Source organism: Bos taurus, chromosome 4 (assembly GCF_002263795.3).
Source record: "Bos taurus isolate L1 Dominette 01449 registration number 42190680 breed Hereford chromosome 4, ARS-UCD2.0, whole genome shotgun sequence".
Classification (NCBI taxonomy): domain Eukaryota; kingdom Metazoa; phylum Chordata; class Mammalia; order Artiodactyla; family Bovidae; genus Bos; species Bos taurus.
In genome coordinates this window covers 69,053,622-69,306,347 of record NC_037331.1, presented here as the reverse complement: position 1 = coordinate 69,306,347, position 252,726 = coordinate 69,053,622, and the positions used below count along the sequence as shown (strand labels likewise).

At 37.0% G+C, this 252,726-nt stretch overlaps 1 protein-coding gene across 2 annotated transcripts; it reads right to left on the bottom strand.

The window, feature by feature from the left end:
- Positions 1 to 9,317: 9,317 nt before the first annotated feature.
- SKAP2 (src kinase associated phosphoprotein 2) lies at positions 9,318 to 180,861 on the bottom strand. 2 transcript variants are annotated; one of them, NM_001038214.1, is given in 13 exon segments: positions 9,318 to 11,768; positions 12,112 to 12,213; positions 26,919 to 27,031; positions 32,618 to 32,695; positions 67,143 to 67,277; positions 67,630 to 67,693; positions 68,570 to 68,694; positions 80,348 to 80,431; positions 81,370 to 81,447; positions 163,193 to 163,300; positions 170,595 to 170,620; positions 171,222 to 171,327; positions 180,636 to 180,852. In NM_001038214.1, coding segments are annotated over 12 exon segments (1,077 nt in total). In that variant the 5' UTR covers positions 180,703 to 180,852; the 3' UTR covers positions 9,318 to 11,768; positions 12,112 to 12,120.
- Positions 180,862 to 252,726: the final 71,865 nt, after the last annotated feature.

Sequence of the window (252,726 nt, the reverse complement as noted above, 5' to 3'; positions counted from 1 at the left end):
TCACACACACACACACACTTGCTCACTGACATGCTCTTTGCCATTCGTGATGTTTGTATTTGGGAACTGAATTCAGAGCAAGAAGAGTTTTTTCCTGATCACTTCCCTACCTCCTCCAAGGGTGCCTTTGTAATGATCTGGGGTTGTTCCCAATTTTTGTGTGGGCTTTTGTGTTTTTTGTAAGCCATATACCTAATTTCTTCTCTGCAAACCCCAGAGACCTTTCACAGCAGAGTGAGGATCAGAGTGAAAGCTGCTGGGGTCTTCCCAAATATCATCTTGCAGCCGGTGATGGTGACAGAGAAAACGGGCACTTGTGCTACTGAGCTCTACTGCTTATGCTGCAGATAATATCACAGTCGACTTCAACAAAGACCTTATCTTCCCTTTGCTGCCTGAAAAGGGGATAGATCCCCTCACTTAGGAAAGACGCAAACATAGCATTATTTTGAAATACAGCCTCACTCATACCCTGCAGCGGGGTTTGCTCCAGCGATGGGGTACTTCGGAGACCAATTTGTTTAGCTGATCACTGTCTCTTTGACGTGGCTGCAAATGTTACCTTTCTTTTTCAATCAAAAACACAGCAGGGGGTGCCATCTGTTTGGCACAGGCCTTAGCTCACTTCCCCGATGCCTTTTTGTGCAGATCATTTTACGTGGCAATTTGCTAAAATCTTTCATTCCTTGGTTTGGCTAAATATAACTTTCCAAAATGGGCTGTTTTCTCCGAATGTCAGCAAGGCTCACAAATGAATGCAGTTTTTCCTGAACAGCCAATATCATATCAAATGGAGCATTTTTCAGATTTTTTTTTTAATGAACAAAATACCTCACTGTCATCTCATTGTTTACTTAAAACTGACATGTTTACCGAGGATGGTGAAATCACATTTACTCTACTGAATTTCTTTGTTTGGCTTTTACAGAGGTCTGTTGTCATCAATGTAAGCATCACAATTTTTAAGATCCTTGAAGAGAACAGGTAAAGCAAATGCATATAAGAGAGTAACCATATTAAACAGTCATTAGGAAACAACCTCTAAGGAAAGTGGTTAACCATTTTCCCCAGCTCAGATGCTGTTCAGAGCAATGAATCCTCCACCCCCACCACCCGCCCCCAATATGAACAGATGATCAGCACCACGCGCTGAAGCCACAGGGATGCGCGTGGATTTCCGAGCGCTTTGTAGAATACAAATGAATGATCCTCATTCTTTTCCTAGCAGAGCATATAGGCCAGACCTCATTAGAATTCAATATCACTCTGCTTTTCTAATGTTAATGTACCAGCTCTATAAGAAATTCAGGGTGTGGGGGGTGCTTCCACAATTATGTTCAACATGATATCATAATTCTGAAAACTGGACGTAATCTTTGTTAAAGGAAATTATTGCATTTTACCGTTTTATCTTTTGCTTCTAATGTAACTTAAATTCCCATTCTAATAGTGGATTATAAGGAGCCTTAATTCTTTGTGTCTCTCTTAAAGTCACAGTGTCTGCCATACTGGCTTTATGGCTTTTTTTTTTTTAATGCCATGACTAAAGATCAGATTGTGAGGGCTCCGAGGCCATCTCCCTGTGAAAGGAAACACAGCACATTACATTAATAAACAACTGTAGGAGTTTTCTTCATCCAGGAATAACTCAGGGCATTAAGGCTTGAGGTCTTTTGTCTAGAGTCTGGCAAGAAGTGTAATGAAAACAAAAACACCAACACATAAAAATACAATTTATGCTCTTTTATCAAGCAAAGAAAAAGTTGGTTAACGTTTGAAAAGGGAGCAGTAATGTAAATTTATTGACAATTTTATTGTAATAATTAGATGTTTACACAGTCTGGACATTGTGGCTAAATCACTTCTAGCATGTTTATTTGCAGGGAGCTGTTTTCTGGGCACTGCAGCAGGTTCATTAAGAAGACATACTGTATTAGGATTCAAGGGAACAACCAGCTCCCATTCTCCCCTTCTCTGTTTTATATTTATTTTAAAAAATCTACAAATAATGAAGTAAAACACAGAATTCCCTTTATAAGGAAAACAATTTCTCTCATGGCCCTGAAATAGCTTAAAAATAAATCTTGTATTGAATATCTCACTACACAGCATTAGACCACCTTTAATGACTGTAACTGGCTTTTAATATCTAGTGTGTACATGGCAATCTATTTTTGACTAAGAATAAATTATAGCAGAATATTAGGGAAACTCTTCCTTCACTCTTCAAAGGAAAAAAACCTCTTGAAAAACAAAATTTTAAAAGTAGTATTTGTTTTATATGAGAGACTTTTCAATGTGTTTTGAAAGAGAAAAATCTCGTTTAGAGAGAAATATCTCTCTTAAGCAGTCTCAAACTAGATTAATGGATTAAAATTGAACACTTGAATAATTTGACTAAATTTAAAATCTCTACATGGCTCTCTTCCATTAATTTTTTATCCTTCATACTAATCTTTAATGTGTTGCTCTGATATGGTTTTCATATTTCCAAACTGAGCTAAAATGGAAATGACAGATTTTCAGTTATATAAAAATAGCAATGAAGTGCCAGGAAAAATACATTGTGAACAAAATAATCTTTAGAAAAGATATGAAAGGAGAATATTTTTCAAAGCATGATATGGATCCAATAATAGAAGCATATTTGGGGCAATTATATAAATTTTTAAAATTTAAAAACTGTTTAAAAATTGAGGCACTAAATGCTAAGCTATAGTGTGTTTCCAGACTTAGTATACTTCCATTAGAATTAAATCGTAATCAATATAGAGTATTTATTGCTATAAAACACAGCCTCAGAGGAAGTAAAGGATGGTATGCTTAGAACTCAAAATTCTCTCCTATCTTTTAGGAAGAGGAGAAAAAGTTTTAGGAATGGACTGATCTTTACTTTAATCACAGTTACTACAATGTACCATATTCCTTTACCAAAAGAGTATAGTAATGAAAATACATTATGAAAGCAGTAATTTTCCAGTAAAGTTTAAGATGGCAAAAGAAACTTCCATTATAGGAAACAAATAATAACAGGTATGTAATATGACTGTGTTTAGGTTAATGGAACTGATTAATGGCTCAAAAGAATCAAGGAATATTACAAAGCACTATTTTAAAGAGAAGTGCTAAAAATTAACTCTATACCATAATGACATTATCAAATACATTATTGGAATTATATATAGCATAACATTACAGATGATAATTGCTAGGCTAAATAATGGAATCATCCCTGATGCTGTATGATAACAAATATATTTAATAATCTTAAATAAACTCAAACTTACTCTGATATCCATACTTCTAAGTAATTCAAGACATGAGAAATGAATTTTTAAAAAATCAGATCATGAAAGCCATTATTATTTGAAGGAATATGCTCAATTTTTTTAGATAATTTAAATTATTTAAGAGTCCTTTGCATTTTTTATTAGCTTTGCCTAAAGTTATAACATTAAAGCATTAAGGTTACACGTAATGAGGTTTCTGCTTTGCCCTTATTTCTAAGTCCAATATTTTCACAAACTACAAATGAAAATTAGTGCTAAATTACAAGGCTAATTCGATCAAACAAAATTATCTCATTCTTAGATATGCATCTGAAGAAAATATTTAACTACAAAGTATGTACTCACAGGCAAACAATCACAGATAACATCTGGGAGAAACAGTTCATAGAGGGAGTGGATATCGGTCTAATGTACAAACATTTTCCTTAAGGTTTCTATTTAAAAAAATTCTCTGCTAATTCCAACCAACTACACACAATACTTAACCAAAGTCTATTATTCAGATGGATGGTTTTAAATAGCAAAAGTTTATTTTAAAAATTCACAGACAGAAGTAACATCTCTGCTACTGAAACCTCCAGTAAAGAAAATAACCATAGAGAGTTTGGAAACCAATTGATGGCTTGATTCAAAAATGTATTTAATATTATAGAGGAATTTTATCCCAAACTCCTCTAGGATGTCTGACACTAATGCTCATTAGAAAATAACAAAACCAACAGCTCACTAACATTACTCCAAGCAGCATTATAGCTAATACTGAGCATTAAAAAAAAAAAAAAACTTTTTTCCCTTGCTTGCTTTTGGTGTGAGGGAGAAATTTTTATTTCCATCAATTGTTGCATATCCGTTCTCATATCCTCCAATGCAGAAAAGCCATGTTTACACAGTTTTTGGGTTTTTAAGGCACCTTCAAATATAATCTCACTTAAGCATAACCACACCCTGAGGTAGACAGAACAAAGCTGCTGGAATTTTGCAGGCGAGGAAATGTATTCTGGGGCACAATGCATTCGAGAACTGAAACTAGAAATTTTGCTTGACTTCAATTCCAGTGGTCTACTACCCACTCTCAGTTGAACACCACTGGTAAAGCCCTGTTCCTGACTAAAGGTAAAGGGTACTATTATATCCCTATCTCCTAAAGGGATAGATATAATTTCTCTAAAGCGATAGGATATAATTTCAGAATTATATTTACCATGATTGGCAGCAACTCTGTGAATATGCTCACATTAGTCATGCACATCTCCTTGGTTCCCCTTGCAATTCAGTAGCTATAAGCAGTTTAGAAAATTTCAAAAAATGAATCTTTTCATCTGAACTACCATTGAAACCCTTGCACCTGCCTTCCCATCTGCACATTAAAAGATATGAGAAAGGATCCCAGTTTGCTTCCCAGGTAGTCTCCTACATTCAGACGTAACAAAGTTAGAGGATATTTTCTGTCTTGGGACACTGGTAGTGATCGAACTTGCTAAGAATCACACAGGGAGGAGGCTACCTGGGGCTATTCCTTTCCTGAGTTTATGTCCTGTCTATTTCTCTTAGGCTACGAGTCTGCCTGGGAAAGACTGTGTCGAAGTCTATGCTTAAAATGCCTCTAGCACACTGTTGGTACTTAAATGTAATTATTCAAAATGGAATCATTTAATTAGATAGGAAGAGAAATAGCAAGCCTTGAGACAATAATAAAGAATAAAGCAAATATGCTGACCGACTGAAGCAAAGCAACAGATACATACAGACGCACACTCACAAAATAGTTACATTTCAGCTTTTCAATTCAAGGTGCACAGAACGGGATAAACATACGGTTATATGCCTGCCTTGCTTTTGCTGGGTTCCTAGAAAACAGAGACCACGACTGATATCCATAACTTCGTAGAGGGATAAGAATTACCTGTCTCATGCCTCATATGACTTGGGAAAGCCAGGGGAGGAGGAAAGTGGTGGAAGGCAATGGAAGCTGGGAGCGATGGAGACTCCACAGGCCACAGATGCTTGAACAGGGAATTAGGAATGAGTTGTGTATCCATCTAGATGGGACAGGTTACTTTATACCAGCAAAATCTACGTGGTGGGAGACCAGGACAATGTGAAGTCATTTACTCCCTGTCCTTTAGAAGCATGGTATTTTGGTACCAAGCATGGAAATATTTCAGGGTACTAGAGAGTCAAATACACCTTGGAAATTGACCCTCAGTGCACCCTCTTCTTTGGGGCTATAAAACGGCCAATACCTCAGGGTGTACTTTAGATAATGAGAAGGTCCAATCTTATCTTCCTCTGGCTAAACTCCAGAGCCCTCTAATGAATGTTAGTTCTTAACTTATCTTCTGCCCTTCCACTCCCAGCATCCAACCACTGAGGTATAAAGACTTAAATTTTTTTGTTGTTCACAAAACACAGCAGAACACTACCATGTTATGAAGGCTTGCACAAGGCACCATGGTAGATGCCTAGGTGATTAGACTTCATACTCAGGAGCCAGGTATTCCAATAAAAGTTCTCCTTTAATAAATTCACATCTCAACAAGTAAAAAATGTCTTAGGTCAGACACTGCCAGCATCTCAGTTACAAAATTACTTAAGTTTTATAATGAAGTTTGCTTACTGACTGTAAAGGGCTGAACAATTTAATATTTTTTAAACTGGTTTTTAGAAAAACTTGTCCATTTAAACACCACCCCACAAAAAGCAACTAACTGAAAACTTTGAGACAGAAGCTGCCAGCTTTGAAGTCCTCTCCAAGGCTTCCTTGCCTGCTCAGTGTCCTTGGGCTTGACTTGAGATGGAAAGAATAGAAAAGATTGTTCAAAAAGGGTCTCTTTGGCATTGTGTCCTCTCTCAACTCTCCACTGCCTTGACTTTCTATTTTCTAGACTGGAGGCTCACAGACAGAAATGTTTCAGCATTAAAATTTCTTCTCCATTGTGGACTAACTACTCTGGATTCAACAGAGTCACCACGGTCTGCTTTACAACTACAGAAGATAAATTCTGGCTGTCCAATTCTTGAACTATTCTTTTCACGCTCCAGACTATTTTATAAGAATGGTGCCATCATCAGTGGTCAATAGGTTTTAGTGAGTGCCTACTGTATGCAAAGATTAGAATTAAGTATTTGGTCTGAAGTCACTGCAGTATTGGGAAGCAGAATAGCACTGAATACAAGTGAGGGAGGCTGGGTAACTTGTTAGCCCTGGACCTTGGGACAAATTGCTTAACCTCAGTTTTCTAATCAGGAAAATGGGAATGAACAACAGAATTTGCCTTCTAGGGTTTTTAGAAGGACTGAATGAAAAGGACACAGCATAACAAGTAGTAAACTCAGTTCATATTAATTGTTGCTATTACTATCTTAAATTATATTCATCATTTTGACATGACAGTGAAAGAACACAAGGTTTTCTAAGTGGACTCCTAAGGCAGCTGGGGAGGGGGAGACAGTGAATGGGAATCTGCTTATTTGTTGGAATTTTCTCTTCCTCTAAAGCAGTCATGTTTAATTGGCATACATTGGTAGCATTAATTTTCTCCTTTGAGAGTACCTGTGTAACACTTTACTCAAACAAGAGCTAAATTGCTGCTCAAGCCTCAAAACGGCACCTGCTTTTACTCCAGCAGGAGTGATGTTTTTATATTACAAAGCTGAGGTCAATAAACAGAAAACACAAGTGCTGTTCTATATCACCTCTCTGAGTAATGGATAATAAAAAATAGAGTGAAAATGGAAGAGAAACCTAAGGAAACACTTTCCAAGGAAAGAAAACACACTTCCAGATGAGCTTTGGGGCAATTTCTATTTTCACATCTTTGCACATATTCACAAGATTTTTGACTGCTCAACTTCCAGCCCCTTTTCCAACCTTACAGACCTAAGCTGAGCACTGGTACGACTACAGCGACTCTCTGCACTTACGGTTCCTTTCATCTCGGGACTCAGAGCACTCAAGTTAACATAACCATACAACTTAAAAGAAATAGGAAATCAAAGTTTTTTAAAAAGACAAAAATTGAATTATGGTTGGACCTGGCAACAACTGTGAAACTTTCCACTTTCAGAAATTCCTTTTTGATTCATCCAAGGCAACAGCTAGAATGCTTCCAAGATCAGAAGGCTTCTCTGATATCGCCCAAGTGGATGCAGGGCAGCAGTGATGTGGGGAGTATAACTAGATCACTTGCCCCACGCTGCCCATGCTGCCTGTAACTTCTCTGAAAGAATGAACACGCTGAACCTAGGAAAGGAACGGAGGAAACATCTCAAAATTGGCTGCCACGTTCAACTTTCCTGTTACTCACCATCTCGCTTAATTCTGTTACCAACAATCTAATCCAATTCACGTATTGATGGTATAATGAGGACAATGAAATTGCCTTTAAAGAATCAGTACAGGGGACTGATTTTTTTTTTTACTAAAAGAATGCTGTCAGTCAGAAAGTAGATGAACTAAATGATAAAAGAATTTTTCTCTACCAGGAATAGAGAAGTCAAGCTCTTTTCTTCTTAAATCTCAGATACTGTGGGATGGCACACCAGTTAATTAATAAACATTTACTGGATACACACCATATACTCTGAAGTACCATGCCAGCAATAAATCACGTTTCTGATCAAGCAATGATAGAGCAGATTCTGCTAAGGAAAACAAGAAAAAGCCCCTGGAAAGTAGTGTTAATGAAATGTCATTGCAGGTTACAAAATTACAAACAGTTGTGTAATTATTTATTTCATCATAAGCAAAATGTTACATTATCAGAGGTCCTAACAACTATTCTGGAAGAATTCAACTACAAGGCAGTGGATGACAATGTTGGCTGAAGCTGAGGATGTCCAGAAATTGCTTGTTCCCAATCCAGAGGATCAACTGTTTAAGTTATGCATTTGAATGTAGGTTACGTTCGTAGAGAGATAATTTAATAATATATACCACTTATTTCTCTGAATTTCAGAATACTCAGGATTTTTCAAACTAAGCCATTTTAACAAATGTTTTTATGTTATATATTGATTACATTCTTTCAAGTTCTGAGTGAACCTATGTTTTCTATGGTATGGTCATATTTTAATCTTCACCACCTCTTTCTTTACCATATGGATTGCTCTTCAATATTCTTGAGTCTACTGAACTCAAAAGAAGTAAAAGTGATGTCTATACAGTTTGTGTCTATAATTCTGTTCAATGAATGAAATATAAATAACTGATTTATCTGAAATGTAGAAGTACTTTGCATGATTCAAAAATTCTCACAATGCTTTACTCAGTCTCACTGATGAAGTTCAAGATTTTAAACTACATGTATGTTAGGGTAAGTTTTCTTATAGTGGCTGAACTTCAAATCTGGATCTTTAATATATAACATATATAACTCAGCTCTGGGTTCTTTTTAATCATGACCCTGGCTGGGGGTAGGAACCAGACTCTATGAAGTGAGTAGCAATAGCTTACACTGAAGAAATCATAGGAAAAGTGGAATCATAAGAACTACAAGAGTTTTGTCTAAAAGTATTTTAGAAACAACTGAATGGAAAAGACTATATTCAATACTAATAGCAAAAAAACCTCCATATACAGAGATTTCACCTACAGATGGTTGAAAAGTGATTTTCTATGATCCCATAATACTTCATATAATTATCTGTAATTAAATTAGCACAAGATAAAAATAATCTACTTAAATAATATAAAGTATTCAAAACAATTGCTAGGCGAAACAACATTCCTTTTCATAAAAGGAACTGTCATATATAACCAAGTGGCAAAAACAGAATGGAGTGAGCTGTGGTTAAATGTAAATCCTATAGCAATGAAGTCATTTGTATTATCCTTACTTCTTTGAATAAATTCAGATGACAGTCCTATTTCATTTCTTCATTCAGTTTGGAGGCCAGATGGCATTAGAATCATTTACTTCACCTTGTTGTGCTTAATTACTACAATCAACACACTATTTTCCAAATTAATCATAACAAAGTAATTTCATTAGTAACACAGCAGGCTGTTGAATTATTAGCATCATAACAGTTTGCAAACAATTAAACTTTATTTGAACCTTAAAAATTTGCAGAGTGGAACATTATTGTAAGATCTAATGGCAATAGAGTACAAATTCAGTACAGAGCAAATAATCAAGCAAAATGCTATGTAAAATATGACTTACAATCACCTTTGAAAAAAATTAGCTCTCTAAATGTTCATAGAAAAACAAATAAAAGCTAAGCAAACATAATGGGAACATAGCAATTAGCATATTTTCTAACAAGCAATGTTGTTTAAATTCACATTAATGATATTATGATGATCTTGGAAAGTGTGTGATATATTGTCAAGGGTGTAAAGAAAACTTTCTCCCTCCTATGATACAAATGATTTCACCAGATGAATATAAAGGAGTCCTGAGTTGAAAGTAATGATTGTTTTTCCTGTCATCCCAATTAAAATTTTTTTGTTTCTTATCTCCCACCTATATGCAAGTAAAAAGGAACAAAGGGCAGAGGAGCTCTGGACACAAGTAACACTTTCTTTTTCTGTATCGTCACCATTCACAGAGACTATCTGGCATCAGTTGGCAAAGGACTCCCTCTCCTGGATTAACTGTAAAAGGAGGCAATAATCTTCTGAATACATTTGGAGTGAGTCTGTGCCAGAGTGGGGGAGGGGTTTCCAAGTGGGTTCCTATGCAATGAAAAGCTGCTGCCATCTACTGGCCCAGGACTAAAATCTTCACTTGGATCAGAAGCACAAAATGTATACCTTACAAGGAAGTCTATCTACATTTACAGTGGAACCCACAATTGCTTTCACTCTTTCAATCTCTCAGGTCTTGAAAACCAATCCACTACATTCATCCTCGGTTGTCTCACTTTTGCCAAGATGATTTCAATCTATTCCAGTGGCTCTATATTAGAACAAGATTAACAAGTCCACAAATTAATTTCTGAAAGCTTTAACTTCACAATGTCTAATTTATATAAACTAGAATTTACCTACAATCTCCCAAATTAATAGATATATTTTTATATGTGAAATCAGATAATCACAAGGAGGGGATAATCACATGGGTTAGGGAGGGGATAACAGTAAAATATAAACTCTGAAATATTACTTGTAGATAATTTTTATAATAGAGGTTTTTAAATATTATCAACTCATTTGCATGTTTAGAATCTTTATTTTTAAAGCAAAGATCTGAAAAGTTCCATAAAAGTAGTATCTTCTAATCAATGATTCATTATTAGCAGATTATATTTACTCCAACTAATTATCCAATCAGTAGTATACTTTGATATATACACATCATACTGGTACCTTGTAGACATTTAAAATACCTTTGATTTCAACCATGCGTAAAAAAGTAATAATATAACTCCACAAACGTTGCTCTGGAGTACAACGTACACCTCCTGTGTCAGACTGACACCAACCTTCCACTCACCTGTTGGTACATGTTCCCACCATGATTTCCACACCCTCCTCTCTGAGCCTTCCTTCTCTTCTCATTGCTTTGAGAAGTTCAGAGTTGTACTTCTCAAGTCTGTGGTAGTAGTTTTGTGGTAGGGCTTTAATAGCATAGTAAAGATTAGGCAGGGTCAAAGTACTCGGTTATGCCTTCTGATTTTGAGAATACATTGAGATTCTTTATGCCATCTCATTCGTGGCAGAACGGGGCCTCTCATAAATTTTTTGTTTTATTAAATTTAAAGAAAACTACAGTAGAAAATGTTGGCAAGCCAATTATATAACCAGGGTATTTATTACTGGTAAAGGGCTTTGTACAGTAAACCATGGTTCTGGTCTGCACATGTGTTGCAGAAGGGGATAGCAACTATCATTCGCAATTCTACCATTTTTCTTTCTCGTGGCTATATTTAACATAAAGTAAACTTGCCAATCAGTAAAAATTCTTTCATGAAAACATGTTACTACTACTACTATGTGAAAAATAAATACTAAGATGACTCATCTACAAAGTTTTAACAAAGCTACATTCTTTTATAGCATTTATCAAAAACTTATGAGATATATTCTATCAAATTTTCTTGAAATTATATTTTACATTCTAAAAACAATGATATCCAGTATTAAGAGAAATTACCACTCATACTAGTAGTAGCAATGACTATGTGATACAGAATAGTGCTGAATTCCTCACATAAATCAAATGAGTAAATAAAAACTATTGATTTATTTCTTTGCAATATAGCAACAGGTATAACTTTACTGCTTACTTCTAATTTACATTAATATTCTTCATTTAATTTGACATCAGAGGAATATTACAATGAATGCATAAAACAACAAAGACAAATGATGCTCAACAAAACAAAGGTTACGAACTGTCGTTCACGCTTTCACAATGATTCTCAATCCAAAAGATTTGCAGACTAGCAGAGGAATCTTCCTTTTTGCGAGCAGAAAGAGAAAGCTGCATTTTAATTTTTCTCTTCAGGCAAAATGTTGATTTTCCCTGCCTAGAAAAAAATTACGTGTTTAGCCAAGGAAAGAAAATGAATGTTTAGTCACTATTTTGTCAATTCAGCTCCTCAGAAAGACCATAAGAGTGGTATTTTACTAAAGAGGAGGAGGCTGTGAAAACAGCTGGTTATTAACAAAGGGACTTTCTCTAAGTAATCTATTTCCAGAGTAAATTCTATGAAGTTATTTTAAAATTTTGTAAAACAAGATAATGATTTGGGAGTATAACCTTTGTGTTATCAGAAAACTACAAAGACTTTTAAAAAAGCAAAGACTCATAACGCAGAGACCAAGAGAACATATGAGCTATTACAGAATATTGGATTAAAATGTACTTACCGAGGACTCTCAAATATCATACATCTCCATTACGTAGGCTTTCGGCACCAAGCCAATGGCTCCCTTCATTTCTCCTACCCACCAGCCATATCTATTGTATTCCTAATTGAAAACAATATGCAATATTAACCTTTAGACTGGTGTAAGTACAATGTCATTCGTATGCAACTTCTTAGAAATGTTATTTCTTTTTATAAAGTTATAAGAGCTTTAGCTGCAAATTGAAACAATTTAATCTTTTTTGTTTCCGGACACTTTAAAAATGCTGTTAGGCAAAGATTTAAATTAACATATAAGACAAAGCCTGTTTATTTCGTGGTGTAGAATAGAAATAGTCACTTAGGATAGGAACCTGGTAAATGAAACTACATAAGGAAGTCAGCTCTCTGGGCCCCTTTCCCTTCTCTCTCCCCATGTCTGTCTGTCTGTCTGTCTGTCTGTCTCTCTCTCTCACACACACACACACACACACATACACACACAGCCTGGGGGACACCTTTTTATATGCAAACCACAGTGTTAGAGGCTCCAAGATCACTGCCAGGATCCTTGGGAAACTAGCTTTGCCTTCAAGGAGCTTATCATCTGGCAAGGACAGCCTTTTTTTTTTTTCTTTCACAATAAATGACTTAATTCTTAGTTAAACTCAGACGACCAAAAATGATTTAGAATGTAGAAGTATGCTCCTTCTCAGGAAAATCTAATACATCAGCGTACCCATTTTAAACAGGTTAATTAGAGAACTGGAAACACTACTAAGATATCCCCAAACCGGCTTTCCAACATTCACAAAAGGGCTCCTTTTCAGAAGCTTCCAAAGGCATTTATTGTTCCTCTGATTGATCACAAACTACATTAGGTAAAGGATGAGTAGAAGGAATTTAAAGGTGGCATTAGATTCACCCTTATGGGGAGGATCAATAGGAAATAAAAGTATTTCAAGTTATAACGCCAAAATATTAATCCAGCTGTAAGAAAGAGTGACTGATGAGTCACTTTTGTGTTTATTTTGCTTGTGAGCTGAACCTGGGCCTCGTTTTCTTCCCTTTGCTCCACTGAAGACACGCCACTGGCTCCAGGCATTGTGAAAACTGTACCTAATGTTCATTTGTCTGCCAGATTGACTAATGTATTTTTATCTCAAATTTATTTATGTTTAGTGAGATACAAACAAAGTAAAATGAATTACAAGTTTCAAGAATAATATCTTCCAAAAGCAATACTCTGAAAAAGCACCATAGGACCCAAATTTAATTTTTCATAGAAGATAAATTTTTAAAATCAATTCCCAAAGTAATTCAATAGGCTATGATTTCCAACATCTGAGTCATAGATAAATGTGCATATGCATATCAAGTTATATGTGGGGAGGGAATGTTAATACCCAGGATAGATTTAATGTTTGTATTGATGACTATTGTATTGTATTGATGACTAACTATGCTATTGACCATCAGAAAGGAAAATCATACAATTCTTCCATACAAATGTATAAATTCCTAGGTGTGTACTGATTTGTAGTCTATCAATAAAGAGTTTACAGGATTAAAATCTATAAATACTTTTAAAACAATGGGATGTATCAGAATTAGTTTTTTTCTGTAACAATAAGATGGAAGGAAAAGGCTAGGGAGAGGGAGGGAAGACCCGATTCTAATGAGGGCACAGTTCTGGTTTCTGAAACAGTAGACTCAAGATTTTAAGTTCAAAAGTTTCCTAATAGTATGAACTTAGTTGACAAAATTCTCTAAACAATGAAAATAGTTTGAAGCCCAGAACTCAATGATGATGACTATAATCTGTGCAGAATATATTTATCAGAAGAAAATACCAGCTTACTGAAAGCTATGATTAGCAACCATTATAGCAACCATTATATCCTAATAGGTACCTAATAAAGCTGCCCTTTTCAATTTTTAAGGCAATGAATACAATTAGAGCCTAACACTTAACAAAACAAATGTATTTCACCTTGCAGAGGCCAAAGGCCCACAGTGTAAGATTTCAAAATGAATACTTAACAGAGTAAGTGTAAGTGTGAAAGCTCTTATCCAATGCTCATCTAAGGTTTTTCCAACTGATTATTGGAAAGTGTAAAGGAACTAGGCCCCCAAAGGGTAGAAACAGGAACAGAATACATTTAGTGAGACGGTATAGTATGACTCAGTCCTGCCTTCAGAGAATAGCCTGCAATCTGGATTTCAATGTTTAGATTCAAGTTATAAACCAGAAAATTCATACTATTTTATAATATTCTGCTTTGAAATTATAATCTGTACTCTCAATTAAGTATGTATTATTGTTCTCAAAAAGCTCACTCACATTCAAATTTAAGAAACTGATTTCCAACAAATCACTTCAACAAAGGACTTCACACATGAGAGAATTTTACATGACAGTAACTGAGAAGATTCATTAAATAGAGCATAGTAGTAAACATCAGAGGAGTTTATTCAGCTGTAAACACATGCCTTAAAAGTCACATTTTAGGAAAAACATAAGTTTTAGGCTAAAATAATCCTATATGCTTCACTAAATTAATTTAAAATAATTGAAAAGCCTATGAAATACACAGCTTGTAGAAGTACTCTAAAATATCACAGGTTTAAATCAGAAAAGAGTAAAAATAAAAAACCAGAATGTTTATTACTCTACATTTGTAAAGAATTCCATATAGCACTCCTGTGTGGAATTAAGAGGTAAGATAAAATATAGTGAGGTAAAAATCTAGTAGGCAAATTTATGGATTTACACTGCAGCCATTAGAGGATGTCGGTGAGACTGCAAACACAGAAGCTTTTACTTTTATCATTACTATCCTCTGTATGAGCCTCCTGAGCAACATGAATCCCAATTAAACCATTTGCAGCCTATAAATTGGAATGAAGATGCTTCTTGGAGTATGGTATCCTAAACTTCAGCCTGCAGATTCAATAGCACACACGATTTCCTTGGGAGGAAGAAAATATGCCTTCCTCTGCCTTCCCTGTTCGCTGCCCCCAAACAAATGTGATTATGAATGATATATTACTTACAGTGGAAAATAACACAATACATACAATGTTGTCTCGCTGTCCACATACTAACTGAAGTCTGGTTTAAAAGTCACAGGTGGGTCATGAAAAAAAAGAAAAAGAAAAACAGCTCTCAAACCTCATCTTGTTAATAAACAAAAAATAAAGAGACAGAAATCATACCAGGCTGCCATCTAAATCTCTGAAAGGTTAGGGAGCATCATGTCATCTTGATGGCACACGAACGAGATCTCAGGTACAAGAAGGTCTGCCATCTGGTATCCTTCACCCTCTGCGGCTCTTAACATCAACTGAAATGCTAACATAGGCAAGTGACTGTACTTCAGGAGGACTGATAAAATAATGAAGAGTCCTTTAATCTACAGGAAACCATTCTAGTCAATTTATAAGAAATATTGCATCCCTTTGTAGGACGTGTAATTATTTTCTATTAATCATGTGCTATAAAGCTACATTATGCGGTTATTCTGTTATCACTAGAAAGAGGCCTGCAGTCAGCTTCTGACAATGTTAGGTAATTACTAACACAAAGCTTCTTTCTCCTCCCACGGTAATGCTATCAAGATCCAGAGGTGTAGTGATGCTTAGTGTATAAAAATAGTACTCAAAAGAAATTCAATATCTGTAAAACGGATGGCTTCAAGGCAAAAATGTAATGTGGCAGTCACAGAAGCAAAAGCACCAAACTTGCCCAATAATTCAAGAAAATAATGAGAAAGCAACACTGAACAGTTGTGATCCACTGCCTCCGTTTTCAATTTTTGCATCATTAAAAGTTTTTATTTTGTAGTTAAAATTTTATGCCTCAAATAATCATTATTAAGCAGTAAATTAAGGTGATTATGTAAAAAAGTAGGAAAAAAAGAACTAGTTTTGATAAAAAAAAATAGAGACTTTATCCAACACAATAGCAAAGGTATGTCTGTGTTTAATTATTAACTACATCTTCTCTCTCTGCTGGTGTTTTATTTTACACTTAAATAAGAACCCCCCTCGCCCCAATAAGACCCCAGCATTTCCTTAAATCCCTTTCAGCACCATGATTCTCATTTCTCAAGCATGCTAATCCACTTTCTACAAACCATATGGTAAAAGAATTCTGCCTTAACAGAAACTTGGAACATTAATAAGATTTTGTGATGTACCACCCCTTTCAGAAAGGAGTTACCAATCTGTCTGAAAGCAACAGGTGTTAGGTTAAAAGACTATATTCCTTTCTCCAAACATGTATCTGTGCTTTTAAGCACAGATATATGTTTGGAAAAAGCACAGTCTTATGCAGAAATAAAAGTAATTTTATTCACAAAATATAAACTAAACTGAGTTTCAGAACGAGTGGACTTTACCATTGTTTTCCAACTATTCACTGTGACTTTCGATTTTTCAAATTATTTGTGAACACTGTGGTATCATGAAAACTAGATAACTATTTAAAATATGGAAATTTTTTTTTCAAGGCTACCTCTGCAATCTCTCCCTTTTTACTGTTTCCAATTAGAAACTTTGTAAGAATCATTTCTTGTACATCCATCATTTCAAAAGTTCTCTTAAAATGCACAATAGGCACTTGACAACCTCGACATTTTACTATTATTATCTACACATTAATTGCTTGACTCTTAGTCTCCTAACCTGGTTCCTTAAGTGAGGAAATGGACACTAACAATCTCTAAGCTCCTCCATTATGTTTGAAAATCACCATTTATGAACCTGCTTTAACACCCTAAGTCTCTTAGCAACTTACGGAAACCAACCTCATTACTTTATAATTTACTATGCAGCTGTAAGCCTGAGTTACTCTAATTCAAGGAATTCCTATTTTTTTCTCCAGGCACTGAAAATCCATTTTTAAAGCAAGAGAGATAGAAGACAAGCAAGAAAGGTGATAGTAAGGACTTAATTCCTGTGATCAATTTTAGTTTATGTTCCAGAGTCAAGACACATTTAATTCAAATTTCTACCCAGTCAACATTTACAATACGATAAAGTAAAAACTGATATGCAGACTGATGATTTATAGATATTGTTAGGCAAAGTAAGAGCAAATCACGCTCAGCAGCAATCACTGAGTGGTACTCAGTGTATACACCAACCAATACATGACTCTGTTAACTGTTCTAGATCAGACCTTCATCACCTTACCCTGGATTACTGTGTCATCAACTCTGCTTCTCTATTCTTCCTAGAAATTGCTTTTGTCAGCTTACTTGGCTGCTCAAGAATGTATACTAACCACTGCCCCACCCAATGCATTAACTACAAACCCCTCAGCTTGCTTTCTTCCTACCCTGTGGGATGAAAGGGTGTGGACCTGGATGTAGCCACATCCTCCTCTCATCGCTCTGGTCCTGAAGCCCAACCTTCCATGCTGTACTCAGTCCCGCTCCCTTCCCAGGCAATGTCTCCCCTCCCTCATCTAAAACCTATCTAGTGACTAAAGCCTGACTCAGGTAATCCAGATTTCATCAATTTTTCTTTGAATTATCTAATCCATACTTATGTCCCCCATTTCAAGCTGAGTATTTATTCCTCAGTGGAGTTTATGTACTTTAGCTTTGTCCCTCCAACTAAAACGTACAAACTCACTGAGATCATGGCAATGTTTTACACTTAGTCTGTGTGCCCCACACTCCAGGACGTGTAAATGATGTTCAATAAATATTTACTGCGTGATGAAACATGCTTTCTCTTCATTTTGGATGACACACCAGTTGACTGTCCTACATGTTTTCTTAAGATGTGTCATTTCCAACAGGAATATCGTATCGTTCCCCCAAGTACATGGGACATACTCGAAGAATTTTAGTGATGATGAAATTGAAAGATGCTTGCTCCTTGGAAGGAAAGTTATGACCAACCTAGATAGCATATGCAAAAGCAGAGATATTACTTTGCCAACAAAGGTCCGTCTAGTCAAGGCTATGGTTTTTCCAATGGTTATGTGTGGATGTGAGAGTTGGACTGTAAAGAAAGCTGAGCACCAAAGAATTGATACTTTTGAACTGTGGTGTTGAGAGAAGACTCTTGAGAGTCCCTTGGACTGCAAGGAGATCCAACCAGTCCATCCTAAAGGAGACCAGTGCTGGGTGTTCATTGGAAGGACTGATGCTGAGGTTGAGACTCCAGTACTTTGGCCACTTCATGCAAAGAGTTGACTCATTGGAAAAGACCCTGATGCTGGGAGGGATTGGGGGCAGGAGGAGAAGGGGACGACAGGATGAGATGGTTGGATGGCATCACCAATTGGAAAAGACCCTGATGCTGGGAGGGATTGGGGGAAGGAAGAGAAGGGGACGACAGAGGATGAGATGGCTGGATGGCATCACTGACTCGATGCACATGAGTTTGGGTGAACTCCAGGAGTTGGTGATGGACAGGGAGGCCTGGCGTGCTGGTAATCATGGGATCGCAAACAGTCAGACATGACTGAGCGACTGAACTGAACTGAACTGAAACAAATACTTGTTCTGAAGTATGTTAAGCTTCACAGTATGAAGTTCGTTGTTTCTACTTACAGTTGGCTGTTGCCTATCACATTTTCCAATGTGCTGTATAGGATATCTTGTTTAAAGAGCCTAAACTTCACTTGCAGAAAGAAAGATACCTATTCCCCTGCAGAACTGGGACCACATAATTCTATTTCTTTGAAGAAATAGCTTCAGTTGAATTTACTGTAAGTACTGATGAGTTTCAGACAGAAGCCTAAAAGGCAGAAACAGTGTGGCATATCTGAGGGAAAGTCTGCTGTTTTTTCTTTTTCTTGTGATTATTTTTTCAGAAGATCCAGAGTCTCCAGCTTGTTACTAACCAGGTATGTGACCTTAGGCAATCTCCAAGTTCTTTAAGGGAAGATTTTTTTCACATATATATCACTTTTGAGACTCCACAATAACTCAGTTAGATACTTAACATTAATTAATGTCTATTTATTATACACTTGGACCCTCACAGAATTTTTTTTTTGGTCGCTAAGTCATGTCTGACTCTTTTGCAACCCCATGAACTGTAGCTCCCCAGGCTCCTCTGTCCATGGGATTTCCCAGGCAACAATACTGAAATGGGTTGCTGTTTCCTTCTCCAAGGGATCTTACCGACCTAGGGATCAAACTCACATCTCCTACACTGGCACACGGATTCTTTATCACTGAGTCACCTGGGAAGCCCTTCACAGAGGTACCTCTATGGAATCTCTTGTTATATTTACTATAAATTTTTTTGGTTGAGGGTAATATCTGACACTGTCATTCTTATTACATAAAGTTGTTGTGGTCAGATAATCAGTGAAGATTCTAGAAATTCATCTGATTTTTTTTTTTTTAAGTAGCCAGTGCTGGGAAAAACCAAGTGTCCTCCTTTACGATTAACATTAGCTCCTTGTCTCTCCCCTTTCCAGTCTGACTGCCAAGAAGCTCAGGAAGTTCAAGTGCAGAAACTCCATTGTCTTTTAAGATCTCCACAGAGGCAGTCTTTTTTCCATTTGTCTTTTATTTATTTTCCTCCAATTATGTGGAGCCTCAAGATCTATAAAGTTAGCACTAAGGTTCCCCTATCTCTATGATTCTAAATTCTTTCAAGAAGTTCAGGATTATTTCCTATTTTTAACTATATTTTCATATATTAAACATCTATCTGTCATGATGTTAGATATTAGGATTCAAAAATACTTAAGACACAGTATCAACCTCAAGGAATTGAGAGAGGGAAATGAATAATCCCAGTCATGGCCCACTTACTTAGGTGGAGCAAAATGGAAAGAGAAAAGCCTTCAGAGTCAGATCTGCATTGATTCCAGCAGAAGGTACTCCCTAGCTGGTATCCTCGGGTGATCTACATAATAAGCTTACTGAGCATTAGTTTTCTCATCTGCAAAATTATAATACTTTACCCTTCACAGGGTTATTATCATAGGAATCAGAGAAGTGAAAACATATTGAGTGCCTAGAACAGGGTACTGGAGGTATGCAACAAGTATTTTTTTATCCCCTCCCTCTGCCTTCCCACTAACTGGTAGAGCAAAATACCAGGACAACAAAACCCAGCATTTTGGAGCACGCTCTAAGCAACCTAGGTTTCCCTGGTGGCTCAGACGGTAAAGAATCCACCGGCAAAGCAGGAGACCTGGGTTCTATCCCTGGTTTGGGAAGATCCCCTTGGAGGAGGGCATGGCAACCCACTGTAGTATTCTTGCCTGGAGATCCCTCATGGACAGAGGAGCCTGGTGGACTATAGTCAATGGGGTTACAAAGAGTCGGACACGACTGAGCACAGCACACATAAGGCAACCTGATTACTATGGGCTGTTCCAAAGGGAATCTGACCTTTAAAGGGGTAAGGTGGGAGACATCTCAAAGAGTAAGAGTGTGCCATATAGACACTGAGTGGGCTCTTGATTTTTTTGTGTGCAGAGAGCAGAAGTGTATAACAAATCATGGATTTTTCCATTTAAGTTTTTTTATTTTTTAATTAACAACATGGTACTTTGCTTTACTGTTGTTCTGTTTTGTTCCTGAAAAGCCTTTGCTTACTCCATGCAGAATTAAACCACGACAGCCCCTCCACTGCCATCTCTGGGTACCCTGCCTCTCTGACATGGCCCTCTGGTTTCTCCTTTACCCCTCAAACCACTACTGGGGCCTGATGGCCTGCCTCCTGTAGGCACCTTTCCCTTTCATCTGTCAACATTTTCCTGGAATGAAGGATAAGAGAACATCAGGAAATACTAGAGCATGGTTTTTGCAAGTGGGTAACAAGAGGAGCCACATGAGTGGAATGAGAACATCTGATGTAGTGTGTTTCCATACACTGCTGATCATCACTAGGGAGAGCTGGGCCTGCCCATGAGACAGCATGGTACCCCAGTCCACAAGATGCCCAGATGGACAGCACAGACACGAAATGCCATCAGATCCAAACAACCAGCAACACGTACAAATAGTTCTCCTCCTTCCCCAAAGACTAAGACAAGATAACATTTGGGGGGCTAGCTCAATATCACCACGTATATCCTATATTGAGATGTCCTAGTTACTCTTTGACAGATAATGTTTGGGGAACTAGCTCAATATCACCACAGATATCCTATACTGAGATGTCCTAGTTACTCTTCTGCAGGAGTTTGCTATTTATGGCATACCGGGTCAGACAGTCACAAAAGAAAAAAGTAAGAATGCCAAAGAGTAACTGCATTTCCCTCTGCCAGTAGAACTCAGCAAGACTTTCATTTTACTTATTTTTCTGGTACGTCTAAAGCCAAAATAGCCCTAGTAACAGAATCTTTACATTTTCACAATGCAAAGCAAATGATCAGTGACAGTTACAATTCACTAATCACTGGAAAAAGTCATAGGAAGGCAATGCCTGAAACTCTAAAAAACGCCCTTTTACTGTATACTAGTGAACACTGACAACCTACATTTCCTGTTTTTGACTTAATAAAAAATGTCTCAAAAAGCCCAAGTCACATGTGTCGTAAACAAGACGAAATATTCCAGGATTCTTAACTCTCTTTATTTTTCTGTTAACAGCAGACAAAGCAGCATGCCTCTTTCATAGCTCTTCTGTCACTAAGTCTCCAAAAGTAATTTATTGCCTTAAAAGTAAGAATAGGAATGTGGTTAGCAATTTACTGGTGAGTGTACAGATTGAAAGATAAACTAATAGCAATGTAAATCCAGAACAGCAAGTAGACTAACATAATCCAAGAGGTATGCAGGGCTATGGAATATGCCTACAGCTATGTAACCTGGATCCTGCTATCAAAATTATAAAACTTTATATATAAATACAATTTTAGGATAAAACTTAGTTATGATATTATATTTATTTAAGGTGATAACAAAATTGAAATGCAAACCAGTAGAAGGATTTAGCACAATTTTAAACAAACTGATTCATAAAAATAATAAAAAATAAAAAGATTTTCAACCTCTAATATCATTTTCCCCATCTAATAAATCTGAAACTAGGCTTTGTGTTTCAGAATAACTTCACTAACAAGGCAGTTGTCACTGTTGTTCAGTCGCTAAGTCGTGTCCTACTCTTTGCGACCCCACGGACTATAGCACACCAGGCTCCTTGTCCTCCACTATCTCCCAGAGTTTGCTCAAGTTCATGTCCATTGAGTTGGTCATGCTACCTAACCATCTCATAAAAATTACATATTTCACTTTCATTCATCCCTATAAATATCTTTCACTTTAGGGAGGAGGGAAAAAGATTTCAAAATCTCCACTGAACTACCGAAGTATATAAAATGTTTTAACACATTAAAAAAACCAGCAGTGATGTTATATGAAAAGAACTGTAAGCAATAAGTTACAGTCTTGTATTTTTAGGCAAGCAGTATTTGAATTTATTATTAGTGAGGTTAAAAGGTTAAAACTAAGAAAATGCCAGGCACTTTGAAGGAGGGCTGGCTCAGCCAGGGGTCACGTGACAGCTACTAATTGGAAAATGTTAAAAAGGGAAGGGGGAAGGGCAGAGTATCTGCCTTCTCTTCCTTCTTTATTGTAACATTTGATTTTCACCAGAAGAAAAAAAGAAAGAAAGCTAAGATTTGTATAAGTCTCAAAAGAGGCTTGAAATAAATAAATCACCCACAGCAAACACCCCATCGAGGCTTCCTTGCAGTAACAGGAAAAAAAAAAAAACCCGAAAAGGCTGAATTTTAAAATCAAACTATATTAGAGAATTTTAATAAAGCAAGCCTGATTGTCAAACTAGCTAAATTGTTTTGTCATTACATTTACAAAATTAAAATACTCTTTATTATAGTACATGCCATTTTATTTCTTGATTTGCCTAAATATTTATATTGAAAAGAATGAATCTTTTCTTAAACTATCTTGTGTGCCTTTTTTAAAAGACTGTTTTCAGAACTGACAATTTTCCAGAAGGTAAGTCAAATCAATGATAATTATATACTGCAAACTATAGATCAGTTAATTATAGAAAGCAACTTGTATTTCTTTGAAATCTTTTAAATGATATTTTTTATTAGACAAGTCATGGAACTAATTTTTTTAACTAAGTACACATTTTTTATGTCTCTATAAATATTGTTAGACTCCTTAAAATGCATTCTTCCTTAAGTATACAATTTTTACATTTAATTCAGAATGATGAAAAGAATTTTCATGATTAATGCTTATACTTTACTGACATGAGATAGGAAAGTAATAACCCATAGCTAGATTTAAAGTGGGATTTATGACATCATTTTGCTTGTGCACATTAGCTGCAATTACCTGCACCACTCATTCTGAGCCACTAGATGGTGTAAAAAAGAAATTTAAATAGTAAAATTTCATTTCATCACCAAGAAATCTAAATACAACTCTGAGAAAGATTAAACAAATTTCTAGGTATATAATAATGCTAGTGATTTGTATTATCTACTGTACTTTAAAAAAAAATCTATTAATACATAGCATCAGCTCCACCTTGATCTAGAAACAAGTCCTTTTGAGCAATGTTTTCTCTCTCCTAAGGACCTTGAGATCTGAATTTATAATGATACTCAGCACACAGACTGCTGTCATCATTCACGTATTAAACAAATTTATGATATTAAATTATGGTCTACGTTTGCCAGAATTTTGATAAAAACTGGAAGACAAAGCAAATATAAAATTAGAGAATCAGCAGAGGTTCCTATCTGAACTCACCCTAAGCCAAATGGGGAAGTAAAAGTCTTCATAAATATATCCTGAACCTCAAAGCAACCTGACAACAAATAGCTAAGATGCTCATTAAAAGCCCTGAATGTGTTCAAATTCCACTGAGAGAAAGCTCAGTGTCCTTTCTTTCACCCTCACTAAGACCAACCTGGTTGATTCTACTAGGTCCACAGCTGGGTAAATATGGGTATTTACTCATCCAGCCAATGGTGACAATGTGCTAGCTAAAAGTCTTGTCTCTTCTTTCAAAAAGCAAAATGAGTTCCAGAAAAAAATGCCCACCTCCAGAAGGCATCTCAGGAAATGCTGACAGTGGAACTTTAAACCATGTGAAAGGTTGATAAAGGAAGTATTTTTGGTCAGCCCAAATAACAGCATTTAGAAATTTTAGATGGGAGACTATTCTCCCTATGCATGACTTTGAGCAAACTCCAGGAGACAGTGAAGGACAGGGAAGCCTGGAGCGCTGCAGTCCATGGGGTCACAAAGAATCGGACACAACTGAGCAACTGAACAACAACAACAATATTCTTATGAGCCAGACTTTAACCATTTAACTTAACTTTACGACGTGCATGCGTGTGTGTGCTAAGTCGCTTCAGTTGTGTCCAGCTCTGTGCGACCCTATGGACTGTAGCCCACCAGGCTCCTCTGTCCACAGGATTCTCCAGGCAAGAATACTGGAGTGGGTTGCTGTGTCCTCCTCCAGGGGAGTCTTCCCAACCCAGGGATGGAAACTGCGTCTCTTATGTCTCCTGCATTGGCAGGCAGGCTCGTCACCACTAGCACTACCTGAAATTACCATCTCCACAGAACGGGTTTGGGAGAAAAGGAATTACTTCCCCCAGAATCCTACATATATGATACACACCCATAACTGTACTTTCAATTTACCTTCACAGAAAATGATTTTCTGAGGCAATGGCAGAAATAAGACAAGCCTACCGGGGCGCTTGCTTCACAGCCTGTCCCAGAGGCTGGTACTCTGAGGCTTTCAGCAACAAAGACAACTTGGTTCATAAGAAAGCTTCAGGAACAAACCCAGATGGGCTTTGTAAGTTTCATATTTTACCACACACATATAATGGCTGCATGCCATTTATCCCTATAGTCTGAAATTCCGAGTGGAAGCTAATCAACCTTTTAATTTTATATGCAATTTTACACACAATTGAATTTTATGCAGCTAAACTGGTGAAAGAAACTGTGAGCTAAGTAAATTTGAGGAATGATTCCAAGAAAGTTTCTTGTCAAGAACTGAAACTAATCAGTTTGCTTTCTATATTAAGTAACTGACTCAAAAAGCTGTGATTTTTTAACACAGGACTATTGAATGCTCTGTAGTAGGCTTAGTCCAACGGTTGTGACATGGCTGTTTATAGCTTCTAAGAACTGAAAGTATCCTTCTAAAAAAACAAAAAACTTACATTAATGAGCGGAGGACTATGAGAAATAAGGAACAGGTCTTACTTGAGCACCTGAATTAACAATGATCACAGCGGACTATATTTACTTACTATTTTCATCCAGTAATCTATAAGTGTTTATATCTCATTTCTTTTGAATTCCTGCCTAGAATGGGCCCTTGCATATTTTAGGTACTTTATGATGGTTACAAATTAAATACAAGTAAGGAAAGAAGGCGAGTGGGGGAGAAGAGAGGGGAAAAGGTAGGAAGATTGATAAAAGCACTATAAAAAAAACAAGAGCAGAAAGCCCTGGTCTGGGAGTCAAGATGCCTGGTTAAAGGACTGGCTCTGGCACTTTCTTGACACAAGTTCACTTATCTGTGAAACCGAGGATAGACAGACGAGCCCAAAGGTCTCTCACTCAAATGTTCTATGATTCTCTGTGTATGATTTTACACACCAGTCAACCAGTGTTTAAATTCAATAAGTGATCTTATTTCCAAATTCTCTTCTGTATTTAATAAGTCATACTACCTTGCCGAAACGTTAAAAATATTTCTCTAATAGGGACTGATGTTGAAGCTGAAACTCTAATACTTTGGCCACCTCATGCGAAGAGCTGACTCATTTGAAAAGACCCTGGTGCTGGGAAAGATTGAGGGCAGGAGGAGAAGGGGACAAAAGAGGATGAGATGGTTGGATGGCATCACTGACTCAATGGACATGAGTTTGAGTAAGCTCCTGGAGTTGGTGATGGACAGGGAGGCATGGCGTGCTGCGGTTCATGGGGTCGCAAAGAGTCAGACACGACTGAGAGACTGAACTGAACTGAATCAACAAAGAACACTAAACTTCTAAACTTAAAATTTATGTAATGTTTCTCTACCTATATTTAAATAGTTTTTATATATTGTTTGTTTCTAAAGTGGCCTCATGAAGCAGACTGAGGAGAGAGATTTTTAATCCCCATATTATAGCAGGCAAAGTTAAAACATGAAAACTAAAGGAACTCACACATGTCTTGAGAAGTGTAATCAAGTAAGAACCTCGACTTTTAGATAGATCTAAGGACAGAAAGATTTTGAATAATCTAGTATCTTAAGAGGCAGAAACAATGATTTTTTTTAATACAGGAGGATGAGTTCATAGCAATACACTTTGCTATTATGTTTACAAATACAATTATGCTAAACTTAAAAAAATTACCTACACCTGTCTGAATAGAAGAGTATTGCTTTTAAATTGTCGGAACACCCAATGTATTTACATAAAGATGAAAAACTTGTTCTATAAACAGTGTTTCCAGTAGTGAATGGCAGACAAAATCAGAATAAGCACACAGAAGAATAAAAAGGAAGAGGAAAGGAAGACATAATAAATAACCTAATACCTTACAATGTTAACTTTCACATAAGTATATTGTTTCTGGAGAAGGCAGTATGTGGATGGGAGCCAAAAGCTGAAGTGATAGGTAAACACACTGTTAAGTTGAATCCTGTTATCTGATTGTGTTTAAAATTTGATTATATTTCACTTGACAAAATAATTAATTATGGTGAACTCCCAATTGTTAACACGGATCTAGAAGAATTCCAGTTGGCATTTTTCCCCAGTGTCCTCGATCCAAATGGATAAAATTCACCCTTTCCACCCTTTACAGTTGTCATACTGGTGTATCTGCTTACCTTGCTAAGAATGTAAATCACATCACCACGTTTAAATGACAATTCATCAGAAAGAGCTCCTGTGCAGTCCCACAAACCCTGGTAAAAATTAGCATAATTGGTGCTTTTATCTCCTGGGAAGAAGAAAGAGAAAACAAGAGTTAATTTTCCTGTAATGGGCCCTCATTTTTAAATGAACCAATAGTAGTTAAAGGGCCAAAACCGTCTTAAAAAAAAAATCTGTCCTCATTAAAAGAACACTTCATTACATCCACACAAGAATTCTACTCCTTGCTCTCATCTAAGGACCCTTTTCAAAAAGATCTATTTTGAATGTCTCTTTTTTCCTCTCTCCCTCTCTTGTTCTTACCTAAAACTTGCAACTGCAGTAAGTTTCTTCAAACAAAGTTGCTTCCCACTTATTTTCTATAACAAACCTAAGCCCACCTGCAACATGTTTTGAAGGTAAGTCAGCCTCCCTGCATAATAAGCAATATGCATGAGATATGATAAACAGGCTGTGAAATAAGCACTGGACAGAACTGGTACTGAAACTGCAGAAATAAGCACTGGGCATAAAGGAGATAAGATATAAACATAAACAAACAAGATAACACACAAAAAAAATTTTTTAAGTTTTTTAAAATGCAAAGCTAGTTAAAGGAAGAGAATAAACTGAAAGTAATCTAACAGATAATTCCCGCTCTTATCTTTGAGGACTTTTGTATCCAAAGCCTCTCAAAGTTGTTTCCAAACTATTTTAGCAACTTTGAAATTGCCAGTGCTGAAGGTGCATTTTTCAAGATTTCTGTCAGCCCTAGTTTAGGACATTAGACTCTGAATAAACATGCAACATACACTGGAGTTATCAGCTCATCCTTCTCACAGCATAAGCACAATGGATGTGATGTGCTCAAACTGCCATACAGACCATTAACTGATTGATTATTTAGCGCTCTCCATTCTGTAATACCACAATAAACTGGGTAATAAATGCTTTGTCACTTATACAATGTGGGTTGCCTGAAACAGCACAGAGTTAAATACACTGGCTGCTTTTGTTACACTGAGAACTGTTTCCTGTTTTTAATTTCATGATAATTGAGTTTTGATGAGTTAATGCAAAAAGAATGCAAGTAATATCAATAAGATGTCCGTGTATTCACTAACCAGGCAGAACATACACGTGCTGACAACTTCCATCACTGGAATGTCATCTTTGAATTCTGAGGGGATAACTATAGAGATGCATGGTGGATCGGGGTTGTCATCTTAGTTTTGTTATATGACTCTCAAGTATCAGGCTGCTTGGCAATTCCAACACAGTTGGTCATATTAGCGTGTCATGAAGACATTCATCTTATTACACATAGTTTGTGATTTACACAAAGTCTTAGGTTTATTAGAAATTTAAAAAATTCTTTTTAGTATCTGAAACTTTTTTTTAAGCCCAAAAGAAAATCTGAATAATACAGAGTCTATTTAGGAAGTAATACACTACTTTTCCATTATATTTATATTATAAATAAGGACCAGAATATACAACCAGAAAAAATTCTATTATTAAATTTTTTCCCTTATTTTCTAAGGATTAAAAAAAGGGGAAAAGCAAAGGTGGGAGAGAAGGAAGGAGGGAGACAGAGAGACAGACACCTTATTGACTTCGCTCTTGCATGTGGGCACTCATCACTGAAGCCAGCAGGGGTGTACGCATGCCCGGGAATCCAACCAAGAACTAAGAACGCTCTGTGGCCACCCTTATTACATTTTTCCCCTCAAAGCATGTATTAAGGAAATTCTGTGAATGGACACTAGAGGGCACTCTGGCTGGACAGATCACTTTAAACATTGTCAAAATTTTTTTAGAAAAAAATTACTTAATAATAAAGTGACTGATTTCCTTTAAAAACCACTTATTTAGACAAATAGGGATTTAGAAGTTGAAACATTCTAGTCAGATTAAATCAACTGCTAACTGGGTCAAATGTTGCGCCCCGTGCAGTCCGTCAGTGTCAGTTTAGAAGTCAAGGAATTAGAGCAAAGAGAGGATGACATCATCTCATAGGGGAGGCCCTCCCCGACAGCCACTGGCCAGGAGGTAAAAGGATCTAAATAGCTGGTTACCCCTATGGAGGCTCCTGTGTGTTCCCCATGCTGCTCAGCCTTAGGCTCAACCCCAAAAGGTTGAAGAAAGGAAACTTGGGCTAAAAACAAGAGAAGTTCTGGCTTAGCTGGAGCATCCCAGTGGGTTCTTCAGCTGTTCAGCCTGCTGCCTGCTCTTTTCCTTTTTCAGATTCTCTCAGAACAGTTTTTCATTCAGGAGATTTTCAAAAGGTAGGGTGGTGGGGAGGAGGAGAAAAAAAAAGTATATGGTGATTTCTAACACATAATCCTGATCACTTTGGGGTCTTTCTTCCCCTCGATGCACTTGGTGAAACCCTCATTAACACTAATGGGAGTTACAGGAGCGCAGGAGGGGAAGAGAGACCCCACCATGCGCAAGATGCATTGCTCCCGAGATGTGCATCATGGGCATTTCATTAAATCTCACTGCTGTAAAGAGGCAACAGAGCCAGCGATCTGGCAATCCTGGGAACAAGAGGCATTTTCTACTTTGCTTTCTGCCATCTTGATGATGATGTTATCCAAAGACCAACCTCATTTCTATGTCCCATATGTGAGCTCTGTTAAAGAAGAATAAGTTGTTTATGTCACGTGGCTACATGTACACACAATTGACTATTCTTTCTATTTCAGCATGCAATATTAGTTATGATGTAGAAGAATCACAACTGGGGAGAAAACCTGGCAGTGTATGTTAATTAGCCTTAGTCTCTTTAAGAAAGCAATGTCAAAATTCTTAGTATAAATTCTAGACATAAAAATTAAGAACTATCTTGTTCCTTAGAGAGCAGCAAGCTCCTCCGGTTTACTTTTCTAATTTTTTTTTCTGTACTAGATTTTTATTCATTTCCTTGTCAGTGCATTTTTTTCTTTTTATGATTTATTTATTTTTAATTGGAGGATAACTGCTTTACAACATCGTGTTGGTTTCTGCCTACTATTCTAAATTTTAAGTGTGGCTAAACATAAACAAAAAACCGCACATCGATATCCTTGGAAGCACTGTGGGTTCACAAAGGTTAACACCACTTATACACTGAAAAAATAACCCATGTGAGATGTGTTTTTACAAACAACAACAAAAAATGGAATGGAGTACAATGTCATAAGCCATCAATAAGCTTACTTTCTGAATACAACTTAAATCTGTTTAGTTGTTTTTACTGCATATATTAATTTTTATATTCTAAATTAGTTTTCCTATTCTATCCACGTCATGACCGACATCTTCAAAATTACCAAAAATAATCATCTCCTTATGTTTCTTGTCCTGAGAGGCATATATGGTTAAAAGAAGGTAAAGAAAGAAAATAACATTCTAAACTAGCCAGCTTGTGAAAGATTTAAACAATGTACTTGCACCTGTAAGTTAAACTAGCAAAAACAGAACAGTGGGCAATAAAAACAGAACTGTTACGAAAGTATAAGCTAAATGTTGAAGATATTTAGTTTTGCAAAAATGAAAAGATTTTAAAAACATGATGACAATAGATGAAACACACAATGATAGATAATGAAGAATGTCTTCTTGAGTAGTGTTAAAGGTTTAAAAACTATTTTAGAGAAATAAGCATATTATACAAAGTTCAAAAAAATCACACGGAATCTTTTTTTCATATATATAAAAATATATGCAAGCTCTATAAGCTTAAGCATGAAAAGAACTTGTAAGAAATATAAGATTAATTCTGTTTTTGCATACATATTTCACATTAGTCTGAAAAAAATTTTTTTTTTTTTTTTACTAAAATCAGTCAATGTGAAAAATATATAACATTCTTGAGTAAGGTTAGAAGTTCACATCATGTGATGCTCAGCAAGATAGTAATACCCTTGTCAACTCACTGCCCTGCACAGCAAACAAACTTCTAGTGTTACATCTTTGACAGCCTGCGGAGAGCAAAGGTCACTGCTATGCAAAAGCATTAAAACTGTTGCTTGAAAAGAATTTCGTGTCACTAAAGATAAGAATTATTGCAGTGCTTTATGGCTATTGCATGAAAAGCTAGATCTCCTTATTGCATTCCTTTGAGGAAAAACTGATTTGTTTTTCCTTCCCTCAAAGGCAAAAATTTGGGAGAGAGTTACTTTAAAAGGATTTTTGAAAAATGCAATTGCTTTAAACCAAAATACTATATTTATGGGAAGAATATCTGTATGTGTCCAGTTTCCACACCTACACTGAAATTTAAAAAAGAAAATGACATGCTTTTAGCAGAAGCTTCATGATAACAAAACATATGTACTTCCACTGCCATTGAATGTCGTCCTCAAGGTTTTGCTCAGACATGGTGTTTATAGCTGCATTTTGCAGGAACAGAGGACTCACATCTAATGACTTCGTCCTCACTTCCTTTCTGAAAAAAGCACACCCAAACCTCTTGCACCAACCTGTTCCTGCTTTCCTGTCCAGGTCCGGAAGTCAGGCCTCTGTTTCCTTTCCACATGTCACAGTAGGAAGGACTCTGGAAAGCTACTTCCTGAACACACACTTCTTGTCCACCCTGCCCCTGACAGCTTGAAAGAGTGATGTATGGCCATATCAGCAAGGGGAGGCGACCCCCATCTATAGCTCTTTGCAGGACATGGGATGATATGGCAGACCTTGCCCCAGCTGACATGTGGCTATGAAGAGGTGTAAAGTCCTGATAAGAAGGCAGTCCTTCTCTTCTTTCCGTGTAAAATAATTGCTGATTTATCAAAACTAACCCCATGCCTGCACTACAGATACGGTTTATCTCCTGCTATTTGGAAATAACAACCAGCAAGAAAACTTGCTTGCATCATGTGATTCTGTACAGAGCATATATAGCTATTTTTCCAGTCTCAGTCATAATTAGCACTTGGGGCCATGTGCCAAGTGGAAATGGATAAGTGGAATATCCTTCCTAGCCTTCTAGGCCACCAGTGTCCTTTTCCCATTTTTAAGCTGCTGTCACTGGACTCTGGCATTTCTTACCCAATTCATTTGCTTTCTGTGTTAATCATATGCAATGAAGATATGCATGGCCAACATTTAAACAGGCTGCAGATCAATTAGCGGTCTTAAGTTTATCTGATTTTTATCAAAGAAGACAGAGCTGTGGGTCGATTGTCAGAGCCTGTGTCAAGTTGACCTTTTCAGAGATGTCTACATTGCTAGTCCCCTGGGCTACTTGTTGTCCCCTGTTAGTCTCTGAATGGCAGAAGTCTGTTCTGCTCAAGCACAAAGTATACACAGATGTCTATATTACATTCTTATAGGTTTGACAGCAACTGCATGTTGTATCTATAAACTGTCCTTTAGCAGTGACACTTCCTCAATGATGATAAGCTAATTTATGCAACTAAACCTCCTTTGTGCAGAAATGAAAGCTAATTGAGTCATTACAAAGTAATTCAGGAAGGAATACCTTGTATAAATTGGCTTACTTTATAAATCCTTCTCAAGTGGTTTTCATGCATCCTAAATGGGTCTAAGCAGCTTATCAGCCATAAGAGATCCAGACCCAAGGACCCAACTGCAGGGAGCTGAGGACACATCTTTAGAGTAGGGAGAAAGTGATGAAAAGGAAAGTGAACAAGACCAAAATAAGCTTTTCCCACCAGCTCATTACCTGTGGTGTGGTGAACACTGTCCTGACTCATCTTCCTTTGTCCCTCCACTTTCACCAGAGCTCCGTCCTCCTCCTCTTCTGTAAATAAACAACAAATGGAACACTGAAGTCCAGTACGAACAACGCAGTACTCACCCCATCTTAAGAGCAAAACTAAAAATTTATAACACATAAATATTCCTTTTCAAAGAAGGAAACCACTCAACATCCACATTCCTTTTTCAATAATCTAAAGCTGAATAAATGAACCTATAGCTATATCCAAATAGCAACCTGACCAGTTGACTTGATAAAATTTAAGGTATGTACTAACGTTTCACATATTTTGTTTTAAATGCTCTTAGAAATTCATCTGGAACAATCTTAAATCCAGAAAAGCCCTAAAAATCCAGTAAAATGATACCCAGCATTATATGGATTGACCACATTATACTGTGGCATGAATACCACACAGAATAAAATCACTGTCCCTAAAACATCAACAGAACAGAGAAAATGTGTGATATAAAATAGTTAACCTATAAGTCATTCATGGAGTATCAGATACTTCAGATACTTACAGAGACATACTAGAATGATCCTCATCCTTCAAGGTAATTCCCCCCAAATTAGACTCGGGACCTACTATGTGTCATACACTATAACAGATGTTAGGATTTTATAGATAAACCATTTTAAATCCTTATTTTACAGAGAAATAAATTGAGGCTCAAAAAGGTAAAGAAACTTTCAATGTTTGTTATTCAAATTTAGATATGTGATTCCAAAGTCCATATTCTTTATCCTGATATGTTCAAATATATCCTTATATTATCTCTACACTCCCCCACCACACTCCTTCTTCAAGTTATAGGAGGAAGAAAATGATATAAATGAGAAGAGTTTTAAACAAAGTCAGTAGGCTATTTAATTCTTTAACTCACAAAGGAATATTTATCACACGACCACTTCCTTCACTGAAAGATTTATATGAAATTTAGAAATATTTAAGGCAGGACATAGGAACAAAATGGCATGTCAAGGAAAAAAACTGGGTTCAAAAAGAATCACAATTTCAAGAAAAATCAAAACTTTAAAGAAAAATATGCAAAAAATACAAATATAGTCATTATTACTATTAAATAATTCAGCTAATAAATCTTCATTGAGCATTAAATACTTGTAAGAGAGAGGGTCTACCAGACAGAGGGAGAGGCATGAACAAAAGAACAAGGCACAGGCATATTCATTTTGGATAAAGAATGTGGTTCTTGTAGAGGCAGAGTAGGATAGGAGACAATGGTAGTCGTTTGGGAAAACTGCTGTAAACTCATGAACATTCAGCTACGGACTTCAGATGTTTCCATGTTTGGTGAGGAATAAGAGCCCTTGCCACACCACCCCACCCCACCCCCAAATTTCTGAAGTGAGAAAGGGCAGGACTGAAATTGCTTGAGCAATGTCCATCTGATCTCCTTGTCCCAGATAACACAGAGAAGGGGCACGGAGAGAGACCAGTCCCAGTCTGGATAAAGGGGAAGTTGGGGAAGTTAGTCCTGAATTGAGAAGGCAATGGCACCCTACTCCAGTACTCTTGCCTGGAAAATCCCATGGATGGAGGAGCCAGGTAGGCTGAAGTCCATGGGATCGCTAAGAGTCAGACACAACTGAGAGACTTCACTTTCACTTTTCACTTTCACTTTTCACTGTCATGTATTGGAGAAGGAAATGGCAACCCACTCCAGTGTGCTTGCCTGGAGAATCCCAGGGACGGGGCAGCCTGGTGGGCTGCCGTCTCTGGGGTCGCACAGAGTCGGACACGACTAAAGCGACTTAGCAGCAGCAGCAGCAGTCCTGAACTGGAGGGGCAGAGAATATGGAGCGGAGATGATTACAAGAGGGGAAGGAACTAGAATAGACAAACTCTGCCTGCCTGGATGTGGAGGGCTAAGGGAAAAGAACAAGCAACCAAGGATGACTCATGTTTGAGTTTAGTTAACTGAGAAATGGAAACATCATTACTAAAAAGAGTATAGCCAAGATAAACTGTTGTGCCCCTGGCCTGGCGGGGAGGGGGGAAACCACAAGGAGTTGTGTTTCTGACACTAGAGATTTAACATAGGGGCGGGGCAGCCCATGGGAGACTGGAAAGTTTGGTAAAGAGATCAAGAATGCATATGTGAATTGAGACATCTCATGCAAATTTTAAAGTGGTGATAAATAAAAACCAGCATTTAAATCAAGCTTGAGAGCTACTACTATACAATTATAACTGTTTCAAATCTTTGTAACTCAATTCCAACTAAAGAATGAAAGGTCCAATACGGAACAGCTAGAAATCATTGGCACCTTATACGTATTAATTTAAACCTAATATTGTCAATTTAATATAGTTCAGTCAAACAGTAATGAGTATACAGAAGACCTAATAAAAACTCTAATATTAAATCCTGTCTCTTTTTAACAATTGCCTCACTTATGCTAAACCTGAAGAACTAGCTAACATAAATGGATTATAGGGTGTTTTAATATAAAATTTTTAATTTAAATAAATTAATTTAAATTTTAATATAAAATTTAATATAACGTTTAAAGGTTTTAGGGTCATTTACAGTTATTTAGTCCAAGCATCTCATTTTACAAATCATTCATGTTTTTAAGGTGAAGGAGAAGGCTTTCTGTACTTTTCACACTTTCTCTTTCCCCAGTACTCATTCTCTTCCAATTTGGTCACAAATTCAATAGTAAGAAGTAAACTGAAAAACAGCTAAGGGTGCTTATCCTGAAGTCAAAAGCTATAACCACATCAATATAGAAAGCACTAATCCTGGCTCTTAAGAAGACACTATGGGATTTAGACTCACCACCCAAAGTTAGGGTCAAGATATTATAAAAACTAATTACAATAATTAAACGGGAAAAACTCTGCTCTTGGCGAAGTTGTCAATGAATTTAGAATTTACTACTAAGAACTGTTCTTATTTTATTAAAATGTGTCTATAATGTGTACAATGTATTCTTAAATTATCAGAATGATATTCAAAATATTTACTTAACTATCAGTATTTTCTGTGAAGTATCCAAATTGATATCCATGTGAGATGTTTAATAAGAAGTATTTTAGAGGATAGGATGTGCATTAAAAACATTTCCTTTCTCCTTTTCAAACCTAGTGCTGATATCTTCAGGGCAGAGCCTTCTGTGTTTCATATGTCAATTTTTTTTAACAATAGTCAAGCAAATCATTTTATCTTGGGCTAACAGTACAGTTTCCATGTAAAAGACAACAAAATCAAAGTTGGGGTGTGTGTGCTCTTTTCTAACCTTATAAAAAAACAACTCAGACTGAATCTTGAATAGAATCTGGTACAAGGAAGATGTTCAATAAATATCAAGTAAAAAAATGGATTCCAAAATCACAAAAATAAATCTTACTACTATAATAATTTACTAACAGAGCAAAACTCTCCACATAATCCAAAAAATATATACGGACAAGTGACCAAATTCTGGGTTATAATCAACTTTACAATATATTAGATATATACATGTTTTATCTAGGTTTATTATTAAACCTATTTTATTTGGGGGTTGAGGCACAATGTCATTATACAATACTAATTAATATCTCAAATAGTCAATGTTTGTGGGTTAATATATTCCATTCAACATTTTAATAACAGTAAACAAAAACAGCTCAGCTATGCACTAAAATCCATCAAACCACACAGATGGTTATAAGGTTTTCATTAAGTGGTTTCCATAGCAATCATATTGCAAATCTGGAAGCTTCTTGCAAATAAGCAGCTTGTATTTACATGCCTCTCAGCTGCCGCACAAAACTCTTCAGCATGTGAAGTTATTATTCCAACCACACATCGTTAGAAGAATCATTGGGAGATTTTTTTTTATCAGACAGGATGAAAATAATAATAAAGTAAACTAATTGCAGAAGATAACTCAAGCATAGTTATACATTTACTAAACTAACCAATGAGTCTTAAAAATATTCTGATATTGCTTCTCAGCCTTTTCGCTAAGATCAAGCGTAAAAATGTTCTGATAGTCATTGAAAGGTTTTAACATTAAACCCCGTCAAAAATATGAGACCTCCAGGAACAACCAGACCCTAGTGAATCTAAAAGTTTGAACTCTACTCTCTCTCTCTTTTTTTTTTTTGATAGATATTTAATCTTTTTTCTGAGTTGAGCAAAAAAAGAAAGAATAGCAGAAAACTGAGTCTTCCCAAATCTCTGTTTTAAGATGACTACCATTTAAGGAAATGCTTACTGTGGGAAAAGTCAAGACCCTTTTTTTTCTCTGCTAGATTAATCAATTTAATTTACAAATTGATCTATTTCCATAACAGATGGATTATTACCCTAATAAGGATCAAAGATCTGTCTAGCTATGCAGTTTTTACAAAATGGGCTATTTCTGGCTTGCTAATGTTCTCTTTTAAGGTTAAATAACCAAAAAAGAAAAGTGATAAGCCAATGACATGTTTATCTGACATTGCTTGAAAAAGGCTAAAGACAATTTGTCAGCACCAAAACAGGGTGTGTGATGTTCACAGCAGGGCTAAAGACTGATACTATCACATCTTCCAGGAAGAAGAAGGTTAAGTTGACATCCTCTGAATTAGTCGCTCAGCCCTGTCTGAATTTGCGATCCCATGGACTGTATAGCCCGCAAGCTCCTCTGTCCATGGGAGTTCCCAGGCAAGAATACTGGAATGGGTTGCCATTCCCTTCTCCAGGGAATGTTCCCGACCCAGGGATCGAACCCAGGTCTCCTGCATTGCAGGCAGATTCTTTACTGTCTGAGCTACCAGGAAACACTATATACATTTATATCCATTAGGTAACTAAATCCTCCTAACAATTCTATGAGGCAATAATAGGAACTTTCATCCTCTTTATGTATGCAAAAGCAACATGTACAGAGCTTAATTAACTTGTCCAGGTTCACACAACCAGTTAGAACAAGAGTCGGGATTTAAACTTCCACATCTGTCACTGAAGCCCCAGCTCTAAGCCATGGCACCATTGCCTTGATTTTCATTAAAATCTTTAGTTTATAGATATATTTTGTTGCTAAAATTTCATTTGAATATTAGCTGCTTGTAGACTTGGAAAACATTTTCACATAAGTGGGTAGGTTCTCTCCTACCATAGCATCGTATTTGAAGTACATCTTAGGTTAAGCAGTTCTCTCAGTGATGATTTAGAAACCGAATTTCAAGTTGGGATGCCCCAAACATGCATCTTTTCCATTCTCTTCCCCATTTCTTTCTAACCTTTAAAATTCTACACACTCAACTGCCCCTAAAGCCAGGAACAGTATTTGATACTTTGTAAAGGTCTCTAAGGCAACTCACATATTTAGAATGCTGGAGTGGGTATCTTTTCCTTCTCCAGGGGATCTTTCCAACCCAGGGATCAAACCCAGGTCTCCCGCATTGCAGGAGGATTCTTTACCAGCTGAGTCACAAGGGAAGCCCCTTGTGCTTATTTAACTTATATGCAGAGTACATTATGAAAAAATGCTGGGCTGGATGAAGCCCAAGCTGGAATCAAGATTTCCGAGAGAAATAACAATAACCTCAGATATGCAGATGACACTACCCTTATAGTAGACAGAGAAGAAGAACTAAAGAGCCTCTTGTTGAAAGTGAAAGAGGAGAGTGAAAAGGTTGGCTTAAAACTCAGCATTCAGAAAACTAAGATCATGGCATCCAGTCCCATCACTTCACGGCGAATAGATGGAGGAACAATGGAAACAGTAACAGACTTTATTATTTTGGGCTCCAAAATCACTGCAGATGGTGACTGCAGCCATGAAATTAAAAACCACTTGCTCCTTGGAAGAAAAGTTATGACAAACCTAGACAGCATATTAAAACGCAGAGACATTATTTTACCAACAAAGGTCTGTCTAGGCAAAGCTTTGGTTTTTCCAGTAGTCATGTATGGATGTGAGAGCTGGACTAAAAAGAAAGCTGAGCGCCAAAGAATTGATGCTTTTGAACTGTGGTGTTGGAGAAGACTCCTGAGAGTCCCTTTCATTGCAAGATCAAACCAGTCAATCCTAAAGGAAATCAATCCTGAATATTCATTGGAAGGACTGATGCTGAAGCTGAAACTCCAATACTTTGGCCACCTGATGCGAAGAACTGACTCATTTGAAAAGACCCTGATGGAAATATTGAAGGTGGGAGGAGAAGGGAATGACAGAGGATAAGATAGTTGGATGGTATCACCGATTCGATGGACATGAGTTTGAGCAAGCTCTGAGAGTTGGTGATAGACAGGGAAGCCTGGCATGCTGCTGTCCATGGGGTCACAGAGTTGGAAACGACTGAGCAACTGAACTGAACTGAACTAAAGACAACTCACAAATGAAAATGGGTTTATTTCTGAGGGCAGTCAGCTTTTCTTTTTCAATTTATTTCAGTAAGAAAAACATGGTTAAATGTAGATGGTAAAGATAAGCCTTTCTACATAGAAGATCTGAAAGAGGTTCACCTACATTTCAGAGCAACAGTCTACCCTTCACATTTCATCAAGGGCTCAGGTTCCAGGGAGTTGCAAGCAAGATGCCCCAGAGTAGGAGGAGATGGAGCAGATGGGATGGGGAACTGGAGTCTAGTCCTAGTAGTAAGATGAAAATGTAGGAAGGATTTATACAAATGGCCCCTTACCCCCTCTTCTCTCTCAAGACTTGAGCCAATTTCTGAAGTTGGTGAAAGGGCCAGAGAAGTAAAAGAGGAAACTCAAAGGGCTATCAGTGAGGGAATTAAAAATTATGACAATGCAGAAAAGTGAGTTCCTTAAGGGCCTATAGATACTGGACTACTGAGAGCTTGAAATATGGCACTTCTAAAGGATTCTTCTATCTATTTGATAGCCTGATATCTAGTTTACAGCAATAAAAGATATACTTTGATAAAGATATAAGCAAGTGCCTTTTAGTAGTATCAGTCAGTTAAATGAACAAAAAGATAAAGATGCTTGAAATGGCATAGAATCATGTTTACTACCCTGGATATTAGGCAAACTAGGTCCTATGCTTAAATGTCTAGTTATTTATGCAACCTTGACACTGTTTCTTAATTCTCAATGTCTTCTCTGTAAAGTAGAAAGAATAATGCTATCCTATAGCACCCTGCCAAGATTTGGGGAGGACAACAGGATAATCAAATTTCTCAGGGGAAAAAAATGCACCATTAGCACGCAGTATCAGGTTCATTACCTGAGGGGCTAGGTGTTTTGCATCCACTTATTAATTTGGTGATATGATTAATTATGCTTATGGTTAATATGGTTAATATCATATATGGTTAATACGATATAAAAGACAATAAAATAAGCAATGGTTGTCTAATCATATAATTTTCAACTTTGACATTCTATTCTCATGGTTTAATATGAAAAAGTTATCAAAGGTTATTCAAAAGCAAAAAGAAATGTCATTAGAGTACAGGGAATTTCTTTACTATAATATTGAAATTCACAATTTATACACCAACCTGAAAAGGTAAAAATAATGATTTTTTTTCACAGACATTAAACTTGTTAACATCATGGTTGGGATGTTGGGGGGAAAACCTCAAATTCAGGCAAAGATCTCTTTTGACAGAATTGGAGGAACTCTTAGAAAGGAAAGGTACCTTAGCTACCATCTAGTTCAATTTCCTTCTTTCATTAAAGGGGAACTGAACAGGGGTGTTGAATGAGTGGACCAAGGTCACGGCACTTCCTCCCTGCTCTTGTCTTTCTGCATTGCCTTCTATGCAACATGCACTGCAGTCATTGCTGCTGCTCTAGACGTACTTCTCTAGTCAGGAGAAGAAGCAGTCTTACAGAGACTTGATCATCTACAGGCAATTACAGCAGGCAAAGAAAGCAAGTAAGTTAAAAATTAAGCTTTACTAGGCCAGATTCCATCAGTCAGAAATGACTGTGAGTCAGAAAATGACTGTGCTCCTAAAGTGTACCAGACATGGGGAAATTATGAAGGGTGACTCTGTCTTTTACTATAGTCAGTGATATTCTTCTATTTCACAAAGTTCAAATCCTTAGCTTTTTAATTAAAGTGTATAACAAATTCTGCAACATTAAAATTCTTTTAACCCCCAAAAGGTCCAAATTAAATTATTTCTCAGTTGTAGTAACCTCTACCTGGCTATGGATTTCTGGTACAAATAAAGTTTGAGACATGTAAGTTCTTCTTTTACTTTAGATTAGATTTTTTTCTTATTATTCTTGCTACTAAAGCACTATCTGTTCATGGCTAGAAGCCAGAAAGTAGACATAGCAAAAAAGAAAAAAAACTTTAAGTCACCGAAGACCTATCCTCCATAAACACTATTAGCATCTCCTTTTAGACAACGTTTATTCAGTTTCTGCTTTTTCTTTTTTTTAATATGAATTTATTTTAATTGGAGGCTAATTACTTTACAACATTGTAGTGGTTCTGCCATACACTGACATGGATCCGCCACGGGTGCGCATGTGTTCCCCATCCTGAACCCCCTCCCATCTCCCTCCCCATCCCATCCCTTTGGGTCATCCCAGTGCACCAGCCCCAAGCACCCTGTCTTATGCATGGAACCTGGACTGGCGATTCGTTTCACACATGATAATACACATGTCTCTGCCATTCTCCCAAATCATCCCACCCTCGCCCTCTCCCACAGAGTCCAAAGACTGTTCTATACATCTGTGTCTCTTTTGCTGTCTCGCATATGCTTTTTCTTTATTCTCATTTTTAATAAGAATATCCCAAATGTATATGTATTCATTATAAACTGTTTTGAAGCCATCCCATTTTTAGAAATTAAAATTTTTCATCTCAACTTAGATTTTGGTTTGTTTTAAATTTTATTCTGTAAAAAATATTATCTAATATACATAAGCTGGTGTTAAGATCATTTAATTGTAACATGACTGTTTTAAAAGGAACTGTTTCCCATAGCCTCAGGAAAAAGGCAGATCTACAAATGCAGAGCTCATTTGTTACAGGCTTGGCTCTGTTTCCGCTGCCTGCTTATGCAAATTCACTCCTCCTCTTCAAGTGTGGTGCACCTTAACCTCATTTTCAAGAATCCAAGAAAGAAAAATCACAGGCCTGTAAGAGGACCCATCACCCAGTTGACTTATTGGTTCTATAATCCCTTATACCAGCGGTGGTTTTCAAGACCCTTTCAGGGCATAGAGGATCTATGGGGTCAAAACTATTTTCATAATAAAATTAAGATATTTGCTTTTTTTATTGTGTTAACATTTGCACTGATGCTACAGAGCAATGATGGGTGGTAAACTGCTGACATCTCAGCATAAATCAACACAGTGGCACCAAGCTGTCACTGTATTCTTCCCTGCCCTGCACTAGCATTAAAAACAAACAAAAAAGCCAGTTTCACCTAAGAATGTCCTTGATGATCAATTATTATTTTCATTTAATGTCAACCTCGAGTACACGTCTCTTTAATATTCTTTTTTTTTTCTCTTTAATATTCTGTGACACAAAATCAGAAGACTGAATTAAACATGGCTGCTGCATCTCCAGATGGAAAAGTTCGAGTGGTAAACACAACTAGCTGTTTTTATCATGAAACACCATTTTTACTCGAAAGAACGAACAACTGACAGACTACGGTTACTCAGACTTAAGAATCTGGCAGACATTTTCCCAAAACTGAATTAAGTGAATCTGTCATTTTAACAAAAACAACTGACATTTATTGCTGATGATAAAGTTTGAGCTTTCAAGCAAAAATTAGAATTTTAGAAACTTCTGTTTTGGGATATAGCTTGACCACTCCTCAGTATTTAAGGAAACTTTTCTAATGAGATCAATGGTGATATGAATGAATGTGGTGTTTTAACTGTACCATAATTGTGTCAATATTTGGAAGTTCTGCATAATGTAATGAACCAGTATTTTCTAGCTGAGCAATGCATGATGTTACAAAAGCACACATGGGTAAAAGATCTGTTCAAAGTACAAGACAGTCCTCTGAATTTTGCTGTAACACTGTATGAAAAGTTCACTGATACAGTTTTGGATTCTGCATTGCAACTTATCCTTACCATCTGTCGAGTTTGGGTATAGTACCAAAAAAGAATCTCTACAATTACCTGCAAGGACTATTAAAATACTTCCTTTTCCCACTAGTATATATCTGTATGAGGCTGGATCTTCTTCACACGCTGATTGTACTTAAACTAAACAACATATAACAACTGAGTAAAGGCAGAAGCAGATATGATTGTCTAGACATCTCCTATTAAGATAGACATTGAAGAGATCTGCAAAAAGGTAAACCATGCCACTCTTCACACTCGTATTTTGGGAAAATATATCTATTTTTCAAATAAAATATGGTATTTATGTTCACAGGCAGTGGGTTTATCATTATAACTTTTAAATTCACTAATAAACATTTTTAACATTTCTCAGTTTTAATTTCTAACATACAATATATTAAGAGGCATAATCCTCATAAAAAAAAGTTTTTGGGAATCCTCAATAACTTTCAAGATTGAAAAGGGTTCCTCATTACAGGGGGCTTGAGTTCAATCCCTGGTTAAAGAACTAAGATCCTCCAGGCTGTGGTGTGACAAAAAAAAAAATACCATCAAAACAAACAAATGAAAAAACAAACAGAAAAGGCCTCTTGAGAATAAAAAGTATGAGAATCATTGTCTTGTACTTTCTAGGGTAGTTTTAGTTAAAAATCTAAATATTGTTGATACACAACATGAAAGATTGGCATCTTGCTAAGCCAGAACACTGGTTGCTAATTATCTTATATTTCCAAAGCACACAGTCTGAGAATTGAATCTAATTACTGTTGACTCATAATGAGTTGTTGATGGAAATCCCTATGTGTTTTTCCCATTTTCTGAGGAGCCAAGTCTTTCGAATATATCTGCAATTAGATTTTTAGAGCAAGTAGGATATCCTATTTTATCTTGTTAGATTTGATCCACCATTTTGGTCTACTGAGAGTATAGCCTGTTTATATTTACTGAAGGCATTCATGAATATGGGGGCTTCTCTGGTGGCTGAGACAGTAAAGAATCTGCCTGTAATTGCCAGTGACTGGAGTTCAGTCCTTGGTCTGAGAAGGTCCCCTGGAGAAGGGTATGGGAACCCAGTCCAGTATTCTTGCCTGGGAAATCCCATGGACAGAGGAGCCTGGCAGGCAACAGTCCATGGGGTTGCAAAGAGTTGGACACGACCGAGTGACTAACACTTCATGAAAAGGATAGTATGATGATGTTGAGAACTAAGCCCTAAGGTATTTACAAAATCAACTGGTCAACACCCTACGGCCACTGCGGTATACAGTCAGTTATCCAGTGGTCTTTAAGCTACAAAGACTTCAGAAGAATCCTGGCCAAATGCCTCACTGAAGGTATTATTTTTGTTATATGTCTGTCATTTCCTTGCCACCATGTTGGGTTTGAGTCTATAATCATTATTTCATCTTCTAGATGGCATAGAAGATTCTCTTTGACACCTTATTTTAGAAGCTTCTCTAGAGTGCACTTTAAAATATTATCTGGGTCAGAAGACAAATTAAATTCCTACTTATCTTGAAGACAGGGCTGAAGTGTGTCCACCAATTTAGAATGCTTTTCCCAAACCCCTCCAGACAGCTGGCCACTCTCCCTTGTCTGCTCTCACAGCCTTAGTTAGTACAGAGTACTACATATAAATATTTGTCTACTTTTCCCTAAGTGTGAACTCCCCGAGGGCATATTTACATTACAGCAGCCTAACACAGGGGCTGGAACCAAAAAAAAAAAAATGTTTTCCGTGAATATTTGTTGAATAAAAACAACTGACTTTGGTTAGTTATTCTAATAGAATCTCTTTGTATTATAGCAGGATCTCTTTGCCCATCCTGGGCTTTTGTTATCTCTTACCAATATTATCAATTAGAGGACATTTCTTGACAGAAAGGGAGCAAATAAAATAGAAATTAAATTGTTTTCTTTGAATTACTGCCCCTAATAAATTTCAAAAACAACAAAACCAGATAGCAATTATACACCTTTTGTTGTTTTTAGTATAATTTATACATTTTAACTATTCTCATATTTTCTTTGGTTATTTAGCCATTTCAATGTCTAATATATGTTCCTTTAAAAGTTATATTTGTTGGATAGATTCTAGCACAAGAACATGACATAGTTTAGTCTCTCTCCCTTCTTTTCCCCATTGGGATCCTTTGAGATTAAATGTTATTTTAAAATACTCATCTTTTTAAATATTTATTTGGTTGCATCAATCTTAGTTCTGGCACACGGGCTCTTTGATCTCTGTTGCAGCATGCAGAATCTTTTTAGAAGCATGTGATGTGAGATCTAGTTCCCTGACCAAGGGTCAAACCCAGGCCCCCTCCACTGGGAGTGCTGAGTCTTCGCCATTGGACCACAAGAGAAGTCCCTAAAATACTTGTCTTTAATACCATGCTGCTGCTGCTAAGTCACTTCAGTCGTGTCCAACTCTGTATGACCCCATAGACGACAGCCCACCAAGGCTCCCCCGTCCCTGGGATTCTCCAGGCAAAAATACTGGAGTGGGTTGCCATTTCCTTCTCCAATGCATTCAAGTGAAAAGTGAAAGTGAAGTCGCTCAGTCGTGTCCGACTCTTGGCGACCCCATGGACTGCAGCCTACCAGGCTCCTCCGTCCATGGGATTTTCCAGGCAAGAGTGGGGAGTGGGGTGCCATTGCCTGCTCCACTTAATACCATACATTGTGTCTATTCTTTTCTCCGAGTTTTCTGAAATCTACCTTCCAAAATTCCAGCCAAATATGTCTAGCAGAGGCCAGATTTTTCCCTCAATGGCTGTGGTGAATTCAAAGATGACAACTACTTTTGTCTAATTTTTCCCCACAATTAAATCTGAGTATAGTAGCAGTTTCCCTATTTACTTCCTATGTCCTTCAGTCTTACTCATTTTTTAATGTACTACTTCCACACTTAAACTATATCTGAAGAAAGAAAAAGAGGCAATGGTAATGACTGTTTATTGTTTTTCCTCCCTCTCCATATTCTTGATGTCAGTGCCTCTTAGTCGAAGATTCCTTGTTGCTAAATACTAAAAATAAAACTAACCACCCTGACCCCTGGCTCAGTGGGTCCCAGACCTAAGAAGCAGACAGGGTGGGAAGAGAACCATTCTCAATCCCCCTCATCATTTGTCTTCAAATACCACTTGCCTTTTAAACTTCTAAATATAGGCATATTTCACTAAATAATAATATAATTAATAAAATGAATTATAATGGAATCAGAAATTAACCCCATATTAATCCCAAAAGATACAATGGAACTACAAATGCAAATAAAATTCATATTCCAGAGGGTTATATTCTCTTCTTTCACCAGCTATATAAACTGAGACAAGCTAATTAAACTCTGAGCCTCAATTTTCAGTCTGGAAAATACAAATATAAAATATACTTTAGATAATTATTGTGAGAATGAAAAGCTGAAGTGACCAATACAATACTCATTGCATACTGATATTTAATAACAATGATTGTAATACAAATCTAGGAATTTACTGTGTATGAAGCACCATGCTAGCCATGACACTATACACAGAAATCCCACTCATCCTCAAAACCCTGTGAGGAAGGTATTGCTGTTATTCCCATTTTTAGATGAAAAAACACAGTCATAGAAATACTTAAGTTAATTTGCACACAATAGCACAGCTATAAGAAGTTGCATCAGGGAATTTCCCTGGTGGTCCAGTGATTAAGACTTCACTTTCCAATGCAGGGAAATGGGGTTTGATCCCTGGTCGGGAAGCTGGGATCCCACATGCCTTGTGGCCAAAAAAACAAACATAAATGACAGAAGCAATATTGTCAGAAGACTAAGATCACATGGCATCTGGTCCCATCACTTCAAGGCAAAGAGATGGGGGAACAATGGAAACAGTGGCAGACTTTATTTTTGGGGCTCTAAAATCATTGCAAATGGTGACGGCAGCCATGAAATTAAAAGCCACTTGCTCCTTGGAAGAAAAGTTATGACAAACCAGACAGCATATTAAAACACAGTACATTACTTTGCCAACAAAGGCCCATCTAGGCAAAGCTTTGGTTTTTCCAGTAGTCATGTATGGATGTGAGAGTTGGACTATAAAGAAAGCTGAGCACCGAAGAATTGATGCTTTTGAGCTGTGGTGTTGGGAGAAGAGTCTTGAGAGTCCCTTGGACAGCAAGGAGATCTAACCAGTCCATCCTAAAGGAGATCAGTCCTGAATATTCATTGGAAGGACTGATACTAAAGCTGAAACTCCAATACTTTGGCCACCTGATGCAAAGAACTGACTCATTTGAAAAGACCCTGATGCTGGGAATGAACTGAAGGTGGGAGAAGAAGGGGACGACAGAGGATGAGATGGTTGGATGGCATCACCAACTCAATGGACATGAGTTTTGAGTAAGCTCTGGGAATTGGTAATGGACAGGGAAGCCTGGAGTGCTGCAGTCCATGGGGTCACAAAGAGTCAGACACGACTAAGCGACTGAACTGAACTGAAATAAAAACTTTAAAAAAAAATTTAAAAAAAAAACACAAAAAAAGAATTAATGTCAGGATGACACTTTGGATCCAGGCTGTCTTCCTCCAGAGCCCAAGTTCATAAGCACCTTGAATGAGAAAAAGCACACTTTTTCTTCTCATTCAATGAAGACCTTGCATAGATCACTTCTTTCTATATTTGTTAAATAGCACTTTAACATACTGCCATAATATGCAACTTCTGAGAAAGTTAATATTCATGATGTCATACAGACATATATGTTTACTTCAACGACAAAATAACTTGGCCAAGTCTGACATCCTAAAAAAAAAACAAACTAGTTCCCTTTTCAGCAGTGTATACTGCTGAAAAACAGGAGAAGAGTCATGTTTGTAATGGCCACAGAAAGTGAAAAGCTTAGCATTTGCCCCCTCCATTTTTCTTTCAGTTGGAAGGCAGCTTGCAAATGGAAAAATCATTTCCCATCACCTCCCTCTCAGAGACTGAATATGATGAAAAAACAGAATAAGGCTAACCCCTGAAGCAAGCAGAGCCGAGAGTCGCTTCTGTTCTAGCCAGGAGCCCAAGAAGATTGATTAATCCTGAATAAGATAGCTATAGCTCCTCACCAGATCTGACTGTGATAATGCATGAAAAATGCAGCAAATTAAAGCACTTTACATAGTACAGACACAATGACACTCTCAAAATACAAATTTTCACGTACCCATGAGGGGCTGTGCAAGACATTCAGAATTATGTTTTTAAAGCATTTTCAATTCTGAGGTCAGAGGGTTTTTTGGACACACAAATTTATGATAAAATATGTTACAGAGTCTAGAAAAGAAGGTATCTTCTAGAACTAGGATATTTCTATAGAGAGGAGTTGCCAGGAGAAGCAAGGTAGAACCTGCAGGGGAAAGAGAGGCGAGGCACACAAAGTTCAAGTGATGGAGGTCTTGATGTTCATTACTGCAAAATATTGATAGTATTTGGTATTCCTCAAAGTACGTAAGAATAAAAACTTGAGCTTAAAAAAACAACACACTTGCTCAGTCTGGGCCTCGTAAAGGTATGAATGAGCTCTCATTTGCAAAGTGTCTCTTACTGAGACTGCAAACCCAAGTCAGCATAAACAAGATGTCTGCTCTTGTGAACAAGAGTCAGGGTGTTTTTAATGTACTTGGCAGACAAACCAGATCTTACTCTTTTAAGGTCTCACCCAACAGCATCCCAGCATAGCAGTCAGAATAACTATATCCATCCTGAAAAGACAAATCTCTGTCACTATAGGGGCCTAGAAGCCAGGCAGTGTCAGTGCTCCAAGACTAACTCCTAGCCTATTCTCCAGTATGACAAAGTATTCTTGTTTTCTCATTCCCAATCTGCAACTACTCAGAATTTTTTAAAGTTAAATGTGACATTTTATAAACTTTCCCTGGTGATTTTTAGTTAAGACTGATGTTATGCTGTAATTGTATATATTAATAATGCAATTTAGGGTTTATTTCTATCTAATTAAATAATACAATCAAACATGTAAATTTAATGGCATACTCAACTATAGTACATAAAGGGTCACTCAATGTCTGTTGTCCTTCCTTAAGAGTAAATCATTGATTTAAAGAGAGACTACATGAAATGACATGTGAACCTTCCTGAATGGTCTAATTAGGAGAATAATATTAATTATCTAAATGAAGTTTAACTAAATGACTTATTTACATCTACTCTAAATAAACAGAAGTAATTCTCAAAGAATTCAGGTAGTTATAAACAATTTTATCATATGATCCTGCCTTGGCTTTGAAAATAATTTCTGAATTTAAAAAATTCAAGAAGAAAAATTATCTCAATATAGTTCCCTTCAGTGAGGAAATACAATACACTACTTGGCATGTGTCCACAGGAAAAGTCTGGCTCCCAGATGCTTCTTGCCAGACCACAGTGGATTCAATAATGTTTAAACAACTGACAATGTACACTCATAGCACTGATGACACTGCTGCTGCTGCTGCTGCTAAGTCGCTTCAGTCGTGTCCAACTCTGTGCGACCCCATAGACGGCAGCCCACCAGGCTCCCCCGTCCCTGGGATTCTCCAGGCAAGAACACTGGAGTGGGTTGCCATTTCCTTCTCCAATGCATGCAAGTGAAAAGTGAAAGGGAAGTCCCTCAGGCGTGTCTGACTCTTAGCGACCCCATGGACTGTAGCCCACCAGGCTCCTCCATCCATGGGATTTTCCAGGCAAGAGTACTAGAGTGGGGTGCCACTGCCTTCTCCAACTGATGACACAGTGACCACAAATTCAGCAGGAGCCTGTCTCATGGGTGTATTCATATATCGAAAAGTAATATCAAAACAAAACAAATCCTAGACATACTTCACAAATGTAAAAGATTCAACTCAATTCAGTTAGGTTTTTTAAAAATATATGTCACCAAAATTACATAAAAATGTGTAAATTAGACTTTTTATGCCTCTGCAAGAGATATAAACAAATATCAATTTTTTATTGGTGTTCTTGAAAATGAGGAATATAAACTCTAATTTTCTTCCTATATTTAAAGTCCAACAACTCTTTCCAGCAATCAATTAGCTATTTCCAAAGCTCATTCATTATAATCACACAATTTAAATTAATATCCATGATTTCCTAAACCCTTATCTGTTGGTAACAATTGTCTCCATTAGTTTGGTACCAAATGAAATTTCCAATAATTTATCACTTCTGATCTCCAAAAACAATAACTTTATAGGATTCAGGGGAGAAATAAAACTTCAAAATTTTGACACCAAAGTGGTAGCTCAATTTTCTTAGATACATAGCATCTATTGTCTTTATAACTGGCCTGCAAGTGTATCATTTATTGTAATGATACCTTTCTAACCAGAAAGGTTCTGAGTAAAATCTACATCCTACTGTAGCGCATTCAAGCATAAACAAAATACTGTTAATATTTAATATGAAATCAGCTGTCACAAATGTAGCCAACAGTGAAAAAGCCATGATACAAATAAAATTACTTTGTGTGATTCTCCCTATTTCCAGATGACAAGTTACTATGAGGTGATATCCTCTCTCTTAATAACAAACAACTTCTGTCACATAATGTTTATGTCATGTAAGTTTTGTAAATCAATAGTGGAAAAACTGGTTTGACTTTCTGGGAGAGAAAATGATTGATCGGCACAGGGCATAAAATACATTATTTAAATTAGAAAGACTTCATTTGATTGGAATGCCAACCCCATTTTTAAGTCATACCCTCATATAACCACATTAACCTCACTTGACATGACCTCAAATGCAAATATGTATTATTGTTGGCTTATAAAACCAAAGTCTACATTTGGATCTTGATCGATCTCTACCTTGAGTACTTCTCCACATATACAATCATCATTTTTTCCCTAAATAAGAATAGGATCATTAACTTCATAGATTCAGCAGCCATTTAAAAATCTCTTCTGTCATATATTCAACAAAATTTCTTGTCACGAAGTAATTAATATTGAGTATAAAGCCCAGAAGGCAGGATATTAGACTCTAGCATGGAATCTTGCCTATAGCATATACTCAGATTTTTGTTTATTTGACCTGAATTAGTTGATAAGTCAAACACTTAAAATTAACCTAAGTCTCTACTGTAGTGGTTCTGGAGTAATTGATTACTTATATCTGAGAATTCAACCTCTAACAACATGGCCAACCAAGCTGAAACAGACCTGTCTCTCCCACTTGGTCAAAGGGGAATACTGACCCTCTACAGGGTGCAGTGGAAGCTGGAGTTTTAAGCACTTCACAGATACAGGAGACATGACCAGCCTGTGGAAAGCAAGGAGCTGGAAGCAAGACCTCCACCAGCTTGGAGAAGCCACAAGGAAGTTTTTTTCTTCCCAGGGCACTGGATGGCAGTGGTCAGAGGGGGAGGCGGAGGGTTTCCTGTGAGAAATCAAACCTCACAGCCTGTACAATGTGAGATCCAAACATGTACTATCCTCGAGTAGTATTTTCAAGCCAAGAAATTTAACATAAAAACTGTGAAACTCCTGGGGCTCTGCAAAACCATTGTGTAGGAACATTTCCACAACCCAGAGCACAGGGCATTCCTGCAGGGGAAGGAAGAAAAGCCGATAAGCTTGCAATACTCCAAGTTAGCAGAAAAGACGCCCGAATAAACAGGCAATCCTGGTGTCGCCGGCTCTAACACAAGTCAACACAGAGTGCTGTGAGAGCACAGAGGAGAGCTAAGAAATTAAGGAAAAGTTCAGAGAAAAGTAAATCTTTATTCTCCTAGCGCTGCTAAACCAGAGATTCAAAACACAAACTGCAGTGGTCGGGTTCCTTTGCTTTCACCCAGAGAAGGATTAATCCCACGTGAATATTTTCCAAGGCTTTGGACCATCTGGTTTTTAATGTCTCAAGCAATGTCTTCTACCACTTCCTTTGAAAAGTCTTTTTTTGTTGTGGTTGGGGCAAAAAAGAAAAAAAGTTTAAATGCTAGGGGAACTTGGCAATTGTTGTTAAAGTTCTTTTTATTTCTTGTTACCTCTTTCTAAATCCTTTCATGAATATAAATTCTCATCTTTCCCTATGACATGAATATGCTATAATCTGTCCTCTTCCAAATAAACCAAGTTACCCACCTGAATGTTTTTTAAGAGTTTGTTTATGGTCTCCCTTACCGTAATCATTTTACTTTCATCTTCAGAATGTTCTTTAGGTGGTGTTCAAACCACATTTTGCTCCTTGAGTTTGATAGCAAAATAAAGGGGTGGGTCTTTTCTGATATTTCTTCTATTGGCATAGACTTTGATCTTTGCTTCTCATCAGTCTCTTTTTAGTCTCTGATTACTTTTCAAAATTAGCCTTTATTGAATATTGCTAAGTCACTTCGGTCGTGTCCAACTCTGTATGACCCCATAGACGGCCGCCTACCAGGCTCCCCCGTCCCTGGGATTCTCCAGGCAAGAACACTGGAGTGGGTTGCCATTTCCTTCTCCAATGCAGGCAAGTGAAAAGTGAAAGTGAAGTCGCTCAGTCGTGTCCGACTCTTAGCGACCCCATGGACTGCAGCCCACCAGGCTCCTCCGTCCATGGGATTCTCCAGGCAAGAGTACTGGAGTGGGGTGCCATCGCCTTCTCCATTATTGAATATTAGCTATATTTTATATTTCTATTTAACAAACTCTGAGTTATATTAGCCAACACTGCACTCCCCAGTGACAAGCACAGTGCCTGACATATAACAGCTACTTAATTAATATCTGATGTATAAAGAATACTTTCTTGAAAGAATAATGACTAGCTTACATGGAAGTTGGGGGTGTTTTTTCTCATTTCATGTTGCATTTTCTTCACCCTTTTCAGTTCTTTCATTAAAAATTTAAATGATTTGAAAGCTTCAGAATACCTCCAAATTAATGCTGGGCTCCCAAGAAATATTAAATAAACAAGTAGGCTAAAAATGCACATATTTTAAAGTGTCTACACATGTATATCTACATGCTTGGGGGTTACTGTCTTACAGTTATGTCTTAAGCCATATAGGGAGAGATAATGTTTTATTATGAGTATAGATGACCTTCACCTTGACCCATGTAATCAAGCTAGGTTTCCAGGAAGAACTGAGACGTAAGGTAATTTGTGAAAGAAAACATAAGCTGCCCAGGGAAGTGAAATGAGGTTATCTGGTGTATTAGAGAGTGTAATAGGCAATGTGAAATTGGGAGCAGGACATGTAAACAGTGGGCTGAGGAAAGGAGCTTACTTAATTGAAGGAAAGGGTGTGGAATGGAGAAGTAAACAAGGGTAATATAAGTCACAGCTGGGACTAGAAGTGAGCAAGCTTCCTCTGTCCTAGAACAGCGACTCCTCCAAATACCCACTGAATCCAAGTAGGTGCTTGAAAGATAATTTTTAAACACTTTCCCCAATCATCTGCCTAATCATTAATTCTTAACTTTTGTTCCCCCATTCTTTAAGCTGCTTGTGCAACTTTCCAGATCTGAGATTATTTTTAAACATGAAGCTCCTCATTTTTTTACCAGTTACTCTGGTTACCAGCTTTTTGTCCTTGTGGATGTCAGCTTTAAAAAAAATCAGTTATGATCCTGTGCTCTTTAGACCTCCTTTACCTGTGGTCTTTAATGAATGAGTGCAAGCAAAGGAGAATGTCATTTCCTGGGAAATGTCTTGCTTAAGATGACTAACCTACCATAGGGAACTGGTAACTCAAGTTGATCCTGTTGCTCACAGTAGATGATCTATCTTTAATGGCACAAAAGATGGATGATATCAGAGCTTTTCATCACTCACTGTATTACATTTCACAAGTTTATTTATTTGAGACCATGCTCACTGGAAAAGTAACGTTAGATTTTAATGAGGTTTTAGAAGATTGGTCATACTTCAATATACCACTGATAGTATTCCAAGTACAATCACTCTTTTAGGATTCTGTAGTCATTGGCGTTATTAGGAAAAGAATCATCATAGAGAAAGAATTTCTCTGACTTTCACTAATGGGCCCCTCTAACTGAAGACTACATTATTCAGGTATTATTTATTGACTTTGAATGAGGAAAACACTGGCCTAAGTACTCTGGGGGATGTTAAGAAACATGAGATTTGATCCCTGCCCTTGAGGAGTTTGTAAAAGGTTAAGTTATAATGATCCATCCATTTGCTTGTTTGCCGAATAAATCATCCCGTGAAAAGTAAAATATGAATATAAGATTTACAGAACAGTAGATAACAACTTTGGGTAAACTCCGGGAGTTGGTGATGGACAGGGAGGCCTGGCATGCTGTGGTCCATGGGGTCGCAAAGAGTCGGACACAACTGAGCAACTGAACTGAACTGAACTAACAAGGTTGTCACAAAGTTTTATGTCATTAATTTCAAATGTATGGTGCTACAGAAATCCAGGGAAGCAGAAGTAACTTCATGCTGAGATGGACAGAAGAGGCTTTCTGGGGAGACAGGATTTGACATGGACCTGGAATATGGCAAGGAACTAGTTAGAAACTGAACTAAGAGCACTCCATACAGATGAAGTATAAGAACAGAAACATGAGGCTGGAAAAGTAGCAGATGTTTGGGAGAATGAAGAGTAAGTTGTCTGTCGAAATAGGAGATCTGGTGCAATGTAATAGAGGCTGACCTAGAATGTTCCAGTGAGCCTGTAGAAGACCTTTGAATGTCCAGGTATGGAGCTTGGGCCTTATCTATCCTACAGGAAGTGAAGAACTATTCAACATTTTGAAACAGTGGAAATATATGACTTAAGAAACTTCTGAAATCTGTTTCTTTGAAAAATATTTTCTTCACTAAATGAAAAAAGTATTAATTAGCTTAAAAAAGAGGTTTTGAATTCTTTTATGTACATTGTCTCCTAATATCAAATGAGATATTCCTGATAAAAGTATTAATGCTCTAAAAGGTGGAGGACATGATAATACTATACTGTGTTTAGTAATACACCATTCTAAACTTATAAAAATACTGTACTGTGTCCAATAGACATAACCTTCAAGGGTATTTTAATTGTTTGTAATGGAATAACTACAAATAATTCATCTAAACAAGTTTAGAGAAAATACTATATAAACCAATACTGTACAATGGTGTAAGGAATATACAGAACTAACAAATTAATATTGTCATTGTTTCTGATGGGGGACTACAAAGGTTCTACATGTGTGGCTAGGACAAATATGGCGAAGGTCTACAGCAATACTATTATACTCTGGGATTGGCAGAGGTGGGTAGATGTAGATAGATAGATAGACGGACAGACGGGTAATGTTGATAGATCTTTCTATTTTTATATGTTTAGCTTTTTTGGTTTTTTATAGTTAAATACTCATATACCCACTTCTCTGATTAAATCACCACATATTTGAGGATGGAGGGTTTATCATCTCACTATCCACTCTGCATCTTGTAGACAATGAACTATACCAGAAAATATGTTAGAGTTGATCATGGACTCTATGAATAGAAAAATGAGAAACTTAACCAAAAGTTTTGTCTATATGTTATTTTTGTCCTTTAATTACTTTATTAGCTCAGCATATTGATTTAGACAAGGCATCTAGTACAACGTAGGTAATGAAGGCACAAAGATGAAGCACAGAGCATGAATAACGTATGGTTAAGAGTTCAGTCTGCCTGGAGCATACGGAGTCTGAGCAGCACTGAAAAGGTAAACGTGAGTCAGATGAAAGAAGGGGTCTGGGACTGAGCAACCTTGGCAGTGGACACCCATAAAGGTTATAGAGCAAGGGATTAATTTGACTATGCTGTGTTTTAGGAAGATCAATCTGCTGGCAGGGCACAGAATAGATTATTGGGTTAGTTGATGAGAGAGAGACACACACACAGGAAGTGGGGAGAGCACTTAGGAGCTTTGTAACACAGCAAGTAAGAAATCATCAAAGCCCGACTGAGTGGAGGAGAGCTGGGGATGAATGTGGCTTTAGAGAGAGAATCACTAGCTATTGAGTGAAGATGTTTTACTTTGCTCCAACCATACGCCTGTAAGTGTAGTCATACTTGAAGGTATAAAGTTGCCCAGGGAGAGAGTGTAAAGAGAGAAAGAACTTTCAAATCCAAATTTTTCATCATACAGGACCATTAAATGGCATTTGATGTACATGGACAACCTCATATAATTAAACACTGCAGTCTCACGTGAGTAACTCAGCACACATTTTTCCACGTGCCATTTCTGCACATAAGATCACAATAAACATCAATTCTGGTATGCAGAGGTTCTGCATACCAGAGACCTGGCTTTTGCCTAGCTCTCCAATTTCATTCTAACCTCTCTCTGCATGGCTACCTTTGGCCTTCCTTTCTGGTTCCTGAACATCCCAGCATTCTCCAGCCTCAGGGTCCTGGCACTGTGTCCCTTGTGCCTAGAAGGTGCTTTGTTTGGCTTTTTGTATTAACATTTACCAGTTTTAGCCAAGAGTTTTCAGTTTAAATGTCACCTCTTCCTTGACCACAGAGTATTAAACAGCTGCTCTTTTCACATGATCCACTTATCTTTGTAACATCTGTAATTATCTTACTGGAGACCAGGTCTGTCCTTTTTTTTAATTTAAATTTATTTATTTTAATTGTAGGCTAATTACTTTACAATATTGTATTGGTTTTGCCATACATCAACATGAATCCAGGTCTGACCTTTTTATGCCTAAACTCTCAACAGTCAGAACAGAATCGAGCATGTATTGGGCTTTCAAAAAATATTTTTTCAATCAATTAATTAAATGTATAATAATAAGAACTTACAATGAGAAAATAAGAAAAAATAAGGTAGAAACAGAAAGCTCCTCCATTAAAGAAATAAAGCATAAACAGGAAAACAATTTGAAACAATCAACAAGCATTAGGAAATGAGGAGGAAATCTAAAATAGGGCCAAGAAGCTTACTTATAAATATTGTATGTAACAAGAAAATATAATTATATTTTATTTATAATTATATAATAATAAATTATATAAGAAAAGAATGGGAAAGGCCAAAGGATAAGACAGTTTCCAAAAGAAAGGGGTGTCCAGTCAAACAAAATTTCCAGTAATGCATTTGAGGACAGAGATTGATGACTGGGAGAGACTACTGACTTTGAGGGAGCTGTTTAAGTTAAGGGACCAGGGCACGTGCACTCAGTCCCTCAGTTGTGTCCAACTCTTTGTGACCCCGTGGACTGTAGCCCACCAGGCTCCTCTGTCCATGGAATTCTCTAAGCAAGAATATTAGAGCAGGTTACCATTTCCTGCTCCAGGGGATCTTCCTGATCCAGGGATTGAACCCACGTCTCATGTGTCTCCTCCACTGGCAGGAAGAGAAAGAAATAGAGTTATGTTGTAGCTCCTTGAACTGTGATCAGGAATGTGGAAAGAGGCCCAGACTAGGAGGCAGGAGACTTGGGATCCAGTTCCAGCAACAGCTCCACAATACCACTCTGCAAATGCATTTTCTTATTCATCTATGAGAAAAGTTTTCTGCCTCATCTCAACTCCTATAATAGGGGATAAAGGGGTTAATAGATAAATAGGTATAAGGAGTTGTCATTTCTTGGTAAGAATTCTAGTGAAGTTCTAAAAAGGAGGAAAATAATCATAGAGGACTGTTTTATTTGAAACAAAATCAAGGTCAAATTTCACTTGAGCTTAATAAACTCAGACTGGATTTTTTTCCCCTCACTTTGTTAAAGGTCTTGCATTGCTCAACTGCAGAACTTGTGAGGCCAGATATGAAGAGTGCTTATATCTACCACTGACATTTTGTTGAACCTGTCCATACTTATTAATCATTGCTTTAAACTAAGCAGCTGAGGACTCTTAGGAAGTTGATTTTCCCAGCTGACCTATCTGCAAAAATAGTGAAGCCTGATGCTCTCCTGCAATAGACTGTCTCTACAGATGTGTGTCCATGGAGAAATACGCTTATGTGTGTATAGTTTCCTAGGCAATGGAAATATAAATAGATGAGTCTGAAAATTTGGCTGTTATATTCTAAAACATCAAGAATTTCTAGTTAATTCTATTTGGTTCTTTAAAAAAGAAATCTGATCTTTTTTAATAGGGTCTTCTCTTGTTAAAGTTTCTGTTCCTTTCTTTATTTCTTTAATATTAATAGTTTTAAATGATTAATTTTATATTCTTTGTTTTTCAAATTGTTCTCTCATCTCCAGTTCACTAGGGATTAATCCTCTCATTTGTCTTATTCCTCATCATATCCCTCCAAATATGTTTTAAAGCACCATGCCACAAGTTTGTATTTGTACTGTTTTCATTATCTTTCTGAACTATATATTTTGTAATTTCCTCTGTGATTCTCTCTTTTAACTCAAGAGCTATTCAGAAATTTATTTTTTCACCTCCAAACACAGAAGCTTGGGTATTTTAAACTATCTTTTTAGTGTCTAATTAAATTTCATTGTAGTTAAAGAATATAGTATATATGATACAGATTCATTGAAATTTCTTGAGATTTCAACTATGAACTTATATGCTATAGTCAATTTCTATGAAAATTCTATGTGCACTGAAAGAACATACTTCTTTGTAGATCAGATCAGATCAGTCGCTCAGTCGTGTCTGACTCTTTGAGACCCCATGAATCGCAGCACGCCAGGCCTCCCTGTCCATCACCAACTCCCGGAGTTTACTCAGACTCACGTCCATCGAGTCAGTGATGCCATCCAGCCATCTCATCCTCTGTCGTCCCCTTCTCCTCTTGCCCCCAGTCCCTCCCAGCATCAGAGTCTTTTCCAATGAGTCAACTCTTTGCATGAGGTGGCCAAAGTACTGGAGTTTCAGCTTTAGCATCATTCCTTCCAAAGAAATCCCAGGGCTGATCTCCTTCAGAATGGACTGGTTGGATGTCCTTGCAGTCCAAGGGACCCTCAAGAGTCTTCTCCAACACCACAGTTCAAAAGCATCAATTCTTCAGCGCTCAGCTTTCTTCACAGTCCAACTCTCATATCCATACACGACCACAGGAAAAACCATAGCCTTGACTAGACGAACCTTTGTTGGCAAAATAATGTCTCTGCTTTTGAATATGCTATCTAGGTTGGTCATAACTTTCCTTCCAAGGAGTAAGCGTCTTTTAATTTCATGGCTGCAGTCACCATTTGCAATGATTTTGGAGCCCCAAAAAATAAAGTCTGACACTGTTTCCACTGTTTCCCCATCTATTTCCCATGAAGTGATGGGACCAGATGCCATGATCTTCGTTTTCTGAATGTTGAGCTTTAAGCCAACTTTTTCACTCTCCACTTTCACTTTCACCAAGAGGCTTTTGAGTTCCTCTTCACTTTCTGCCATAAGGGTGGTAAGTCAATCAAAAATTTTTTTGATTCAAATCTTCCATATAGTTACTAACTTTTTGCCTCCTTGGTCTACCAGTTTCTAAGAGTGGTAAGTTAAAATCTCCCACAGTCATTTAGGATTTGTCAAGTAAGTTTTTTATTTATAGATTTCAAAGTTAATTAGTTAGAGATCCATTTAAACTTCATCTTCTTTTACTATTATTATACACTGACATTTGCCATCCTAATATTGCTTTATGGCTTACATTCTATATTATCTGAATACTACTGTAGTAGCTTTCTTTGACTAGAATTATCTGGTATATTCATTTTCATTCCCTCACTCTGAAAATTTTACATGGTTTGTTTCAGGAATATCTTCTCTAAAAATGCTGCTATATATATTTTTAAATTCGATGTGATTTCTTTTAATAGATTAATGAAGTTATATTTTTATTGTAATTATTCTTGTATTTGGGCTTTTTATATTTTATAAAATATACAACATTTTTTATTTTTATATTTTCTCTTTGCTCCTTTTTTTTCCTGCCTTCTTCTGAATTAAAATGTTTTTCTGTGATCACCTTTTATTTCCCTTCTGTTGCTTTGGGAACCCTAAGATTGTATTCCTAGGCTTCCCTGGTAGCTCAGCTGGTAAAGAATCCACCTGCAATGCAGGAGACCCCAGTTCAATTCCTGTGTCAGGAAGATCCCCTGGAGAAAGGATAGGCTATTCACTCCAGTATTCTTGGCCTTCCCTGGTGGCTCAAATGGTAAAGAATCCACCTGCAATGTGGGAGACCTGGGTTCGATCCCTGGGTTGGGAAGATCTCCTGGAGAAGGGGAAGGCAACCCACCACAGTATTCTTGCCTGGAGAATCTCCATAAACAGAGGAGCCTTGCAAAGATGTCCATGAGGCTGCAGAGTCAGACATGACTGAGGCACTAAGCACAGCACATTGTATTCCTACTTGTTTAGTACTTATTCTGAAATTTTAACACACACTTCCTAACAAGGACTACTGTTACTCAATATTTATCTCCTTATTCCTCCTGAATAAAAGAACACTTCCCTGGTGGCTCAGATGGTAAAGAATCTGCCTGCAAGGTAGGAGACTCAGGTTCGATCCCTGGATCAGGAAGATCCCTGGAGAAGGGAATGGCAACCTACTCCAGTATATTTGCCTAGAGAATTCCATGGACAGAGGAGCCTGGTGGCCTACAGTCCATGGAGTCTCAAAGAGTCAGACACGACTGAGCGACTAACACACTGGCACACTTTTACTACCTCACATTTCTATCTTGCCCAGGACAATTGCAAGCTAAATTTAGTTTTAACTCATTTTAAATTAAAATACACACTCATTGAAAAATAATAGTTAATTAACATTACTGATACATTTTACCTATTGCTATGGTCACTGTTGTTTCCTGGACTCTCCACCTTCCCTCTGTGTTCACTTTTATTTTGGCTAAAGTTCATAGCAAGGAGCAGAGCCAGGATTCAAATCAATGTGTGTCCTCCAAAGTCCTTGCTCAACCACAACAATTTACTTTTCACAGATACAGAGAAAGATATTCTGTGTGTATGGGGCAAGGAGTGGAGCCAGCAGATAAGAGATAGATGGAGAGGAAGAGGGGAAGTGAAGGATGCCTTAAGAGAAGGTGTCATGATAGTTTTGACACTGCCGGAAGACAGGATTCATATATCAGAAAAGCAAAGACAACTAACTCATGAGACTTGAATAATATATATACGTATATATACACAGGGTTTCTCTGGTGACTCAAATGGTAAACAATCTGCCTGCAATGCAGGAGACCCAGGTTCAATCCCTGAGTTGGGTAGATCGCCTGGAGAAGGGAATGGCAACCCACTCCAGTATTCTTGCCTGGAGAAATCCATATAAATATGTATGTATATGAAATAAATAAACATGGGGAATTAGGGTATAGTCATATGTCAAGGGGCTTAGGATAGAATGGGAAGGTGTAGCTGCACCCATTTAAGGCCTGTGTAAGAATGCATAGGGATTTCGAGGACCTAGGTACACTACCTGCCACAAAACAGGTGCTCAAGGATATTTATGGAATGAAAGAAATAAAGCAAGGAGGAAAAAATGTAAACTCAAAAGGGAAGGCAGGAAAATAAAAGAATGAGAAAAGGAAGAAGGTAACGAGGAAGCAAAAAGAAAATGAAAGGAAAGCAATTAAAAGAAAAGGCAGAAGAAAGTAAATAAAAAGAAGGATCTCCTTTTTTAAAGTGTAAGCATTGTATACTTATAAATGGGCTAAAAAATAAAAGACAAAAGATTTGTATCAAGCTGTAAACAATGTGTACTTAGGGTAGAAGGTGAATGATTTCTACTTATTAATTTTATGCCCATCAGAAATATTTAAGGTTTTTCCAGCGAGCATATACTGTCTGTAAGCAAAGATTTAAAAATTAAGGGAAATGTGCAGAGAATAATAAAGAGCCACCTGACGCAGCGTGGTGTGACTCAGCCTCAGGTGAGTGCATCTCCCCGATTCTCTCAGCACGGCTGCCTCAGTGACTCCCTGATGACCTCCAGGAGCAGAGAACATTTTTCCTGCCGTCTCAAGCCCATTAATCTCCTCAAAGTCCAGGCCCCCAAAGGGAGAGAAATCCCATTATTGGACTTCCTCTCCTCTTAAAGCCACCTGTCAAATTCCAGGTGGCCTTGGAATTGCTTAGCCCTGCATTCTCCCAGGTGGCCTGACTCCCTTTAAAAAGATGCAATCCTTTGCCACAGGTCTTTCACTTCAGCTTCAAATGATAATAACCCTATCAGAACAGGATAAGCCAAGTGTCTATACAAGAAAGACACATATTTACAATACCCCAAAAAAGACTCTCCCATCACAGACCGCAGTTCATGATAATAGAGAAAATGCTTCCTTTTTTTTTTTTTAATCTTTCATGCCTTCTCATTTTTCTAAGACTGAGAGTCTTGAAGACAATTCAGTCCCTTGATGAAAACTGTTAACAGACAAGTCCAGCTGATCCGTTATAACCTAGAACCATTCTGTGTAATCCTAGTTTTACTTTTATAAGAAAACCTGTGTTTTGTCCATAAAAATAAACTCATGTGAAGCATGGGTGACGAGTTTTTACAACTCATGAGACATAGATAAAAAGGTGATAAACCAATTTATATCCTTGTAACAGAGTTTTTCAACCTTTGGGCCAGATAATTCTTTGTTGTGGAGGATGGCTGTGCTTTGTAGGGTGTTAAGCAGCATCCCTGGCACCTACCCACTGTAACACACACACACACACACACACACACACACACACACCCTAGTTGTGGCAACCAAAAATGCCTCCAGGAATTCAATCATTAAATGCACCCATGGGGCCAAGGTCTTTCCTGGTTGAGAACCACAATCTTTCCTGGTTGAGAACCACAGATGAAGTGCCAGGTTGCAAAAATAGGTTAATTTATTTCTCTACAATTAGAAATATATGTTTTGCACGCACATAGGTATTTGGGGTTTTAATATGTGTTAAAGCATCTCTTGTAATGAAAAGAATTTGTTTGCAATGCCAATGGCAAAGTAGAGAAAAGCAACATGACAGACAAAATTATATCCCGAAGCTTCATGCTGTATTATGAAATAGGCAACATGAAGAATCCTAAAGTCACACTTATATTCAGCAAAGATAAAATACAATTAGATGTGTGCAGTGACCTTAATTTATGGATGTTTTCCTTATATTCTATAACTTCAGATAATCCTCTCAGCAGAGTTCGGAGCTTAAACAACTCCAAAATTTGACTTTAGTTATCTATCATACCATATAACAGGACATCATGTCACCATACTTTGTAATTCAGTATCATAGTTTAAGGAAAAAGAATGCCAGCAGGCTGTCTGGACTAATGATATTGAAATGCTGAATATATGTGATTCTATGAAAGTCAACTGGCATCTTTCCATTGCATTCCAAAGGAATAAGAAAAAATTGTTTGGTGAAATCAGGAATGATGTTAATACCAGAGACTCTAAGGTCCTCTATAACCTTATTAACTTGGTAATATGAGTAATAATTACTCAGCAAGAAAAGAAAGCTAAAATGTATTTGGGGGGGATAGGTTGTAATTAATTGATTAAGTTGCCTCTCATTTCATTTGCTGACGATTCCTTCAAATTTAAATACTCAAACACTTCTTTTTTATGTATATGCATTAGCTTCATGGGGAAAAATTTATAGCTGCATTTCACTTTATATTCCATTTTAGATGCAGATAGTTGGATTGAATAAATTTAAAATGTAATTGAATGACTAAAGAATAAAACACCCTTTCCTGGCTTGGAATAGTTCAATCTATCATTACAATATTAAAAAAATGAATGAAGTTTTTTTTAAAAAAAATAGGTTAATGGGATTAGAAATTTATCTTCCTATTTTATGCTACCCTCTCTCCTCCAGTTCACTTGCCAGAAGAATTTCAAATGCAATTCCCCTGAAATCTACAGATTTAATAGGCTAACAAGCAGTTATCATTCTTGTTACTAGCTGATTCTATTAAGTCTACATCTTTAAAAGTCTTTTTGTTGTTCTGTTTCTGCAGAATGTCTTGATGTTTACAGAAAAAAAAAATCCGATGACATGGTTACTAGAAGAGAAGAGCAAGCTGGGTTGATTTCTGCAGGAGTTTCCCAAGTATTGTTTTCCCCTTTTGAGATTCAGATTAAAGCAAAAACATTCTCCTACATTTCTAATGAAAAAATGAACAATAACTTCTGGAATTTGTGCTAAGCCAAATGAACTCATTACTGTCTTATGAAACAGTTTAACACACTTTGATCAAATAATAACTTTGCAAATACAAAGATGCTAATAGGTACTAAGACATAAATGATGTCAAAGCATTAGGATATTTAAAGAAAAGCCAAATGTCTTTAATATTCCCCAGAAATGGCATTGTCTCAACTCTTGTCTACATGCGTATAAATACCCTAAATGCAAAAAAAACTTACAAATTTATTCTTATTCTTTTGTGAAGTTAGTTAAAATTTAATGAACAGGAAATTAAACAAAAGCTGCTGTAATAAAGTTAGAATATTCTAACTGAAAAACAATTACAATGAAACTATTTACATTCCTATAAAATTATAAACATTTTTCAAGGGATATTTTGCAATACAATTTTTAAACATGTTTTCTTATTATGATTCTTGAGACTTAAACACTGCAGGTTTATTTCACATTAAAAAGACACTTGAGCAAGAGTTTTACTTTCTCAAAGGACTCTGTGCTTTAAAGTAACATGTTGAGTGCTTAGATTTTTCTCCAAACACATTTTATGCTTCATCTTTCAACTAAGAGGATTAATTTTCAACTATATGTAACTGACAGAAAATCATGTTGAAATGGTGAAAAGAAAGTGAAAGTCGCTCAGTTGTGTCCAACTCTTTGTGACCCCATGGACTATACAGTCCATGGAATTCTCCAGGACAGAATGCTGGAGTGGGTAGCCTTTCCCTTCTCCAGGGGATCTTCCCAACCCAGAGATTGAACCCAGGTCTCCTGCATTGTGGGCGGATTCTTTACCAGCTGAGCCACAAGGGAAGCCCAAGAAATCTGGAGTGGGTAGCCTATCCCTTCTCCAGCAGATCTTCCTGACCCAGAAATGGAACCAGGGTCTCTTGCATTGCAGGCAGATTCTTTATCAACTGAGCTATCAGGGAAGCCCATTGAAATGGTAGTATTAATTAATTCTGGGAATTTACCAGTCAGATTTCAGATATACACAGCTGTTAGTACAGAGCTGGAAAAATACTAACTGTAAGTATGCTCACTGCTTTTCCACTGTTTTAACGTCCTCTCAAAATTATATTCATAATTTACAGAAGTGAAAGCAATTAGCTTTACTCTTCTCTTGAAAGAGACAGCATTTTTGAAAGAAAAAAAAGTTACCTTCCTAGTTTTAGATATTTAATCCAACGAAAACTCTAAGAGCCAACTTTAGGGTTTTCACTAAAAAAAAAATTCCCTCTGTAGTGGCTGGCTCAAGCTTGGCAAACTTGAACTGTGTGGACACTGAAGCGGCTCTCCGTTACCCTAGGGAAGAAAGAACTAGACATTCCACAGCTGCCTACCCCAGCTTCTTCCCAGGGGTACACCTGCAGTCTCTATCAAACTCAATCACTTTGTACAGCCACTGGGATCCCAGGCAGGGGCGCTGAATCCTAGAGCAGCTTAGATTTCTTCCAGTACCACAGCAAGAAGTAAGACTACTTCAAAAGTAACCTGCTATTTTCAATGATTATGTGGCCCCAGGCCAACAAAAAAAATGTGATGAAGACCATCTGCAGTGATGGAAAATAAAAGAGGTCTCATATTTTTAAGATTTCAAGCTACTTACAGGCGATCTTCCTTGGTTTTTTAGCATGAAAATGCTATAAATATGTGTCCTTTATTCCTGACCAATTTTTTATTTGAGGTGTGGGGAGAGGATGATGAACTTGAAGAAACCCAGAACCTAACTGACAGTCATTGCGGCGTTTGTAACGAGACCCCCTCGCTGCAAGGTTTAAAAGAAGGAAGTATATATGACAATGGTGTCATGTGTAAAGGTACAACAGTCTTCCATTTGACATCAGTACACATGCTCACTCACTCTTCTGAACCTTTTAAAGACTAATATGACAGTATTAGTGATATGGTGTGACTAAAAAAAAGTAGTCAGAGAATAAATATTCTTTCCTACTTGAGGATGCTGATGCCATGGCAAAAGCCATTTCCTTGGGATAAATCAGAAAGGAAGGAGCTATAACCATGTAGTTCTATTAAAATAATAGAAATGCACAAATTACCACTGCTCACAAAATCATGCTTTTATACTAATCATCTTCTTCTAAGGTAGTAAAAGACAATACACGGATGCATATTTTGGTAATTTTTGTAGTATCTTAGATTTATAATCCCATTACAATCACTAATTCTTACTTGGTCGGAAAACCACTATTGTAACTCCATATAAGCATTTGCAGAATTTACCAGATATACTAATTAAAACAATAATGATCATGTTACAATATATTATGGGCATGCTATGACTCAAGCACTGTGCTGAGAGCTTTTAGATACGTGACCTCGTTTACCACCATCCCCCTCATGAAATTATCCTTATTTTATAGATGAAGAAATTGACTTTTAAGGTCACTGAGCTAGTAAATGGTTTGGCAGAACTTAAACTTTTGACTCTAAAGTCTATGTGCTAGTTATTGAAAATCACATTTGTATATTAATTTTGAACATTTTAGGTATTTTTAAAGTTTATACTGTTGTTAAATTGTTTGAGTTAAAGAAAAATAGCTTCTCTATATGCAATGTCAGTTAAATATCTCTTTTTAAATATAATCTCTTTTTCTTCTCCAATGGCTGATTTTTTTAATAACCAGAAAAAGGCTCATTTCAACCTAGAGTATTAGTAATGCAATAATTCCCTAAGTGTTTTCATATTCTAAGTATCTAAAGTTCCATATGCCTATCTTTCTGTTTGAGGCTGTCAGAATGGCAAGTCAAATTAAGACAACTAAACTTATATTACATAACAGATACTGAGGCATATAAACACTAAATCATGCCTGAAAATGCAGAGTGATAAAATATCAAGTAAGAAAACTTCAAGCCTCAAAAGGCCTTTGTTTACAGTTCAAGAATATTCCTCCAAGACAATGCAATACACTACAGCAAGGAGGAATACATGAGGCAGAAGTTGTTGACATATGGGGTATGCATAGAACTTCTGGTTAATGGAAGTTCCAAGATGTATAAATAAAAAATGATGTGTGAGTTGCTGGAAAAAACTGTAAGGCAAGTCAATTTTTTAATTAAAAAATTATGTAGCATAAACAATGCTAATGAGCCAAAAGTCCCATGAGATTAGGACTGTATCTGCTTCATTTTAACATTCCATTCACTTTTCATAAATGTACATCCACTTACTTGAAACACTTCAAGCAGAACCTTTTGTAATATAGAGTTTGAAGATTTTCTTTGTCCTCGTTTTTAATATTAATAGTTCACCATTTTCTTCTCAAGTTGTCAACTTGATGATATATGGCATTTTTTTAAGGCCCTAAAATCCTTAACTGAATCACCATAAATAAGTACCTGGAAGTTCTTCATAAATTTCATCATCAATTGGCAGACTCCTTGTTGGTGAACTGCTTGGAAGAGGATGATCGACATCATCGTACAGCTCTCCTCTTTCCTCATCATCCTCAGGGATAACATCAGACCCCATATCTACAAAACATGTTTCAGGAAGTAAAACTTTAAAGAATGCAAAAGTGATTTTCCAAACCTTATTACCTAAATTAATGCAGCCCTACAGAGTCACAATATTGATATATGTTACATCTTTAATTTGAACATTTTAGAAATGGATTGATGTATAAACACGTGAATTTAAAAGTTACTAAATGGTACTTGCAGAAAAGACACTTTTATTAATCTGAAGTCAATGGTATGTGTTACCAGTCATGTTCTGCCAGCCATTTCTCACAGAAGTCAATAAGCTTCTGTATATGAAACTCCAACTTATTCAGTTATTCAGTACTCAAAGACTGTGATACCTTGTTCAATGGATTGCTCTTACCTTGTAACACAAAGTTCAGCTGCTGCACCCATTCTTCGGCATCTTTGGGAGAAGCTGCTGTGAACTAAGGAAAAACAAACAATAGCAATAAAAAAAAATCACCACCGTAATGAAAAGTATGTTGCCTCCTTTTCGTTTCTACAAGACCATTAGTAATTCTTTTCATGTCTAGTACTACTTTTCTTGCAAGGATGCTTCTTATAATGTACAGTTAATTTTGACAAATTTATGTAATTGAAGCAGAGGATGATGGATTTGAAACTCTGATCAGCAGCTGGCAGCTGTGCAGGAAAAAAAGCTGCTTCTCTTCATCAATGTCAAAGACAAAACTGATGAACAAAATTTGCCCTTGACAATTAGAAGACACCCATGAATTTCTTTAGACTGCTGGGTACAGCTTTCTTAAAAATGTTCTTGTCAGATTCCAACACATTAACTGACAACTTAATTAACTGGCTTTCAACTGCAATCTCAGATATTTAAAACTTATTAAACATACATTCCATATTGATGCTAGCTGATAGCTCTTGACTTGCAGAGCTGATATGTGTCTTTACCTTCATTTTCTCCCACAACTCTAAGCAATACAATATGCATTAACACGCTGATATTTTTCTTTTGATAATTTCACTCTTTCTGCTATGTAATTCTTTTAAAAAATCACTCAGTTCTATTAAAATAGGTATAAAATGCAACATGTGAAGTAATTGATGAATTACATATTCTCCTGTTCTCTTTCAAGAAGATATCACTTGAACTAATCTGAATTTTTTTTTTAAATCTATTTCTTCTTATATGAATCTTTAATGTTTTAAACCCAGTGTTTTATTATTATTATTAAAATGTCAGGAAGAGTTGTTTTAACAAAATGTTAATGTCATCAAAAATGAAATCAGGAAATCTTATCAACTTAATTTCAAGGCAACATAAAAACTCCAACCTGATAGATACGTTTATCAGGAGCAGAGATTTCAAAACAGCAATCTTTCTTTCCATCCTTCCTAAGAGTGTTATTCATCCTGACATTGTAGCCGTCTATCGCAAATTCACCCTTCTGCTGTTTGTCTGTTTAAGATGAAACAAAAGTTAGAATGTCATTTACTATAGTGAATATAAATGTCTAATTGATTAATTTTTATTTAGATTTTTTGATAAATTCTTCGAAAGAATATTTTTGGTCACACTGCTTTCATAGTATAATGCTTAAGTAACATTTTAGCTATCGCTTTTAATTCTAGAGGTATTTGGAACGGTTGAGTTTAAAAAGGACATTTTAGGGAACCAGAAGAAGATGTCTATAGATAGTGGTCTTATTCAGAAGGAAGCAAGCAAATATGACAATTTCATGTAGGGAAAATCCAAGATTGGAACTCAGAACTTGCTAGACAAGCCCACTACAAATCCATGGCTCTTTCAGATGTAGTACACCAGTGGGAAAACTTATCTAGTTGAAAACCTGCTGGGCGTTTATTTACTATTAACTCCTTTCATCACCACCCTCCAATTCCCCCCACCCCCAAAAGCTTCTAAAACACAACTTTTCTGTTTTAGAAAAACCCCCTAAATTGGAACAAATCAAATTCTAATTTTAAAAAGCAAAACAAAACTACTAATTATAAAAAGATATGAGGGAAACAAGTATTTGAATGGAGAGGAGTGATAAAGCAAGTACAGAAGCATTTCTTACCAAAACAAAAGTAGGTTTCATAACCAGTCAGTGAACAGTTAAACTAGTAAAGCACATTTGAATCCCATACGATGAAAAGTCAAAAGAAAAGATGACTTCAGTTTTAGCCAGATATTACTATAAAGACAAATAAAGTAGTAATACAACAAAGGATTTAATGCTGAAACTGAAAATAAAATTAGTCACCTTTTCCACTTTATCCAGTTACATGATTTTGAGAGAAAAGAGGCACTGCTATAGAATTACTTTCTAGGGTAACGTACAATGTTAAAATCCTGAATAAGAACAACTGTCACTTTCGCTGAGCTCAGGGGAAATACAGAAATACTCTCGTATCATACAGTACAGGGCTCTCTCAGCTTACGGCACCAGTAAAATATGTATCTCCTTTTCTTAAGTATACTAATGTAATGCCTGAAGTAAGAAGCATTTTCAAAAGGTCACTGAGATCATATCTTGTTCAAAACATCAAAGGAAAAAAAGATATCTAAATTAGTAACTCCTGACTTAAATCTGCACATGCTAATCATATTTGTCATAATTTACATCCCTTTAGATAATTGAAAAGCAATTCAAATTAAAAAATTTTAAGTTTGCTTTGTAGAAAAAGTCTGCATTAAACTCTGTGAGGTGAAAACTGTAAAAATCAGAGTAAAGCATTTCCCAAAGCATGTTTTATTGGATATTAACAGGTTTCTATGACCCAACAAGTTTGGGAAATGCTGAATTAAACAAAGTTATACAGGTTTCGTTAGTCCAGGCTTTCTTGAGGCCCTTAATATATATTAATCAAATTTCTATGAGAAAAATTTAGTATGCAGCACTTCCCAAAAGTATTTATCAATGGAACCCTTTTTTCACAGAGTATTTTATGGAACCGGTACTCCCAGAACATAATTTGCAAAATGCCTAACTAGAAAAATACTATTGGGGAAAGGGTATTAGAATAATAATTACTGGTTAAGTACTGTTGGTTCTTCTGAAATTCTCAAAGAAAAATAAATCATTTATTCACTCATTCAACAAATGTATATTGAGCACTTAAAAACAAGCAAGGGAGCATTACAAGCATGGTGAGACAAAAGCAACTAGCAACACCAGTACCAGACCTTTCCCACCCTCCCACTGAAACACACACACCCAACACCTTCCCACACCCTGGATACAAATATAAGTGCTCCAGGAACATTAGTCAATGATCCACCGCAATGAAAAAGGATTTACTTTTCGCTATAAAAAATGGAAGTTGTTGGAAGCAAAATATCAAAGACTTACAAGACAGTTCTGAGAGATTTCCTTAAACTTCCCAGGGAGTGGGAGGTGCAGAGAACATAGGATTTTCAAGGACCAGTTGGAGGAAAGAGGCTCCAGGACCACACAAAGTCTCAATCACTCTACTCACCTAGTCCAACTGTTCAAAAATCCAGGCTTCCTACCTCCAACCTGGGTCTAAAATTCTTAGCAATATAACATGAGTGGGGATGGAAAAGCACATGGAGTGGGAGTTTATGTCTGGAGATGCAAAATCAGCACTACAAAGACTGAGTTTGGAAGACCTGTGATGAGCAGGGTACCTTCTAGTGCTAGATTATTTTTAGACAACCCCCACCCAAAAATATGCTATGGGCCATGTATCAGATGTTCTGTTAGAGTCTAAGAGGAGGACATGAGCAGCCTCTAGTCAGATGAGCCAGAGAAAAGTCACTAACCCAGTTGAGAGGTAAGCATCCTGGATTATTACTACTACTACTAAGTCACTTCAGTCGTGTCCGACTCTGTGCCACCCCATAGACGGCAGCCCACCAGGCTCCCCTGTCCCTGGGATTCTCCAGGCAAGAACACTGGAGTGGGTTGCCATTTCCTTCTCCGATGCATGAAAGTGAAAAGCGAAAGTGAAGTCGCTCAGTCATGTCCGACTCTGAGTGACCCCATGGACTGCAGCCTACCAGGCTCTGCCGTCCATGGGATTTTCCAGGCAAGAGTACTGGAGTGGGTTGCCATTGCCTTCTCCGATCCCGGATTATAGAGACTATAATATCTATTATAGTATATCCTTGACCAAGGAGAAATAAAAGAAGAAAAATCAACAAATGAAGACAGGTGTTATAAAAATGTTATGTAATACAAAACCATAACACAGCACTGAAGATATAGAAAGCAAGCACAAATGAGAAACAGGAATAAACTTTAGACAATTGGTTTGCATCTTTTATAAAGTTAAAAATAATTCTAAATAAAATGAAATAATGTAATGTAAGATAAAAAGAGGAATGACTGAGACATGGAAATTGGAATGGAGCTGGTAAAATTAGGGGAAAATGCTGTATAAGGGAAAAGAAAATGCAGCAGCCAAATTCATAATGTATTAAGGTGAAAAAATTTGAAAATTGTGAACATTGTTGAAAAATAAGATCAGGCATATGTTTTAAAAACTTCCTCAGTAGGTAGGGGGAGAAAAGAATAAGGGGAAAGATGAACAAAGGGAATATGATGAACATGGAAGACTGACAGAAATACAACATAAGAATAACGGGTGTTCCAGAAGAAGGGTAGTATATAAAACAGTGCCAATAAGCAAAGATATAACAGAAGAAAATTAAACTCCATCAAAGACAGACAAGTCTACAGGCAGAAAGTGTTGCTTAAACAAGTGAAAATAATAAGAAACTAATACCTAGACCTAGTCAGCTGATTATTGAATATTTGAGGATAAATAACGACCCCATAAATGGCAGCCCACCAGGCTCCCCCGTCCCTGGGATTCTCCAGGCAAGAACACTGAAGCGGGTTGCCATTTCCTTCTCCAATGCATGAAAGTGAAAAGTGAAAGTGAAGTTGCTCAGTCGTGTCTGACTCTTCACGACCCCATGGACTGCAGCCTACCAGGCTCCTCTGTCCATGGGATTTTCCAGGCAAGAGTACTGGAGTGGGGTGCCATTGCCTTCTCCAATCATACAAATATCCAAGTGGGGGGTAGGAGCATGATAACAGAAAATGAAGAAAGATTTTTAACTCTTTCTCAGCTTTTTCAAATCCTTAACAATAAAGTAGCCATATTTCCAATTAGTCAACATGAGTCAGAAAGTTCAAGACATAAAATGGGCAGACATGGCTATGCTAAGACTCCACTGTTCTCCATTCACATTAGCATCTCTTCAAAACAGAGAAAAAAGAGAAAACCTTAGCATCATATGGCACCACAGCAATTTACATATAGGCTAGTTCCACAGTACTTTCTGGGACAGTTTCAAAGACACTTGTTGACTTAAAAATAGTTACATGCCAATCAAATAGGAAGCAAGAGCGTAGAAGTTCATTTATACATAACCGTAATAGACTAATCAGATATTTTACCTAAATAAACTTCCCAACTAGCTGAAGTTTTAGTTTAGCATTTAAAAGTGCCAAAACTTTATAAACTGTTGGATTTTGTAATGGAAATCATCTTGAAATATATGACAGTTCTGTTAAGCATAATTTAACATTTTCTTGACGATCTAGTAATACTAATTTGAGTATTAGTTTTTATAGTATGTTACAACATGTTCATGCCCTCAGGATTTTTGAGGTGTCTGTCCTACTATTAAATTTCTCTCAGCTTCTGTTTTACACTTTAACCTTGCCTGTATTATGCTGTTCAAATTTAATGTCTACAGAACTGAAGACTGCCAGGAGAAACTAGGTAACGAAATCTGTTAAATTGGTAACTTAATTTTACACAATTCTAAAACAGTAGGTTCAAGGTAAAAAAGCAGTTGGCTCTGATCTCTTATAAAACAAAATGCATGACGTTAATGGTAGCTATTTCCTCCTACTTCTTCACTTTTAGGTTTACAGCTGTGTTCTGGGGTGGGAGGTGGGGGTGTGGTTAAGGGCCAAAAAGACGTATCATATTTCCTGAGCTCCTTCTATATGCCAGAAATTTAATATAGCATATCCCCTATATATCTTGAAATAATTCTAAGACAGAGAAGGTGTATATTATATCCCCAGCACTGATGAGGGGGGAAAAAGAACCTTAAAATAACCAACTTGTTCTCAGTCACACAACCAAAGCAGTAAAAGCCAGGACTATAACATAAGTCTGATTCCAAAATCTTGCTTTTTCAACCATTTCACACTGTCTCCTAGAAAGTGTTTCTCAAAATATATTTCAAGAATCACCTATTGTAAAATCATCTCAGATGCCTGTTAAAAATGTAGAAATGGCTACCACTCTGCACCTCCTGTACAGGATTCCCTGGGGGTGTGTCCAGGAAAGCAAGTTTTTAGCAAATAACCCAGGTGATTTTTGATACACGTTAGTGTTTGCAAAACCACTGTTCACGGAGATATGATTTATGAAGTCTCAGTTGATAAGTGTTACAGCTTGCATTTCCTCCTGAAACATGTGCCCAACTTTCTCAGCTTGCTTTGCCCATCTCTTAAATAGCCATTATGGTTATGCTCTAAATTCTGCTCTTTTCCTGCTTTACAGTACTCACTGGGCAACCTTACCCAATCCCAGGGATTAAATTCCTATCAATATGCTTGTCACTCATAATTCTCTATTTTCGGTCCAGCTTCAGAACTGAATATCCAAATCTGCACCTTCTCACTATCCATGTTTTATCTCTTGAATGTCTTATAGGCACAATGTATATAGCATGCTCACAACAGAGATCATCTTATCCTTATTCACGCTTCACTTGTGATCTTTCCTGATGTGTCCTCCTACTCCATAAGCAGTACCTCCATTAAGTGAAGCCTCCAAACCAGAAAATTGAGCATCATTCTTAATTTCTCCCTTTTCTTCATCAAGTATTGCCATGTTATCTCCCTCTACCCCACTGCCACCTCCCCAAACCTAGCCAGTCCTATTTTTCTAGCAAATATACTTTTTTCTTTTTTGCTGGCTCTGCAGAATACATGCTTAAAACACCAACCACTCTCCTACCATTTAAAATACAGTATAAATATAGCAACTAAATAATTCTACATCATTTAGCACCCCTATGAGTTATGACCATTTGTTATTTGAGGATCTCCAGCATCTAAGTATCTTTCCTATTTTTAGTCCTGAGATCTTTAGGGAGCAGAGCACACTTCCCACCACAGAAGCTGGAGGGAGGTTAGATTTTCCCTCTTTCAGATCAGTCAAGCAGATACGCCAGCCTGGGTCCTAAATCTGAACTGTTGTTCATACCAAGAATGCTAATTTGGTACAAATGGTTAGCAAACAGAAAGATATGACATGTGTTCAGAAATTTTTGATAATATCTGCTTGTTACGTTTAACAAGGCCTTTCCTTCTTAGTGAATAACTCATGCTAGTTTCATAAGTATTAATGCTCCCTAGTAAGAAAGAGGGAAATACGCCCCTTAATACTGTGGAATTATGCCCACTAAACTTTATCCAACTGATCAGTAAGTTGTTCTACGCCCTCAGTTAAAGACACACGAACATTTTTTCTGTTTACATAGCTCACATAAATGAGTTATACCATGAGGAAATATCATATAATACTATTTAAAGTGAAAAATACTTTATGACATATATATTTATTACTTAAGGGCCCCAAATGGCTCTGAAAAACAAACACAGGCAATATGTATAGGTCCAAAGGGAAGCACTTTAGTTAGAATTATAAGTTTGACTCATATGGTCTGGTGGCAGGAAATTGTAGATATTTCTAAAGCCTTTTATTTTTCTGTAAAATAAAAGTACATTATAAGCATAAAAATCAAGTGGTTTCTGTATGCAGCCATACACTTTCAACCACAGCAATAAACCTGATTTAAAAAACAGTGCAGTATGAGGTAGCTGTGAACTGAGAGTAAATAAATTACAGGCATTCCTGTAGATTGGAATTTAAATGTTTCTACTTTTGGAGGGCTATTCCTACTTTCCCTCTACGGCTTCCCTGGTGGCTCAGGGATAAAGAATTTGCCTGCCAAGGAGGACACGTGGGTTCCATCCCTGGGTCAGAAATATCCCCTGGTGAAGGAAACGGGAACCCACTACAGTATCCTTGCCTGGGAAAACTCCATGGACAGAGGAGCCTGGTGGCCTCCATGGGGTTGCAAAGAGTCGGATACAACACTTTTCCACTACAACTGAAATTCAGATAACAATTATAGTCTATTAGACTATAATAGACTATATAATATATACTATATATAGTATATATATACTATATATACATATATGTATACCTACATACATATAGGTATTGTTAAGATAAATACTATATAGGGAATATCTTAATATCCTATACATGTTATCCTCTTAGAGCCTTCTATGATAGAGAATTAATGACACTCCTGCTACACAGGTAACATGAAAATGGCTAAGAACACCTGAGATAACTTGTGTCTCCTTCATGCACTTACAGTGGTAAACAACTCTCTGAATTCTCTGCCTCTCTCAGCTTCAAAGCACATCTTGCCTCCAGTCTCACCTTCTGATAGCTGTCAACATGATCTTTCTAACATCCAATCAAAGTTTGTCATACCATCTACTCACCTGCAAGGCTTAGAAACATTAACTGTCCCTTATATAAAAAAGGCCAAACTTCTGACTAGGGAATTCACCAACTTGGTCCCACCCCTTCCCGGCTCATCAGCCCTCATATACATACTCACATATGTCTTCAGTCTACGTACAGATGGATGTGCTCAACTGCTCAGTGTGTCCAACTCTTCGTGACCCCATGGACTGAACTTCCTGTGTCCATATTATCACAGCAAGAATACTGCCATGGTTGCCATTTCCTCCTCCAGATATACAGATGTATAGATATATTTTAAATCAAACCTGTCCTATTTTACTGCAAACTGACCCATCATCATCAGACCTTTAGTAAGACTTAATTTGTACATGAATATTTCCTCATGTTGAAGAAGTCCTACTAAATATCAGATGTACATTTTAACTTCTCTGTATTGCTACAGGGTAATAAAGGTCTTTTATTTAACACTTATTTTGATAGATTTTAAGTTAGTATTGTATATCAAAATTATTTCACTTCTATCAGGTCAAATTATTTCTATTTCTTAAGGAACAACGAAGATATCATCTTTCCTTATACAAACAACATTATAAAATGAATTTTTTAAATGCCAGATTTGATTTACACATTTTATATATATTCATGATATAATTATAAAATGCTAATGCCCTGACCCAACAATTTGCCTCTATCAAATGAATCAGGAAGAAAGGTAAGCTCTTATGGTTGTTACTAAAGTTGTTGTTATAAAACAACAGAACTTCAATTATACAAATAATATTATCATTCTAGCAATATTTTGTAGGTACTAAAAGAGAACTACGATGCTATTTCAACATCAAAACACTTTATAACTGTCACTCACACTGATTGAACAGCTATGTCCTATTTTTCCTATCAATGGTTAAATTGTAAGGGAAGTAAGAGAGCAGAGAGGTCAACTTCAATGGAAAATTTTATTTCCCTGCCAAGATAAAAACTTTATTTTAAATTATCTGTTAAAAGCCCAATTTTCTACTGACTTTCATTTTATATTGAAAAGATACTATAATGAAAAAGTTAAAACCCAGATACGCTAAATAATTTTTGAAGTACATTTAGAATGACTCTTGTTTGAACCGAGGCTACCTGCAGCTGCCACATACTATATAGCGCTAGGGTTTTCTTTAACTGGGGCATGGGGGTAGAGACAGCAAAGCCCCTTAGGTGGAAAGAAAAGAGATACTTTGTACAAACTAACTGCTGCTGCTAAGTCGCTTCAGTCGTGTCTGACTCTGTGCGACCCCATAGACGGCAGCCCACCAGGCTGCCCCGTCCCTGGGATTCTCCAGGCAAGAACACTGGAGTGGGTTGCTATTTCCTTCTCCAACAAACTAACTACTACCCCCTTAAAAGTGGGAGGAGATAGGTTCATAATACTGATCCATGATCTCATAGAGGTTAAACAGAAAAATATGAGTTTGGAACAGGTTCCTAAATGAATCATCATTTACAGGCATGTTGGAAGGGCTGGTAACCACCAAGTTAAGGAAAAGAGCATGGCTTTGGAGCGATAGGGACCTGCACTCTCAGCAGCCTGTGATAACCTCTCTTGCCTCGACTAGTTCAGCGCCCCCCACTAAAACCAATTCTGGTCATAGAGCCCTATGCTTAAAAGCCATATTCAAGATAAAACACTTAGCAGGGCCCTTATTCTCATAAGGCTTTTGTCAATCTGATCCTAACCCACTTTTTTAGTCTTTTGTACTCCCTCCTTTTACTCTCTGTGACAGTCTTGATAAATGAGTTGAGTCATAATAATCAAATGAAGAGGAAAGAGATGAAAACAAGGATGTGATTTCACAAAGTGCGAAAGTATGTTATATATATATATATATATATATATATATATATGTATTATCTTAACTGTGTATATATGTATATATACCTCATAAAGGCCCCAAGTGATCATGAATGATAAATACAGATAATATTTATGGGTACAAAGGTAATAGTATTATTCACCCTAGAGGCTGGAACTAGTCTTTCTAAGCCATGATTATCTTGATGGGTCCGAATGTTTTTTGGCACACAGTGAGTTAGAAAATGTGAACCACGTAACTGTCAAAGAGTAACAAAGTACAGTTTAACCCAGTAAGTGGTATCAACTTTTCTGCACCTCTGTAATCCATTTATCTAAATCCTACTTAGCTGGGGGATCATAGTTCTCATATATCCAAATAGCTCTTTCCAAAGTTTAGATTAATGGTTCAAACATACAGTAAACACTGATGTACAAATTAGCTATCTGATGTCACATATAAAAACAAAAATTTCATGTGACATATACATTTTCTTAGGAAGAAAACAACACTAAGGAAATTAGGATCATGTCAAACAAGTAATTAAAAACTGTCTGAAGATAGATACCCACCTCCCAAGTCCCTAAAAGCCAGAAGTGGCCAAGAATTCCAACGAACCGCTAAAAACAGATCTGAAATCTCAGTGGAAACAGGAGGCTTCATAGTGACAGACAGGGAAGAGCTTAAGGAAATATAAACCAAACCTTCATAGATCCACATAAAAAGGGAATGAGAGAATAGTAGTTTTTAAAAAGCTGTGGTAGTGGCTAGATGGATCACAAAGTACTTAAAATACAAATTAAAAAGAATATTATTACCTCAGGCCTCAAAAAACAAGAATAGAAATGGGAATTTAACTAACCTGGGTTTGATCCCTGGGTTGGGAAGATCCCCTGGAGAAGGGAAAGGCTACCCACTCCAGTATTCTGGCCTAGAGAATTCCATGGACTATATAGTGATGGGGTTGCAAAGAGTCAGACACGACTGAGTGACTTTCACTATCACTTTCTCCTCAAATAACTAGAATTTAGAGTATTAGCTTTTGAAATAAATATAAATAGGTCCTGGGGATTATATTTGGGGATAAATTATATTAGATTTGGGGAAGACTGTTGCTAATCTTTGACCTAACAGTATATACCATTTAGGACTATGAGTGATGGAAGCAGATATTAGTATTCATTGAGTTTTACAGAAATTAGAAATGAGAAGCTTAACTAACCGAAGTCACAAGGATTTGAAACCTCCCTCTCCTGGTCTTATGAAATAGAAAAAATTTCTTCACAGAGAAGTAAAATCTTGATCTCAGTTCACAATACTGTACAAAATTATATTTCTATAACAGTAACACACTTATTATCTATGATAATCATAATTTAACATGGACTCTAAATTTTCTGATAAAATCACCTACTTAACTAAGACTTAGCAGAAGAAAGAAGACTGTTCATAGTTGTTTATAGTTTACATTTCATGGATACCATTATTACACATGAACATGTAAATTAGTAACAGAATGCAAACTAGCCACTAAATTAATTTCTAACTTGATAATCCCACTAACCAAAAGGTAGGACCAGTTTCTAGCATCATGCATTTATTTCAAATTTATCTGAAATATAATAATCATATCTGCCAATTTGTAATAAGGAAAAACCCTAAAAACTGCAAATAATGTCAAATGAAACATAAACTTTCAAATGACACTGATAAGTAACAATTTCATGAGAAAGTTTATATTCAGTGATACTGGACTTTTATGCCTTTTTTTCTCCTTAAGTGTTCTTTATGGAAAATAATGCTATACAATCCTTTATAATATTCAACTTCTGACTTGTTTTTCCTAGATAAGAGCAAAACTAAGAAAGCTTACATTCTTTAAATTTTAATATTTAATGGCTTTATTTGTTCAAATAATGAACTTAAAATTATGTTAACTATGACTAAGATAGTTATTAATTAGCAAATGAAGTTACAGAATGTTATTTTATTGTTTCTAAATTAATGCAATTGATAATAGTGGTTAAGAACATGGACTCTAAACATTATGCTTTAGGTTCAAATTTCAAAACTGCCATTACCATCTCTGGGACCTTGAACAAGTTACTTAATCTCTCTGTCCTCGGTTTTCCAAAAACTAAAATAAGTGGGACTAATAATGGTAGCTACCCAACAGAGTTGTAGTTAAACGCGTTAATGTAACTTAAGTGCTTAGACAGCTAAGGTGCTTAGAACAGTAACACACCAACGTTTGTTGTCACTTTAATCTGTAAAAGAAGCTGAGAAAGGAGTTGCGCAGGTTTCATTGTTATCTATATTTTTCTTTAAAATAGTTGAAGGACAAAACATATTTTCCTCCCTTCAAAACTTGCACAACCCTAATGGTCTTAACTTTTCAGATATTCTACAATTATAGCCTGGAGGTAAACAATTCCTGAGGTAAAAGGCCACACAGATGAAAGTTTTCTCTTTCCTATTTTGATAACACACAGTTGTGTTGACTTTTAAGGCACTATGAAACTTAGGGCATTTGTCAAATAATAGAATTATTAACTAGTCTTAGGCTGTAATATTATAATTCTCAGTTATTTTTTCTCTATTTGTCTTCAGCTTGTTCTGTACCAAAAAAGGGAGGTGGCATAAAATGCCCCCCAAAACCCTCATGCAATGGAAGTTTATACAACTGAACACCAATACTACCTTTATCACTTCCATAATAATAGAACACTGTTTTACTGAGAGCACACCACCGTTTCTGCCATTCAAATCCCAGGAAACTGTGATCTACAATAGAGGGAGAAAAGAACAGTTTAGATGATACACATTACCTTTATAAATATAATGTGATTTCCCCATTGTAAAAGGAAAAGTTAGTTAATATGATTTCTAAGGTTCCTTTTAGCTGTAAAATTCTATGACTAATTAGTTTGTGTCTTCTTTTCCAAGGCACGAACAAAATATAAAACAAAACTAAAAGGAATACACTGAAGCAGAGATGGGGCTGCTATATTTGTGGGATCAACTACACGGCTAACAAACTTTCCTGACAGGAATAGTCAAAAAGGCATTTGACTATAAGGTCTTAAGATAATTGATTCATCTGGGTCACATTTTCTCATCTGTCATAAAAAGGAGGGAGGAGGAGTTGACCTAGATTATTTCTGTTATCTCTTTTGGCTTTAAAATTCAGCTAGGAAAGCTAAGAAAAGCAAATGGAATATATATAGGAAGCCCAAAGGGACTTCCTGAGAGATAAACTGAATGGTAATGAAGAGGCCATAATACTACCTCCATATTTCATTTCTATTATATATTAGTGTTGAAAGAGTGAGACCATATGATCAACTCTCAATTATCACAGCCAGTAAAGAGGAACACTGAATGAATAACAGAAAATGGCAGAAAATATGCTAAGCTTGATCTGAACCATAGCAAACATGGCATATGTCAGGTCAGGAAAAAGATAATCCTCTGCTCAGCCAGGTGGGATAATAGTGAGAAGTCCCATCCTGGAGATACAGTCAAGGCAGGAAGAGGCAGGAAACAGCTCCTGAATCATCTACAAATACCCAAGGTTGACAACAATAAACTTGGTCAAATGTTTTATTTTGTTCTTAGAAAGTACTCTAAGCTGAAAGCTATATTTTGTAGTTGGGATAATGTCATTAAATTTTCCTAGAGTCTTAGATTTTTAGGTTTTTCATTAGAATCATACAATTTACCTTTTCTGCGTTTTTCAAGGTAGCCAGCCTTTAACACAAAAGGAAGGTCCTGGGCTGCAATTGGAGGAAACTGGTTTCCTATGGAAGGTAAGGAGCAAAAAAAAGCAGTGATTAATCCCTTTTAGAAAAATTAAGTATCAGATCTCATTAGATTCAGTATACTTTTAATTACTCAAATTAATTAAATCCAAGTCTATTAGTTTTATTTCATATGTATTCCATAGACTAGTCCCTCTCCACCTCCTGTGAATCTCAAGAGCAAAAAAATATTCTGTACTGTTACATCTTAATATATTATGCTCCCAAATACACAATAATATTATGTAACTTGATCTCTAAAGGGTAATACTTTTTGACCTGCATTCTATAAGGAATGGACTAGGACACTGTTATAAATAATAGTGTTCAATATCTTTATAAATTCATTGGAAATATACTACAGTTGCTTTAGCATTTTACTAGAATGCTGCTGCTGCTGCTGCTGCTGCTGCTGCTGCTGCTAAGTCACTTGAGTCGTGTCCGACTCTGTGCGACCCCAGAGACGGCAGCCCACCAGGCTCTCCTGTCCCTGGGATTCTCTAGGCAAGAACACTGGAGTGGGTTGCCATTTCCTTCTCCAATGCATGAAAGTGAAAAGTGAAAGTGAAGTCGCTCAGTCGTGTCCAACCCTCAGCAACCCCATGGACTGCAGCCTTCCAGGCTCCTCTATCCATGGGATTTTCCAGGCAAGAGTACTGGAGTGGGGTGCCATTGCCTTCTCCATTACTAGAATGCTAACAAGTGAACATAACAAGTCCAATGACAGTTTCCATGGAATACACCAATAAAAACAGTCTTAAAATAGTTTATGATAAATAATGTTTTGATAGGAAGCTTATTATATACAAATTAATCACAGGTATACCTGTGGCGGATTCATTTCGATATTTGGCAAAACTAATACAATATTGTAAAGTTTAAAAATAAAATAAAATTTAAAAAAAATATCCAGTAGCTATAAAATCATGTGGTTTTTCCTTAAGAAACAAAAATCCAAATTAAAGTACTAATTTCAGTTCCCTGGTGGATCAATTTTGCTCAGTTCATTAAAATATATTTAAATGGAGTAATAATTTTGAAATACATATAAAATTTTAAGGAAAGCCAGTGGGAAAGTTTGAACAACTCTCCAATCAATGTATCCATTTAATCAATTGAAGGTAAAAGTTATTTAGTATAGTATTTTTGTACATAAAATAAAACTAACATAAAGGAATCTTATCTATGTGAGTAGGTCCTGGTTAACCACTAAATTAAAGAAGGTGACTAGTTTGACTTGCTTTTTTAAAAGAAAAGAAAAAATGATTAATAGCATCTTTTAAATTAACCTAGGTTACACCGACAAACAGAAATATTATATCACATAGAAATATGAAATTTTAGCTAATATAAAACCATTTAGGAAAATTTTCTTTCTAAATAAGATTCCTGAAGACAAAGTATCTACCTCTTCAACTAAGCAAGATGATAGTTAAGTTTTTGTGGAAGTATGCTTGGACTCAGGCTTTTATGTAACTGGCACACAGAGTTCTTAAGTGAACTATACAAAATCCCTTTGTAGGAAGCATCATTTGGATGACATTTCAGAATGAGAAAGCAAACATATTAATTAAATATTCAATATGATTATTGTATGTCATGAAAAAATGTCTACGTGGTTTGTGCACAGTGATAAAAATAGAAAATTCACTGCAAACATACCATAAATAATTTTGAGTCTTTGGGATGATGGAAACAAACTCTTAAGCACTCATTTATGGATGAAATTAAGCTACCCAAGGAAGAGGCAACTTTTCAGTCTTTAGGTCTAATACAAAAGGGCACAGGGAACAACTAATTACCTCCACTTGGCTACATAAGGCTCATGGAGAAGTAGAGCCATGACCCTCTCATATCCATTGGGGCATAAAATAAATGTTCTTTACATATAAAACAAATGCTCTAAATCTTAAGAAGAAACTTTACATTCTAAAGAGAAATGGGTACCTTTAGAATAGCTTTCAACTTTAAAGTTACTGGTCCAGAAAAAAGGAGGGGAAGAAGTGGAAGAGAAGAAAGGGAATTAGAATTTACAAAGGTGAATATATATAACCCAAAGCTCTTGCTTTAAGAAAAATGTTGATTAAATTTCCATCTGGTAAATCAATAAAATTTGATGTCACAAGCAACACTTATTCTGAATTCTAAATTCATGTCTCTAATATAAAATCTTTTATTTCATTCCTAAAGGGGAAAAACAAATTTTCTGACTAAAATTTCACTTTTCTAAATTCCTTTTGTCATTTGTCCAACACCTAGGTTTTGTTTAACATACACATGAATTTTTTAAAAAGTTAAAGTAAAGTAATAGTAATCCCTTTAGATACTTCAGATTTTAAGTTCTGTTTTTATTTTTTTTTAATTTTATTTTATTTTTAAACTTTACATAATTGTATTAGTTTTGCCAAATATCAAAATGAATCCGCCACAGGTATACATGTGTTCCCCATCCTGAACCCTCCGAAGAACCACTGGACTTGTGTAACACCATAAACATATAAACATTTAATACTTTTTGATGGTAGAAATTGAAAATTTGTAACAAGATATAAAAAGTAATAATTTCTCTTTAAAAAAATACAAACTCTCACATCATTTAACCTCATATCACTGTACCTAGAATGATCAACAGTATGCCACCATTTAAGGAGATACACACTGATTCAAATAATTATTATTGTTGTTCATGTGCTCAATTGTGTCCAACTCTTTGCAACCCCACAGACTACAACACACTAGGCTTCCCTGTCCTTCACTATCTCCTAGAGTATGCTCATGCCCATTGAGCTGGTGATGCCATCCAACCATCTCATTCTCTGTTGCCCCCTTCTCCTCCTGCCTTCAATCCTTTCCAGCATCAGGGCCTTTTCCAATGAGTCACCTCTTTGCATCAGGTGGCCAAAATATTGGAGCTTCAGCTTCAGCATCAGCCCTTCCAATGAACACTCAGGACTGATTTCCTTTAGATTGACTGGTTTGATCTCCTTGCAGTCCAGGGGATGCGAAAGAGTCTTCTCCAGCACCACAGTTTAGAAGCATCAGTTCTTCAGTACTCAGCCTTCTTTATGGTCCAAATAATTATTAATAAGACTACCACAGACAGAGGTGCCTGGTGGGCTACAGTCCATGGGACTGCAAAGAGTCAGACAACCACTGAGCAACTAACACACACACACACAAATGCAGCTATGCTGATACATAAGGAAAAGAAAGGTAAAGCTAATATAAACCTATCTGGCAGGTATCAACAAAGAGTTGCTGAAAATCTGCCAAACACAATTATATTATCTCACCAAGAGAAACTATGCATCACAGCCAATTACAACGTTCCAACAAACTCACAATTATATTATCAACTCTGTTTCACTACCAAAATTCACACCCTTGTCTCAAAAATAAGTTTAGCACTGAGCTTTAATCCTTTGGCACAGGATTCAGATCAGATCAGATCAGATCAGTCACTCAGTCGTGTCCGACTCTTTGCGACCCCATGAATCGCAGCACGCCAGGCCTCCCTATCCATCACCAACTCCTGGAGTTCACTCAGACTCACGTCCATCGAGTCAGTGATGCCATCCAGCCATCTCATCCTCTGTTGTCCCCTTCTCATCTTGCCCCCAATCCCTCCCAGCATCAGACTCTTTTCCAATGAGTCAACTCTTCGCATGAGGTGGCCAAAGTACTGGAGTTTCAGCTTTAGTATCATTCCTTCCAAAGAAATCCCAGGGCTGATCTCCTTCAGAATGGACTGGTTGGATCTCCTTGCAGTCCAAGGGACTCTCAAGAGTCTTCTCCAACACCACAGTTCAAAAGCATCAATTCTTCGGCGCTCAGCCTTCTTCACAGTCCAACTCTCACATCCATACACGACCACAGGAAAAACCATAGCCTTGACTAGACGAACCTTTGTTGGCAAAGTAATGTCTCTGCTTTTGAATATGCTATCTAGGTTGGTCATAACTTTCCTTTCAAGGAGTAAGGGTCTTTTAATTTCATGGCTGCAATCACCATCTGTAGTGATTTTGGAGCCCAGAAAAATAAAGTCTGCCACTGTTTCCACTGTTTCCCCATCTATTTCCCATAAAGTGGTGGGACCAGATGCCATGATCTTCGTTTTCTGAATGTTGAGCTTTAAGCCAACTTTTTCACTCTCCACTTTCACTTTCATCAAGAGGCTTTTGAGTTCCTCTTCACTTTCTGCCATAAGGGTGGTGTCATCTGCATATCTGAGGTTATTGATATTTCTCCCAGAAATCTTGATCCCAGCTTGTGTTTCTTCCAGTCCAGCGTTTCTCATGATGTACTCTGCATATAAGTTAACTAAACAGGGTGGCAATATACAGCCTTGACGAACTCCTTTTCCTATTTGGAACCAGTCTGTTGTTCCATGTCCAGTTCTAACTGTTGCTTCCTGACCTGCATACAAATTTCTCAAGAGGCAGATCAGGTGGTCTGGTATTCCCATCTCTTTCAGAATTTTCCACAGTTTATTGTGATCCACACAGTCAAAGGCTTTGGCATAGTCAATAAAGCAGAAATAGATGTTTTTCTGGAACTCTCTTGCATTTTCTATGATCCAGCGGATGTTGGATTAGGCAAAGGATTAGGCATTCAGTAAATGTTGGCTTTTATTAATTATAATTAAATATTATTATTATACTTAGTATAATTATTAATTCAAATGAATGGTTACCAATGTGACTATAAGACTATTTAATGTTGCCTAGGGAATTTTAATCAGAAAAATGAAAAAAGCATGATTTGGTAACTGTATTTGTTAAGCATTACAGTTATTTTAAAAGCAACTTGAAGATTTCTTTCTGAATATATGAAAGTGGTTGATAGAGAAATTATATCCTAACTCAAAGGAGAAAAAATAATTAACCTATACTCCAGGGCAGCTTATTTATACTGCAGACTATCACCTCATAGCTTTCTAAAGTGGCCAAAAATTTTCAATACCCTGACAAAATAAACATATACTGACAAAGACAAGTCTGCTTTTTATAATATGAGCATGTATTTCTTATATAATAGTCCAACTTTTCCAAAGAATATCAATATTAGACATTAAAACTAATACCCTACAAGAGCAGGCAAGGAATGGGTCTTCTTCCAATTTTTCATTTTGGAATCTGAAATATGCAAAATGGTAACAGTGTCACAAAAAATTCAAAGAAACAAGTATCACGTGCCTATTATATCCTACTAACTCAGTGGGAAAAAGGAAGCAGTGGAATGCAAATTTTCTCATAGGTAGGTATCAATATTTTATTTACAAGGCCACTGTTTTTAAAAGATAATTCACCAATTCTAGATTGTGTCTTGAAACTTTTGTCTTAAAATCAAACTGTGTTATATAGTGGACATAGTCCACCAGCAAGCTAAAGGAATGGACTCCAGAATAGAGAAGAGCATGAAAATATTTTTTAAAAATTACCTAAAACCCAAGTAAGGTATTACCCAATTTTAGTAATTTTATTAATCTACAGTTTTAATTTTTTCCATTGAAACTAGGAGGAAAAATACTGAAATCTTTAAATATAGCCATGTATTAAATAAATAAGTTCTATCTTTTTAAATGCTTTAAATATTAAAATATTTAATAACAATATTTAATAAAATATTAAATAATACCCCCATTCTAAGATTCCATGAAATATATACACATTGATACTCTTCTTGCACTTTCAATGACAAATGGCCAAGGATCAAGATGGATTTAACTTTCAAAAATATCTAAAGTGAAAATTGTTCACAACATATTTTCATAGAACAATAGATAACTGCCTTTAGATCTAGCATAGAATTGTCTTATGTTGTTTCAAAGGTTTAATTTCTAACTAGAATCGTGGTCTGGAATAGCTGTGAAAGAAAATACATACATAAATATTTGTCATATTCTACTAACTCAATTCACATGGAAAATTTGGAATCTCAAATCTTTTCATCAGTTTTTTTAGTGGCAACATGAAAATTATGTATTTAAAGGACACATGAAACAACAGTAACACTTAAGAACTACTACAGTAACTAAAGGATTACTACTTGTGTTTCCTTAGCATAGTCCTTTTATAGTTTGTTTTCTCAATGTATCACTACTACTCTCTTCAGAAAGAATTAATCAATGAATATACTAGTACTGGTGATCCCTAAATCTATCATGATACTTACTTTAAAAAAAAAAGGCTCATATTTGGTTAGACACAAAGACAGTCAGCTTCCAATTAGCAGGACCATAGAATCCCCAGAGGTAGTTAAGCCTTGGCTACCAGATTCAAAGACTGATAAGGTCCCTGTGATGACACCAGGGGCAAAAATAGAAGTTGCAGCTCACAGGTTTGCCATCTGTTAGTCTCTCCACCCCCTCTATAAAATGGCAAGTCATTTTAAAAGCTACTCAGCAAAAGCTAAATAACTATTCCACATTTGCCTTTATTAACTGTTTCTTGATATGGAAATTCCAATAGCCTCATGAGAATCATCAATAGGTCTATCTGAAACCAAAGAAGATAATAACTCAATATTACAGCTCTGTGCTCACAGGAAATGCTTCATGAATATGGTCCAAAAGATATATTAAATGCTTGTTCAGAGTCCAAACAAAAGCTATATTACATCAAATATATATATGTAACTGTGGCTGATACTGATTTTCATGGAAATCTGTCAATACGTAAAATTCAAGTGGCAATAACAGAAAAATTAAGAATCAGAATTAAGAGAAATCTGAAATCATGGGGGTTCATCAATAACCACTAAAATAGCAGTCAAAAAGCCATAGATTGAAAGTATGTGTGGATTATGTTATTCATAAAGTTATATTATCCTCATTCACTTAAAACTGCTTCTTTTACTTAAGAAGTATGGCCAGGATTTGAACTATCTAATTATATATCTGAAGATTGCTTTTTTAGATAAATTTTTAGTATAGGACTATTGTCCTTAGCTCATAAATTTAGATGTAAAAATAATACCTCTTGAAGATTTCTGATTCTTTGATCCAGTGATAGACCTTAAGCTGTAACATTTTTTAATGCACTGAAGTTATTGCTTATAGAATTTTAAAAATGCTTTTATCCAAAAATTCCAGATATACCAATTTGTGGAAATGTCTGTAAGACTCCTTCAGTTATTTATAGGGATAAAAGCATATCAATGTATTGAATCCATCATTTTAAAATAAGGGTTAATATGAGTAACTTCACTTTATAAACAAGACTTCTTTTTCATATATTTATAATACTGGGCACTCTTTATACTTTTACATTTTTGTAAAAGTTACTTTTTAATAATACATCATTAGATTCCAAAGAAATAAGTTAAATCAAATTTCATCTCCTATATACAGTTACTTCTCAGCTACTTTGTGTCTGACTATATCTTTTTTTTTTTTTTTTTTTAGTGGTTAAAAACAACACAAATTTCTAATCTTCCAGTTCTGGAGGTCAGAAGTCCAGAAAGTGTCTCATGGGCTAAAATCAAGGTGTCAGCAAGACTGTGTTCCTTCTGGAGCCTGGAGGACAGACTCTATTTCCTTCCCTTTCCAGCCCCTAAAGGCTGACCCATTTCACTGGCTATTTGCCTCCTTCCATCTTTAAAGCCAGCAATGGTTATTTGAGTCTTTTTCACAACGTCCTCGTTCTGGTTACAATTCTTTTGCCTCCTTCTTCTCATTTAAAGTGAAAAGTGAAAGTGAGGTTGCTAGTCGTGTCTGACTCTTTATGACCCCATGGACTGTAGCCTATCAGGCTCCTCTGTCTATGGAATTTTCCAGGCAAGAGTACTGGGGGGGGTTGCCGTTTCCTTCTCCAGCTTCTCATTTAAAGTTTCTTGTATTTACATTATGGGCTTCCCTTATAGCTCAGTTGGTAAAGAATCTGCCTGCAACGCAGGAGACCCAGGTTCAGTTCCTGGGTCGGGAAGATTCCCTGGAGAAGGAAACGGCAACCCACTCCAGTATTCTTGCCTGGCCCACCTGGATAATCCCCTTATTTTAAGGTCAGCTGATTAGCAATCTGACTCCAAATGTGGACTTCTCTGAGGCACTATTATTGTGCCTACTGTACCCCTCATTATCATATCAATTGGCTATTGATTTTTGCATATATTTGGAACTTATGTATCTGTCCACATCTTCTCTGTAACAAGAAAAAAACTTAGCTAAATTAAGAAAAGCAATATTTTTTTAAAGTTTATGATACACAAACACAGAGAAACTGTGGCACAAGCTTAAAATGGAATACATTTTTTTTCTTAAATTAAAAATAAAATTATAACTATATCAAAATTTTAAGATATTCTAAATAATTAAGTATATATGGTTATGAATTGGATTTTAATTTAATGTTTTACTTTAACACAAAAATGTGCCCCAACTTGACTTTTTTTTTTATTGAATTATAGTTGATTAAGGGCTTCTCTGGTGGTTCAGATGCTAAAGAATCTGCCTACAATGCAGGAGACCTGGGTTTCATCCCCAGGTCTGGAAGATCCCCTGAAGAAGAAATGGCAACCCACGCCAATATGCTTGCCTAGAAAATCCCATGGACAGAGGATCCTGGTGGGCTACAGTCAAAAGGTCACAAAGAGTCAGACTCGACTGAGTGACTATCACTTTTTCACATATAGTTGGTCTACAATGCTCTTGTAAGTTTAAGGTATACAGCAGAGTGATTCAGTGATTCAGATATATATATATATATATATATATATATATATATATTTCTTTTTTCCCCAGATCCTTTTTCCTTACAGGCTATTACAAAATATTGAGTATCTTCCCTATGCTATATAGTTGGTTTGTGTTTGCAATTTGATTTGTATTTAAGATTGTGGTTAAAACCTTGAGTCTTAAACTCAAATTGTAGCTTGACTATTAGTTCTGTGACTTAGGCAAGTTGCTTGATTTCATTTAATTTAGTTTTCAAATATTTGAATGTAGGTGTTAAGAGGGCACACTATGGAGAATTACTGTGGAGATTTAGAAATATAATATTTGAGATAACTACTCTAAAATGTTACTTCTTTTTAAATAGCAATGCAAATTTGCCAAATCCATTGCTCCATAAATAAGAAAACAAGAAAGCTGAAAAGAAAAACCACTACAATAAAATCTGAAAGCCTTTTACTAATACAAATTTCTCTCCAGCGATAGCTATTTGGCTATGGTTTTTCCAGTAGTCATGTATGGATGTGAGAGTTGGACTATAAAGAAAGCTGAGTGCCGAAGAATTGATGCTTCATTGGAGAAGACTCTTGAGAGTCCCTTGGACTGCAAAGAGATCTAACCAGTCCATCCTGGAGGATGTCCTGGGTGTTCACTGGAAGGACTGATGTTGAAGCTGAAACTCCAATACTTTGGCCACCTGATGTAAAGAGCTGACTCATTAGAAAAGACCCTGATGCTGGGAAAGATTGAGGGCAGGAGGAGAAGGGGATGACAGAGGATGAGATGGTTGGATGGCATCACTGACTCGATGGACATGAGTTTGCACACACTCTGGGAGTTGGTGATGGACAGGGAGGCCTGGAGTGCTGCAGTCCATGGAGTAGCAAAGAGTCAGACACTACTGAGCAACTGAACTGAACTCCTTCCTTACTTATATTAGCTCTGTATCAAACACGACCTTTACCATACTGACAGACTGTAAGTTTTAAGCATTTTTTAAAAAAGTATCATCAAATATAAATTAAAAATATATATATAAACAAATATCAGCATGGTTCAATAAGGTAATAATAATTGCAACAGCTAACATTTATTATGTCTTGAAGGCTTTACCATGAGTTAAGCATGATATAGTCATCATCTCATTTTATTCTCTTACATCCCCAAAGGTTCCCAATGGAAAATTAAGGTCACAGGTATGAGGTGGATCCAGGACCCCAAGTCTGTCCAATGAAGCCCATTCTCTGAAATGCTATGTCCTACTGTTGATGAAATAAGTGAATGTCATCTATAGAATGGAGAAGGAAATGGCAACCCACTCCAGTGTTCTTGCCTGGAAAATCCCATGGACAGAGGAGGCTTGCAGGCTATAATCCATGGGGTCGCAAAGAGTCAAATTTGACTTAGAGACTAAGGGCATGTACAGAAACTCTATAAGACAATATCATTGAATTACTGTTCTGTGTCATTAATTACAATTATGCATTTAAAATTCTACACTTGTTTCATTTTCTACAAGATTTTAGAGAGATAAATTTCACTTCCTAAAAATGTCGTTTTAAAAGATTTCCATTTTAGTTTAAAAACACATTCACACAAACATGAGACAAATTAGTAATGAGAAAACTGATTGCTATGGAAGGAAAAAGAGGCTCTTTTTGTATGCAGATTCCTCTGGCAAACTATATTAAATATGAAATAAATGTAATTTAGACTGGATTCTTAAGCTCCTTTCCATTCAACTATGTTTTAGTTTTGCGCAGGCTATACAGCAATCTTATTTTTTTCTCTTTTGTAACTGTTTTATGTTTTAAGTTTAAGCTATAAATTTTTATAATTATTTTTAGAATAAAAGTAACATTTTTCTAATTTAAAATATTCTTTAAGTTCATTTTCATTGACTTATTTTTCCTATTCTGTGTATAAAAAGTTTAGAGTCATTAACAATATAAGATCATATCTGAAGTATCTGAAATAGGAATCCACAGAATGTCTTCTATATTATATAATATAATAAAAGATACACTTTTGTTTCTGCCTTGAAGAAAGAACAGATACATAAACATACATACATACATAAACATTCTATTCCCATCTCCCCAAAGAATCTATTATTGAGGGGTGGTTAAAATAAGTGAAAAATATTCAGTATGAAAATATCAACTGTGAAATCATTTTATGACTAACCTAAATTATTGAGTTGGGATAGAGTCTGCCATTCAAAGTGTTAAAAGGATCCTCTTGAAATGCGTGCATGTTATTTCTCTTTTCTCCCTCTCTCACTCAGACACACACACACACACACAATTTATCTTCCTCTCATCTGAAACATATTTTTCTATAAGTCTCTTTTTTCAATACAAGTATGAAATTAACACATCCTTACCTATTAATTTAGGAATATACTGCTTTATTTCCCCCACAAAGCATTTCACAAGCATTTTTTTAACCGTGTTGTATGAATTCTTTTTTTAATTAATTAATTTATTTTAATTGGAGACTAATTATAATATTGTAGTGGTTTTTGCCATACATTGACATGAATAAGCCATGGGTGTACATGTGTTCCTCATCCTGAAGCCCCCTCCCACTTCCCTTCCCTTCACAGGCATTTGTGTACATATATTTGGTAAAGAAATTAAAAGCAAACAGGAGAAATTTGTATGTATGTGTGTGTGTGTATATATATAGCAAGTACCTGTATAGAAAAATGTTAATATTAAGGGAATATGAGTAAAGGGTATACTTGGAATTCTTTGCACTATTCTTTCGACTTTTCTATAAATGACATTATTTCAAATTAAAAAAAATAAAACATAAGTAAAAAATTTAGACAAAACTAGGAGTCAGGGTAGAACACAAAAGTTGGAAATGCAAAACTACTACTTATCAGGACTGGGGCAAAAATTCAGTTAAAAGCTTTATAATAATCAACATGAAGCAAGAAATAATAAGTTATGTGATTCACTGCCCATAGTTAAATACAGATCATTGCTCAGGGAGGAACAAGCAGCAACTATTCTCAGTTCCCAACATTGAAATAAGAAAGACATTTCTCCCATGTGGTCACAATGTCCTCAATAATATTTTTACAGTAAGTAAAATAAAAGTTTCATAGGGTTGCCTTGTACAGCATCACTCATATTGCGCCAACAGCATAATGCCAAAGTAAGATTCAGTAAAAGCAATTCTACCAAGTACAAAACCAGGTAGCCCAAGTGTATAACTCCCAAACAGCTATGTTAAACTTAAGGATAAAATCACCGAATGCCTATAGGAATAGGCACCCTGACATTTTTCAGACAATCCCTCTAAAATACTACTTGTCTTGATCAAACTTCTGGTAAATATCAAATCCCAGGCAGAAGATATGACCCCTGCAAGAAGCTAAGACAGCTCTTTCTGTTACTGCTTAAGAGTCATACCTTAACAAGCAGCCAAGCTGGAAGTAATGTTGATATATACTCTTATTTATAAATTTACATATAAATTTGTAAGGTTTAATAGCTTTGCAGGACCTGGATGAAGACAACCTTAACACAAAAACAAATCAGCAGCTGTCCTTAAAACTCTCAGTGCCAGAATAATTCTAGCTTGCAAAACATTTGCACATGCCCACTTTACCTAAATAAAAACATCCACAGAACATGTTACTGAGATTAAGAGAATGAGTCTACTCTACAATATGAACTGGTCATCTTATACACATCTGGGTAACTGAAAGAATTAGAAAACATTGTTATTCATGTAACTGAGTAAATTACTACAGAATACAAATTGAAACTTCAATATTAGACCAGTTAATGCATAGCATGTTTTTTTCCTCTAGTACCTGAAAATAAAAGCATACCATATGCTGAATCATCTTTCTGGTCATCAACTTCAGAGTAACTTTTAACAGTCAAATGTGGGACTGGCTCAGGAGAGACATTCACATGGTACTTACAGTATTAGCCTAAAATGATGTGTTCACAAGTTTATCTTTTCTACTAAGCTTTGAGCAAGGGATCATGACAGTGATTCTCAAACTTGAGTGTGCACCAAAATCACCAAGGGTACGTATTTAAAAGGAGAAGGCAATGGCAACCCACTCTAGTGCTCTTGCCTGGAAAAATCCCATGGGTGGAGGAGCCTGGTAGGCTGCAGTCCATGTGGTCTCGAAGAGTCGGACACGACTGAGTGACTTCACTTTCACTTTTCACTTTCATGCATTGGAGAAGGAAATGGCAACCCACTCCAGTGTTTTTGCCTGGAGAATCCCAGGGACGGCGGAGCCTGGTGGGCTGCCGTCCCTGGGGTCACACAGAGTCGGACACGACCGAAGCGACTTAGCAGCACTTAGCAGCACGTATTTAAAATGTAGAAGCACAACATTGAATTAAACGACATTGTTCTTGATGGTATATTTTAAAACCTCATCTAGTACTAGTTTATAGGACTTATAAAATATGTTCTAAAGATGTTTAATATAAAATTAAAAGAACATCAATAAGTAGATACAATACACTTCTGCAGTCACAACACTGAAAACAGAGGGAAAATGCCAGACGTACAAACAAACGATCATGAGGATAATGATTTTGTTTACAGCGTATCTAACTTTTGAGTCATTAAAATAATTCTGTAAACATTTTATATGTGTTAACCATTGCCCATCTGGTCCCCCACTGCTAAAAAGAAGAGGAAGAGAAAACTGACAGGGAACACCAGAGGGGCAAGATAGCAGGTAAAGGGCTTTCATAACTGAATAGCAAAAACGGCATACCATCTTAACACCCCCTTTCACAGTTAATAACACTCCAATTCAGTTCTACACTTTATAACAACCAACATAAAGTAAGAGACACAGTGCAAAGAAAAAAAATAAATTGGAACTGCACATATAGTATTAAAATTGCCCATTTTTAACCATGTGATTTTAGCATATTTTTCAAAAATTAGTATCCGTGATATAAAAAGTCAACTGCCAAATAGTCTAACTGCCATTTACCATGAGTTACACATCATAATGCAATCTAGTAATTTGTTCACTATGTGGACTATCTCACCCCAGGTTCACAAGGTGACACAGTCCAACTGTCCATGGTCTCCTTTTCTCCTAATTAAGAGCTGTCATTACCAGAACAAAGTCACTACTAAAGTTTTTATTCAAATTAAAACTTCAAAAAGAAGTTCATTGGATGTTAAAAGGAATAAAATGTTTGTCAACAACTTCCAACTATGGATTCAACTTCATGCAACAAAGAGCGCCTTTTAGCCACATGTGAACACCCACCAAGACAGTTCAGCTGTGGTATCTCACTGCAATTTAAGGTGCTGGCAGATACCTCAGGCAATTTAGGCAGTGAAACCGTCTGAACGCAGAACCTTAGTTTGCTCGTGAATATTTAAAATATACAATGACCTCTTAAAAACATAGAAAGACTTAAAATCCAAAGGATATACATCCTACTCCATGTGAATAAATGATAAAACATAAAACAAAACTTATTCAAAATAAATCCAGATATGGTAAGCTCTTGTGGTAAGATATTCCATTACATGTCTTTCTCCACAAATTCAATCTGTAATTAATCATATGTGAATAGACCATGATGTATATTCTCACTGAAAAAAATTTACAAATATTATATATATATATATATATACCTAAGAATACAATTATAGTTAGTAACTAAATTAATTCGATTAAGTTCCCTTCATCTGGATAGCCTCATCTGCAAGATTCAAAGTTCTACTTTACTTTTAAAAATGATCAAAATACATTAAATTAGAGAAAAGAAACACCTCATAAATCCCTCAGATGATAGAAACCTATGGTAATTTGATACTTGGTCCAATGATCTCTTACCAATCAAAGAAATCAGGTATGATATTAGAAACCTTTTTTGCCTTCAATCTTTCCCAGCATCAGACAAAATAAGAAGAGGGTGGTAGAGGATGAGATGGTTAGACAACATTGACTTAATGGACATGAACTTGAGCAAACTCTGGGAGATAGTGGAGGACAGGGAGGCTTGGCGGGTGCAGAACATGGGTTCACCAAGAGCCAGACCTGACTTACCAACTGGAACAACAACAACAAATTATAAATCCATACATGGATAAGAATTAGTATAATCACTAATTTGTCAAAGAATGACTTTCTCATGGGGTGAATAGGAAAAAATATTTGCATGGATGTCACAACAATGAACTCCTGCATATCACCAAGAAGAAGTTAACAGTTTAACAGAAAAACAGGTAAAAAGTATGAACCAGGCAATTCACAGAATAAGTACAAAAGCCAATAAACATGAGAAAAGATGAATGTTTCCTGATTTATTGTCTTTCCCCAGCTGTCCTTACCTCCCCTAGAATGTGAAATCAGAGACTACGCTGTCTTACCCACTGTGTATCTCCAGGGCCTACATTAGCACCTGGGACACAGTAATACTCATTAAATTTTGCTGAATAAATAAACCTTACTGAACATGAAAAAGAACAAACTAACCCACGACTCAATGTACGTGAGTCTGAGTAAACTCCAGGACTTGGTGATGAACAGGGAGGCCTGGTGTGCTGCAGTCCATGGGGTAGAAAAGTCAGACACAATTGAGCGACTGAACTGAACTGAACTGAATGCAGGGTAGAATTTTTAAATGAAAAACAAAAGACAATGTCTCCAGATTTTTAAACAATTTAAATTAAGTCAATTTATATTATTAAATCACAGCCAGAAAAATTTCAACCACTGATCTAGAAGATTTCATTTAATCAATACAAGTGTACAACTTGAAAACAAACCCCTCAGTACGAAGATATACCCTTGAGACTGTGCAGACAGGCCAAGTCTCATGTATCCACACTAATGTTCACTCTGCCTGGAATCTGTTACTCTTTACACCTTTCCTCACTTTATCATCTCTCTCTACCCTCACCGCCTAGAAAGCGTCCAGTTCATCCCTCAGGATAAAGCTCAGCTCTTTGAAATGCATACTATTATGTCACTACAGTATAAAAATATTTGTAATAAAGAAGATCAATTTCTCAAAAAGATTAAAGGAAGCTATCTTCGCTGATACAATTCTAATTATCACTGATTTTTTTAGTATTCTAAAAAAGTCATTTCAGTGAAACAAAAGTGTCATTGGTTTTTAATTATCCAGATATTTCTATATTTTCCAAAACTCTCCATCTGATTACAGAAACAACCAAAGGATTTAAGATAAAACATATTCTGGGAAAAATACTGATGCATTTCTAGAAGTCCACAAGGGCTAGACATGTTCTTGGTCGTAAAAACAGGCATTTATTATAAATTCTTTTTTTTTTTTTCAAAATTAAATAAATCTAAAGTTTTTAACATTACAATACTAACAATGCATTTTTGTTTTAGGACAACTTAGATGCTTTTAGACTGATTCACATAAAAATATCAACAAAAATAATTGTGCCAGGCTATAACTGGTATTCCAAATTCCATCTGGGAAATAAATTTTATGGCTACACTATAAACTTCCAAAATCCTGAAGTTTTAATAGATATGCTGACACAACCTTAACCATAACATTTCTAGCAACTGCTGCTATAATAAATCTGTCAGTTTCTATAATGCCTATGACAAATCCATTAATATGAATGATGTTCACTTCAGATAGGACACCACACAGCAACTGCACAAGTATGTCATCTCCATTCTGAGTAGCAAATCAGTAATCAATATTTGTAAAAGCAGCAGCTAATCCTTTGTAAAATCACTGGTTCAGTGATTGAAGAGTTTGCTCAATCCACACAGTTAATCCCTCTTCATCTGCTTGAGCCCGCTATTTATCCCAGCCTCTCAGAGTGCTAGCTATGGCAGATTAATACATCTCCACACATTAAACATGACCTGACAATTGACACAGGATACTGCTGACAGGATAAGCTCTACAAACAGTGGCCTTCTAAAAAGGAAGCTGAAAATTAACATTCAGAAACTCAAAATTTACAAATAGGCCCCCACTACCCCTTCCCAACTCCAGTCACTCCTGATTTATTGAGCCCACTCTTTATGAAATGTATCCTTATTTTTGGTTTTAAAAGTCTTCTGGCAGATTCTAGAATGCTTGTTCATAAAGTATGCTTTGTTATTAATTTAAGTCAAGGTAAATAGAAGTTTTGTGGCCAAGAGAAGAGGCTCATTTGTATAAAACCATTTGGCGAATTCTTACATATAAAGTAAAATTCTTATACGTAAAGTAGAATTCTTACATATAAAGTTCTCGGCTAATGGTACTTCAAAGTTCTACATTTGAACAAAATTTCAAAAAAGCATTTTAATATTTAAGGCTTTGAATAGAAAAAAAAAAGATTCATTTTCATTCTAAAAAGTGATTGACAATATTACAAGTAAAGTGCTCTATGCTAACAGAAACTGATACTATACAGTTATAAAATAAAAAGTTCAGTCATCCCTAACAATTAGATGATATGACATTACTCTCTAGGAAAATATTAAATTTCATTTAAAGACCTAACAGAAATTTCCTTAATGAAGTTTATTACAATTAAGATGCACCCTTAAGACTACTTAAGAAAAAGCAAATGCAAATTTTCATGTCAAATTAAGAGTAAAGAACAGGCACAGAAAAAAATTCTTTCCTCACTCAATATGTTGAATAAAATTAATTTTTTAAAAGACAACATGCACTCTTGTACATGTACAACTTCTGGTTAGTTGTATCTAAAAAGGAATATCAAACAATTAAATCTTGCATTTCTCATTCCTCCTGGGAAGAAGAGGAGGCCACAGAAAGACTGAGAGAAGCAATATGAGAAGACCAGGGGAGAATGGTTTCACCAGAAGCCAAAAGAGAACAAGATTTTAAGAGAGGAATGGAAGACCAGTAGTATCAATTATTTCAGAAAAGCCAAGAAGGAGAAATGCTAAAACTTACTTACTGAAGATGCAAATTCAGAGGCTGCAGTGATCTTGCTGAGATATCAGGGAGCAGGTATTGTGGGCAGAAACCATGAGTAATTAAGAAATTAAACGGGAGAAAGGGGAGCCAGGAAAAGATAAACGGTCTTTTAAAAAACTCAGTGGTGAAGGAGGAGATGAGAGGAAACAGTAACAAGGAAGAAACTGATTTCTAAGTTCACTTTCTAACTCAGTATTTGTAGAAATATTCCTTTTTCCATATAAAATTTCACTTTAGTGCAACATCTAGTCTTCAAAGTAACTAAAAGCCAATACTGTAATTTTAAGAGTCTGACATTTTAAACTTAAGTATAATACATTCATATATAATGTTTAAAAATAAATGATAATAGGTTAAAATGATAACTAGCATTTGAAAATTTAGGGTAACATTTGTAATGCAAAAATGTTTCATATGGTATACTGCATATTTTAAGAATGCAATCTTAAAATCTAACAGCTTCTCAGATAGTAAGCAAAATAATTTGTTAGCCAGCTGCATTTGCTATACAAAGAATTATACACATAACCAAATCTTATAACTGGTTCTAATTAGCCTTACTGAAAGAAGCTGATGCACAGTGTAAATAAAACGACAGCAATACTAGCTCAACATTATAGGTGATCAGTCCAAGTCAAGAATATAGCACATTAGATAAGTAGAGAAGTTTGCCAACAGCTAAGAAAAATAAATTTCAAAACTCTTTTAAACCACAAAAATTACTTAAAGACCAGAGTCATCAATGCCATTTCATACCATCTTGAAATAGTGGTATTTCTCTAGTAAATTTAAATTATGATATTGCAAAGCTCACTTACACACAATTTTTAAAAATCTACTGTGCAAACTATACATTTACTCATTTGAAATCTTTTATGTCTACTATCAGTTGTCTTTAAAAATGCTAAAGATATTCCTTAAGACTCTAAATGTGACTATTTTAATGAAATTTTAATGTAAAATGCGTGTATATGTGTGTATGCATGTATGCAAAATATATACACACACAGTGCTGCCCAATAATCCCAGAGAAGTTATTAATATCTGACTTATTTTTTAAGTCATAGTAAAATGACTTGTTCATAGTTCATAAGTACCTTATACTTTTAATACAACTAAAATCATCTAAGAAACAGTACTTTTTTTTTTTTTTTTTTGAAACAGTATTGTTTTAAGGTGAAGGTAACTGAATATTTCAAAGGAAGGCAACTTATAATTCCCTTCAAAGATCTTTCATACTTATTTAAAACATCCAAGTAACTAAAGTCTTAAACTTGCAAGCCAATTTGCCAATGTTACATGCACAGCCAGAGGAAAAAAAATAAACCATATAAGATCAAAACTGTAACACTGGCCTCTTAACAATGAATTTTAACTGAATTAACTCGCTAGTCAAGCATTAGTTGCTTCTTTAGGATACAATGAGGTGGCAGCAGTATGTCACTGAGCAACTGAAGTCACATGTTATCTGAGACTTTAGATTTCTTTAAATATTTTATTTCCTAGAGAAATATTTAAATATTGAAATATAAATATTTTATTTATATTTTAATAATAGCAAGTATTTACTTTCACTTCACTTCATTTTCTAGAGTGTCAATAAAGCCATTCTCTTCTATTTTTTAGTCACATTAATAAAATCATATAAGAAAACCTCAAAGAAAGAAAATTAGTGGTCATACTAAAAGGGATCTAGTAACACCATACATTTCTCTGTAGATTCAGACATAAAAGATATAAAGTCTGGATTTTTTTATTCTAAGGAATTCCAAAAATACAAAGGCAGTAAGGATTATTTTTTTCAAAACTCATCCCATTACTTTGGCTTAGCACACATATCAGAAGATGCCTGACATCGATTTGTCCCATTACACATATTACTTTCCACTGCCTACGGAAGGTGATATTCACCATATTTCTCCACCCTATAATATTACTATTTTTCACTTTACAGTTAATAAGTATTTTATGGGGAGATTCTTTGAGATGATAGTAATGTCCTGTTCTTCCTCAAGCATTCCACTCCTAAGTTTTAATATTCTTTTATGATTCTTGCCTGAATTATTTATGTCTATCATGACTACAAATGGTGATTTTCTAACTTTTTCCCAATATTTTTAATAAGTGAAAATGTTGACTACTGTTTATATAAATAAGCTGAAAGCCAGACAAAGGGTTACAATTTGGGGATTGAATATTTAGTATAGAGAAATAGGTGCTCTGCCAACACAACAAGTGTGTGTATGTATTGGTTTTTCTTTTGTAACTGTACAGAAACCAGGTATAGTACCTCAAGGAAAGTTATGACCAACCTAGACAGCATATTCAAAAGCCGAGACATCACTTTGCCAACAAAGGTTCGTCTACTCAAGGCTATGATTTTTCCTGTGATCATGTATGGATGTGAGAGTTGGACTGTGAAGACGGCTGAGCGCCGAAGAATTGATGCTTTTGAATTGTGGTGTTGGAGAAGACTCTTGAGAGTCCCTTGGACTGCAAGGAGATCCAACCAGTCCATTCTGAAGGAGACCAGCCCTGGGATTTCTTTGGAAGGAATGATGCTGAGGCTGAAACTCCAGTACTTGGCCACCTCATGTGAAGAGTTGATTCACTGGAAAAGACCCTGATGCTGGGAGGGATTGGGGGCAGGAGGAGAAGGGGACGACAGAGGATGAGATGGCTGGATGGCATCACTGACTCGATGGACGTGAGTCTGGGTGAGCTCCGGGAGTTGGTGATGGACAGGGAGGCCTAGCGTGCTGCGATTCATGGGGTCGCAAAGAATGGGACACGACTGAGCGACTGAACTGAACTGAACTGAACTGACAATGCACATAAACTGTGCAATAAAAAAATAGCAATACCATCGTAATCCTTAGTAGAAGAAGAAAAAAATAAATTAGGAGTCAGAAAACTACTCCTGTCAGCCTCTAAACTTCACTGTGGGTACCCAGAAGATTCAACCTTCCTAGACTTGTGGAATGACAGGCATAGACTGGATCATTTGTAAGCCTCAACTCTAGTATTCTACATTCTAATAATACTCAAATACATAGATTTATTCAAAGGTGTTTTATAAAAGCTTTACCACATATATTTTATACCCCATCAATAAATAAATAAATAACACTAAAACTGGAGGAAAGTATAATAACTGTTTAGGTAAGGCTTACCTACTAATATTCCAAAGGAAATAAAATCTTAACTCCTTTCAGGAAACTTCTGGTTACAACTTATAGCAAAACAGTCATTACTCTATTGTTTATATTAGATGGTATAAATTTCCTACAACAAAGAGAAAGAGGGAATTGTTTCTGCAAGATAAGTGTTAAGACTTAACTAATGTGCCAACTTATCCCTAGGTATAGGTAGTGATAATAAAGGTTTTAAACAATAATCAGCCTGGGACCTGAGGTCTCAAACCAAAAGATTTGCCAACTTATTCTAATTAAGCAGCCTAGTTTCTAAATCTCTTCTGTTAGACTTGACACAGAAAACAAATCTGAACTCTTGACCAAATTCTTGTCTAAACTTGCCTGATGGTTTAAAGGGAAGAGAAAGTAACAAGTAGAGTTCAACAATAAAACCGACCTCCTGTGTATCTAATGACAACTAGGTGATGTAACTGATATTCACAAAGTTACAGTGAACTTGTAATACCAGTGACAGGTAGAAAATCTAGGCTTGAGTCAGATATGCGTATGTACATTTTATATAGAATTTATAGGAATATACATGCTTGTGTCTCTGGGCTTCCCAGACGGCTCAGTGGGCGAAGAATTTGTATGCCATAAAGGAGATGTGGGTTCAATCCCTGGGTTGGAAAGATCCCTGGGAGGAATGCATGACAACCCACTCCAGGATTCTTGCCTGGAGAATCCCATGGACAGAGAAGCCTGGCAGGCTACAGTCCATAGGGTCACAAAATGTTGGATACAACTAAAGTGACTGAGCACAGCACAGCACATGATTGTGTACATAATTAGTAAAAAACATATAGATATTTAGAGAATAAATATTTATTTCCTAAGATGGAATAAATACTTATGTAGCTGACTTCTTTATATTTGTAACTTAGTATTTACTTTCTTCAGTTATAAAGTGAAAATTAGCAAGCTGGTTATCACTAAATGTACAAATCTGACAAAAGTACCATAGATTTAGTACATTCTGAAAACAATGCATAAATACTACACATAAAGCAAAAATAAATATTTTTATTAAAATAATTTAAATGATCAAGGTAAAAGTTGAATTACTTTCATGCAGATTATTCTTTCAATGTGTGGCTAAAAGATGACATCATAAAAAAATGACATCATAAAACCAGCAAAAAGAAAGCTGCATTTGAAAACAGGTTTGGGAAGATCCAGGTTTGGGCAAAAGCTACTTGAGGGCTGGACCACTCAAGTTTTATACATCTTTTTTTTCCCACTGCACAGTGCTTGAAACATAATGATTTAATAAATGCAGGTTGAATAAATAAGATTTTAAAGTAAAGATTTTAATGCTTCCATATATTATGGAAGCATTCTTTATATAAAGATTAGCTTTATTTTTTATGTTGAAATTGAGTAACAATAGTGGGCCATAATGTCAAATTATGCCCTCCAAAAGAAATAAAACTCTAATTTAAGTCACTAAGCACTATATAAATATCAGAAAAACCAAAGCCTATTGAATTTTTTCTATGTGGTACTTCACAAAGCAGTTGGCAAACATTCAGCCAGCCAGAGGAAATTCCAAGTGAAACTAAATCCATGTGTGCGTTTGTTTTGTGGGAGCCAATTATTTTCATGGCATGTAAGTTTAATTGGTGTCAGATATAAAATGTCACTTTATAGTTACACTACATGTTCATTCTGTTACACATAGGGCCTAGAAAGATTGATGAATAAACTTTTAGCACGAATCAGAAACTTCACTTCCTTTGGCTAACGCTGGGTGCAGTGATAATGCTTTGCCTGTATGTACTTTTTAGGGAAATCCACTTAAGGCTTCCCTGGTGGCTCAGATGGTAAAGCGTCTGCCAGCAATGTGGGGGACCCAGGTTTGATCCCTGGGTTGGGAAGAACCTCTGGAGAAGGAAAGGACAACCCACTCCAGTACTCTTGCCTGGAAAATCCCATGGACGGAGGAGCATGGTAGGCTATAGTCCATGGGGTCACAAAGGGTCAGACACGACTGAGCGACTTCACTTGCACTTTTTCACTGATGGTCTTGGTGACTGTCTGTCACACATTCTTATCTTTTGGATAAGAATGCTATTCTCCAGAAGTACCCGTGGTGTGATGTGAAGATGAGACTCACCTTAAGCTCCCCCAAACAGAAGGGCTAATTCGGGTATGTAACCACGCAAGCCCACAATTAGCAGCCACAAACGTAACCTCCTGCACCCTCATGTGGCTGTTCCTTACAGACTGGCCGAGGACACTGCAAGAATGGGATGAGGTGCCATTTTACATTTCCCTCTTCCTGTCTCCCCACTGAGGATATAAAGGCCAAAACCCTCCTTTTCTTCTATTTCAGGTTATATGAACTGAGATTCATTGACCTCCTGAGGCAATTTATTGACCTCTCTGAAGGCAAGAACATTTGTATTAAGTGAGCATTCTCCTTAGGCATTTCTTGGCATGCTACAGGCTCTTCTCAGTTCCATGTACTCTACCTCTTCAAGTTAAATCATTTTCAAAGGAGCATAAATAAATACCAGTTTAATACAGTGATTCTGCAGTTGGATAGTAGGCTGTAGCGCTGGGCACTTCCCAACAATTTCTCCCCTTTGCTTCTCCCTCTAAACCACTTAACTTCAATTGTGAACTTTATTTCAAAGTAAAATATTTTTCACATAGTCTATATTCCATACTGATAATGTATGACAGTCATTATTCAATGAACAATACACACTTATGAATCTGGTATACATCAAGAATCATGTTATACCCTGAGGAGACATAAAAAGCAGCACAGATTCTGCCTGTAAAGGGCTCATGTTCTGCACCTGGAAACCAACATGTGATGAAACAGTAAGTTACTGTATAATCTTAAAGCACAAACCAAACCAAGTGCGCTGAAGCACACCTCTCCTCTTTCTCCCACATGCCAATCTTTTTTACAGGCACGAGTTTTTAAAAGTCCATCAGGAGCAACTCTGAAGAGAGAAAGTTTTCAAAAAGAGCAATATGTATCTTGAAAGGCAGGAAGGAGGGGAGAAATGGTGGTAGCTTCATCTGGCTGAAATGCACGTTGGTGGGGAAAAGGACAAGATGGCGTTGTGGAGTGGTAGATGTGTACATACATGCCTACACATGCTACCCATCAAGATGTTCTCTCCCAGTGAGCAGCCAGCCAATCCCTTAACATCTCAAAGCCTCTTTATTCAAGGGTGACCATCCTGATTCACTCTTTCTCTGAACGAATGTGCATCATTTCACTTCTTCTTTTGCCACTGCCTTGTCAGTAAGCAATACCATTTTAAAACTTTGGATTTCAAGATATGCTATAAATAGTAACACATGTATGTGGTACTGATTTAAATTACAGCTCAAAAAGAATATGGATAGCACCAAGAATCAGTATAGAATTTTAACACTGTTGGAAATATTTTGGGTTAGACTGCAACTTCAAAAAAATGTAGAGTACTACTAACGTAAGTTAACAGACACCTTTTTTTTTTAATTGCTTCTAACAGATAAATGGAGAAGGCACTGGCTACCCACTCTAGTACTCTTGCCTGGAGGATTCAATGGACAGAGGAATATGGTGGGCTACAGTCCACGGGGTCATAGAGAGTCAGACACGACTGAGAGCACCTAACACTTTCCCTTTCACATCAATGGATAAATAGCATCACATCACACATGTTGGTTTGGAATAAGGACCTTTTAGAACTAACACCCAAAAAAGATGTCCTTTTCATTATAGGGGACTGGAATGCAAAAGCAGGAAGTCAAGAAACACCTGGAGTGACAGGCAAATTTGGCCTTGGAATATGGAATGAAGCAGGGCAAAGACTGATAGAATTTTGCCAAGAAAATGCACTGGTCATAACAAACACCCTCTTCCAACAACACAAGAGAAGATTCTATACATGGACATCACCAGATGGTCAACACCAAAATCAGACTGATTATATTCTTTGCAGCCAAAGATGGAGAAGCTCTATACAGTCAGCAAAAACAAGACCAGGAGCTGACTATGGCTCAGACCATGAACGCCTTATTGCCAAATTCAGACTTAAATTGAAGAAAGTAGGGAAAACCACTAGACCATTCAGGTATGACCTAAATCAAATCCCTTATGATTATACAGTGCAAGTGAGAAATAGATTTAAGGGCCTAGATCTGATAGAGAGAGTGCCTGATGAACTATGGAATGAGGTTCGTGACATTGTACAGGAGACAGGGATCAAGACCATTCCCATAGAAAAGAAATGCAAAAAAGCAAAATGGCTGTCTGGGGAGGCCTTACAAATAGCTGTGAAAAGAAGAGAAGTGAAAAGCAAAGGAGAAAAGGAAAGATATAAACATCTGAATGCAGAGTTCCAAAGAATAGCAAGAAGAGATGAGAAAGCCTTCTTCAGCGATCAATGCAAAGAAATAGAGGAAAACAACAGAATGGGAAAGACTAGGGATCTCTTCAAGAAAATCAGAGATACCAAAGGAGCATTTCATGCAAAGATAAGCTTGATAAAGGACAGAAATGGTATGGACCTAACAGAAGCTGAAGATATTAAGAAGAGATGGCAAGAATACACAGAAGAACTGTACAAAAAAGATCTTCACGACCCAGATAATCACGATGGTGTGATCACTCACCTAGAGCCAGACATCCTGGAATGTGAAGTCAAGTGGGCCTTAGAAAGCATCACTACGAACAAAGCTAGTGGAGGTGATGGAATTCCACTTGAGCTATTCCAAATCCTGAAAGATGATGCTGTGAAAGTGCTGCACTCAATATGCCAGCAAATTTGGAAAACTCAGCAGTGGCCACAGGACTGGAAAAGGTCAGTTTTCATTCCAATCCCAAAGAAAGGCAATGCCAAAGAATGCTCAAACTACCACACAATTGCACTCATCTCACACGCTAGTAAAGTAATGCTCAAAATTCTCTAAGCCAGGCTTCAGCAATACATGAACCGTGAACTTCCTGATGTTCAAGCTGGTTTTAGAAAAGGCAGAGGAACCAGAGATAAATTGCCAACATCCGCTGGATCATAGAAAAAGCAAGAGAGTTCCAGAAAAACATCTATTTCTGCTTTATTGACTATGCCAAAGCCTTTGACTGTGGGGATCACAATAAACTATGGAAAATTATTCAAGGGATGGGAATACCAGACCACCTGATCTGCCTCTTGAGAAATTTGTATGCAGGTCAGGAAGCAACAGTTAGAACTGGACAAGGAAGAGGGAGGGTATGGGGAGGGAGGAGGGAGGAGGGTTCAGGATGGGGAACACAGGTATACCTGTGGCGGATTCATTTCGATATTTGGCAAAACTAATACAATATTGTAAAGTTTAAAAATAAAATAAAATAAAAAAAAAGAACTGACATGGAACAACAGACTGGTTCCAAATAGGAAAAGGAGTTCGTCAAGGCTGTATATTGTCACCCTGATTATTTAACTTATATGCAGAGTACATCACGAGAAACGCTGGACTGGAAGAAACACAAGCTGGAATCAAGATTGCCGGGAGAAATATCAATAACCTCAGATATGCAGATGACACCACCCTTATGGCAGAAAGTGAAGAGGAACTCAAAAGCCTCGATGAAAGTGAAAGTGGAGAGTGAAAAAGTTGGCTTAAAGCTCAACATTCAGAAAACGAAGATCATGGCATCTGGTCCCATCACTTCATGGGCAATAGATGGGGAAACAGTGGAAACAGTGTCAGACTTTATTTTGGGGGCTCCAAAATCACTGCAGATGGTGATTGCAGCCATGAAATTAAAAGACACTTACTCCTTGGAAGGAAAGTTATGACCAACCTAGATAGCATATTCAAGAGCAGAGACATTACTTTGCCAACAAAGGTCTGTCTAGTCAAGGCTATGGTTTTTCCAGTGGTCATGTATGGATGTGAGAGTTGGACTGTGAAGAAGGCTGAGCACTGAAGCATTGATGCTTTTGAACTGTGATGTTGGAGAAGACTCTTGAGAGTCCCTTGGACTGCAAGGAGATTCAATCAGTCCATCCTAAAGGAGATCAGTCCTGGGTGTTCATTGGAAGGACTGATGTTGAAGCTGAAACTCCAATACTTTGGCCACCTCATGCGAAGAGTTGACTCATTAGAAAAGACCCGGATGCTGGGAGGGATTGGGGGCAGGAGGAGAAGGGGACGACAGAGGATGAGATGGCTGAATGGCATCACCGACTCAATGGACATTAGTTTGGGTAAACTCCGGGCACTGGTGATGGACAGGGAGGCCTGGCGTGCTGCGATTCATGGAGTCGCAGAGTCGGACACGACTGAGTAACTGAACTGAACTGAACTGATCATCCATGTACATTAACATATATACTACAGTCAAAATACTGAACAGGTCCAACACCACAAAGATGCCTCATGTCATCCATTCTTATAACTGCACCCTCCTCTATCCCTAAATTCTGGCAGCCACTACTGTCCACCATTTCTATGACTGTCATTTCCAAACTGTTATATAAATGGAATCATACAGTAGATAACCTTAAGGGATTGGCTTTTTTCATTTAAAAGAATTGCCTGGAGATTCAAGTAAGTTGTCATTTGTATCAACAGATCATTTCTTCGCACTGCTGAGTCCTTTTCCAGGGCAGGTATGTACCACAGTTTGTCACTCCCTAGATTTTTAAAGGGCTTCCCTGGTGGCTCAGAGGTAAAGATCCACCTGCAATTAATGCAGGAGGCCCAAGTTCGATCCCTGGGTGGGGAAGATCCCCTGGAGGAAGAAATGGCACCCCACTACAATATTCTTGCCTGGGAAATCCCATGGACAGTCACCAAAGAGTCAGACATGACTTAGCGAGTAAACAATAGCAAGCCTTTTTTGCAAAGAAGTTTGCTTCTCTAATTCTCACTTCCTAATCCTCAATCCACTACAATTTGAACTCTGCCCATATTGTCGCACAGTTATCTCATAAAATCACCATGTCTTCCTCATTTTTCTTCAATAGACAATTTTTGGCATTTATCTCTCTTGGTCTTTCTGAAACAACTGGTACTATTGACCACTCACCCCTCCTCTAAAAATCTCTTCTCCCTTTGCTTCTAGTCAAACCATTCTCTCTCATTCCTCTTATACAGGTTATTTTCAGTCTACTTCTTTGGACTCTAATTCTCTTCACAACAGTCCTTAATGTCAATATTCTCCCAGAACTCCATTTTAGTGTTATCATTTCTAAAAGTCTACACATCCTCCTAGCATAATTTTAACCACACATATAACTCCCACTGATTTCTATATGTTGAAGACTCCAGGGAAGATCTATCTCCTAAATTCCAAATCTATGTCTCCAGCTGACAATGTTTCACCTTCTAAATTTAATGTGTCCAAAACTGAACTAGCGCATTACTCACTTTCTGGCCACTATGACTGACCTAATCCTAACCATTCCCTCTCCTTATAACCTCTATCTCAATGAATGTTCCCACATTTATTTGGTCATAACAAAACTTCAAACTCATTTCAACTTCTTTTCCTTCACTTTCACATCACTAAATTTTGTCAACTCTATCCCTGAAATATCTCTTGTATTTATTCCCCCTTCTTCCTCCCACACCATTTCTTTAGTTTAGGCTCATCATTTCTCACGTGAATCATCACAACAGCTTCTCCCTACTTTTGGTCTTTCCATTCTCTAAACTTCTGCTAAGAGTTCTTGCGTGTGCGCGTGCTAACTCAGTTCAGTTGTGTCTGACTCTTTGCGACTCTATGGACCGTAGCCCACCAGAATCCTCTATCCATGGGATTCTCCAGGCAAGAATACTAGAGTGGGTTGCCCTCCTCCAGGGGATTGTCCTCACCCAGGGATCAAAATCCAGTCTCTTAGTCTCCTGCATTGGCAGGCGGGTTCTTGACCACCAGGGCCACTTGGAAAGCCTGCTAAGTGCTCTTGAAGTGAAAGTGAAAGTCACTCAGTCATGTCCGACTCTTTGCAACCCCATGGATTATACAGTCCATGGAATTCTTTAGGCCAGAATACTGGAGTGGGTAGCTGTTCCCTTCTCCAGGGGATCTTCCCAACCCAGGGTTTGAACCCAGGTCTCCCACATTGCAGGATTCTTTACCAGTTGAGCCACATACCTAGATACAAATCTGATATGTCATTCCTGCACTAAGATCTTACAATGGCTCCATGATGTTCATATGATAAAGCCTAAGTTCTTAGTGTAATACATCAGTGCTTCAAAATCTACCTCTTGCCTATCTCTCCATCTTCTTTCACCTTTCATACATCTGCAGTCTATGCTCTCATCATGCCAAACTACCTAGTGTTCCCAAATATTCTGTCTCACAAACCAGTGATTCTGGTCTCCAAAAAATCTGGAAAGTTCTACAGGGGAACCAAAATGGTAGCAGGAACTTTTAGGAGGTCAAAAACGTTGAAATTACTAATTGATTTGATATTCAGAGAAAAGGAAATTTTAAATGTTTGGAAATGTTCTATATTTAAAGAAAAGAACAAACACTTTAAACATGTAACATGAAATATATTTTCTAGAGATGGTGGCCATTTGTTCCTTCAGCTCCAGAGGGTGAAATTCAAATACCTTCCCAAACAAGCCAGAAGAAGAAGTGAGGCGGTTGGTAAAATCTTTCTAGATACTGGAATATAATACAAAATCAAGTCTAAATTACAGATTTTTCAGAGATAAAATGAGATATTTTGCTCTCCAATGAAACAAAATAACAGAAAAAAAACTTGCTTCTGATGAAGTTTGCTAATATTAAATTGTACACATTAACAGTTCTTTGACTATTTAACATTTTCTCAGATGAGCAGGACTACCAATGATTTAGTTTTAATTTTCTTTCATTATTCTTGAGACACCTTTTTAAGTAACAAGAACAGACTGATCAATCCACACCCGCCCAGGAGTGTATTCTTCTGCTTATCCACAGGGTAGCAGTATGTTTCCAAGTGAGGTCACCAATAGGAATATAAACGAGTACCCAAATGTCTGCAGAAAGCAGTTGTTCCTTTTTTGTACGCACACGAACATACAAATGCTAAATAACGAGAGTAACAGGTTGTCACAACAGTCCAGAGTGTGGTGTTGAGACCAGCAAACAACAACAAAATATGTACCTGTAGGAATGAGTAATAAAGATGTCAAAGAGACACATGAATGGTATTTGGGGGGTAAAAACAGGAAAATAGACTAAGTTCTTGGTAAAATAATACATACATACCCATTGCTTTATAACTCCACATCTATAAATGAACTGATTTGTATGTATTGAAACTAATAAAATCCTGGAAATATACAACTGTATGAGCTATCAATTTTGTATAGCAAGCCCATTAATTACATTTTACATAAGTTCCATGGTAACAAAAGATAGTACAGAATCCATCTGATGACCCTGAATTGATCTCTGAACACAGAGAGACCTAAGCAAGAACACTGCCATGCTGTAAGAATTGTAGTGACAAGTGTAAAGTTGTTTGTTACAGAAAAATCACTACTGGTGAATAAGAAAGCCTTACTTTTAAGTGCTGGGGGAAAGCCTTTCAGGGAAGTAGAGTTCACAGTGCTTATAAGAAAAGTAATTAGCTTCCAATTAAAATAATTAATTAAAAAAAAAGTAGAGGGCTGGGCAGATGTCTTTCTATGAGATTTGAAGATCAAACAAGATAATCTTTGTAAAACACTTAGAACAATATTTGACAGTTTTCCAAGCCCTTCTGGCTCCACATGATTCTGCTAACAATCAGTGCTATACACACACTCAGACTTTTAAGTTCATAAAAAGCACATTAAGACCAGCAAATAACTTTGAGTCAACAGGCATATTTCTATCACTGCATTCATTATTTTGCACTGTGATCAACTGTATGTCTGTGAAGAGCACATTGGTCAAAGTCATGACTCAGTAGTCAGACAGCGTTGTGTTTCCCAGTTCAAGGTCTTCCACTCAATAGATGGATGACCTTAGGCAAGTTACTTTACTGGGAAAGTAGGTAACACTTCATATCAAACATATATATTTCTTAATGGCTCTAAACATAATACATTTTGTGCTTACATAATGTAAACATCGGAGAAGGCAATGGCACCCCACTCCAGTACTCTTGCCTGGAAAATCCCATGGACGGAGGAGCCTGGAAGGTTGCGGTCCATGGGGGTCACTGAGGGTCGGACACAACTGAGCGACTTCACTTTCACTTCTCACTTACAGGCATTGGAGAAGGAAATGGCAACCCACTCCAGTGTTCTTGCCTGGAGAATCCCAGGGACAGGGGAGCCTGGTGGGCTGCCGTCTATGGGGTCGCACAGAGTCGGACATGACTGAAGTGACTTAGCAGCAGCAGCAGCAATATAAACATAAATCAAGTACTACATATATAAAATGTACTATAATATATGTATTATAAATGTAATTTATATTATATTTATATATTATATATACATTTATAAGTGTATTATATACTACAGTATATAAAATAAATATAAAACAAGAAATTTATTTCATCTCTTTCAAATATGTGATATGATAAGAAAAGCAAGCAATGATTTGCCTTGTCAATGTTAAAAGCAGCTTTTTAGCTTTTAAGACTTCTTTAGACTGTGTAATATCTGCCTTAATAGTTAAGACATTCTAAATTTAAGTCTAGAATTTTAAAAAACTCAGAAGGTTAAATACACTAATTGAAATTATTTAAGAGGCAATAAATTTGAAAGGATAACAACATTGAATTTTTTAAAAAACTTTATAAAACAGTGATGTTAACTGTTCTTAATTTTATTGACTAGAAATTTGAATCTACCAATTACTCCAAATAAAATTCTGATGGGGGCATCCTGCTTTTAAAAAGCTACTCAGAGTTATTTGTAATTGCTGTCATTAAATATCTGTATAAAATATAAGGATGATTCTAATAATAATAATGCTTTGTAATAATTTATACTATATTATATAAATATATATTATAATTTTATAGTAATAATTTTCTCTTCAATGTTTTTGCATAGTGAATAAACTCACTTTTCCTTACAGAAAGAATACAACCTACTGTCCTTATTACCAAACAAATTCTGAATTAATAGAATGGAATACCATTTAATTATATAAGCAGTTCTCTATACAACATAGATCAGAAAAATCCGAAGCCTAACTATACTCAAATAAATTTAATAAAGATAAATGCAACTTTGTTCATTGACATCAAATATCCTAATTAGTATCCAGGATAGAAATTATGTAAATTTTGGATTTCTCTATCCTCAAATCAACAACCATACAACAAAGCACCTCCATTCATATCATTTTATAAAACATACTCTGCTGAAGTTAGAAGTAGCTTCTTATTAGATGATGTTGAGGCAAAACTTTCACAATGAATTTTCAATATCATTATATAACCAAGATTTACATTGGAGAATCTATTAAAGGGCATGATGAAAATCTAAGTGTAGATCAGGCAATAGTTACAATGGGACTTTAGGGATGAAGACTGGGTTTACTGGAGGAGGCATGGAAGCTGCAGGGCTTCTTCTATGAGTGTTGCAGACAGCAGCATTAAGGACAAATGCTGGTCTTATACAAGAAGCCAGCCTAATAAACACAAAGGGTTATAGGAAAGAGAAATCAAAGATTATGATTATGAAGAGTCTTGAAACACAAGCAAAGGAATTTGGACTTGATTCAGAAGGCAATCTGCAACTACTGTAGGATCCTGAAGAAGGGAATGATTCTATCAAAATAGCATTTTTATAAAATCAACCTGGCAGGATGGAATTGGGAACATAAAAGGAACTTAGATTTTTTAGCTTAGGAGGCAACCACAGTAATTCTTTGTGATGAGGTCTCAGAATAAATAGTAGCACTGACAGTAGATCTCTTTCATTAATTCCTTTCACAGAGAGAGACTGTTATATGTTGGGGACTGCACAGAAATTACAATGGTAAATAAGATTCATGGTCCCTTCTTTTACAAAGCTTACAATATAGTGAGGGAGGTGAACAAAAAAACAAGCAATAAAAAGTCACAAACATTACAAACTGTGATAAGTGCTCTTAGGAGACAAACAGGGATAGAAAATAATGCAGAGGGCATGAAGGGAGACTTATTTTAGAAAGGATGCTTGAAGAAGCCTCTCTAAGATGACTCTCAAGCTGAAACTAAACAATGCAGAGGAACAAAGGACAGCAGGGATCAAGGCAGAAAGAAGAACGTTTGCTCAAAGCACTTACATAAGACCAGTGCAGCTCTAGCACGCTGAGCGGAGGGAAGCCTGACATAAGAAGAGACTGGGGAGTAGGCAGAGATAGAGTATGCAAAGAAACTAAAACTTGATTTTAAGTGCAATGGGAAACCACTGGAGGATTTTGATCAGGAAAGTGACATAAAATGTTTTTGTAAAAAAAGAGAAAGAAAAAAATATGGTCATAAATTTGATATAAACAAAGGAAAAAAACATCTGACGTACATTTTTTAAAAAACAAGTATTTGTATTTTAAGACTGCTGCTGCTAAGTCACTTCAGTCGTGTTCGACTCTGTGCGACCCTATAGACAGCAGCCCATGAGGCTCCCCCATCCCTGGGATTCTCCAGGCAAGAATACTGGAGTGGGTTGCCATTTCCTTCTCCAATGCATGAAAGTAAAAAGTGAAAGTGAAGTCGCTCAGCCATGCCCGACTCTTAGCGACCCCATGGACTGCAGCCTACCAGGCTCCTCGGTCCATGGGATTTTCCAGGCAAGAGTACTGGAATGGGGTGCCATTGCCTTCTCCGATTTTAAGACTAGAGAACCTATTATATAATAACCCAATCTACTACAATCACTGAGAGCAGGTTGAAAAGATCTCAATTCAAAGTTAGATGAACTACACTGACTAAGCTTTTACTAGTACTGTAATATATATATATTTATTTTACTGTAACATATTTATATTACAGCCCAGGAGTGCCCTGAGTGACAAGAAAGAATGGGCATCAACCTAAGGAAAATATCTCTTAGTTAAGAAATTTAATATCAAAGGAAAATACTTATAAGATACATACTGGTAAGAAAACCACCGAGATAAATTTGAAAGCACACAACTAGCCTGTTTTCAGCAGTGACTCTGGACAAGTTGCTTAATCTCTCTGTGATGTTTCCTATAAAATGAGACATACTAACAGTCTGGAGAGGAGTCAATGCAATGTATATAAAGTAGTTAAAAGAGTATTTGGCTCAAAGCAAATGCTCTGCTGCAACTATCATTATGGTAGAGATGTTTTATACTACTCAGTTCAACTCATACTTCTGTCATTCCTCTTTCAAAACCAAGCAATTTGTTTTGAATTACCTAAATAATTTCAATTCTTACATAAGGGCTATCTATACTAGAGTGAATAGTAAATATTTTTGGCCAGAGAAGATCTGTCACAGCTACTCAATCTATTGCTACAGCTCAAATGTAGCCATAGATACCATGCAAATTAATGAGCATGGCTGTGTCCCACAAACTGGGCACCTAAATTTGAATTTCATATTATTTTCATGTGTCACAAAATATTATTCATTTGATTTTTTCACTCATTAAAAAATATAAAAACCACTCTCAGCTTACAGATTATATAAAAACAGGTGGCAGGCCACAGTTTGCCAATCTAAGACACTTATAATATAAATATATGACCCTTTCAGTCATAATTTCTCCATATATAAAACCAAAGTGAATATAATCAGCTTTCCTAACTTCTCAATGTTGAAATAACAAAATTTATTTCCACATGAGGAATAATATCTAGCTCATGGGCTCAATTTTTTTCTCCAATTTGCTCCAGGGTAACATAACACATAAAAAAATCATGGCTAAAACAGAGCAAAAGGCTATTATACTAAGTTTTCTTTTCAGTTTGAAGATGAACTGTATTAAGGATATAGATACATATTGAAAACTTATAGCGATCATTGTAACATAAAAATTTCTATTATGATGTTAAGTTTATCAATGCTTATTTTATAAGATGACTACAGCTGTTGCCGGTTTTAATACAACAAAGTAAGTTATTTATCCAGTCTCACTAAATCCCTGCCAACAGAAATGCTTTTAATAAAAGAGGAAGACAGAAGCTTATTCCTCAGCAATATACAGTCAATAAAAATGTGATCCCCTTACAGTGTGTAAAATAGTGTATCTTACATATTAACATTACCTCTGAACAGAGTTGCTGCTGCTGCTGCTAAGTCGTTTCAGTCGTGTCCGACTCTGTGCGACCCCATAGACGGCAGCCCACCAGGCTCTGCTGTCCCTGGGATTCTCCAGGCAAGAACACTGGAGTGGGTTGCCATTTCCTTCTCCAATGCATGAAAGTGAAAAGTGAAAGTGAAGTCACTCAGTCGTGTCCGACTCTTCGCGACCCCATTGACTGCAGCCCACCAGGCTCCTCCGTCCATGGGATTTTCCAGGCAAGAGTACTAGAGTGGGGTGCCATTGATACATCAAATGGAAAAATAATGTTTTGTGGGAGTTTCTCCTTAAAAAATATAAAATCTTTCTGGAAAAAAAAATAAAAACATATGTATTTGTTCATTCTGCATATAATTACAGTTCGTATCAGTAAAAATTCCATGTATCTCTCAAAAGAAGATGGAACTGTAAATGCCAACCTGGGTGCTACTGCTACTGGTAGAGATATTCGCATATTTCAGTTCAGTTCAGTCGCATATTTACCTGCTACTAAAATAGTCAATGAGTCAATTTTGCAACAAATCCTTGGTTCAAAAGGAGATTTTATTAGCGAGGCCCCTTTAAAAGGAAGTTACGGATCCCTACGCTTTGTGTAGCTGTCATTTTTATTTCATTTAAATACTATATCAGTGACAACTCTTAAATAAAACACAGGATTTTATATCAAAAGCTAAGACTCAACTTTTGACACCTTCCTCTCTCGCTCATCCATCACCAAGTCCCAAAACCTGACTGTGTAAGGATCTCCATCTCTGCTGCCTTGGTCATCATCTTCTCTAGACTGAGCTAATGTCATCTCTTTCCCAAACCTCTGAAACAACTCTCAGCAGTAAATACTCTATTCTCCACACTGGGCTTCATTCACACTCTTTAAACCTGAGCCCAACTGTCTCTTTCTCAGGGAAGCCATCCTGACCTCTCTGACTAGGTTAGGTTCTCCTGTGAGCATCATGTACCTTTCCTTTGGGCTTCTCCTGTGGTTCAGCTGGTAAAGAATCTGCCTGTGATGCAGGAGACCTGGGTTCAATCCCTGAGTTGGGAAGATCCCCTGGAGAAGGGAAGGGCTACCCATTCCAGTATTCTGTCTGAGAATTCCATGGACTGTTGGCTTAAAACTCAACATTCATAAAACTAACATCATGGCATCTGGTCCCATCACTTCATGGCAAATAGATGGGAAAACAACAGAAACAGTGAGAGACTTTATTTTGGGGGGGCTCCAAAATCCCTGAAGATAATGACTAAAGCCATGAAATTAAAAGACACTTGCTCCTGGAAGAAAAGCTATGACTAACCTAGACAGCATATTAAAACGCTGAGACATTACTTTGCCAACAAAGGTCCGTCTAGTCAAGGCTATGGTTTTTCCAGTGGTCATGTATGGATGTGAGAGTTGGACTATTAAGAAAGCTGAGCACTGAAGAATTGATGCTTCTGAACTGTGGTGTTGGAGAAGACTCTTGAGAGTCCCTTGGTTGGCAAGGAAATCCAACCAGTCCATCCTAAAGGAAATCAATCCTGAATATTCATTGGAAGCACTGATGCTGAAGCTGAAACTCCAATACTTTGGCTACCTGATGCAAAGAACTGACTCATTTGAAAAGACCCTGATGCTGGGAAAAATTGAAGGCAGGAGGAGAAGGGGACAACGGAGGATGAGATGGTTGGATGGCATCACCGACATAATGGACATGAGTTTGAGTAGGCTCTGGGAGTTGGTGATAGACAGTGAAGCCTGGCGTGCTGCAGCCCATGGGGTCACAAAGAGTTGGACATGACTGAGTGACTGAACTGACTGACCTTTCCTTTATGGCATGTGAACTTACAGTTAACATTTTTATATGTTTCTATCCTTGTGTGATAAAAGTCTATTTTCTCCACTAGATTTTAAGCTTCACATGTAGGGCTGATGAATTCTCAATACTTGGCACAATCCTGGCACATAACAGGATTCTCATGATTTTCAGTGCAGTTCAGTCGCTCAGTCATGTCCGACTCGTTGAGACTCCATGAACCGCAGCACACCAGGCCTCCCTGTCCATCACCAACTCCCAGAGTCCACCCAAACCTATGTCCATTGAGTCAGTGATGCCATCCAACCATCTCATCCTCTGTTATCCCCTTCTCCTCCTGCCCTCAATCTTTCCCAGCATCAGGGTCTTTTCTAATGAGTCAGCTCTTTACATTAGGTGGCCAAAGGACTGGAGTTTCAGGTTCAACATCAGTCCTTCCAATGAACACCCAGGACTGATGTCCTTTAGGAAGGACTGGTTGGATTTCCTTGCAGTCCAAGGGACTCTCAAGAGTCTTCTCCAAACACCACAGTTCAAAAGCATCAATTCATCGGTGCTCAGCTTTCTTTACAGTCCAACTCTCACATCCATACATGACCACTGGAAAAACCATAGCCTTGACTAGATGGACCTTTGTTGGCAAAGTAATGTCTCTGCTTTTTAATATGCTGTCTAGGTTGGTCATAATTTTCCTTCCAAGGAGTAAGCGTCTCTTAATTTCATGGCTGCAATCACCATCCGCAGTGATTTTGGAGCCCAGAAAAATAAAGTCAGCCACTGTTTCCACTGTTTCCCAATCTATTTGCCATGAAGTGATGGGACTGGATGCCATGATCTTAGTTTTCTGAATGTTGAGCTTTGAGCCAACTTTTTCACTCTCCTCTTTACTGACGACTACATATGCTGCAAGACATTATATCATGTGTACGTATGTTGAGGAACTTTTTGTTGGCACTGAAGAATCACTTTAACCTGGTAGCCTGTGTCTAAATATTAAGAAGTTACCTGCCAAGCTAATAAAACTATTACCTAAAATACGGTATATTCTTCAACTTGATAAATATACACCATCATGATAACATAGAAGACCAGGGTTGAATATAGAATCTTGATTCCTAAGAGATATATATATATTTCCCACCCCTGGCTCCATCCTGCACCCTCAAGTAGGCTTGTGCATATACCCACTTTTTCATGCTCTGCCCACACTCCTTGAACAAAACCTATAGCTACTCCTTATGGGTGTCCACACTGGTAATATGGCCACATATCAGAGGACAGATCCAGAGAAGAGGCCCACACAGACCCTGGGAGCAAGCCTGGGGCCATCTGGGCATAGATTTCAGGGACCATGTGTACCCAGACCTTGGTTTAGAAGGTAAGGTGGGGTGAAATGAGATGTATTTAAGAGTTGGGTGGTTCCCCTTGAGCCCAATGACTGGCCCTGTGGGGATGGGTACAACTAAGATTGGCTGAGTTAGGGTCCTCTGGAGTACAGGATCCAAAGCAGGGTCTCCTCTTGCCTGAGTCTAGGGGCTGCAACTGGCAATACCATATACACTATCTAGTCATCATGACAGGAGAATCTTTTCCCCAAAGTCACAGTTCTAGAACATATTATTTCCATGATCATATAATTCTTTAACTTTATTATTGCTACAGAGTTCTCTTTTTCTAAGGTTAAGAAAATCTCTCCTCTCCTTCTACAGATCATGATTTTTAGAGAACCATTATCTAATATGTAATTAACTCAATACTTTGTATCTCTTTTTCCCATAACTAATTAATTTTTAATCATGTGAACACTTAACTATATATCTACATGGGATAGGAAATGAAATGAAGGTAGAATCCAAGGCCTTCAAGTAATCAATTATGCCCATTTTTAGTTTTAGTTGTCATGTACTCAATGTTCAGGTATCCCAGACTGTTGCTGCGCGTCCTCAGTCATGCCCAACTCTTGATGACCCCATAGGCTGTAGCCTACCAGGATCCTCCGTCCATGGGATTTCCCAGGCAAGAATACTGGAGGGGGTTGCCATTTCTTACTGCAGGGGATCTTCCTGACCCAGGGATTAAACCCAGGTTTCTTAGGTCTCCTGCACTGGCAGACTGGTCTTTACCACTAGCGTCACCTGGGAAACCCAAGATGAGCGTCCCAGAGTAGTGTACATGTTAGAATGAAGCCAAGGTCCTTGGTTTGAGCTCAGAATTTTGATATAATTTACAACCATAAATAACTTTTAACCACCTCTTTTCAAATGCGTACTGACTGAAAGTTTTGTATTAATCAAGAAAGATTACTATGTATAGATAGATAAAAAACAGAATCATCATAGCTTCAAGGAACAAAAAAAGAAAATGGTCTGAATATATATATTATTAAGGATGTTCCATTAGATTTCACTAAAGTTGACTGTGACCATCTTACATTGTTAAAAAGTTATAGTAACAGGAGAGTAAATTAGACACAAGTCCTGCTTTCTTACAACATCTGTGTCACTAGCTGTGCCCCTGAAAAAGCCACAGAACCTTTATACCACTCAGTCTTCCCAGCGGTTAAGAGAAGAAAGGAAAAGAAAAGATGTTATAGGAAAAACCAGAAGCACTTAGAATTCTTAAGAAAAAAACATAGTTGTTATATAAATCCAGGTAATAATTAGTATATCTTTCTTTCATTACAAATTAAGAAAAGAAATGTAGATGTATCATAAATTAAATGATTGACCCCAAACTTACAGCATATAAATTGGCCCGATCTGCTTTTAACTGTAAATAAAGGAGCTTAGAAATACCAAACTGCATATTAGTCTTAGATCACTTTTTAATGATTTAGAAATAAGAAAAATCGGGGAAGAAAATTGACTTATTATTACCATGAGTACAAAATGCAACTCTAGCTCCAATCAAGTGTGTAAGTTGGAGAAAAAATTCTATTTATACAAATTTTTTGGTGTTTCTTCAAAATCTTAAATTCTCACATCCCTAAAACATATTCTTAATGCTATATATACATACATATACACACACATATATGTAGATATACTTTGGAAATAATTATAAAGTTACATAGTATACTCAAGGACCTTGACAGCTTTATGAATGCAGCCTCTTTGGAGTAATTATGAACAGAATGTACAATGACTCAGCACAGCTAACACTGGTGTAGAAGTAGTAAAATATGCACACTGTGAACCAAATGTCAGTATGGCAAATGCAGTATGAATCACTATTAGTTGAGTAGTATTATGAAATCCAAAGATCACTATATATATATATGAAAGAGTTGGAAAGTTGGGAAATGATATTTTTACAGTAGGCTGACATAATTAACATAAGGAACCCTAATTTACATATCTAATGATTTCAAGGTAATTTTAGACAAAAAATGTTTAAACACAAATAATTTTTTCTATATAGTTAAATTCTTAATAATAGTTAATGTGGACAAACCTTTTAGTTTACCAGGGTTTATAAGAGGCACTGAAAGCAGATGAGGCCCAATATATATCATAAAGTAAGATCAGAACTTCATGTAACCAATTTTGCTTTAAATAGGATCTGCTTTAAATGGATATATATATTGTATTAATAATAAAGATCATTCACACAGAGATATTCAATTGTTTGTGTTACAGGTATTTGTTGAGTTGTCATGCTGAATATGCTAATGGACTGGTGTATTTTAAATGTGCATTTTACATCATATTATCTAATCTTTTTTTTTTAAGTAGTCACTGTTCACTTTCAAGCTTTTTCATTTTCTCAGCAAAATAATAACTCTTGGTCATCACAGGCAGCCAAATATCAGGCCTTAACCATCTGTCAACTGGCTTGAATTCAGCAAGCATGCTCCTATAGTTTTAGTTCTAATTGTGTTTAATGCTGCACTAATTATTTCAATGGGGAATAATTTTGTACAGTCAAAGTTGACTCATTTTATAAACTGGAAGCTCCTCAGCTATAAATTGGCAGGTCTCATCCTTCATTCCTCCTAAGCGTTGTGCCAAAGGGGAATAAGTATATGGTTGCTCTGTGACCAAATGTCATGTGCTGGGCAGAAACATTGATCCTGGCTATTAATCACTCTGCAAGCCCTCCCAGTAATCAAAGGGCACAGCTGCAATGATATATGACCAGTGTCAGAGTAGAAAGCCCTTTACAAGACTGCATGCTTACCAGCTGATGGCCAGTATGTACTATTGCATGCACACTGGCCAGCCCAAAGTGCCCAGGCTAATTAATCATCACTTCTAACTGTTCATTCTATCATTAAACACCTTTATTGGCTGAATTATCGGAGGATTCTTCTCCCCAATTACTTAGGTCTGGAAGTGAAGAACCTTCTCACCTGGATACAAAAAGCTTGCCTATTACCTGTTTCAGGCCAGTATGCCCTTTCATTCTCTTCTCCATAAGTTTGCTGACCTAGCAGTGAACTAGAGTCCAGGAGAAAATTGGATGTTATTGAGACTGATTTTAGTGAGGTTCACCTCAAATGACTGATAGAAGAGCTATATAACATGAAATCATCTAAATTTAATAAGGTGAACTTTTAGAAATCTCACATGTGAATTTTACAACATAAGTTACAAAGCATTTTGATGCAGTTAACAATGAAGTACAGCTATTTAAGAGCAAACTAGTTTCCAGGAGAAATACTAAGAAAAAGTTTTACCAATTATAATCCAATTACTGATGTGATTTAATATATTGTTCTATTTGGTACTGTATAACATAAAACAATAAATCCTATGGTGACTGTAAAAAATATCTTAGAACACTCTTATTGTTATGTAAATAATTATCTCCCTTTCCAAACAGGGCCAATCCAAGTAGAGAAGCAGGAATCATTATCAGCAAGACCTTAAAATCATTACTAAATAGTGATGCTATATATTATAAAAAGCATTGAGTAGTAACACTTTCAATTATGCTAAGACACCAAGAGACTTCAAAACAGAGAATTATCAGTATTTTAATAAATATGGTAAAAAGTCTTCCTTAAAGATTTTTTAAAATTTTTCCTTAAAGAGATTTAAGCTGTAGGACAGTGTAACTCTTGAACATTACCTTGAGATTTTTTAAAAATATTATCTTACTTTTTAAAAATTTCAGCATATGTATAGTTGCCAAGGAAATTCAACAAAACATTTCTTAACAGGACAAAATCCAAGAGATGAAGAGTCCTGTGCTGCTTTAACCAACATTATCATGTCACATGTTTAGGAATATGACCAATATACTTGATAATAAAGGCTTTATTTCTATAATAACATAAGTGATTAGAATGCATTGAGCTCAATACAAGATTCTTTTAAACTAAGATGAGTATAATTGGTTTTAGAATCTTGAATCAAACCCATCTAGTATTTTTTAAATAGATTCAAATAGTAAGCAGGTGGATGCTACGTTTTGGGCTTCCCACGTGGCTCAGTGGTAAAGAATCCACCTGCCAATACAGGACATGCGGGTTCAATCCCCTGGATAAGGAAATGGCAACCCGCTGCAGTATTCTTGCCTGGGAAATCCCACATGCAGAGGAGCCTGGCGGGCTACAGTTCATGTGGTTGCAAAAGAGTTGGACACAACTTAGTGACTAAACAACAACAAGATGCAATGTTTTACTTGTTTCTGATTTTAAATTCTTAGAATTCAAGAATTAAAGACAGGTAGGTGGAAGAATTAAAAGGCAGTACAATCATTAACATATCTACTTGAAGGACTAAAATGAAAGATGGACAATATCAAGTGCTGGTGAGGATGCAAAGCAACTGCTACTCTCATTGTTGTGGCAATGCAAAATGATATAGCAACTACTGAAAGCAAGTTGGGAGTTTCCTGTAAAGTTAAGCATACACGTATCAGAGGACCCAATAATCTCACTCCTAAGAGAAATAAAAATATATCACAAAGACATCACAAACATTTATAGTAGTTTTATTCATATTGGTCAAAACTGAAAAGAATCAAAATACCCATCATTAGTGAACGGATAAACAAGTTGTAGTACATTCATACAATGGACTATTATTCAATAATAAAAAAGAATGAACTATAGATACTTGTAACAACATAGATACATTATAAAAGCACTATGATAAGTATAAGAAGCCAAACTCTCCTGGTTTCATATTGTATCATTTCATTTATATGACCTTCTGGAAAGGACAAAACTATAGGAGCAGAAATTGGATTAGTAATTGCCAGGAGCTGGAAATGTAGGCAAGGTATTGCTTGCAAAGCAGGGTGAAGGGACTCTCTGATGTGATGGAAATGTTCTATATCTTATCTTGATTGTGACTGGTTGTGGTTACCCAGACACCTACAACTGTCAAAACTTGTCAAACTATTACACTTAAAAATGAAATTTATTGTATGAAATTTATACCTCAATAAATCTGACTTAAAAATAAAACAAAAAGGAGTGAAGGTGGAGAAGGACCTCAAGAGTAAATTAGGTGACTCATTTCTACAGAAGTCACAAACATTTATTTTGGAACCACTGACCTGTACAACCCAAATGCCTTAATAATTTTGACTAGTGAACTAAAACCTTTTCATCTGAAAATAAGACTTTAGTCTACTTTTTAAGAACCATCCATTCTAACTCTGATAAAAATGGAAAACTATGAAACACCAAAATACCTTAAAAGGGAGATTACTTTTCTTAACATTTTATCATTCATAGAGTTGAAAAAAATTATCTGATATAAATTATATAATCTGAAGATAAGAGTGAGTGAGCTGCTCTAAGACCTACAGAAATAAGGCACTTTAGTTCAATTAAATGATTTCCCTGCAGGCAATGTCTTTTCAATCTGAGCTAATGACATCATTTAAGGAGGATGGTCCATTTAACTAAAAGGATGTTTTACAAGGCAGACAGACAGAAGGCAATCTAAGAATATTTGCAAGGACTTTCCATATTTCAAAATCATAATGGTGAAATGTCTACATAAAATTCTTAAAGTTAGATATTAATCAATACGCTGCAGGAATAATTTCATGAAAAAGAATGTAATAAAGCTCTTAGGAAGTTTTCCCATTATTTTTCCCTTTAAAGAAACCAATTCTTTTCTAACGGCAATTAGGCTACTCCAGACTAACAATGACATGGAATTTCTAGAAATTAGAACCTTATTTCTGAAATGCCAAACTTCTTTACCTACCTGCTGTTTCTAGGATAATCTTCCCTAGGTCCTACTGGCTTACTGTCATCTGACTTTATAAATAAGCAGAATTGTCAACCATCTTGAATTAAACTAGGTTGACCAGAAATTAGATTGTTCTCCAAGATGAGAAACGGTTCCTTTCCAAGATGAGGAACCCTCCAGAGGGCTCTTTCCTTAAACCTGTGCCCTAGAATCAGAAATTCAAAGTCTTAACTGGACTACCCTGACATGAAAATTCCCCACAGTTCAGGATCCAGACAAGAGAAAGAACTTTGCCACCATAGCCTGGGGAGAAGACAGGTGACTGAAATCACACAGTGGATGAAATTCATCAAGTTCCCAAGGAAAGATTTCTTTTTCCTAATTCTGGGTTTTAAAATTATTTTTCACTCAACAGTATAAACAGTGATTACTATCCCGCATGCCTTGAGAAGTAAGTTGAACCAATAAGGGCAAGAGATAGAACGTCTTAACCCTAAATGAGGGATACAATCTAAGTTATAGAAGCATTTCTGCCACTAACAGTTGTGTGACCTTGGATGAGTCATTAACACTCCTTTGGTTTCCTCATCTGTAAAATAATCTCTGAGGACACTTCCAACTCATACAGTTGATAATTCTCTCATATATCAGAATAAAAATGGTTCATTTTTCAAAGCAGGTGAATAAAATATCAAGCTACTAGTAAATGAGTCAAATTTTACACTTGTGAATATTGCAAGAAATAATAACAACATTGGAAAACCATAAAATATTATTATTATTTTAAAAATAAATAAATACTAATATTGGAAAACTACTAGATCATTCAGATATAACCTAAATCAAATCCCTTACAATTATACAGTGGAAGTGAGAAACAGACTTAAGGGACTAGATCTGATAGACAGAGTGCCTGATGCACTATGGACGGAGGTTTGTGACATTGTACAGGAGACAGGGATCAAGACCATCCCCAAGAAAAAGAAATGCAAAAAAGCAAAACGGCTGTCTGAGGAGGCCTTACAAATAGCTGTGAAAAGAAGAGAAGTGAAAACAAAAGGAGAGAAGGAAATTTAAATTCAGAGTTCCAAAGAATAGAAAGGAGAGATAAGAAAGCCTTCTTCAGCGATCAGTGCAAAGAAATCGAGGAAAACAATAGAATGGGAAAGACTAGAGATCTCTTCAAGAAAATTAGAGATACCAAGGGAACATTTCATGCAAAGATGGGCTCAATAAAGGACAGAAATGGTATGGACCTAACAGAAGCAGAAGATATTAAGAAGAGGTGGCAAGAATACACAGAAAGTAAAAGAAAGTGAAGTCATTAAGTCATGTCTGATTCTTTGCGACCCCATGGACTGTAGCCTACCAGGTTCCTCTGTCCTTGGATTTTCCAGGCAAGAATACTGGAGTGGGTTGCCATTTTCTTCTGCAGGAGATCTTCCCGACCCAGGAATTGAACCCAGGTCTCCCGCATTGTAGGCAGACGCTTTACAGTCTGAGGAAGAACTATACGCGACCCAGATAATCACAATGTTGTGATCACCCACCTAGAGCCAGACGTTCTAGAATGTGAAGTCAAGTGGGCCTTAGGAAGCTTCACTACAAAAAAGCTACTGGGCGTGATGGAATTCCAGTTGAGCTATTTCAAGTCCTAAAAGATGATGCTGTGAAAGTGCTGCACTTAATATGCCAGCAAATTTGGAAAACTCAGCAGTGGCCACAGGACTGGAAAAGCTCAGTTTTCATTCCAATACCAATGAAAGGCAATGCCAAAGAATGCTCAAACTACCACACAATTGCACTCATCTCACATGCTAGTAAAGTAATGCTCAAAATTCTCCAAGCCAGGTTTCAGCAATACATGAACCATGAACTTCCAGATGTTCAAGCTGGAAGCTTTTAGAAAAGGCGGGAAACCAGAGATCAAATTGCCAACATCCAATGGATCATCGAAAAAGCAAGAGAGTTCCAGAAAAACATCTATTTCTGCTTTATTGACTATGCCAAAGCCTTTGACTGTGTGGATCACCACAGACTATGGAAAATTTTGAAAGAGATGGGAATACCAGACCACCTGACCTACCTCTTGAGAAATCTGTATGCAGGTCAGGAAGCAACAGTTAGAACTGGACATGGAACAACAGACTGGTTCCAAATAGGAAAAGGAGTACGTCAAGGCTATATATTGTCATCCTGCTTATTTTATATTCAGAGTACATCATGAGAAATGCTGGGCTGGATGAAGCACAAGTTGGAATCAAGATTGCTGGGAGAAATATCAATAAGCTCAGATGTGCAGATGACACCACCCTTATAGCGAAGAAGAACTAAAGAGCCTCTTGATGAAAGTGAAAGAGGAGAGTGAAAAAGCTGGCTTAAAACTCAACATTCAGAAAACTAAGATTATGGCATCCGGTCCCATCACTTCATGGCAAATAGAATGGGAAACAGTGGAAACAGTGACAGACTTTATTTTGGGGGGCTCCAAAATCACTGCAGATGGTGACTGCAGCCATGAAATTAAAAGACACTTATTCCTTGAAAGAAAAGTTATGACCAACCTAGACAGCATATTAAAAAGCAGAGACATTACTTTGCCAACAAAGGTCTGTCTAGTCAAGGCTATGGTTTCTCCAGTAGTCATGTATAGATGTGAGAGTTGGATTATAAAGAAAGCTGAGCACCAAAGAATTGATGCTTTTGAACTGTGGTGTTGCAGAAGAGTCTTGAGAGTCCCTTGGACAGCAAGAATATCCAATCAGTCCATCCTAAAGGAAATCAGTCCTGATATTCATTGGAAGAACTAATGCTGAAGCTGAAACTCCAATACTTTGGCCACCTGATGTGAAGAACTGACTCATTTGAAAAGACCCTGATGCTGGGAAAGATTGAAGGTGGGAGGAGAAGGGGACAACAGAGGATGAGATGGTTGTATGGCATCACCGACTCAATGGACGTGAATGTGAGTAAACTCTGGGAGTTGGTGATGGACAGGCAGGCCTGGTGTGCTGCAGTCCATGGGGTTGCAAAGAGTCGGACATGACTGAGCAACTGAACTAACTAATATCGACAGAATTTTGAAGTCTGAGAAGTCTAGGCTTTAAAAACTTAATTTGCCTGGCTGTCAGGAAATGTGCCTGATCTAGGAAAAGAGAAACCTAGAAGAGAGTTAAGAGATTGGTTAAGTGTCTAAGAAGAATTTGATGTATTAACTGATGCTATTTCATCCAATCCTTCTATCCAGAAATGATCATAATAAGTTAAAAGCAAAGAAGAAAATTTTCCAAAGTCATCTGGTTCTATAATCAGTTGAGCTGCTATCCCTTCAAAAGCTCAATTTTTTAAAGTTGATCATTTTTTTCTTTGGGGGGGGCAATGGTATATTTCATATTCTTCTCTATTTTTTGATACAGGCATTAGTAAAACCTATATTTTCATTTATAGAAACTACAGAACCAATACATATTATCTATAATAATTGGCTTCATACAATCCTAGGTGAAGGGAGAAATAGGTAAAAGAGTAGACAGAACAAGTTGATCATAAATAGATAAATGTTTCTGTCCAAATTAAAGATATTTTACTATATAAACAGAAAAAGTCCTAAAGGATTACGAGAACCACAGAAATTCAGTGCTGTAGGATTGGTAATCAAATTCCCCCATCTTTGAAACTTGGGCCAAGTTCCTTATCCCTTGTGATAGATACACTTCAGTAATTATATACAGCCACAAAGGAAGAATGTAAAAGATTCAGATGCTGGTCCTTTCCAGTAAATAATTTATTCCTTTTGATGAATATTCTAATAGCAAGTCATACCACTTTTTCCCACCATAAAGCTCTAAGGTTTTTTAATAAGATTAAATTATCTAAGTATTAAATATTTTAACCTTATGTTAGATCACAAAATGGATAAATTCATAAGGAGACTTGTGAATTTTTCTTCATAAGTACCTTATTTCAATAACTTTAGAAGTAGCGTGATTCAATCAACATTTATTAGCAAGATATAATTTTCAGTACTCTAAGTGAAATAACAAAATTATAATCACCTCAAATCCATTTTGGAAAGAGATGAAGTATTAACAATGTTGTGTCATTTATGCCCCCATCTTCTGTTTAGATTTACTAAGTAACAACCAGATAATCAAGATATGATCCCATAAAAAGATAGACAGAACAGTCATCTATAGAGTACCACTGAGAAACCTAGGAAGCTACTTAACTCATCAAACCAAAATCTCTCCCACTACCCCCTGGCTCTTACTTCATCAGTCCTTCATTGTCCAGGGTTATTAAGGAAAACTCCTTTGTTAAATACAAAGCAAAACATAAAATATGTGGGCCAGTGAGATAATAGGTTAAGATTCAGTGGAAGGAGTTTAGAAAAAGGTCTGGAGAGATGGAGAGAAAATGAGACATTTTCATGTATAAGTAAGAAGTGTTAAACTAGATTTTCTTTGCTGCTTTCCAACTCTGAAATTCGATCATTTATTTTTCTTAAATCAACACTACAAATGATTAACAAGGAAGAAATTTTTATAACATACATGATGTTTTAGAATCCTTAAAATATAATCAATGTTTAATAAAGAAAAGATCATGCCAATGTTAAAAATGAGCAAATACATGACAAGTCAACTTATAAAACATACAAATAATTAGAAATAAATGAAAATATCACAACTAGTCATAAAAGAAATACAATAAAGTTATATATGTCAATGATGCCTGAAAAAACTGGAAAAAGAAGAAATGCAAATTAAAATAACAATTAAATACTATTTTGGCAAATACTTTAAAAACTAACAACTAAAAACCTACAATACCATGGAAAGATGTTTTCAGTATACAATATGGAAAAGTCAGGTTATAAAACAGTACATCAAATATGAAGTCAGATATGTACAGAAAATGTCTCTAGACTGATATATACCAGAATTTTAGCAGGGATTATTTCTATTACTGATGATTTTCTTCTTTTTATGCTTACCAGTTGTGGTGATTTTAAAATATGTTCACAAGTCCTTTGACATTCCTCCCTTCAAAATGTAGACTCTAATCCCTTTCCCCCTGAATGCAAATCAACTTCAATGTCTTGTTTCTAATGAGTAGAACGTAGCTGAAGTGATACTATATGACTATAGCTTCCACTTGACTCTTTCTTTAATCACCGGCTCTGGGGGAAGAAGTCTACCATGTCATGAGGATACTCAAAACAGCCAATGGAAATATCTACATGAGGAAGAACTAAGCCCTCTGACAATAGTCAGCACCAACTTGTAGCCACATGAGTGAGTTCCCTTGAAAATGGATTCTCTACCATCAGTCAAACTTTCAGATGACTGTGCCCTAGTTAACCTTTTGACTATAATATTTTATGAGACCCCAGGCCAAAAAACACAATGTTCAACTGTTCCCACATTCCTGACCCACAGAGAATGTGAGAATAATAAAGTGTTTATTATTTAATAATAAACAAAAGGTCAGTTTTAATTCCAATCCCAAAGAAAGGCAATGCCAAAGAATGTTCAAACTACCACACAATTGCATTCATTTCACACGCTAGCAAAATAATGCTCAAAATTCTCCAAGCTAGGCTTCAACAGCACATGAACTGAGAACTTCCAGATGTTCAAGCTGGATTTAGAAAAACAGAGGAACCAGAGATCAAATTGCCAACATCTGCTGGATCACAGAAAAAGCAAGAGAATTCGAGAAAAACATCTACTTCTGCTTCACTGACTACGCTAAAGCCTTTGACTATGCGGGATCACAGCAATCTGTGGAAAATTCTTAAAGAGATGGGAATACCAGACCACCTTACCTGCCTCCCGAGAAACCTGTATGCAGGTTAAGAAGCAACAGTTAGAACTGAACATGGAACAATAGACTGGTTCCAAATTGGAAAAGGAGTGCATCAAGGGTGTATATTGTCACCCTGCTTATTTAACTTATATGCAGAGTACATCATGAGAAATGCCAGGATGGATCAAGCATAAGCTAGAATCAAGATTGCTGGGAGAAATATCAATAACCTCAGATATGCAGATGACACCACTCTTATGGGAGAAAGCGAAGAGGAACTAAAGAGCCTCTTGATGAAGGTAAAAGAGGAAAGTGAAAAAACTGGCTTAAAACAATATTTAAAAAATGAAGATCATAGTATCTGGTCTCATTACTTCATGGCAAATAGATGGGGAAACAATGGAAAGAGTGACAGACTTTATTTTCTTGGGCTCCAAAATCACTGCAGATGGTGACTACAGTCATGAAAGTAAGACATTTGCTCCTTGGAAGAAAAGCTATGACAAACCTATACAGCATATTAAAAAGCAGAGACATTACTTTGCCAACAAAGGTCTGTATAGCCAAAGCTATGGTTTTTCCAGTAGTCATGTATGGTTGTGAGAGTTGGACCATAAAGAAAGTTGAGTGCTGAAGAATTGATGCTTTTGATGTTGGAGAAGACTCTTTGAGAGTTCCTTGGACTGCAAGAAGATCAAAACAGTCCATCCTAAAGGAAATTAGTCCTGAATATTTATTGGAAGTACTGATGCTGAAGCTGAAACTCCAATACTTTGGCCACCTGATATGAAGAGCTGACTCATTAGAAAAGACCCTGATGCTGGGAAACATTGAAGGCAGGAGGATATGGGGACGACAGAGAATGAGATGGTTGGATGGCATCACCAACTCAATGGACATAAGTTAGAGCAGGCTCCAGGGGATGGTGAAGGACAGGGAAGCCTGGCGTGCTGCAGTCCACGGAGTTATAAAGAGTCAGACACAACTGAGCAGCTGAGCAACAACAACAAAACAACATCTATGTTTTAGGTAATTTTCTGGTGGTGATGGCTTAGTTGTGTCTGACGCTTGCTATCCCATGGACTGTAACTGTGCAGGTTCCTCTGTCTGTGGGATTTTCCAGGCAAGAATACTGGAGTGGGTTGCCATTTCCTTCTCCAAAGAGGTAATCTGCTATGTAGCAATAAATAACTACACATCTCTATAGGGTTGTGATTAAAATTACAGATTTTGTCTTATTCATAAAAATTCAAAAATGTAGAAACAACTCAAGAGTCTATCAATAAGTGGATAAGCATTTATTGGCATAGGTTAGCAATTCCAAATCTACCTTCTTTGAATTATAAGCTTGTGCAAAAGAGTAAATACATTAAGACTGATGAAAGCTTAGTTTCTTACTACCAGAGAAGGGAGTTACAAATACATAAAGGAAGAAGACCAGAAGGTGGCCTGTGGTGTTGGATTGGAATTGGGTTTACCAGAGTGAATTAATGCTTACTGGTAGGTAAACAGATAAGTAGATGGATCAGTGGATAGGTGGATGGATAGATAAATGAATGTTTTAGATACCTATTGCAAGCTACCTCAAAACTTAGTAGCTTAAAACAGCAACCATTTCATTATCTCTCATAATGTGTTAATCTTGTAGTTTTCTGTTTTGACATCTGAGGCGTTACTGATTTTAGAAAGAGTGCCACTCAGTGCTAGCCAGTTCCACTGATGACTGGCTAATTCACATTGGTAGCACCTTATATCTCAAGCTTGACTGAACCCCCTTATTACAGCCCATCATACACATGAATAACTCCAAGCTTTGGTTCGTGTTGTTATATCTCCACATAAGTCTACTAGCACACTGCATTTTTATGTTTCTAGATCTTATAGTGAGTTTTGATTATGAATACAAATGTACGTGTGCTCAGTCACTCAGTCATGTCCGACTCCTTTGTGACCCCATGGACTACAGCCTAATAGGCTTTTCTATCCATGGGATTTTCCCAGCAAGACTATTGGAGTGGGTTGCCACTTCCTCCTTCAAGGTATCTTCCTGACCCAGGGATCAAACCCACAACTCCTGTGTCTCCTGCATTGGCAGGTGAATTCTTTACCTCTGAGCCATTTGGGAAAGGCCATAAATACAAATATTCTATTATATAGTTAGCTATCGAGCTGACTATACACAAATTCCAGGCTAGACCCAAAGAGAGCTTTTTAAACAATGTACTTAAATCAATTTGTCTTTTTACCTAAATGTGGTATTGAAAAGAGAAACTGGTTAGTTGACTTCTGGTTTAAAAAAAGCTAACCATATATTTTATAGTTTATATTACATCACTATTAGCCTTTGTTCTAATAGTGATGTAATATAAACTATAAAATATATGGTTAGCTTTTGTTCTCGGAGAAGGCAATGGCAACCCACTCCAGTACTCTTGCCTGGAAAATCCCATAGACGGAGGAGCCTGGTGGGCTGCAGTCCATGGGGTCGCGAAGAGTCGGACACGACTAAGTGACTTCACTTTCACTTTTCACTTTCATGCATTGGAGAAGGAAATGGCAACCCACCCCAGTGTTCTTGCCTGGAGAATCCCAGGGACGGGGAAGCCTGTTGGGCTGCTGTCTATGGGGCCGCACAGAGTCAGACACGACTGAAGCAACTTAGCAGCAGCAGCAGCAGCCTTTGTTCTATAGTTTCTAATGTATATGACCACAAGCAGGGAACTTGTCTTACTTTGTGTTCTCCTTACAGGATAAACACTAATACTTATTATATCCTTATGGAAGCACTTTCCTTGAAATATTCACATATTCTAGGTTTTCTTATATTTTCTTAATTTATCTCAAAATTTTGTTACTTAAAAACTCTACTCTAAAATAATAAAATAAAATGTCTACCATAAAAGTACAGCTCTATATGCCAATTATATAATATTGTACCCTTATTAAAACACTATTAACTATAAAATAAAAGTCAACCATTAAAAGGCAGATGATGTTAAACACCAGAAAAAGGGATTTAGTTACTGAAGTAACAAAAGAACATCTTATAATCTCACTGTAAGGTAGCCCTGTTGTATAGACCCCTAAAGACTACACATTGTATAGGCATTTTCACAAGATACCACTTTCCTATTTTCGAAGGAGGAATTTATCATGCCATTTTAGAAAAATAAATCAACTCAAAATTAGGTGTTTATTGTCTTATCCATTTTTAAAATATTTTATACTGGCCAGTTTCTCCCAATGCACTTTGAAGTTGCCATCACCTATTCCCCAGGCATTTTGTACTTTTCTTATACAAATTGATTTCACTATTAATCTAAGAAAAATTATGTTAAGAAGAGAAATCTTCCATGGAGAAAATAAAAATTATCTACTTTATCCTACTAATTTTAGAATAGTCTACTGTATAGATTACTACCATTCTCTTCTTAAAAAAATAATAAATAGGTGATTATAGCCTTAAAATAAAATATATTTTACTAATATCTATGTTAAGTAATATGTTTTCATACCTATCCTTCCAGAAGAATTACATGGAAAAAAAAAATGATTCCTATCACTTTAAAATTCTCTCACATAACTGAAAAAAATTCTTTTTTTCTAAAGCAGATAAATAAAAGGCTTTTAAATGATTCAAATTTAAAGTTGCTAATACTAACAAACTCTTTACAGAAAATATAGATGTGTGAGGAGATTACATTTCATTAATTGGAGTGAGGAAGCTAGAGACCTGGTATTTGGTTTGGTCACTCAGTCGTGTCTGACTCTTTGTGACCCCATAGTCTGTAGCCCTCCAGGCTCCTCTGTCCATGGTATTTCCCAGACAAGAATACTGGAGTGGGTTGCTATATCCTTCTCCAGGGGAACTTCCCGATTCAGGGATCGAACTGGGGTCTCCTGCATAGCAGTCAGATTCTTTACTGATGTAGCCACCAGGGAAGCCTCAATACTAACAGGCTCTTTACAAAAAATATAGATGTGTGAGGAGATCACATTTCATTAATTAGAGTGAGGAGGCTAAAGTTTGGGACCTGATTTTAGGGAGGCAGATAACGTTTTTCTAGGAACACAGAGTCTGCAGTCAAAGAGATTCTGGTGTGAATTCTGGTATTCCCACTTCCTAACAATGTGTCATCCTAAATTCGTCTCTTTAGCAGCAAAATGGGTCCTACACAAGGATGTTTTGAGGATTCAAAATAAAACATGGGAAATACCCAGCATAGTGCCTGGTACATAGAAGTCCAATAAAAGTGCCAGATGAGACATCTGACCTCGAGAAGCCAACTAACCATTCTAAGTCTTAAGTGTTCACCTGCAAGATGAGGAAGTAGCACGCTACATGACTTTCTAAGTCCCTCACAGAACTAAAAGACTATATAATTCTCATGGTTAAAAATCAAGAAATATGAATTTGACGTCTTCAAACCATCTGGACATCAGGTGTACCATTAGATTAGGAAAACAATAATTCTTCAAAGTATTTTCAGATTTATAAAGAAAATTCACATAATCTCATTTGGGCTCCAAATAACTCCATCGGCCTCAAATAACCCCATGATTTTATTACCCTTCAGTTCAGTTCAGTTCACTCGCTCAGTCATGTCTGACTCTTTGCGACCCCATGGACTGCAGCACGCCAGGCCTCCCTGTCCATCACCAACTCCCGGAGTTTACTCAAACTCACGTCCATTGAGTCGGTGATGCCATCCAACCATCTCATCCTCTGTCATCCCTTTCTCCTCCCACCTTCAAGCTTTCCCAGCATCAGGGTCTTTTCAAATAAGTCAGTTCTTGGCATCAGGTGGCCAAAGTATTGGAGTTTCAGCTTCAGCATCAGTGCTTCCAATGAATATTCAGGACTGATTTCTTTAGGATGGACTGGTTGGATCTCCTTGCAGTCCAAGGGACTCTCAAGAGTCTTCTCCAACACCACAGTTCAAAAGCATCAATTCTTTGGCACTCAGCTTTCTTTATAGTCCAGCTCTCACATCCATTCATAACTACTAGAAAAACCATGGCTTTGACTAGATGGGCCTGTGTTGGCAAAGTAATGTCTCTGCTTTTTAATATGCTGTCTAGGTTGGTTCTCAGAGAAGGCAATGGCACCCCACTCTGGTACTCTTTTGCCTGGAAAATCCCATGGACGGAGGAGCCTGGTAAGCTTCGGTCCATTGGGTCACACAGAGTCGGACATGACTGAGCAACTTCACTTTCACGTTTCACTTTCATGCATTGGGGAAGGAAATGGCAACCCACTCCAGTGTTCTTGCCTGGAGAATCCCAGGGATGGGGGAGCCTGGTGGGCTGCCGTCTATGGGGTCGCACAGAGTCGGACATGACTGAAGCGACTTAGCAGCAGCAGCAGCAGCAGGTTGGTTCTAACTTTTCTTCCAAGGAATGAACTTTAAAAAACCCAACTGGTTTGGTCCAGTCACAAAGCTAGTATCAGAGATTTCATTCCTTGTCTGTCAGCATCCAAAGTACATGTTCCTAAATACTACTAGCCTGTAGGTATTAGTACCCCACAAGAGAAAAATCATATGCTTTGGAGGAAAAAAGACCTAAATTTCCTCCCTAGCTTCACCATTACTTGCGTGTGGTGCTTAGTCACTTAGTCGTGTCCAACTCTTTGTGACCCCGTGGACTGTAGCCAATGGGATTCTCTAGACAAGAATACTGGAGTGGGCAACCATTCCCTTCTCCAGGGGATCTTCCCAAACCAGGGACTGAACTCATGTCTCCTGCATTGCAGGTAGATTCTTTACGGTCTGAGCCACTACAGAAGCCCCTACTTGCTGTGTGGTATTGGACAAATCACCTAATCTCTCTGGGCCATAGTTTCTTCAATAATAAAATAATAATTCACCACACCACGCATGCCACTGGAATTTATTGATATATTTCTTAAGAGATTTTACCTTAAAGATCTAAGGAAGCCACATGAGCATGAAAATTTCTGCTAAGCAGATGATAAAATTCCACCATTTTCCTCAATTCTACCAACTTGCTCCTTCACTACTCCTATATCCTCCAAGCTAGAAGAAGAGCCAGAAACCTTTATTTGTCCCTGTTTATCTTCTTCACCAACAAGAACCTATGTGTAAAACCTGAAGTCCAAAAAACTATCACTTTGTACTTCTTATATTTGCAATGGGAGATGGAGGGACGAACCTAGTTAATAGTACAACTGATGCCCCTATCTGCAGGTAACAATTGTTATAACATCCCACTAAGAAAACTAACTTTTACTATATACCCTCAAATAAGTAATTGTTAATAGGGGAAAGGACACTTGGCAATAAATGCCACCTAATGATATATGTTAATACATACAAGTAATTTTAGTGTAGTAGATGAGAGTTTTAAAATCCCATTTTTGAAACTAGTATTTGCAAGAGAGTTTAGTAATTTAAAGAACATTTTCCTTATTACATCAAAGTCCCATAATTTACCTTATAAATAAAATGTTCATAAAAGCTATAATCTTGATTTATATAATACTAAACTCACGTCCTAACTTTGGCAATTTCTACTTGCAGGCATGTTAATTTTTTAACCAATTTAAACCCATTCTTAAAAGTATTTTCCATTTCCTCCTAGAGCTCCAATTTGTTTTTAAAGAAATCGTTTCAAAGATGTTAACTGAAATAGCAAAGGGACAGCTGCTTCATACGATGGGGCATATTACTGCTTTGCAATATCAAATTCTTCAGCCTCACTCCTTTTCCCTTTTGGGGGCTCTAGTTTGCCACTAAAGTGGCTATTTATTAGTAAGTAAATACAGTGATGGTCATATTATGCATACTGATATGCCCTAAGGTCCTTTTATTGGGAAATAAAGAGTATTTATCCATATATACTTAATATATGTGTTAATGTCTGCACTTGCTTTAACTTTCCCTAAATCCCAAAATCAAGATCTGTTAACTGGAAATTTTCACATCAATGTACTTTTTTGTTGCTCATTTTAAACTACAGAGGTTTTCATATCTGTCAAGAACCTTAGGAAACAAAAACAGAACCTTAAGCTGGAAAAAAATAGTATGTTCTAACCATATCACAGAATATAATCTTATATTAACCTTAAAATGTTAACCTTATATTAATCTTACATAGGTACCATCATTTTACCAAGAATTACGTCAACAATTTATATAAAATAATGGATTTAAATTGTGTATGTCAAAATATATAGGCTCAAATGTTTTTCGCATTATTTAAGGTATATAGGTATTTTTTTAATTATAAAAAAATAATACAAGAGTAAAATTAACATCATCTATGGTCATATCACCTTTTATATCATCCTCTTTAAAATCTTGAAACTTAAGTCCTAACCATATAGTTTGAATGAGAAAAATCATGTTTTTAAAAAAGGATTTTCTGGTCCTGGTTTGCCAGGATCATAAAACTCAGACTGCCCTTCCCAAATTTATCTTGTCTCACTTGTTTCTTAACTGCTGGTTCATAAATACCTTTGTTCACTCTTAAAGACACATTTTGTTCTGCAGATTCATTGCTATGAGAAATACATTCCAATTTCTATACTTACATTTTATTAGAATTTTAAATTTGACTTCTAACCTTATATAAACATTAGTTTTTAAATTTTACAAAGCCTTTAAAACTCTACTAACAATTTATCTTTCAACATTATTTGTTCAATTTTTCTGTAACATTAATTGTATTTGGAAGATATAAACACCCAGAGTACAGATATATGTAAATACATATATTAGGGTCAGAACTGATTTCCTATCATTGAACCTGCTGGGCAAAAAAAAAGTAACAGTATGCAATTGTACTCATTCTGTGCAAACCTCCATGCTAATATGCATATTAAAATTCTAACACATTGGGGTTTTCCATGCTTATTTATACTAAGCATACAATCTATTCTATACTTATTCAAAAACTGTTATATGCAGGTGAAAATTTTTAAAGCCATCAACAACAAAAATGGCTATGAGCTTGCCTTGTATTAGAATCTCTTTTGTCTGTCAATCAACAATAAAGTATTATTCTACCATCACAAAAGGAAAACCTTTGGAGGCAGTAGAGGACTATGGGTTGCACAAATGTGCAGTTGCTAAGAAGCAAATATGCCTCTCTTCTAATCAAATAGCCCAGCTCAGCAATGCCGCTGGCTTGGGGCAAGAAGCAAATTCCACCAGCCACAAACTTAGAAACAGTCTTGAATTATTTGTTGCTGACCGCTGGCTGAACCCTTCCTGATGAGCACCATCACCATTAGCCACTACTCAGTGTATTCCATCAACCAATGGCAATAGCAGCATGCTACAGCTCAGGCTACAAGAAATTGATCAAACAGGGTAATGAGACTATTTCTTCACGGAGGTTATTTTAAATGAATATAAATATTTTCTTTCTACATAATTTGCCACAGAAAGGTCACTGAACTCCCTGTGATTCCAAAGAAAAATGCTTTACTGTCCCCTTTACATATTTGAGTTAAGATAAAGCCAACAAACAATTCAGGGCATTTTTTGATATTAGGGGCAAATTCTAATGAGCTGGCATTTGTGACAACAGATTAGCTGCAATATTTTAGCTTCACATTACATTATAGCTAAAAACTGATCAAATATATAAAGATAAAATTGATCATGATTTAACAATTAAAAACATTTATAAGAGTACATTTTTGTTTGAAGAAAGACAATTAATCTCTAATGTAGGTGATTGTGAGAACATGAATCATATATATGTCTTCTTAGCTGAAGTTATTAAAATTTGATATAATTGTTGTAAATAATTTAGTGAAGAATTCATTTTTCTATAGCCCACCTCCTCCTGCTAGATGGTAGAATAAGATGCATGTTAACTATCCCAGTTAGCACATGAATCATTTCACTGACATCTGATTAAGCTCTTTTTACAGAGTGACATTTATTGCTCTTTTTCTCTATATACTTTAAACTAAAACAATTATAAACAACTGGATTTAATATTACATGACCAAATTACAGCAATTCAGCTGTATATTTTCTCTAACATAAAATGAAAATGTTCTGCAAAGTCCAATTTTCAGTTAGTAGACTTCCACCTATGTTGGTATTATAATAATCCCTGCTGAATCACTATTTAAGAACTTTATAAACACCCACATACCATCAATAGTAAGAATGTGAAGTAAATACTTCTAACATATGAGTATTCTGTAATTATTATAACCAACATAGATTACATAATATCTAATTACAAGTTTAAACTCAGTAGAAACATTTTTATATGAATGGACACCTCTAAAAACTCTCTAAAACGTATCTTGTGCCATTAAAAATGAATGCAATCTAATACAATACAGTAAATACTTGTCAAAATGAACTGCTTTATATGCAGATTCTTTAAGAGTTTCAGCAATAATTTTTGTTTATGATCTTTACATCAGAAACAAATAGGTCTGATAATTCTTTGCCTTCATCAAAAATGTTTAGTTTACTATGTAATATGAAAAAAATGTTTCTGTATATGGAAATGTGTGCTTAGGCAATTTTTTTTTAATTATTGAAACTCAAATGTGCTTTCAATATTATTTTTAAAAAATCATTTATGGATGTTATTAGAGATGAGAATAAAACTACCTCATCTACCAAAATATACAAAATGTACATAAATGGCCATTTTTTAAAAAGAGGATAAAGCATCGCTGGATGTTAGAAGGTTATTTATGCCACTGATTGGGATTTCTAAATATTCATTATTAGGAAATGATGGCAATTATAACAGGATTTTCAATACACATTACAGTAATTTTTAACCAGAGATACAAGGCTTTGAATGAAACAGAAAACCTCCACAATTAAGTTTAAATTAATCTCTCTTGAAAGGGAGGGCCACCAAAGAACTAGATAGAATACAATACAGACAGGAGAGGCTCAAGGCTTACACATAATATTTGCTTAGGTGCATTCTCTTCTCAATAAAATTTTTCCATGCTCTAAGAAATGGCTAAAGAAGATTCTCTAAATAAAAATCAATAATTAGTTAAAAGAAAATTAGGATCAAATAGCATGAGACACCCTATCAGCTGTCTAGCAATATGACAAATTCAGCAGCAACCACAAAGAACCAATATAACTTCTGGTGCCAAGGAGCCAGATGGTACTGCTGGAAAAAATTAAGTCTACAGATTGGCAGCTCGACCCTGTGATTATTGCCCAAGGGAGGACAAAGTGGAAGAAGAGCGGGAGGTTCAGTATGATGGGGATAAATCAATTACCACTAACTCACCACATCCTTCCTATCACACCCCAACAACAGATTCTAAATACCAAACCAGTGAACTGTTCAAAAGTTTAGAGAGTCTCAACCTTAGTTGGGAATGATAAACTAATTTATAGTAAAAAGTAAAACATAATCTCAGATTTTCATCATAGACCCTAGAAAAGTACACCAATAACCTTATCCACAGACAACAAACACTAAAGTATTTTAGTTATAGCTTTGTTGTGAAAAATAAGGCTATTTTTTCTATATTTTTATTTTGTGTTACATTCAATTGATGACATTTGTTAAAATTCTGTATGTTTTCCAAAAATAGAATTATGGATAATGGTGACATATGATTGTCTCACGACTAAATAATTGACCTATGTGTTTTGTAAATTATTTATTTTTCATATACACCCAAAAAAAGTACTTCCCACTTTGTGATATCTAAAGAATGCTAAAGAAACAGTAACATCTCAAGACACGTTCAAAGTCAAATCATGACAGGGAAAAGATAATGTACATTGTCAATTTATGTAATTACTCAGTTAAGTCATACTTTCAAAATGTAAGACAGTTATATACTCAGTAATGTCTGGCAAAGCTTATGCTGAGGGAGCTTTTTTGCTTTTTTATTACTATCTTTCCTTGGCCTTTCATCACCTAATATACACATATGCTTTGTATTACTCCAGCCTGAGTAAGTAAAAAAAAATAGACAAGAAAACTAAGAATATTAATACAGTAAAAATAAAAAATTGAGTATTGTTATTTTTAAATCCTAAGAATACACAATTTTATAATATAAATATGTGTTGATTCATTTAATATATGTTAGCAATGGCACAGATAGATGGCCTTTGGATTTAGTCTCAAAACCCAATCTATGACAGATCAATTAGATTTCATTAATAAATAAATTTGATAAAGCTAAAACGCTTTTTAGTTAGTTTGTAAGTATAGAAGCAAGGACTGAATTTACACAGCTTCTAGAAAAGAATTAGTCAAATCACCAACCAGTACACACTAATTTGATCACTGTTCACGGAAACCTTTTCTAATACATTTTCCAGCATACTGCAGGATAGGGAATGAATTGCTAACATGAGTTGCCCAATGCACTATGTGAATCCCTGTTGTGGGCACTGACAGCCACAGTGATAGAAAAATTAATCTCAAAGGACATGACCTACCTAAACTATACCTAATTGACGTTTCCTATCTAACTAAACTTGTGTATATATACTTCCAACAGCTTGTTTGAAATATTGTTATAAAACTTAAAATGGACATCACCATTTCAACTTCTGAGGATACATTCCATTGATATAATTTTGAAATAAACAGCTGTTCAATCTTCATATTTCTGTATTAAATAACAGACTAGCAATGTTTATATAGCCTCAGAGGAATACAGCTAGTTCACAGAAGTGTCTGCACTTACACAGGTCAATGGGTTCCTATACCTTTAAAGATACATAAAAATACAATAAAATGCATTTCAAACTTAGTAAAAAAATGTCAACAGAAAAAATAGTTCATGATGAGAGACATCATATAAAAGCTCAATGAATAGCAAGAGCAAGAAATTTATTGTGAAAATTTTTTAAACTAAAGAAGTTACTAGTAAATAAAATCCAAATATTTTATATGTAATAGCAACACTAACTTTTATTTCATGTATTTTTTATCACCCAAAGGATAATTTTACAAATACCAGTACCAATTCCAGTTGATACAGTTCAAGAAAACAATAGTTCAACTTTAATTGTATTTAATTATGAAATGTAGCTATATAATACAGGTTTATTTTTTTTTAAATATCTAATAAGCTAATTTTAAAAACAGAGAACAACTGTCACAAAAATATTATTTATCCACCTACAAAATAGGATCCAGTAACAGGTATTCTTAAAAGTCACCTCCTAGTACATTTAAAATGTAATTTTAATTATAAAATTTGGTCTTAGTTTTACTTTGTAGTAACCATGTATCTATGTTTTTTGGTCATCAAGTATGCAAATATCAAGCCAAAGAAGGAGCCATTTGGAATGTCAAAAGAATACACAGTTTGACTGCACTGGCAGTCCTTATTTATCTGACAAAATAATCCAGTTAATGGTTCTCAAGGCCAAGGTTTATTTTGATCAAATTCATATGCTACTGTTTCATTACTTTCCTATTGTCTGAAAATAGGAAGCTAAATGCAATTTCACTCAAATGAAAAAGAAATGGATCACTGAAATTTAACATAGGTTGTAACAAGTGACATTAAAGTGCCTGCCACATTTATTTTTAAAAGTTGAATACTAAATTATTAAGACAACCTTAGAGTTATCTACTCATTTTCTAGCTATTGAACAATACAACATGATTAATGAAATATCATCTAACATAATTAAACTATCAAATTTTAATTCAAACATGAGTTAAAATTCCAGAGAATTTCACAATATATACAAATATCAAGTCATTAAGTTGAACTCCTGAAACTACTATGATGTTGTGTGCCAGTTACACCTCAATTAAGAAAACTTCCAGAGAAATTAGAAAAGAAACATGCATCTCAATGTTCATAGCAGCACTATTTAATACAATAGCCAAGACATGGAAGCAAACTAACAGTCCATCAACTGATGAATGGATAAAGATGTGGTGTGTGTGTGTGTGTGTGTGTGTGTGTGTGTGTATGTATACATATATAATATTCAGTTCAGTTCAGTCAATCAGTTGTGTCTGACTCTTCGCAACCCCATGAATCGCAGCACACCAGGCCTCCCTGTCCATCACCAACTCCCGAAGTTCACTCAAACTCACGTCCATCGAGTTGGTGATGCCATCCAGCCATCTCATCCTCTGTCGTCCCCTTCTCCTCCTGCCCCCAATCCCTCCCAGCATCAGAGTCTTTTCCAATGAGTCAACTCTTCGCATGAGGTGGCCAAAGTACTGGAGTTTCAGCTTTAGCACCATTCCTTCCAAAGAACACTTAGGGCTGATCTCCTTTAGAATGGACTGGTAGGATCTCCTTGCAGTCCAATATTACTCGGCCATAAAAAAATGAAATAATGCCATCTAAAGCAATATAAAGGAACCTAGAGATTATCAAGATTATCATACTATGAAGTAAGTCAGAGAGAAAGACAAATATCATCTGAGATCATTTATATGTGTAATCTAAAAAATAATAAAAATGAACTCATTTACAAAACAGACTCAAAGACAAAGAAAAACTTATGATAACCCAAGGGGAAAGGAAAGGAGGGTTAAATTAGGACTATGGGATTTTCAGATACAAACTACTATTAGGTGTAAAATAAAACAACAAGGTCTTACTGTATAGCACAGGGAACTATATCAGTATCTTATAATAAACTATAATGGAAAAGAAAATTCCCAGAGAAAATATATACTAAAACAAAGTTATTCATCTAATCACTTGGTCATCTTGTGACATTACAGTAGCCATGAGCTAACAATGGGAATCTGAAGCTCCAATACTTTGGCCACCTGATGCGAAGAGCTGATTCATTGGAAAAGACCCTGAAGCTGGAAAGACTGAGGGCAAGAGAATAATGGGGCAACAGAGGATGAGATGGATGGATGTCATCTTTGACTCAATGGACATGAGTGTGAGCAAACTCTAGGAGATAGTGAAGGACAGGGAAGCCTGGTGCTGCAGGCAATGGGGTAGCAAGCATTGGACATGACTGAGGAACTGAACAACAACAACAGTGGGAAAGTCCTATGTTCCAGGTACTTATCCTTACAACAATCTGATGAGATACTACAACTGTCCCTATTTTTATAAACCAAGAAACCAAGGCTTAGAGCAAAAATAATTTTTCTAAAGTCAAAATGTCAAACTAGGATTGATCCCAAATACATGTGATACTATAGTCAGTGCACTTCACTACAATTTTGATCCTTGATACGATGAAGTACAAATTTTATCCTCTTTAAACCCCTTCAAAATTTTGTTTTCTAATACAAGAAAGATATCTCATCTATCTTGAATAATGCTTAACACTGTTTAGGCTGCCAAGGCAAAACATAGTTAATAAATATGGTTCCTTAATTACAAGGAGAAATATAATTAGACAATAAAAATGAAGAGAAAAGATTCAACTTCTCCTCTTTGTGTGGTTTAGGTTTGGCTACCTGAAGGACAACAGAAAAATGTAAATTATGATGATTATGTTACTAAACTAGAAGATAAACCAAAAAAAAAAAATAATAATAAAGAGAAAAGAAAAGCCTAAGAACATATCAGGATTCAAATGAATGGCAAAGAAAACTCAAGAAAAATGTATCCTCATATCTATATAATCACATGAAGGAATGAAAGTAATTAATGACTTCTAACATTCTGTAAATTAAGATCGTACGTTTAGAAGCAAAAAGCAACAATTTTTCTGGTTTACCGGGGAGGAAACTTGGGGCAGATGACTATTCTGAGCCTCCTAATCTATCCCTTTCTACAATCTCAGGCAAGTCTTATCTTTCTCGTGACATTCAACATGTTTAGGCAAATAAATCAATGAGTCTCCATATCTCTATCCCATATCTCAAACTCTCTCTTAACATTTCTTTGAATAAATTTCTCAATACTCCTTCAAGTTTAACAGACTTCATCTTTATAGACGGCATTATTATATGGCCTTGAGAAAAGAATGTAAATGTCAGGATTCATCTCAGGTCTAACAATGAAATCCACTGTTGGTTCTTCCCCATACTGCCTCTGAGTACTTTCTCTCCCTTGTCCCTTGCCTCTATCATCAAAGTGACCAACAAGCCTCTAGTTAGGTCTTTCCCAGGCATGTACTCCCCAGAAGGGTATACACTCCTGTCCCTCTTCTCCACTTTCCGCCCCGCCCCTCACAACAAGCCAAATTTTTATTTGTCTTCTGATACATTATTTACAGCTTCCCTGGTGGGTCAGTGGTAAAGAATCCACGTGCCAAGTAGGGGACACTGGTTCTATCCCTGGGTCAGGAAGATCCCCTGGAGAAGGGAATGGCTACTCAATCCAATATGCTTGCCTGAAGAATTCCATAGACAGAGGAACCTGGTGGGCTACAGTCCATGGGGTCACGAAGAGTCAGACACGACTGAATGACACTTTCACTTTCAAAGTACTAATATGGAGAGACTTCCAGGATATATTAAATTTTAAAAGGAAGATACAGCATCTGCTTGCAACGGAGGAGACCTGGGTTTGATCCCTGGATGGGGAAGATCCCCTGGAGAAGGGAAAATGGCTACCCACTCCAGTATTCTTGCCTGGAGAATTCCATGGACAGAGGAGCTGTGTGGGCTACAGTCTGTGGGGCTGCAAATAGTTGGATACAATTGAACAACTAAACAACAACAACAACAATTATCTACTTTCTTTATACATTAATACCTTTGTTAAATATGACAACTGGTGGCTCAAAGAAGCAGTAAGTTGGTCCTCAACTACCCAATTGTCTTTGTATTAGGACAGAACTAGAATTATTTTCGGAGGGAAACTCGAGTAAACTCGAGTCATGAAACCCTCAGCCTACTTTCATGTGTAGGTGTACTGATCTTCTACATAAGTACACAACTCCACAGGGATGGCAAACCTTTTCTGTAAATATTCTGGGCTTTGTGAGATATACAGTCTCTGTTTTAACTGCTTACTGCTGCTACTGAAGCAAAGAATGGCCATAGACAATGAGTAAACAAATGGGTGTCACCGCATTTCAACAAAAAATTATTTATAAAAATAGTAGTTGGCCAGTTTTGGCATATGAGCCATAGATCACCAATCCCTGATCAGGCCTACTGGAATAGCACTCCTTCATTCCTTTACCCCGGGGAGGGCAATGGCACCCCACTCCAGTACTCTTGCCTGGAAAATCCATGGACAGAGGAGCCTGGTGGGCTGCAGTTCATGTGGTCGCTAAGAGTCGGACACGACTGAGCGACTTCACTTTCACTTTTCTCTTTCATGCATTGGAGAAGGAAATGGCAACCCACTCCAGTATTCTTGCCTGGAGAATCCCAGGGACGGTGGAGCCTGGTGGGCTGCCGTCTATGGGGTCACACAGAGTCGGACACGACTGAAGCGACTTAGCATTCCTTTACCCACAGCCACTTTCCTTGACCAGACCAAAGTGATTATTTAGAGAAAGCACATGACCTAAGCCAAGGACTTGTGCTACAACTATAGCGAGATCTCTCCACTGGGGTTGCTAAGCTGGGAGAAAATGTCTAAGTAGCTGCTAGTGGCTGGGAGCCATCTAAAAGGAAGCCAAAGGAAGGAAAGCAGGATACTCTTGCAATTTGAACACTCACCTGAGTCCAGGTGAGTACAAAGCAAGACTCCAACTCTGTCCTCCTTTCTGCTTTTTGCTTAAACTGGTCTCAACTGGGTTTCTTTTCTATACCATGCACTGGAAGAGTCCTAGCTAATACATCCCTTTACCAGGTTGTTTCACAAATCTGAAACGCTATTCCCTCCATGTTGCACATATCAGAAGCCTTCATATTCTCCCAGACCTGGCTCAGATGCCACCTCCACTATCAAGACTGTCTTTATTCCAACCATATTTATCATCCTCTTTCTCCCTGTATATGTCCTGCAGTAGTGATTATACCAATCTTCCTTGAATCAAAATTGTATTTACATCTCTTTCCTCTGCTAATTTGAAAAGCAGTGAACATGTCTTAATAATCCTCCAATCTAACAAAATAAACGGTAAAATCTGTTGAATTAAACTTTTGTTCCATGTAGCACTCTACCTAAAATATATAACATTGTTACCTTCTTTCACTACCTGTATTTTAAAAAATCAATTCTTCATTTCTTAAAAGACACATTTTATTTTACAAAGAAGTCCTACTGTAAGCATATTAGAAGTTTATAGCATACATTTATCCCATGACAAAGGTCAGGATACCAATATCATAACAAGCTCTATTCAATGAAAGAAATACATGTGTATTTCTTTTTCCCTATGGTAAGACATTTTACTATTTTTTGATATTATATATTTTTTTATTAACTTCCTTTGATGTTAAAAAACAAGTGATGGGTATATTCAAAACAGCATGGCTTACAGGTGGTATTAGAAAGTAAGAGGAGCTTTGGGGGACATTTAAATAAAATGACACAAGAGCACTTTTCTGAGAGTCTTTAAATATTACACTATCTTTTTCTGCTTTTTAAGCATGGAAAAGAACTAGACGGCATCCAATCTACATTAACATTTTCTCTAGATAGTCCAAATGAAAAGCTTTGAGGCAGCATCTTTGCTTCATGACAGCCAAACTTGAAGACTGCTCTCAGAACTCTCATATGAAAATATAATTAAATATTTAATTATGACACTGGAGCTTAAAAGTGGATCAAGAAAAGTAAAATTACAATCCCTAAAACTTCCCCATAGTGAAAATAGACCTGATACATAAACTAAAACATGACTGTGATGATGGATGAAGATACAGAGAAAGATATAAGATATAAAGCTTTCAAAAAAGTAACTAAAAATCAGAAGGATAGGAAATAAAGAGACTGAGATGGCTGTAATTCTCTAACTCTAGTTCAATGCTTCTAACCGTGATAAATCATCAGTCTCCCCCGCATCCCAAATGTTACACCACCACAAATTAATACTTAGGTTAAAAAAAATCTACATACATGTAGGTATATACGTATATGGAGAAGGAAATGGCAACCCACTCCAGTATTCTTGCCTGGAGAATCCTGTGGACAAGGGAGCCTGGTGGGCTGCTGTCCATAGGGTCACACAGAGTCGGACACGACTGAAGCGACTTAGCAGCAGCAGATATATATGTATCTTATACATACTATGAATTACTAGAAAAAATAATGATCACATATTTGGATAATGTGGGAATATCAAAATGCTATAAACATTCCCAAGTGCTTAATCTCCATTTCTGTACTTATATTTTGCAGACCAGTAAGAAACATATCACAGACTCAGACCAGTCTGCAGATTACACATTGAATACCACTGCTTAGATATTAAGTAATTCACCTTGCTTCCTTATGTCTTAGTTTCCTTATCTGGCAAGACTACTAAGTTTGGTGACTGACACATTGGGAAAAAAAAAAAAAAACACAAAACACACACACACACATCCATACAAAGGAGAAGAAACAAATCAACTTTCTTTTTTGAAACCTAAAAATAGTGACCATTTCTCTGTTTCTTCTTTTAAAACTTTTTTTTTTTTAACTTTACCATATTGTATTGGTTTTGCCATATACCGAAATGAATCCGCCACAGGTTTACATGTGTTCCCCATTGACAAACAATGTTGTGATAGTTTCAGGGGAAGAGCAAAGGGACTCGGCCATACATACACATGTATCCATTCTTCCCCAAACAATGTTATGTGGCAGCATGGATGACAGGGGAGTGTGGGTGATCATTTTTCTAAGATGATCACCCCAGTAACCCTTAGATCCTACCACAGTAACTATATACTGACAAAATCTAGCCCAAAAAAGTCAGAATATCAACAAAATAATCTACTTGGACTATATGTCCCCTGAAATAATCTTCCATTAAAATAAAACTGATGTGAAAGAAGCATCATGTGATTATTCATTTATATGTATAAGGCAATAAAACTTATTACATTTACATTTTAAAAGGCATAGATGATATTGCTAAATGAGGGGAGTGATACCTAACTACACAAAGCAAGAATTCTTTTTTAAAAGTTATGTTTAAGACTACAGAATTTGAAGTTCACTGAGCTGCAAAAGGCACATGAAGAAAATTACTTTTTGCCATTCGCACAGTTTTTAAAGTATCCACTAAGCAACAATAACATTAAAGGTAGGCTAGGATATATCCCTAAATGCAGAGAACAAGAAAAGGAAAGATATACTCATCTGAATGCAGAGTTCCAAAGAATAGCAAGGAGAGATAAGAAAGCCTTCTTCAGCGATCAGTGCAAAGAAATAGAGGAAAACAACAGACTGGGGAAGACTAGAGATCTCTTCAAGAAAATTAGAGCTACCAAGGGAACATTTCATGCAAAGGTGGGCTCAATAAAGGACAGAAATGGTATGGACCTAACAGAAGCTGAAGATATTAAGAAGAAGTGGCAAGAACACATAGAAGAACTGTACAAAAAAGATCTTCATGACCCAGATAATCATGATAGTATGATCACTCACACTCACTCAGAGCCAGACATCCTGGAATGTGAAGTCAAGTGGGCCTTAGGAAGCATCACTATGAACAATGCTAGTGGAGGTGACGGGATTCCAGCTGAGCTATTTCAAATCCTAAAAGATGATGCTGTGAAAGTGCTGCACTCAGTATGCCAGCAAATTTGGAAAACTCAGCAGTGGCTATAGGACTGGAAAAGGTCAGTTTTCACCCCAATCCCAAAGAAAGGCAAGGCCAAAGAAATATTAAAACTACTGCCCAACTGCACTCATCTCACACACTAGTAAAGTAATGCTCAAAATTCTCCAACCCAGGCTTCAACGGTACGTGAACCAAGAACTTCCAGATGTTCAAACTGGATTGAGAAAGGCCAAAGGAACCAGAGATCAAATGGCCAACATCCACTGGATCATTGAAAAAGCAAGAGAGTTCCAGAAAAACATGTACTTCTGCTTTATTGACTATGCCAAAGCCTTTGACTGTATGGATCACAACAAACTATGGAAAACTCTTAAAGAGATGGGAATACAAGAACTCCTGACCTGCCTCCTGAGAAATCTGCATGCAGGTCAAGAAGCAACAGTTAGAACTGGACATGGAACAACAGACTGGTTCCAAATTGGGAAAGGAGTACATTCAAAGTTGACCAGACAAGAACTAGAAGTAGTGTGACCAAAGTTATTATGGTAACTGGCATGTGTGTGTTAGTAGCTCAGTTGTGTCCAACTCCTTGTGACCCCATGGACTGTGGCCCGCCAGGCTGCTCTGTACATGAAATTCACTAGGCAAGAACACTGGAGTGGATTGCCATTCCCGTCTCCAGGGGATCTACCTGACTCAGGGATCGAACATGGGTCTCCTGCACTGCAGACAGATTCCTTACCATCTGAGCCACCAGGGAATAAAAAATACTAGTAAGTGGCTGCCTATTGGGTTTGGGCAGGGTGGAAAAGGAGACTTCTACCTTTTATTGTATACCCTTCTAATCACTTTTATTTTTAACCAAATGTATGTCTCTTGTAAGTAGAAAAAAACTAGTCCAATTTTTTAAATAGCATGGCATAAAAGGATCAAAGGAGCTGAAGTTGCCATTTCTAAGTTGGATATGACAGTTAAGAGACCTAAAACTTTTTGAGTCTCAGTTTCCACAACAGCAAAATAGAGAAAATGTCTCCCACATGAGGCAGTTCTAAGTCAACTAAAGGAAATAATGTACACGAAGGAATCAGTTCAGCGCCAGACTTCAGTTCAGTTCAGTTGCTCAGTCGTGTCCGACTCTTTGCAACCCCATGGACTGTAGCACTCCAGGCCTCCCTGTCCATTACCACTCCCAGAGTTTACTCAAACTCATGTCCATTGAGTCAGTGATGCCATCCAACCATCTCATCCTCTGTCATCCCCTTCTCCTCCCGTCTTCAATCTTTCCCAGCCAGATTTATTTCTCAATCAATATTAATTAAAGGATCTTCCTGACCCAGAGATCAAACCCAGGTCTCCTGCACTGCAGGCAGATTCTTTACCATCTGAGCCATCAGGGAAGCCCACGACTAACACACAAAGATGGTTTAATTCCTTTTCCTTCCAAAAGATGCTACCCCAATCACCAGCATAGTCACCTCTAATGAATCTGTCTCAGAGGAAGGGAGCTCTCTTTGGAATTCTGTGCCAGGCTAAAACGCCTTCCCCTAAAATCAAGTGGGTCAGTCTATGGTCTTAACCTTTGCTTTTCAATGTTGAAACTATTATTAATTCACACTTTGGGACAGGTTGCAAACAGGAGACACGACTGAAAAGAGGAAGCTGTACATTGCAACTTCCACCAAACAAAGACTGCAGACCAAATTCAAATATATATATATATATATATATATACACACATATATATATACACACACACACACACCCCAAGGAAAATAAGTCTGTTATATGCCTAAATCTTTTAAGATACAGTATTCTGCAATAGCCAAAAATATCTTTACCACAGCCGAGTGCTGATATCTAAAGATCTGTGAGTGGGAACTGACCTCCCCTGGGTTAAGCTATTCCTCTATTAACATGCAAACATTCCTGGGGGTAATTTATCAGAGCCTTTTCAATGTACTTAACCGAGAGTTTGATTTGACAGGGAAACAGACTCAGAAATTGGACTACTACCCACAGACAGTAGTGTTGGGAAGGGGCCCTGTACAGTGAGTTCAGGAACTACAGAAGAGTGCAGGAAGTAATGAACATTTTTACCTACTTCTAGAGATTGTTTGCTGCCATGCCTACTACTCATCTCCATGTTCAGCCCAAGTACAATGGCTCACCTTTCTTTCCAGACACAAAGGCCAATGTAATCAATGCAATTAGAAAAGAGCTTCTCAAACTTTCATGGTACCTGGAGCTGTTGTTTAAATGCTGATTCAGATTCAGTAGGTATTGGTGGGGACAGAGATTGAGCGTTTCACACAAGCTCCCAGGTGACACTGTTGCAGTTGGTCTGCAGTCCGTTGTTTGGGTAGGGAGGGGTTAAGAGAAACCCTTTCTTTTCAATGCAATGTCTATTACGCTAACCCTGGCTCTTATCAACACCCTCTGAACCAAGAGCAACAATATTTTAGTAGGAAAAGAGACTAAATACAGTGGTTTTGAGAGTAGAGCCTGGTTATTCGAGTCAGACATGAATTCAAATTTCAGTTCTGCCACTTATGTGACCCTCACTTAATCTATCCCTGAGTTTGCTCCATAGTCAAACCGTGATAATATCTACCTCACAGAGACGCTGTCACGGTTAAAAATAATGTTAACAGCTTATAGAAAAACCCAAACGAACTTTTTGGCCAATCCAATAGCAAAGCATTAAGCTTGCTACCTCCATGAGATGGTCTCTTTGCTTTAATCCATCCAACAATTAACTGCCAGGACAATCTCCCTCAAATATGCACTCATTACATCAGTCTATTGCTTCAGGCCTCTCTTAATTCAGGACTATCAAAGGTGAACTCCTTAATTTGTTACTCGGCTTTTACTGCCCACCATTTGCTTACCTCTAAGACCCCCTCCACTCCTTCCTATTCAACATCACTTCTGGTTATTACCTCCTCAAGGAAATCATCTCTGTGCCACCATTACATTTACCAATTCTGAAATGTGGACACAAGCATTTGGAGATTCAGGGAACTTCTAAATAATCACCTAGTCCAAACTCTTCATTTCACAACTCAGAAAATAAAAAGCCAAAGAGGCTGAGTGACTTCATCTTGACAACAAAATTATTATCAGTGAGTACGAAAACCTGGTTTTTGGACTTATCCTCTGAATGTTCTCCCACTTTCTCTCTAGCAAACTTTAGGAACCATGTAAAGCTCACTTAAAAGAGAAAAAATAAGTCCTCAGTTTACAATTGACTCCACAACCTCTCTAAATAAAGGCATAAAGTTTGTTTTGTTTTATTCAACATGATGCCAAAACATATAACCGATTCAATCAACAAATAAGGGCAGAAAATCAATGAAACCAACTATTTGCCCTGGCATAGACCAGATCAAATAGATATTTTAACACATACTAGTTACCACTTTTGGAATCTGCCTTGTTAGAACTTAAAGATTCTTAAAGAGATGGGAATACCAGACCACCTTACCTGCCTCCTGAGAAATCTGTATGCAGGACAAGAAGCAACAGTTAGAACCGGACATGGAACAGACTGGTTCCAAATTGGGAAAAGAGTATGCCAAGGCTGTATATTGTCACCCTGTTTATTTAACTTACATGCAGAGCACATCATGTGAAATGCCAGGCTGGACAAAGCACAAGCTGGAATCAAGACTGCCGGGAGAAATATCAATAACCTCAGATACGCAGATGACACCACCCTTATGTCAGAAAGCAAAAAAGAACTAAAGAGCCTCTTGATGAAAGTGAAAGAGGAGATTGAAAAAGTTGGCTTAAAGCTCAACATTTGAAAAACTAAGATCATGGCATCAGGTCCCATCATTTCATGGCAAATAGATGGAGAAACAATGGAAATGGTGAGAGACTTGGTTTTTAGGGGTTCCAAAATCACTGCAGATGGTGACTGCAGCCATGAAATTAAAAGATGCTTGCTCCTTGGAAGAAAGTGAAGAAGTGGGGCTTCAATGATAGCTCAGTTGGTAAAGAATCCGCCTGCAATACAGGAGACCCCCAGTTCAATTCCTGGGTCAGGAAGATCCCCTGGAGAAGGGATAGGCTACCCACTCCAGTATTCTTGGGCTTCTCTTGTGGCTTTGCTGGTAAAGAATCTGCCTGCAATGTGAGAGACCTGGGTTTGATCCCTGGGTTGGCAAGATCCCCTAGAGAAAGGAAAGGCTACCCAATGAAGTGGCTCAGTCATGTCCGACTCTTTGCAACCGCATGGTCTGTAGCCTACCATGCTTCTCCATCCATGGGATATTCCAGGCAAGAGTACTGGAGTGGGTTGCCATTTCCTTCTCCAGAGGATCTTCCTGACCCAGGGATGGAACCTGGGTCTCCCGCATTGTAGGCAGATGTTTTACCATCTGAGCCACCAGGGAAGTCCTCCTTGGAAGAAAGAGATGACCAATGTAGCATGTTAAAAAGCAGAGACATTACTTTGCCAACAAAGGCCCATCTAACCAAAGCTATGGTTTTTCTAACAGTCATGTATGGATGTGAGAGTTGGACTATAAAGAAAACTGAGCACTGAAGAATTGATGCTTTTGAACTGTGGTGCTGGAGAAGACTCTTGAGAGTCCCTTGGACTGCAAGGAGATAAAACCAGTCAATCCTAAAGGGAATCAGTCCTGAACATTCTTTGGAAGGACTGACGCTGAAGCTGAAACTCCAATATTTTGGCCACCTGATGCAAAGAACTGACTCATTAGAAAAGAAAGACCCTGATGCTGGGAAAGTTTGAAGGCAGGAGGAGAAGGGGATGACAGAGGATGAGATGGTTGGATGGCATCACCAACTCGATAGACTTCAGTTTGAGCAAGCTTCAGGAGTTGGTGATGGACAGGGAAACCTGGCATGCTGTAGTCCATGGGGGGTCACAAACAGTCAGACATGACTGAGTGACTGAACTGACTACTTGTTAGAACTTACATTGCTAATTGCCTTATTTTAGGTGGCCATCTTCTTCTTCTAACTACATTAGAAGTCTTTTGAAACTAGAACTTTATTTTCTTCATCTTTGAATTCCCCATTGTCCTGCCAAGGTCTCCTATTCCTTTCTTCATGAATTGTGTACATAAACCACTAATATACTGTATTAAAGATGTATAATTTTTTATAATGTTGAGTTTTATTATTTTTGCAATATTTCTTAAATAGCCCACTTCATTATAGTCTTATTTGCCTACTTTGTTTTATAGTGACGTATTTTCTCATTCAATGGCATAAAAATTAAAAAGATGATTCTCAATGGTTCTGTGTTTTTATTTTATTCATATATGTATTTGTATCATAAAAATATTTTACAGCTGTGTATACCTTACATATTCAAATTCCAAAAGATGATGCTGTTATAGTGCTGCACTCAATATGCCAGCAAATTTGGAAAACTCAGCAGTGGCCACAGGACTGGAAAAGGTCAGTTTTCATTTCAATCCCAAAGAAGGGCAGTGCCAAAGAATGTTCAAACTACCATACAATTGCACTCATTTCACGTGCTAGCAAAGTAATGCTCAAAATTCTCCAAGCTAGGCTTCAACAGTGTGTGAACCGAGAACTCCCAGACGTTCAAACTGGATTTAGAAAAGGCAGAGGAACATGTAAAATATCATGTAAGAAACAAGTTGCCAGTCCAGGTTCGATACACGATACTGGATGCTTGGGGCTAGTGCACTGGGACGACCCAGAGGGATGGTATGGGGAGGGAGGAGGGAGGAGGGTTCAGGATGGGGAACACATGTATACCTGTGGTGGATTCATTTTGATATTTGGCAAAACTAATACAATTATGTAAAGTTTAAAAATAAAATAAAATTTAAAAAAGAAAACCAAAAAAAAAAAAAATAAAAAAAAAAAAAAAGAAAGAAAGAAAAGGCAGAGGAACCAGAGATCAAATTGCTAACGCCTTTTAACTTCCCTGGTGGCTCAAACAGTAAAGCGTCTGCCTACAATGCAGGAGACCCAGGTTCAATCCCTGGGTCGGAAAGGTCTCCTGGAGAAGGGATTGGCAATGCGGGCTTCTCTGGTAGCTCAGATGGTAAAGCGTCTGCCTACAATGCGGGAGACTTGGGTTCAATCCCTGGGTCTGGAAGATCTCGTGGAGAAGGAAATGGCAACCCACTCCAGTACTCTTGCCTGGAAAATCCTATGGACAGAGGAGCCTGGTAGGCTACAGTCCATGGGGTCACAAAGAGTCAGACACAACTGAGCAACTTCACTTTCACTTTCTTTCACTTTGGATCACAGAAAAAGCAAGAGAATTTCAGAACATTTACTTCTGTTTAATTGACTACGATAAAGCCTTTGACTGTGTGGATCACAACAAACTGGGGGAAATTCTTAAAGAGCTGGGAATACCAGGCAACCTTACCTGCCTCCTGTGAAACCTGTAGACAGGTCAAGAAGCAACAGTTAGAACCAGACATGGAACAACAGACTGGTTCAAAATTGGGAAAGGAGTATATCAAGGCTGTATGTTGTTAGCCTATTTATTTAAGTTATATGCAGAGTACATCATGTGAAATGCCGGGCAAGCCAGAACCAAGATTGCCGGGAGAAATATCAACCACCTCAGATATGCAGATGACACCACACAACCCTTATAGCAGAAAGTGAAGAGGAACCAAAGAGCCTCTTGATGAAGGTAAAAGAAGAGAGTGAAAAAACTGGCTTAAAACTGAATATTGAAAAAACAAAGATTATGGCAGACGGTTCTCACTTCATGGCAAAAAGATGGGGAAACAATGCAAAGAGTGACAGACTTTATTTTCTTGGGTTCCAGAATCACTGCAGATGGTGACTGCAGCCATGAAAGTAAAAGACACTTGCTCCTTGGCAGAAAAGCTATGACAAACCTAGACAGCATATTAAAAATCAGAGACATCACTTTGCCAACATAGTCAAAGCTATGGTTTTTCCAGTAGCTATATATGGATGTGAGAGTTGGACCATAAAGAAGACTAAGTGCTGAATCATTGATGCTTTTGAACTGTGGTGTTGGAGAAGACTCTTGAGAGTCCCTTGGACAGCAAGGAGATCCAACCAGTCCATCCTAAAGGAAATCAGTCCTGAATATTCATTGGAAGGACTGATGCCGAAGCTGAAGCTCCAATACTTTGCCCACCTGATGCAAAGAGCCAACTCATTGGAAAAGACCCTGATACTGGGAAAGACTGAAGGCAAGAAGAGAAGGGGATGACAGAGGATGAGATAGTTGTATGGCATTACCGACTCAATGGACATGAATTTGAGCAAGCTCCAGGAGACGGTAAAGGACAGGGTAGCCTGGCATGCTACAGTCCATGGGGTCACAAAGAGTCAGACACAACTGAGTGACCGAACAACAATACTTTATATCTCCAAACACACAACATTGAGTGTAAAAGTATGTTTTCTACTTTTTATCATTTCCCCAAACTATAACCCCTCACTTCTACCAAAGTACTTGAAGCTAGACTATACATATTACAGAGGACTAAAATAATCATTGTTCTTATACTACTATAACACAAGCTAGCAAATGGTATATTGAAAGAACCACCAGGGCTTCTCTGGTGGCTCACTGGTAAAGAATCCACCTGACAGCGCAGGAGACATGAGTTTAATTCAGGAAGATCCCGCATGCCAAGGAGCAGCTAAGCCCACTGGCCACAACTACTGAAGCCTTCGTGCCCGAGAGCCCATGCTCCACAACAAGAGAACAGCATGCAAGGAGAAGCCCATGTACCACAACTAGAGAGCAGCAATGAAGACTCAGCACAGCCAGAAACAGATAAATAAATACAAGTGTAAAAAAAAAAAAAGTAAAAAATAAAAGCACAAGTGCAACAAGAAGTTATGTATACAAAGAAATGTCTAAGTTGCAAATTAATCTAAATTCTCAGAATTTAGATTAAATTACATAGTATGATTTTTATTATCAAAAACCACATGACACTGTAGTTGGAAAACATTTACCCTAAATGGCCAGTTACTGAAAGAAACTTGTTGGACTTCGTTGGTGGTCCAGTGGTTAAAACTGCACTCCCACTGAAGGGGGTATGGATTCCATCCCTGGTTGGGCAGAAGCCCACAGGCTTCTTGGCCATAGAAAAGAACCTTGCTTTTCCTGGTTTTAAACATTACCTACATTCTATTGGAACACAGAGAAAAACAACACATCTATTGCTTGGCTTTTATAAGACCTGACTAGTGCTACACCTACACTTTAGATAAAAAAAAATCTTCCTCAAAAGATGGTGTATAATGTGTAAAAACTGACACACTAAATCTAGATTGTGCACATGGAGTGTACACATCTAAGCTGGCTGTAGATGCATTATGAGAGTTCATTATTTATAGGCATCATAGAGATAATCAAAGCAATCCTTTGGAATAAATGATTTATATGCTTTATAAATTCAAATTTTCATATACTAATTTTTCTTTAAGAAAAACTATACCAAAAAATGAGAAAACATATTCTACTATTATAAATGATGATCAAAACAGCATAGCCTTTTTTCTTAATCCCAAACTTTTGAAACAGTTGCATACCTAAACAAGTATTTTTTCATACAAACCTATGTTCTTATAATGTCCACAGTTTTTAGTAACCTCTATTACTTGGGAATTTTTAGTTAAGAAAATACCAGGATAATGAATGACTATTTTCTATCTTAAGCTTCATTTTGTCTCTTTCTATATGCCCGCCCTAGAGGTTCCAGATTCTATCCACAAAGTAATTATGGTCTAGGACTGAATCAGATTTGTAACAAATGTCCACTGGGATTCTTCGACCTAACATCGATGGGCTAGCCAATACACGTCTTCTAGCTCACTGAATCCTTTCACTCCACCTTAGGGACTTTCCACGCTACACAGTTAGAAGCTTTCTTTCACAAATAATGGAAATGAATGAAAAATGGTTTCAGAATAGAAAAACAGAAACCCAAGTCATTATATGGTATCTAAAAGCTACCCTGCATCTACTATTTTACTGCCTAAACAAACACTTTAACATGTATGATAAGGGATATTCTAAGGTCTTAAGTTTCATTATCTCTAATTTTATAAGATTACTGACATGCATCGTTTCTATTAACACTTCAATATACCCAGCCATATGATAGCATTAAACTAACAGTGACCTACAAAAGCCTAGAAATCATTATGATTTAAGTTTTTCAGAAAAAATAACAGCATAAAGTCAATAAAATGAAATTTCTAATAAACATAATTTTTATGTTACCAAATCAAAATGAAACTAACAGCAGCCATGAAATCATTTATGAAATGTATTTCCCTCAAAAAATAAAAAGTGTTTCTAAAGAGAGAGAAGAAAAATTACAAAGTACAATATTTTTAAGCTACAAGCTTTACGAAAATCTGTCACCATTTATGTTACAATTCTGCTCATCAATAAGGTACTTTTTTTTCAAAGAACCATTCGAAAATCAATTATATCAACTCTTTTGTATAGAGAAGCAGCACACCTTTCAGGCAACTAGTATTAATGAGTAGACATGACTATAGAATCTCCATTTGTTTCTCTGACAAAGCTGTGGCTACTCTAGTCGCTCATTGAAATTCCATTAATCTAGTGTACCAAGGTCCAATGCGAAAATCAAAACTCCATCTAACCCTTTATCAGTTCACAATAACCTACAAGTGAACTCTGCCTGTTAGCATGCAGCAAGTTATGATTTTGCTATCAATCAGGCAGTTGGCCAATAAAAAAAAAAAAGGCAGGCTGGAAACAGTGTGTCTGGCAGGGTTTGAAGACTTTGTTTTTGTTTTCTGTTTTCATTCCCTTTCAATTTCTATAGGGCGTCTGGACCTTGTGAGAATATGCATTATTCTCCTTGGCTGTGATTTAATTGCTACCAGCAATCAAGTCGAAGCATCACTGAAGTGTGCTTGAATTTCATTAGAAGATATAACTTATGCTACTTTCCTACAGTACCTAATAAACCATAAAGAAACCAAAACACATATGGCTTGAGGGAATAACTGGAAAATTAGGTAGCCATTTGGGAACTGACTGAACTTTTGAACCAGAGGAACAGAGAAAAAGAAATATTAAAGGAAAAGACAGACTTAGAATGCACAGAGATGTGCAGGTTTGACCTTTTCAGTACCTTGAAAATTACATTAGCATTATGAAAAATACATATCATGTTTGGAGTTTATAATCCATCAAAGTTGAGATACTTTGTTTAGTGCCTACCATAAGGTAAAAGTCAAAAGGACAAAACAACAATCTGATTTGACAAAAGGCCTTTTGGTGACCCATGCTAATTTAGTTACACTTATTGTTAAATGTATTATCATTTTATAATTAATATATCATTAGACTAAGGTCACACAATGAAGGAAAATTTATTCAGCAAAGGAAAGAGAACACATATAAAATCTAAGTTGCAGGGAGAAAAAACTAATATGATTAGATAATATTTTAGAGTGGAAATTAAAAGTTCAAGTAGTAGTTTTAAAATTAACTTATAACATTCTTAGGAGAAAATATAAAATTATCAAAACTAGGACTGTTTATATACCAAAAATGAATAATACTAGAAGTTAAAATTTCAATCTAGGAATTGCTTATATAAACACTGATGAAAATGCAATATTTAACAAGCTAAAATTTAAATGTTACACATAAACATAATTTATTAAACAATATTCAAATATTGACAATGCTTTAACAGTAAATCTTCTTGTGCTATTAATATATTTCCTGTATATCTGGTTATGAAAACAAACATATGATAAATTATTTACCCATTAAAAAAATAATCATGTAAATGCACTATACAATAGCAATTCACTTTTCCTAACAAATCACTGGCTCTCACAGATATTTAATTGTTGGATTTCTAAGGTTGTTATTTTTTCAAGAAGGTACATAATACTCTCTTGTACATCAAAATATTTATGCTATTTTGAGAAAGCCTGAGCATATATAGTCTATGAATATATTTGTATGTGTGTATATATATATATTTTCATAAGATAAATATTCTTCATATATGTATACATACAAACAAACTCATTTCTGTATACTTACATTTTACAGACAAGCAAAACAAACCATTGTAATGTGTCTGAAAAATAGTTCAACTCAAACAATAATTCATTGTTTTGCCTGAAAATATTACTTCATCAATGATAAAACATTTTCTAATAGAAATGCTTTTGAAGATACGTTAGAAAGGGTAATGCTCTGTTTCATATACTAAGTGTAACTGAAGAGAAATATGCATTTAAAAAAAATAGAACCTATAAGAGAAATTCTTTCCTTTTAAAAACAGATATTAAATGTTTGCCAAAATGTAAAATTTGACACAAAATGGATATGATTATTGTTGCTACACATTGTACAAAGTTCTGAATATAAAAAAAAGATTGTGTTGTTCTGAATCAGTGGTTAGAATGTTTATCACTTATGCATGTACTTGACTTATCCCTGTTCTGCAATAGACATAATTTTATACCTCATAAAAGCAATTTATGTTTCCAAAGGGAATAATCTGGATAACATAAAATGTGGAGTGCTCTGTTGCAGGAAGCATATTTTCATTCAGCAATTGTATTTAGAGATGGAACTGCACAGTTTGATCATCATATAGTGGCAGAAGGCATTATTCATTTCTATGTCTATGTGAAACTTTGAGTGCCACAAATTAATATGCATGGGTAATTTATCAATATGCATTCTTAATTTGTAACTATATATCACCCTCATAGGTCTCTATAGTTCAGATACACTCGACTGGGTGGCACAACAAAGTACATGCTATGGTAAAAACAAGTTTCATAACTTTGGAAGTTTTTAAAAATTACTAAGAGATAAAGAATCAATTGTATTACCATTTCAATTAATACAAAATACTGTAATATTACTGTATAATATGGGATATTTTTAGATGATAATTAGAAAAATGAAAATGTATATAAAAGAAGCATTCGATGAAAACTTGTCTCAATGAGAGAAGGCAATGTAGGAATAATTAATTTAATATTTTATGAACTCATTTTGTATGAAGTTTTCAGGAAAAAAGAGATCAAAAATCTTTTTCATTATTTATAAAATAAATAATACAACAAGCCATTAAGCAGCCCAATAAAATTAAGCAAGAATCTGATAATATTAAATTAACCAACAAGTATACTAATAATATTTATATGATGATATGATACAAGTACTCTCCTCAAAATTCAAGTAAAGAAAATTTTCTAGAAGAAGGAACTACATACTTAGGAAAACCACTAGAGAGAGCTCTTCTGTTCCTTAAAAGGTCCTGGTAAAGGTAAGTTAACCGCAGCGTCTGTGTTTATCTGCTTTCTGACAAGATCACCACCTTTACATATTGCATTGTTCTGTGTTAGAAGTGTCAAGAGGTATAGTCTATGGGAAAATGTAACATACCATCAGAGGGAGCTTCATCATCTTTATCATATCTTTCTGAGGCTAATGAAATAGTGTCTGGAGGCCCAGCAAAAGGGTCATCGTATTCTTCTCCATCTTCTGCATCACCTATGAAACAATGAGAGATAAAAGAATGGATGCACATTATAACTGAACCACTCTGCTGTATACCTGAAACTGACATAACATTGTAAATCAACTATACCCGAATATAAAATAAAAAGTAAATTTAAAATTACTATTTAAAAAACAAACAGAAAAGAATCAGGGAAAAGTCTTTTATAATTTAGCCATCTTTAAAGAGTGTTACTTTGTCAAAGAGGTAAATGGTACTATTAAATTCAGTCACTTTCATGGAAGAACAAAGAAAACTTTTTGAACTAGATAAAAACAGATCCTATTTTAATGTATATCTGTTGTAATTTAGATAAAAGTAATAGTTTTTGAAAGTCAGTATACAACTGCTTCTTTCTGTTACAAAAGGGTACAAGTTACAAAATTATTATGGTCTCTACAAAAATGAATATCAAATACTAGAAGCAGGTTAAAACATGGTGTGTATCCAAAACAAACAAAACCAAAATAACAATAACAGCAACCAAAAAAAGCATGGCAAGCACAAGAAAAAATAATTCAGTTAATTCCACTTACCTACTCAATAACTGGAAAAATGATGATGAGAAATTGATAAATCAAAACCATATGAACATTTTACATTTTCAGTAAAAATCACACAATTACATTTGAACAGATTAAAGATACTCACTTGCATTTTTAAGAGCAGGAATCTTTTACAGAAAAACTGCTTTAAAATCCATATAAACCTTTAAATTCAGACCAGGTGATTTACAAACTAGACACTTTCAATTTTTCATTCAGTGATATGCTATTTTTTTATATTCTAGCTAGGTTTCTAGATGATTTCCAAACCTTAGGCTGATTGGGTGAAGTCATTTAATCTCCACAATAAAATCTTGTGGTGTGGGTTTTTCCATATACTCATTTAGAATAATTTTTTAAAAGAGTGATTCAAACATTTACTATATACTAGCCATACCTAACCACTCATTCTTCATCCATATTCAACAAGAAAGAAAAAGGTATGCTTAATACCATATCAATGATTTGTTAACAATTCAAGCTACTTGTTAGAAATTCAAGAGAAAACCAGCCACCTCAGGTATTACCTAAAAACCATAGTGAAAAATCTCCATAGGAACCCTCAACTGCCTACAGTACCACTTTTTAGATCACAGTTGCTGGGCAGATCCAGATTAAAGCTACTGGGCTCTCCAAAATGATGTCTGTATTCTCCGACATTCTTCTGATGGGTTGCACCCTACTTTCACCATATTTTGGTAGAGAAAATAGCCTCTTTCAAGACAATACTTTCAAAATAATAAAAATAAATATTCGTATCTATTTTCTTAAAAGTCTGACATTTAATCAACATTTATCATCCCTACCCTGAAAGTAAAGATAAGGACATCTCCCACCAAGACAATAAGAGCAGACTATAGAGATGACTACCTTATTGTCCTTAATGATTACACCATTACGTGCACCATACACGGTGATGCTTCTTCCCCAATTAAAATTCCAAGAAACATATACAAACACTGCTCCTTCTTCAGATCTTAATTTCTTTCTTTCAAGATGATCAAAGTACTTCTCAGAACACTCAGTGATCCTTTATAATATATTTCTCTTATGGAATGAAGAGTGGTCTGATTTAAAATATGAGGTAAGACAGAACCTCATAAAATTCTAGTAAAAATATATTTGAACGTGAAATGATAGCTCATGGAATACACAGTGGTAAAGATCACAAAATTCTCAACTGTTCAAGATTGTTAGCATATCCTTCTATTCCTAACAAAGTAAGAATTTTTATGCTATAAATTTTCTAAGGTATTTCATATCATAAACTATAAATCTTGCTGTGAAAAAAGTATTAGGACATTTCAACCACATCACCATAACTTAGCAGTTAGCACATTACACTATTAAGAATATATAAATATGACAATAAAGCTAATGATTCATGGAAAGAATCTTTTTAAAAATTCAGATGTTCAAGCTTAAATCTATTAAATTCTATGTGGAAATAAAAACAATTTTACATTTTAAAAAATCAGAATTAGTTTATTATCCTTGGATGATATCCATTGTATATTTTGTGTATATATCCATGTATGTACACATACACAGCAAAAAGATCACTATTAAAGCTATAAATACAATAATATTTAATATAAGGGAAGAATATTCTACACAAATTAGTCACTGACATGTTAAAGACCTCTGTGGGCTTTATTTTTGTTTTTGTGTTTTTTTTTAAAAAAAAAAAAAGAACAGTTTTTGGATTGTAAAGTGAAATTATCTTCAATTTCCCCATTCTAAGAACTGCAGTTCATTTCATAGGTTGGTTTTTTTAATTACTATGACATTTATATTTATCTAAGACAAAAATACATTACATACTGCTATTGGCCTTATTTCTTCCCTCCCAGCCCCCTTCCTCCCTTTTTTAAGCTTCCCTTGAATTTCATTCAGAAAGTAAAGAAGATGAATCTCTGTGGTATCTGTACAGGGTTATTCCCTTTTTAACTTGCATGCAGTTGAAAAAATACATCATTTTCAAAATGGTCTTCATGTTACTGTTCTTCCAGTGATGATTTACCCCTTTTCCCTGACTCTAATTTTTTTCAACTCAACAAAGACCAGCTATATTATAAGGGGCCTTAATTGAACACAGGGGTCGCTGTTGAGTAGTACAAAGCATTTTTTCTCCCCAGGGGCTGAGTACTTGCAGCTATACCTACAAAGACTTCGATAAATTAAAAGGAAAATGTTCAACTTGTGTTTGTGTAATAGAAAACTGAACTCCAAAGCAACAATGAGCATCAGGTAAACGTATCCAACACAATTTACAGACATAATTGAAAGCATTACAGCTAATCAGACATCTAAAAGAAAAGCTTGCTCAAATGAAATGTCTACAGAATCATTAGTTGGCAGCCATTCTATTACAATCACACATAATGTCAGTGGTGCCTTGAGCCTGTGCCAATGACAACAGCATAAATTTTGCATCTCATTTCTATGGTCATAAAATTAATGATCAGTTTAAAAATACTTCTTTGTAAAAGTTATTGCGCAAAGACAAGACATGAATGTGTCCCTGTTATGTACTCAGAAGGATAATTATAGGGTTGTTGCTCATTAATACTGTTTCTTGTTTCCCTAGAAAAGCATTTGATTTATCCCACAACTTTCAAAAGTTTAATTAACGATACAAAGTTAACAATCTAAAGGACAATGATCCAAGACTTCTCATCCTATAATTTCATTGGTGAGTTAAACAACACAGCAAAATCAAGGCTTAATCGTACCACAGCAACATATGTCTTTGGAAAACATTTTTAAATTTTTAATAGTTGGTTTCAAATCACTATTACCCCTTCTTTTTAATATAGGTCCATGATCAATTAATGTTTTCCTAAATGCCTGGAGATAAAAGCCCATGAACAGTCATGATCTCTCCCACCACGAAAGGTGATTTAACCAATCTACAGCTTGTTTTAGCAAATATAGTCCTATTTTAGATGCAATCAGGTAAACATTAAACCAAATAACGTATCTAAAATTCAGATGATAACCATTCCCTTTCATAGAAAATGAAAGACAAACTCGGTGGGGGAAATTACTTGAATGAAAAATATTAATTTCTAATTTTCTTAGTTCATGTGTCCAAAATAATTTCTCAAGTAATAATACACAGATAAATAGACATAATTAAGCATTTAACTTGTCACTTCTTAAGGGAATCTGTAGTTTAATTCTTGAAAATTTGGAAGATTTGATTCACCACAAGTAAGATTCACTCCACAACTCTCCTACCACACAAGGGCTAATTTATAGCATGCAAATATGAGGCAATTTTAAAGGAAGGATACCACTCCTCAAGCATTTAAATTCCTACCTTTGAAATACACTTCTACTGCTATAGGCCCCCAAACTCAAATATGCTTAACACATTTGTATAAGGCCAGAGATGGGGTGGAGGAGCTGCAAGCTACTTGTGCAGATTTCACTGGGGAGCTAACTTTCAACAGAACATATACTATGTTAGGAAGGGTAAAAGTAAGGAAATTTAACACGATCCAAAATGACTCTTCTGCTGTTCTGAAGGATTCCATCAGAAACAACTAAAATGGGTCCCTTCTTACCTAAGCGCCTTGGTACTCAAAAAAGCAGTTTAGTCAATTAATAAACTTAATATCACCAATGAGGTCAAAGAAAGTTGCTTTCTCAGTAAATCTATTCATACTCAACATCAGTGGAGTTTTAGGACAAAATCCACTAAATAATTTTAATTTAAGGAAAACCATTTTAAAGGAGAAAATGAGTTTTTAGTTATGACATCTCAAGGGAATTGAAAACAATATATTCACATTTTTTAAAGCTGTAGACATCAATATTTGAAAAACATTCTCTTGAAAATATTTGTCTCATGTTAATAATGCACGCCCTTCTGTTAGTAATTTATGGTTTCCTTGAAATTTATTTAAAGATTGAATTATAAATCAAGATTTACTAAATTTTCTTGATAATGAAGTTGAATCTGAGAATACACATTAATATAATATTGAACACTATGTGCCATGCATAGCTATCTTCACATTATCTTAATCATTCTGTAAAGAAAATAACAATACCAAAATCATCACTGGAGTCAAACAAGCCTGATATAAGGACAAGATACAAATACAAGTAAAACTTTTTTATTATATACCTAATATGTATTAGAAAATTCTATTTTATACTCAGTCAACAACACTGTTTACTCAAGTAGTAATGTAGTTCAAGTCACATTTAAGAGTGCTATGACCTTGTCATATGACAGAGAACAAATTCTAAAACAATCACAATTCTAAAATTAATTCTAGGGCCTGTATTTAGGCCCTAGAATGAAGCCTGTATTTAGGAGTATACTTTATATTACGAAGCTATATTGCAACAAAGAATAAAAAACTATGGTTAGATAGTTATGTCATGTACAATATCTAAAGGTTATAAGAAGAGATGTGAGAGGAAAGCAAGGAAGGATGACAGACATCTGTGTACATTAGAGAAAGTAACAAATCATTTATTCAAGATGAATAAATGTGAATTAATTCACTTTATTTAAGAACGCTCTTCCAGGTCCTTTTTTCTCCCAGTATTATTAAAATGGTACTTAACCATCATGTAAAAAACAGCACGTGAAAAAAATAGGAGTATAAAGGTAAAAAAGGAGGAAAACAGCCTCTGGTCACTTCACTGTGACCCCATATTGACCTGAGAGAGAGGAAACAGCCAAAAGGAATTCTGCCCAGGTCTCCCTAGATAAAGACAATCCAAAAACCCCAAGAAGAAAATATAAGGAAAAAGAAGAAAAGCAGCATTATCAAAATATACTTAGATGAACTAAATTTATTCAATACAGAGATCTATTAATAAATTCTTATTTTTAAAAAAAGATGTATTTTGAACAACTGCTTATTCAACAACTAAGCCTGTACTAACATCCTTTTAATATTTCTAACCAACGACACGAGTAGTCTTTTTAGAACAGCTGAATTATACTTTAAGGGCAGAATGGCATAAAATTACTTAGCTTCTCATATTTCTCCAAGGTATAGATCTAATTTATCCACAGGCTTACTTTTGAGCAGGCACTCTTGGTGATTAGTTAACTCAATACAGCAGTATTGAACTACAAATGACTTATTCAGAGGAAAATGATTATGGGAAATCTCTGAATTCTGTGTTATTTGAACTCGTATTCTAGGCTCATTTTTCAATTTTTATCAAATACTATATAAACCTCCATTCTCTTTAGAGACAAAGAATGTATCTCAGTAATGTAATTTTAATATCCACACACCTGAACAAGTCCTAAACCAGAATACCAAAGGGAAAATTCCTATCCCATTATTGAATCATACGCAATTCTGCAATGATTTTATACTCTCACATTTTCTTAGCTTAAAAATGTTTAATGTACAAATAATGAAGTCACAATGAGAGTCCAATAGTCACTAGAACAAAACGTGTGTTTTAAGAAAAAAAGGCAGAATCTGATATGTAATATTCCCCTATAAACAGTGCTTTGTATAAAAGTTATAATTAAAATGCATAAATGCATTATTTCTATACTCAGCTAAGCAAAATGCAACATGATTAAACCCACAGTTTAGGATTCGTTGTAGAGTACAAATAAGTAGGCATTTGTGGAGAGAAGTTTCCTGCTCTTCCCTTTATTTAATAGTGTCTAAAAATTTAACATGGAAAAAAAAAACTCTTATTTGCTCCAATCACAACAATCTTGATGACAATGTGAAAAGAAACTGTGGCTTCCTTTTAACTGTTTGATTTTAGGTTTGTCTGCTTAAGTACTTGGTTTATTGAAACTGTCATTACTCTCTCACTTATCAGTAAGCAGAGATATGAGTTTCTCTGTGGTATCTGCTAACTAACCCCAGTTAGAAGATGCCACACTGCTCCTCCCAAACCCAGAGCCTAGCTCCACATAGTTAACTGACCTCATGTTTTGACCCTCATACCAGCGTCCACAGGCTTCAGGTCATGACCCATGAATTAGCATCATGGAAGTAAGGGCCATACCAAGTTTCTTTTACAGAACTGAAGACGTCAAAGGTAGAGACGTCCTACGCCTTTCTAAACTTGGTTTTCAGTACACTCAGCAGCTGTCTCTCAAATCTAAAGGAAGACAATCAGCTTATCAGCACTCTCACATATTTCCAAAAAAGGAAACTGAATTACCTTCTTTGAAAATGTCTATTGCATACATTTATTCATCTCAAAAGAAACACAAGAATAATAAAAACTAGCATATGAAACAGATTTTACTCACGTTCTCAAACAAAAATTGATAGTTTTCAAAACAATTATCCTTTAGAAATGTCACCTATGAGCTCGCAGCCACAGGCCCTCCTGTTCCCATCACCACTATAAAGTAATCTCTACAGGATTAAATGGTGTTGGGTTGGTATCTTCCCTCTGCCTCACCAAAGTCTTCCATGTATAACTGAAGGTTATACAAATTAGGTTAACAAATTTCTGCCACAATGAACCCCAAGAACCACAAAACCTAAGAATGTTAAACACAGATTTCTGTATCAAAAGACTGTGCAGGGTAGATTCTAGATAAGCTTTTTAATTTTATTCTCAGCAGGGGGAGCTAGCACTCTCATCTTGAAAGTCTAGGTATACAACATGGAAATTTAAATTTTTGATTCCAACTATCGAATTTCAGCATGTGTCAGATTTTCCTATTGAAAATCTCTGCAAGGGAAAAAAAAAATGACAGGTTTAACAAAACTTGAAAATTTACCTTTGTCTTGAGATTCCTGAAGATAACTGTAAAAGAAAGCAATAACATATTTTAAAATAAAGGTTAACAAATCAAAATAAGATCTAATCAGTGGCAATGATTCAAATCTATTTTAAAATCTATACTATGAATATATATTTAAAGAAAAAAATACTTCCTATCCTGAAATGGTAATTCCAAAAGGCTAATGAATTTATACTAAAGATATTTTTAAAGACTCAAGTTACAGTAGTAAAATTAGAATATATTATTAATATGTACAACTTAAATTACACTTATTCATTTGAGTATCTGGAGGTATTTTCCATATTTATGTTGAAATTCTCAACCTACCTAAACCTTATCAGTGAAACCAAATATTTTCTCAAATAATCAAAATGAACAGTTGGATTTTGCAAAAATACTTAGAAAAATAGATAATCAAGAGCCTTCACAAAAAAAGGTATTATGATAAGCATGTCTGTTTTTAAAAATTATTATAGTAGAAATATAGTTTGTCCTTTAAAATACTTCAATTAGATTAGAATCTAAAAAATTTAATTCCACAATTATCGGTCCTTCATTAAAATGTTAATTACATTTCTTCTAAGTAAGAAATAAGTAATAAAAGGCAAGTAAGTGACTTACATAGACTTTACATCTTTTATCTTCTTAACAAGGGCGTCTCTCTTTTCCTTTGCTTTCTTGGATAAATTTTCCCCTCTCAGTATGTCTGCTACAAATGTTTCAACATCTAAACCATGAAATATAAGAAAAAGGACACAAATTATAGGAAAGAATCATTTTTTTGTGAAGACAAATAGGATAATGATTGTTTCTACCCATAAGTGTTAATATCTGTACAATTTGTTACACTTATTTATCAATCCAAAGCATAACAGTTGAAGTATGCTTCAAACACTAAATTGGACAAATCTGTTCACCACTTAGCTAATAAAATGTGTATGTTCTACTTATGCTTAGCACAGCGAATGCTATTTGAATGTTTGGCATCATTAAACCAGGAAGAAACATGCACATTTTAATAAACTACGGTGCCCCATAAACAAATTCTCTTGTATAAAAGCAAGCACAGAGTTTACATGCATATGTTACTATCATTTTATAGTATTTTATAAGTTCCTGTATGAACAAGTCATTCACAATATTATATCAATAAAAGCTAATGTCTCTGGCAAAGGCTGCTTTTCCCAGCATAATCAATTTTCAGTCATATGTCATGCTTAACCACTTTAAAGGGAAAAAAAAAAAAATCCCTTATTCTAGCCAAGATTTCCAAATCAAACCCTCCTCTTAGGTTCCTACCTGCCCCACCCACTCTGGCAAGCTATTCTCAAATAAAAAAGATAATCAGTTGCGTGATTTTGTGTGCTCCTGCATCCTGTCTTGGCATTACTACCTGGAAATACTTCTTTAAATAAAGGAAAAAGTGGCAAAAATACATTTATCCACTATTTTAAAATATAGTAACCAACAGAAAAGATTTCTATGGCCTCATGCAACATTTTCACACAGCTTCTTTTTTTAATTTAATAAACTTTTATGCTGCTTTCTAATTCTAATATGCAATGCCATCTAATTCTTACTGGTTTGATTTTATAATGGCCCCACTCTTATTGTTCATGAAATACTGTACAACTTTAACTTTATAATCTGAATTTCAAATCTCAATGAGATATTTAATATAGAGGATACCATTAAATTTTTTTCAGTAGGTATGCCTATAAACCACCCATATTTCATATTGAAGAGATGTGTATATGTTCTATTTTCTTTTTATTTAACTAATTTGTCTCCTAACTCACACTGATATAAAGATGGTATCAAAACATACAATAAGATTATATTCAGTCAATTCAAAGCAGTATAACAAATAGTCTTTCAACTGTACTTATAATTAGCAAGTTAAAACCTAATATTTGAAATAGATGTTACAATTGATCTTAAATTCTTGATTACAAAAGTAACTTGATCCAATGAGCAAAGCTGATTAAACTGTTATTCTACACACTCGTAATAAATTATGTAAAGGTGAGTTTTCAATAAATCAATATGACAAGTGAAATAATTAAAATTTAGTCTTGGAATAATTTTTTTAAAATAGCTCTCTGGTTTGAAGTCCATTACTGACGTGTTAAAAGTACGTATCTGAAAAAACAAAAGCGAAATGTCACAGCTTCTCTTTCCTTGAGCTGTCCATGTTTCGAAGAGGGGGACACAGAGACATAATCTAGTACCAGTGCAAATTAGACCCACACCTTTAAATGAGTTCAAAACAACCAGACATAAAAAAGCACTCTCTTCCCAACTCTAAATTTTGTACCCAGAGGAGTAAGCAACCTCTGGACATTCAGATTATTAGCTGAAATGGAAAAAATCATTGGCTTCTCTGAGATGACTCCAATAAATCTACTAAGAAAGTGAAGTTAGAGGAGTAGCACCTCTTACTCCAAGTACACTCAGTACTTGGGAGAATCACTGGCATAATGACTTGTAAATAGTGTGCTTAATTTAACTTTCACTCAGTATTTGTCTTTAATTTCCTCATCCACACGAGTATTTAATTGCCTATTTTACATTTTCACTATACAATTCAAGTTTAAACAAATGGGATCTATTTTCTATCTCCGGAAGCAATAACAGAACGAATTGCAGCCCAAGAGCTATTCCTTTACAAGGTCTTTTCAGTTCTATAAAAACTCATAAAACAAAAAGCTGTAACGTTCTATATAGTGTTTCCTAACAGTGCTGAACTGAACAACAGTGCCAAAAATTTTTTTAATTATTGAGGCTATGCTATTTTATGAGGAAATTCTTGTTGAAAGAGTGTGAGACTGCAGGAAGAATATGCCTCATTTGTTTTCTTAGGGGGAGGCGATTCAGAGATTGCTCAAGGGGAAAATTCTGTATTTTTAGAGTAGTCAATGTATTTATTCCTAAACTTATGCCAGACAAACGGTTTAAGGCAACAAAAAAAGATTTAATAAACATTGATTTTTAAAGATTACTTCACAAAGGAGATATGAAAAGCATAGAACCTGCTTTGGTTCCACGCCCCCCCCTTTTTTTTCTATTTTTTTTTTTTTAACCAAGTAAGAACTTCAAAGTGGAAGTGATTCCTGCAATAATCTTAGTCTGTTGGTGCCCACAAACTCAACTGGTCTTCAAGTTTTTGAAATCTTCTTTTTTTTTTTCTTTCTTTCTGAAAATCCATAGAGTGCCCATTTATTTTGAAATCGAACTAAACCAGCCTCTCGCAGACACAGGCGACCCCGTGGACGTGCCCGCGGCCTTCGCCGAGCACCAACCCGCTCCCACGGCGCAAAGACAGAGTGTGTGCTGAGAAGTTTCTCTGGCTTCACCGTGAGATGCTTGAGCTCCGCAGTCCGAGACACTCGGTATGTTAAGCCCCAGGGTTCCCGTCATCAGAGCTGGGAGCAAAGAGCACTGGTTTGGGGCAGTGCTCTCGCTAGACAAATGGGACTGGATCTGTGACTTTGTAGCTCAGAGCCAGGGTTGTATTTCAAAAGCCAGCAATAAAAGTCCTAGCGAATGAAGCACTTCTCTGGCAGGTTGGAAGAGATCTGAAGCTTTTTATTGTGCTCTGAATAGCCTTGCAAACGGTAAACTAGCAAGCCCTCTCCTGCCTTCCTTTAGGGGTCGTGTCCCTCTGTTAATATGTAGATTTCACCGACTCCAGACTGCCTGTAATTCGGGGAACAGCCGTAATTCGATTACAAGAAAAGGTCAGCCTGCGTCTTCGCTGGCCTCTTGGCCTGGTGAGTTCGATAGAATTCCTCATTCTCAGAGGAGGAAATCTTGGCTCACTCGCGTACTCCGCGGAAGAGGAGAAGCTTAGGGACCCACCCGGCCACGTGGAGAAAGCGCAGTTCCGGTGCCCCCTAAACATCAGGTCAACCCCTATCGCCGCTCTGCGCAGTCACTTAGACCGCAGGTCAGCGCCGCCTGCATTTAACCCCATCTCCATCCGCTTCTGTCCCCAAGTCATCATCAAGGAAGAAGTTACTCAGCGAATACAAATGTGGTGGTGATTTTTGCTCCTATTACACCTTAACACCGTCAAGAGTAAACCTGATCTCCCAGTATAACTGTAAAGATACGGGGGAGAGGGCCGCTGAAAATAATCTGATTTGCGAATGCTCTGTAGATAAATATTAAGGTCTGAAAACAGAATTAAAAGATGATATCATGTCTTGGCTCGGCAATCCTCAAACAGTTTAAGTAAGAAACCTCTCAATAATCATCTCAATCCCTAACAGGCAAATACTTAACACACCCCAAATCACCACATGGTACTCCAATTTTCCTTTTTTTTTTTCTTTCTTCTCTTGTACATAGGACCCCCTAGAAAAACTGCCACTCATCTCCCCCCTAGAGTCCCAGAGGCTAGGACAGGTATATAATACACACACACACACACACACACACACACACACACACACACGCAAGCGCTCACACGAACAGTTTACTACCAGTTTCCATACTGATTACAGAGTGAAAAAGTGAAACCACACGAGGTTATACCAGTTTTTAAATTCTTGCAAACTATAAACTTTCAGCTTCTCCAAGCTGAGTACATAGCACAGGTTCCTACTCTTAAACAAAGCCAGGGTTTGACCACTTGCCTTCACATCCTCCACCAGCAAACAGCCTGGAATATGACTTCCAGACTGGTGAGCGTTAACAAGTCACAGAGGTAACACCTGGTGTGTCTTCTGCCTAGTCCCCCAATCAACCAATACTTCACCTCCCTGGGCAGGCATGCAAGTGTGCAGACACACACACACACACACACACACACACCCCCTCTGTGATGGCCTGAACTGTACAGGAGAGAGAGGCAAGAATTAGACTGAATCCACCACCACGTGCTCAGCCCCGTATCAACAAAATGAGTGTGAAACCAATCAAACCATACCCCCATGCCCCAGATGGCCTCACGACTTAATTCCACAACTTTCTCTACTTTATGAATTGGGCCAAGTTCCACTTAGTGTTCACTGACGTGCTATCACTAAACTTAATGTGGTAAGAATTCCAGCCTAGAATTGAAGTTGGCACCAAAACAAAAAGAGAAGCTTTTCATCTCTGGTAAAGGAGGGTACAGTCTTACCAAACACAAACTGGTGAAAACATAAAATCTGTTAAACTGGGTACATGTATACCAATTAAGCTCAATGCCCAAAGTTGGGAAATGGCTAATTGAAAAGTTATTGATTTGTCTAATAAATGTCTTTCTCTTGATTACCCGAGCACTTTTATAGGTCATGGTTGAACTGTGGACTTTTCAAACATGGAAAAGGGGACATGAGCAAGCACAAGAAGTTCTCACAGTATGATAAGTAAAACATACGTGAGTCTTACCATCCATTTATCTCACAAAATTTTCAAAATTGGCTTTGGAGGCTAAGTGATTTATTTTGATAGAAAACTGGACTGTTGAAGAATAGAGATGAACATTTTTTGCCTCTAAAAGATGACTCTTGATAAATAGCACTTTAAAATGATCAAAATCTTATTTTCAAAGAAGCCACAGTGAATAAAACAATAATCTGAGATTTACACTATATTCACCATTAGGTAGCATCTATTGTAATGTGTTCACCATGTGATTGAAAAAGAAATGTAAACTCAGTGGAATGAAAAAGATAGACTTAGCTTTAATTGAAAAAGACAAACTAAGTGAATAATGAGTATATAAAAACTAGCCTATGCCACTTTTATCACCCATATATGACACTTAATCTTAAATTTATGAGAGAACTGAACTGTGTTTCAAATCACCGAGGCTCTTCTTACTCTGTTGTTTCCACCTTCTTTCCAGTAATGCTGGATAAAGTAGAGCTAAACTCATTTAGAAATTTTTAAATTTTTATACTTCTTCTTTTTAGTATATTTAAATTTCTTTTTTAAAAGAAAACCAGTGATAATTTGGATTGAGTAACTATAAAATTATGCATACAAGCATACGATCAAGAGCTTTGTTTAGTAATCTGAGATGAAAATACTTTAAAAGGAAAGTCTTGGGGAAAAAAAGCCAATCAAAAATTCCTGCCAAGAAAAAGTAGGATATTGTATGCTTAACATGGGCAAATAATTCTCCTAACGTCACATCTTAAGTCATCTATGGTATCTGACCCACATAAGAAACTATCAGTTTCTTGTCCCTTGATTTACAAACATATATTCCTACTTCTAGAAGACAAAATCTTAGAAGTGTCATGGACTGATTTCACTGTAAGATCAAATGTTCTCCTATCAACTTTAAACTCATTAGTTATTACTGTCAAAATGGGGCAGGCTTGTTCTTACTCTATAGGAAAAACCAGGTGCTAAGGAAGTAGGTGACCATTGGTGACTCAGTAGGTGGCACTCTTCCCTTAATCCATACTTGGCCAATGCCCCAGAAGGAAGTTATGGGGCATGAGATATACTATAAATGATTTTCAGAAGACAAACAAAACCAAAATGTTGACCAAATTGTAAATGGAACTTCAAAGGTAGAAATCAAACCATAGTATTCTTAGCATTCAAAAAGGAAAAAAAAAAAAAAAAGGTGTACCTATATCTCAGCTGAATTGCATTACTTATCTAGTGTCCCTACAGGGATTATCAATTATATGTGAAGGTTTTTTAAAATGTCCTAGAAATTCCCAATAGAGGAAAATGCAATATTTCTAATCAAGACTGCCAAGTGAACAAACTCTCAGGGTCACTTTGCAGACACAGCTCTCGTTATTGTTTGTTTTGGGTTTGATTTTTTTCAGAGTACATACTGACAACCACCATTTTCTTCCTTCAACATTGGTTTCATTTTCTATCTCAATGAAAAGAAACTAGCATTTTCCTACAGCTTTCCTTTTTAAATGTGCTGTCCTAATACAAATCAATGAGAATATCAGACTGCAAACCAGGAACAGACCAGTATTCAAAGGGAGATTAAACAAGATTGGGGGAGGGGGGTTAATTCCTCTCACTTTCTTGCCTGCCTGGAGGAAAAACTCACATAAATCAAGATTATTCTTGCTGTTCATCCTAGTCAAAATATTTGGACGTGGGAGAAGATTATATGGACAAAATTTGGGATTATCCTTTGTTTCTATTTATCCAAGCTAAACTTGTTCTTCCATTGCTGTGAAAAAAAAAAATTAAAGTTTGCCTGTATTGCATGTGGCAGTTTGCAACTTGCTTTTAACAAAAATCTGTATGTTTTTTTCTACTCATGGAACAAAAAAATAATGCAACATTTTTTATAAAAAGTATAGGTTTTCAACATTGAATATACTGATTTCATGGAAATATGAATAACTACAAACTATATAGCCACTTTCTAAAGTGCATCATCAAATGCGAGTTAAGAATGATAACCTCTATGGATTTTTGCATTTCTACAAAATGCAAAGGAATAGGAAAGGAATAGGAAGGAGGGGGAACAAACATTGAAAAGAAAGACTAAAATTACTATAATCAGAAGGAAAAATAAAAGAGAAAGAAAATAATAAATTGATAAGAATACATTTGAGCACATACTTCTATCAAGCAGTTGAAATGTCAAACATTTAATACATCTGAGTGACACAATAATTTGGATAAAGGGAACACAGAACATAATGGAAGCTATCCAAACATTTTTTTTGATAGGCATATCTTTTGCTTTGATTCTTTCTTTCTGAAGGGATTTTAAACGCTTGCAAAGTTTAGTTCTGTATCTTTCCTGCCTTGGAATTCTAGCATAGTGCCATGCATTCTAAAAGCACTCAACTGTTAACTACAACCACCACTGCCAACATGTCCTTAGTTTCAAAGAACGAACCAGGTAAGCCAGCAATACCTTTAAAATTCAAACCAGTGCCAACTCTTCTTCTATAGTTTTAATAATTTTAAATCTAACCATACCCTGTTAGTCAAACACTTGAATAAAACGAAATGTGAATAAAACTGCTGATCTCACTTATTCTTTAAAACTTCTCTACAAAAATAAGATTTTAATTAAAGTCAGCCATAAAACATTAACTACTTTTCTTCAAATGGCTAGTTTAAAAAGAAAACTGAGAAACATTGGTTCACTTGTTTCATTTCTTTAAAGTATATCTCATCATAGATATTTATATTTCCTCATAGCCATACCTCTTGAAAATACAGTATAAGCCAAATTTGTCATTGCTAGAACTTTAATGTTTTAATAGTTCTTAGTATTTCATGTGTTTTAATATGTGATTTACTTCAATAATGTGAGATACTGAAAATGTCAAGAAGATTATTTTTGAAATGCTAATTTCAGATATTATGTATTATCTGACTACAGAGCAGAGAAATGGCTAAAGTATATACAAAGTTAGCAATGGCAGATAACTTAAGTATTATTTAATTCTGAGCTTTCAATTAAATTACCCAAGGGCTACATGAAATACTTGTAATCCATGGGGATCAGAAAATAGAGTCTCATAACCTATATATCATACTATCTGCAAATTATGCCAGTGGGATCCAGATTACAAACTGTCTACTGTGAGCTATCAAGCTTTAAAAGCATGTATCCAGGGGTCTATGCTTTACTTCTTAAACTCAAAAATTCAGACCTAAAATATCCTGAAAATGGTGACTTCTCTTTTTAGAGTTATGATAAACAGTTCTCCAACCTGGTTAAATAATATTCTAAGCAAGGAATCCCAGCATGGTAACAACAAACATGTTAACTGTAGTAAAACAAAATCAGCACTCACTTCAAACTCTCATAGAATGGAATAAAAGCTGCCTTGACTCAGTCCCTACAGTTCTTTCAGTATATCCCACAATGGTACCCATTAACAAGCATTTCTTAGAGTAAAACACTACCCCACCACAAATGCATTCATAACACTGCAATCATGTTCACAAAACATGTCTGCATTCATACACTATTAGTTTTATTTTCTCTAACAGCATATTAAGAGATTTAGTCTCACAGTGCTCTAACAGTAACTACATATAATGCCACATTTTAAATATTGCTTTAAGAGTTAAAATAAATTGTATCATAGGCATCTAAGAGAAACTTTTAACCCACTTTTTCTTGACCAATATTGAAAGATACCTAAACCAAAAATTTTAGATCAAAATTCAATATTCAGAATTCTGATGTACACATGACAAAGTGAATAATGGGAAGAATTCCAGAGCATCAGGATAGGTAAAAATTTTGCTACCCCAGAAAAGGACGTATTTTCTACGTTGTGCAGAAATATGTTTTTATTGGCCCCTAGCGAAAATATACATCTCCCATACTAGATAACGAAGTAGCAGTGGATTTGTAACAGCCTTGAAGAATGCATCTTTAATTCCTAAGTTCCTACAAACGGTCACTTAAGACTGAAAAGGGGAAGATGGGGGTGCAAATACGAAATACTGTACATTCATTGTCACAGGAAGCTAGACTTTAACACATCCTTCCCTTTTTGTTGTAACATGTTACTCAGGCTGAAGACAAGTGGTCATTTGAGAGTCAGGCCCCCTTTGAAAGTCTCAAATATGGGTGGGCTGAATGTTCAAGAAAAATGGGAGTTTTAGAAATGACAAACCCTGTGGTCCCATAACCCCTAACTCCTAACCCCTGTAGTTCAGAAATCTTTCTCTTCCATCGGCCAGGGGACCAAAGAACTAGTTCTTTGACTTCTCTCTCCTTCCCCATCTCTTTCTCTCTCTCTCTCTCTCTCTGACACACACACACACACACACACACACAGTCTTCACGACACCCTGATCGCGCGCGTACACACACACACAATCTTCACGATACCCTGATCGCGTTAGTAGAGCCCACCAAGAAGGGCTTCCTCACCATCCTCGCACCAAATTTCAACACACACGCCCACTCCCATTCTCACATCCCACTTCCCCACTCCCAGTCCCGCTCCCACTGGGCAGGAGGCGTGCGGAGAGCCAGGAAGGAGGGTAGAGACTCCGAATGCTTCTGTCCCCGCCGGCTCGCCGTCCCCGCGCCCCCGCCCCCGCCACATTACCCGCCCCCTTCCCGCTTTTTACCTGCCAACAGGTTCCTAATTTCCTCGGGGAGGGGGTAGGGAGCGGAGATACTGCTGGGGTTGGGCATGTTAGGGAGCTCGGGGCGTGAGGGGAAAGGACCTGTGCTGAAAGGGGAACCGACCCGCTAGGGCTGCGGCTGCGATCTAGACTCGGACTATCCCGGTAAGGACAGCGGGGCTAAGAGTCCGGACACTGCCAAGCCGAGGCTCATAACAAGGAAGTCACTGAAGCCCCAGCCACAGCTGCTGGACTCTCGGCCCAGCCCCGCCCGGCAATTTGGGGCGGGGAGGTGGGAGGGGCGGGGGGCGGGGAGGAGGGCCGAAGGGCCTGAGGTCTTAACTGCGCATGTGTAATCCCTAGGTTTTCCTTGCCTCTGAGAAGAGCCTCAGGGGAGGCCACACCCACCGCTACGTGGAGCGGGAGGAGGAGCGGCTGGTGGGAAAGAGCGGACTGGGGCTGCATCACCTGATCCAGCGCCTGAAGCGCTTTGCGGCCATTTTGGTCACTGGTAGCGGCGCAAGTGCTGACCGTTTCTGCACTGTCCCAGAAAATAAGGACTCTGAGGTGCGTCCAGGTTTTCCAATTGAGAGACTTTCTGGTTTTAATAAGTCCCGCCAAGGTTTAACACTTTGCGCAGTACCCCAGATGAAATTTTCGACCGCCCTATTCAGGCCTTCTTTGTCCGATTGCATGATGGCATCAAAGTCCCATCTTCCGCCAGTCCTCCCAGAGAGGCCAGTCCGGAGCTGCTCCAGAGAGCTCTCCGATTGGCTCTTACACTACTCTTCTACGTAATTCAGATTTGGAGGGTGACCGATCTCCCCTACTAGGAAGCGCAGAGTTCTAGTTACAAATAGAAATAGATAGCACTGTCCACCTATAAGCATCAAAGAGAAAATTGCTGTAATTCCATTAAAACGGAATTATAAAATTTGTTCATTGCAACCTGATCGTTTAATCATCAGATACTTACTGAGTATAATCTCAGCAAATTTACTGAGTTTAATCATCAGATACTGTCTTCTAACTCTAAACCTTTTACAGATTTTCTCTAAAACGCAAGAAGACACGTTCTGGTGCCTTTATAGTGTGTGTGTGTGTGTGTGTGTGTGTGTGTAGAAGAAAATATTTTTTCTTCAGATAGGAAACGGAAGATTTTATTGTGGCTCCAATCGCAATATAAATTGTTTATTCCTGTACCGTCCAACCTTCACTAGATCAATGGTCCTTAAACTTTAGTTTGCGTTAGAACCACAGACAGAACTTATTACAATGCAGTATCAAAAGTCCCACTCCCAGAAATTCTGATTCCGTTTAGGATGGAACTTGATTGATTGCATTTTAAACAAGCCCCATTGGTGATTCTGCTACTATACACCCTGTTTATTTTGAGAATCACTTTACTACCTTTGAGCTCCTATAGAACACAAAATGTGTCATAACTTACCTTTCATCCACACCTGGAACCCACAACCTGACACAGAGTAATGGCTCTATTAATATTTGACACCAAATAAATCTCACACAGTAATAAAAAATTAAGTAGTCAAATACAAGTCATTTGTGTATAATTCTCTAAGAAATACACCAAACACTAACTGTGAAAAGTGAAAGTTGCTCAGTCCTGTCTGACTCTTTGCAACCCCATATAGTCTAGGCCAGAATACTGGAGTGGGTAGCCTATCCCTTCTTCAGGGGATCTTCGAACTGGGGTCTCCTGCATAGCAGGTGGATTCTTTACCAACTGAGCTAACAAAACACTAACTGTAAAAGAAAAAATTAAAACATTTTGGAGTTCTCTCAAAACAAAAACCAACACAAAAACTTTTGAATTGTAGTATAACATGCAAAATAACAAAAAGACACCCTAAAACGGAACCTGAAATTCATATTCAGAACTGTGATGAATTATAGACAAACTGTTGAAAATCAGAATTCTTTTTGGTGGAGGTAAAAGTGGATAAAAAGTCATTTTACAATGTAAGTCCTCCAACTTCAAAGAATTGAGAATTATTATTCTTAAACTACCAAATTATTTTCCTAAAGAAGGAAAAAGCAATTTTATTGACATATATTAGGATTTTTCCTCCTTATACAGCTATCACACACAAGTCTTTGTCTTGTCACATTTTTTTTCATTAAACCAGGCCTCCAAATGTTCTTATCCTTTGTTTCTTTCTGATAGAACTGACCAGATTTTTTTTATTCTTGGGTCTCATTTATTTATTTACACTCCATTCATTGCACAAAGGAATTGAGGTGATTTACCCTTGTATCAAATAGACAGCTTTCTGGAGTGGATCAAATGGACACTGTCTACACTACTCATTATGACAAGTCATTCTTGTTAGTGAGAGACAGGAAACTATTAAGATTGCCTTAAAATATATAGCATCTAGTAGTCCAAATAAAAAAGGCAATAACAGAAAATGGACTCTTCGTATAAAACACATTTTCCCTATTTAGGAAACCATTCTCAGACACAGCTTTGTGATAGATTCACTTGGGCAATGCTTTGTATACTCTATCATTTTTACTGTTTATTGTTAAAGTTACTGAAATTGATTATAAGACACAAAGAAAAATAAAGAGAGGCTAGAAGAAATATATTATTTCTCCTTTCCAAATGTTTCCACAACAAAAAATAGGAAGGAAATCAAGTTATACTTTACATTTTAAACTAGTCAGTAAAAAGGAATAATAAATGAAACTTTAAGTCTCAACCTGAGATTCAACAGCTTCTCTACCATTCTGCAGAGGCTAGATTCTGGAAAAATCTCAAGATTTGACTTCTCAAAAGTGCATCTTTTAGTTCAGAGAAGATGTGTGTGTGTGTGTGTGTGTACATACATATTTCCTTATTACTAAAGCTAACCCCCTTCCTTAAATCTTTCAAATTTAGTTTAGCTGAATAAGTATTTGTCCACAGGCTTAGTTTTAAAAGAATCTAAATGAACAATGAAGAAAAAACAGTGAACTAAACAATTTATGTTTCCCTGCCTCTCATCTTTATCTGGCTTTCATAGGCATGTGGAAGAAAAATTATAATTTGTAAGAAAAGGGACAGAGAAAGCTTCTGACACAGACATCAGAAGGGGGATGGGATGGGGAATGCCCCCCTAGCTAGTCTTATCAAGGCCTTATATACTTTTTTCAGACCCACTCCCACACAACATACATCTTAAATTCACAAGATTAGAACGAAAAACATAAAGATATTACCAGACCCACTCCCATAATATACATTTTAAAGTGACAGGATTAGTCAGAAGGTTCTTGTTCAGGAGAAACATGTCCTCGAGCAAGATACATTGTTATATTGACTGGTGCTGCTGCCGCTAAGTCGCTTCAGTTGTGTCCGACTCTGTGCGACCCCACAGACGGCAGCCCACTAGGCTCCTCTGTCCCTTGGATTCTCCAGGCAAGAATACTGAAGTGGGTTGCCATTTCCTTATCCAGTGCATGAAAGTGAAAAGTGAAAGTGAAGTCGCTCAGTCCTATCCGACTCTGCATGACCCCATGGACTGTAGCCTACCAGGCTCCTCTGTCCATGGGATTTTCCAGGCAAGAGTACTGGAGTGGGTTGCCATTGCCTTCTCCACTGCAGCTGCTAAGTTGCCTCAATTGTGTCTGACTCTGTGCAACCCCATAGACAGGAGCCCACTAGGCTCCTCTGACCCTGGGATTCTCCAGGCAAGAATATTGGAGTCGGTTGCTATTTCCTTCTCCAATGCATGCATACATGCTAAGTCGCTTCAGTTGTGTCCAACTGTGCGACCCTATGGACAGCAGCCCACCAGGCTCCCCTGCCCACAGGATTCTCTAGGCAAGAATACTGGAGTGGGTTGCCATTTCCTTCTCCAAAGTTATATTGACTAACACAAAGCAATGTAGAAAACAACGTTTGTCCTTTTCTCTTTGAGAAAAAGACAGACCCCTTTCTCCCTCTTGGGGGCTCTGGACCCTTTTCTCCTTCTCAGGAACCCTGTACTTTTAATCAACCTGCCTAGGAATTGACTCTCTCAGCACTGTATTAGTTATCTGTTGCTACATAACAAGACTTAGCTTAAAACAAACATTTAGTATCTCACTAAATGCTCACCATTTCTGATGGTCAGGAATCCGTGATCAGTAAAGCTGGATGGCTCTAGTGACAGTCAAGCTGGTTGCAGTCATTTAAAGACCTTTCAATAGCCAGATTAGCTTTGAAGAAGGTTCACCCACAGTACTCTTGGTTGGAGCCCTTCATTCCTCTTTGATGTTGACAAAAGGCATACATAAGTTCATCACTACATGGACCTTACGGGGCTGGTTGAGTGTCTTCTTGACCTGGTAAATGGCTTCCCCCAGAGCAAGTGATCCAAAAGGTAGCACAATCAAGACAGAATCTGCTGTGTGTTTATGAATTAATATCAGAAGAAGCATAACTGACTACTGCCACATCCACAGAGACCACGCCTGGTATGGAAGAAAAGGCTGTGAACACCAGGAGGCAAGAATCATTGAAGCCATATTGGAAGCTGGCTATCATAATCAGCCCTTTGGTTCCCAATGATTCACATTTATCCCAGTGTAAAATACACCCATCCCTTCCCAAAGCCCTGTGCAGTCTCTTCCCATTACTGCATCAGCTCAAAGTCCAGAATCTCATCTAAATCAAGTTCAGGTGTGGATGATGCTTCTAAAATAAAGCTCCTTGAGCACAGTTTTCTTGATCTAAAGACCTATCAAGTAAAATGACAAGTTATCTGCTCCCCACATAACATACAACAATGGGATAGGCGTAGGATAACCACTATAGACATACCTGTTCAAAGAGGGTGGGAACGATAAGAAATATACAGAGAGTACTGGTGCATAGCAGTTCTGAAGTCACAAGTTCTTTGATTAGGACAACATCTACTCCCACCTGGATTAACTTCTTCACATATCTCAGTTCTGCCCTCTGAATCATTCTTCTTTTTTCATGAAAGGTAGTCTAGTCTTCATCTGAATAGTTTTCTCAACCTGCCTCCTGCCAGTGGTCTTAGTGAATCCAGAGACCTCTTTTCCTTTTGTACTGTCACTATCCCAACTTCTATCAGGGTTCAATCAGAGAAGCAAAACCACTAGAATGGAAATAGATAGATAGATGGATAGGTAGATAGATAGACAGATAATATAAAGCAATTTCTTACAGAGATTTGAACCTACACAATTCCAGATATTCAAGCTGGTTTTAGAAAAGGCAGAGGAACCAGAGATCAAATTGCCAACATTTGATGGATCATCGAAGAAACAAGAGAGTTCCAGAAAAACTTCTATTTCTGCTTTATTGACTATGCTAAAGTCTTTGACTGTGTGGATCACAATAAACTGTGGAAAATTCTGAAAGAGATGGGCCTACCAGACCACCTGACCTGCCTCTAGAGAAATCTGTATGCAGGTCAGGAAGCAACAATTAGACCTGGACATGGAACAACAGACTGGTTCCAAATAGCAAAACGGGTACATCAAGGCTGTATATTGTCACCCTGCTTATTTAACTTATATGCAGAGTACATCATGAGAAAAGCTGGGCTGGAGGAAGCACAAGCTGGAATCAAGATTACCGGGAGAAATATCAATAACCTCAGATATGCAGATGACACCACCCTTATGGCAGAAAGTGAAGAAGAACTAAAGAGCCTCTTGATGAAAGTGAAAGAGGAGAGGGAAAAAGCTGGCTTAAAGCTCAACATTCAGAAAATGAAGATCATGGCATCCGGTCCCATCACTTCATGGCAAATAGATGGGGAAACAGTGGAAACAGTGTCCGACTTTATTTCTCTGGGCTCCAAAATCACTGCAGATGGTGACTGCAGCCATGAAATTAAAAGACGCTTACTCCTTGGAAGGAAAATTGTGACCAACCTAGACAGCATATTAAAAAGCAGAGACATTACTTTGCCAACAAAGGTGCATCTAGTCAAGGCTATGGTTTTTCCAGTGGTCATGTATGGATGTGAGAGTTGGACTATAAAGAAAGCTGAGCACCGAAGAATTGATGCTTTTGAACTGTGGTGTTGGAGAATACTCTTGAGAGTCCCTTGAACTGCAAGGAAATCCAACCAGCCCATCCTAAAGGACATCAGTCCTGGGTGTTCATTGGAAGGACTGATGTTGAAGCTGAAACTCCAATACTTTGGGCACCTGATGCGAAGAACTGACTCATTTGAAAAGACCCTGATGCTGGGAAAGATTGAGGGCAGGAGGGGAAGGGGATGACAGAGGATGAGATGGTTGGATGGCATCATCAACTCGATGGACATGGGTTTGGGTGGGCTCTGGGAGTTGGTGATGGACAGGGAGGCCTGGCATGCTGCGGTTCATGGGGTCGCAAAGAGTCAGACACGACTGAGCGACTGAAATGAACTAAACTGAACTGAATTGTGGGAGGTGATTAAACTGCCTTTGTAAGACTGTTATTTTTGCATCTACTGCTGGAGCTTGAACCTGAAGTCCAACAGAGCAAGAGTCAGGAAGGGAAGATGAAGGCAATTCATGACAAACTGGAATGCAGAAGCATGGCTTATGAGGACAACTTAAACCCCTAAGTTAGCTGCCTCTGACCTCTGTATTACTTACGTCCTGCAGAAGATAGGATCCTTCATTGCAGAGTTAAACACACTGGACTTCTGAGTCAGAGAGCCTACAGAAGGATCCAGCAGAAGGTGGAGCAAGTACAGATCTGGCTGTGCCCTCAAGGCAATGAAGTGAGCCAGAAGATAAGCAACAATGTCTGTGAGCCACAAAATAATATGTGTGTTGCTTCCCATCTGCAAGTCTCTGGCAAGAATCTCTTTTCTGGTGCACCCTAACCAGAAATAGACAGAAAAAGAAATCCCAGGAAATAAAGGTGGACAGATTGCAAAGCCACGAAGCATACGCTTGTATTTATAAGAGTGGATTAGATAAAAGAAGCAATTGGAATTTTGCATTTATTTTGCAGCCTAATAACATTTTTAAAACTTTTTAAACATTTTATGTCTTTTAAGTCAAATAGTAAGAAACTTTTTCAAAGTTTTTAGAAATGAAGACTTGCTTTTTACTTTCTAAATTTTTAATTCCTGTCTTCATTTGAATATTCTAGGACTGATAGGTATGAGTTTATCATTGTGAGGCAGGCAGCACGAAAAAAAATCATATTCTCACCGGAATTCTGGAATATGAAGTCATTTACCCTTAAAAGATGTGGGGACTTCCCTGGCAGTCTAGTGGTTGGGGCTCTGTGGTTCCACTGCTTGGGACACCAGTTTGATCCACTGACATGGGACACCAGTCAAGGACTAAGGTCCCACAACTCACAAGGTGCAGCCAAATAAATAAAATGAAATAAATTTTTTAAAATAGGTGTGATACAGAACCTGACCTGAACCAATAGGTTCTGATAGATATGACTCACTAACTTGTCTTTTGAATTTTTAGGTCACAGTCACTAAATCCTATTAGTATAATTTACGAATTTAACAAGATAAGGAAACTCATTCTCTTTTGCTTTCCATCTCATTTGTATACACACAAACATACGCTGAGGCATTTTGTTACTCCAGTCAATCATTTTAATATAAGAAAAATAAGCAATTTTATGTAGACTGGATTTGAGTTCTTAACAAAATGCTACATATCTTTCAGTTCAGTTCAGTTCAGTTGCTCAGTTGTGTCCGACTCTTTGAGACCCCATGAATACCAGCACACCAGGCCTCCCTGTCCATCACCAACTCTCAGAGCTCACTCAGACTCACGTCCATCGAGTCAGTGATGCCATCCAGCCATCTCATCCTCTGTCGTCCCCTTCTCCTCCTGCCCTCAATCCATCCCAGCATCAGAGTCTTTTCCAAAGAGTCAACTCTTCGCATGAGGTGGCCAAAGTACTGGAGTTTCAGCTTCAGCATCATTCCTTCCAAAGAAATCCCAGGGCTGATCTCCTTCAGAATGGACTGGTTGGATCTCCTTGCAGTCCAGGGGACTCTCAAGAGTCTTCTCCAACACCACAGTTCAAAAGCATCAATTCTTCAGCGCTCAGCTTTCTTCACAGTCCAACTCTCACATCCATACATGACCACTGGAAAAACCATAGCCTTGACTAGATGGACCTTTGTTGGCAAAGTAATGTCTCTGCTTTTCAATATGCTATCTAGATTGGTCATAACTTTTCTTCCAAGGAGTAAGCGTCTTTTAATTTCATGGCTGCAGTCACCATCTGCAGTGATTTTGGAGCCCAAAAAAATAAAGTCTGACACTGTTTCCACTGTTTCCCCATCTACTTGCCATGAAGTGATGGGACCAGATGCCATGATCTTCGTTTTCTGAATGTTGAGCTTTAAGCCAGCTTTTTCCCTCTCCACTTTCATTTTCATCAAGAGGCTTTTTAGTTCCTCTTCACTTTCTGCCATATCTTTTTAGTTCCTCTTTTACTTTCTACATATCTTTAAGTTTCTACAAATTAGGAATAAGGTAAGAGAACTGTCCATCCCTTTTCGGACTTCTCAGAGGCTACCCGATTCTCTGCCCAGGTAAAAGCCCTCTTTTCTGTGTTTAACTGAAATTGGTTTCCCTTATCCAGACTCTCAACACTCAGATACCTTATAATTGTAAGGTCAGTCCTGATAATCTCACTCTGATCTTATATTCTATCTAGTAACTAAATTTCACCTGCCTGGGTTCTGAAACCAAGTCTTTTACCTTGCCTACTTTTAGTAAAAGGACATATTTAATTCCTTCTAGCCCTCATGGACTATGGATTCTGCCTTACTCTTACAATGTTGATTTATAGGCTGGAATTATATTCCGGGTGGATCTCCAAAGAAGTTCAGTTCAGTTGCTCAGTCGTGTCCGATTCTTTGCAACTCCATGGACTGCAGCACGCCAGAGAAGAGATGGACACAAATCCCTCTCTGGCCTTCTATTGATCAGGCTTGTCCCCAGAGTATGGTCACTAGGAGCATGCTAAGAAAATGCTTATTCTTTTTTACTATGTAAAACGTGAACTGTTCTACTACTCTGTGGTTTGTTAAGGGTATCCTGAACTCTGAGCAGGTACATAAAAAGACAAGAACTTTTGATTCTCCCCCTTAATTCTTGTCATCAAATCTCTGCTTTCTACTTCGGAGGTCCAACTGAGTGACCTTGAAGAGAGTTATTCTTATGCTTAACCTGAGATGTAGTATGCCAAGTCATTGATGAAATTTAAGCATCCCCAGTTCACCCTGTTCTCAAGCATGATCCTGATATGCACTCCCTGAAATTCTACCAGTTAGAGACTTGGCAGAGTTATATGTTCACTTTCTAGACTGCTTTTAGAAGTCGTCTTATATACTACATGAATTGAGCACAATGTGGTTTGTATGAACAATAACAGTATTTTAGGATTCAAAACATCCTGAGAGAGTGCAGGCTGCATAGTCTTACCAAGGAATAGTTTCAGGACTGGACATGTAAAGCAAGGAATGTTTTCATGGTCATGTTTTATGCTGTATACCCTCCACTTTCTTTAGGATAGCTCTGGTCCCCACCACATCCTTACCAACATTTAATGAGAAGACAGTCTTGTAGAAGAATGAAACTGAAGAGCATAACTGCCTTATTCTTAACTTTGATGGACTCATATTTGAACTCTGATTGAAGTAATCAGAGTTCAGTCATTGACTCCATATAAACTACTCAATTTTCTTTACCCTTACCTATAAAAATTATTTTTGTTATGAGAATTTTATTTTATTTTTGTTTTGTTATTGCAGCCATTAAAAATATGACTTTAGATGAAACACAATTTTCTAATACATTTCTAGAAATCATTTTATAGCTAAGTTGGCAGAAACTCTAGGACATTAAATAATTAGAAACAAGCCTAGGTTTCTTTCTATATGTAAAGACAAAATAGTACATAGTGATCACAGTCTTTCCTCTTATTATAGTACATTTATTCTCACTAGGCAATTTTAAAATACCAAGCTGTCTTCAGCAACAGTAATTCAGTGGGTTTGTGCCTAACATATTCATGAAGGGCTTTGATGGATTTGATAACCATAAGCAGCTGTTAACATTAAATTGCCATTTAATTTTTTTAGTGACTTTCAAAGTTGTCAAAATTAAACAGGCATGTTTTATCAATGATTATTTTGAGATCAATAAGAACAAATTAAATAAAATTTTAAAGGCTCAAACAAATTCTTTTTTTTTTTTTGTAGTATTCCACTATTAGTAAACAAATAAAAAAATTTTTTACAGAACTTTAAGCACTACCTTATCATATCTACCAAGGATTTACATTGTATATCACTATATTCAGATATTCTTCATTCTTTCCCACCTCATCCCCTCCCATTTAATTATTGTCCCATTTTCATAAATCTTGACTTTGGTTGGAAAAAAATAACCTGGAAAACTACTGGGTAGATCCATATAAGTATAATGACCTTAACTGTAGTGACAAAAAAATTAAGTACGTTTGTGCTCATTCTCCTACAAGCAGGTAAAAAAAACTTACGGAGTTTTGCTGTTATTGTTTTAATTTTTCCAACTTTAATCAGATATAATTGACATATAACATTGGTTATGTTTAAGGTGTACAATGTTATGATTTGATGTATGTATATAATGCAAAATATTCACCACAAATAAGTTTAGTTAACATATCAAGGCATGTGCTTCTTGATGCTCTAGACACATTGAAAAAGCATTATTTATTTATATGTAATTGTAAAACAGCCAGTAAAATAAACATAGGTGGAGAATAAGAACAGAAAAGAGGAAAACCCAAGATCTCTATTGTATCAGTTAGCTATTGCCACAAAAACTAAGCATAAATTCTCAAAATTCACTGACTTAACAATAATTCTCAGAGATCTGTTGAGTGGCCAACAGTTAGATAAAGGTTACTTAATCTAGGCTGAGTTCAGCTAGGACTATTCAGCTTTACTCCACTCGAATCAGTCTTGGGCACGTTCTTATAACAATGACAGAGCCATAAGAGAGCATGCCCAGAAACATAAGTACTTTTTAAGCCTTTGACTGAAACTGCTAAGATCTCATTGGCCAAAGAAAGTCACATGCTCAGTCCTAGAGCCAAGAGATGGGGAAATACTCCTTAACCACAAGTGAAAAGACAGTGCAAAATTACTGCCAAGGATATGGATGTATAATCCTATTTTGGGGGTGGGAATGAAGAGTTGGAATAGTAATCCATTCTACCATAATGAAGTAGGCAGAATAAAGGCTGTCCCCTAAAGACATCCACATCATAATCCTTAGAACCTATAAGTACATTACCTTACATGGCCAAAAAGGGATTTTGTATAGGTAAATAAATAAGGATCTTGAAATAAGGAGATTATCCAAGTAGGATAATCCAAATGTCATCCCTAGAGTCCTTATAAAAGGGAGGTAGAAGGGTCAGAGTAAGAGAAAGAGATGTGATGTCAGAAGCATAGAGATTTCAAGATGTTTTGAAGATGGAGGGGCCACAAACAAGGAATGCAGGTGGCCTCTAGAAGCTAAAAAAGGCAAGGAAAAAGATTCTCTTTTGGAGCCTCTAGAAGGAATACAACCCTGCTGACACCTCCATTTTAGCCTAATGAAAGCCGTTTCAAACATCTGACCTCAAGAACTGTAAGATAATATATTTGTGTTATTTCAAGCCCCTACAAATATATTTATAGTAATTTGTTATAGCAGCAATTGGAAACTAATACATCTACAAAGTCTATTATGTGAATAAGAGATTTCTAAATCATCAATAGAACAGGTATACATAATCTTCAGTTCAGTTCAGTTCAGTTCAGTCGCTCAGTCATGTCCGACTCTTTGCGACCCCATGAATTGCAGCACACCAGGCCTCCCTGTCCATCACCGTCTCCCGGAGTTCACTCAAACTCACGTCCATCGAGTTGGTGATGCCATCCAGCCATCTCATCCTCTGTCGTCCCCTTTTCCTCCTGCCCCCAATCCCTCCCAGCATGAGTCTTTTCCAATGAGTCAACTCTTCGCATGAGGTGGCCAAAGTACTGGAGTTTCAGCTTTAGCATCATTCCCTCCAAAGAAACCCCAGGGCTAATCTCCTTCAGAATGGACTGGTTGGATCTCCTTGCAGTCCAAGGGACTCTCAAGAGTCTTCTCCAACACCACAGTTCAAAAGCATCAATTCTTCTGTGCTCAGCCTTCTTCACAGTCCAACTCTCACATCCATACACGACCACAGGAAAAACCATAGCCTTGACTACCAACTAAATATCACTTTAGCAAATAAAGCTATTTGTAGAACATACACGAATGCCTATGACTTAAGTTTCCTTATTTCTGTATACAACTGTTAAACAGTTCTTCATACATCACACATTCCCTCAGCAAAAACTACTAAGATCATGACTCTTAAATCCCAGGCTTGAATAAATCCTGCCTGACAACATCACATTTACAAAGGCAGTAACTACGGCAGTCCAGCCTTAATGAAACTCCCTGGGTTTCTTTCCAGTTTCAAATTCATGCCAGTCTGCCTTCCAGTCAGTCTGCTTCTTAGAGCTCACATTCACTCACCAAACTTCTTTCAGTGCAGCACTCACATTCATTCCCTTACTGAGAATCTGAGGTCAGAGGGCACTAATTCCTTTATTAGAGGGACAGAAATCTCTAAAGTTCTCCCTGAAATTACTCATTTTTATGGATGTGATTAACATACTTCTAGTACATTCAACTCTAGGATTTTCACCTAGTTCAAATGTACATTCAAAATAATGTATTTCTAGAATTTCTAGTTATTTTTGTACTTGAATTCTGGATAATCCCTCTACTTGAATAAAAACTGTGAATTCTTAAAAAAATAAAAAATAAAGTTATCCCTGATCCCCAAAATGGTTTCATTTTTCCTCATTTATACTTTGAGTAAAATTTCTGTAGGTGAGGTTTCAACTTCATTGTTCAAGATGGCAGTATCTGTGTTCCAGGCAGAAAGATGGGGGGTGGGTGTCTATGATAGTAGACAAGTACCAGCCTTCTCTTTAGGAGGCACTCAGGCTGCCACAGGACAGTTCCACTTACACCTCACTGTCCAGAACTTGGTTACATGGCATCACTAGCTGAAAGGGTTCTGAAAAGTATTTATTCGGGGTGATCTCATGCTAAACTCAGAATTCTATTAGTCTGTAAGAAGCCATTAAAAACTGGCAAGTAGTCTGCCACAAATGTTGCCTACAATTCTTGTTACTGAATAACAGCAGAACAATATTTACATCAGCACTAAACTTTGAAATCTTAGAGAATTTGTTTAAAAAAAAAAAAACCTTTAGGGAATAGCTCTCCTTTCCACTTGTCACATGCTGCTAGCAACTTTGCTCATCTTCCTCCATGTATGTTAAAGTCTAGTATCATGTTTCTCCATTTCACAAATGTAACTGTGGCATTTTCTGAACTTGAAAGATTAGCAAACTGTTTCAAGCTCCAGATAATGAGAAAGTTAATCTACATCTGGTTGAGTGTTTTTTTTCTTTTTTCTATTTGCCAGGAAGTTCAGAAATGGGTTTGCAATATTGAAACAACTAAATAGTTAAATTATTACTACTGCATTTTCTTAGAGGGTCTTAAGTGTAGAATCTATTCTCTGTTAGCTAAAAGCAGAGCATTTGCTGATCAACTAACCAAAGAAAATCTATTAATCATAAAGTTAACTGCAATTGATTTGAACTTTCACCTTTTCTTAATAGAATCTAGCTTTGCATTTTTTAATGTATTATGCAAAATGACTGGATAAAAGTGTTTGTAAAAATATTTTTATTTATTTATCGGCTGAGCCACACAGCTCTCGGGTTCTCAGTTTTCTGACGAGGGAATGAACCAGGGTCATGGCAGTGAGAGCCTGGAATCCTAACCACTAGGCCACCAGGGAACTCCCCACAAAACATTTTCTTTTAAACTAGAAAACAAAGTTATGAAGTTTTTTACATGAAAATTTAATTCAGTGCTACTGATGAGGGACAATTTAGGCCTTTAGTATACTCAAAGTTAAAGTGGAACTTTGCAGCACGAAGTATTTTCAAAGAACAAAACTGAAGCAGAGATTTTAAACATCTTATTACTGCCATATTGCTAAGGCTGGTCTTTTGTTAGATTGGTTTTAATTTCTTCTTTTTTTTCTCCCTTTCCCCTCAAGATTTTCCAAAAATTCCCGTCATAATAAATTCCCGTAAAAATAGAAGGTTATTTATCACTGTGCTAATGAAGGTTTGGAAGCAGTTTTTGCTCTGGTTCTCTTGTTGCCCTCCCTGGCATTAGCAGCTAGAGTGCAACTTGAAGAAATCTGAGATGGAAAGACGTAGTCATTCGAAGATTTCTCTTAGCGTTCATAGCGCTATTAGGCTGACCAGAGGCATTTTTATTTGAACTTTCACATCCTATGCTCAGAATACAAAATTTGATGGTCTATGTTGAAACTGTTCTCATGGGACACTGAGCCCATTTAGAATAGGTTACATTCTAAAATAAAAAATTAAGACAACTATATAACTGATTGGTCACCACTCACTTGTAGGAATAAAGACACATTAATGATTCACTTCCCTTTAAGCATTCCTCCTTCAAAAAGAGCACAGTATTCTTTAAATCATTTAATTAAAAATGATAATGTAACATTCTCAAGCAAAAATTATCAGACTGGTATAAAGTGAAAAGCAAAAGTACTTTTCCCTAATATTACTTCTGAATTTTAATAGGGATTTCCAAAATGCCTTCTAAAAGGTTTGTACTAATTTACATTCCAGTATTCCTTAAATATAAACAAACATACTTAATAATTCTTTATTCATTTGCTCAGACCCTTTCCATATTTACTGGTTATTAATCTAATTTAGTTTCACAGCTTTCCTATGAGATCAACATATTAATCTCCCAGTTTTACAAATCAAAAGACAAAAATAAAGAGACTCTAAGTTGCTCAACAGTAACTTTATGGTGTGTTAGGAACTGAACTTAAACTTCTTACTTTGTGATAACATTATCTAGCCACTGACTCTCCAGCCAGTTGGGAACGAAAAAAAAGAAAAGTCTACAGAAAATTATTTTTAAATGTTTGAACATTGAGACCCTGATAAATATCAAATATCACCCAACTAATCTGGTCACCTAATATTTTTCTCTGACTTTGAGTAAAAGTCATATTTATGACCATTTTGGTATCCTTTCTACATATGTGTCAGTTGGGACTCATTAGCCCACAGTTATGAAGATTAATAAAGGTATTCACTAATAAAAGGCATATCATCCTGGAAAAAAATGCAGTTCCTATATTTTAGAGATTCTAGGAAATGCTTTATCTTCAGTTTCATATCTTACCACAAAATCTCTGTGGTACCTGGGCAAGCACTCTGCCTAGTTGTATATTACTACTTGAGAGACAAAAAAGCAACCGTGGTGTAGGGCAGTTCTGACTCTGGAAATCTCAGTCCTGAACTCAAGTGTGACATTCACTCTGTAGAGTATCCCAAAACTAGCTGAAGCTTATATGAGAATTGAAGTTACTTCTCTGCTCTCTCATACAAAGCTGATGGCCAAAACTATCTCTCCTAACGTCCCTTAGGCTGTCAAATCAAATTGGACCCATAGTTCTCACTCAAGGGCTTTAAAAGAGGCTTTTTCCCTGCTGCTATTACCGCTTAAATTCACACTTGGCCTTCACAAAAGTGACTTAGGACAGGAATTCATAGTACAGGGACACGTTTGAGTAAGAAAAATGGATGTCCTCTTTGTTGAACTAAATAATAATCCTGTTCTAGTAACAGCTTTAGAACTAGGTTGTCAGATTCCCATTAAATTTAATTCTCTAGGTCTAAACCTCCAGGACTGGAACTATCTTTGTTCAACTGATGTTCATAGTTTTTTGCAAGGCTATCTGTGGATGAGAAATGAAAATGTTAGGTAAACATCTTGAAGGCTAAAAATAAATCTGGTTATTTTGGGAATATTCAGGTAACAAATTCAAATTCACTTTGAAAGTTTAAGGTCATCTAGGCCCAACCTCTACATCCTATGAATATGTAAGAAGCAAGAAAAAGACTGAATTTAGAGACTGAGCTTTCATATCAATTTTGTTTAGCTTATGAAATTTCATTTTTCATTAACAGCTCTGTAGTCTCTCACTTTGATGCCTGTCAATCGCTTTTATTAAATCCTGATGGTTTCTGCAGAATTTGGTTAGGCTGGATTCAAGGTATCCAATGGAGATTTAGCTTTTCTGGTTTGTTTGCTTGTTTAATTGTACATATGCATAAAAAGTAGCTTTCCTGGCAGAGCTTAGAATAAACTCAGAACAGACTGATGCGTAAATGAGCAGATAGGAATCTGACCTTGTCTGGATGAACTGGGAAAAAAAAAAGCAAAACCCCAGTACCCTGATATCAAGCCTTCTTGATATCAAGTATTTTCAACCTTAACTCTGTCTTGTATGGCCTTGGATAAAAACAGCAAGTCTGGAATTTCAGTTCTGTCAATTTATGGAGGAATTTGGGCAAGTTATCTACCCTGAGTAGTGGTTTACTATTCCTTTCTAAGAATGAGATGATTGTTGAAGGAGTTGCAAATTGTATTTGTTTGTCTGGCACATGACAGGTATTCAGTACAGTTATACCTCACAAATGATACTGTGTTTTGCTGTATTTCACTTCACAGAAAATGGGTTTTTCTTTTTTAAACAAATTGAGGGTTTGTGGTAATCCTATAATAAGCAAGTCTGTCAGCACCATTTTTCCAGCAGCATTCACTCACTTCATGTCTCTGGATCACATTTTGGTAATTCTCACAATATTTCAAATTTCTTCATTATTATTATATTTATTATGGTGACCTGTGATCAGTGATCTTTGATGTTACTATTGCAAAAAGATTACAACTTGTTGAAGGCTCAGATGATGGTTAACATTTTTAGCAATAAAGTATTTTTAAATTAATGTATATACATTGTTTTTTAAGACCTAAGGATATTGCACACTTAATGGACTATAGTATAATATAGACATAACTTTTATATGCCCTGGGAAACCACAGAGTTCATGTCACTCACTTTACTGTGACATTCACTTTATCATGGTGGTCTGGAACCGAACTCAAAATGTCTCCAAGGTATGCCTGTAAATCACGAGTTTGATCAAACTCCAGGGAAGCTGAGGTGCTACAGTCCATGGGGTCACAATGAGTTGGATACAATTGAGCAACTGAATAACAACAAAAATGCCTGTAAATAATAACTGTGGAACTAGTCAAAAAATAGTTAAACATTATCACACTGACAGCTGAGACGAGACAGACATTTTATCACTAAGTCTCTCCTATTAAACTCTTTCAAGTGGTCTGGAATCATAGAAACATGTGAACTGGTCTAAAGTTCATAAGGAGAAGAAACTGGGAAGTTCATTCATCCATTCAACAAATAAAAGCAAAGAGGAGAACTCAAAGATGTCAGTCTATAAAGTCTCATACATACATCACCACATGGCACAGTAGAACAAAATACATGCCACATGATAAATTGAGTTAAAGTTCTATGGAACTTTGAGAAACAGAGTATTTCTTCTAGCTGAATTATGAGAAAATATTACAGGATCCCCCCACTACCCGAGAGTAGAGTATTCCTATGAAACCTTTCCTAAGCCACAGTTGTGTAAAGCAAAGACGCAATTATCTTAGGACACATCTTGCTAATGGAGGCAAAATATAAACTGAGATAAAGCACAAATGTTCACAGACACAGTTCAAAGCTACGGCAGCCTGATGTGGAGATGTTGAGTGTCGTTCCTGGGGAACTCTCACCACCTGGGGTATGCACTGCCTTCATAAAGGGTGACTGTGAAACACACAACACACATTATTTTTGATTTTTGCCTTTTTTCTTCGGTAAAATGTAAAAATCCTCTTTGAATTGCTTTCTGTCAGCAAAAACTGGTACTAATGTAAACCTCTCATAAAAAGTGTCATAATGTGAATTTTCAAAAAGTAGGAGAGCTACTTATATTTGTAAAAGGTAAGTAAGCAGGATGGTGGTTTAGTCGCTAAGTCGTGTCCGACTCTTGTGATCCCATGGACTGTAGCCTGCTAGGCTCCTCTGTCCATGGGATTTTCCAGGCAACAATACTAGAGTGGTTTGCCATTTCTTTTTCCTGGGGATCTTCCCAACCCAGGGATCTAACCCGTCTCCTGCACTGCAGGCAGATTCTTTACCGAGTGAGCTACCAGGGAAGTCCTTTAAGCAGGATGTTAATGAGTAAATAGGCAAAGTGTGTGTATAAAGTATCATGATATTCAATTTGGCTAAAGCTTGGCGTGAATAAAAGACAGTGTGAAATAAGACAAAAAAGGTAGATTTGGACCATCCTGAAAAGGCATTAGAAGGCCAAGCAAAGGAATTTAAGATATATATATTTTATTAAGCAAAGGGAGAATATTACTGATACAATAATAGCTTTACTAAGAGACAGTTCATTTGGAAGCTTTGTGAAAGAGAGTGCAAGGAAGAAATATCAAATGCAGCTAGGAGACTGCAATGATACTGGTAAAAGATTGTGATGTGCCGATTTAAGGTAAGAACAATGGGATAGAGGGAAAGGAGTGGATTCAAGAGTTGGGGCAACTAGAAAGTACAAAGACTAGTAAATATGCTGTTAATTAGTAAAGAAAGGAGGGTAACATAGTATAGGTATTTCTCATTCCTTATTTTTGTTATCACTGTAAAAATGTATGTGTCTGATTTTGCCTTTATTTTCATTTTAAAAATATTTTAACTTTATGTTAATTAAAGTGCTTAATAAACATCAGATGTTTAAGATCATGATAATGATTATCTCATTAGGAATTAAAACTTACTCTTATGTTTGACTTCTCTGTTTAATTCTTCCTAAGAGTACTAGACTTCTTTCAATCCTATAAGATGGTTCTCAGTTCTGGCTACTCATCAGAATAGACTCCCCTGAAGAACATTTTTGAAATTTTAATATCTGTGCTCCAACCCTGGACAAATAATCAGAATCACTGGGAATTAGACTTGAGCATCAACATTTTCAATTTTAACCTCCCCACTGATTGCAATATGCAGCTTCAGTTGACTCTGCACCCCTGATCTTGAGTTAGATACACTGTTGTCTCTAAACAGACACACTTGCTCACATTGCTCTTTATCCACTCATTATAAAGCTCATCAAGTGCACACATTCCTGAATCTCAACTGAGGGGCAGTTACCCAGAATCCCCTGATGCTCAGTATTCCTTGCTGATCTTCTCCCACTCCACACCACTCCATCTCAGAAAAGTGAATAATCCCAATTCCTAAGGGAAGTACAGATGTGAGAAAAATCGATCTGAAATTAATGTTGACACCATTGATAGCAGAGTGCAAAGACAGAAAGAACATGCATCCTTGGTGAATTGAATTATTATATCAACCCAGAAGCCTAATTTACCAACTGGACTTCAGGTTATATGAACCAAGAAATTTTATGTATCATTCAAACTATTTTGTGTTGGAGTGTCTGTTACTGGCAAGAGTACCATATTATACTATCAGTCCTTTAAACTCTTAAATGATTTTAGATCTTAACTGTTGATATCAGATTTGAAAGAAATGACAAAGTACAAGCCTGAAATGTGAAAACTTTTATAGGGTACCCAGCAAGAATATTCATACCTTAGTGACAAATACTTGGGCTGTAAGTACTGCACAGCTGTGAAAACCTGGACTTTGAAATCTGATATATGTTCCAGCTGTATCCTGATCATTTGACTGTTTTCTTTTGTTTTAGCGGCATAAAGTATATTACATGAAATTTTCTTATAGTGTTATTTCAATGAATTTTCAAAGAAAAAATATTTTCTAATTCTAGGCTCTGAATATGCCCTTGAAATGTAATCACACCTATACTATTACCAGAAACTACTATTATCTATTAAATCTTACTTGCTGAGAATACATTGAAAATCTGTTTCTTCAAAAGATGCTTCTAAAGATACAGGGAAGCGTGAAAAAACAGGGAAAATATATTTATATTTGCTTACATATACATCAAGAAACTTTGTAAGCAAGAAAAGTATCAATGAACAATGATTCATTCCAAGGGGAACAGAGGGACTGGACAAATGAGTATGTTGGGAGGAGACATAGCTATAAACATTTTTATACTCTTTAGTCTTTGAAATAATGTGATTATATTACCTATGAACAATTTTAATTATTGTTCATATCACTCAAATAAAAATTAATTTTAAAATTCTAAAATATACTTTTTACCATAAGTACCCCCAAATTAATTGATTATGCTGCCATCAAGAACCCACCAACATGAGAAATTCTACCATCTCCATTCAATGCCATATTGGCTAAAACAATACTAAAGTGAGACATTAAAAAGTTTTTCTATGAAATGCTCTTCTTAGTGATACAGATCCATTTCCATTCAGTTCAGTTCAGCTCAGTCGCTCAGTCGTGTCTGACTCTTTGTGACCCCATGAACTGCAGCACGCCAGGCCTCCCTGTCCATCAACCAACTCCCGGAGTTTACCCAAACTCATGTCCATTGAGTCGGTGATGCCATCCAACTATCCCATCCTCTGTTATCCCCTTCTCCTCCTGCCATCAATCTTTCCCAACATCAAGGTCTTTTCAAATGAGTCAGCTCTTCACATCAGGTGGCCAAAGTATTGGAGTTTCAGCTTCAACATCAGTTCTTCCAGTGAACACCCAGGACTGATTTCCTTTAGGATGGACTGGTTGGATCTCCTTGCAGTCCAAGGGACTCTCAAGAGTCTTCTCCAACACCACAGTTTAAAAACATCAATTCTTCGGTGCTCAGTTTTCTTTATAGTCCAACTCTCACATCCATACATGACCACTGGAAAAACCATAGCCTTGACTAGATGGACCTTTGTTGGCAAAATAATGTCTCTGCTTTTTAAGATGCTGTCTAGGTTGCTCATAACTTTCCTTCCAAGGAGTAAGCATCTTTTATTTTCATGGCTGCAATCACCATCTCCCGTGATTTTGGAGCCCAGAAAAATAAAGTCAGCCACTGTTTCCACTGTTTCTCCATCTATCTGCTGTGATGTGATGGGACCGGATGCCATAATTAGTTTTCTGAATTTTGAGCTTTAAGCCAGCTTTTCACCCTCCTCTTTCACTTTCATCCAAGGCTCTTCAGTTCTTCATTTTCTGCCATAAGGGTGGTGTCATCTGCATATCTGAGGTTATTGATATTTCTCCCGGCAACCTTGATTCCAGCTTGTGCTTCATCCAGCCCAGCGTTTCTCATAATGTACTCTGCATATAAATTAAATAAGCAGGGTGACAATATAAACCCAGATGTACTCCTTTTCCTATTTGGAACCAGTTTGTTGTTCCATGTCCAGTTCTAACTGTTGCTTCCTGACCTGCATACAGATTTCTCAAGAGGCAGGTCAGGGTTAGGGTTAGGGTTAGGGTTAGGGTTAGGGTCAGGTGGTCTGGTATTCCCATCTCTTGAAGAATTTTCCACAGTTTATTGTGACCCACACAGTCAAAGGCTTTCGCATAGTCAATAAAGCAGAAATAGATGTTTTTCTGGAACTCTCTTGGTTTTGCGATGATCCTGTGGATGTTGGCAATTTGATCTCTGGTTCCTCTGCCTTTTCTAAAACCAGCTTAACCATCTGGAAGTTCACAGTTTACGTATTGCTGAAGCCTGGCTTGGAGAATTTTGATTACTTTACCAGCATACGAGATGAGTGCAATTGTGCAGTAGTTTGAGCATTCTTTGGCATTGCCTTTCTTTGGAATTGGAATGAAAACTGAGCTTTTCCAGTCCTGTGGCCACTGCTGAGTTTTCCAAATTTGCTGGTATATTGAGTGCAGCGCTTTCACAGCATCATCTTCCAGGATTTGAAATAGCTCCACTGGAATTCTATCACCTCCACTAGCTTTGTTTGTAGTGATGCTTTCTAAGGCCCACTTGACTTCACATTCCAGGATGTCTGGCTCTAGATGAGTGATCTCACCATTGTGATTATCTGGGTCGTGAAGATCTTTTTTGTACAGTTCTTCTGTGTATTCTTGCCACCTCTTCTTAATATCTTCTGCTTCTCTTAGATCCATACCATTTCTGTCCTTTATTGAGCCCATCTTTGCATGAAATGTTCCCTTGGTATCTCTAATTTTCTTGAAGAGATCTCTAGTCTTTCCCATTCTATTGTTTTCCTTTATTTCTTTGCACTGATCACTGAGGAAGGCTTTCTTATCTCTCCTTGTTAGTCTTTGGAACTCTGCATTCAAATGGGTATATATTTCCTTTTCTCCTTTGCCTTTCGCTTCTCTTCTTTTCACAGCTATTTGTAAGGCCTCCTCAGACAGCCATTTTGCTTTTTTGCATTTCTTTTTCTTGGGGATGGTCTTGATTCCTGTCTCCTGTACAATGTCATGAACCTCTGTCCATAGTTCATCAGCACCCTGTCTATCAGATCTAGTCCCTTAAATCTATTTCTCACTTCCCCTGTATAATCATACATTTCTATTAGGACAATAAATACATTAAGCAAGCTCACAAATGTCCTGAAACCACACAGAGGAAACACTGAATGCTCAAGATGATCTAAAGCAATCTGAATAAAGGGAAAGGAGACATGGTTAAAGATGAACACAAGGAGGTTGAGTTGGCACTCTAGCCTAGAATATCTGAAGAATGAACACAATTTACAAATTTCCCAATCAACAACTAGATGTCTTACGAATGGCACACGAGTATTGATTGCATACAGCTCATTAAAGTTTGTTTGAATCATTGTCCTGCAACTTGCCCCAGCTGCCATTTCAAACCAGATCTTATTCTTGACTTTCCCATCTCTAGGGATAGAAAATGGAGTCCAATTCTAATAACAATAATAACAATGCCAGCAAAATGTGGTCCACTGGAGAAAGGAATGGCAAACCACTTCAGTATTCTTGCCTTGAGAACCCCATGAACAGTACGAAAAGGCAAAAAGATAAGACACTGAAAGATGAGCTCCCCAGGTCGGTAGGTGCCCAATATGCTACTGGAGATCAGTGGAGAAATAAGTCCAGAAAGAATGAATAGATGGAGCCAAAGCAAAAACAACACCCAGTTGTGGATGTGCCTGGTAAGGGAAGTAAAGTCTGACGTGAAGAACAATATTGCATAGGAACCTGGAATGTTAGGTCCATGAATCCAGGCAAATTGGAAGTGGTCAAACAGGAGACGGTAAGAGTAAACATCGACATTTTAGGAATCAGTGAACCAAAATGGAATGGGTGAATTTAACTCAGATGACCATTATATCTACTACTGTGGGCAAGAATCCCTTAGAAGAAATGGAGTAGCCATCATAGTCAACAAAAGAGTCCAAAATGCAGTAGTTGGATGTAACCTCAAAAATGACAGAATGATCTCTGTTCATTTCCAAGGCAAACCATTCAATATCACAGGAATCCAAGTCTATGCCCCAACCAGTAATGCTGAAGAAGCTGAAGTTGAAAGGTTCTATGAAGACCTACAAGACCTTTTAGAACTAACACCCAAAATAGATGTCCTTTTCATTATCGGGGACTGAAATGCAAAAGTAGCAAGTCAAGAAACACCTGGAGTAACAGGCAAATTTGGCCTTGGAATACAGAATGAAGCAGGGCAAAGGCTAATAGAGTTTTGCCAAGGGAATGCACTGGTCATAGCAAACACCCTCTTCCAACAACACAAGAGAAGACTCTATACATGGCCATCACCAGATGGCCAACACTGAAATCAGATTGGTTATATTCTTTGCAGCCAAAGATGGAGAAGCTCTATACAGTTAACAAAAACAAGACTGGGAGCTGACTGTGGCTCAGATCATGAACTCCTTATTGCCAAATTGAGACTTAAATTGAAGAAAGTAGGAGAAACCACTAGACCACTCAGGTATGATCTAAATCATATCCCTTACAATTATACAGTGGAAGTGAGAAATAGATTTAAGGGACTATATCTGATAGACAGGGTGCCTGATGAACTATGGATGGAGGTTCGTGACATTGTACAGGAGACAGGAATCAAGACCATCCCCAAGAAAAAGAAATGCAAAAAAGCAAAATGGCTGTCTGAGAAGGCCTTACAAATAGCTGTGAAAAGGAGAGAAATGAAAGGCAAAGGAGAAAAGGAAATATATACCCATTTGAATGCAGAGTTCCAAAGACTAACAAGGAGAGATAAGAAAGCCTTCCTCAGTGATCAGTGCAAAGAAATAAAGGAAAACAATAGAATGGGAAAGACTAGAGATCTCTTCAAGAAAATTAGAGATACCAAGGGAACATTTCATGCAAAGATGGGCTCAATAAAGGACAGAAATGGTATGGATCTAAGAGAAGCAGAAGATATTAAGAAGAGGTGGCAAGAATACACAGAAGAACTGTACAAAAAAGATCTTCACGACCCAGATAATCACAATGGTGAGATCACTCACCTAGAGCCAGACATCCTGGAATGTGAAGTCAAGTGGGCCTTAGGAAGCATCACTACAAATAAAGCTAGTGGAGGTGATGGAATTCCAGTTGAGCTATCTCAAATCCTAAACGATGATGCTGTGAAAGCGCTGCACTCAATATACCAGCAAATTTGGAAAACTCAGCAGTGGCCAAGGGACTGGAAAAGCTCAGTTTTCATTCCAATTCCAAAGAAAGGCAATGCCAAAGAATGCTCAAACTATCGCACAATTGCATTCATCTCACATGCTAGGAAAGTAATGCTCAAAATTCTCCAAGCCAGGCTTCAACAATACGTGAACCATGAAATTCCAGATGGTTAAGCTGGTTTTAGAAAAGGCAGAGGAACCAGAGATCAAATTGCCAACAGCCGCTGGATCATCAAAAAAGCAGGAGAGTTCCAAAAAAACATCTATTTCTGCTTTATTGACTATGCCAAAGCATTTGACTGTGTGGGTCACAATAAACTATGGAAAATTCTTCAAGAGATGGGAATACCAGACCACCTGACCTGCCTCTTGAGAAATCTGTATGCAGGTCAAGAAGCAACAGTTAGAACTGGACATGGAACAACAAACTGGTTCCAAATAGGAAAAGGGGTACATCCAGGCTGTATATTGTCACCCTGCTTATTTAACTTCTATACAGAGTACATCATGAGAAATGTTGGGCTGGATGAAGCACAAGCTGGAAATGTGTTAAAATGTGCATGCAGATGATCCTCGGAAGATAATATACAAGTTTTAAGATAGTTGTATGTTAAAAGTTGGATGACAGGTAGGTTTTTTTCCTTTCCTCTAGGTGTCTTTCAATCTTATCTTTACCCCATGCATTATTTTAACCTATATTAGCATATAGACCATATTTATAACAAGATTCAACATATTGGTAAATTAAACAAGATTGCAGTTTATCTCTCTCTCGTATTACAGTCCAAATATAAGCCATGAAAATGGAATGATAAGCTGGTTCTGGAACTGATATCATATTTGGAACTGATATGCTGGTTCCAGACTATGTTTCTACCTGGAAACTCTATGACTAAGAATAGGAGAAAGGGATGTGTTTTGCTTCACTACTCCATATTTTCCCTGAGGGCATGGAAACAGTTGCCTGCAGGTAGTTTATTTTTCACACACAAACACACACGCACTCATGCTCAGTCATGTCTGACTCAGACCTCATGGACTGTAACCTGTCAGGCTCCTCTGTCCATGGGATTTCCCAGGCAAGAATACTGGAGTGGGTTGCCATTTCCTCCTCCAGGAGACCTTCACGACCCAGGATCGAACCTGTGTCTCCTGTGTATTCTGCACTGCAGGCGGATTCTTTACTGCTGAGCCACCGGGGAAACGTGTATTAACTGCAAGCTCTCTACCCATCCTTATCTAGTAACTAGTTCCTTAAATCGATGATGCACTGCTTCTTAACCAAGCAGATACCGCTCTTGTCACCAAATTAAGTTTTATATTTTCCCAAATTCACAGGTGGTGCTGGTGGTAAAGAACCTGCCTCTCAGTGCAGGAGGCATAAGAGACAGTGGTTTGACCCCTGACCCCTGCGTCAGGATGATCCCCTGGAGGAGAGCGTGGCAACCCATTCCAGCATTCTTGTCTGGAGAATCCCATGAACAGAGGAACCTGGCAGGCTACAGTACATGGGATTGCAAAGAGTCAGACACAACTGAAGCAACTTAGCACCTACTAGCACAAATGCTCATATAACTGGCTCTTAAGAGAGGTCTTATTCAGGTCTCTACTCAAATGTTGCCACGTGGGACAATGTCATTTGTGAACTTCCCTATCTAAAGCAGCCTCTTATCCAATCACTCTTACTTTATTTTTTTCATAGTCTTTAAAAGCATTTATTTGATTTTATCATTTGCCTTCCCCCAGAAGAATTTAAGTTCCATGAGAGCAGATATCATTTTAAACTCTGTATCCTCAGAAACTGGTTTATAGTATCTATCATAGTGCCTGCTTCACAGGAAGAGGACAAAAAATGTTGAATGAATGAATGAATGGCAAACACTGAAGTAACTCTAGTGTTGAAAGGGCCCAGCAGGGAAACAAAAGATAATTGACAATTACCAGATATAGGCCTCTGACATTTTCTTATTAACCTTAGAAAATACCAGGTGGGAAGGAAGCTGTTTTGCAAGCTAATGGGGAAATATTTGATTGTTATCTAAACTCATTTAATCTTGGAGGACTGATTCAAGGTGCAGGCAAATGCTTCTCAAACGGAATAGTGTACCACTCAGATCCATTAAATCCCTTCATCCAAACTCCTGGCCAGCTTGTCTTTTTTTAGCCCTCAGAGTTCTAGGTCACAGCTGATGGTATTAACAGAAATCACCAACTGGGGCCATAATAATGAATTTAAAATTCATAATAATAAAATTCAAAAAGAATTTTAAGTGAATTGTTATTTCCCTATCTTGCAGCCTGAGTACAATATCCGCTGAATTCAAGGGTACAACCCAAGGGTAAATCCATGGATGAGAATAAAAGTGCTGCCAGCCAAGAGGGAGATCTTGTTTTAAATTCAGTTCGCTGACATTCAACCAAATTTAGCATTATGTGAATGTGTAACAACAGCTCTTGATGCCTGCATTATAGATAAGCCAACAACAAATTCTTTAAATATGTATTGGAGCTAACTCTAGCAAATGTAAAGCTAAATGAACACAACTGTGAAGAGATATTCTTCCTGCTAAATGATCAGCAGTCATATCTTAGATGCTATACTTCCTGCTAAAGTGTGAGGGGATGTTGGGAGCTGCAGAGAGTATCTAATGTTAACATTGCTAATGGATTCTTGTGCTGAAAGCATGTAACATAATTCATTACACATTATATGACTTCCTGGCATGGCACATGGGCCACTTCAAAGTCAAATTATTCATATGTTATTGCCTCTGAGGCTACACAAAACTTCAGCTACTATATAATCATTGATTTAAGCAATCTTTTCTTGAGAAAATAATTTTTTAAAAAGTTTGAGGACAAAACAACCACCAGTTTCAAAAACAGAAGTCATTATTTTCCTTATAAACCAGATGTTCCTCTTGGGTTGCACCTTAGCTAACGGCAGGACAATCCTCCCAGGCAGTTAGTGGTATCCATGGTTTTTCCCACATTCCCAATGTCCACAGAGAAGCTCACAAGTGCCCTTCTCTTCTTCCAACTAGGTAACGACTAACAACTTCTTCTCTCTCTACCAACAGCATACAATTTGAATCCCTTTCCTATGGCATTCCAGGTACAGCCCAATCTAGATTTATTTCACTTTCCAGTATTGCCTCTCACTACAAATGCCCCAAGAAAACCTGATTCCTAAATAAGTTAAAAATATTAGGATCTCTGTGTCATTGTTCACACCATTTCCTGATTGTCCAAATGCTGAAATACTATCCCCTTCCATCTGTTCCTTCTTCCCTTTCATCCTCTTGTGCTCAGCTCAGTTGCCACTTTCTTAGTAAATTATCCCAATAGGAACTCCTTCCACCTTGCTTCCATGACATTTTGCGTGCTCAGTCATTTTAGTCGTGTCTGACTCTTTGTGACTGTAGCCTGCCAGGCTCCTCTGTCCATGGGATTCTCCAAGCAAAAATACTAAAGAGGATTGCCATGCCCTCCTCCAGGGGATCTTTCCAACCCAGAGATTGCACGGCAGGCAGATTCTTAACCACTGAGCTGACATTTTGCTTCTTTATAATAAAATTTTAAATATTACTATTGAGACCTCCCTATGTGCCAGACACTTTGCTAAGCAAGCAGTAAATCATTTAATCATCAGTTTCCCAGGTGGTGCTTGTGGTAAAGAATCCACCTGCCAATGCAGGAGATGTAAGAGACACCTGTCTCGGGAAGATCCCCTGGATGAGGGCATGGCAACTCACGCCAGTATTCTGGACACAACTGAAGCAACTTAGCATGCATTATTATCCTACCTTATAGAGGCCTCTACAAGGTTAACTTGTTTGAAGCCAGGCAGTTAGCAAGTGGGGAACTGGAATCCAGCTCTTCTAACCCTAGAGACACACTCTTTTTGAACATTCTGACTGATACTATAATTAGCATTCATAACTCTGTCTCTCCATTAAAACTGTACACTTCTTGAAATGTGGGGTTGTGTCTTTGCAGCTGTGTAGTTCCAGTCTAGCATTGTGTTTTGTGCATAATAGCTGCTCAAATTCCTTAATGAATTAACAGAAAAGAGGATGCGGAAGTCTGACAACACTTAATAGAGTATAGTTTTCTTACACCACTCTTTTCTTTCCTACTACCCACGTCCCCAGCTCATTAGTACAGATTACAAAAACTGCATATAATCCATAGAGCAAAAACTGTGGCTATCTCAGGGCTCTGAGACCCACATCAGCTGAACCGTCCTGAGATGTAAAGCGGTAGAAGCCCTAAACAATGAGCCGCCTAACGCAGGCTCAGCACTTGAGAGTCAGCTAGAAATACGACCACAGTTTGAGCTCATTTCCAGACATCTGGCAACGGTTTTATCTAAGCTGCAAGTATCCCAGCCCTCCAAGCATTACTACTATAATGTTTATTGAGCAATAACAATTGCTAGATGCAATTCAGAATGTTGAATTGAACATCATCTTTACCCAGGAGACTGGTAATTTAAATTCAACAGACCTACAGAAACATCTCCTGCCGATACATGTATTCAATAAGCAATGCAGCAGTATTCCTCCAGTGAGTCAAAGCATCCCTGGATACTGAGTGAGACACTCAGCAAAGACGCATTAACTCACCCAGGCTGAGAAAAGAGCATTTAGTGTGCTAGAGAAGTGACTTGTTATACAGACCTTAGTCCCATAGAAGTTAGTACAGTTTCTCAGTGTGATTAATGCTCTAACACAGTTTATGATGTGAGATCAAAGATGTAGCCAAGACTGGCCCTAGAAAAAAATGCAAAAGAACTAGAAATATAAATCTCACCTCTCCTAATAGCATCACCTTCTGCTTTCTGGGGTATGTGCCTTTATTCCACAAGGTCCATCCCATTTCTAGTTTAACTAATCTCTGCTAAACATTTAACTGGCAATGGGCCAATCAATGCATTATGTTTTAAAGTTAAATTTAATTTTGATCAAAGTAATTCACACACATCATTTTAAAAGTAAAACATGACAAAAAGCAGTCCTCTAGCCCACTCTTTCCCAATCCCTACTTCTGTTTCCTTGTGGTAACCACTTTCAGTTCTTTTAGCCACTTCTTTTGGTGTTTACATCAACTTTATTAAAAAAATGTGTTTATACAGTTATTTCTTGATTTTTAAAACTTAAACATTATTTGCTTCCTTCTGTAGGAGAAATTACCTGTCAACATATCCCACGCACCCCTCCCAAATATACATGTATTTCCTCTCTGCCATCTTCCCAACATAAGTACAACATGCTGCTGCTGCTGCTGCTGCTAAGTCGCTTCAGTCGTGTCCAACTCTGTGCGATCCCATAGACGGCAGCCCACCAGGCCCCGCCATCCCTGGGATTCTCCAGGCAAGAACGCTGGAGTGGGTTGCCATTTCCTCTTCCAATGCATGAAAGTGAAAAGTGAAAGTGAAGTTGCTCAGTTGTGTCCGACTCTTAGCGAACTCCATGGACTGCAGCCTACTAGGCTCCTCCGTCCATGGGATTTTCCAGGCAAGAGTACTGGAGTGGGGTGCCATTGCCTTCTCCCAAGCACAACATACTTTTAGGTTAAATCTATAATTGAAGCTTACCTAATTATGCATCGATTAATATTGTTCACATCTCAGTCATGTAATATGATTATAGTTCAAAGAGTACTGGAGTGGGGTGCCATTGCCTTCTCCCAAGCACAACATGCTTTTAGGTTAAATCTATAATTGAAGCTTACCTAATTATGCATCGATTAATATTGTTCACATCTCAGTCATGTAATATGATTATAGTTCTTGATCAACATTTTATTTCCTAAATGTTTATACTTTCCTCTGTTTTTGGTTGCTTACTTTTCTGTATACCTATCAACAGCTCATTCTCAAACATTCCATCAGAACTGAAAATTCCTCTCAGTGTAGTCAAACACCTCATGTAAGCTGTGAGTTTAATTTGCTTCTTGGAGACCTCCCTATAGACTCCTCTGTTATTTCACTATAATCTAGACTAATTGTTTTTGAGACTGCTGGACACGTAGCACTGGGGCTTCCCTGTGCCATCATCCAGAGAATTCTCTTTGCCTCCCTCCTGTGTCATTAAATTCATCTCTTTTTTTTTTTTTTTTTCATGCCTTCCTCTCTCTTATTTTACTTATTCTTTCATGGAGCATAGCCTTCCTTTTTTTTTTTTTTTAAGGTACAGTGGCAGTAATTCTGTGGAGACTTCACATACCTGTTAATGCATTTACCCTCATGTTTACAAGGCTATAGAACTTTCGTTTGGTGAGCATTTTCTCTCAGAATTTTTATGACATTTCTCCACTGTTTTCTAGTTTTCAATATTTAGTAGAGAAACTGAGGGCCAGTGTAGTTAGTCAATGGTAAAACCAGGTCTCAAGATCACATCTCTCTAATTCTAAACCCAGGAATATTTATCCCCTAGAATACCCAGTCTTCATTTAGTAAAGTATGGAGGGAGAAAATGGAACTACTTCCAAGTATTTGAAATTAGATAAAGGGCTCCTTTGTATACCTAAAGTTTGAGTCAAAGGAGTGAAGTTATAATGGTAAAACAATAATGATACATACTTTATTTGAGGGACATGCATGTGTGCATGTCAAGTCGCTTCAGTTGTGTCTGACTCTTTGTGACCCCATGGACTGTGGCCCACCAGGCTCCTTTGTCCATGGAATTCGCCAAGCAAGAATAGTAGAGTGGGTTGCCATGCCCTCCTCCAGGGCATCTTCCTGACCCAGGGATCAAACCATGTCTCCTGCAGCTCCTGTATTACAGGCGAATTCTTTACCACTGAGCCACCAGGGAAGCCCTATTTGAGAGACAGGATCCCTCAAATCACAGGGCACAACTTCTAATTCTATCCAATGTGCCAAGCTGGTAGCATGCCCTGAAGTTTCTGGGGACTCCAGAAAGTAAGCTTTGGAAGGCAGTTCTCCATGGGTCTCTCACATTTCTACCTGCCTTATAAGTAGAAGCACTGACTGCCTTTGTTCCCAACTACATTTTTCAGAAGGTATGTTCAGCAAATATCCATGGGAGATATAGATCACATATCACTCTGAAGCAAAGGGCAGATTTGCTTTCAGCCCTGGAAGACAGAAATAATGTCTCCTGGAGGAAAAGGCAGACATGCCTACTACCATTGTAAACAGTTTGGGTTCCTAAACTCAGGATACTTCTCATTGCATGTGTAGATATCACCTGATCCTCTTCACATTGCCCAGCAAGAGTCAAGGCTCAGGCAACAGACACAAATGCTGTACTCTGGCTACTGCTAGTGCTATGAGTCATAAATTGTCCTTGGTTTCTGACCCAGGAATATCATATCTTCTGCCAGTACCCATGAAACTGGCAGACTCAATTGTTAATTTCCAAGTAGGATAAAATTCAGACCTTTTCAGTTCTTGAGAGAGAGATATCCAAAATATATAGGAGAAATATTTGGATGAATATATGAATTTAAAAGAATTTCCTATAAAAAATTTTGGCTTGGGAATATAGAATTCAAATCCAACTATAGTATTCAGTTCAGTTCAGTTCAGTCGCTCAGTTGTGTCCGACTCTTTGAGACCCCATGGACTGCAGCATGCCAGGCCTCCTTGTCCATCACCAACTCCCAGAGTTTACTCAAACTCATCTCCATTGAGTCGGTGATGCCATCCAACCATCTCATCCTCTGTTGTCCCCTTCTCCTCCCACCTTCAATCTTTCCCAGCATCAGGGTCTTTTCAAATGAGTCAGTTCTTCACATCAGGTGGCCAAAGTAAACTATAGTGTAGGAGTCTAGAAATTAAATATACTTGAAATTTGGCTTCAACAAGCTACATATTTTTGTAGTGCACCTAAAATGCCTCTGTGTTTCTTATTAGTATTCGATATTTCTATGGTCAAGTGTTCTCTATTTTTTTTTTTGCAGAGTTCTTCACGAAATATTTATTCCCTAAGACATGACCATTTGGGAGGTAGCAGGAAAAAGGATCTCTTATAATTAACTAAAGTCTTTAAAGGCTATTTTTATTATTTCTGTAGACCCAAAACACAATAAAATCTCTCAAATGTCTTAGTAACCCTTAACTTAAGCTAAACTGTAATACCAGGAAATATTTGCTGAATACATGGCTTGATCTGCTTTTGGGATCATTAGCAACACATATTGAATGCATTAAAGAATGTGAATTGAACTCTGACCTTATAAACTGCTTTATGATCAGTATTACTGCAAGTTAATCCTCATTATCACATCACATGAAAACTACCCAGAATAAAACACAGTGTCAAGAAGAAAATTCCTCTTTGCCATCATGCAATATACAGTTCTGATCCAATGAGAAAGAACAGTTCAGAGTCTAGAGTATATGAAAGTAAATCCCTAAAACCCTGTTATTCTAAAAAGTTCATTTATTATGCTGTCAGCTCCCAAAGTCATCCTGGTATACAGATCACCTAAGAGAACCACAGGAAGTCTGATAGTCTGTGATGGACCAAAACAGCCTTATGACGAACTTCTGCCAGAGCTGCAGAAAAGGGGGAAGAACGCAGATTGCAGATTTAGGAGAATGCTATTCAAACTCCGGCTCCACTCTGACCAGTCATGAAGCTTGGGGTATATATATTTTTCTGAGCCCAACTTCCTTGTCTGAAAACGGGCTTTGGTTATAGCCAACACCATCATTTTGAGGATCACAAAACAATGGTATGCGCACATGTCTGGCACATAAAAGCCTCCTAATAAATATTCATTGAATCCAAATTGCAGAGTAGACCTGGAGCAGTCCTAGGTTTTCCAGATTACAATGATATAGGATCCTCAGATTCTGTCTACTTAAAATCAGACAATTTTTCCTTATATCAAGTGTTTCCTTAAGTAGGCCATGAGGAAACAGTTAATGTTTCTAAACCAGGGAATGAGAGCTTAAGGAAAATCACTCTAATGGCAAAGAATAAAACAACTTGGTGGCAGTTAGAGAGTGCAGCAAGAAAGACCAGTTAGGAGGCGATTTAAGTATTTCAGAGCATAGGCATCAGACAGTCAAGTAATGGGGATAGTATGATGGACCTGATAAGAAGTAAAAAAAAATATCTGACTGGTAATTAACCACTCAGGGAAAGAGAGTTTACCCTTAAGATGATAGTGTGTTTATTATACATTAGTCCCAGTAACCAGTTCACAAAATAATTCTTTCAGGTAGATAAGTTGATATTTTTACCTACTGTTCCTAATAACATGTATCTAAAAATGCATCTTGATTTAAAACAGACACTTTCAAGTAAAGTTTATTTATTTATTATATATAACACAAACTCCTCAGTTCTGAGGGAGGGGAATAGAAAAATTATCATGAAAGGACAAGATATGGAGTTTAGTGGAACAAAGTCAATGTTTTGGCTTCAGTTTTTAGTTAATAAACATGGTTTAGTTTATAAGCCTGTTAATAAATTTTTACACAATGAAAATAGGAAATGGACTAAGAATAGGAATACAATGAGTTTTCTGTTACAGGTTTGCCCACCAGTTGCAGGGAATTGTGGCTAATGCTTCAGGTTATACAGGACAGAAGAAATTAGCTCATTATTTGTCTCACTCATGACTGGAAACTCGTCCCCTCAAATATTGCCATGATTTTCAGAAAGCAAGACCATGTAGGTTTGCCACCTCAGGGGCTATTAAGAAATACTGGGTGCGTATTACTAGACTCAAGTGCTTGTTCACTTCTTTCATTTTTCTCTTTGCTGACCAAGGGAAATTACAAATCATTATGTGCAACTGTGCCATCATTACAGATTTATGAGAGAAATAAATGACTTCATTGATGGGTTTAAGAGTATAGATGCCTTAAGTAGATGCTTTCTACAAAACATTATTCCATTTCTCACTCCCAAATCTGATCTCTAGCAAACTCTCTCTTTCCTTTGGAACCACTAATCCTGATGCAGAGAAAGCAGCTTTTTTAAAAGTTTGTTTCATATAACCTACTACTACAATATAAAATCCGTGAAAGAAATCATAACTGTATTTGATATTCATTTTCTTAAGGGCAAAGTAAGTTTCACGGAAACCGCCAGCTCCCTAATGATAAAACAAGGAGTACAAAAGCTCATGAATGGTAAACCATGCCCCCCAGAGTATGGCAGTTTTAATCAGCTATATCTCAAACAGTGAGGAATAACGAAACATTTTTAAATATGGAATTCTCAAACAGAAACTGGGAAGAGTTCCACCTAACAAGATCCAAAGAAACATATTTCAACTGAATGACTATTACACATGGTCGTAGTAAATTTTTACACAGTCTTGATCATGTAGCATAAGAAAGACAGTGATTGGTAAGCCAACCGATCAAGCTTGCCAACAAAGCCAAGTCTTCTCATTACTAAAATAAACATGAGAGAAATTTATATGAAAAGAAGACTATGGTAGATTGTTCCTTTCTGCTGGGTCTTGTTTCTGACCCAGAGCACACACAGTTGTTTGTGCCCTCCAACAGTCTGTTTCCCCACTCCTGTGTAAGTTCTGTTGGCTCTATGGTGGGGTTAATGGCAATCTCCTCCAAGACGGCTTATGCGATACCCAGGTCTGCTGCTCCCAGAGCCCCTGCCCCTGCCCCTCCCCCTGCGGCAGTCCACTGCTGACCTGCACCTCCTCAGGAGACACTCAGACATAGTTCTGTCTCAGTCTCTGTGGGGTTTCTGGGTCCTGGTGCACACGAGTTATGCTTGAGCCCTCTGAGCATCTCTGGTGGGTAGGGGGTTTGATTCTAAAGGTGATTTTGCCCCTACTACCATCTTTCTGGGGCTTCTCCTTTGGCCTTGGATGTGGGGTATCTCCTCAAAGTTGCTCCAGCACCACGCAGCTGCCACTCCAGCGCCTACCATCTTGCTGAGGCTTCTCTGCCCTTGGATGTAGAGTATGAACGAAGCAGAGCAAAGGCTAATAGAGTCTTGCCAAGAAAATTCACTGGTCATAGCAAACATCCTCTTCCAACAACACAAGAGAAGACTCTACACTTGCACCAGATGGTCAATACCAAAATCAGATTGATTATATTCTTTGTAGCCAAAAATGGAGAAGCTATATACAGTCAGCAAAAACAAAACCAGGAGCTGACTGTGGCTCAGATCATGAACACCTTATTGACAAATTCAGACTTAAATTGAAGAAAGTAGGGAAAACCACTAGACCATTCAGATATGACCTAAATCATATCCCTTACGATTATACAGTGGAAATGAGAAATAGACTTAAGGGATTAGATCTGATAGACAGAGTGCCTGAAGAACTATGGACAGAGGTTCATGACATTATATAGGAGGGAGTGCTCAAGACCATTCCCAAGAAAAAGAAATGCAAAAGGCAAAATGGTTGTCTGAGGAGGCCTTACAAATAGCTGTGAAGAGAAGAGAAGCCAAAAGCAAAGGAGAAAAGGAAAGATATACCCATTTGAATGTAGAGTTCCAAAGAATAGCAAGGAGAGATAAGAAAGCCTTCCTCAGTGATCAGTGCAAAGAAATAGAGGAAAACAATAGAATGGGAAAGACTAGAGATCTCTTCAAGAAAATTAGAGATACCAAGGTAATATTTCAGGCAAAGATGGTCACAACAAAGGACAGAAATGGTAGGGACCTAACAGAAGCAGAAGACATTAAGAAGAGGTGGTAAGAATACACAGAAGAATTATACAAAAAAGATCTTCACGACCCACATAACCAGGATGGTGTGATCACTCACACAGAGCCAGACATCCTGGAATGTAAAGTCAAGTAGGCCTTAGGAAGCATCACTATGAATAAAGCTAGTGGAGATGATGGAATTCCAGTTGAGCTATTTCAAATCCTAAAAGATGATGCTGTGAAAGGGCTGCACTCAATATGCCAGCAAACTTGGAAAACTCAGCAGTAGCCACAGGACTCAAAAAGCTCAGTTTTCATTCCAATCCCAAAGAAAGGCAAGGCCAAAGAATGCTCAAACTACTGCACAGTTGCACTCATTACACTTTACCAAAACGATGCTCAAAATTGTCTAAGCCAGGCTTCAATAGTACAGGAACCATCAACTTCCCAATGTTCAAGCTGGTTTTAGAAAAGGCAGAGGAACCAGAGATCAAATTGCCAACATCTGTTGGATCATCAAAAAAGCAAGAGAGTTCCAGAAAAACATCTATTTCTGCTTTATTGACTATGCCAAAGCCTTTGACTGTGTGGATCACAATAAATTGTGGAAAATTCTGAAAGAGATGGGAGTAGCAGACCACCTGACCTGCCCCTTGAGAAACCTATATGCAGGTCAGGAAGCAACAGTTAGAACTGGACATGGAACAACAGACTGGTTCCAAATAGGAAAAGGAGTGCGTCAAGGCTGTATATTGTCACCCTGCTTATTTAACTTATATGCACAGTACATCATGAGAAACGCTGGGTTAGAAGAAGCACAAGCTGGAATCAAGATTGCTGGGAGAAATATCAATCACCTCAGATATGCAGATGATACCACCCTTATGGCAGAAAGTGATGAGGAATTTCTGTCATAAAAGTGAAGAGCCTCTTGATGAAAGTGAAAGAGGAGAGTGAAGAAGTGGGCTTAAAGCTCAACATTCAGAAAACGAAGATCATGGCATCTGGTCCCATCACTTCATGGCAAATAGATGGGGAAACAGTGGAAACAGTGTCAGACTTTGTTTTTCTGGGCTCCAAGATCACTGTAGATGGTGACTGCAGCCATGAAATTAAAAGACGTTTACTCCTTGAAGGAAAGTTGTGACCAACCTGGATAGCATTTTCAAAAGCACAGACATTACTTTGCCAACAAAGGTCTGTCTAGTCAAGGCTATGGTTTTTCCAGTGGTCATGTATGGATGTGAGTGTTGGACTATGAAGAAAGCTGAGTGCCGAAGAATTGATGCTTTTGAACTGTGGTGTTGGAGAAGACTCTTGAGAGTCTCTTGGACTGCAAGGAGATCCAACCAGTCCATTCTGAAGGAGATCAGCCCTGGGTGTTCTTTGGAAGGACTGATGCTAAAGCTGAAACTCCAGTACTTTGGCCACCTCATACGAAGAGTTGACCCATTGGAAAAGACCCTAATGCTGGGAGGGATTGGGGGCAGGAGGAGAAGGGGACGACAGAGGATGAGATGGCTGGATGGCATCACCGACTCAATGGACGTGAGTTTGAGTGAAGTCCGGGAGTTGGTGATGGACAGAGAGGCCTGGCGTGCTGCGATTCATGGGGTTGCAAAGAGTCAGACATGACTGAGTGACTGAACTGAACTGAACTGAATTTGTTCAAAGTCACTTCTATTGTACACTTCAAAGGGCCACTGAGGAAAAAAAGTAAATCATGTTGATCTGGCCTCCCAGTGCAGGGGGTGTAGGCTGGGGAGCTAAAGTCCCACAGGCCTCATGGCTAAAAGACCAAAACCCATAAAACAGAAACAATGCTGTAACAAATTCAATAAAGGCTTTAAAAACGGTCCATGTCAAAAAAAAAAAAAAACAAACAAACACCTTCTTTAAAAAAAAGGATATATTTTAATTAATAGATTACTTTCAACAGGCCTCAGGACCTTTCTACTTGCTCTTCTGTCTGTCTGGAACACTCTTCTCTCACACATTCCCATGCTTTCAATGTCCCCTTTTGGTGATGCCCTTCCTGAGCACTCTAATTAAAATATAAGTTATTTCCTTTTCCCTTCCCTGCTTTATTTTTCTCCATACTTAAAATCTTCAAAGGTACTATATAACTCACTTGTTCAGCTTACTATCTCCCACTCCCTATTAGAATGTAAGTTTCATAAAAGCAGACGTTTTCCTCTGTTTTTCTCATCGCTGTATCCAAACACTCAAAAGAATGACAAAGTTTCCTGTTAGGCCCTCAATCAATATATTCATTGTATGGAGGAAGAAATTATTTTGTTGTTTCACTATTCTTTGTTATCATATTAACAGACACTTGTGGTTTTCATTGCCAAAAAACAAACAGAAAATGTGACCTAATGTAGTATCCTGTTCACAACAGTATTCAGTACTGCCAAGCAGAGGTAAAATTTCAAAATGAATCAAATCACTTGCTCAGAGCATCTTAAGGAAATAAGAGAACTCCTGCAAAGCTCCAAAGATGATCAAGTTGGGTCCCGAAACATAAGATATCATCACCTTTATCTTAGTATTCATAACCACAGTATTACAACTGGGCCATAAAATTATCTATCTTCCTAATTCATACGTTGACTAAATCTATCACCTCCCAGGATCAATTCAGTTTAGTTCAGTCACTCAGTCATGTCCGACTCTTTGTGACCCCATGAATCGCAGCACGCCAGGCCTCCCTGTCCATCACCAACTCCCAGAGTTCACCCAAACCCAGGATACAGAGTAGTAAATTCCACAGCTTGGCTATACACTGGGTGAAGAACTCTTTTCCTTTGCACTTTTTAAATTCTAAATTCATATCAGCCATTAATTCTGCAGCACGAGTAACCCTTTTCATAATAGTTGGAAGATATAAAATTAAGTAAATTGAGCTTTCAATAAGGATGTCATGTTAGTCATTTTGTATGGTCATGCTCCATTTGTCATGTGAACATGTGGCTGTATCAGAAAGTAAGAATAACTAACTAATTATTTTCATTTTAGGTTTTTACCTTCATGGGAGGATAGAGATTAAGGAGAAAGGAAGACAAGATAAACAAGCGACACCTGAGACTGTCCAGATCAGGGACTGCCATCATTCTACTTGAGTTTTGTTTTTTTAATTGCTATGGTCTATGATAATAACATTTGGACTATAAAGAAAGCTGAGCACTGAAGAATTAATGATTTTGAACTGTGGTGTTGGAGAAGACTCTTGAGAGTCCCTTGGACTGCAAGGAGATCCAACCAGTCTATCCTAAAGGAGATCAGTCCTGGGTGTTTATTGGAAGGACTGATGTTGAAGCTGAAACTCCAATACTTTGGCCACCTGATGCGAAGAGCTGACTCATTTGAAAAGACCCTGATGCTGGGAAAGATTGAGGGCAGGAGGAGAAGGGGACGACAGAGGATGAGATGGTTGGATGGCATGACTGACTCAACGGAGATGAGTCTGAGTAAACTCCGGGAGTTGGTGATGGACAGGGAGGCCTGGCGTGCTGTGGTCCATGGAGTCACAAAGAGTCGGACACAGCTGAGTGACTGAACTGAACTGAACTGAAGATAATAACATAAAGGAAATTGATTCAATCAGTTTTAAGGTTGAATTTTTCCTGGGTAATCATAACAAGCATTCGACTACTTCTATTCCTTAGGTTAGAAGCCAATGAAAGAGAAAGGGATTTGCTCTTGACAGAATCTTACTCTTAAGGCTAAGATCATCTTTAAAACTTGTTAACAAAGTATTTTCTAGTATCATTACTGCATGGAATTTAGGCATGTGCATCATTTTTCACAGGCTGTAGTCCATTTCATTGAAGTGCCTAAGGTCAGCCAATAAGGGCAGTTTGCTGTGTGCTACATGATTAATCAGGTTGGAGGCTTCAGTAGCATTAAGCCTTGGAATAAATTGGGATTGTCTGTTTGTTTAACTTCAGTAATTCAGCAGAGTGTTACTCACTGTACTAATTACAGATTTTGGTATGAGCATAAAATGCTCCATTATTTAAGGTTAGACTTCCATTTAACTCTTTTAAGGATAATACACAATTTTAATACACAGCAAGAAATGATGGACATAAGGTGTCAAAAAGAAAAGCCTTTTCCACCTATGGTTTTTAGGGAATGAAAAGTATGCATGCTGATAAGCAATTAATATTGCAAATGGCAGCCTGCAGTTCATAGGGTCACAAAGAGTTGGACATGACTGAAGCAACTTAGCATACATGCATAATATATTTATCAGTATCTATGTATGCTGACACACATGCATTAGGAAAAAAATCACCATAGCTGGGAAGGATTTTACAATAATACCGTACATCATGAAGATTTTGCAGAAGAAATGTGGCCCTGAGAAGTGATACATTCAAGACAATAGAGCTACTCAGTGGAAGACAGGTCGGCAATAGGGCTGGGTTTCATCAATGGCCAACAATTCTGCCTAGGTTACAACATTCTGAAAGAGGAGGACTCTCTGATATGTGGCCAAAGGCTGGTCATTTTAAGATTTCATTCCAGGCCTTATTTTCCCAAGCCCGGAGAAATCTGTTTCTCTTTCTCCAGGTCTGGAAACTAGAAAGACTATTTCACCTTGGGCTTGATCAAGGGAAAGCAACCTAACAAATTTACAAGGAAAGAGTGGCAGGGTGCTGCTTCCCCTGCGATTCCCCTGCTGAGAGATGAGTAGAATAAAGTATTTTCAGCAGTGTACCCTTTGAAGCATATGACAACACTGAAGAGGATGTTGATCTAATGTATACTATTAGACAATAATATTTCCCCAAACATATGGTTCTCGCTTTCTTTATATTACGGAACATAATTATAACTTTAGGTCACATATTATGGGTCTGGCCTGGGGCATGGAATCATGCCACTACAAATCTACAATTACTAATTCTCTGTTCTTTAGAGATATTTTTATGCTTTGTGTGTCATTCTGTCACATGGAGTGTGTTATAATGAGTATATTTATGAGTCCAGCCATTGGCAGTGGGAACTGATATATTATGTAGCCTTGCACCTCATGTGTAGCTGAATTATAACGGAGACCTTAGAAGCCAAGAAGTCTGTGTTCAGAGAAAAAAAGAATTTCAAACATAAACCATGTTCTTGGCACTAGCCTCGAATACTGGACATTCATAACCCACAAATGCCCAAACTATAAATTTACAAGTTGCATTAATATGGCAGTAAAAGTCACTCTTCTGAAAGCTGCACTTGTAAAATATTTATAAATTCACATGGTTGTTCCTAGCAAATAACTACATCTGTCAGTTCTGTCTTTTTGTTCCCAAAGCAGCAGGGTTGGTTGTCCTATGTAATTCACAGTATGTTCATAAAAAATTATTTTGGAAAAAGTAAGATGGAAGATATTTTGTTCTAAGGGGAAATATATCTGCTCCTCCAACAGTTTGGTGTTACTATTTGATCTCCTGAGATTTTTTTCTCATCAAGGCTTTTTCTCTGAACAAGTTTTCCTTTTATTGGATTTGTCTAGTTTCCAAATTAGCAAGCTAACTCCTGTGGAGCTGTCTCAAAAATTCCACATTAATATGTACAACATAGTGGACTTTGCCAGTCTCAAGGTCAATATGTGTCAATGTCACACCATGAAGGAATTTTCAATGTATATTGCTATCTCCCTATAATATTTAGAAGACCCTTTCCATAGGGGGCTCTTAAGATAGACCTGTCTAGACCGTTTATTTTTTAATATGGGAGAAAAATAAAAAGAGATGACACCTGATTACATTTTCTTATAGGTCTATATCATCTAGCATTATTTTTTTTGCCCACTATCTGAAAACCACAGACACACAAAACAATTGCCCCCCAAAATCATACCTACTAGCAAAGAGGCTGAGTACTTGACAACAAAATGTGCTATTTTATTTGTGCTTTTATTTATAATTTTTACTGTTCTCTAGCTGTTTCTTCCCTTCTCCCCACCAAAAAAAAAAAAAACCAAAGACTTAGATTATTTATAATTGAAATGTATTTGTTATCTAGATAGAATAGTTATAGGTGAGACCAAAGATGTAAAACACCACAAAGTACTATGGGCCTTAACTTTTTCTGAGTAATCAGACCCTTGAGAATCTGGTGAAAACTTCGGGCTCTTCACCCAGTAAGTACACATACACACACAATACACACTTTTGCAAGCACATCCAAGTGTTCAGAGACCACCAATACCATTTCACAGACCACCACAGAGGAAGGGGAAAGAAAATGTGTGTCAAGAAACCGGAATAAAATTATCAGTATAACTAAGCATGGAATTTAGCTCTAATCTTTGTAATCAAAGGACAAGAGAGACCCCATGGGTTGTATAGATCTCAATGTTTAATAGACAAACACACACCAGGTTTTCAGGAGACATATTTTAAAAGAAACTTAAAGGTGGATGGATCTCTGATTAATTATTAAATATTCAGTGAAAATTGTCTTTAACAGCAGCTTTGCAAAGGTGCAAAACTATTTCTCACATGCCATTTTTACATTGGTCCCTTAATAAATCTTGAGGATGTTCTTATTAAATAGTAATTTTTATGAGCAGTTCCACCAACTGAGAACCTATGTGTCTGACCAGACATAGTAGCAAATGATTTTCCTCCAGAGAAAGTGCCAGTATTCATAGGGCACAATGCGCCTGCAGGCCTTGTCTGAGCTACAACGTGGAAGTTGCAACATCAATGGGGTCTCCTAGGAAACTGTGTGTGGACTCACCCACCCACCTGGTGGGCTTCATGTGGAAAAAGCAACTGTAAGCAACGCACCAAGAAATACATGACTTTAAAAGGCAGAACTATAAACTATAAATAGATTACACTGGGACTGAAGTCTTGCCTGATCTGATTTCCACCAACTGCAAAGAATCCTTTGGTTTTTCAACCATAAGGCTGTTCTGGTCAGGCATATTGCCTGAAAATGGGAAGAAACTGATTCCATACCAACTAGTCCATAACAACAACAAAAAAAACTGACTGGGGAAACCCAAAGCTAAGGAAGGAAGAGGATTAATAGATCACTAGATGGAAATGAATTGCCTATTATGTTGATCCACAAAATGCTATTCTGGTGATTAGCAACCCAAATCATATACTTTTTTTTTTTTTTTCAAAGAAACTGTCATATAAGCTTCTTTAAAGCACTATGGGAATGTCTTACCAAGCCAGAAGAGCAAAATTTCTTGTTAAGATGTTCAAGGCAGAAAGACCTGGAATCATTTGTATAAATAAGATTAAAATAGCCATTGTTTTCCCCACAAATGGAAGAGGGAGATTGGGGGTTTACTTCTGGGATTCAGTTAATTTTGCACGTGGTATACATAGTATGTGAAAAGAGCTTCCAACATTTAGGCTTGTTAGAATATATTCATACCACTGCCTGGGACATGTTCAGTGGCTAGAAAATTCTAAGCATGGCAGCCTTTCTCCAGAACTTTCTTTCGAGTGACATCTGGGGTGAATTAAGTTTCTGTTCAGTCCTGGCTTTAGCTACAGATGTGGAGGTGTAAATGTGCTTTCCGGGAACTGTAGATTATATGGTCATGATGTAGACCACTTTTATTAGGAGCTCAAGTACCGCATTTCCAGAAATATGAAGAATGACAGCAAGGAAAAAAGCCTTTAGAGCTTAAATTACAACCACATCTAATGAACTCAGAGGTGTTTTTCACTTACTAGGGTATTGCTTTTCAACTCCTATAGCTTAAATGAATCTAGTGATCATAACAGTAAATATGGGTTCCAAAGGTATCCCAAGAGGTATCATTAGTCACATATTACATCCTTTTCTAATTTGTACACTTTCCATGTTTCAGGGTTTCACAGGACTGCTGAAACCTCCAGAATTTCGTTTCCCTCAGCAGTCTACAATAACCCTTAGTCTGAATGACATGTATTATTTCCTCAGCAAACATGTGATGTGGGGAGCTTAGTAAAAGATTTATTATACGAAATGGCTCAATGTTTTATTTCCTCCCTTAATTGAATACATTATTGCTCTGTGTTTAGAAATGCTGTGCTGATGTATTACACCCCAGAACAACTATGCACATGCCATCTGCAGCAAGAAGTTTTATTAGACTACAAATCAGGATACAGATGTTGGAGGGAAAGCTATGGATTCTAAGTCATAATACATTACAGCACATTTTAAATCTATAAATCATGATGGTCCGGCAGGTTTTTACTCTTAGAAACATTAGATATTGGTACTTATGAAAATGAAGGAACTAGAAGCCCTCTCTTTCATCATATGTGTATGATAGGTAAAGTGAGAAGCTGCTAAGGTGGTAGTTATGTCCCTGTAGATGGGAAAAAGGACTACGTAACTTCAAAAGAAAAATCTCACCTTCTTATTCCTTAATACTAGTGTAACAGATCCATATTTAAAGTCAACATTCTGGAGCAAATAAGCAGATAAATCTGGGAGTGCAAATGAACACGTCTTTATTGATCTATTTCACAAAGTTAGATTTTCATCTATTTATTCAAAGAGCACTTATTGAGTACCTGCTACTTACTAAGTGATACTATGCTCCAGAGTTTTATTAAAATAAGACCCGCTTGTATTATTTTGATGCAGGATGAGCTGTTGAATTTCCCTTTCTTTCTCCAGCTATTTCAAATCCAGGCCTAATAGTGGACAAATTGTCTCCAGAAAGTTTCCAAGAATAAACCAACTACTTCATTGGTCAAAAGGATTAACAGATGAAGCTTAACCAGTACAACTGAGATGATTGCTTTCCTGAAAGATGATGTGATTTCCTTCCATTAGATTCTCAAAAATATAACTCAGTTGTAACAATCTTAAATAAATAAAATCCAGGATGTTCACACTTTCAGGAAAGATTATTGTTCTGCAGATCTATTGATCTTCTGCACGTCTTAAAGCATCAGGGGGAATCATTAGCCACACTTTGTTCTGGTCTACTTGCTTGTCATCCGAGGCTCTCCCAGCTCTCTACAAATACATTTGCACTGTATTCATCGTGCTTATTCTATAGATAATGAAGAACTAACATTACTAGCATTCACAACTGGGAGGCTTATGTTTTTTAAAAATTAGATTAGTTATGCCTTTTAAATAGTGTGTAGATTTTCAAGACAAAGTATTCTTCTCTTTCCCTGAAAATATTCAGAAAAGAGTCTGCCTTTGATAGAGTAGCATAGGCAAGGGCAATGATTCAAGAAACTGCTGTAAAAATACACATCACCAGGAAAAGGAAAACATCTTTCTTCCTATTAAGCAGAGTTGAACAGGTAAATTTTATTAACTATATATTATATTTGTATGACAATTAAGTTGCATGGCATGATCACATACACTATCTCATTTGCCATATGAAGGAGTTATGTACTCACTCATTCATCAAATATTTCATGAATGCCTACTGGGTGCCAGGCAGCTTACTCTGTACCAAAGACATGAAGGTAAATAAGATACATTCTCAGCAAACTTACTATCTAGTTGAAGAGTAAGATGGAAGCCACTAGATCATTCTGACATGTTGTAATGCAGACATGATGAAGTACTGGGGCAATATGGGGTTGCTCAGATAACTGGCATCAAAGCCTCATTTTATAGAAAAGGAAAATGTTCAATAGTATTAAGAGTATAGGGTATATACTATGTTAGTTCAGTCATGTCAGACTCTTTGCGACCCTATGGACTGTGGCACACCAGGTTCCTCTGTCCATGGGATTCGCCAGGCAAGAATATTGGATTCAGTTGCCCCGCCCTTTTCCAGAGGATCTTCCCAGCTTAGGGATGGAACCCACGTAGTTTTAACAATTACGTAAAAAACTGTATTAAAATTCTTAGTCAGCCCATAGTAAGACTTCTATAAATATATTACTGAATAGAGAGCAGAATAACAGTTAGAAGCATGGACTCTATCAAACTTTTAGCCCAGATCCCAGCTGTAATACTTCTTAGCTGTGTGGCCTTGGGAGAGTAATATGATCAAGCTAAATCTCAGTTTCCCCAAGACTAAGATGCTAACACCAATTGTAACCATTTCCTAGAGTTGTTATTGTGAGAATTTATTTGTTTTACATATTCAAAAAACCCATTTTCAACCATTATCATACATATTCAAACTACCATTTATCCATGGTAAAGAGCAAAGCTGGGAAGAAGTCCAAAAACTTTTTTTTTTCTTGGCTATTCCCTGCAGGCTGTGGGATCTTAGTTCCCCAACCAAGGATCAAACCTGGGCCTATGGCAGTGAGAGCACAGAGTCCTAACCACTGGATTGCAAGAGAATTACTTGAATACTTTAAATCATGCCAAACTTCTAGTTGACTTCTCATAAAACAGATACTGTAGCCTAAAGAGTGAGATACCCTTAATTCTCACTATGGGGAAGAGAGCTGCCTGCGAAGAGTTCGAGGTAGGAGAAGGCAGACAAGGATATCTCGCATCTTGAATAGGTGGCACCAGCCCAAAAGGAGTGGGCCCAGAAGAGAGGGCGATATGGAGCCTAGTGAGGTGGGAGAATGGGGCTTAGATAGAGATTGGAGTGGACAGTGGCTTCAGAAGAGAAGAGGGATATGTCATCCACACTTCTTGTACTTTTTCTAGCACTAAATGAGAGATAATCTTTCCAATATATTTGATCCACATTTTGCTAAATGGAGGGATTACTTTTTTATAAAATAATTCTTAAAATGTTATGAATAGAACCTAAGTAAAGAGTTGGACTGTGAAGAAAGCTGAGCGCCGAAGAATTAATGCTTTTGAACTATGGTGTTGGAGAAGACTCTTGAGAGTCCCTTGGACTGCAAGGAGATCCAACCAGTCCATTCTGAAGGAGATCAGTCCTGGGATTTCTTTGGAAGGAATGATGCTAAAGCTGGAACTCCAGTACTTTGGTCACCTCATGCGAAGAGTTGACTCATTGGAAAAGACTCTGATGCTGGGAGGGATTGGGGGCAGGAGGAGAAGGGGACGACAGAGGATGAGATGGCTGGATGGCATCACTGACTCGATGGACATGAGTCTGGGTGAACTCCGGGAGTTGGTGATGGACAGGGAGGCCTGGCATGCTGCAATTCATGGGGTCGCAAAGAGTCAGACACAACTGAGTGACTGAACAGAACTGAACTGAACTGAAGTAAGAGTACCCTAAAGAGTTCAATAATGACCTTTGGAGATGTCTGGTAGAAATATATGCTTTTCTTACTCATTTGGATTCTCACAAGGAAACTGCTGGGCATGAAACTGAGGCAGCTATTGCTCCACGTTAAGTCTTATGATACCAAGAGGTTTTTCATATCTGTTGTTTTTCATTCATTTTTGTAATGAGTGATTTAAATATTTCTTCTCTACATAATGGGATAGAAAGTAGCTGAAAACAGAGTCCATATATGATCCTAAAAGTGAACATGACCTGAGGATATTACTAATAAGAGCAGTAGTAATGTAATTATGAGAATTCCATTGTCTGCTCAGCACTGGCTACTATAATAACCCCTCAAAATACCTTGCTCTGTTATTTTTGAAATATGTCTTCTTTTGATTGGGAAGCAATAAAGAAACATGGTTTAGGGGTTGAAAGGGGAGTTTAAGTAATTTAATCCAATCCCGTCTTTTTAGAGTTGGCAAAACTAAGACCTTTAAACACTTATTGCCTTGACAGTATTTAACAGTCAGATATAGTAAGGGCATTTCTGCCTTAATTCAGAAACAAGAGAACAATAATAATTATTGTAAACTGTGATTGAACATTTACAATGGGTCAAACACTAGTTGTTTCACATGTATTATTTCTTTCCTCCCTCGCAACAACCCTGTAAAAAAAGTTCTATTGTAAGAAATCCCCATGGTAAGAAAAGTCCCTGTTTTGCCAAGAAGGAAATATGAGCTCCAGAGATATTATTTTACTCACCCTAGATCACACAGATAAAAGAGCCAGAAATTAATAAAAATCCTAATGAAATCAAGTCTGCATGAAATCAAAGCCCAAGTCCATAATACTAACACTGACTGTGGTGACTCAGTGGAAAGGGTGCTTGGGTTCTAGTGCCAACTTTATTAATAACTTGAAATGCAGTCTTACAAAGTCGTAGCTTTCTAGCTCTCAATTCCTGATACTAGAAAGAGGGGTTATTTCTGTTCTGTTTGTCCCATAATTGTATGAATAAGATGAGATAATAGATATTAGAGTTATTTTTTAAGTATTTTACAAATGTATGGAGACATTTAAAGCTGGAGAATAAAACAGTGGTGTACAAAGAAACATTTAGCTCTCTACAAGAAAAAAGTATAGATTAAAAATACACAAATAGCTCATACAACCCAACAACAGTAAAACAAACACCCAATTGAAAAATGGGCAGAAGACCTAAAGAGACATTTCTCCGAAGAAGAAATACATATGGCCAACAGGAATATGGAAAGATGTGCAACATCACTGATTACTAGCAAGAAATGCAAATCAAAATTATAGTGAGGTACCACCTCATGCCTGTCAGAATGGTCATCAAGTCTCCAAATAACAAATTCTAGAGAGGGTGTGGAGAAAGGGGAACCATCCTACACTGTTGGTAGGGATGTAAGTTGGGATAGCCACTACAGAAAGGAGTGCGGAGGTTTCTCAGAAACCTAAAAATAGAGCTACCATATGATCCAGCAATCCTACCGCAGACATATATCCAGACAAAACTGTAATTCAAAAAGATGTATGCCACTAAGCACAGCACAGAACAGCAGCGTTCACAGCATCACTATTCACAACAGCCAAGACATGGAAACAACTTAAATATCCACCAACAGATGAATGCATAAAGAAGATACGGTACATATATACAATGGAATATTACTCAGCCATGAAAAAGAATGAAATAATGCCCCTGGCAGCAACATGGATGCAACTAGAGACTATATGCTCAGTGAAGTAAATCAGAGAAAGAAAGACAAGTACCTTGTGATATTACTTATATTTATGATCTAAAATATGACACAAGTGAACTTATTTATAAAGCAAACAGACTTAAAGCCATAGAGGACAGACAAGTGGTTGCCAAGGGAAGGGGGTGTGGGAGAGGGATCAATCAGGAGTTTGGGAATAACATATACACACTATTATATATAAAATAGATGAACAAAAAGCTCCTGCTGTATAGCACAGGGAACTATATTCAATATTCTGTGATAAACCACAATGAAAAAGAATACTGAAAAGAATGTATATATAGGTATAACTGAGTCACCTTGCTGTACAGTAGCAATTAATACAATATTGTAAATCAACTAATACTTCAACTTTTTAAAAAAGGAAAAAAAGAAGTATAGGTTAACAGGAGGAAGTCAATCCATTTACCTATTAACATTTTTACTCATGAGTAGGCATGGAAATGTTACCTGTGACCCCAGTATGAAAGCTGTTATGTAAGAACAGGGAGCCTGGTCTTCTGGATAACTAAGATACATCATGATGGAATTCAGAATTAGACCTCAGTTTATCCACAACACAGATAGCTCCAGCTAGCTTCCCTACAGTAGGATTTGTCAACCTCAGCACTTCTGACATTTTGGACTAGATAATGCTTTATGTGGGAAGCTATTCTGTGCATCACAGGATGTTTAGCGATATCTCTGACCCACACCCACTCCATGACAGTAGCATCCCCCACACAAATTCCAACAGCCAAAAATACCTTCACATAATGGCATTGCCCTTCCCCTGCTCAACAGAGATCATGGCACAAGAACATTATCTCAAGGTAACTCCACATTAACGAATGTGAACTGAAGAGATAAAACAAATAAGCATGCTGTTTTAAATAAAAACAAATGATGACTAGAAAAAATATGCCCAAATAGTCAACTAACACATCATCAACTTCCAAGGTGAAACCAGTCAGTACAAAATTACAGTGTTGCACAGCAGCAATATTAACAAGCAGAGAGAAAAAAAGAGACTAGGAGACAGAAAATAGTCCAACAAAAAACAATGACTTCCATTTTGTGAAAATGAAGGAGTTTTTAAACAGATTTATTAAGGTACAATTACATATAATACAACTAACTCATTTGAAATGTACAATTCATAGAGTTGTACAACTAACACCACAATTCAATTTCAGAACAGTTTCAGAGCATGAAGGAGTTTTAACCTGTGATTACATGTGCCAGTATAATGGGAATCCTTATATTAGAGATTAACAAAGCAGCTCCCCAGAAGTAAACATCCTAACCAACAATCACCAAGTGGCTGAATAAAACATGAGCATTGTTTCCTCTTTGAGTGGGTAGCTTCCTGTGGAAAAATATATACGTTGCCTCTCCCCTTTTATTACTCCTCTAATAATATTGATTATGATGTAGGCCAATTTATTGCATTTGAGAATACTTACAGTAAAAAGTTCTTTAAAGTAGGGCTCTTTGTCTCTAATTGCTTCTGTACATTATCACTGAAATGACTCATAACTATAGCAGCATGTCCCTGGTAGCTCAGTTGGTAAACAATCCACCTGCAATGCAGGAGACCCTGGTTCGATGCCTGGGTTGGAAAGATGCACTGGAGAAGGGATAGGCTACCCACTCCAGTATTCTTGGACTTCCCCTGTGGTTCAGCTGGTAAAGAATCCGCCCTCAATTTGGGAGACCTGGGTTCTATCCCTGGGTTGGGAAGATCCGCTAGAGAAGGGAAAGGCTACCAACTCCAGTATTCTGGCCTGGAGAATTCCATGGACTATATAGTCCATGGGGTCGCAAAGAGTCGGACATGACTGAGCGACTTTCACTTTTCACTTTCATAGTAGCATGTCTAAGCTAGTTCAGATCTTTGGCAGTAATAACACAATTCTTTTAATGCCCAAGTTCCAATAGGTAACCCTTAGAAAAAGGCATTTATTGTTTGTTCCGCTAGCAACTGAACCAGTCTTTGCATACTTGGATGCATAAGCATGCAAAATGGAAATTTTTATTCTAAGTTATGTGCTATACTTTGCATACAGAACAAAAGTTATTTAAATATATGTGGGGAATTCAAATGTATTTCCTCCACGAAGAAACTAATCTTAACAAAGGTCTAATTTGAGATTGTATAGAAAAAAATAAGACATCCCTCTCATAGGCTGTCCAGTCCTATCCCCCGCTGCACCCCATCCCAATCCCCTCGTTAACAAAATGTTGTCACAGTACTTGAACATGATGCAATAAGAATGGCATTTCAACAAACAATGAAACACTAAGAAATTCCCTCCATAAGAACAGGTTATTCATTTATTCCTAAATCAATAAGCCAGTAAAAGCAAGATCATATTTGATCTGGCAAAACCTCCTGTGCTTTTAGATCTATGAAAAAGGAACAGGAAAAAAAGAATTCTTCTATATGTTTTATGTATAATAAGAACACTCACTAAAAGATGTTTATGTATGATGATGACAGAGTAGTTAGATTGGTTCATTGCTTTGCATTGGAAGGGCAGTGCCCTCCAGTCTTCCCCCAGTTCAACCTTAAATAAACAACAGTCCTTTTAGTTTTCAATGTACATCTTGGCTCACATCACACCAGGAATTACTTTTGTATGAAGGCTGCCACAAAACAATTACTATGGAACGCTCCACTGGCAGTTAGAGCCAATACAAGCTATTGCAGGCAAGTTATGCAATTTAAAATAAACAGCAAAATATTGAGTGTGAAGAAATGTTAATCAGGTATGTCCATCTGACTGCTGTAACTTTAAAACATGCAGAGTAAAGCTAGTTTTTTGTCAAAGTCACTTACTATTCAGAAAAAGCTTTTCAGCTTCAACAAAAATATCCAAGAAATAAAATGAGGGCAAAAGTAACATTAAAGTAGATGTGTTTTAATTTATGCCATTTGTAAGAGACTTAAAAAAAAAAAATAAGAAGCAGGGTTTTCAGTCTAATGTGATTCCTAAGTCTTTATTCTTCTCTATGAGCTTCCCATGTGGCTCAGTGGTAAAGAATCTGCCTGCCAACACAGATGTGGGTTCAATCCCTGGGTCGGGAAGTTTCCTTAGAGGAGGAAATGGCAACCCACTCCAGTATTCTTGCCTGAAAAATTCCATGGACAGAGAAGCTTGGAGGGTTACAGTCCATGAGGTCTCACAGAGTTGGACATGACTGAGCACACACACACAGAAGCACTGTACTGATAAGTTCAGGGGCTTCAGAGAAAGCAGACACAGGACTCCCCCACTGTCCAAAAGGAGCGCATGCCTATGAGAACATTCTTGAGCTGAAATGGCATGGATGAAAGCAGCAATTACGTTAAGACACATCTTGCCAGCAGAGGTACAAAATAAATTGCGATCAAGCACAGATGCTCACAGACACAGTTTGAAGCTACAGCAGTTTGATGTGAGTGTGGTTCCAGGGGAAGGAGCTTGGCAGTGCTGCTCTCACTTAGGATGTGCGCTGCCTCTGTAATGGTTCACTACAAGACAAACGCTGACCCCTATTTTTGTTTTTCACTTTTCTTGTAAAAGCAGAAATCCTCTCAGATTTCTTTTGATTAGCAAAAACAGGTGCTCGTGTATGTCTTTCATAAAAGTGAAGTGGTATAAAGCAAACTTTCAACAGCAGGGCATACCTGTATTTAGCAAATGAATGCTTACCCAGATCATCAACATTTCTTTGAGAACGAATGGGCTATTATTAGAAGACATCACTTGTCCCCCAGACAGTTGCTTCATGAGAATGCTTCAGAATATGGGAACTCTTCAATTTGGATTAAAGTGGGGCATTATGCAAATCAAAACTATAACGAGATACCATTTCATGCCAGTCAGAATGGTCATCGTTAAAAAGTCTACAGATAACAAATGCTGGAGATGGCGTGGAGAAAGGGAACACTCCTACACTATTGATGCTAATGTAAGTTGGCTTAGTCACTCTGGAAAACAGTATGGAGGTTTCTCCAAAGACTAAAAATTGAACTACCATATGATCTAGCAACCCAACTCCTGGACATATATCCAGGCAAAACCATAATTCAAAGATACATACACCCCAATGTTCATGGCAGCACTAATTACAATAGTCAAGATATAGAAACAACCTAAACATCCATTGACAGATGAATGGATAAAGAATATGTGGTACATACATACAATGGAATATGCAGTTCAGTTCAGTTCAGTTCAGTCGCTAAGTCGTGTCCGACTCTTTGGGACCCCATGTCGCAGCACGCCAGGCCTCCCTGTCCATCACCAACTCCCAGAGTTCACCCAAACTCATGTCCATCGAGTTGGTGATGCCATCCAGCCATCTCATCCTCTGTCGTTCCCTTCTCCTCCCGCCCCCAATCCCTCCCAGCATCAGGGTCTTTTCCAATAAGTCAGCTCTTTGCATGAGCTACTCAGCCATAAAAAAGAATGAAATAATGCCATTTTTGGCAACTTGGATGGACCTAGGGAGTATCGTACTAGATGAAGTCAGACAGAGAAAGACAAGTACCATTGATATTACGTATATGTGGAATCTAAAACATGACACAAATGGACTTAGCTACAAAACATAAACATAAGACATACAAAACAACCTACGGTTAACAAAGGGTGGTGTAGAGGAGGGATGGAGTACAAAACATAAACATAAGACATACAAAACAACCTATGGTTACCAAAGGGTGGTGTAGAGGAGGGATGGAGTGGGACTTTGAGTTTAGCAAAAGAGTGGATAAACAAAAGGTCCTACTGTATAGCACAGGGAACTATATTCAATTTCATGTGACAAATCATAATGGAAAAAATATAGAAGAGAAAGTATAAGGAATTCCCTGGTGGTCCAGTGGTTAAGACTCCATGCTTCCACTTCAGGGGACATGAATTTGATCCCTGGTCTGGGAACTAAGATCCCACATGCTCTCCCCCAAAAAAGGGGAAAAAAGAATGTGTGTGTGTGTGTCTGTGTGTGTATAACTGAACTACTTACTATACACCAGAAATGAACACAACATTGTAAACCACCTACACTTCAATTAAAAAAAAAAAAAAAGCCCTAAATAAACTGGGCATTATATCTTCAGAAAGCCCTTGTTATATATACATATGCTAATCTGTAAGGATTAATACCACATGCTAGATACTTAGTTGAGCCCTCTCAGTCTCCATTATATTCACCTTCTATTTGGGGAGACTAGGAGCTAATTCGGAGAAGGCAATGGCACCACACTCCAGTACTCTTGCCTGGAAAATCCGATGGATGGAGGAGCCTGGTAGGCTGCAGTCCATGGGGTCGCGAAGAGTCGGACACAACTGAGCGACTTCACCTTTCACTTTTCACTTTCATGCATTGGAGAAGGAAATGGCAACCCACTCCAGTGTTCTTGCCTGGAGAATCTCAAAGACAGAGGAACCTGGTGGGCTGCCGGCTATGGGGTCGCACAGAGTCGGACACAACTGAAGCGACTTAGCAGCAGCAGCACCAGCAGCAGAGAGTTAATCATATTTCTTGAGCACAGACTCTGGAGTCAAAACCTGGCCTTGACACTTACTGGTTGTGTCATTCTGATCAGTTTATACTTACACAGTAGCCTTTCCCAGGACACTGTGAGAAATACTTAACAATGACAGACACAGAAGTCAAGTTTATTAGAAATGTAAGAACAAGATGATGGGCTGGTAAACTCTAACAGGGAATTGGAGCAGTCTACAGTTCCAGGTGTTTGTGGCCCTAGGCAAAGAAGGTCAGCTTACAGTTTCTCAACTACAAAATAAAGATGATACTAACAGTACATACTTCAATGGACTTTTAGGAGGATTAAATTAGATAAAGAATATAAAGTACTCAGCACAAGTGTGGCACACAATAAGACCCTAAGAGCAATTTCTGCGCCCCCCCCCCACCTTAGGTGCCTATGAGGCTCTGACAGCAGAGAGACAATGAAAAAGGGATAGGAAGCCACCCAAGGCAGTGGGGCATTTCCTGCTTGAAGGACGCTTTATCTCTAATTTATAGTGAGAGGAAAAAGAACCACATAAGACCGAGCAGTGAAGGCACCAGAGCACCAGATTGTCCAGGGACATCTCTCTAATTTAATGAGACAAAGTTTTGTGGATCATGTTGCATTAAGTTTCCAGGAGTGCCCCTCCTCCCTGCTCCCACCACCAATCCGGGTGTACGGTCACTTTTGGATCCACTGGCTCATGGGCCAGGTACCGAGCCTTGCTTATGCTACAACTATATCTTCTCTGGTAACAAATCTACTACTTGTATTCAGGTTGTTAGCAGAAATCCTTTGATTTCAGGAAGGTTAAGCCGCTACCTCAGCCACAAGGAATGAGCTGAAACTGTCGACGTCACTCACAGCAACATCCTTCCCTCTCTTCAGAGATTGGTCCGAAAGTGGTCACATGATCCAACCCCGGTCAATGAGACACTGTTTAAGTCCACTAGGGAAGACTTTTCTACTAAAAGACAAGACTTCACAAGGAGAAAGTCTCCACCTGTTCACCCTTTTCTGTCCTAAACATGGATGTGGTGGTTAAAGCCACAGCATTTATATTCTGCTAGGAAAAGGACAAAGAAGTTGGCCCAGAAATCATTGGATAACACAGTCAACTGCCTATCTCCAGACTTTTTGTTAGGTAAAAAGTATGAAATCCTATCTGTTTCAGATCAGATCAGATCAGTCGCTCAGTCGTGTCTGACTCTTTGCAACTCCATGAATCGCAGCACGCCAGGCCTCCCTGTCCATCACCAACTCCCGGAGTTCACTCAGACTCACATCCATCAAGTCGGTGACGCCATCCAGCCATCTCATCCTCTGTCGTCTCCTTCTCCTCCTGCCCCCAATCCCTCCCAGCATCAGAGTCTTTTCCAATGAGTCAACTCTTCGCATGAGGTGGCCAAAGTACTGGAGTTTCAGCTTTAGCATCAGTCCTTCCAAAGAACACCCAGGACTGATCTCCTTTAGAATGGACTGGTTGGATGTCCTTGCAGTCCAAGGGACTCTCAAGAGTCTTCTCCAACATCACAGTTCAAAAGCATCAATTCTTCGGCACTCAGCTTTCTTCACAGTCCAACTCTCACATCCATACATGACCACTGGAAAAACCATAGCCTTGACTAGATGGACCTTTAGGCCTCCACAGATGAGTTTTCTATCTCTTAACAGCCAGATGTATTCTGATACAGTGTTTCCTCTGCTTATTTCTTAACTCTTGCTCAAACACCTGAGCGATGAGACCCACAGTCCCCCAAAATGTTGAACAGAGACTTACCATATGACCCAGAAATCCCACTCCTAGGTATATACTCAAGAGAAATGAAAACTTCTGTCCATTCAAACTTTGCATAAATGCTTACAGCAGCATTACTCATAATCACCTATAAGTGGAAACAATGAAAATGTCTATCAACTGAGGGACAGATAAACAAAATGAGGTATACCCATAAAATGGGATATTAATCAGCAATAAAAAGGAATGAAGGCAGCTTCTGGGAAAATGACAGAGTAGGAGGCACCAGAAATCTGTCTCCCCACCTAGACAACAATTAAAGTGGCACAATCTACCTGATATAACTACTTTGGAACTCTGGAGTCTATTGAAGGCTCGTAACTTCCAGAGGAAGACTAGAATTACTTGGATGGTAAATTGCAGTTAATTTCAGCTCTTAGCACAGTAGTAGCTACCCATCCAACACCTCTCAGCCCAGTGGCAGGCAGCTGTGCAAGTGTTACTAGAGCAACTTACCTACAGCTTGTTGGATTCAAGACAAGCCAAAGAACCTCGTCCTCCAAATATCAGGGATCTGTGCTCCACTCACTAATCGTTGCCTCTGATCACAGAGGTGCAAAGAGTGGTTACCACTGTTGCTGCACCTTCCCCCACTGTTTAAGCCCCTCTTCCCTGGCTGATGTGACTTCCAGAGGGGTGGGAGGGCAGTTAAAGCCAGTGCATGTTTCCCCCTTCATTTTTCTTTTTCCCTTTCTGGGAGTCAAACATTGAAGAGTAGGATATTCAAAACCCAGCTGCATACACAGGTGAAATTAGGAAGTCACTGTACATGCCCAAGGGAAGGCTTAGTCTCTGAAAAGATCTGAGAAAACCTTAAGTTTACACCTCAGGCTGATCCATGGAACAGACACAGATGACAACAATTTAAAAAAAGAAAGAATACCCTTGGGATGGGGGAGGCTCTGATTTCCAGAATCTTCTCATTATTAGGTTTTAAAATTCAGTTTTCATTTAAAAACCACGAGGCATAAAAAGAAACAAGAAAGTATGGCCCATTCAAAGGGAAAAAATAAACCAACAGAAACTCTACCTGCAAAAAGACAGCAGATCTACTAGACAAAAATTTTTTAAAACAAAACAACTATCTTAAAAATGCTCAAAAACTAAAAGAAGACATGGAGAAAATCTAGAAAACAATATATAAACAAAATGAAGATATCAATAAAGCTGTAGAAAACCTAAAAAGAAACCAAAAATAAAATTTGAAGGTAAACAATACAATAAACTAAAATGAAAATTTCACTGGAGGGACTCAAAGGCAGATTCGAGCAGGCAGAAGAATCAGTGAACTTCAAGATAGGAGAATGAGAATTATAAAATCTGAGTAACAGAAAGAACAAAAAATGAAGAAAAGTCAAAACAGCCCCTGGTTGTGGGGTGCATCAACCAGAGCAACACACTTATTGTGGGAGTCCAAGAGGAGAAGAGAGAGAGAGAAAGGAGCAGAGATAGTATCTGAAGAAATAATGGTTAAAAACTTCCCAAATTTGATGAAATACATGAGTATAAGCATCTGAGAAATTCAACAAATTCCAAGTAGAATGAATTCAAAAAGACCCACACTGAGACATTATAATCAGGCTGTTGAAAGATAAAAAGAGAATTTTAAAAGCAAGAGAAGAAACTCATCACATAAAAGGGGTCCTCAATAAAATTATCAGCAGATTTCTTATCAGAAGCTTTGGAGGCCAGAAGTCAGTGGGCTAATATACTCAAAGTGCTAAAAGGGAAAAAGCAAAAAACAGTCAAAAAAAAAACTGGTAACCAAGAATCCTATATCTGGCAAACTGAAAAGTGAAAGTGTTAGTCACTCAGTCGTGTCCGACTCTTTGTAACCCCATGGACTGTTGTCTCTGTCCCTAGAATTCTCCAGGCAAGAACACTGGAGTGGGTAGCCATTCTCTTCTCCAGGGGATCTTCCTGACCCAGGGATCAAACCCAGGTTTCCCACATTGCAGGCAGATTCTTTACTGTCTAAGCCATCAGGGAAGCCCATATCTGGCAAAACTATTGTTTAAAAGTGATGGAGAAATTAGAACATTCTCAGATAAACAGATGGAGAAGACCCACTCCAGTACTCTTGCCTGGCAAATCCCATGGATGGAGGACCCTGGTGGGCTGCAGTCCATGGGGTCGCAAAGAGTCAGACACGACTGAGCGACTTCACTTTCACTCTTCACTTTCATGCATTGGAGAAGGAAATGGCAACCCACTCCAGTGTTCTTGCCAGAGAATCCCAGGGACAGAGGAGCCTGGTGGGCTGCCATCTATGGGGTCGCACAGAGTCGGACACGACTGAAGCGACTTAGCAGCAGCAGATAAACAGAAACGGAGGGAGTTTGTTATCATTAGACTTGCCCTGCAAGAAATACTAAAGAAAGTCCTGCAGGGCTAAATGAAAGGACACTAGACAGTAACTTAAAGCTGTATGAAGAAATAAAGATCTCAGGAAACACAAAGACAATTATAAAAGCTAGTATTATTGTAACAATGATATGTGATTCCACTTTTTGTTTTCTACATGATTTAAGAAACTAAAAAAAAAAAAGAAACTAATACTTTCAAAAAAAAATTATCAGCCTGAAAGTGAAAGTGATAGTAGCTCAGTTGTGTCCAATTCTTTGACCCACTATGGAGTATAGCCTACCAGGCTCCTCTCTCCATGGAACAGGCAAGAATACTGGAGTAGGTAGCCATTTCCTTCTCCAGGGGATCTTCCCAACCCAGGAATCAAAACCAGGTCTCCTGCATTTCGGGCAAATTCTTCACCATCTGAGTCACCAAGGAAGCCCAGTTATTAGCCAAAAAATTAGTATTATTGTAACTTCAATTCGTACCTCCACATATTGTTTTCTACATAATTTAGGAGGCGGATGCATTAGAAAAATATTAGTTTATGTTTTTTGTCACATAATATATAAAGATGTATTTTATGACATCAACAACCAACAGGGGTGGGGATGAATATGTTAAAGAAGTATAGTTTTTGTACATGATTGAAGTTAAGCTGATATAAATTCAAATTAGAATGTTATAAATATAGGATGTTAAATGTACTCTCCTGGGTATCCACAAAGAAAATAGCTAGAGGATATACACAAAGGATAATCAGAAAGTAATTTAAGCATCTCACTACAAAAAAAAAAATCAACTAAACACAAAAGAAGACAGTAATACAGAAAATGAAAGCCAAAAAAGTTATAAGGCATATAAAGAACAAACAGCAAAATGATAGAAATTCCTCCATATTAGTAATTACTTTAAATGTAAATAAGCTGTTTAATCAACACAGATTAGCAGAATAGACTAAAAACAAAACATAGCAAAACAAACGTGATTCAACTCTATGATGTGTACAAGAGACAAAGGAGTTACAGTTTAATGGGTTTAGAGTTTCAGTTTTGAAGATGAAGAGTTCTGGTGATGGATGGTGGCGAGCATTGCATAGCAATAAGTGGTGCTTAATACCGCTGAAATGTAAACTTTAAAATGGTTAAGATAGTAAATTTTATGTCATGTGTATTTTACCACAACAAAAAAAAATTGGGGGAAAAAGAAACAAAGTACTGATACATAATACTGCAACACGGATGAACCCTGAAAACGTCCTGCTAAGTGGAAAAAAGTCAAACACAATCAACAACAGCTTGTATGATTCCCTTCATATGAAATGTCTAAAACAGGTAACACAGAGGCAGAAAATAAATTAGGGGTTGTCAGGGGCTGGAGGGAGGGGGAATGGAGAACTACTACTGATGGGTACAAGATTTCTTCTCAGGGTGACAGAAATGATCTAAAATTAGATAGTGACAATCATTGCACAACTCTAAATGTACTGAACACCACCAACTGTGCCCTTTAAAAGAATGAATTTTATGATATGTGAATTACAGCTCAACAAGTCTGTTACATTAATAGAACAACAACAAAAAAAACTCCTTCTACAATTTTTTCAGGGTTAGAAGACTATTATAAGATGAGGCTGAGATGGAAACTTGGGTCTTCAGCTTCCTTCCCCAGTGATTTTCCTACTACTCAACCACTCTGTCACTGCTGCTCCCAGGCACTCACATGCTCCATCAACCCACGGAAAGAGTAACAGATACAAAAGCAGCAGAAAATCAAGTACCCTCTGGAGACCAAATCTGCCTGCTTCCAGAACAGCTGCCTCTGCCTTGGCTTTGTCTTAGGACAGCGCTCTCCTCATAAGTTACTGTAAGGCAAATATGAAATATAAAATGTTTTCATCTTGTCCATGAACTAAAACAAACAAAAATTTTTTTTCCTTTGACATTTAAGACATTCTTAAAGACAAAGGCATTCTGAATTATGTTTCACTTTCTTACCATTCAAACCATATCACTCCCATTGTCTTCTTCTTATTACTGAACAGAGAAAATTCCTTTCTTCCAAAATATAAATGTGTCATTGCCATGTTCCTTTTATATCCTAACTTTCAGAGCTGCTATACACTCCATCTTTGCTTTTCAACAACTAATCCTCAGTCTAAAGGGGGGAAACAAGATAATCCCTTATTTAAATGATCAATAGGAGGGAATTAGTCCAGAATAGCAGACAACTCTCACAACTCCATCATTCTGAGCTTGCGCAATTTTTAAAATAATAGTTAAGAAACAGAAGAGCTTCCCAGGTGGCACTAGTGGTAAAGAACCTGCCTACCAATGCAGGAGACTTAAGAGATGTGGGTTCTATCCCTGGGTGGGGAAGGTGCCCTGGAGAAGGAAATGGCAACCCACTCTGGTATTCTTGCCTGGAGAATCCCAGGACAGAGGAGCCTGGCGGGCTACAGTCCGTAGCGTTGCTAAGAGTCAGACACGACTAAGCACACATGCACCTCAGAAACAGAAATATGTTATTTTTTTAAAAGCAAGTTTTCTTACCTCTCCTAGGCGTCTGGCATGTATATATCTGTTGTTGAACCCATGCAGGCACTTCACAATACATTTTCTCATTTCATTTTCATTACACTTCTCTCTGTCGCCTTAGGAGACTTCTAGTCTGGGACAAGGGTCAACCAAAGAAAAAGAGGGCAGTCAACTGAAGAATGAAGTAAAACATGACTGCCCCAAACTATCTTCCTTTTGGTTTGTTACACTGCCGGAAATCCTACCATTCGGTTCTGAAGACTCTTCTGTCTGGTTTTAGAAAGTAGATCCTCCTGAAGCCATAATCAAACATGACCTCAGTCTATAGATTCTGAGGGCTCAGACTTAAAAGAAGTGGGGGTAAGGATAGGCAGGTAAAACCAGAGAAACCAGCGCTGAATCCAGCATGTTGGACCAAGAGATCGGCCCCATGTGCCACTATATGATCACGGGTCACAACTAACTCCTAAAAGACCCCAGCAGGTCTGCACTCCACAAAGACAAGGTGGTTTTTTTCAGGGTCCCTGGTTTTTCAGCTAGTTCATCTCCTACCTGCTGGGAGTTCATTCACTGACTTCTGACAATAGACTGTTTTATGTAAAAAATACCATCCATCCCCTCAGAAGGCTCAGAATGTTTGAGTAACTTTCCCAATATCACAGAGTAAATGGCAAACCAGGATCTGAACTCTTACAAAGTTGCTGTTCTTAATTACTATTCAGTATTTTCCCCTCCACACTAATACAATTCCAAGCAGAGTTAGGAGGTAACCCCAATAATGTTTTGTGTTCAATACTCTCAACCACTTATTTACTTTACTTTCCAAACACCATTTCTACAATGCCTTCCCAGACCTAACTTCCAGACAGCTTTCTTTATACTATGGTAAAAAATGGCTAAGTTGCTGGCTTTCCCAGAATATCTTCAGTTTAATAGAAACTGGTAATTTAGACTAAAACAAGGAAAACGTCATCTTAGAATTTCAAGTATCACTGAGGATTGAGTCTAGTCCTAAGAATGACTAATTGGATTTAGAAGAAACAGCTTAAGCTTGGAAAACATGAAAGACCCTACAGCAAACCAAAACATATTTTTCAGCATTATATTACTATAAATAGAACTCTGGCTCAAAAAGGATCCTAATTTAAATCAGCAAATGAATGGTTTCAAGAACTCATAACACAGACAAACCATTTGGTGGGATATTTTATCAAAAATGTGAAAAAAGCAACATTGCTATGATTCTTCAGAGGAGGATACAAAAAGAATGGTTGCTAGCTGAAGTTTTTATTCTTGATTTAAAGAAAGGGAAAAGGGAAAAAGCCCTGCTTTTTAAATTATTCTCAGTCTACTTCCCTGACAAACCTGTTTGATGGGCATCAGGGACCTGGAGCAGAGCTTCCAGGGAAAAAGTAGCCATCATTCATGTTTCATTGGATTTCTATGACAGAATGATCACATTCTGTAGAACCTGGCATAAGCACATCATTATTAAGCCTTGCTTTAGCATTTCTTAACTGATCATGGATGCTGTCGTCCTTGGTGGCTCCTCTCTGCTGGCACTGTTTGTAGTTATGTGACCTTTTCTCAGTGGATAATCCACACAAAAAGCCCTAATTACTTCCCCAGCTTTGACCAGCCAGCAGTGTGAATAATCAATGACACTCATTTAGGTATTGCACAATCAGATGCTTATGGTGTTTAAAGAACATTTTTCCATTGACCTGCCACAGCTGTAGGACAATTACAAGGAGTAAAGCTGCTGTTGTAATCACAAGATGACCAAGTGACCTTGGGGTTTAAAGTTGATGACTGGGGCCTTGACTAGGGCACAGTCGTGATACAGAACATACTTTGGGAGAGAACGGAGGCGTCATTGTATGCTAATGTGACATGCCAAGCCCCAAGAGCAATGTTCTGAAGTATTGACAAATCAGAAGACTCATATTGGCAGGTAAAATTCAGTATTTGTATCCATGGCTTCAGTTACTTCTTCCTATTGTACATGAAATAGTGAATATATAATATTAGGAAAAAAACTGAATTCTAGCCATACTGTTTTCCCACACTTTCCCTTAAAGTAAACATAAAAATAAAACTGAAGCAAAAAGATTTCCTATTTAATTAGGTATTTAAAAATTCCTAGGATATTAAAAACCTTTAACATATTAAAGTTACAATAAATCCTTATCTACTCTCAGGCCAAATTTCCCACAGAAAAATCACCAATAAAATTTCACTATTAAAAAGTCTGTAGTTCTTTGAAATTATGATTAGTTACTAAATTACATATAAAGCTGAATTATAAAATAAGTTGCAGGAAAATGGAACATGACAACATTTCCAAGAGTGTGTTCTTGGAAACACTTACTCCATTGAAAATCCTTTGTAAACAAGGATTCATCATCTAGTAAGTTCAGGAAATGCAGTTTACAATCTTCTCTTGAAGGTTGAAAATGCATGTTAGCATATCAAAGTTTCTGGAATATGCTTCTCAAGACAACTCTGGGTAATTCTAACATACAGGGGTCTTTTTCCTTATCAACATCTTATATGAAAATTGAATTTGTAAATACTGATCCTTGGCTCAGAATGTCAATGAATAGACTTTTACTTTACTTTTGAAACTTTCATAAGATTTCACACTTATTTGTTAAAAGGAACACAAAGTAAAATCAGTCAAAACAACAAGGAAACAAATTGGTATGGCAATGTAACAGTTATGTTCCCGACAGAAAATATGAAGGAAAGAAAGTACCCTAAACTGAGACCATAACAGAAGAGAGTTTTGGTTGTGGAAAGAGTCCCAGATAGGAGAAGAAAGGAAAGGTCGGAAGTAATGGCAAGACCATCCTCTCCTTTTCCAGACTTGAAGGCTGTCCTGATTTAATCTGGCAGAAGAAGGGAAACCAGCTCATCAGCATGCAACTGATGATTTACTCAGCCTGCTGTCAGTGACAGCACTGTCTAAAGACACGGTGGAGAATGAGGAAAAACAGGCAAAACCCAGTGGGTAAGCCGAGAAGGCAAATCACTGAAAAAACATACACAGCAAAAAGACTGCACATTTGATGGTGTGATCTCAATTAATCCCAAAATCGCTAACGCTTTCGTGTTTGGGGCTCCTGGGATATATGATTCAAGTTTTTACTGATATTGGCAGAATTCAATTCATAATGTTTGTAGACAATGAGCTGTTGTTTTAAACATTACTTGTAGTTTCAGCAGGCATCTCTGCATTTTCCTTTAGTGGAAGGCATGCTGGGGTAATATTTATAACTCTTTCCTCATTCATGTTTATTGCTTTGTTAGAAATGGAAACCTATATTTTTCTGGGTTTGGCAGTATCACAGAATTAAGGCAGGTCTTGTTCCTTACTCTGCAGTACTTTCAAGGACCTAGTAACTCTGTGCAACTTGTTCCAGCTTTTATTATGTCTAGAATTTTTTCAGGCTTTCAAGATCCACTGATTTTCTTAAGAATTAACATGTTAAACAGTAACATTTTTTACCCGTTTCTAAATTGTCAAGGATGTGTTTTTGTTGTTGTTCAGTTGCTAAGCTGTGCCTGACTCTTTCGACCCCGTGGACTACAGCACGCCAGGCTTCCCTGTCCTTCACTATCTCCCAGAGTTTGCTGAAACTCACGTCCATGGAGTCAGTGATGCTATCCAACCATCTCATCCTCCCATACCAGGCAGCTTGCTGGATCTTATTTCTCCAACCAGAGATTGAACCAAGGCCTTCAGCAGTGTAAGCATGGAATCCTCATCACTAGACTGCCAGGGAATTTCCTGAAAGTAATCCTCTAAATTGAGTGCCTTGTATGTTCACTGTATCATATTCCTCCTTAAACTGTCTATTCAATATAGGGTATATAAACATGTTGGGCTTCCCAGAATCCACATGCAGTGCAGGGGAAACAGAAGACATGGGTTCAATTCCAGGATCCCCCAGAGGAGGACATGGCAACCTACTCCAGTTTCTTGCCTGGGGAATCCCCGTGGACAGAGGAACCTGGCGGGCTACAGTCCGTCACAAATAGTTGGACATGACTGAAGTGACTGAGCATGTACACACACATATAAACATGTTAAACGTGTAACAAGATATCTGCAGATAAATCAATTAAATTTTCATATCATTCTCTTTAGCATAAGACAATATCAGGTTTACTGTAAGTATCAAAATAGATATCTCAGGAAAAAATAAACTTATAGTGATAAACATCATCTGAACCCCATTAATGTATAATAAAAATTAATCTTAGCCACATTCATTCAGCTGAGAAAAGAATTTCAGCCCAGAATCAGAACTGCAGGATGGTCATGTTGAAAGAAATGTTGCCCTGCATTTGTGTCTTCTTGGTGTTGCACCATCCAAATCTGCTGGACAGTATTTGGAAAATCTGGAAAAAGACACCTAATTTCATTTTTTTCTTCTTTGATTAAACTACTCTATACAACAGAGCAGCTTCTACATTCAGGATGAGTTACTGCGTGATTAAGAAAGCAATTCAAAGGAATGCTTCTTAAACTGAGAGCAACTTAGCAACTCATTATTGTTCATATTCTCAACAAACCATTCAAAACTTTCTTGACATAAACAAAATTTCCTTTTTCTAATCAGTCAGCATATCTGAACATTAAAGTCTGTTTGATTTTCCTAGAGTTTTGGCCACTTTTATAAAGTTAACAGAGTTTGGGAAAGCTGCTGAAAGAAAGCTTCTAATGATGCAATAAGTTTGTTTACCAAGTATTTCCAAGAAAAGATTTTGGTCAGTCACTTGGGTGTTTTATCTATAGGATGCCAAAAATCTGAATGTCACAAATATATTCTTGCACATTTGATAAATGCTAAAATTGGACTGGTTAAACTATACAAAATATTCACAACATTGTTTCCTATGAAAGTGAATTCCAAGTTCCAGTTTAGCTTGCCAAAAACAAACCTCTGCTCATCCTATTGGCTGAGAGTCTCCCTCATTACCTAGTAAGACAGTTCCTTCAGCAAGAGGCAGGTATCCTTAAGAGCCAGTAATCTAACTCTAAATTTGAAAATGAGAAGAAAAATCTTTAAGGCATGTACTCTCCTAAGATAATACAAAAAAAGAATAGGTAATAGCCCCATTTATTAAGTAGTTAGACCCAAACACTTAATAAGTATTTATTTCTTTAAAATTAGTCATTGTTTCATTAAGCACACAAATTAAAAGAAAATCATATTTTTATTTAATTATTAAACAACCATAATTACTTCCTAATGAGTGTACGTGTTCGCCACTGCACATCTCAGACCTTGGAATCCAACTGGACCCCACCACCAGTGTACAAAAACCCAGCTTTACAACACTATGACATCAAAAGAAATCTAGCATGAGCTAATGTGTGAACTATTTCAAGCTAGCATTTTGCCTGGTATCCAAAAGATGGATGTCAAGTAGCCCTGGACTGCCCTTAAAAATGTAAGCTATCCTACAACTCTCCTGGGAGTTTACTGTACACCCCAAGGCACTGTGGTGTCTAGTTTGGGAACTGTGAGTCTAGACTAATAACTCATTTTACAAATTAGCAAAGTGAGGTCAAGAGTAATTAAAGAACTTTTCCAAGATTATATATCTAATTATAAACTAAGTTAAAACAAGAAGTTGAGTTTAAAATACTGAGAATTTAGCCCATGTTCTTAGATTTAATTAAATGCCACAGATCTTGAATCTGAAGAGTAAGCCCATGTATATGGAACTTATTCCCAGGACATTCCTATCTTTGCTTCTACTGCTAGATAATCTCCAACGTATAGAGAAAGAAACAAGGCCTGAAGAGGGAAGGGACTTGCCTAAGAGAATAGAATTAATTAAAGGATCAAAAGTAGCACCTTGTCTTCAGACCTGTTGCCTGGGATTTTTTTATTGGGTTATCTAAAATGAGGGTTACATTTTTCAGACTCCTCTGCAACTAGATATAGCCATATGATTAATTTCTGGCCAATGGGATATAATTAGAAGCAATGCATGTAATTTCTGGTAAGTGTCCTTAAAGAGAGAGTGTGTGCTCTTCTACCTGACGAGTAAAATGAAAACAAATTGATAAAACTGCTGAAATGCTTGAATACACTGAAAGGAGATTTATACAATTTGAGAAGGATTAGGGGATTACTTGATTATCACACACAGAAAATTAAATGAAAAACGAGCATTTTTTAAAAACTGGGGTGTAATTGCTCTACAATGCTGTATTAGTTTCTGGTGTATAATAAAGTAAATAAGCTCTGTGTATACATATACCTGTATGTGTTGCTATTCCTGCCCTGCAAATAGGTCTACCTTGTGCCATTTTTCTAGATTACACATAAATGCATTAATATACTGCATTTGTTTTTCTCTTTCTGACTTACTTCACTCAGTATGACAGATTCAAGGCCCATCCATATGTCTACAAATGACTTAATTTCATTCCTTTTTATGATGAGTATTATTAAAATAAATTATTTTTTAATAGTGGTACAGGAAGAAAAACTATTATAGTTTACTACATGGTTCAGCTGTGTGAATAGCATTTTTTAGTCATAATAATGTAGGCACTGCATTAAACAAAATTACAATATAATTATATGAAGAAAACAGGGAAAGTAGAAAGGTATCAAACAGGAATGAGAATACTGATGGCAAAAAGAGAGAAAAATAAATTCTTATCTTCCACAATGGTATGTCAATAGATAGGGGCTAAAAATCAAGTCAAGAAGTATAAAAATAAGTGACATGAGGTAAGTACCAAGAGAAACATCCAGTAGAGTTAAAAGTGATTGACTCTAGTAATTGGGAAATGGAGTCATAGCAGGAGAAAGGGAGGGACAGATCTGCTGTTACTCAAAGTAAGGTTTGCAGAACTATTAAATTTTTTAAACCATGTGCATGTATAACCTTGATTCAATTAAGAACTAAGTTTGATATATAAACCCCTAAAAGAAAATTTCTTGCATAGATTTCTGATTGTTTGGCTTGCTTTACCAGCTACGTTTTTCAAATAATGTTTATGGACACACCAGATTTGAAAATTTTAAACTGTTTAAGAAATAAATATTTTATCTTACTTACCAACACAAGATTGATAAGTAAAAGTGAAGGGATTTTTAAAAATTATTTTTAAAGTGCTCCAACTGCCTTCATGCCGTTCTACACAGTTTAGATCATTACTACTGAGAACTTATCTAAATACTAACCACTTCGCTTGATCACATAAAAGTACTTAAAAGATCTAATGGAAGGATGTTTATATTGTGAAAGATAATATGGTAAGATAGTTAATGTAAGAATAAGCTATCTTATTAAATAGTTATCCCAAAGAAGGGCATGTACTAAGTACTTCTGAGTACTAGCTAAAAATGTAAGCAAATATAAAATGAACACATTAGTGTTATAAATAAATAAAGCAATGAAAATATTGCTAGTAATTAGACACTCAACATATCCCAAATTTGTTTTTTAGTAGTATCATTCAAAGTCAGTCAAATCTGGCACTTACCTTTTAAATGTCCTAGATCTTGTATGAATTGTACAAAAGACTTTTGAGAATTTATACTGATGCTTGATGCCAATTTAAAGCTGGCTTAATTCACAATTTTATTCCTTAATATACTTACACTTACTCTGTTTTTCAGTTTTAACACTCTTCATCCAAATGATGATCAGTTTGTGGCAACTAGCATTTTAGCCAGGGAAATGACTTACAAACTATTCCCTTTTGCATCTATTTTCTAAAGAGGAAAAAAATGCTATTGAGTTTAATACTAACTGTAGCTTAAAATTATGCCTTGAATTCATTTAGAAAATAACTTTGAAAAATCAGAATGACTAGGAGTATTTACCTGCATCCCTAATTAGACTAGAATGGCTTTCTCTAAGACTACAGACAGTTCTCCCTGTTCTAAATGAAATGTAGCAATTGCTTCTCAAATCATCGTCATGAGAGCATTACACAATTTTATCTGTCTATATTCTATTCCTGTTTTATGTTATTGTTATATGGGAGCTCTACAGAAGTGTATATTCTATCACTGTAAAGGCCAGATAAAATAGTTTAACTACTACATCAAATTGGGGAATTATATATATAAATTGTTTGCTGCTGTCTGTAGATTACGTCTGTAAAAGATAAAAGCATTTTTCTCCTTTTAGAGAGAACACGCCCAATGCCTTCTTTGCCCCACAAATACATTATCTTTTAAGGGCCCAGGTGCAATAGGCAAAGAATTGGCTGTCTTCCCAACCCGGCTTTGAGTTTTGATTTCTAAATGTACTTGTCGAGTTAGGAATCACAGAAATGCAGAATTTAAAGACCCAGTCAGGAATTGTCTCCTTGCACCTTTTGCCTTAGGTGATAGAAAAGGCGGGGTTAGTGCTTTAGGAGAAGTCACCTGCACGGAAATGAATTTAATTGCTTTTAGAGTGTATCTCTCTGCCAGAGCAGGTGGCTCTGAGAATCTTCAGTTGTCCCCACTGATCCACATCAGTGTGAACATAAGAGAAAACTATAATCTGGAAATCAGGTTAGACACACAGGCAGCTCTCCAGCTTTGGTCCAAATACAGGATGAACATGATTCCATTGGAAGCATTTGTGTGGTGCGATTATTAATATCTGGCAGATGACCAGTGCGATAATGGCCCATACTTCTCCCATCAGTTAGGAGGCAATCCCTAAAAAATGTAGGTCCGCATTGGTGCGGGACCTTTAAGTAGAGCTGACCCTCCAGAAGTATTTTTTTGTTGATATAGTTTTTAACTCTGAGAGGCCGGTTCCAGGATACTCTTAGGAGGAGAATAAATTTTTAACCAACTAGGAAATGGCTAACAGTGGAGGAGTATTGCTCAGAGAAAGTAAAACTACCCTTCAGTCTGGTTTGTGTGCTTCCCACCATTATCTCTTCCACACTCCTATGCCTAGCATGCTGTACTTCAATGAGAAAACGCTTTTTAGAGTCTGCTACTTAAGGAAGGCAGTACAATCCCATGCTTTACTGATGGGTTAAACTCAGGTCTATCTCCTGAAGTGACTTATAGCAGTCTCTCAGAAAGCTATTATCTTTTAGATACCGGTCAAGCTGGAAGTTGAAGAATGAGACAGAGCCTTTGCATTTGTTGTTCCCTGACCCAGAATGCTCTTCCTATAGCGAGTTTCTCATTCTTCAGGTCTTTGTTGAAATGTCACTTTCTTAAAAATGTCTATCATAACCCCACTTTATAAAGTAGATTCCTTCAACCTCCATCTCTATTTGTTATTTCATAGCACTCGGTTTACGTCCTGTATGAAATTATTACAGCCATAGCTATTTTAATTGTCTGCTTTTCTCTCTCGTCTCTCTTCTACTCTGAAACTTTCCCTACTGGAAGGATCATGAAGCACTGTATTTGCAGCACGTAGCAAGTACCTGGAACACAGAAGCTCCTGAATAAAATTTATGAATGGCTACTAAAGATTACAAAAGGAACTTTACTTAAGTTTAACATATTTAAAGTATTTTATTTTTGATCAGTTAATCAGTTAGCTTTGACCATATTATTCACCTATAACAACTCCAAAAAAAGCCTCAGGATTTAAAAGAAGAAAAAGTGTTTCTTGCTCCCTTATTTATTTATACATTTTTTGGTGGGTCATCTCATTTTCATGGCAGAGGGAAAAGAGCAACAGCTACTAGAAATATAGTGTGGCTTTTTTTTTTTTTTACTTTATTTTATTGAAGTATAGTTGATTTACAATATTGCATTAGTTTCAGGTGTCTAGCAAAGTGATTCGGTTTTATAACATATACTTTTTTCAGATTCTTTTCCTTTATAGGTTTCTACAAGATAGTGAATGTAATTCCCTGTGCTCTACAGTAAATCTTTGTTATTTATCTACATACAAGGTATCTTAAACTAAGATCTAGCAAATAGCACTTCTGCTTACAGAAAGACATTCTCCTATAATAGAAGTTGCTGTGAAAAATAATACAGTTGACCAAAATACCATATTACTCAGAAACTCACTTACTAATAATCTGTACCCTGAATTTGTCTATATAGCTGTCCTTTCACTCTTGATTCCCTGGGTTTCCTGAATTACAAACAGTCTCATCAGAGATGCTCCATATGCTAAAAAATAAGACTTGTTAGTGAATAGTACTTTTATTCTCTTGTCTTGCCTGAATAACCCTTTGCAATTGCTGGGTCATAGCCTGAGTATTTCCTAGGTATTTACATCTGCATAATAGAAAGCCAAAGGTCTCGAACTCCTTAGTTACTTCAGTCTTCCAGGACCAAAGGAAGCTGACATGAGCTTCCTTCCCTGGGAAAAAAGTTCTTCCCCAGTCAGAGTAAATGATTGGGATAGACGAAGAGAGGTCAGTCCTTTTGGGGACATTTAAGTAATAAACCTCATCTTATACACAATGCATTACTGTGAGGCTCACTGCTTACATAAACTAGTGTTTGTTCAATTTGGACAGCGAACTTAGGAACCTGTCTACCTCTACTCCTTAATTTCAATACTTATAATAGATTCTGCAAAAAGTTTTCAGCATTACACTGGTAGAATTGTCAAGGGATGTTTCCTACCCATATGCCTTTTCGGTAAAATCCATTTTGGCTAAGAGATGCTTGCGCACATTTGGGAGGATCCTGAGATATACCAAATATAGACTGTGAACAAGGCAAACCAAAATGATTAA

Coding starts and splice junctions, on each gene's coding strand:
- SKAP2 (XM_024990910.2), bottom strand. CDS start 180,702: ATGCCCAACCCCAGCAGTATCTCCGCTCCCTACCCCCTCCCCGAGGAA. Junction 163,301..170,594: donor TCAGGAATCTCAAGACAAAG/GTAAATTTTCAA, acceptor ATTGTTTCATAG/GTGATGCAGAAGATGGAGAA. Junction 67,694..68,569: donor CTGATAAACGTATCTATCAG/GTTGGAGTTTTT, acceptor GTTTTTCCTTAG/TTCACAGCAGCTTCTCCCAA.